Here is a 288,358-nt window from a genome sequence, read left to right as displayed (position 1 = left end):
TCACTCCAGGCTAGAGTGCAATGGCGTGATCTCGGCTCACTGCAACCTCTGCCTCCCGGGTTCAAGTGATTCTCCTGCCTCAGCCTCCTCAGCTGGGACTACAAGTGCGTGCCACCGTGCCCAGCTAATTTTTTGTATTTTTAGCAGAGATGGGGTTTCACCATGTTGACTGGGCTGGTCTTGAACTCCTGATCTCGTGCTCCACTCGCCTCAGCCTCCCAAAGTGCTGAGACTACAGGTGTGAGCCATCCGCCCGGCCAACCTGGGTTGTTCTTAATAAGATTATAATGTGGGAGTTGAGACAATTATATATAAAAGCTTCCAAAAGTTTCCTCCCTCCAAAAACATTGATATTGACTTATTATCAGTTTCAATTTTGTATTTTAGAAAAAGAGAAAGAAGCTGTTATTTATAATCCATTTGAATTATTCTACAATATAAAAGTGACATTTTTCTCAAGAAAAACTAGCCCTCAATTAGAAATTACTTCTTGTATTTTAATCAGGGTATATTATATCTATCAGTCAGAAACCTGAACAATTTATTTAATACTCTATTTTATAAAATACAAACTGGTTAGAAGTTTAATATAATGGCTGCGAAGAGAAATTAACTCTCTAGGTTTGGTTACTGATAATCTGATCTGATGAACCCAGAGACAATGAATTTATTTTGATGCTTTGTCATTTTTCACAATGATACAATTCAATGAATAGTTTTTCCAGTGATACTATTCAATGACCTTTTAAAAACTATATTTCAGAAGTCTCTGTTTCAACTCATTAATCCACTTTGTTCTGACCCTCTTGAAATCTGAGCATAATTTTCTAAGGCACCAAGTAGTGTTCTACAGAGATGGCTGCAGATGCAATATCCAAAAACACAAAGTATTCTATAACCACTCAAAATAACAAGAATCAACACAAGCCAACTACTATGAACTACATTCATTATCTCATTTATTCTCATAAAAACTTTATAAGGTGAGTGATACGTTACCTGTTGCCCAGTACCAAATTCATGTTCTATACATTGTGCTTATATATGTAAGGAAGTATGGGGGGGGAAAGATAGCTGCAAAGCATAATATTTGTTGTGTTTATTAAAATTATTCTCTTTTCTACTAGATAATATGCAAAGACATTTTTGCCCATTATAGCTTCTAACACAGTACCTTGCACATAGAAAAGTCTCAGTTGACATTTGTGGAAACTCGATGTTGATGCTGGACTGATAAAATAAATTTTTCAATATAATTTTGAATAAAATAATACATATTGCTCTCACAGTTCACAACATTAAACAATTATGGACTTGTTCATTTTTATATACGTGAATAAAGTATACAAAATGCTTAACATCTTTTTATAACACACATCTTTCAATATGTTAAAAATATTTGATTGTTTAGAATATAATATACATTAATGTTGGTGTCTGTATACAGAAAACATGGAGAAATATGAAATGTCAGTTCTACAGTGTTTCAGCTCTAATCGTTAAATTATTTAAATTTAGCTTTCACTGAACACCAAATAGAGTGTGCAAGACCAAGACTGTAATACTCTGCACATATTTTAAATAACTGATATTTGAAGTAACATAACTAAATTATCATACTAAGATTCTTGTCTCTTTGAAGATCATTAAATATTAAGGAATAATTGAAATTATATTCACAAATTATAAGAGTGAAAAAATTATGACAGTGAAAGAGGTCTGACATAACCAACTCTATCTTGCCTTTCACCTGCAAACTGCCCTTGGTCATTCCTGGGCATAGGTCAAACCAACTTTGGGAGAAATTTGGTTGATAGTTTAAATGATAATAGCCCTTCCCAAAAATCTAAACCACCTTTGTAAAGCTAATAAAAGGCCACCAGGTTAGGAGAATGAGAAGGGTCTGAATTCATAGTTAACTCTTTACCAGCCATTATTCTGGAGGTCACAAGGTTTCCAACTTCCACAATTACTCCTGTAAATAACATCACCATTGTAGAATCTACGATTGGGCCTTTTGAGATATCTTATCAGGCTTCTTTGTCTCTGATGACTGGATGGCTTCACCTGAACCTGTGACCCTTGACTCAACTAGTCCTATAACCCCCAGCCAGAAGCAGACTTAGTACACAAGAATCATTTTACACACCCCTATGATTGCATCCAAAACCAATTAGCAGCACTCATTCCCTAGCCCCTCACTGTCAAACTGTCAGAGGCATTTAAACCTAAGCAAGCTCATCTTGTATAGTGGCTTGGTAAAATAAGGCTAAGACCTACTGAGCTACATTCTCAGGAGGTTAGTCATTGTAAGTCACAGGATGAGGTAGGAGGTTGGCACAAGATACAGGTCATAAAGACCTTGCTGAAAAAACAGGCTGCAGTAAGAAGCTGGCTAAAACCCACCAAAACTAACATGGTGATAAAACTGATCTCTGGTTGTCCTCATTGCTCATTACACACTAATTATAATGCATTAGCATGTTAAAAGACGTGCCCACCAACACCACAACAGTTTACAGATGCCATAGCAATGTTGGGAAGTTACATTATGTGGTCTAAAAAAGGAATGAACTCTCAGCTGCAGGTATTGCCCACCCCTTTTCCAGAAAACTCATGAACAAACTATCCCTTATTTAGCATATAATCAATAAATAACTATAGGTATTTTAGGCCAGCAGCTCAAGCCACTGTTCTGCCTATGGAGTAACCATCCTTTATTCCTTCAGTTTTTAATAAACTTGCTTTTGATGTGGGATTTTTCTGAGGCTCTTCACCAGACTCATGGCAGGGGTGCCCCATCTACTCAGCCCACCATGCTCAGCCCCTTGTGGGAGGGAACACATAAATGAGCAAGTGCAGGATCTGGCCAGCCGCTCTGGGCACCAACACAGTAGCAAGTTCAGTACAGGCCCTGTGGCCAGACCAGGCATGTCACCTGGAGGGGAATGCAGTGGTGCCCAAGTGAGGGTACCCACAACCTCAGAGCCCCAGATGGAAGGTTACAGTACTCTTTTCGTTCCACCATCTGCATTCTGATGGATAGCAGTGTGTTAGCAACTCAGTTGGCCCCTTGCCTCGTCATGTGGCGTGGCTCCCCTCTGCAAGCAAGGGCAAAGGGCCAATGTGACAGACTTTTCTGGGTACTGCATTCGGTGGGTCCTGAGCTCTTGTCCAGTTTTAGAAGAAGGAGGTCATATGAATGATTGAAGGATGGTGAAGGCAGATAATTTTGTTGAGTGATGAAAATGGCTCTCAGCAGAGAGGGGAGCTGGAAAAGGGAGGAAGAGAGAGAATGGAAGGGCAGGTTGTCTTCTCTGGGTTCAGGTTGTCTCTTCCCCAAAGCCAGGCCATCTCCCCCTCTACCGACTGAGTCTGGGGTCTTTGTAGTCACAGGATGAGGAGTGTGTACTGATTAGTTTGTGAGTATGCAAAAAAGGTTAAAGCAAAGACACCACTCAAAAGTGAGGAGGACAGAGTATAAAACCAATTAGGAATGGGTGGGTATAAGTAAAATAGAGGAAGGATGGGGATCAATCAGAGGAAAGCATGCCAAACCAGGAGGACAAGTTCTCAATCCAGTCTGATAATTTAACTGGTAGTTTGGCTTTCAGGCTTCAGACTGCCTTTGGCTTGGAGGTGGGCTTTCACCGGGGACCAAACTCTGCCTAGGCATTGGCTGCCTTCTGTTGCTATCACTTTCACTTTACTCTATGGACTCACCCCAAATTCTTTCTTGTGTAAGATCCAAGAACCCTCTTTTGGGGTCTGGATCAGGACCCCTTTCTGGTAACAAAACTGTCTTTGAAAGACTCTAGCCTCCAAATTTTCTTCTTTCTTCTTTTTTTATTTGTTTTTAGGCAAGTTCTCACTCTGTCACCCAGGCTGGAATGCGGTGCTGTGATCACAGCTCATTGCAGCCTTGACTTCCTGGGTTCAGGGCATCCTTGTTTCTTAGCTCCCAAGCAGCTGGGACCAATGGCACACACTACCATGCCTGGATAATTTTTGTATTTTTTGTAGAGATGGGACTTTGCTACGTTGCCCAACCTAGTCTTGAACTCCTGGACTCAAGCAATCTGCCCACGTTGGCCTCTTAAGGTGTTGAGATTATAGGCATGAGCCACCTCATTCAGCCACCTTTAAGTTTTCAAGGAGGCTGATCAGAGTAATAACAAAACTCCAGTCTCCCATTTAGCTGGCTCTACATGCATTAAACTCTTTCTCTATTGCAATCCTTCTGTCTTGATAAATCAGCTTTATCTGGGCAATAAGCAAGATGAACCCCTTGGGTAGTTACATAATTTTTTCATAAAATGGCTAAAATGCTTTCAATTTTTAAAAGTAAATCTCTTCTAATTGCTGGACTATATATCCATATTTAAAAATACTATAGCAGTATTTTATTATAGGATGTTATTGGAAATTTCTTTTTATCTGAGTATAGACTTCGTAGCAGGTTTTGCTTCTTTGTTTCTTTAATATCACCCCTTGAACCATTTGCAACAAAATTACCTAATGTTTTTGTGAAAAAAAAATGTAAATTCTTGGACCTCCTACAGAACTAATAATTCAGAATTACTGAGTGCTGGGAGGTTGAACTTTCCAGTTTTTAAGAAACTACTTGGGTGAAGCTTATATCTCTAAAGCGTGGTACACTGAAGTTTGAGAACTATTATTCTAATATTTATAGCTCATATTTTTTTTTTGCAGTATTTCTAGATCACATTGAGTAACTGGTAACTGCCTATCTTTAGTTTATTCTGTTCTGGAAACTATACTCAAGTCTAACTAACTTCCATTTATTAATCTATCTACTCTCTTTCAGTTTCAGAGGATGGTATTATCTTTTAATACCCATTCATTTGTGTCACTGAGCTTTTAGTGCAAATATAGGATCAAAATTCAAGTCATCAGAATGGTTTCTGAAATTTAGCAATTTTGGTTATATTTTCTTTCAATTAATTTTTTTTTATCTAGCAAGAACAAGCTGCTATTTTAACTTACTGCCTCATGTTTTTGTCTACTGATTTAGGAATAGAAGCAGAATTAATCTTCAGGAGAACACTGTTCTTTAATTTTGAAAAATTTGAAAACATTCCAAGAGAGAAATATTTTAATAGACCTTTTACTTATGGAAAAGTAAAAGCAAAAATGTAATTCTAGAAGGGAGAAATTTTAGTCAATAAGAAAATAAAATGGTCAGGCATGTTAGCTCTCATGTGTAATCTCAGTGCTTTGGAAGTTTGAGGCGAGAGGATTGCTTGAGACCAGGAGTTTGAGACCAGCCTAGACAACATAGCAAGACTCTTTCTTTATTAAAGAAAACTTCAAAAAATTAGCTGGGTGTAGAGTTTTCTGCCTATGTTCCCAGCTACTCAAGGATGAGGCAGGAGAATCCCTTAAGCCCAGGAGGTTCAAGTTGCAGTGAACTGTAATTGCACCACCACACTCTAGCCTGGGTAACAGAGCAAGCTCCTGTCTTGAGAAAGAAAGAAAGAAGGAGAGAAAAGAAAGAAAGAAAGAAAGAAAGAAAGAAAGAAAGAAAGAAAGAAAGAAAGAAAGAAAGAAAGAAAGAAAGAAAGAAAGGAAGGAAGGAAGGAAGGAAGGAAGGAAGGAAGGAAGGAAGGAAGGAAGGAAGGAAGGGAAGGAAAAATAAAAAGAAAATAAACTACTTTCCATAATAATGTAGACAGCAATCCTCACTATGAACCAGAAGAAACCTCAGCAAGTATTTAGACATCAATGGGATTTCACTATCAGCTGTATCAGTTGAGAGTGTTCCCTTTTTAGCGTGGCAAGCTGTTTCCTGAAGCAATAGAGAGAAGCAAGATCAAGGAAAAATCTAGAAAGAGCCTCTGTAGAAAAGTAGAGCAATGATCTCTAATCACAATGCTATCAAATACTCCAGGTTAAATTTTCCTTTATAGCATTAAAATTTTCCTCAAATCCACAAGATTCCAATAGTTTTCTTAATGCCATAGCCTGGTGTTTATTCTGCCTTGTGGATTCCCATAATGCAAAATGCCATTAAAAAAGGAACAGACCATGAGAAGTGGGCCTCCGATGCACATGAAGCCTGGCATCATCAGAATGACAAGGGGCAACAGTCAGGAATAATAGTTAGGACATTTAATAAGTCCCTGGAAATTCCTAGAAACATAAATTTTTTTTGAGTCTAAGATGCTATCATTTTAAAGTGCACCATTATTTTATTTGCTACAATATAGAAAAGAATAACACTGCCAATTAAAATGTCATACAACAGTTCTGTATAAATTAAATATTCATGTTATATTGAAGGAACACTTTTAGACTTATTTAAACACAAATCTTTAAAAATTATATATCACTCTTACATGTGCATAAAATAATGAAAGTATAGGCAATTAAATTAAGACAGGTCTACAGTGTCTTTATATCAAGTCTGACTTTTCTGAGTCCCTTTTTGAGGCCAAGTCATTAATATATTGTTTTTTTTCCAGTAATAATGTAGTGATGCAGCCTATCTTCAAAGACTGCTCTACTCTTGACTCAGATTTTCTCCCAAGCCATTGATAACTAGTTTTGAAGCTGCTGCTTTTTAAATCTTGCTGTCAGACTCATGGGAAGGTTTTTATACAACAGGGCTCATATTCTTTCCTCAAATTATCCTTACATTTAAATGTTCAGAATGGCGAGATGATACATAGGCCAGTTATGCCATTGTGAATATCTACCAAGGTCATATGTGTAATGAACAAAGACAGCTATTTCTGCTGCTGGCTGGCAGTGATTTGCAAGATTTTGTTGACAGTAGGACATATCCTACTTCAATGATGTTAAAAGGTGAACAAATATGCACTTCAGATTTAGTAAAATGTAGTACAGCACTTACAGTGAACACTAGGCTTCTGGCACTCACACAAAATGAAGATTTGGAGTTTTAGCTGAGTACTAAAGGAGGACCATCCTCCTACCGAAGAATGAAGAATTTAAGGATATATAAGTTGAGGTGTACTTGTATTCAACTGTGATTTTTGCAAGTAACTTATTGCTACATGTATTTTTTAAATATGCGTTGTCCTTCTTCCTAAAATGGTTTCACCATAATAAGTGAAATGTCAGCTTGTCACATTAAATTATAAATTATAAATTACCATCTCCTCAGTCCTCTACATATCCTTCAACTTCATTATGACACTGTCCTTCAGAGATAAGGAACAGGAGGGCTTTAATGAAAACTTCAGCTAATGTAATAATTAGGGAAGGATGAGCTAATTAAGAAAGATACAAAGAATGATTAAAATTATACTTAAATTGTACAGATTAAATGAAGGCAGAGACTTTCTTTAAGAAATTCAACCTAGCCTACTATTTAATTTTAAAATCATAGTAAATATTAAGATGTTTGTAAAAATTGCATTATAACATATGTATTTTCTTTCATTTAGAAACAGAAATTAGAATACACTTCATAAAAAGAGAGACTTTGATGATGTGTTTTACAGCCTAACTATAGTACTCTGGGTAAATACACTTCTCTAGCAAGTACCTTACACTGTTGTCCAAAATATTGAGATATTACATTTGTCCTTTTTTTTTTTGCCATCTGGAGTTATCTACCAGAATCGTACATGTGATGGCAATGAAAATGACAGGCACTTCAAAACTGTTGTCTGATCGACCTGTTATAAATATTGTAATCTAAGGTACAGAATCTGGAAACACTTTTAAAATGTAATTGAGAGTGATAAAAGACAATTTAACTTTAGGAAATCTGACTCCCAAGACACTGACTTCATTCTTATATTTTTATGTAGACTGATCTACAGTATCTGAAAGAAAATGTCTAGGTGGTAGTGTTTGTCTTCTGTCTTCTATACCAAGATGATTGATTCAGTTTCTTAGCTTTTTGGTTGCATGTTGTCTTCATATTCTGCTACTTCTTTCTCCTTCAATGTTCCCACAAAGCCCAAACTATTATATAATGTGTACAGAAAACAAGTTCAATATAAAGTAGTCATCAGAATTGGTCTGGGTTTGTGTAGCAGAAAAAAAAATATTCTTTTTTTTTTAACTTCAAGTCTTATACTGGATTGACTTTGCAAGGACAAATTAACGAGACCAGAAATAAAGGGTCAACAAATTTTCTGCTCATAATTGTATCATTTAAATTTTAAGGGATATTTATTTTAATGTACATTTTCATAAGCAAGTTGCATGCCAATCTGTCTTTGAAATTATCATTTGTATTATTAATATGAAATTAATAATAAATGATATTCAACACTAGCAATTGAGTGCATCCAGAGAAAACCAATGCGGATGAAGGATTTATGAACACTATTGGATGAATAATTTTTTTTAAACTTATTGGTTGATTGATGTTCTAACGTATATATACATTGTGGAATGGTTAAATCTAGCCAACTAATGTGCATAAATCAGTAGTTCTGCTATACACAAACAGCAACCAAGCTGAAAATCAAATCAAGAACTCAACCCCTTTTACAAGAGCTCCAAAAAAATTAAAATTCTTAGGAATATACCTAACCAAGGAGGTAAAATACCTTTACAAGGAAAACTACAAACACTACTGAAATAAATCATAAATGATACAAACAAATGAAATACATCTCATGCGTATGGATTGGTAGAATCAATATTGTGAAAATGACCATACTGCCAAAGAAATCTAAAAATTCAGTGCAATTCCCATCAAAATACCACAACCATTCTTCACCCAGCTAGAAAAAAAATCCTGAAATTCACATGGAACCAAAAAATGTCCACATAGCGAAAGCAAGACTAAGCAAAAAGAACAAATCTAAAGGGATCACATTACTCAACTTCAAACTATACTGTAAGGTCATAGTCACCAGGACAGCATGGGACTGGTATAAAAATAGGCACATAGACCAATGGAACAGAATAGAGAACCCAGAAATAAAGTCAAATACCTACAGCCGGATGATCTTCAACAAAGCAATTGAAAACATAATGTGGGGAAAGGACACCCTATTCCACAAATGGTGCTGGAAGAATGAAACTGGATCCTCATCTCTCACCTTATACAAAAATCAACTCAAGATGGATCAAAGACTTAAATCTAAAACCTGAAACCATATAAATTCTACAAAGTAACATCAGAAAAATCCTTCTAGACATTGTCTGCGACAAAGATTTCACGACCAAGAAACAAACAGTAAATGAAATTAAAACAAAGATAAGTAGATGGTACTTGATTAAACTGAAAAGTTTCTGCAAAGCAAAAGAAATGATCAGCAGAGTTAACAGACAACCCAGAAAGTGAAAGAAAATTTTCACAATCTATACATCCAACAAAAGACTAATATCCAGAATCTACAAGGAACTTAAACAAATCAACAAGCAAAAACCAAATAATCCTATCAAAAACTGGGCTAAGGACATCAATAAACAATTCTTAAAAGAAGATATGCAAATGGACAACAAGCTTATGGAAAAATGCTCAGCATCACTAATTATCAGAGAAATTCAAATCAAAACCACAATGTGATACCACTTTACTCATGCAAGAATGGTCATAATAAAAAAATCAAAAAGTAACTGATGTTGGCATGGCAGTGGTGAAAAGGGAACACTTCGACATTGTTGGTGAGAATGTAAACTATTACTACCACTATAGAAGGCAGTGTGGAGATTCCTTAAAATCTAAACGTAGATCTGCCATTTGATCCAGCAATCCCACTACTAGGTATCTACCAAGAGGAAAAGAAGCAATTATACGAAAAAAATACTTGCACACACATGTTTATAGCAGCACAATTTGCAATTGCAAAAATATGGAACCAGCCCAGATGACCATCAGTCAATTAGTGGATAAAGAAAATGTGATATTGGTGAGAATATTTTTGCTGGTTGGTTTTCTCATCCAGTTAATCTTGACCATTCTACTTTTTAATTTTCTTTCAGCTCACTAGGTTAAAAGGAGTTTGTGGACCACACTTCCTACATTCATATTTATGCAACTGAAACTATGCACAAAGAGTTCTAATACATTTGTTTCTCATTTTATTCAATGAACACAGGCCATCTCTATGAAAATAAGGATGATCAGGAATAAAGGGAAACAAGGCATAAAGGAAAATAGAGACCAGAGGTGACAGAAATCAAGCAAGGAAGCAAACAAACCCCCTTAAGAGTCTATCTATGTAGGCGGAAAATTCTGAACGAAGGTAAAGGAAGAGTGACTTATTAAATCAAGTTTCCTCAGTAGTCTCCTTTTCTTTCTTGGTAATGAGTAGGAGAGAAGTCTGAGATATGGAGAATTCATCTTCCATAGCTCTGTTTTGCTGCTACTATTTTCCCAATCTATATTTGTCATTTTTGGGGATGGAAATAATTCCTCAAAGAGTACAATTTCCAAAATGATAGACTGTAATTTGGACTATAGGGAGAGCTGCTTTGTCAAGTTAACTGATTCACTAAAGAAGCTTCTGATTCCCTATAATAAATTGTTCTGAGAAAGTTGAATGGAAATCAATATAATGTGTATTTCTTTAAATTGGCAATATACATACAATTTTATGTATCAATTTAAAATAAATAAGTTGAAAAAAGGTTATTCATCCAATAGTGTTCATAAATCCTTCATCCTCATTGTTTTTCCCTGGAAGCACTCAATTGCTAGTGTTGAATCTCACTTATTATTAATTTTATATTAGTAATAAAAATGATAATTTCAAACACAGACTGTGTGCAACTTGCTTATGAAAATATGCATGTGAATAAACATCACTTATAATCTGAATGATATGATTATCAGCAGAAAATTTGATGATCCTTTATTTCTGTCTTGTTAATTTGTTCTTGCAAAATCAATCTAGTACAAAACTTGAAGTTAAAAAAAAGAATAAATACATTTTTTTTCATGCTACACAAACCCAAACCAATTGTGATGACTAATTTATATTGAACTTGCTTTCTGTACACATTATATAATAGTTTGAGCTTCGTGGGAACATTAACGGAGAAAGAGCAGACTATGAAGACAACATGCAACCAAAAAGCTAAGAAACTGAATCAATCATCTTGGTATAGAAGAGAGAAGACACAAACACTACTACCTAGACATTTTGTTTCAGCACCGTAGATCACTCTACATAAAGATATAAGAATCAAGTCAGTGTCTTGGGAGTCAGATTTCCCAAGTCACATTGCCCATGTTGTCAATTAGCTATTTGAAAAAGGTGACTAATGGATTGTCTTTCCCGCATATTAGTAGAAAACAAGGTCCCCATTTGTGTTAACCTTTTAATCTGAATAATTTCAGTAGGGATAAGGAGCACTCAATGTGATTTTAGAAGTTCCCTATGAATCTATGGTTAGCTAAACTATTTTTCCTTGGGCATATTCATTGCATGGGTTACTTAATTTTGTCAGATTATTAAGGCATAATTTGGGGAACCCAGAGTATCTTCAGGAGAATTTGGACAATATAAGACTACTTACTTCTAAAGAGAGAGAAATAAGTAGAGCTTATTTTCTGTTCATTTTGTTTTGTTTCGTGTTACTTTGTTCTTTGTGTGTGGGTTTTTTTTTTTTTTTTTAATGTGTATGGGATTAGAGGCAGCAGTGATAAACAGTATGCAACATGCAAATGTAATTAAGAGCATTCCAGAGAACAATGACAGAACTAAAATACTGAATAGAAAATTGACATTATGCCTGATCTGTTTTACGAGAATAGATATTTTGAACTAACATAAGGATGGTAAGGCCTAGTTGAATTTAATGAGACAGGAAAAGGGAGCAGAATAGAAGTGGCATACATGCTGCTAATATCAAGGATTTGGGGCTTTTTTCAATTTTTTTTCCCTCCTAAATAATAACTGCACTATTTTTGGAATAGGCATGAGTTCCTATTTAAGTTGTAATTATTTTTTCTTGTGAAATCTCTTACAGTGGTAACAATTAGAAACAAAATTGTTGAAAAAAATCAAATCTTTGAAACAAACTAATCAAAAGGAAAAACTGCATGTGGCATTATTAGTGCAGTAGTTACATATATTCAAATTTTTTAATGGATAAAATTTTCAATTCAATTTGATTTAAAAGTGATTTAAGATCTGTTTGGTTTTGTATAGATTGATGAATGGCCAGAATCAGATGAGGAAGGGAATGGGTTGGGCATAAAGCACAAATACTTTTGTTTTTCTTTATGTTTCAAGGCTAAAGTTTTTAAAATGTGGGAATTTCTAAACATTTGTATGGATACAATTGAATTGTAGAATATGATCTCAAAGACATTAGAGGAAAAACTCTTTTTATAGGGCAATGATGATAATCCAAGTTCCCCATAGCCCAATTAAAAGAAGTAGCCCTCCAGTGCAAAGAAGGAGGGAAAAATGTCCTCTTGTCACATTATTTTTTCTTTAGTGTGAATGGAAGAGTATAGGTCCATGCTACTCAAAGTACGGTCTATGGACCAATAGTTTCAGTATCACCCAGGAACTTGTTAGAAACACAGAATCTCAGGCCCCATACCAGACCTTCTGACTCAGAATTAGCATTCAACAAAATAACCAGGTAATTCATATGCATCTTAGCCACTGAAGGGGTCGTTACAAACCCTGGTACTGTCAATTAGTGCTATCCAATAGAACTTTGTTCAGTGATGGAAATGCTCTGTGTAATTTAATACAATAGTCACCAGCCACAAGTAGCTATTAGGCACTTCAAATACGGCAACAGTTAATGAGAAACTGATCTTTGTATTTTATGAAATGTTAACTCATTTAAATTTAAATAGACACTGGTTGTCAGTGGTACCATATTGTATAGTGAAGTTGTAACTTTTTATGAAAATGTATTTATGGGACTAACATAAGCCTCTGAAGCTGTGGGACATTTGTTCCTTTTCTATCATTAGCCCTCACAGGGCTTGCATAGTACACTGATACTTCTAAGTGTTATTTATATATTTATGTATCATTTGCACTATTCCTAGGATGTACTTATATTACACTACAGTTATTTGTGTACCTGGCTGTTGCTCACCATGTTCCCACCATCAACCTAACACACCAAGAAGAGTAACTAGAAGCTTCTCGAGAGAGAGATAAGTCTTAATGATCTCTGTATTCCTGTACACCCACTACCAAGTTTGGCATGTATCAGGTACTCTATGCACATGCATTGAATTAAATAGGCAAAGAAATTAGCCCATAGGTACTTATCTTAATAAGACATAGAAAAGCATAGTAAATTTAATGCAACATTATCTCAAACAATATCCATTAATGCTCATCCCACCAAAAAATAAAACAAAACAAACAAAAAACCAGCCAAACAAACAGAAATAATAACAACAATAAAATGTTGCATAGCTCTAATCCGTTTTAGCCCTTTAAAATCAGGCTGATGTAAGGAAAATGCTGATACAGATTACTAAACCCGTTGAATATCTTGGCTAGGTTATTTATGAATAATATGCAAATGAATATTTTGTACTGTCTTTTCTGAATTGGCAAGAGCACCAGAAGTGGACCTGGGATGCAGAAGAGGGAAGGCCTCCCGGAGGGACTGGCTGGCTGAGACACTGAGGGTAAACAGCCAAATTCTCCAAGTCCCAAGCTGATATGAGCTAAAAAATCAGCTGCAGAAGGCAAATAACCCTGGGGTCCCCGGCAGCAGGTGGGGAGCCTGACCCTTATGCCAGGGTAGGAATATCCAAATGCTTTTCTGACCAGCAGTTCAAACAGCCATGTAAACAGCTTGGGGCCCAAGCAGATGGCTTTTTAAAGCTGCCTTCCCCACTCTCCCAATCCCAGAGATGGGGCAGACTGCCTGTGTCAATAATGGCTTCTGACTTTGGACTCAACAGTCCTTCTCATCACAACTCTCAAATTGTGTGACTTGTGAATAAACTATGACTAAACTATAACCCAATTCATGTGCTTTGGTTATTTCCACTGCTTTGTAAATCAAGATATGTCTAATTTAAGACTGGAACTATCCATCCCTTTATATTATTTGAATTCATCACACCTTAGGAAATATATATTCTGATATATTGAAATATTTTATTTGATGAATTTCATACTCATCATTCATTTTTTTAAAAAATGATTTCCCAATATTTATTAAGAGTTCTGGCAAACAGAGGCCTTTTGTTTGTTTTCATCTTTCATTATAGAAATTGTCAAACATACGCAGAAATGGAGATAATTGACAAAAATCCACATACCTAGCACCCAGCTTCAAAAATGTTAATCTATCTCATCTCATTATTTCTCTTTATATTATCCCATCTTATCTATCTCTCACATTATTTTCTCTCTCACACATTTATTTATTTTTCAAATGGACTATTTTAAGCCAAATCTCATCATACTGGTATTTCACCCATAAGCACGTCACTACAAATCTTTAACAGTGAAGGAATTTAAAAAAAAATAGAACAATACCATCATCACAACTAAATAAAACAATAATTTATTGTCTAATATTCAATTCTTTTTCAATTTTCCCTGGTTATCTCAAAATTATCTTCTTATATTTAGTTGATTTGAATCAGAATCTAAGAAAGGTACAAACTGTATTTGTCTGGGATGTGACTCTTAAAATACTACTTTTAAAAACTGCTGTTAAAAACACTTAATGAGATCTATCCCCTTAACAAATTTGAAGGGTACAACACAGTAATGTTAACTATAGGCACAACATGTACAGTATATCTCTAGAATTTATTAATCTTGCATAGCTGAAACTTTTTACCCTTAGAATAGCAACTCCCATCTTCCCCTCCCCTAAACTCCTGGCAAGCACCATTCTACTCTCTGTTTCTATATGTTTGGCTATTTTAGATTCCTCAGGTAAGTGAAATCATGCAGTATTTTTCCCGTGACTGGCTTATTTCACTTAGCGTAATGTCCTCAAATTTTAATCATGTGGTCACATATGGCAGGATTTACTTCTTTTTATAAAGCTAAATAATATTCCATTGTGTGTCTATATCACATTTTAATCAATAACAATTCCTCCTCCCATGTTTTAATGGCACATTTTGTCAAAGAAACTATATTATTTGTGCTATAAAATTTCCCACATTCTGAATTTGACTAATTGTATTCTTGTGGTATTCTTTAATATGTTCCTTTCTTAGCTCCTATATTTTTTGTAAACCTGTGGTCTGATACAGAGATGTATTCGATTCAAGTTCAAAGTTCTTTAGCAAGAATTCTTCTTTATGGTTCTCTGGCCTGTTATTGCATTACACCTGAAAGTTTCTTCACAAAGTAGGTCTCTGAAAATGGAAGTAACTCATGGTGTTAAGTCCTTTTTCAATGAATATTTGAAGTTTACTCAAGGGTTAAAGTGGACATGGATACTAGTGAGGCAAACATTCCTAGTATAAGAGGAAATATGCCTTAGAATTTTTAATCCTAATTAATGGGATTTTGTTAGTTTCAGAGAGAACTGGATTAACACAATAACAAAAATTAATTTCCACATTTCTCAGGTGAACTGCTTCATAGGTAGCAAATGTATACATGAGTTTGGAGAAATACATCTACAAGATAGACCTCAAGATTCATCTGTGGTTGCTCCGCAGAGGATGGGACCAACATCCATCCAAAATTTGGTTTGGATGTGGAGACTGATGATACCATTCATGATACATACACCAAGACGGTGTGAAGAAATTTATTATGCACATATTGGAGCTTTCTGGGGAGAGCAGGGTAGGCTCAAAAACAGATATGAAAATGACTCAGGAGAACATGGAGGGTGCTATAGCTCTGTTTTTATTGTAATTAGGGGATGAGGATAGGAAGAGGATTCCTCTGTGTGGTGTGAACTTGCCATACCCAAGCTTCCTTACTGGTGTTCCCAGATGTTGGGCAAAAGGGCAAGGGACTGGGGTGGGCTTAAAAACGGTCACATCAAGTATCAAAAACAGTCTGACTAGTTTGTAAATTAGCTATTTGATTTGATATTTGAAAAATACAATGAACAGAAAAAGCTAAGACATTTGGGAAATTTTGCTTACAGATACATATTTTTTTCATGACTGTGTGTGTGTGTTCAAACAATACCATAACTAACATTTATGGAGACCCCCTCTGTCTGCAGGACACTATTTGTTTACTGTATTATCCATGTAATACCATATTTATAACAATCACATGAGTTGACTATTTTTTTAACCTTATTTTTCACATAAAGAAATTGAGGTCCCAAGACATTAAGTTGTGCACATGTACCCTAGAACTTAAAGTAAAGAAAAAAAAAAAAAAAAAAAGACACGTGCTCAATGTCATATAGCTAGAAGTGGTGGAGCCAGGGTTAAAGTTCATTCATGTGGCTCCAGGGAGATATTCCTAACCACTATGTGTATACCTAGAGGCTCTAAGATTTACATGCACAACAATCTATCCTCATTAAAGTTTATGTGACTGGACTAACCAAAATTTGTTAGAGCATAGTCTTAGAAATCACATCTTAATCATAATTAAGAAATCACACCATAATATTACTCACTCCAAAACTAAGAATGATACAATGCAGTCATTAAAAGTTTGGCATTAGAAAGACCCAAGTTTCCAATACAAAAAATTTAGCTGGGCATGATGGTAGGTGCTTGTAATCCCAGCTACTAGGGAAGCTGAGGTAGAAGAATCACTTGAACTTGTGAGGCGGAGGTTGCAGTCAGCCAAGATCACACCACTGCACTCCAGCCTGGGTGACAGAGTGAGACTCCATCTCAAAAAAAAAAAAAAAAAAAAAAGGAAAGAAAAAAGAAAGACCCAGATTTCCACCTGGCAAGTACTTTAGTATTTTAGCCTGGCATTAAAGATTGGTTAATGTCCTTACCTTGACTGCCCAATTTAAAGTTTAATATCTCTTGACGTTAGTTAAATGGTTTCCCAAGAGTAGCTCCAAGGTTTTAGCAATTTTGCGAAAACTATCTTTGAAGGTGTAAAAATTGTATTTGCTTTTATAACTTGCTATAAGTAGATTTTACTTGCAGTTTTGAAACGATTTTTGAAGAGCCATACGCAGGAAAAAATAACTTCATAAAAGCAAGTTGTACCCTTCCATCCTGTAGGAGAACATAGAAGATTACTTCTTTTTTAAGTAGCTCATACAACCTGAAGCAAAGGCTTCCAGAGTCACAGAACCATTTTTGTTGACTCTATTCTTCAATAAAATCTACTGACGCTACGTCCAACAAACAGGATCAATTTAGTCATTTTTTAATCACCAATATGGTCAAAATAATTACATGATTAGCAACATTTTCTGTTTTGCAGACTGGAGTTTTGTCATTATAGCAGATGCTGGGAATTGTGCTATATTGTCTTACCACTGAAATGAAATAAGTTAACGTTGATTTTGTGCTCTATTCCCTCTCAGTTTGTACTGCACTGCCCTCTGGAGGATAGAACTCATCATAGCGCATGCATTGTAATTCTAGGAAACATCTTACACTCCTCCACAAAAACTGTGCTTCAAGAATGTGTGGTTCATGACAGTAACACTAGAAAAAATAGCAAATTTAAAATATATATAATTTATTTTAATATTTTAATTGGCATTATTGAGCAATGTTGTTGGTTTATGTGAAGTATTTTAACTTTAAATAATTATGCATTTTAAGAGTCTAAATTTTTCCCTATCTTACAATAATTTGAACTCTGAATCTATCAGATCTACTTTCCTAATATTGTTTTCCATTTTTATTTTGAATATATGTGGAATTTCCTAAAGAATAGGTTGTTTTTTTTTTTTGAATTCACTTGCCATTAGTTTTCATACACAGTCAAGGTTAGTTCTTTAAAAATGTACATATGTATGGTGTTTTACTCTGTTTTCACACTGCTGTAACGATATACCTGAGACTGAGTAACTTATAAATAAAAATGGTTTAATTGACTCGCAATTCCGCATGGCTGGGGAGGCCTTGAGAATCTTACAGTCATGGCATAAGGTGAAGGGGAAACAAGGCACGTCTTACCAAAGAAAAGCAGGAGAGAGAGAGAAAGAGAGAGAGAGAGAGAGAAAGAAAAATCAAGAGAAATTGCCACTTTTAAGTCATCATATCTCGTGAAAAGTCCCTCACTACCACGAAAACAGTATGGGGTAAACCGCCCCCAGGATCCAATCACCTACAACTAGGCCCCGCCCTCCACACGTAGGGATTAAAATTCGAGACAAGATTTGGGTGGGGACAGAGCCAAACCACATCAAATGGTTAGGTTATAAAAATGAGCTATTGAAATATTTTTAGGGAAAATAAATCTATTGAACTTCACTGTTAATATCAGTGCAACCAAGAAAGAAAGATGGGGAAAAAAATCTCTCAAGCATATCTCAATGACTTTAAAAAACATCTTGTACTTTGAAAGTGATTGTTTTTTAAAAGTCACTGTCACAGAAACAAACTCAGGGTGAACTTCATGAGACAAAATGTGTGAAAAATGACAGTAACAGAATTGACATTGGTCTGTATGAACTTGGTGTAATCAGAGAAGTTACTTAATGGTAGTGTGTGTGTGTGTGTGTGTGTGTGTGTGTGTGTGTGTGTGTGTGTGTGCGCTCGAGCGCTTTAGGCAGGCACTCCAAGATTTCTTTGGCTGTGACCTTTGGGCTGTGAAGTACATTAATTTAACCAAAAGAACATAGGAATCTTTTGGATTTCTTCTGTTTTCCTTTTTATTTTTAATCTAGATTTTTTTTCACTTAACAAAAGCATATACACGCTGACCTCAGACTGCTAACTAAAGTCTCATACAGGCAAATTCTCATGTAAAACTTTCAATTTGCCAGTCCAAATCAGGATTAGTGACCAAAAAAGATGCAGCAAAAAGGGTAAGGGTTGCTTACTCTTATAGCTGTTTCCAACTCTTATAACTTTAAGGCTATTCTACATTGTCCTATGTCAAGATCTAAAAGTGAACAAATCACTTTCTTTTTCTTTTCTTTCTTTCTTTCTTTCTTTCTTTCTTTCTTTTTTTTTCCTGGGCTCAAGCACTCAAGCAATCCTCCCACTTCAGCCTTCCCAGTAGCTGGAACTACAGTTGCGTGCTACCATGCCCAGCTAATTTTTGTAGAAACAGGGATTCACTATGATGCTCAGGCTACTCTTGAACTGCTGGTCTCAAGCGATTTACCAGCCTCAGCTTCCCAAAGTGCTGGGATCACAGGTGTGAGCCACTGAGCCCTGCCCAGATCACTTTCAATTTGCTTTTGAGCTATAATATAGGCACAGTCCAAATAGCCAACTAATACAAACAAATCAAAACATGAGAATCACTTTCCAAATGATGTTGCATGCAGGAGGTATGATTTAAGAGAAACCAGGGAGTGCAGCAGGAAAAAAAAAAAAGAGGGAAGTTCACTTTTTATAATTGTACTTCTATTACTGGGTTAGTTAGATATTAAAAATACATGTTAATTTCTAAATCAACAACCTGAAATCTATAGAATTGTGTTAAAGAAGTATTGCTTTTTAATATTTATTAAATGAATAAATTGATTCATTCATTTAGTAAATATTAGTTTATTGAATGTCAGATTTGTGCAAATTATGGTGCTGTTCACTTTGATTATCTAAAACAGAAAACACTGTGCTTTGATATGTATGACTTAAAATCTCTATTCATTGTCCCTTTCTCCACTTGGATTGTCAATATCCACCTAAAATGTGTGAGAATTTGAAATTCCAATGGGAATTAGCTTATATAAGCCAGAATCAGATGCAAGATTATACCACATATTTAGGGTTTCATTTTTACCTATTATAAAATTATTATTTATTTAGCAAACCATCAGAGTATATTTGCTCTTTTCTTCTGGATATACACCTTTTACAGTAAGTGCTCACTCTGCCTATCAGATTTCATTTAAATTCATTCAGTAAGTCAGGGAGTCCCTGTGTCAGTATGTCATTATGTCATTGCATTACATTGCTTTTCTGGTGCATTTTAGCATTCTTAAAATAAAGTTAATTCTGAACTCATTACCACTAATTGCAAATTTACTTTTATCCCATTCTGACTATGGAAATATTTTAATAAGTTTATGCCAATAATTTTATAACCTAATATTCATGTACTTTATCTGTAAATCACTATAACCCGAATTAATCTAGCTACATATAAGATTTATTTAATATTGTTTAGTGATCCCAGAGGGGTTACAACATATTTCAGAGTCTTATGTGCATGAGTTTTCACTTTTCTTAGAATTTTATAGCAAGATTTTGGCTTTCTGTGTTTAATTTTTAAAATAACATTTAAAAGAAAATTTTGAGGTTGCCAAACCCCTTGCTCATCACATAGAATTGCTTAGAATTGCTGACTTCTACATAGTGCATATATGGCTTCTCATTTGCTGATTTCTTCACTGTAATAGAAATGTTGCAAATATGATCACCATCACCCCCAAAACACATTTCCATCCTCACCCTTGAAGACTTTGAGATGCAAGTTTCAGCTATAATTGCACTGGTATAATTTTAAGTTGTTCTCTGTATTACAAAAATTGTTTTAACTAGAATGAATAAACTTTGCCCCATTTCTGACTGCCGATCTCATTGTTCAGTTGCAGAGTTAGATTCATACATCTATCCCTTTACTTTCTTGGCTAAATATACTTACCCTTTATTAACTGTCATAAAGTATGGTTACTATGAAATATATACACAAGTGGATTTTACTGAAATGAACTTTGAGGAATCCTGTGTAGGAACTTATTGAATGTGTTTTTCTTTTTTTTTTTAATTATACTTTATGTTCTAGGGTACACGTGCACAACGTGCAGGTTTGTTACATATATATACATGTGCCATGTTGGTGTGCTACACCCATTAACTCATCATTTACATTAGGTATATCTCCTAATGCTATCCCTTCCAGCTCCCCTGACCCCACAACAGGCCCCTGTGTGTGATGTTACCCTTCCTGTGTCCAAGTGTTCTCATTGTTCAATTCCCAGTAAGAAAATGTGGCACATATACACCATGGAACATGCAGTCATAAAAAAGGATGAGTTCGTGTCCTTTATAAGGACATGGATGCAGCTGGAAACCAAAATTCTCAGCAAACTATCTCAAGAGCAGAAAACCAAACACCGCATGTTCTCACTGAATGTGTTTTTCAAAATCTAAGCAGCTGAAATGAGGTACACGATTTCAGGTCTCCAGTTTTTTTTTTTTTTTTTTTTTTTTTTTTTTTTTTTGAGACGGAGTCTCGCTCTGCCGCCCAGGCTGGAGTGCAGTGGCGCGATCTCGGCTCACTGCAAGCTCCGCCTCCCGGGTTCACGCCATTCTCCTGCCTCAGCCTCCCGAGTAGCTGGGACTACAGGCGCCCACAACCGCGCCCGGCTAATTTTTTTTTTGTATTTTTAGTAGAGACGGGGTTTCACCGTGGTCTCGATCTCCTGACCTTGTGATCCGCCCGCCTCGGCCTCCCAAAGTGCTGGGATTACAGGCTTGAGCCACCGCGCCCGGCCTCCAGTTTTTTCACTAATTTGAAATACACTGCCATCAATAAGCATAGCAAAAGGCAAAACACATGTGATACAATGTATTTTCTTAACCAAGATGGAACTCCACTGTTAACAATAAGGCAAATTATTTTGTCCTTTGAGACAAAGTCATGAGAGCAAATACTGTCATATGAGCGTCTTTGAGGGGTAAAATCTGGTAATAAGTCTAACTGAAGCTCCATATCCTAAATGGGATTAATATATAAATATCTAAGGAGTGAATTTATTTAATTAATCTTAAGCAATCCACACCTCTCCAGTCTTTACATCTGGGGCAACTTTGACTTTTGATCCATGTCTTTTAAAAGCTTCTGATAGAACTAGATATTATCAGCATAGAGAGCAGTTTTACATCCACTACTCATAGGAATTATCTATACCTTAAGCTAATGATCTTTAGCATCTTTGTTAATAGCCCTGAAGAGGGCGTATAATCCACTAATGCATTTTTGTAGATGATCTGAAGGTAGGAGTTTCAGTGTATACCAGTTAAAACCAGAAAACTGTTGTAATTGACCTTGAAAGGTTAAAAGAGTAAAGAGGAAAAAAAAGTTTAATAAAAAAAGTTTAAAAATATGAACTTGTGAAAATTAATAAAAAATCATTTGGATTATTCACATAAATATGAAATTCACAACAACTTGGAAAAGTATATACAGAATATTACCCATAGTTGTTTTAGAACAAGACAGAAGTTTAAGTATAATGCTCATTTTAAAACTGTACTACTTTAAATTGTATCTATACGATTGTCTTTAACTTAGGAAAGCAATTAACAATAAGTTTTTTTAATATAATTGAGAAGTTAAATATTTTATCGGTTGAAATTGACTTAATCTAATAAACCTCAGGTTATTTTTGTTCCTGATTTTTTTTTACTTCCTAGAAACCAAGCCAGGGAATGGATGGTCTCTTCAACAAACGGCACTGGGAAAACTAACTATCTATATGTAAAATAATAAAATTGGGCCTTTACCTTACCCCACATATAAAAATTACTCAAAATGAATCAAAGACCTAAATCTTAAGAAGGCTACCAAATGCTTAGAAGAAAACATAGGAGGAAGTTTCATGACATTGGATTTAGCAGATTTCTTGAATATGATATCAAAAGCATAGGTAACAAAGGAAACACTGTATTATTTAGACTTGTCAAAATTAAAAACTGTTGTGAATCAAAGGGCATTTTCAGTGAGCAAAAATGCAACCCACAAATAGGAAAATATATTTGCAAATCTTACCTCTGATAAAAAATTAATATCCAGAATATATAAAGAACTACTACAACTCAAAATGAAAATAGCAAATAACCTGATTTTAAAATGGCCAAATAACTTGAATAGACATTTCTCCAAAAAGATAAACAAATGGCCAGTAAGCCCAGGAAAGATGCCAAATATCACTAATCATTAGGAAAATGAAAATCAAAACCACAATGAGATAACACTTCACACCCACTAGAACGGCGATTAAAAACAAACAAACAACAACAACAACAACAAAACACCAAAACCAGAAAATACCAAATGTTGACAAGGATGTGGAGAAATTGAAACTCTTATGCACTGTTGGTTGGGATTTAAAATGGTGTAGTTGCTATGGAAAACAGTATGGAGATTCCTCAAAAAATTAAACATAGAATTAACAGGTGATCCAGTAAATCTACTTTTGGGTTTACATTCAAAATAATTGAAAGCAGAGATTCAAGCAGATATTTGTGCCATGTTCATAGCAGCTTTATTCACAACAGAAAAAAAAAAGGTAGAAACAACCAAAATGTTCATCAACTGATGATTGAATAAACACAATGCCATATATTCCTACTGTCATGGTTAATTCTTGTTTTTTTTTCTTTTTTTTAACCATCGACATAATCACTTTATTAGATTATAATAGTAATTAAGAGCTTTTTCACCGTTACTAAAGAACACTGTCAATTACATATAAAATATTTTTAAGTGTTATGGTATCACATAAAGAGTTTATCAATTTGTTGTTTTTATTTTTATTTATTTATTTTTATTTTTCTATTATACTTTAAGTTCTAGGGTACATGTGCACGATGTGAAGATTTGTTACATATGTATGCATGTGCCGTGTTGCACCCATTAACTCGTCACTTACATTAGGTATTTCTCCTAATGCTATCCCTCCCCCATCCCCCCACCCCACAAAAGGTCCCCGTGCGTGATGTTCCCTGCCCTGTGTCCAAGTGTTGTCATTGTTCATTTTCCACCTGTGAGTGAGAACATGCGGTGTTTGGTTTTCTGTCCTTGTGATAGTTTGCTCAGAATGATGGTTTCCAACTTCATCCATGTCCCTACAAAGGACATGAGCTCATCCTTTTTTACGGCTGCATAGTGTTCCATGGTGTGTATGCGCCACATTGTCTTAATCCAGTCTGTCATTGATGGACATTTGGGTTGGTTCCAAGTCTTTGCAATTGTGAATCATGCCACAATAAACATACGTGTGCATGTGTCTTTATAGTAGCATGATTTATAATCCTTTGGGTATATACCCAGTAGTGGGATTGCTGGGTCAAATGGTATTTCTAGTTCTAGATCCTTGAGGAATCACCACACTGTCTTCCACAATGGTTGAACTAGTTTACACTCCCACAAACAGCATAAAAGCGTTCCTATTTCTCCACATCCTCTCCAGCACCTGTTGTTTCCTGACTTTTTAATGATTGCCATTCTTATGGTATCTCATTGTGGTTTTGATTTGCATTTCTCTGATGACCAGTGATGAAGAGCATTTTGTTACGTGTCTGTTGATTGCATAAATGTCTTCTTTTGAAAAGTGTCTGTTCATATCCTTTGCCCACTTTTTGATGGGGTTGATTTTTTTCTTGTAAATTTGTTTAAGTTCTTTGTAGACCACTTTTTGATGAGTGATGTTAATTCTATGTATCAACTTGGAGAATGTTTGGGGATGAAATTAACATTTAAATTGGCAAACTTTGAGTCAGTAGATTGCCCTCCATAATGGGGGTTTATCTTATCCAGTCAGTTGATGTCCTGAATAAAACAAAAAGAATGACCTTCCAGAGCAAGAGGCAGTTCTCCAGCAGACTATTTTCAGAGTTCATGCATACCATCAGCTCCCCTGTCTCTCCACCTGCTGGTCTTGGGGTGGGAATGATACCATTACCTCTTGGGTTTCAAGCATGCTGGTCCAGACTGCAGATTTTGGACCTTCCAGCCTCCATTATCATGTGAGCCAATTTCTTGTAATACATCTCTTAATATGGAAATTGATTCTATTTCTCTGGAGAACCCTAATACACCTACAATGGAATGTAATTCATCATTAAAAAGTAATAAAGCACTGGTACGTGATAAAACATGAATGAACCTCAAAGACTTTATGCTAACTAAAATAAGCCAGAAACAAAGGACAAATATTTTAAGATTCTATTTATGTGAGGTACTAAGAATAGTCTGATTTACAGAGACATAAAGTAGAATAGTGTTTCTAGTCTACAAAGGTTGGGGAGAAAGGGAAATTGGAAGTTATTATTTAACGTGTACAGTTTCAGTTTGGGAGGATGAAAAAGTTCTGGTGATGAATGGTGGAACTGATTGCACAATAATGTGAATGTACTTAATGCTGTTGTACTGTACACTTCAAAAAAATGATTAAACTGGTATAGCAAGTTTTATGTTATATATATAAAAAAGCAATCAATATTATATTTCATTGACTTGCAAATACATCTAAAGCCATTTGTATGGAATCACAGAACTTAGATTTGGAAGAGATCTTAGCAGCTCTACCATTGAATCCCTTGTTTTATACTTAAATACCTGTTCTTCTTTCCCAAATAGACTTAGTTTCTGCTAGAATAACACTCAGATGGAAGGTCCTCCCTTCCTGTGGGAACATGTTCCTTCATTCAAAGGACTCTTTCAAATGGTCATATGGTTCTTCCTCACATCTAAGCCAAATCTACCTCACCATATCTTCCCCATGTTATATATATTTGCAGCCCCCAAGCCAATCCCTGAACAAGACCAATATAGCATCCAAGTGTACACCTTCTGGAATGAAAATAGCTATTGGATTCACAATGTCTTGTCTTCCCCACTCTATAAATTCCTCATGATTTTTCAATTGTTTATCTTATGCCCAAGTTCTTACACAGGCCTTGAACTGCAGGCTCCTCATTTCCTCTCTGACCTCTTGCTTCCTACCCATCCATTCACCCACTCTGACCGAGCCACACTGGCCCCCTTGTTCGTCATGGAATACACTGGGCATGCTCCTGATTTTACCTTGGCCATGCCCTCTGACTAGAATACTCTTACCCCAGATATTTACACTGTTCCCACCCTTACCTTCTTCACTCTTTGCTCAAATGTCCCTTTTCAATGAAGCCTATTTTGGCCTCCCTGTGGAAAATGATAATCTGCCCCTACCCACTCTGAATGTCCTGGCCTTCCTACTCTACTGTATTTGTTTCCATAGCTCTTATTGCTTACTAGCATACTATATAATTAACTTATTTGAATTAACCTATCACTGTATCTCACCATCAAACATAAGCTCACAAGGGCAGGGAATTTTGTCCATTTATTCACAGATATGTCACAGATGCCTACATAATGCCTGGCCATGATATGTTTATTATCCATCATATTTTTACATGTTTAATAAATATATGTGGAATGAAAGAATGGCTACTTTTAGACTAGTTAAGAGTGTAGGCTTGGGGCATCCAGATACCTACATTTAAATCCTGCCTCCATTACTTATGAGTTAGTGACATCGAGCAAATTATTTGATTTTCAATTTGCACTTCTCTAATGTTTATATATATATTTTTAAGTATTATTATTTTTCTTTTCACAATGCTCTATATTTTTCTTTAGAATTCTTCCTGGTAGACAAGCTGCAGAATATTGATCCACATATGCCAGTAATATGCCACCCCACACCCCACACAGTGATTTTACAGAACGCTTGTTCTGTGGGATACTACTAGATGTGGCACCCAGAGAAAGTCATGTGGTCAAACACATTTGATAAATGCTGGAAGGAACCAAGTCAAATGGCTTTTTGTTTTTAACCCTGTAGGATTTCTCAAAGCTTTTAATATGTTAATGTGCAATATAATCATCCCCAAGTTGGAGAGTATAGTACACAGTGTTTCCTAAAAATAATCTTAGAAATCTATTTTTCTGCTCATGGAGCGTATCAGAGGAGTAGTGTCCTAAGAAACGTACTTTGGAAACTTCCTTCACCACCACCAAGGATAATCATGGGCAGGAGAGACACGGAAAGCTCTGGCTGAACACCATCAACTTTTCTGTTCATCCAGTCTTTGCTTGTTTCCCAGTCCTAATGTGATATGTGTCAAAATCTTTGTTCTTGTTCCACTTATATTTAGCTGTAAAAATTCTCAAGATCTCAGTTGCTATGGTTAGTGTCCTATACTTTACTTTCAGAGTTTCTTGATACTAACCTTCTTTCTGTTTTGTGTGCTCTGATAGCCCAGGATTTCACTCATTTATACTACTGCAATGTTCAGTCTTGCTGGCAGGAATCTTATTTCAAACATAAGTCAGCTGCTGCATTTACCTTTAATGACTCATGACATTCTCCTTCTCATCACCTTCCCTGCCTTCCTGCATTCATTCTAACACTGGCACCCTAATCACAAAGCACCCCATCACCTCTGGACCACTCAGTGGGCACCTGAAGTGTAAACCCCTGAGGTCATTTCAGTCACTACTAGGGAAGGGAAGGAGTGAAGTTCCAGGCTGCATAGTCTGTAAGAAAAGTCAGAACAGGCCAGGCACGGTGCTTCTTGCCTATAATCTCAGAACTTTGGGAGGCTGAGGCAGTGAGATCACTTGAGGTCAGGAGTTCAAGACCAGCCTGGCCAACATGGTGAAACCCTGTCTCTACTAAAACACAAAAATTAGCTGGGCATGGTGGCGGGCACCTGTAGTCTAGCTACTCAGGAGGCTGAGGCAGGAGGAGAATCACTGGAAATCAGGAGACGGAGGTTGCTGCAAGCCAAGATCCCCCGCTGCACTCCAGCCTGGGCGACAGAGGTGAGACTCCGTCTCAAAAAAAAGTCAGACCTGCAACTGAGTAGGAGCCAAAGAGAACAGGCTGTGCCTACACAGTGCTCCCAAAGGCTCTAATCAAGGGAGCTTAAGAAGGCAGGAAGAAGCTGATGTCCACCAACTTCACTCTGCAGATGCAGCTGGAATACACGGCAGGTACAGGAAACAGAAGAGTGTCTGAACATGGTTAGGCTGGTACTAGCAAAGGAAATTGTTCTAATGTTCATAAACTTTAGTATTTAAAAATAAGTTAAATGTCAATGACTTTTAATTTTATATAGCTTCTGACCATTGTCTACAATAAGATCCTTGTATTAATATGAATCAAATGCTGACTAATTTTGCTGTAATATTGCATTCATTAATGTAGATTTTAACTATCTCTTCTCTGAAATCACTGTCATTGTGTTTTATGTTTATTGAGCATCCCCGTCCTTATATCATATCCCCAGGGTTGCCAGAGTTAGCAAATAAAAATACAGGATACCCAGTTAAATTTAAATTTCTGATAACCAATGAATGTATTTTCGTTGCAAGGGACATATTTAATTATATAAATTACCTTGAATTTGAGATAAATAAAACATAATTTTTAGTATAAGTATGTCTCATACAACTAAAGTTTATTATTAAAAATTCAAATTTAACTGAATGTCTTGATTTTATCTGGCAACTTTACACACCTCCCAGTTTTGACTATTGACTTTATCTGGGACTTTCAAAGAGCAAACTGTGGCCCCAAAAGTGGACTTTCTCAAACCCCGGTAAGCCTGTCTCTTTGGAACCCCCCATCTCCCATTAATCCAGAACATCAGCGTCTATGTCTTAAGGTATGCCAGCCAGTACACTTTTGATAGTATTTGCACTTGGAAACAAATACTCTACTCTACTCGAGATGTGACCTGAGCCAAACACAACAGTACTAACACCTTCCTCATTGCAGACTCTATATCTGTTAAAGGGCCTAAAAGTAATGTCGGCCTATTGGTCAGCTTCATCACACAGGTAGCTAACATTGATCTTCACCTAATTAGTATTTCTTGTGTCTTTTTTTCGTACATTCAGCTGAATGATATTTTATCCTGGTTTTCTTCTCAAAACTTACTTAATTCTGGCTTTAAATGTCTTAACTCTATTTCAAAAGCCCATAGCAACAAAAGCCCATAGCAACAGTTTTTACTTATCCTTTTTTGTAAAAAAAAGTAGTTATTTAATCACAGATTTAATAGGTATATACAAGATCAAACCTGGGGGAATGAACATATGATAGGAGAGTTGGATCAAATTCTTGTAATCATGATAATCCACTCGGGAAGTGTATTTGCACTTTGAATTTCTGAACTTCTATGAGAATAGGTGAATAGACCCATTGGCATTGCTAGTTATCCCCTTCCTGATTTCTAATCAGACTTGTTTGAGCTTGCTATGTTATCTCTGAATTTTTTTCTCAGAATTTCAAAAATGTAATTCTTTAACGTATACGTCAATCTGTGCCCATGTATTAGGTACTTTACATGTTATCTCTTTGGATTCTCATATAACCATGGGAGGCAAGTTACACTATTTCTAATTCACAGGTGAGGGAACAGAGATTCAATGAAATCAAGTGACTTGTCCAGGTCAAGACATGCAGTGAAAGTCAAAGTGCTAGAAATGGAAGAGGCAAAGACGGACATTTGCAGACTAGATGATTGGATGAAATGCTAACATCTGAAACAGCAATGGGGGCACCACCTCTGGAGAAAAGGGAAAGCCCTGGGGCCTTCCAAGGGACCATGAGGACAAGATGTTGATCTCACAGCAGCAGCTGCCTGACTGCCCAATGAACTCGTCTTCAGGCAGACTTCGAATAGATCTTTGCCACTAGGAGATAAAATAGAAGATTGTACAGGCCAAGCATGAATGAGGCTAACCTGGAATGTGGTTGCCAAATATCTGGAATATGTAAAACACAAAAGAATTTTTATAAAACAGTAAATAAAACTTAAATTTTAAAAGAAAATATAAATTTCTTCAGGTGTCTGAGGAAGTTTAATTTTTTATATGCTGTCTCAAATGGTATAGAATTGTAGCATTGGAAAAGGATCTTAGAAATCACTATATTGGCATCATTGTTAATACTTTATCCCTAAGTGGATAATAATTAATTTTAATTCATGACAGAGTATACTCCCCATTATCAACAATTACCTTTCTATCTATAGAGTCTCTCTCTCTCTCTCTCTCTCTCTCTTTCTCTCTCTCTGTCTCTCTCTCTATCTGTCTTCCGTTATCTACAATTACCTTTCTATCTATTTGTTCAGTAATTTTCCTTCTTAAGGCTATTTGGTAGGTCTGCGACGTTTGCTCTTTGTAAATAGGCAACATGCCATCTAGTGGTCATACGCTGAATTGCAACCAGGAGTCCCTCAGAAAGCATGCACTTACTTAATGTCAATGGAACTTGTAGGACTTGCATAATAGTTAACTGGGTCAACCAGGCACTAATCCACATGTCTCAGACACGTAGAATATCTCTGTCATTTAGTCAAAATCCTCTATGTGGCCTTTTCCTTTTTATTTTTTAGTCACACCTTTTTAAAATCAGTTTGGTTTTCCAAACCAGACAGTAAGCACTGGGCTGACCCAGGTATCCAAATGCATCATGCTGTCTTAGAATAATTATCTACCCAAGTACTAATATTAAAATATTTAGTAACAGAGTGACATTCCCTAACATACTGTCCAGACAGTTTCCTGAGAGTCTGTCATAGTGTCCAGAAGTTGGTGGCTTGATAAGTTCTGTTACTAGTTAATTCCAGTGAATATAAATTTAGCTACTTAAGACGACTCAAGGGGCTAGTTATAAGGTGATTATCATCTGCCTTAAAGTTGACCTTATTTGAAATTAACATAGCAACACTAGTTTCCTTTTCTTTAGTATTTCTCAGTGTATGTTTTATCATCACTTTACTTTCAGCCTTTCTGTGTTTTGATGCTTAGATGCTCTCAGGAGACAAAGCTAGAACAAAACAAATTTAATCTTAAAATCTGTATTTTATTAATTCAGTTACATTTTTGTGATTATTAGCATGTATTTGGACATCTATCATCTTTTTTCTACTATTTTACATCCTTTCTTGCTTAATTTTCTGCTTGTTTTGTAATTTCCCTTTTATTCTTCTACTACCTTAGAAATTATGTATTTTATTTTCATTTTCTTTAACAGTTGTCCTTTTAATTTTAACATCCATCCTTGAGATAACAAAGTATAACATTCAATAATATCTCTGTCCCTTAAAAATATTAGAACAATTTACTTTTTAACTTACTCCTCTCTTTAAGGGTAGCTGTCTAGTATTTTAGATACTACTTGCTTTGGAAGTCTTCAAAATCAGATACTTTTCGCAATCAAAGGTTATTGAGTTTTATCAAAATGTTTAAAATTTCTTTAGGAAAAATCACTTCATGCATCATCATTCTTTTTTTCATCAGAATTCTCTTTTGTACATACTTAAATGTATCACTTAATTTTTCTTTCAGTAAAATCCACAAACTGAAAAGCTCTCAGACATTGCCTGAAAAATATGCCTTTATTTTGCCTTTCCTCTTTATCAATCATTTAGCTGGGTATAAAAGTCCATTTGTTCAATCATTTCTCCTGAGTCTTTTGAAAGTATCTTTCCATCACCTGTGGTAGCTCTTGATGGTAATAAACAGTTCTCATTCTGCTTACCTTTCCTTAGTAGATGATGTGTCTTTTCTTTTGAAACCTTTAACTGTTTTCTTTTTATTTTTATGTTCTGCAACTTCATAGTAACCAACTCATTGTGGAATTTATTGCATTTTCTTGCTCTGGATTTGTGTGCCACTTAAATCTAAAATCTTATTTTTTCCCTTACATTTGGACAGACTTTCAGGCAGTATTTCTGTAAATATTGCTTCACTGCTAGTCTCTACCTCTCCTTCTAGAACACCTTCCAAACAAACATCAGATTTTCTCACTCTTATCTTCCGCATCTCTTAACATTCACTCATTGTGATGGTTAATTTTATGTGACAACTTGGCTGTGCTAAAGTGCCCAGTTGTATTGATCAACAACCAGTTCAGATGTTGAAGTATTTTTAAAAGATATGATTAATATTTAAATCAGTCGACTTTGAATAAAGCAGATTATCCTTCACAATGTCATGGACCTCACTTAATCATTAAAGGCTTAAGAGAAGAGATTAAGATATTCAGAGGGGGAGGAAATTCTGCCTCCAGACTACCTTCCAACTTAAGAACTTAAGACTGCAACATGACTCCTCCCTGGGTCTCCAGTCTGCTGGCCTGCCCAGCAGATTTGAGACTGCCAGCTTCCACAATAGCATAAGCCAATTCCTTAAAATAAATCTGTTTCCCTCTTCTCTGTGTATGTTTCTGCCTCTGCCTCACATGTTTGGACTTACTTCTATCACTTTGTTTTGTTTACTATTTTCCTTCCTTTCTTTGCTTAATTATCTGCATGTCTATATATCTATCTATCTACATATACACACAGAGAGAGAGGCATATTTATAGATATATCTATATCTATATAGATAGAGAGGCATATATATGCATTTTATATATGTATACATATGCATTTTATATATGTATATATTTATATGTGTGTATATATACATTTTTTATATGCATTTATATACATATATATATATATATAAAGAGAGAGAGAGAGATCATATTGCTTCTGTTTCTCTGGAAGATCCTGGCTAATACAATCATATTTTCAATTCCATCTCTCTGTGCTACCTTTGACATATACTGAGTGATTTCTTCATCTTCAACATCCTGCTTACTAACACCATTTCAGCAGTTCCTAATCTGTTTACCTCTTCCATTAAATTATTTTTTTCTAAATAATATTTAAATTTTGTTGGGTCCTTTTTTTCTAGTTTTCCTGTGTAGGCCATAGCATTCTATCATACATTAACATTTTCATTCCTGCTTTTCTGTCTTTAAAAAATATTTTGAAATGCTTATTCTATAATATTTTAGATGGTTTATCTTATCCATATTTAGAGTAGGGGGCGAAATCTCTGTGTGTTGCCCCTGCTAAATGTCTACCATGGTAGTTTGATTCTTCATGGGATTCAGGTTATTTTTCTGTGGAAAATTTGTGATTCTTAAGTTGTAAAAATGTCTGTTCCAGACTGGCTTCTCCAAAAGCCTTGGAAGTTCCTATGATTCTCGTCCTTAAGCCCTCCTTGAGAACTGGCTCACTGTACTGTCTTCATCTCTCACCCCACCTAATCTGGATCAGACACTATCTAGATCATCTTCCTTCGAGCAAGATTTTGTAGAGTACTTCTTATTTGATACCACTTATCTGAGTTTGTAATTATACATTTATTAGTATGGTTATTAGACAAAAATCTGCCACTTCCTCATCTTCAATAGACCCTTAATTCTGCCAGTAGAGAAAATATTTATATTTTTATTTACCCACTTGACATAGTGCCAGACATATAGTAGTCATTAAGTTAAATATCAATTCATTAACTGAATGAATGAGCAGTAAGCACATTCTTTTCTGCTAACTACCAAAGTGTTCTTCCTGAATACATTTCATTCAGATACTGAATAGATAAAAGTTTTTGAAACTATCATTATTTTTTCCTATCCCTGCTATTGTTGGTGCTTCTATGGCTGAAACATTCAAATGCCTGAAATAGCCATATACTCATATATTACTAATTAAGGAATTTCTATCTGAGTTTTTGAAATTTTGAATTTGGAGTTATGTAAAATCACCAAAAGCTATCTTCCATACGTCCACAAAGCACACAAGTGTCACTGAAAGAACTGCTAGTTCTCCCACACATGAGGAAATGTTTAATCAGGGCAAATATCAAGAAGTCATCACAAACACGAATGAGATACCTAACTCATGGTTTTGGGAAGATCAATCATTTTCTGAGGTTTGAAGACTGCAGCATAGTAGCATCTTAACGCTCAAGTGAGATGTTTGATTCCAGAAAGCTTCTGAGTTTTAGAAAGGAAGTGTGATAAGGGTTTAGCTTAAAGTAGATTGGTACCAGTTTTTATTATCTAACTTTATGGGAATGTTAATTTTAGGGTATAAATGCTAGAGGTTACCTCTCTCTAGCATTCTCCAATGTCCCTGTATCAGGGGAAATTCAGCCCCCGATATTTCATGTGGGTCCTTTTCTATTTTCCCTAAGTGTCTGCTGGTCTGAGAAATAAAGGGAAAGATTACAAAAGAGAGAAATTTTAAAGCTGGGTGTCCAGGGGAGACATCACATTTCTACAGTTTCCATGATGTCCCCCATGCCGCAAAACCAGCAAGGTTTATTAGTGATTTTCAAAAGCAGAGGGAGTGTACAAATAGGGTGTGGGTCACAGAGATCACATGCTTCACAAGGTAATAAAATATCACAAGGCAAATAGGGGCAGGGCGAGATCACAGGACTAGGGTGAAATTAAAATTGCTAATAAAGTTTCCGGCACGGATTGTCATTGATAACATCTTATCAGGAGATAGGGTTTGAGAGCAGACAACCGGTCTGATCAAAATTTATTAGGCAAGAATTTCCTTGTCCTAATAGGCCTGGGAGCACTACAGGAGACCAGGGCTTATTTCATCCCTTATCTGCAACTGTAAAAGGCAAATGTTCCCAAAGCGGCCATTTCAGAAGCCTCTCCTTAGGAACGCATTCTCTTTCTCAGGGATGTTCCTTGCTGAGAAAAAGAACTCAGAGATATTTCTCCCATTTCCTTTTGAAAGAAGAGAAATATGGCTCTGTTCTGCCTGCCCTACAGCAGCCAGAGTTTAAGGTTATCTCCCTTGTTTCCTGAAAATTGCTGTTATCCTATTCTTAAGGTGCTCAGATTTCATGTTCAAATACACATGCTCTACAAACAATTTGTGCAGTTAACGCAATCGTCACAGGGTCCTGAGGTGACATTCATACTCAGCTTACGAAGATGATGGGATTAATAGATTAAAGACAGGCATAGGAAATCACAAGATTATTGATTGGGGAAGTGATAAGTGTCCATGAAGTCTTCACAATTTATGTTCTTCTGACATGGCTTCAGCCTGTCCCTCTGTTTGGGGTCCCTGACTTCCTGCAACATCCCGGTGTACTATAATAGTCATTAAGGGGAGTAAATACAGCTACTGCATTCTGAAGCCAAAGAAAGATCCTTATTGCTGGATTACTAGTTGTTGGCATCTCATAGAAGGTCCAGTTTCATGTTAACAGGTGTGTGTATGTACAGTCATGTGTTGCTGAACAACAGTGATACTCTCTGAGAAATGCATTGGCGATTTTGCCATTCTGTAAACATCATAAAGTGAACTTACACAAACCTAGGTGGCACAGCCTACTACACACCTAGGCTATATGGTATGGCCTGTTGCTCCATGGCTACACATCTGTACAACATGTTCCTGTACTGAAACTGTAGGCAATTGTAACCCAATGGTAAGTATTTGTGAATCTAAACGTATCCAAACAGAAAAGATGCAGTAAAAAATACTGTACAACAGATACAAAAAGGTGCATGTGTATAGGGCACTTACCATGAATGGAGCTTGCAGGACTGGAAGCTGCTCTAGGTGAGTGGTGAGTGAATGTGAAGGCCTAGGACATTACTGCACACTACTGTAGAATTTGCAAACACTGTACACTCATGTTACACTCAATTTATTGAAGAAAATTCTTTTTTCAATAATAAATTACCCTTATTATTGTAATATTTTACTTTATACACTTTTTTTTTTTTTTTTTTTTTTTTTTGAGACCGAGTCTCGCTCTGTCGCCCAGGCTGGAGTGCAGTGGCTGGATCTCAGCTCACTGCAAGCTCCGCCTCCCGGGTTCACGCCATTCTCCTGCCTCAGCCTCCCGAGTAGGTGGGACTACAGGCGCCCGCCACCTCACCCGGCTAGTTTTTTGTATTTTTTAGTAGAGACGGGGTTTCACCATGTTAGCCAGGATGGTCTCGATCTCCTGACCTCGTGATCCGCCCGTCTCGGCCTCCCAAAGTGCTGGGATTACAGGCTTGAGCCACCACCACGCCCGGCCCATATACACTTTAAATTTTAAAAGTTTGACTTGTAATAACACTTACATAAAAACACAAACACATTGTAGAGCTATACAAAACTATTTACTTTATCTTCTTATTCTAACAGCTTTTTACAGTTTTAAAGTTTAAAATTTTTTTTAACTTCTTAAGCTTTTTTGTTAAAAACTGAGGCACAAACACACACACATTATGCTAGGCCTACATAAGGTCAGGGTATCACTGTCTTCCACCTCTACATCTTGTCCCACTGGAAGGTCTTCAGGGTCAATAACATGCAGGGAGCTGTCACTTCCTATGGTAACAATGCTTCTTCTGGAATACCTCCTGAAGAACTGCCTGAGAATGTTCTACACTTAACTTTTTGTGTTTCCAGGAAGGAGTACACTCTAAAATAATGATTAAAAAGTGTAGGCCAGGCGCGGTGACTCACGCCTGTAATCCCAGCACTTTGGGAGGCCAAGGTGGGTGGATCACGAGGTCAGGAGATCGAGACCATCCTGGCTAAGACGGTGAAAACCCATCTCTACTAAAAATACAAAAAATTAGCCGGGCGAGGTGGCGGGTGCCTGTAGTCCCAGCTACTAGGGAGGCTGAGGCAGGAGAATGGCGTGAACCCGGGAGGTGGAGATTGCAGTGAGCCGAGATCACATCACTGCACTCCAGCCTGGGCAACAGAGCAAGACTCCATCTCAAAAAAATAAAAATAAAAATAAAAGTGTAGTATAGTAAATATATAAACCAGTAACATAGTGGTTTCTTATCATTATCAAGTATTATATACTATACACAATTGTATGTGCTAGACTTTATCAGCTGGCAGCACCAGCATCACCACATACCCATGAGTAACACGTCATTGTCCTATGATGTTTGGACAGCTATAAAGTCACTGGGCAACAAGATAATTTCAGCTCCATCACAAACTTATGGAACCTCTGTGGACTATGCAGTTTGTCATTGGCTGAAACATCGTTCTGCAGCACATGACTCTGTGTGTGTGTGTGTGTGTGTGTGTGTGTGTGTGTGTGTGTGTGTGTAATTCTGCTGGCCCACATACTTATAGTCAAACTAGTTTTAAATAGCAGTATCCTTTTCAATTGCTTAGGGATCCCATCTGATTTACTGGTGTCATTGCTGAATCAGTGGTTAAATAACTCAGTTGTTAGCTATTTTAACTTGCATATGTGTATGTACATGAGGTAAGATGAAAAGATAAATGGGTGGGAAAGCCACCTGTTGCATGGATGTATTTGGTTTAGTCAAACTATACATAGCTTCACATAAGTGGTTTCTAAGCAATGAATGAATTTTTAAAAATATTCAGACCTTGACATTAAAAATAACCAAGTCTGTAGACCTCTGTTATATTGTCTCCCTTAAAAGAATGTTGAATTAATTTTAATTTTCTAACTGGCATGACTCATAGCTTAAATGTTTTAATTTATCATAAAGACAAAGCAAAAGTTTTAATCAGAAGTGTACTTTAATTATTGCAAATGTAATGGTTGGTCAATTACTAGTGGCCATTTTTCTTTTTATTTTTTTTTCTTTTAGCCTCATAAATAGTCATCTGGCATTAAATATTTGTGATCTAGGCCAGTAACCTTTTTCAATCTCACAGGACCTTTTTTAATTAAACTATATCTTTGTCCCATGTCTGTAATCCTCTCACTGACATTTTATATACAAGACACCTTGCTGAAAAAAGGTCAAGCAGTACAGTTATAAATGGAAAAGAGATTAAAAGAATTCTCAAGCCATGGTGTGATCTAAGAGCAAGTTAAATATGGAGCAGGTCTTAGTAGACATGCTCAGTAGACAAGGAGGAATCCTCTGGGTAGATTTTAATGATTGGGGTAGGAAAGCAAATGAAAGTTATTTTCATGGCAAAAATAAAAAAAAATGCACGATTTTTCATAGACCACAGTAATTATTGTAAAAGACCACCATAAGGTTTTAGTAGCCATAAAATGTTCAGGAAAACAATTGCAAAATACATTCATGGTGTTTGTATAATTCTTGCCGACAAAGACATTTTTGTTGCTCCACTAAACCTGGCAAATGTCAGTCTAGTGTTAAGGTTAATTAACTCTAGAAGTTAAAAAAACAAAAAGAAAGAAAGAAAAGTTGAAATGTATATGCATCAATGAAGAATAAGAACAAAATTCCAAAACTGAGTAAAGAAGTGGGAGTAAGCAAATGCCACATTACTGAAAATTCTATTTTTACCTATATATTTAATAGTAGTTATTGTGTTGAAAGGTAAATACATTTACAGAAGTGAGCTACATTATTTTCACCAGAACATTAAGCAGAAATTGAAAACGGATTTTCCCCCCTTAATATTCTCCAGCTGGCATGTTATGACTAAAACTTGCTGAATCCATGCCACACTGTGATGCATTTAATGGTGTACATGGGTACAACTAAACAATACATTACTTGTAATGTCTGAAATAACCCAGCAAAGCATAGTACTCAAGTGTTGAAATTCTACTCTCTGCTTCTCAAAGGTTGCTTAGTTATACCCAAGAGGCCAACCTTCTCTGAAAAGCCTTAACTGTTAATTTCTTTCTGTCACTTTTATATGGTCCAGTCATAAAAAGGTACTCTTTTGTTCCTATGTCATCAGAATGGCGTTATTTAGATGTTAATGCAAGAGGCAAAGCAGTTTACACAGGAGCTTTAATCATAGGACTTGATTAGTGCTTTCAGGGTTCTTAGCGTTTTGTTTATAAACAGTATATTTGGTTCAGTCAAACATCTCTTAATTTCTAAAAAAAGAAAAGAGGCTAAAAAATACAATAAACTGAAACTAGAGCTTCAACTCTGACTTAAGCTGAACCTCTGCGGGTGTCTCCCAGGCTTTGGGTTTCTGGGTGGAATCTTTGCCGGTGCTAAATGGAAAGGTTACTGTTTGTATCCTTTAGCTATTATAAGACTGCTGGCAGGGACAGAACTGTCAGGATCCAGCAGGCCATTCCCTGTCCAAAGTAACTGGATGCTGTGTTTCAGAAATGTGATAGTTGACAGACTGACATTATGACGCTTGTAACCCAGCCTGTGTCCCAAGCTTCAAATCAGTTATCAATCCAAACAATGAGAACAGTGTCTAGGCATAAACACCTGGAGGTTGTTTTGCTTGTACATTTGCTTAGTGGAAAAATGTTTTATCTTAGTAATGTGGGTTATGTTTCTAAAAATCAGGCAACTTAAACCAGTTCATTGAATTCACCTGGTTATTTTCAGCATGTTCTACTGGAATTCAGCCTTTTTTCTTTTCAAATGATTTGCTCCTCTAGATATAATTGTAAACCTTAACCAGTTGCAAAGACAGAAAAATTCAATTAATAAAGTAGTTGCTTTACCTGAATGAACACTTTCAACCAATTTTCTGAACTGACAGAAATGAATCTTTTGCCATTGGTCATGTTTGGCTATTGGCGTGCAAACTATGTTAACTTTTGTCTGAAATAAGTCAAAATGAACCTAGGCAGTCAAGACAAATTGAGTATTTGATAAACGATTTTTGTTCAGTTTACTTTCTTAACAGGTTCGCCTGTAAAACAGTCAAAAACAACTTAGTAGGAGATAAATTATGAAAAATAATCTATTGAATTATATTCTATGCAAAGCACTTCTTCTCAATACCTCATTATTACTGTTGTTGTCATTGTTGGCAGGTTGACATTCAGGAAACTAAGATTTGAGAGAGGTTATATAATTTTCCTAAGGTCATAAAAATAGTAAGTTGGTTTATGTCCAAACCCGTGTTTTCCTACTTACAATACTCTCCTCCATTTAATAAACTGTCTGTGCTGTCATCAAGAATAACAATATTAAAATATAAATTTATGATTTATGAACTTCCCATGTATATCATTTTACCTAGCTATAATAGACAAGGCTTTCAGTTTTATTTCATCCATAGACCAATAAAGTAAACAATTGAGAATATCAAATATTGGCATATGTTAAAATTGTATTCGAGGAGTTGTGTTTAAAAAGAAAAGCATGTATATTGTATTCTAATGCATGGGCTTATATATAGGAAACAGATTTTAAAAGTATAAATTCAGAATGCCTATCTAATGAGTTATCATTGAGAGTATTTCCTTCTGCTTCATAAAAGCTGTAATTTTCCACAACTCTGAAGATATTCAGCAAAGTATATTCACTACCAGAAAAAGAACAAAATGTTTGTGATGTGGTAAATACACTAGGAGTTTGCTAGATGGTGCTGCAACATATATTTGTAAAACTCTACTAAATGTGTCTGAATAGGAAATTTTCTTGCAATTAGAAATATTCAGACCTATATAGATATTTAAAGTTGTCTTATTATGATATCAGATTTGCTATTAGATTTCAATCTTCATTTTCATTTAATTTGCCCTATATTTAACAAATTCGTTTTTGTTATTATAGGCTATTTTAACATATCCTAGGCACAATAAGCCACTGCAGAATAGCAAAGTTCAATTTCTTATATTACATTTCTTGTAATAAAGACTTTTTCCAGCTATACTAGTAGTACCTGAGCATAATCCAAAATAAAATGATTTTATTTTAAATGTGCTAATAATTCAGTATAAACCAAAACTACTTTAGAGTCCTTACTAATCTGAAGCATAAAGCTATCTCTTATTTATGGCATTTGAAAATCTTAAATACATGTACGTTAATTAAATAGATTTAAAGCAACATAAAAAAAAAGTGTTTCATTGTTTTTAAAACTTTATTTTTAAAATCTCAACAATATCAGAACTATGACTATTAACCTTAATTGTGCATGTGTGCCGTCCAACCTACATGCTAGACGATCTCCTGCATAATTAAGTCTCAGTACTAGAGAAGCAGTGGCTATGTACAAAAAAAGGATGAATTAATACCCTCATTTCAAAAGGCTTCAGAGAGAGTGTGCCTTTCTTGCTCTTCCATCTTCTATCTTTGAGGATACAGCAACAAGTCGCCATCTTGGAAGTAGGGAAAAGGGGCCCTCCGCAGACATAAAATTTGATCCAGGACTTCTAGCCATCAGAACTGTGAGAAACATATTTCCATTGATTATAAATTACACAGTCTGTGGTATTTTGTTATAACAGCAAAAAGTGGACGAAAACACCCGTGCTATAAGAAAGTTGGTTTAGCTTCATTGGTATGAGAAAAAGTAGATTTTAAAGCAAAAATAGATACTAAAGATAAATAGGGTATTTCCTAATGTTATCTTCTACCATGAAGGGAAAATTATTCTAAATTTGTATGCACTTGATAATAGTTTCAAAACTATAAATAAGAAAGCTACATAAATAAAAAGCACTAAAATCTACAGTCAAGTTACAAGAAAATTCTAACACTTTCCTCAGTAATTGAAATATGTAGATAAATCAAGACTAATTGTAATAAGCAAACTTGGCCATAATGAACATATAGAGAACACTGAATACAATTGCAGAATATTTTTGAGTGCGTAGAAATCATTTAACAAAATTTACCTTATTCTGAAATGTATCAATTCTCTAACAAACTAAGATTGAAATCGCACAGTGAAATAAAGTTAAATATCAATAACAAATACATAAAAGGCAACTAGAGGCCGGGCGCGGTGGCTCATGCCTGTAATTCCAGCACTTTGGGAGGCCGAGGGGGGTGGATCACAAAGTCAGGAGTTCAAGACCTGCCTGGTCAACATGGTAAAACTCTGTCTCTACTGTAAAAAGAATACAAAAATTAGCCTAGGGTGGTGGTGCATGCCTGTAGTCCCAGCTACTCAGGAGGCTGAGTCAGGATACTTGCTTGAACCCGGGAGAGAGAGGTTGCAGTGAGCTGAGATTGCACCACTGCACTCCAGACTGGGTGACAGAGCAAGAAAAAAAAAAAAGGCAACTAGAAGTGCATCCGAATGTTTGGATATTAAGCAATTATTTCTAGATAATCACTGGATAAAAGAAATCACAAGAAAGGTTAGAAAATATTTTGACTGGATAATAAACCAAACATCTATCACATCTTGTGGGGTGTCTCTAAAATGATAATTTGAATGTATTTATGCCAATAAATCTGAGACTTTTATGAACAAAGAACTCCTAAAATAATACAATTTCTGAAAACTGACACAGAACAAAATATAAAATCTAAATTACTCAGTATCCAGTTAAGAAAACACATGTGTAATTAAAAACCCTTCTCAAAAGAGAACCTTAGGCTCTATTGGAATCTGCACTAAATATTTCCAACATAAAAAGTAACACCAAACTTATAGAAACTCTTTCAGAACACAGAACAAGACACATTTCCCAACATATAAGGTGAATAACTTTGAGATGAAAATCTGACAAAAGCATTGTAAGAAAGCATAATTATAGGATAATCTCTCTCATGACTACAGATATAGAAATTTTCAAGAAATTATTAGCCAAAAGAATTTCCAGAACTAAGGTACGAATGTCGCCACTTTCCCAATACCAACAATAAACAAGTAGAACTTAAAATTTAAAACACAGTACCATTTACATTAAGATCCCACAAAATGAAATATTTAGGTATAAATCTAACATAATATGTGCAAGATCTATTTGAAGAATACTATAAAAATCTGATAAAAGTAATGAAAGAACTAAATAAATAGAGAGACAGTCTATGTTCATGGATAGGAAGATTAAATATTGTCAAGATATCAGTTCTTCCAAACTTGATCTATAGATTCAATTTAATCCAAATCAAGACCCCAGCAAGTTATTTTGTGTAGATTGAGAAACTGATTCTAATTTTAATATGGAGATGCAAAAGACTCAGAATAGCCAACTCAATGTTGAAAAAGAAAAAAGTTGGAAAACTGGCACTTCCCAACTTCAAGATTTGCCATAAAGCTACAGTAATCAAGACCATGTGGTATTCATGACAGAATAGACAAATAGATAAATGGAACAGAACAGACAGCCTCAAAGTAGACCTACACAAATATAGTTAACTGATCTATGAAAAAGGAAAATATGTGATACAATGGAGAAAAGATAATCTTTTCAAAAAATGGTGCTGGAATAACTAGACATCTATGTGTTCTCAAAATGAAAATCTAAGACTAATTCTAACAAGACTACACGAAAAAGAGAAAACATTAAGATAAATTAAAGGAGCTACATATTTTCTGTGTTCAACTTCATAGAGACACACCCATAATATGCATATAAATAAAATTCCATAACTTTTTTCTGTCTTCCCTGTTGCCTAAAACGTTTCAAAGTCAGACTTATCTTCAATATATGTAGTCATATTTAGTGATGATCTTTCTGATTCAAATTTCAGTAACTTCCTTGGACAAATAAATTAACCTTTCAAAGTCAGACTTATCTTAAATGTAGTCATATTTAGTGATGATCTTTCTGATTCAGACTTCAATAACTTCCTTGGACAAATAAATTAACCTATACAATTAAAAAATATCTTTATCCCTAATTATTCCTTTTGCTGCTGAGGTAATTTCATCTTTAACATTTCCACACTAAATGCAAAGCCTCTTGTGAGGGTGAAATATCAAGCTATATTTTGCTAATACCTCAGATAACAGGAAAGTACAATGAGAATAGGTTGGGGTGCAGGAAAGGAAGAATACAGGAGAGAGGAGGGGTTTAAAGACAAATGTTTAATAATGCTTTACAAACCCTGCTAGCACCATACAGATCGTTTAATTAAAATTAATTCTCACTTATTACAGTTAAGAATAAAGAAAGGAATACTTATTTACTAAGGTAAGTTTCTTAGAGAAAAAAAAAAGGCTACTATAGAGATCTTGCTTTTTTTTGAATGATCAAATTCTGTTTTCCTCTACAGCCCCATTCTTGACCCACAAATCAGTTCTACTGCCTTCTTCTGAATATCATGAATATTATTAATATAAAACTGTAACTTAGTCAATTTTGTTTTCTGCAACACTTACACATTTCAGTATTTGAGACATGTATTATGTTATAGGCTATACATTCCACAGTCCCAAAGTAGGAACTATCATGTTTTTCAGTGTCATTCTTGTGGGATATAATTGTTATAACGTTAAATTGTAGACACCCAGAAACCATGCCTCTGGTCATATTCTTGAAACTTCTCAGAGATTTCAATATCTGAAGATTAGAAAAGAATCTACATATATATCAAGTCTAACCCCATCATATTACAGATGAGAAAACTGGGGTTTCCTCTTCTAAAAGCACAAAATTATAAATGATGAAGAGCCTAGAATCCTGCCTCACTGGCCCCATCCTTGAAGTGTTCTTTTGTGGTGAATAAAAATCATTCATTGTTTTTTCTCGTCTTTGCCAAGTGAATGTTTCATTGTTCAACTGAGCTGACAGAACAGATGAAGGCAAAAGAGGCAATACTCAGGAGCACAGTTACTGATAAATAATTACAACAAGGACATTATAATTATTTAATTAAAATCTGCGCATGGGGAGAGATTATGAGTCTTTCAGCTTGCTACCTCATTTAGATGATACTAGTCATTAACCAGTTTAGCTGGAGTCAGCGCCTAAATGTCCACATGCTCCACTTTATCTTTGAAACCTGTGCAGTCAGCAGCCACGGCTGCATGCTCTGTATCCTGCTGCTGGTGCACACAGGCACACTCTCTAATAGCTTCAGAGACACTTGAATGTCTTACCTCCCCATAGCCATCTCATAAACCTTCTCTGGAATTCTGAAGATTTTCCTTTGAAACAGTGCCCAGAATTTTTGGAGAAATTTACTCTTATTAAGAACACAGTAAAACTTCTGTGAAAAAAAAAAGAAAAAGAAATTAACAGAATCAGGTCAGTTTGAAGTTGTCTCTAAAAGGGTTTCTTTTCTGATGCATGGAAAGGCACATGTTTAAGAAAAAGGAGTCACCTATATGGTGGTTCTATGCCACCAATCCCAAAGAAAATTCTGTGGTAAAACTCTGGGGTATCAGTATTTGGATGCCCACATGGAAATTAAAGTTCCTATTCTTCAACTGTTTCCATTAAAAGAAAGAAAAGAAAAAAGGGAACTTTATTCTTATCACCGATGAGACTGCTGGGACAAAGGAGATAAGGGGGGAAAGCATTGATATTAATTTGTTATTGGATCTCTCTCTTGCTTTCTCTTTCTTTATTTATTTTGGTTTTACTTTGATAAGTCATTTGTTTTACTCTGCCTCGGCCCAATTCTGGAGATACATTTCTAAAAATGTAACAAATTACTCTGTTTCTAAAATCAGCTTGAAGTAGGACACCTTGCAAATCAATAAGTCCCACAGGCACAGTACCTAAGAAAAATAAGACAACTAGAACTGTAGTCAAGTAGAAGTTTTAATAAAAATTTAAAATGTGATTTTTGGACCCTTCTTGGATCCTTGAAAATGTAATATGATGCGACCACCCAAACTGGTAATTCATCTCTGGGAACTTGAGAATGAATAGCAGTTTTGCAATTGTATGCAATCTAAAGAAGTTATGTAGACAAGGGTCTTAGGTCTTTTAAGGCCTCCCCATAATATAAATTTCATGAATCCTAAATGTTGCAAATATGGTGAAAAATACAAAAAACAAATATGCCAATACTTTTTTGGGATGCTTAATTTATCCGAACCACTTTGTTGGCATAGAAGAGGAATATGTTGTTCATCTAGGAGAAATTAGATCTGGACTAAGTAGAAAGGGGTCAGACTTTTAGGGTCCATTTGATCTATTTTAATAGTCACTTATTGATACATAGGTTCATATGTCTTTCTCTGTACATTTCTTCTTATATAAAAACCGACCTTCCCTCTTCGCTTTTATTAATATATCTTCTGCTATAGCAACTGTCCCTAGTTCCAGGAACCAATCTAGTTTCTGTCTTGGGGATTTAGCTTTTGTACTTCTCTCACCTGGAATATGCTCTTTTTTCAGACTTTCAAATTTCTAGCTCCTTTTTGTCATTTATTAGCTTAAACATTACCTCCTCAGAGAGGCATTTCCTTACCACCCCATTTAAAGTATGTAACCACCTCTTATTCTGCATCAAAACATCTTGTTTGTTATCTTTCTATCACTCATCAGTATTTTTAACTACATAAGCTTTTATTTTATTACTCATATATGCACTGTTTATCTGTGACTTTAAGCTCCACAAATAGAAATGCCATATTGGTCTTACCCATTTCTGTAGTACCATTATCTAACATAGTATATGAATGAATAAATGAATGAAACTCAAACAATTTAGAAGTATTAAACAGAAAGCTTCATTTAAATAACTTTACTCCTTTTTTGTTTTCTCTTTTAATCTGAGAGAATTAAATTATTGACTAGTGGTTGAATATAATGGACAAGTATTGTCTAGATCTCAGTACATTACCATGTAACTTTCATCCTTATTCCTACGATATACTTTGTTTCTTTTGATTGTTTAGTATTTTTCTTCAGCAAATTTTATGTTTGACCACTTCTCTAATTGAATGATATGATTAAAATTTGAACACTGTCTCATAAAAACAATATAATACATTATTTTAATTTACCTTTATTTTTACTATTTCTTTGTTTTATTGGGATCTTGATTTTTATTCTTTATTTTACTTGATCTCTATCATTTCCTTCATAGTCTTCAACTGCTCTTCCAGCTCAAAATTCTCAAGTCAATCATTAGAGAATCTATACTTACTTACAAGATTACTTTTGCAATAAATAAAGACTGAGAAAAATGTTCCAGTAACTAGCCTGTTATACAAAGTTTTTAAAATTAGGAAATATCCTTTTATTTTTTTAAAATTTTTTAATTTTTATTTTTTATTATTATTATACTTTAAGTTCTAGGGTACATGTGCATAACGTGCAGGTTTGTTACATATGTATACTTGTGCCATGTTGGTGTGCTGCACCCATCAACTCGTCAGCACCCATCAACTCGTCATTTACATCAGGTATAACTCCCAATGCAATCCCTCCCCCCTCCCCCCTCCCCATGATAGGCCCCGGTGTGTGATGTTCCCCTTCCCGAGTCCAGGTGATCTCATTGTTCAGTTCCCACCTATGAGTGAGAACATGCGGTATTTGGTTTTCTGTTCTTGTGATAGTTTGCTAAGAATGATGGTTTCCAGCTGCATCCATGTCCCTACAAAGGACACAAACTCATCCTTTTTTATGGCTGCATAGTATTCCATGGTGTGTATGTGCCACATTTTCTTAATCCAGTCTGTCACTGATGGACATTTGGGTTGATTCCAAGTCTTTGCTATTGTGAATAGTGCTGCAATAAACATACGTGTGCATGTGTCTTTATAGAAGCATGATTTATAATCCTTTGGGCATATACCCAGTAATAGGATGGCTGGGTCATATGGTACTTCTAGTTCTAGATCCTTGAGGAATCGCCATACTGTTTTCCATAATGGTTGAACTAGTTTACAATCCCACCAACAGTGTAAAAGTGTTCCTATTTCTCCACATCCTCTCCAGCACCTGTTGTTTCCTGACTTTTTAATGATCGCCATTCTAACTGGTGTGAGATGGTATCTCATTGTGGTTTTGATTTGCATTTCTCTGATGGCCAGTGATGATGAGCATTTTTTCATGTGTCTGTTGGCTGTATGAATGTCTTCTTTTGAGAAATGCCTGTTCATATCCTTTGCCCACTTTTTGATGGGGTTGTTTGTTTTTTTCTTGTAAATTTGTTTGAGTTCTTTGTAGGTTCTGGATATTAGCCCTTTGTCAGATGAGTAGATTGCAAAAATTTTCTCCCATTCTGTAGGTTGCCTGTTCACTCTGATGGTAGTTTCTTTTGCTGTGCAGAAGCTCTTTAGTTTAATGAGATCCCATTTGTCAATTTTGGCTTTTGATACCGTTGCTTTTGGTGTTTTAGACATGAAGTCTTTGCCCATGCCTATGTCCTGAATGGTACTACCTAGGTTTTCCTCTAGGATTTTTATGGTATTAGGTCTAACATTTAAGTCTCTAATCCATCTTGAATTAATTTTCGTATAAGGAGTAAGGAAAGGATCCAGTTTCAGCTTTCTACTTATGGCTAGCCAATTTTCCCAGCACCATTTATTAAATAGGGAATCCTTTCCCCATTTCTTGTTTCTCTCAGGTTTGTCAAAGATCAGATGGCTGTAGATGTGTGGTATTATTTCTGAGGACTCTGTTCTGTTCCATTGGTCTATATCTCTGTTTTGGTACCAGTACCATGCTGTTTTGGTTACTGTAGCCTTGTAGTATAGTTTGAAGTCAGGTAGCGTGATGCCTCCAGCTTTGTTCTTTTGACTTAGGATTGTCTTGGAGATGCGGGCTCTTTTTTGGTTCCATATGAACTTTAAAGCAGTTTTTTCCAATTCTGTGAAGAAACTCATTGGTAGCTTGATGGGGATGGCATTGAATCTATAAATTACCTTGGGCAGTATGGCCATTTTCACGATATTGATCCTTCCTATCCATGAGCATGGTATGTTCTTCCATTTGTTTGTGTCCTCTTTTATTTCACTGAGCAGTGGTTTGTAGTTCTCCTTGAAGAGGTCCTTTACATCCCTTGTAAGTTGGATTCCTAGGTATTTGATTCTCTTTGAAGCAATTGTGAATGGAAGTTCATTCATGATTTGGCTCTCTGTTTGTCTGTTACTGGTGTATAAGAATGCTTGTGATTTTTGCACATTAATTTTGTATCCTGAGACTTTGCTGAAGTTGCTTATCAGCTTAAGGAGATTTTGGGCTGAGACAATGGGGTTTTCTAAATCATGTCATCTGCAAAGAGGGACAATTTGATTTCTTCTTTTCCTAACTGAATACCCTTGATTTCTTTCTCTTGCCTAATTGCCCTAGCCAGAACTTCCAACACTATGTTGAATAGGAATGGTGAGAGAGGGCATCCCTGTCTTGTGCCAGTTTTCAAAGGGAATTTTTCCAGTTTTTGCCCATTCAGTATGATATTGGCTGTGGGTTTGTCATAAATAGCTCTTATTATTTTGAGGTACGTTCCATCAATACCGAATTTATTGAGCGTTTTTAGCATGAAGGGCTGTTGAATTTTGTCAAAAGCCTTTTCTGCATCTATTGAGATAATCATGTGGTTCTTGTCTTTGGTTCTGTTTATATGCTGGATTATGTTTATTGATTTGCAAATGTTGAACCAGCCTTGCATCCCAGGGATGAAGCCCACTTGATCATGGTGGATAAGCTTTTTGATGTGCTGCTGAATCCGGTTTGCCAGTATTTTATTGAGGATTTTTGCATCGATGTTCATCAGGGATATTGGTCTAAAATTCTCTTTTTTTGTTGTGTCTCTGCCAGGCTTTGGTATCAGGATGATGTTGGCCTCATAAAATGAGTTAGAGAGGATTCCCTCTTTTTCTATTGATTGGAAGAGTTTCAGAAGGAATGGTACCAGCTCCTCCTTGTACCTCTGGTAGAATTCAGCTGTGAATCCATCTGGTCCTGGACTTTTTCTGGTTGGTAGGCTATTAATTATTGCCTCAATTTCAGAACCTGCTATTGGTCTATTCAGGGATTCAACTTCTTCCTGGTTTAGTCTTGGAAGAGTGTAAGTGTCCAGGAAATTATCCATTTCTTCTAGATTTTCTAGTTTATTTGCGTAGAGGTGTTTATAGTATTCTCTGATGGTAGTTTGTATTTCTGTGGGGTCGGTGGTGATATCCCCTTTATCATTTTTTATTGCATCTATTTGATTCTTCTCTCTTTTCTTCTTTATTAGTCTTGCTAGCAGTCTGTCAATTTTGTTGATCTTTTCAAAAAACCAACTCCTGGATTCATTGATTTTTTGGAGGGTTTTTTGTGTCTCTATCTCCTTCAGTTCTGCTCTGATCTTCGTTATTTCTTGCCTTCTGCTAGCTTTCGAATGTGTTTGCTCTTGCTTCTCTAGTTCTTTTAATTGTGATGTTAGAGTGTCAATTTTAGATCTTTCCAGCTTTCTCTTGTGGACATTTAGTGCTATAAATTTCCCTCTACACACTGCTTTAAATGTGTCCCAGAGATTCTGGTATGTTGTATCTTTGTTCTCATTGGTTTCAAAGAACATCTTTATTTCTGCCTTCATTTCCTTATGTACCCAGTAGTCATTGAGGAGCAGGTTGTTCAGTTTCCATGTAGTTGAGCGGTTTTGATTGAGTTTCTTAGTCCTGAGTTCTAGTTTGATTGCACTTTGGTCTGAGAGACAGTTTGTTATAATTTCTGTTCTTGTACATTTGCTGAGGAGTGCTTTACTTCCAATTATGTGGTCAATTTTGGAATAAGTGTGATGTGGTGCTGAGAAGAATGTATATTCTGTTGATTTGGGGTGGAGAGTTCTATAGATGTCTATTAGGTCTGCTTGCTGCAGAGATGAGTTCAATTCCTGGATATCCTTGTTAACTTTCTGTCTCGTTGATCTGTCTAATGTTGACAGTGGAGTGTTGAAGTCTCCCATTATTATTGTATGGGAGTCTAAGTCTCTTTGTAAGTCTCTAAGGACTTGCTTTATGAATCTGGGTGCTCCTGTATTGGGTGCATGTATATTTAGGATAGTTAGCTCTTCCTGTTGAATTGATCCCTTTACCATTATGTAATGGCCTTCTTTGTCTCTTTTGATCTTTGATGGTTTAAAGTCTGTTATATCAGAGACTAGTACTGCAACCCTTGCTTTTTTTTGTTCTCCATTTGCTTGGTAAATCTTCCTCCATCCCTTTATTTTGAGCCTATGTATGTCTCTGCGTGTGAAATGGGTCTCCTGAATACAGCAAACTGATGGGTCTTGACTCTTTATCCAGTTTGCCAGTCTGTGTCTTTTAATTGGAGCATTTAGTCCATTTACATTTAAGGTTAATATTGTTATGTGTGAACTTGATCCTGCCATTATGATATTAACTGGTTATTTTGCTTGTTAGTTGATGCAGTTTCTTCCTAGCCTCGATGATCTTTACATTTTGGCATGTTTTTGCAATGGCTGGTACCAGTTGTTCCTTTCCATGTTTAGTGCTTCCTTCAGGGTCTCTTGTAAGGCAGGCCTAGTGGTGACAAAATCTCTAAGCATTTGCTTATCTGTAAAGGATTTTATTTCTCCTTCACTTATGAAACTTAGTTTGGCTGGATATGAAATTCTGGGTTGAAAATTCTTTTCTTTAAGAATGTTGAATATTGGCCCCCACTCTCTTATGGCTTGGGGAGTTTCTGCTGAGAGGTCTGCTGTTAGTCTGATGGGCTTCCCTTTGTGGGTAACCCGACCTTTCTCTCTGGCTGCCCTTAAGATTTTTTCCTTCATTTCAACTTTGGTGAATCTGGCAATTATGTGTCTTGGAGTTGCTCTTCTCGAGGAGTATCTTTGTGGCGTTCTCTGTATTTCCTGGATTTGAATGTAGGCCTGCCCTACTAGCTTGGGGAAGTTCTCCTGGATGATATCCTGAAGAGTGTTTTCCAACTTGGTTCCATTTTCCCCCTCACTTTCAGGCACCCCAATCAGACGTAGATTTGGTCTTTTTACATAATCCCATACTTCTTGCAGGCTTTGTTCATTTCTTTTTCTTCTTTTTTCTTTTGGTTTCTCTTCTCGCTTCATTTCATTCATTTGATCCTCAATAGCTGATACTCTTTCTTCCAGTTGATTGAATCGGTTACTGAAGCTTGTGCATTTGTCACGTATTTCTCGTGTCATGGTTTTCATCTCTTTCATTTCGTTTATGACCTTCTCTGCATTAATTACTCTAGCCATCAATTCTTCCACTTTTTTTCAAGATTTTTAGTTTCTTTGCGCTGGGTACGTAATTCCTCCTTTAGCTCTGAGAAGTTTGATGGACTGAAGCCTTCTTCTCTCATCTCGTCAAAGTCATTCTCCATCAACTTTGATCCATTGCTGGCGATGAGCTGCGCTCCTTTGCCGGGGGAGATGCGCTCTTATTTTTTGAATTTCCAGCTTTTCTGCCCTGCTTTTTCCCCATCTTTGTGGTTTTATCTGCCTCTGGTCTTTGATGATGATGGTGACGAACTGATGGGGTTTTGGTGTAGGTGTCCTTCCTGTTTGATAGTTTTCCTTCTAACAGTCAGGACCCTCAGCTGTAGGTCTGTTGGAGATTGCTTGAGGTCCACTCCAGACCCTGTTTGCCTGGGTGTCAGCATCAGAGGCTGCAGAAGATAGAATATTTCTGAACAGCGAGTGTACCTGTCTGATTCTTGCTTTGGAGGCTTCCTCTCAGGGGTGTACTCCACCCTGTGAGGTGTGGGGTGTCAGACCGCCCCTAGTGGGGGATTTATCCCAGTTAGGCTACTCAGGGGTCAGGGACCCACTTGAGCAGGCAGTCTGTCCCTTCTCAGATCTCAACCTCCATGTTGGGAGATCCACTGCTCTCTTCAAAGCTGTCAGACAGAGTTGTTTGCACCTGCAGAGGTTTCTGCTGCTTTTGTTGTTGTTTATCTATGCCCTGTCCCCAGAGGTGGAGTCTACAGAGACAGGCAGGTTTCCTTGAGCTGCTGTGAGCTCCACCCATTTCGAGCTTCCCAGTGGCTTTGTTTACCTACTTAAGCCTCAGCAATGGCGGGTGCCCCTCCCCCAGCCTCACTGCTGCCTTGCCGCGAGATGGCAGACTGCTGTGCTAGCAATGAGGGAGGCTCCGTGGGCGTGGGACCCTCCCGGCCAGGTGTCGGATATAATCTCCTGGTGTGCCTGTTTGCTTAAAGCGCAGTATTGGGGTGGGAGTTACCCGATTTTCCAGGTGTTGTGTGTCTCAGTTCCCCTGGCTAGGAAAAGGGATTCCCTTTCCCCTTGCGCTTCCCAGGTGAGGCGATGCCTCTCCCTGCTTCAGCTCTTGCTGGTCGGGCTGCAGCAGCTGACCAGCACTGATTGTCCGGCACTCCCTAGTGAGATGAACCCAGTACCTCAGTTGAAAATGCAGAAATCACCGGTCTTCTGTGTTGCTCGCGCTGGGAGTTGGAGACTGGAGCTGTTCCTATTCGGCCATCCTCAGGATCCTTTCTCTTATGTGTTCTGTGATATATCCTTTTCTTAAAGTAGGCATATATCATTTAGACTAATAATAAAAATTAAGATCTTTCTGGTGCCACGAGCACACAATGGGGAAAGGACAATCTCTTCAACAAATGGTGCTGAAAAAACTGAATATCCACATACAGAAGAATGAAAATAGACCCTTATCTCACCCTTATCCAAGAATCAACACAAAAATGGATTATAGACTTAAACACAAGGCCTAAAAACTATAAAACTACTAGAGCAAAACAGAAGGGAAATGCTCCATGACATTGGACTGCAATGATGTTTGGATATGACCCCAAAAAGCACAGGCAATAAAAGTAAAAATAGGTAAATGGTATTTCATTAAACTAAAAGGCTTTTCCACAGCAAAAACAAAAAACAAAAAACAAAAAAACCACACAATTGATAAAGTCAAGAGATGACCCACGGATTGGGAGAAAATATTTACAAATCATACATCAGTAAAGAGACTAATAAGCAAAATGTACAAGGAACTTAAACTACTCTATAACAAGAAAACAAATAACCCTATCTAAAAATGGGCAAAGAACTTTGTTATAGTTTGGCAGTTTCCCCACCCAAATCTCATCATGAGTTGTAGTTCCCATAATTCCCATGTGTTGTTGGAGGGATCCAGTGGGAGATAATTGAATCATGGGGGCAGTTTTCCCCCATACTGTTCTCGTGATAGTGAATAAGTCTCACAAAATCTCATGGTTTTATGAGGGGACACTGTTTTTGCTTGGTTGTTACCTCTTTCTTGCCTGCTGACATGTAAGACGTGCTTTTTCTCTTCCTTCACCTTCTGTCATGATTGTGAGGCCTCCCCAGCCACATGGAACTGTGAGCCCATTAAACTTCTTTTTCTTTATTAATTACCCTGTCTTGGGTATGTCTTTATTAGCAGCATGAGAACAGACTAATACAGACTTGAGTAAACATTTCTCATAAAAAGACATACGAATGGCCAACAGATACATGAGAAAATACTCAACATCTCTAATCATCAGAAAAATGCAAATTAAGTTACAATGAGATATCACTTGACATCTGTTAGTATGGCTATTATTAAAAGATGAAAAATAACAAGTGCTGGAGAGGACGTGAAAGAAAAATAATCCTTATTCCCAGTAGTGGCATTGTAAATTAATACAGCCATTGTGGAAAACAGTATGGAGGTTCCTCAAAAGACTAAAAATAGAATTACCATATGATCCAATAATCTTACTACAGGGTATATAGTCAAAGGAATTGAAATAAGTATGTCAAAGAGATGACTGTACTCTCATGTTCATTGAAGCATTATTCACAGTAGCCAAGATATGGAAACGACCTAAGTGTCCAACACAGAAGAATGGATTTTTAAAATGTGGTATGTGTATACATATATATCCATATGAAATACTAACACAATACACTATACTATTATAGGATAGTATACTATAATACTAATAGTATATAGAATGCTATTCAGTCTTTAAAAAAATAAAATTTTGTTCATTTCTGACAACATGGATAAATCTAGAAGCCATTATAAGTAAAGTAAGCCAGGCACAGAGAGACAAATACAGTATGAACCCATGTGGAATCTAAAAAGTCAAATTCATAGAGGTTAAGTAGAATGGTGGCTACGAAAGGTTGCAGTTGGTATGGCTGGAGAAAGGGGAGATATTAGTTAACAGGTACAAGTTTCAGTTAGGTAAGAGGAGTAAGTTCTGGTGTCCCATTGCACAGCACAGTGACAATAGTTAATATTAAATGATGTATTGTATATTTCAAAATAGCTAAAAGGGAGGATTTTAAATGATCTCACCACAAAGAAATTATATTTGAGGTGATGAATATGCTAATTAGCTTGACTCATTCCACAACATATACATGTACAGAAACATCATATTGTACCCTATAAATATATACAATTATTATTTATCAATTTAAAACAAAATAAAACTTTAAAAATTAAGACCTTTCTAAATTGGTTTGTTTGCTCATTGTATAATAACCTGAAAAATGTTTTAATTAACATATAAATTTTGTTACCATATAAAATAATAAAAAAGCTTTGAACAATATTTACTATTTTGTTTTGCAGTTTCATGTATTCCTGAGACAGGTATGAGAGTACTATTTATAAGTAAGAACAAAGACAATTCTAGAGCCAAATATATATATAGTTCTTCAATTATTCATTATTTTGAATTTTCTATTAATATCCCCTGGTTAGAGACGTGAATACTTATGTTTGCTTAAATGTTTCATTTTTTTTTCAAAGCATTTAATGAAGACCAAAAAGTCATTAGGAAATAATAAAACACGTAAATAGTACCAGAAAGGCAAATATCATAATTTCACCCTGGATCTAAGTATTTCTGTGTTATGTCATCTCCCTGCCTCAAGATTGTGAGCATTATGAAATAAAATTTTTTCTCATTCCTGTTTGTATCCCTGAAGTTCCTACTCAGAGCCTTGGTTCTATAAGTACTCATTCAACATTTGTTGAAAAGAATTGAATTAAAACTCCCTGCGTTGTGAATTACCAGCTTTAAAAATGTATACGATTAAGTAATCTGAAACATTTAAAGTGAAAGCTCACTGAAGCCACGGAGACTCTAAAATCTCACTATATACAGTCCTCGCTGGGTATATGTAAGTGATTTGTTCTAGGACTCCCACATATGCCAAACTCCAGTTATGCACAAGCCTCATAGTCGCCCTCAGAACCCATACATACAAAAAATCAACCCTCCGTAAATATGGATTTCGCATTCCAGAAATACTGTATTTTTAATCTGCATTTGGTTGAAGAAAAATCACTTATACATGGACCTCTGCAGTCCTGACCCATGTTGTGCAAGGGCCAACTTTATATCCATATTGTTATTACAAAATTTATGCATGCTGTGTTTCCAATCTAAACCAATTGCATGATAGAAATAGGCTTTCCCCAAACAACCTATTCAGAACATATGTCAATTTCAAAAATAACAACATTTTGGAAACCTGTGCAGTTAGACTCAACAACATACAAGAGATTAGCCGATCCAGAAGGAACCCACATCCACTTACAAACCTTTAACACAAATCAGCAGCAAAAAGGGCTGAGAAAAAAAAGAAGAAAAAAAAAAACTGTAGCTAATAACACAGTGGATCTAATGCAGATAAACTGGAATTACAGTTTCTGAAATATCACTGCAAAGTTTTGCTTCTCAACTGAGGTTGACTCTCTCTATTAGGGTAACCTCATGGGAGATGTTATTACATCACCTTCTACGCGTGATCTGCACAGGGTTGTTAAAGACCTTTAAATCTAATGTGCACTGACCTCTTGAACATTTGCGCTCACTGACGGTTTCCAATTTCTTCTATGTCAAATGGTGACCTTAATATTCTATTTCATGGATATAACTACTAGAATTGAGCTGACATGATAAATGACTATTCTTGCAACCCCTGGTCATAGTTTTTATTTTTCACAGATTCAGTTGATAGTTTGGTCTTTTCTTCTCCTTTTTAATGATGATTTCATTGTTAATTTGCATGACCCTAAGGAAAAAAAAAAGAAAGAAATACTCAAATAATTTAATTAGCAAAAATAACCTCTGTATTTCATGATTTAATACTATTGATCAATTTCTTTGATTTTTTAAAATTAATTCAGGAATAGTGTGTGCAACTGCATCTGCTCATGATATCTAAAATTCCATCATCTTCCATATTTGAAAATTGTATCATTTACCCTTTCCTACTCAGTCCTACAGTTCTCATACTTGCCTCCAAATATTTTTAAATGCTTTTATGGCTTAGATTACTACCAGAATTTTTTCCTCTAGGCCTCTCACCATAGGTTAGTTTCAACGGTGCATCTTTCTTATTGAAGTTTTTCTTCCCACTACTTGATACTAAGCCTGAACCCAATGTTTTCTCTCCAGGTCCTGCTATCCTCAAAGTGTCTGTCATTGGTTATTATCAGGGGCAAAATAGCTTTTTTCCTAGCTTATTACAGTAAAAAATAGAGACTCAATTAGTTATGTCCGCATAAGTTATCTTTATTTCCTGAAAGATTATTTTTTATTTTCCAAGATTTTAGCAACCCTAATTAACATTTGATGTTTAGTCTAGCTGTCAGCTTACTGAATTTGTAGCTCTATGTTTGCCTAAATAAATTTGATATGCAGCTACAAGATAGATGAGAGTTTTTAATGTTACCATCTTTCTATTATTTAAAAACAAAAAGGCTAAATGTTACAGTCAAAAACTAAGCTATATCCTAAATTATTAATCTGTTTCCATTTAGATATCATCCAGAGAACATTTTATAATATGAAACAAATAGTCTGTTGTGTGATCATTAAATTTTACTGAAAGAGTTAAAGTATTTTCTAAGTGTCTTTTAAGTGTCTATGCCCTGTACACATCAAAAAATAGCTTATTTAGCTTGATAAACATAGTCAAATACATATTTAAGCTATTTTGAAAATAATGGAAAAATCTTATTAATAGCTGTTGTCTCTTGTGGGGTATGGTGAATAATAATTTAGGGCAGGTGAGAGCAAAGCAATTTAACATTTCCCTTGTTGGTTCCTTTGACCTACTAGTTTGGAGGTCTCTGCAACACCCTTGAGCTTTTTCCACAGGATAAAGCGATAGTTGCTAAGAGTTTGCCAAAACGTTCCCTATTTCACTGTTAGGTTCTACTTGTATCTTTTTTAGGTATTTATTTTTAATATATTCCTGTCGCCAAGAAGAAAAAAATTATATGCACACATGCACACACACACATACTAGTTTCTTTAGACATCAACTACCTCTAGATTGAAGTTAGTATTGCTCAGAGGAATGATGCTCTCGAAGACAATCTTGTGTAATAATTCATGTGTTTGATGAAAGAAGTATAGTTGACACTTGAACAACATGGATTTGAACTGCATGGGTCCACTTATATGTGGACTTTTTACAATAAAAGTTATACCAAGTGTGCCTGCCTCTCCTTCCCCCACTTCTGCCTCCTGCACCTCTTCCACCCTGACACAGCAAGATCAAACCCTTCTCTTCCTCTACTTCCTCAGCCAACTCAACATGAAAATGATGTTTGTTTATGGTCCATTTTCACTTAATGAGTAGTAAATATATTTTCTCTTTTTTTGTAATTTTCTTAATAATATTTTCTTTTCTCTGGTTTACTTTATTATAAGAACACAGTATAGGCCAGGCACAATGACTCATGCCTGTATTCCAGCACGTTTGGAGGCCTAGGCAGGTGAATCTCTTAGGCCCAGAAGTTTGAGAGCAGCCTGGGCAACATGGTGAAACCCTGTCTCTACAAAAAATAAAAATTAACTGGGCATTGTGGTGTGCGCTTATAGTCCTAGCTACTTGGGAGCCTGAGGTGGGAGGATCACTTTAGCCCAGCAGGTCCAGGCTGCAGTAAGCCATGATTGTGCCACTGCACTCATGGCACCTTTGTTGAGACTGTCTCAAAAAAATAAAAAAATAAAATAAAAAAGAACACAGTATATAATACATATAACATACAAAATATATGTTAATTGGTTAATGTTATCGGTAAGTCTTCTGGTCAATAGTAATCTATTAGTAGTTAAGTTTTGGGAGAGTCAAAAGCTATATGCTGTTTTTTTGACTGCATAGAGGATCAGAGCCCTTAACCCTCGAGTTGTTCAATGTTATGATGGTTAATACTGAGTGTCAACTTGATTGGATTGAATGATGCAAATTGTTCCTGGGTGTATCATGAGGGTGTTGTCAGAGGAGATTAACATTTGAGTCAGTAGACTGGGAAAGGGAGACCCACCCTCAATCTGGATGGGCACAATCTAATCAGCTGCCTGCACAGACAGAATAAGAAGCAGGCAGAAGAATGTGGAGAGATTAGACTGGCTTAGTCTCTGAGCCTACATCTTTCTCCCAAACCGGATGCTTCCTGCCCTTCAACATCGTTCTTTAAGTTCTTCAGCTTTGGGACTTGGAATGGCTTCCTCGGTTTTCAGCTTGCAGATAGCCTATTGTGGGACCTCATGTTGTGATTGTGTGAGTTAATACTCCTTAATAAACTTCCCTTTATATCTATCCTATTAATTCTGTCCCACTAGAGAGCCCTGACTAATACAAAGGTCAATTGTACATGTTGCCTCTATTTTAAATTGTATAATTACTCATTGGCTTTGACTCACCAATGTGGTCACTTCCACTATCATGGTCATTTCCATCTTCAACCACTCTCAGTATTACTAGGCCAAGAGAATAGACTCATATAAATACATTTTAAAGAAAATTAAATAAATTTCTACAGCAAATAATTAACTGGAGTAGACAACTCGATTTCACTTAGAATGTATCTAAATCTTTTTATGCTCTTGGTTTGTGGTTGACTGTGTATTTTCACGGCTCAGAGCCAAAACCAAACCAAAGCATGATCTGGTAAAGAGGTTCTTAGCGCTGTGAGTCAGCCAGCCTGGGTTACAGTTTTAGCTGTATCATTACCTAACTGTGAATTTAGATAATCCCTGAAATTTCCTGGCTCTCAGTTTCCTTATCTGTAGTGTGAAGTGTTTGGACTGGGTTATCTGAGATTTCCTGAAAGCTCTGTGATTGAAAAAATTCTAAACAGAATTGAGAAAAAGTGGTCTGACTTCAGTAAATTTCCATTCCCAATTTTGCCTTATTCCCTTCTGAGGTGCTAGGTACATTTATACTGCGCAAGACCTATGTGACATGTTACTTACTGCCTGACTCCTGACAAGTTTGCGCTGGTGACCTCTGAGCCTAGGCGATATCTGCTTTTCCTTGAAATAATTCAGACCACCAATAAATGCAGCCCGAGATTAAAGTAATATCCAAATACCTAATCTTTCTTATTATAATCTCCTTCTTGGTCTCCTTCAGTAACTCAAGTGTTCTGCAATAATATTGGCAGAAATTCACCATTTTCAATGATACTTTAAATTAGTATAATTTTTATAAAAAGTAACTTTATAATAAGAAACAGGAGGATTTCCAATTTTTTCATAATCTTTAACCCAGAAATTCAACTTCGTGTTTACAAGTATCAGGAGAGGTGCATAAATACATGAATACAGTGCTATTCCTCAACAAGCAAGGGTAGGAATTGAAAACAACAGAATTATCCAAAATATGATATATGTTAAACAGTTATGACAGACTCTTACTGTCTTAGTGTGTCAGGGCTGCTAAGAAAAAATGTCATAAACTGGGTGGCTTATAAACAACATAAATTTATTTCTCACAGTTCTGGAGGCTAGGAAGGCCAGGATCAAAGCATCAACAGATTTCACATCTGGTGAGGGCCTGTTTCCTGGTTCATAGACGGCACCTTCACCCTGTGTCCTAAAATGGTGAAAGAGGCAAACTCCCTCAGTCCTTTTATATATATATAAAGGCTCTAATCCTACTTATGAGGGCTCCACTCTCATGACCTGATCATTCCCCAAAAGGCCCCACCTCCTAATACCATTGCCTTGAGGGTTAGCATTTCAACATATAAATTTTGCGGGAACACAGACATTCAAACCATAGCTCTGGGCTAAGATAGGATTTATTTTTCTATTCTTGGATGGTTTGTCTAAGGCATTATCTCTTGATATTTGGTACAACACAGCAGTGAAAATGTGAGGAGCTTTTGTGTTTGTATTTGTTTTTGTTTATGTTTTTGTTTGGAAGTTAGTTTTCTTGTTTTTGTGGGTATATTTTTTTTGTGTAGCTAGATTTGTTAATGCAAGCTTTTTATTTTGTGATAAGTGTAGATTCATCTGTACTTAAAAGAAATCATACAAAAAGATACTATGTACTCAGTTTCCCCAGGGGTAACATCTTGCAAACTACAGTACAATATCACAACCAGGATATTGACATGGAGACAATCAAGACAGAAAACATTTCTATCATTGCAAGGTTCCCTCATGTTTCTCTTTTATAGCCATACCGACTTCACTCTGATACCACAAGCTCCTTAATACCTGACAACCACAAACCTTTTTTTTCATTTCCACACTTTTGTCATTTCAAGATTGTTATATAAACGGATTCATGTAGTATATAAATTAAGGGGACTGGCTTTTTCACTCAATGTACTGCTCTGGAAATTTTTCCATGTTGTTGTATGTATGATGTGTTCCTTTCTTTTTCTTCTTTTTTTTTTTTTTAAAGCAGAGTCTCGCTCTGTCACCCAGGCTGGAGTACAGTGGTGCCATCTTGGCTCACTGCAACCTCCGACTCCTAGGGTCAGGCCATTCTCCTGCTTTAGCTTCCCAAGTAGCTGGGACTACAGGTGCCCGCCACCACGCCTGGCTAATTTTGTTTTCATATTTTTAGTAGAGACTGGGTTTCACCGTGTTAGCTGGGATGGTCTCGATCTCCTGACCTTGTGATTCACCCACCTCTGCCTCCCAAAGCGTTGGGATTACAGGTGTGAACCACCGCCTCTGACCCCATCATATGTTCCTTTGTATTGCTGAGTAGTATCCCACGATATGAATGTACCCTGGTTTAACTGTTGAAGGATATCTGGGTGGTTTCCAGTTTGGGGCTATTATGAACAAAACTACTATAAACATTCATTTACAGGTTGTTGTGTGACTACAGACTTTCATTAATCTGGGGTTAATGCTCACGAGTGCAATTATTGGGTCAATATGTTAGTTGTATATTCAGATTTTCTTTAAGGAATTGCCAAACTATTTTCCAGAGTAACTATCATTTTATATTTCAACCAGCAATATAGATGTTACCTGGTTTCTACACATCCCCGCAAGTATTTACTACTGTCACTATTCTTTGTTTTATCTGTTCTGATGTGTAGGTAGTGATATCTCATTCTGGTTTTAATTTGCATTTTTCTTATAGCTGATAATGCTAAATGTATTTTCATATGCTTATTTGCAATCTGAATGTTCTCTTGGATAAATATTTCTTCATGGAATTTGCCCATTTTTCTAATTGGATTTCTTTACCATTGACTTTTTAAAGTTCTCTATTCTAGATATAAATTCTTTGCAGAATATGTATGTGGCTTTAAAATATTCTCGTCCACCTGTAACTTGTCATTCTGTTCTTTTAACAGGTTCTTTTGCAGAGTAAACATTTTTATTTAATGAAACCAAATTTATCAGTTTTTTCTTTAATGATTGGTGCTTTTGGTGTCAGGTCTAAGAACTCACAGCCTAGCCATAGATCTCAAATATTTTTCTCACATTTTTTTTCCTCAAAATTGTATAGTGCTACAATTTACATTTGTCTGTAATCTATTTTGAATTAATTTTTGTATAAGCAAGTGAGATTTATGTTGCAGTTCATTTTTTTTACCTATGTATTTCCAATATATATTGTATTGTATAATAAGGAATTTGGCTAGCTTTTGTCCCTGGTTTCTGAAAGGTACTCTCTAAATATTTGGAATTTTCAGAATGATAAGAGTCTGCTATTCATGGTAGGCCCTAATAGTTTATGCTAGTAAGGTGACTCGTGGGCTCCTGGATAGTTTCAGAATGAAAACTGATCATGCTGGAAATACCTGTCTGAATTAGGGAATTCAGGCTTTGAGTAATGTGACGCTAGTCTGTCCTTTCAAACTCCAAGGATGGAGGGGGACTGGATATTGAATTCAATCATGTGGTCAATGATTCAATCAATCATGAATCAATTGATTCATCAATCAATTCTTGAGGAAAAACTCTAGACACCCAAAGCTCCACGAGCACCATGGTTGGTGGTACACATCCATGTGCCAGGAGGAGTGACGTCCCAAGGGCACTGAAGTTTCACATATGAGACTCTCCTAGACCTTGCCCTATTTGTCTCTTCATTTGACTTGTCCTGAATTATATCCTTTAGAATAAAACTCTAATAAAAAAATGCACTTTTCTGAGTTCTGCGATTTGTTCTAGCAAAGTACCAAACCTGAGGAGTTAATGGGAACCCCGGAATGGATTTGTAGCCAGTTGGTCAGAATTGCAGGTAGCCTAGAAGCCCTGGATTTTGTTGCTGATGTCTGAAGTAAGGGGAGTTTTGTGGAGGACTGTGACATTATCTCTTTGATTTGACCTACATTTGGGTAGTGTCAGGATTGCATTGCAAATTGCTATGGCACCATTTTTTGAAAAAAGTATCTTCATTGAATAGCTTTTGCACTTTTGTCAAAAATAAGTTGAGCATATTTGTATAGGTCTAGTTTTGGATTCTCTGTTCCATTGCATTGATTCATGTGTTTCTTCCTTCACCAATACCACACAATCTTGTTTGCTATAGCGATATAATAAGTCTTGAAATACTCCCACTGTATTCTATTTTTCAAAATTGCTTTAGCTAATTCATTTGCCATTCCATAATAATTTTAGAATAATCTTGTCTATATTTACACACAAAAAAATCTTGCTGGGATTTTTATAAGAATTACATTAAACATAAATATCAATTTGGGGAGAATTGACATCATTACGGTGTGGAGTCTTGCAATCCATAAACATATATAGCTCCCATTTATTTATATCTTTACTTAATTTTTTCATCAGTGTTGTATGGTTTTCAGCATACAGTCCTAAATATGTTTTGTTAGTTTTATACCTATTGCATTTTTTGACTAACTGTAAGTGGCATTATGTTTTAAATTTTGGTGTTCACATGTTCATTGCAAGTAGTAAAAATATAATTGATTTTTGTATGCTATCTTACATCCTTTGCTGAACTTGCTGAACTCAGGATTTTGTTGTTTTGTTTTTGTTTTTATGAATTGTTTACTAGTAATTTTCTAGATTCCTTGGGATTTTCTACATGATTTTAATTATGTCACCTGAAAATAGGAACTATTTTATATCTTCCTTTCTAATCTGTGCACCTTTCATTTCCTTTTCTTGCCATAAGGCACAGAAATTCCACCACTATGTTGAATAATAGTAATGGGAGAGGACATCCTTGCTTCGTTGTCTACCTTTGGGGGAAAGAGTCTTTCACCATTAAATACAATGTTAGCTGCAGGTTTTTCGTAGATGCTCTTTATCAAGTTGAAGAAGTTCTCCTCTAGTTCTAATTTCCTGAGAGTTTTTATCCAGAATGGATGTTGGCTTTGGTCAAATGGTTTTTCTGCATGTGTTGATATGGTTACAGTAGTTTTCTTCTTTTAGTTTCTTAACATGGATTACATTGATTAATGTTTTAATGTTAAACCAGTTTTGCATCCCCCCAATAAACTCCTCTTGGTCATGGTTATCATTTTTAGACATTGCTAAATCCTATTTGCTAGTGTTTCTTGAGCATTTTTACTTGTGTATCTTTTGAGATATATTGGCCTATAATTTCTTTTAATGTACTATGTTTGGTTTGATGTCAGGGTAATTCTAACTTCTCGAAATGAATTGGGAATTGTTTCTTCCTCCTCTGTTTTCTGGAATAAATTGTACATGGTTGTTACTAATACTTTAAAGCTTAGAAAAAGTCTCTAGTCTGGAGAACTCCAATCTGGGCTTGGAGATTTCTTTCAAGAGAGTATTTTAATTACACATTCAATTTCCTTAATATTTACAGTGTTATTCAAATTATCTATTTCAAATTGAATGAACTGTGGTAGCTTATGATTTTTGAAGAATTAGTCATTGTGTCTAAATTGTCAAATCGATGTATGAAGAGTTGTTTTTGGTACTCTCTTATTAGCCTTTCAATGTCTGCAGTATCTGTAGTGATATTCCCTATTTCTTTTCTGATATTGGCATTTTCTGTCTTCTTCCTTTTTCACTCTTACAAGAGTTTTGTCAGTTGTATCAATCTTTTTAAATAGCAAGACTTTTTTATTTCATTGATATTCCCTGTTGTTTCTCTATTTTCAATGTCATTGATTTCTGCTCTTCATTTTATTCTTTACCATCTGTTTGGGGTTCATTTTGCTCTTGTTTTTCTCGAGTCTTCAGGTGAAAACTCAGTTCATTGGTTTGAAACTTTTTCCTTTTCTAATGAATGCATTTTGGGTCGTTTTTGTTTTATGTTGTTGTTGTTTTCTGTTTTCTTTTTCCTGCCTTCCTGTAGATTGTTTATACATTTTATTAGATTCCATTGTGATTCATATATAGTGTTTTTGGGGTGTGTATCTTTGTATAGGTTTTTTTTTTAGTGATTAGTGTAGGTATTGGTAGATATAGAGCTACATATAGATAAGTTATACATAATCACAGACTACTGGTGTCTTCATTTTATCAGACTGAGTGAAGTATAGAAATCTTACTTCCCTCTACATCTCTTTATGCTCTTTGTTTTGTAATATAATTGTATTATATATTTCCTCTCTATATTTAGAAACATACAATATAGTTTATTATAATTTTTGCTTCAACACTCAAACAATTTAGAAAGCCCAAGAGGAAAATGATAGTCTGTTGTGTTGACCAATATTTTTGCTTACAGTGTTTTTTTGCTTTTTCTGATGTTCCAAGTCTGCTTCTTCAGCACCAAATCTTGGATATATGAAGTAAAAATAAAACATGAAGAACTCACCACTTCGTCTTGACATGGGTCCCAAAGTCTCTAGCTGATTTGCCCTCTTTTCTCTACCTGTAAGAGTGTTTTGTTTATTTGATGTGTAATGTCCAGGATCTTTAGTTGTACTTAGCCCGAGAAAAAGGGAAAAGTACGTCTCCTTTTTCCTCCCAGAAGCTGAATTCCTCTATTTAGATTTTAAACAACTATTATAATTGTGTTAATAGTGCTAGTATAACTATTTAGGTGATAGGTGGTAAACAGCATAAAGTCTAGACTCAAATTAGGTCCAGATGTCAAATATGCTACTTGATTGACTATCAGAATTAATCTTGGGTTAGTTTCTTAAGCTTTCTACCTCAATTGTATAATGTAAAGAAAATGATAATTTTAGGATCTACAACATAGGATTAGTGTGAGGATCTTGAATGCAAATTCTTAGAAAATAGGCTGGATATAGGAAGTGCCCAGTAAATTTTACTATTATTTTAGCTATTCTTACAATTATTAATTTAATGAAGTTCATTTATTGCATATTATATGATCAATTTTTATAAGTGTAACATTTTTGCTTAGGAAGAAAATTGTGCTTTCTGATTGTTGGATCCATGGTTCTGTGTATGTCTATTGCATTATACTTGTTAATTTTGTTGCTGAAATCTGTTTCATTATTTTATTCTGTTAATTTAATGGTTATAGACGGAAACATGTTAAATTTTCCCATTATACTAGTGATTTGCTTTTTGTAATTATTTTAATTTTTATTTATACATTTTACAACTATGTTACTCTATGAACAGTACAAAACAGTTTAAAATTATGCATTGGCTATGTTTCCCCTAATATAACTTTTTGCCTTAAAGCAGTTCACTACCACCTCTCCACTGAAAATGACTGGTATAGTTTTGTATCCTCTTTTTCACTTAGATTTTTAGATATATAACATAAACAGTTTCTGGGAAGCATTATTTTAACAACTATGTCAATTTTCATTGTTCAGATTTACCATATTATTTGAAATTTCCCTATTGCTAAACATTAGTGTCATTCATATTTTTTATATATTTTATTATATATCATGCTGCATATTTTATTATTACTTGTAAATGATATGGCTCAGAGGCCAAGAAAACTTTTCTCTAAAAAGACAAATAGGAAATATTGTAGACTTTATGGGCTACATGGTCTCTGTTGAAACTATCCAATTCTACCATTGTAGCATAAAAGCTGCAGGGGAAATTCATAAATGAGTGAGCATGACTATGTTAAAATAAAATGTTATTTATAGATCCAAGCAATGAGTCAGATTTTTCCCATAGGCTAAAGATTATGACTCCAGATACACCTGTCTACTAAGTCATCTAAACATAATTAAAACTAATTGTATAGTGCAATAAAATTTACATTCAAACTATATTAATATCAGTACATTCTTTGACACTATATTTTTCCCACAGTTATTGACTATTTGAATTCTTTATTCAATTTTATGTATAACATACTGATACAGTTTGGCTCTGTGTCCCTGCCCAAGTCTCATCTTGAATTGCAATCCCCACATATTAAGGGGAGGGAGACACCTGGATCATGGGGGCAGTTTACCCACGCTGTTCTCTGATAGTGAGTGAGTTCTCATGAGATGTGATGGTTTTGTAAGTGTTTGACAGTTCCTCTTTCACAAGCTCTCTCTCCTGCTGCCTTGCGAAGAAAGTACCTGCTTCCCCTTCCACCATGATTGTAAGTTTCCTGAGGCCTTCCCAGTCATATGGAACTGTGAGTCAATTAAACCTCTTTCCTTTCTAAATTACTCGGAAGTTATTTATAGCAGTGTGAAAGTGGACTAATACACATACATTTGGGTTATGTTTTTTGGTACACTCTGAAAAATCTGTCTTTTAATTGGCACATTTAGAGCAGTGATGTTCAAAGCAATTCTTGATGTAGTTTGATTAATATGTGTCACATTTTTTACTGTTTCCATTTGCTTCCCTTGTTCTTTGTTTCTGTTTTTGTCCTCTGCTTTTTTTCTGCTTCATGAGGCTTCAATTAAGCATTTTGTGATTCAATTTTTTCTTCTTTTTATCTATCAGTTATACTTTATTGTTTCAGTGGTTGCCCTAGAGTTTGCAATACATTTACAACTAACCCACGTTCACATTAAATATAACACTATACCTCTTAATAGGTAGTGTAAGTAGCTGTTAATAAAAAATAATTCTAATTCCTCCCTCCCATCCCTCATATCTTTGTTGTCCATCTATTTGACTTACATACAGGCATACATAAGCAGCACACACACATACACACACATATAAACACACACAAGACATATATATGGGCATACCTAAACACATACATTGTTGTTATTATTTCAAGAAAATTATCTGCCAGATCAATTAAGAATAAGAAAAATCAAATATTTTGTTTTACCTTCATTTATACCTTTTCTGATGCTCATTCTTTGTGTATATAGATCTGAGTTTTTTATCTATATCACTTTCCTTCTCTCTGAAGAACTTTAACCATTTTATAAGACACGTCTACTGGCAACAAAATCCCTCAATTTTTATTTGTCTGAGAAAGTCTTCATTTCTCTCTCACTTTGAAAAATAAAATTTCAGGGTACAAAATTCTGGGTTAATGAGTTTTTTTGCTCAGTGCTTTAAATATTTCACTCTACTCTCTTCTTCCTTGCATGGTTTCTGAGAAGTTGGATGTAATACCTACCTTTGTTCCTCTATAGGTAAAGTGTTTATTTCCTCTGGCTTTTTTTTTCAGGATTTTTTTTATGTTTGATTTTGTGTGGTTTGAAAATGGTATGTCTAGATGTTGTCTTTTTGGAATTTATCCTGCCTGGTGTTCTCTGAGTCTCCTAAATCTGTGGTTTCATGTCTGACATTAATTTGGAGAATATTTCAGTCAGTATTACTTCAAATATTTCTTCTGTTCCCGTCTCTCTTTCTTATCCTGCTGCTATTCCCATTATGCATATATGATATCTTTTAAAGTTGCCCTACAGCACTTGGCTATTCTGTTCTGGTTTTTTCAGTCTGTGTTCTCTTGCCTTTTCAGTTTTGAAGGTTGTTATAGATACATCCCCAAGTTCAGAGAGTCTCTCCTCAACTCTGTGCAATCATGCTACTAATAAGTCCATCAAAGGCATTCTTCATTTCTGTTACATGATTTTGATCTCTAGAATGTCTTCTTGGTGCTTTCTTAGAATTTCTTCTCCTTAATTACATTGCGCATCTGTTCTTGCATGCTGTCTACTTTATCCATTAGAGCCCTAGCATATTAATCATAGTTATTTTAAATTCCTGGTTGGACAATTTCAACATCCCTGACACAGATGGTTCTCATGCTTGCTCTATCTCACAAAAACCTGAGTTTTTTGTCCTTTAGTATATCTTGTATTTTTTGCATTTAGTTGTACATGATGTACCACATAAAAGGAACTGCTGTAAATAGGTCTTTAGTAATGTGGAGGCACATTGGGGCAGCGGGAATACCTATAGTTCTGTGATTGGGTCTCAGTCTTTAGTGAGCTTGTGCCTCTGGACTGTGAAAATCACAAGTGTTTTTCAATTCTTCTCTAACCTAGATGAAACAGAAAGGATACAATGGGTTGACATTGGGTATTTTTCTTTCCCCAGATCAGTTAGGAGCTGATAATACACCAGCATATTAGGTCCTGGTTAACTAGTTTCTCCTGAGGGTAGGCCTTGAAAAAAAAAAAAAAGAAAGAAAGGGAGGCAAAGAAAAGAAAAGAAAGAAAAAAGAAAAGAAAAGAAAAAAGAATACAGAGTGCTCTGGTGTGTTTCAAAATAGATCCTCATCTTGCTTAAAACATGAGGGGATGTTTCTCCAATATTTTCCTATGAGAACCTGATTGATATTCTGGTTGAGATAAAACTCATAAAATTGTAGGTTCTCCTCTGTGACTGGGTCCAGCGTAGTTTTTAATTCTCAGACTTTTCCACACTGAGCCTCCAGCAATTTGTCAATTCCAATTCAGATATTCCTACCGCAGCACTGGTTCCTGCTGGTCTCCACTCATGAGACTCTGCACCTGGAAGCCATGTCTCCCTATATTGGCCTGTCTGTCTCTCCAGTCTCATGGGCAGTAGTTTGCCCTGTGTACTTACCTCTCTTACAGATCCAAGAAGAGTGTTGATTTCTCAATCTGTTCAGCTTTTTACTGTTGTTAGGACAGTGTGGGAACTTAAGCTGCTTGCATACATTGGTGGAAAGCAGAAGTCCGTTTTATTCAATTTTGATAATTTATATAACATATTTTTCAAAAATCATGTATTATATTGCAATTTGAATTTATTAGCATAAGAGTACAAATATAGTTATTTGTTTTTAATTTTCTTCGTTGCTTTAAATTCTTCACTTTTAGTTAAAAGTGCTCTTGTATTTTCCTTGTGTGTTGAATGCAAGAAAAAGTTTTGAGCCAGGTCACACTGAAGCTCTAGAATATTGTTTTGAATTAATGTATATGATTTCTGTTTCAGAACAGTATTGTAAGGGAAGTTAAGATTACAGACCATCTGTCACAGATTGAAATCTTACTTGTGCCACTTCCAGTCTTTGTGACCGTGGGTGGTCATTAACTCTCCAACAGTCCCCTTTCCTCCTCTCAGATAGATATGATAAAATTTACCAGATAGTGTTGCAGTAAGGGTGAACACTGATATATAAAAGAACAGTTATAAAATTATAAAATAATAAGTGCATGAAGGCAATTAGTACAGTGTTTTCTAGGAGGTACTTCTGAATGTTATTTTTTAGCTACTTTAGAATACAATAAAGGACTATATTATAATGATGTTTATATTTTCAAATTTATTAATAAAATATTTTAGATTCTGTTTTCAGTGAATTTGTCTTGAATATTATATAATATGTAATTATTAATGTTAATTACTAAGGAAGTTCTTTGATAAAGTAATTTCTCAAAAAGAATGTAAGCCAAAGTAAATAAATTCATCATATTCACTTTATTAAGTGGATATTCATTTTCTTATGTGTCCTCTCTGTTCATATTTGACCATTATGCTCTCATTATCTTGACACATCCCATGTTTAATCTCCATTTTTCATGCTTTCTCCTCTCTTGCTATTGCCCATAGATCCACACTTTATCAGTCCACATGCATAAGAATTTTTAATATTTAAACACAAAAACAATTTGGAAATTTTAGGCTTGATGATAAGTGATTAAAATTTTTAAATACTTTCATTAAGCAAGGGGGTTCAGCTATGTTAAAGAGGCCTAAAAACACTTAATTCCAATGTTGTGTTTTTCAATCTAGGTCTTGCCCTGTGATGTAATTGGCTAGAAACTGAAACTGACCAGAAACATATCACGTGCATTTGGGCAACTGTTTGCAGGAGCAGAAGTTAATCTTAAGCAAGTGTGCTACCCACAACTGCCAAAACTTGTCCTTAAAAGGATGTTTTTCCACTTACTAAGTTATATTCAGTATATGGATTTGTCCATCATATAAAATTCTCTTTCTTCTTTTAGGTAAATGAAGGAAAAAAATAATATTTAGACTGGAACATTGTTAAGTAGCTATGCAAATACATCTCTTAATTCTCTGTCAATTAATATTAAACCAATGCTCTTACCCTGAATATCTGCTTTACATCTTTCTCTTTTTCTCTATAACATCACTCAACCTGTAGCCAGTGTTTTTTCTTATTTATTTATTTATTCATTGATTTATTTATACCTATGTTTGAAGTTCCTACTATGTGCCAGAGATTTTTTTTTTTCAGGTGCTAGAACTACAACAGTGAACATGACAAACAGGAAAATCACTATAGACTATGTAGAACGTTTATGCTAGTGGGGAAAATAGATGGTAAATAAAGTGTGACAAGAATGGAAGAGCAAAGCGTGCAAGGAGAATGGATAGTTGGGGAGCGCAAACCTTAAACATTTTACTGAAGTGTAGCATACACACAGAAAAGTGCACTAATTATAAATGTGCAGCTCAATGAATTTTCATAATGTGAGCACACTTAGTTAACCATCATCAGGATTAAGCAGCAGAACATCAGGAGAGTTTCAGTAGCCCTTCATGCCCCATTCCAGGCATTTTGTCCCCACAACACACTTCCCCACCCCTACCTGCTGCTCAGGGGAACACTATCCTGTGTTCACTCTGAAGCCCTGCCACACTGGCAAGAACTGTATGGTATGCCTTCTGGTAGGATGAGAACATTCTATTTCAGAGGCAAGAGGAGATCAGATTTCCTCATTTCATGACTGCTACGGTGCTTTTCTCATTATATAACAACACGAAAATCCCCGTCGCCCAGCGTCTTAAGCTCTTGAGACTTAACCATTTCATAGCCACTATAAAGACACAGTTTTAACTAACTGCCAAAGTATATTATGTAATCACAAAAGGATGCAATGAAGTAGAGACTATTTATAATTATTCCACATCTAGAGTTGATGAAAGTGAGGATAAGTTATTTAGCAAAAGTCCAGGATTAATAAATGACTGAGTCAGGACTATAACCCAAATAAGTCTGATTCTAAAACATAAATTCTTTTCTTTTTATTTTTAATTTAATTTAATTTAATTTAATTTTAAGTTCCGGGATACACGTGCAAGACATGCAGGTTTGTTATATAGGTAGATGTGTGCCATGGTAGTTTGCTGCACCTATCAACCCATCACCTACGTATTAAGCCCCACAGTAAAGCATAAATTCTTAATGAATCTTAGTCTGTTCTCCTACTCTGCACCAGATTTCAATAACTGTGATATTATTGAAACACTCTCTTTTATTTTGTCTCAAATGTTTCACATTCAGCAATTCATTGAGAAAATTGTATTCATCATTTGGTACTTTTGGAAGTCAAATGTAGAAGAAAAGATAAAGAAGAAGGCTGTTAGAAATGATGTATCCAGTAAAAACAAATATTCTAGAAATCTGCATGCAGACCCTTCCACCTTAGATGCTGTACTATATCCTTGGCATTTAACTATTTAAAATCATATGACAATTTCCTCTTAGCTATGTTTGGATTCACAAATAACCATTTCCTGAAAAGTTCATGTATTACACCTTCTGAAATATTTTTAACTTTTAAAATCAATAACGTTTACCTGGAATTGGGTCATTAAGTTGGCATGGGATATTTTATTTATATTTAAAGGCCTAAAATCAAAATCGTTTTAAAATGTGACCATCCCTTAATCAATGAAGGTGGAATTTCCAAAGAATAGATTTTAACTATCATTATGCTTATAGCAGAAACAATGTTCTCTGATAAATAAATTCACATCAAGAAAGATTATTTAAGATTTCACCTTTTTAGTTTTTTACCTGAATATTGTGCTTCTAGGAGACAAAACACAGTTACTTTAATAAAAAACATTTGTCCCCATAGTTCAAGTATAGAGTAACAGGTTGATGATGAAATAGAATTTTTTTCTTCAGAATCAAACTCTCATATTATTCCTGATATATTAATACATAGTACTCTGTGCCTTTGATTTAAACAGTCTTTAAGCAAGAAGAAAAGCTTATTAAAATTAATTTTTCCCTTGGGAATTATTCTGGATTTTCACACACACTACACAAGTGAAATGGTTTTTTAAAACTCATGCTTTTTGTTATCCTAATTGTTTTACACATCTTGGCAACTCTTCACACCCTGCATAAAACAGGGGTTCATTAGGAGTCATTAAAAGAAAATATTTTTCTTGGAAATGCATTAAAGCATTTGCACATTATTTTATGCCATTTTCAGAAAAGAGATGTAAATTGTGACTAAGCACGAAGCAAAAAGGGTCACTTAACAATAATGCAGGAAACAGCCTCTCAGCGACAGCATTTCAGAAATGAGAAGTTGATGGGATTTGGAAATTGAATCATCATTCCCTTATATAAATGTTTAATATTGTATTTTTACTTTTTTAACTATTAAGTGGTTAGGCAATGTTTTTATTTATTTTTGAGTATTAGAACAAGAAAATACATATAAGTAAAACAAATAATAAAATCAAAATCAAAGATGAAGATTGTATGCATAGTTTACTCTTACCCAATGATTTCTTGAAAGAACATAGATATGGATAGGACAGGGATGGGAGTAGAAGGAAGTTAAGGTAATTTAGCACAAGTATGCAGTTCGGTGGTGACTTGTTGAAAAAAGAAAAAGGATAGTTATGTATTTTGGTATTACCCATGCAAACGGATATGGGTCAATTTGTATTAAATCATACAAACTGATATATCTGATTTTACAGCTACTTTATGGAGGATCCAAAGTAGTACTATTAAATCCCTAAGAACAACAACAAAATAATTAAATCATTGTCATTTAAATGAAGCACAAATAGGAACAGCACATAAAATGCATTCCCTAAGTTTATTTCTCGGAGCAACCTGCTTTGCTGAGTCATATACAATTATACGTGTGCTTAGGACTTAAATCAATTGTTAGAACCCTGCAGTAGTGACATTTACACTCTGACCATACCTATATGATTTCCATAATAAGCTAGACAATAAATCAGATCATCAAATGGATTGTCTGAGCCAAACACATAAGCCTGCCAATGCCGACTTTTGATCGTATGACAAGGGAAGGGTCATCTTAACCACTGTAACAGGGATTACTTCAATACCTACCACTATGTGTGAGCCAAGTCATAGAAGTCATTTTGCTCCTTCATGTAAAGATTGCCTTAACCTCTCCCTTTGGTGGGAGAGGGATGATATATATATATATATATATATATATATATATATATATATATACACACACACACACACACACACACACACACACACACCCATTTCAACGTTTGTTTTTAAATAATGAGATTTATAGAAATGTTACAAAGATAGTATTGCAAAACCTTCATCAGCATCCCCTATTGTTGCCACCTCATATAACCATGCACATTTATCAAAACAATTAAATTAATATTACTATAATTACAGACTATACACTATTATAAAACCATTAACTAAGCTACAGACTTTATTCAGATATTGTATATTTTTCCACTGATATCCTTTTTATTTTCCTAGATCTACTTCAGGTTACCTCATTCTATTCAGTCACATTTCCTTAGTCTCCTCTAATCTGTGATAATTTATCTGTCTTTCCTCATCTTTCATGACCTTGATACTTTCAAAGAGTTGGGGTCCAGTATTTTGTAGAATTATCCTCAGTTTGGGCTTGTCTGCTGTTTTCTCATGATTAGCTTGGGGTTATAAGATTGGGGAAAGAATATCACAGAGATGATGTGCCCCTCTGATTGCATTATATGAGGTCAACTCCTTCTGTTAAAATTCAATCTAATTTGGTACCCATTAGAAATCATTTTCGTGGTACAGTCTTCTGGGTCTGCAAGCCACAGTCATATTAGCCTTTCTTAGTCTAATAAAAATCACTGAAAACGTCAAAAAGAATGTCAAGGCAATTTTGTGGACTAAGTAGAATATTAGTCCAGAGTAGCTGGACTAAGGCGCCTGCCATCATGCCCGGCTAATTTTTTGTATTTTTAGTAGAGACAAGGTTTCGCTACGTTAGCCAGGATGGTCTCGATCTCCTGACCTCGTGATCCGCCCGTCTCAGCCTACCAAAGTGCTGGGATTACAGGTGTGAGCCACTGCACCTGACCATTTTATGCTATTTTAATTGAACACCCCCCACCATGCAGAATTGACATCTGTGTTTTTAGTCAACTCAATTCAGAATAAATAACATCAATGACAACTGTATTTTGTTTACTATTTGTAACTTACCCATGTTCAATGAATATTCACACTAAGGCAGCTTCTGCATCAGGAGAAAGGTAATGATTAATTCAGTGTTCGCTGAACTTGGCCTGATAGATGGTGAGGGGATTGTATCCAAAGACGCATTTATACTCATCTTACTTAGCTGAAAATACGCTTTGTTAAACATTTTGTTTACAAATCAGCCATAGGTTTCACACAATTTGGTTACACAGGTAGACTTTGGAGCCTGACAGTTTGGTTCAAATTATTGTCCCTCCCCTTTGAGCTGCCGAGTCACTATTCCTTGCCTCATAATTTCCTCTGTTTCTAGGATTAAGAATATTAAGTTGAGTTAATGTACATAAAACCCTAGAACAACAATGGCTGGCACAGAGCAATTACTCCACAAATGTTAGCTACTATCATCATTATTCAAAATTGTATGTACTTATTAGTAAATATTCTATATATCATATTTTAGTGAGAACAAATAAAGCACAGAACTTTTTAATGGGAAAGGAGCATTATATAAACAAAAAATATTCTCATATAGTTTGCCCAGCCTTTTTTCTATTATTCATCATATGTGTTTTTCTCTATTTCAACGTTAAATGCTTAGTTCCCCATTTAAGATTAAACTCATGTTTACTTTTCAAATTATATCCTTCCTTCAGTTCTAATTTATTTTACTAACATTTATATCATGTTTAGTTTTCAGATATCAGGCCTCTTGGCATCTAAACGTTCCCCCATTAATGCTGACTTTTAGATTCAAAAGTTGGCTTAGGAATTCTGGAGAATATCATATTTATTTCTGGTATACCATGGCAGTCAAAACCATTTATTTATGACCCTTAAATAGTATATTTAGTAGCTTATCTGCTAATAAAAATGGGAAATCAAAAGATTGTAAATAAACTCATTAAGGTTTTGCAGAATAGAATATGAAACACTGTTTGCATAAATAAAAAGTAATTATGTAATTTTTTAATGGTTTGATTTGCCTGGTTTTGTCTGTGCATGTAGGATGGCCTTCTACGTAAGATCAACCTTTGCTTCTCTGAATCAGAGGATCCTAGAGGCTACACAAAATAACACTACAATAAATTTAAACTCCATGAAAATCCAGTTTTTCAATCTTCACTGTGAAGAAATAGTATCTGCTAAATCATACAAACACTCCTGATTAAATGAAGGAGTTCCTTGTCACTCATCTACCTTGCATGTGCCATGACAATGATCAAGGAAGTGCCATGACAATGATCAAGGAAACAAAGAGAAATTTGTCCTTGAAACTCTTACATAAAAGTGATTAAAAACTTTCTCAGAAATCTCTGCCAAGTCCCTCCTCAGGTCTCATTGACTTCCAATGGGCTGCATGTCCATTCCTTGCTCACCTGCCATGGGGACCCACTGTTTGAAGCTGGCCTTGGTCCAGCTTGTCCAGATGTAGATTAGCTGAAGGCAGAAGGTTGAAAAGTGAAATCTCAGTTCTGTTAGGAAGAAGGGAGGCGAGGGATGATGAGTAGGCAATCAAAAATATATATGATGGTAGCATTGGTTACAAATTAATTAAACAAATATTTCTGTGCCTGTTTATTACATGAGAGACACTAGTCTTAATAGCTGAGGCTCTAGTGGAAGCAAGAGAAATGGTCTCTGCCTTCATGAACTTACATTCTGCTTGGTGAATACAGACCTCAAATTAATGATATAATTTCAATAGTTAATATGTGCTATGAAGAAACTAAAATAGGGTAATAGAGTAGAATATGTGTGAGATGCTCATTTTAGGGAGAGTGAAAAGGAAAGGCCTCTCTAAGGTGGTGACTTTCAAGCTGGAAGTGGAATGGTGAGAGGAGGTAGCCAGGTGATGACCTGAAATAATGCTTCAGCCAGAGAGAATAACAAGTGTGAAGTCCCTGAGAAAAGTGTGGCCTTTTCCAGTGTGAGGAGGAAGGCTGGCAGAGATAGAGCATCTTGAAGGAGATAGGCATGAAGTCTGAGAAGTCACTGGAACAGCTCTTGTGAGGCTTTACCAGTCATCAGAAGAAGCTCACATTTTATTCTGTTTAACTGTGGAAGCCACTGGGCACCCTATGGACCTGTCAGATGGACTATTTTAAAATTCACTCTGATATGTAGATGTGGCGTTGGATTTGTGGGGAGAAAATAGAGAAGCATCAAAAGGAGGTAAAGCTTTCTGGTGTCTATCTCACAGTTTCACTGGTATTCATTTGTATTTCCCAAATCAACTGATCTCTTTAATCATGGGATTAAGGAGATCGTGTGGTCAGAGGCCACTCATTTGAATACCCAAATGATTCAAAGTTTTTGTTTGTTTGTTTGTTTTGCATTGAATTATTAGTCAGTTTTTGATATGCAGCTATTCTACAAAATGGGTCATTTTCTAATTATAGAAAACCCACACCATTAACTTGAAAACACAATTTTACAACTGTCTTATATGAAATTTGGGCTTTATTGCAGAAGCACTGAGGTAGTCAACACGGAGCTTGTATAGCAACACATATCAATAATAATAAGCCCAGGCACAAACATATACATTAGTTTGGAAAACTTTCTTATAATAAAGCTTGCATTAGGATGAGACAGGAAAACTTAGAAATAAACTTGGATATTGACATAGTTATTTGGCAGTTCAAAATTTTTAATTAGTTTAAATATTTAAATAAATTCTTTCCTATTTATATTCCCCACACAGGCTACTGTGCAAAATAAATTTACTCACCCATACAACGCTCACATTGGCTGAGAAGCATTCCAAATGAGCAGCTTTGCCATGGCCGGGACCACAAGTGAGAAGTAACTGCTATTCATTCTACAGTCTAAACTGTCAACTCCATCTTCCTTCTGCATAAAAATAAACATTTTTCTCCACAATAAAGACTTTTTTATAAAGGCAATAAAACAACTCAAGGGAGCATTGTTATCATGAGCTAATCACCCCCTTGGGGAATTAGAGACACTTAGCTGCACCCAGTGCCTCAGAGCACCTGAGGGCTGTGATTATTTCATGATAACCTCCCAGTCTGTCAGGCCTTGTTGGTTAATTAGATAATATTCAACTTGGTAATATGGTATTTGAAGATTCTTTTGGAAGTTACATAAGCAAACACAGTTTATAAAACATACAAACACCACCCACACACATGATAGCAGCACAAATTTGATAATTAGCATTGCCTCCAAATGAACTCAGGATTTAAATAACTGGGAAAAAACATAGAGTCCAAGAACTAAACCCTGAGGCACTACTTTAACAATGAGTAACTCTGATGAATTCGACCAGGAAATCTTTGAGAAAAACTGACAAAAATTACATAACGTAAGTCTCTTTCCAATCAATAAATGGCTGTGGCACTTCAATCCTTCTTATAACATTCAGTTGCTCATTGTTTAAAAAAGAATTGGGGCGGAATAATAAACACATATCATTAATAATAAATCCAAGCACAAACATATGCATTAGTTTGGAAAAGTTTATCATAATAAAGCTTGCATTAGGATGACACAGGAAAACTTGGAAATAAACTTGGATATTGACATAGTTATTTGGCAGTTCAAATTTTTAATTAGTTTAAATATTTAAATAAACTACTTCTTTCCTATTTATATTCCCAACACAGGCTACTGTACAGAATAAATTTACTCACCCATACCATGAGTGTAATTCCTATGAATCTCATAAATTATGGCATTATATTAATAAATGAGTAAATACTTTTATAAAAGGTGCCATATAACTGAAAATATTTTATAGCACTATCACGTTTTACAACTACCAGAAAATTAAGGAAAATGATTTGAATGTTTTGCTTTTTCTTTGTTTTCTTATGGTAATTAAACAGGGACAAATGAGATGGACCTGAATAATAATAATTCCAAGTAGAGTTTAAATTTTGAAAATTAAGCTTATGATGTACTATGCTAAGTAATATGCTAAGAAGAGATGATGGGACTTTAAGGGGAATAGTAGGAATTTAGGATAAGTGTCTGAAGATAGATAAAAGGGAGATAAATTGAAATACATTTCTGAGAGAGATTATAAATTTTTCCCTCAAGGCATTGTCAAAATGACAACAAACAAAACAGGATTTGTTGAGTCACCACTATGTGGCAAATGCCCTTACTACCTGATCCTATATAGAAGTCAAAATTCAAACAAGATAGAAGCTCTGCAATTTAGGAGTTTATGTTTTTGGTGGGCACCAAATATTTCACATGTCTGAAATTTATAAATGTTTATATAAGTCAACACAAACAATAAATTAGTCCAGGATCTCATTGCTTGTCCAACAGAATCACCAGGGAACGTTAAAACACACATACACACACAAATTCTTAGACCCTGAGAAATTCTAACTCAGCAGATCTGTGGAGAGAGAATGTGACTCGTATTTAACAGCTATTGTTTGGAAAAAACTTCTATGTTGTTGAGGAAATATAATTAAAAGCAAAACCTTCCCAGCCCAAAAACCTCTCCACAAAGGTAGATGGGAAAGATAACAGTTTTATTATTGGATAAAGCATTAAACCAGAACACAATGCCTATCACAGGAAATCTACTAAGAGATCATAAACAAAGAAAGAAATTTCACCCTTACATAAAAGCAAACAGATACGACCCATTTCACACATGTTTTCAGGGCAAACGATAACTACTGCTTAAGTAAGAACATTTGACAGCATCATTTGTTTTACACAGTTCATTCTAAATTCACCTAGTAATTGGGTTTACACAAAGGAGAAACAAACTCATGTCTTTATGACAGGTGGTAGTTTTGAGCTGGGAGCAAGGTAGCCACCAATTAAGCTTCTATCTTCACAAAGAAACTGGAGAGAGGGGTGCCATCTCCCTTGATATTTACATTTCAAAAGGATGGCTCCCAGACCCTTGAGAAAGACATTCTTGGGTTGTAAAACTGGCAAGCAACTTTTTAAAAGATTTACATATATCTTGAAGGGCAGAGAAAGAATTTACAATTATAAGTTTATGCGCTAAGAAATGAGCATTATATAATAGTATAGTATAGATATATCCTATTACATTTCCAGTATTCAATATAATATTATTAACTGTAGTCTTCATGCGATACATCAGATCTCGAGGCTTCATCCACAAAACTTTCTACACTTTGATCTACTTCTCCTTGTTCTCCACCTACCCAACCCCACCCCTGCCCTCAATAACCACTGTTCTACACTGTTTCTACATATTTGATTTTTTTTAAGATTTTACATATAATTGAGATCATGCAGTATCTATCTTTCTTTGACTTATTTCACTTAACATAATTCCTTAGAGATTCATCCATATTATCGTGAATGGCAATATATATATACACACATATGTTTATTTATATTTATATCTATATATACACCATATATAAATGGTATATGTAGCCATTTATATGTGTAACCACCAATATATGTAACCACCATTTGGGCTATTATGAATAATATTGCAATGAACTTAGGAATACAGATATCTCTACAAGGTGCTGAGTTCATTTCCTTTGGGTTCATACCCAGAAGAAGATTTCAGGGACATATGGCAGTTCTATTTTTTAAATTTTTTTTTTTAGCAAACTTCATATTGTTTTTCATAACAGCTGCATGAATTTATATTCCCACCAATAATATAAAAGGGTTCTTTTTTCACCATACCCTTGTCAACACTTATCTGTTACCTTTTTGATAACAGCCATCCTAACAGTTGAAATAATATCTCATTGTGGTTTTAATTTGCATTTCCCTTATAATTAGTTACGTTGAGAACCTTTTCATATATATATGTGGATCATTTTTATGTCTCTTTGAAGAAATGTTTAGTTAGGTCCTTTCCTCACTTTTAAATAGGGTAATTTCCTGTTTATTTTATTTTTTTATATTTTTTTGCTATTGAGTTGTGTGAAGTTCTTATATAGTTTGGATATTAACCACTTATCAAATTTATAATTCACAAATATTTTCTCCAAAACCATTGGTTGACTTTTATTTATTGTTTCCTTTGCTGTGCAGAAGTTTTTTAGTTTGATGTAGTACTACTTGTTTATTTTTGGTTGTGTTTGCCTGAATTTTTGGTGAAATATCAAAAAAATTATTCCCTGAGTTTTCTCCCATTTGTTTTCTTCTAGAAGTTTTACAGTTCCAGGTCTTACAATTAGATCTTTGATCCATTTTGAGTTGATTTTTGCATCTGATGTAAGATAAGGAGCAAATTTCATTCTTTTGTATATGGAGATCCAGTTTTCTTAACACCATTTATTGAAGAAACTTTCCCCATTGTGTTTTATTGTTGCCTTTGTTGAAAATATTTATGGGCTCTCTACTGTGTTCCACTGGTCTATGTGACTGTTTTTATACCAGGATTATACAATTTTGATGATGATAGCTTTGTAATATAATTTGAAATCAGAAAGTGTGATGCCTCCAACTTTTCTTTCTCAAGATTGCTTTGGCTACTTGGCATCTTTTGTAGTTTCATTTAATTTTTAAGTTTTTTTTTCTATTTCTGTGAAAAACACCATTGGAATTTTGATAGGAATTTCACTGAATCTATAGATCACTTTGGATAGTATGGGCATTTAAACAATACTAGTTTTTCCAGTCCATGAACCCATGACATCTTTTCATTTATTTGTGTCTTCTTCAATTTCTTTCATCAACGTTCTGTAGTTTCCAGTGTAAAGATTTTTCACCTCCTTGGTTAAATTTATTCCCAAGCATTTTATTCTTTTTGATGCCATTATAAATAGGGTTGTGTTCTTCATTTCTTTTTCTGATAGGTCATTATCAGTGTACAGAAATGCAACTAATTTTCGTGTGTTGATTTGTATCCTGCTACTTCAGCAAATTTATTTATTAGTTCTAACAGTTTTATGGAGTATTTAGATTTTTCCACGTGTAGGATCATGTCGTCTGCAAATAGGGATAATTTAACTTCTTTCTTTCCAATCTGAATTCCCTTTTTTTCTTACCTCATTGCTCTTGCTGGTACTATGTACTAGAAGTAATGAGAGCAAGCATCTTTGCCTTATATTGAACCTTAAAAGGAAAGTTTTTAGTGTTTCCCATTGATTATCATACATGCCATTTATTGTTTTAGTACATTTTATTCTACAACTAATTTCTTGAGTTTTTGTTATGGAAGAATGTCGAACTTTGTCAAATATTTTTCTGCATCTATTGAGATGATCATGTGGTTTTAATTTTTCATTTTGTTAGTGTGATGCATCACATTGACCAATTGCTTACGTTAAACCAAGCTTGCATCCCAAGGATAAATCCCACTCAGTCATAATATACAATCTTTTTATTATAATCTTGTTGAATTTTATTTTCTAGTATTTTATTGAGGATTTTTGCTTCTATGTTCTTCAGAGATATTGACATAAAGTTTTCTTGCGGTGTTTTTGTCTACCTTTGGGGTCAGAGTAAATCTGGACTCATAAAAAGAGTTTGGAAATATTTCCTTTTTTTATTTATTGGAAGAGTTTAAGAAGGATTGATAGTCATTCTTTTTTTAATGTTTGGTAGCATTTAGCCATGAAGCCATCTGGTCCTGAGCTTTTCTTTGTTGAGAGGTTTTAAATTACTACTTCGATCTCTTTATTTTTTATTGGTCTGTTCAACCTTTCTATTTCTTCTTGATTCAATTGTGGTATGTTATATGTTTCCAGGAATTTACCAAATCCTTAGTTGGATTAGTTTTTTTTTTTAAGAGGAAAGACTGAAAATCAGAAATGAAAATGGAGAAGTTACAACAGATGCCTCAGAAATAAAGAAAATCATAAGGGGACTATTATGAACAACTACATGCCAACAAATTGGATAACCTAGAGGAAATGGAATGTATATTTTGACCATAAACTAAATGAACTAGACTTTAAAGTGACTGAGAGAAGGGTTATATTTTAAGCCTACCTCTTAGTAGAGGACTTTGTCCAATATGCTCAGTAAATACTTAATGAGATCAAAGGTATGTAAGATCTTCAAGAATGTAGACATTGAGGAAATCTTGGAAGTCTGAAGAGTAACGTATCTTTAAACATTACTTCCTTCCTTTCACACTAGCTTCTTTGTTTTCTTCCTATAATAATTGGCATAGAAAAAAAAATCCCAGAAGGCAATTCAGAAGTCTCCTAAAGTGATTGCATTTGCAGGCAAAGTTATATCTAAAAATAGACCAGCTCTACTTTGTGAAACCACAGGAAGAGAACTACAATAACATGAAAATACTAAACATAGTGCCTCATATCTTCACATTCTGGGTATTTGTTCACTTGCTTTATGTGGTTGTACTCCATAAACTAGAAAGTTTTAACATAGACATATTTAACATAGACATATTCCATTGAATCTGTGGTTAAAATAACTCCCAAATAGAGAAGCTCATCAGTAATTGTAAATGAATGTTTTATTTTAACCAAAATGATGTTTACACTTAGGCTTTGCCAATACATAACCTTTATTAGGTTGCTAAGAAAAAATGTTTTGGGAATATACTTTCTGTCTATGTACACTAGGAAGCATCTTTATTCTAGTCTCACACAATTGATATTTTGGCTGGGTGCTTTAAGCTAAGCTAAAATTTGAAAGTATTGCTTCATTATTTTCTAATTCTCAGTGTTATTTTTAAGATAATTCCAACTGCATTCTGATTTCCAGTTACTGTTTATGATCTGTCATGTGTCTGTCACTTTTTGGATCCTCTATTTTTATAGGAGTAGCTTCATGTTGTTTTGCAATGTCTTGAGAATGTCCCTTGTCAAGGATCTGTTTTCATTCATTGTATCAGGAAGGAGTGTGCCCTTTAAAGATGAGAGGGGTGGTAGTGAGCCCCAAGGACCCAATTGCTCTGAATAAGACCATCAATCTCATCCTCTACCTTCTGTCAATTAGCTGATGCTTCTAGTCACTGTTTTTCAGAGTTTCTGGGAGCAAATTATCAATGCTTTTCTTGCTTTCTCTTTTCTTCTTACATACATATCTTACATTGCCTCAGTTCCACCTTAAGTTAGTTACCAATCTTCCTTTTGATTTCTTTCTTTTAAAGTTTTGTTGAAAGGTTTTATCCATTTTTCATCTCTTCCCCAATATTTTATTCTTTCTTTTAGCCTAAAATTTTACTTTTGTCTTCACTGTCATTTCAATGGGGTTTGAGGGATACGAGATAAACACAAGAAGCAAATCTATTATGTTTAAACAGATGTCCAGTTTAACTCTAAGGCAAGAACCCATGAACTTAAACATTGCTAATGCTGGCCTTAAAATACTTTCCATCTAGTCCTCCAAAAAAAAAGAGGAGGGTAAAGGGTAAAGATACAGAAACTTTTAAAAGAAGAAGTCTTTCTTCAATACCTCCTGCCTTTCTCTACCTCCTACTCCTGTACTTCCTTTTGAAATGGGAAACGTTCCCTTGTCCCCCAGTAGGGCATGCAGTGGGGGTGTGGCTCACTTATTCAGTGCCCAGCTGCTCAAACCTCTAGGGGAGCATACAGAAGGGCAGGCTGTGGGGCTCCAACCTCACGGCTGTGTCTAGGGGTAAATGTTTACAGCTCCTGAAGCCCCAGTGGGCGTGTGTTACAGGGTGCTCTTTTAGTTTTGCTCATTTAGTTTTTCCATCTCTAGGATTGTGTTAACCAGCTCAGTTAGACCCTCTACCTTGTCGTAAGGACAGAAGGCTTTCTGTATACTGGGTTCTTGCCTTGGTGTACCAGAAGAATCAGATCACACCTGGGCTTGAAGAATGAGTGCAAGGTTTTATTAAGCTGAAGTAGCACTCAGCAGATGGGGGAGCCAGAAGGGAGATGGTTTTCCCCTGGAGTCGGGGCACTCAGTGGCCCGGGCGGCCTGGGCTCTCCTCTGACTGCCCTGGCCAAACTGTGCTTAGTTCTGCCACTTGGTGGCCCATCAGCCTGCCAGCGCCTGTTGATGCATTCCTTTCAAAGTCCAGCTGCCTGTGTGTTCCTCCACCTATACACTCCTCTCAACATCCAGGTGCCTCCGTGGGTTCCTCTGCTGATGTCCTCCTCTCCAACTCCAGCTGCCTCTGTCTCTGCCTTGCTAGGGTCTCAGGTGGATGGGGGTGTGGCAGGTCAGGGTGGTCTTGGGAAATGCAACATTTGGGTAGGAAATGCCTGTCCTCACCTAGGTCCATGGGGGTGGAGTCCTAGCCAGGGATCACACCCTCGTCTACCCAGCACTTCCCTTCCCCTCTTCCGTGTAACTTAAAAGGAATGATGCTCTTCCCTTCCCAGCACTTCCATATCACTGTCATATCCCTTTCTCTTCCTAGAAGCTACTTATACTAAACAGGTCTATTGTACTTCTTTTTCACTCCCTGGCATATTTTTCTCCTTCCCATAAATATCTGTAGTAATTTTACTTTATATTACTTTTTCTCAAGCAAATGATATTGTAAATTTTATGAATATTGGAATGCATATAATTCATGTTAGAAAGATTTTTACCACAGAGACTAAATGAGTAATATTTTGTAAATATCATTTATGTGAACTCTTTATTTCTCTATTCCCAAAGGAGACAAGATACCTCAGAAGAAAGGGACCAATGTGCTTCCTCACTTGACCAAGTAGTGTGCGATGAGAATAGAAATTCAAACATTTTACCAGCAAAACCTTCATTAAAAGTCTCATCCACTCCTAATCTCCTTTTCCTTTACTTCCGCCATAAAAGAAACAAACATGAAAATAAATAAGTACAGCCAACATTTCTTACAGCAAAAAAACTGTATTAACATTTGTACTGTCATTAATAAGGTGTGATACAGAGTGCTAAATGCACATTCACACAGATTTCTGTGGGCTCCAATTCAATAGCGCATTATCCCCACAATGGCATTTTATGCTATTACAAAGATAATTGTGCTAAAAAAATAAAAGTGCTATGCAAATATAACTGAGTCATGTAGGCTTCGTATTGTCTAACACCCACTGTATAATAATAATAGAACCTTGTATTTATAGAATTATTTTCTGTAAGGAACTGAAAGAACTTTCTAGGCATAGTTTCAATATGTATGTTTCACAAATAAAATAGACATAAAGGATAAAAGTATAAGTTCAAAAAGTGATTTTATTTACTCATCACTTTTGAAATAAGGAAATGGTATTTAAACAAATATTAGGTATTTTATAAATGACTTTGAACAGTATAGAATGCTACCTAAAGTGACATCCATATAACCAATTGTGTTTAAAATAACCAGTTACTAGTAAGTTAGTGATACACTTTACTGGTTGTTTAACTGAATTCAACCATCTCCCTTTTCTACCCAACCTTTTCCAGTCCTTCACCTCCTTAGATATCTTGTATTTGAACCTGGCAAACAATTAATGGGCCTTCAACTTAAAATGAAAATCACACTATTTACTCCCTGCTGTGTTGCCTGGGCTATGCTGAGTATTAATAATAAGGCCGAAGAAAGCGGGAGAGTCGAAGTCTACTTTGATCATAAATTAAGCAATGGTTTAATGTGTCACACATACTAATCTCCATCACAATACCTCTCTACCATTATTCCCTCTTTCATTTTGGAAATTTTAGTGTTCAAATCAGGCCTCCCTTGTCCTCTCTGAATTTAGCATTTGTTCTGTCCCACAGCCTCCAAACGATCAAAACTGCCACTCCTCTTCTTTGGCATGGCAAGGGATGCACCCATTTCCTACTGATTAAATAGATGCTGCTGCAGATAACTGACCTTGAATCATCTTGTATTAAAATGACTGATTCTGGTGTTAGAATTATAGATTATGATAACTGTAAATGACTGCAAAGCTTTGGAAATCTGCTTAAAAATTCTTAGAAGATCTGTTACCCATCAGGAAAATAAGATTTAACATAGTCTTTATTGGGGCAATGATTGGTAAAAAAATAAAATAATTTCATGTTATGTCCTACTGAGTTAAATATTTCAATAATCTGGTTACACACATCTCTTCAGAGCTTTATATAGTGAGGCACAGAGTTATAGTGATGGGTTACTCTTTCATTAGTACTTAATTTTTAAAACTCAGAGACAGGTGTTAACTCACTATAACAGCATGGGTTATGATAGGAAGGAATATTGTATCAAACTACTGTCTGAATATAAAATATAAAGTGCCTACAGGAGTGCCTATAAAAGCAGTTTCCAATATTTTCAAATCATCAAGTAAATTATTAAGGACCCTTTTAAATATTTTTCTATTTTGCATCTAAACAGTCTCATTCTCCAATCTGCTATAAGTTTATTTTTTACTAACTGAAATGTTATTATTTTTTACTTGTCCATCAAATAGCTCTTCTAAATATTACTCTTAAGATACTATCCTCTTAAAGGCGACAACATTGTCTGTCTTGTTCACAAGTATATTCCTAGCTCCTTGCTAATGGCATATATTCAATAAATATTTGTTGACCAGGCATGGTGGCTCATGCCTGTAACCCTAGCACTTTGGGAGGCCGAGGCAGGTGGATTGCTTGAGGCCAGGAGTTTGAGGCCAGCCTGGCCAATATGGTGAAACTCCGTCTCTACTAAAAATACAAAAATTAGCCAGACATGGTGTTACACGCCTGTAATCCCAGCTACTCCGTAGGCTGAGGCATGAGAATTGCTTGAACCTGGGACGTGGAGGTTGTAGTGAGCTGAGATCGCACCACTGCACCCCAGCCTGGGTGACAGAGGGAGACTCTGTCTCAATAAATACATAAATAAGTAAAATAAATATTTGTTGATTGACTGAACATAGCCCTTGCCCAGGCATCTTGTATATAATCCCTACTAAGCATATGATATTTATGAGTTCTAAGTATTTCATTTCTTATAGGCACAGCAGGATTGTGACACTGAAATGGTGTCTTTTCAGTCCAAATTACAGAACCTTAATAAAACCTTTGCTTTACCACAGAGCTGATGTACAATTTTCCAAATTGAATATGACTTCCCAAAAGAAATAAATGATGCACTGTTGCCAAAATAAAACCAATGTGCTGCATCAAAACTACATAATAAATGTATATAAATGCCAGATGGCAAGATAATAATAGTGTTTAATGTTTCTCAGTTTTTACTTTCATTTGGTAAAATGAGTTATAATCTTATTTACTATTTCTTTGTTGTCAAAATAAGTATCAATATCAAATAGTGTTATCACAACATTATTATGCTTACCAAAGACAATTAAATACACTATAATTTATTAATTTTTTATTTCCAACAAGTTCTTGGAGACAGAAAGCACCAGACCTGGATTTTGTCTACATTTCTCACTGGATCAAAATTTGTCTATTTAAGAAGTCCAAAATGTTAAAGGTTTTCATGAAACTTTGCATCTATCTTTTACACAAACCCAAAGCTATTAATTTTCCACATTCAAAATGATTAACTATGGAAATTAGTAATATCACTCAAATGCTTCTACTTGACCCTTAGTCTACCTTGGAAGGACATCCTCAAATTATAAACAACTCTAATTTAGGGAAGAAAAGTAAAACATAAATTTGAACCTTTTGGAAAACAATACAATCTCTCCAACACTCATTTTAATTAGTATGTATTACATGGGTAATATCCCTTCTACTAAAATCAAGAAAGAAAATCTCTCACCCAAATTTGAAAAGTTAAACCAATCGAGATTCTAACACTAACAGCAATAGCCCTGAAGGATATTTCCTTTGTAGGAATATAAATTTGAGGGATTTGAAACCTGGAAAAGCTGGATTGTATAATTCAGAAAGCAATAAATGTAACTCACCATGATTTAAAAGTGATTTTAAAAATTGGGGAAATAATCGGAACACTTTTGAATTATTGTGAACATTTGTCTTAACCCCCAATGGCCGCTAGATGGCACCTAGTATTTGGCAACCATAACACTTCTGTATTTTTAGCGCTTAAAATAACTATAGTACCAGGTCAGTTCTGACAGAGCAAAAATTAATCCTGCCACAGACATGTAACACTTCCCTGTCAGATATCTAAATTTAAAGTGCATGTGATTTTCTGGTCACTCAAGAAAATATACAATACCATTTTATTTTTCCCAGGTACTTGATTTGCATCATTCAAAAGTAGGGATTGGGAGTATTTTGCCCTAGTATGCTCTATTCTTTAAGCATTGGTTTAATTCTGCTGAGGCCAAGTTAAGGTAACATTTAAAATAGATGTTCTAAAATTAAATAAGTCCATTGTGACCAACACTACCTTAAAGGGATTTAGAGTAATAGATCCCTGTTTTATTCATGTATTAATTATTCGATAAACATTTTTGAAAATACATATGACAAAACCTTGTGCTTTGTACAGTAGCCTCTGTATATACTACTGTTTATCTTTTTAGAACACTTCATTGTGAAATAAGAACAAAAAATAAAAATAAACTCCTTATTTAAATGTATACGTGTTGTCTAACAAGCTAAGAGAATGGAAATATTCAAATGATTATATATTTCATATCATTGATGAATTCAGACTAATAAGACAGATGAAAAATGATTTCCAAGGTAAAACAAAAACATGATTTTTAAGTGTTCAACTGAGATGTTAATCTTTTTACTCCTGGTTATATATTTTCGTACTGAGGAACAATATAGGTGTGGTACAGCCATGAGAAGAGAAATGTCCTCCTGCTTTCAAAAACACCAATTGCTCTGTGTCTCTGTTTTCTTTCTCCTGTGATTCTTGTCCTTCCTTCTCATTCTATTTTGCCACCTTATTTCTTTTGCCATCCTCTTCTCACTCTACCCATTCTCTTCTCTCTCTATGCAGTCCCCAGGGTCCTCTCATCTCTGTTCCTGGATTTGGCAAACACCATACACACTAGTGATATTCCTGTTTTTCCCGTTCAGCTTTCTCTTCTGAGAAATATATATGTGCTTACTTGACATACCACCTATATATTTGATAGACAACTCAAAATCACTTGACTCAAAACCGAAATTTTAGTCTTCCCACTCAACCTCCTCACCCTTTTGAATGACTCACTCATTTACTCACTCAAGCCACAAACTTGGAAGTCCTTAGATTTTTCCCTTTTCCTCACATTTTAGATCTATAAGTTCTGTAGTCCTTATCTTTTAAATATTTCCTACACCTAATCCCTCCTCTTTGTTACGTGCAAACCCTTACTATTGCAAGTAACATTTTCCTTCCTTGATTGACCACCTACCTGCTTCTGAAAATTCATCTTCATTCTCTGTGTAGACTCTAAATTTGCAGTTGACTGAAATACTCAGATTTCTACTCCTTTTTATCTCTCCTGTCTCTTTACACTGGCTGTTCCCTTTGCCTATCCACTGCCTTGATTTTCCTGCTTGGTAAATTTGTATTCTTCAGAGTTCAGCACATCTGTGGAGTTTTCCTTGATATCACCAGATAGAGGTGGCCATGGTACCAAATTAACACCTTGACACAATGACCATCTGAGCTTTAGCTTTGTCATAAAGAAAATGGATAAATCATGCATCTACATAGTGGCATTTTTAAGCGCAATAAATGAATAAAGTCCTCAGAAAAATTCCTGTTATATAATAAACTTTCAATGTCAGACATCATTGTTATTATTACTACCAGTAGGATACTGTTACTATTACTAATAAATTGCCCTCAGTATGCCAGGTTCTGACTAGGTGCTGGAAATATATGACGGATACATATTATTCACATGTCTGTTCTTCTTATAGACATTAAGATATTTGAGATCAGATAATTCACTTTATTTAACTTTAAATATCAAATGCCTGACATAATTCCTGATACAGACTGGGGTCCTAAATAAATTAAGAAAGGATTGGTAGCATGTCAAATTCCTTTAACCTGATTATTTTCATCATCATGTCAGGATGTCAATCTCAGGAAAAGGTAGATTCTCTAATTTGAATATATGGAGGAAATAGGGGAAAAAAACTATATATTTCTATAAGACAGAATGCATAGTTTAGGATTAATATACAACCACTGCTTTATTATATATGTGCACTATTCAGTTGGAGGTTAGAATGTAACAGGGTCTTGCTATCATGCTATAATTTCAGGATCAATATGAAAGAAGAATCGCATCTTTGATATTTTTATTTCTTCTGACCCTGACAGTAATGAATTCACTTGAATGTAGTACAAGTTAAACTAGCCTTATGCCAAATTCTACTTTTCAGGGTATGTAGAAAAGATGATGTTATCTGTCTTCATGCTATTTCCAATATCCATCTTACAAAGGTATAAAAAACGGATGCATATTAAAAAGTCTGAATAGAAGATGTTGGTATTGATTTAAGTCAAATGCATTAAGATTTTCAAAAGGAATTAACATGTAGGTGAGTTTTATGGCCTCTCCCCAGAAATACTAGGTGTAGCTGTGTCACTGCTTATACATAGCTGGGAGTCTTCGTTTTAATAATGTATTTTCCCTGTTATTTTATTTATTATTTTAAAAAGTATAAATATACTTTTTTCAAATATATTGATGACACTAAACAATTAAACAATAAAAATAATGAAGTAGATTTGCAAAAATGACAAGAATTGTATACGAACAAAATATTTTAATTAATTCCATGATGTAAACTTGGCACAACACATTTCACACTGACACAGTCATTTATATTGTGTTTCCTTCTCCTCCTGTCTTCACTGGTAAGCAGAAAAAAATTTAAACCTGAATTACAACATAATTACTGATTACTTAAAAGTTTTCCTACTCGTAATTGCTCTATGGAAAATACTAAATTAAACCATAATTTCCAAAAGATAAAATTAAAATTATGCATTTGGTTGAGCATAGAATTTGGTAAAAAAGACAAGACAGACACAACAGAACAATGAGAAAGAAAAGAAAATTCATCTATTGATGTTGTAATCATGGAACTCCTTATTTTCTTGTCTTGTCTAAGTACCTTGTCAAAGATATCAATGCTCTTCTCACCTTACGTGAATATCATAAGAAAGGCACCTGCATTGGCCTCTTCCCCTCATAAAGATTCACTGAAATGACTCTAAGGCATATGAATGGGAAAAAATTTATAAATGTTCCAAGAATAAGAATAACTTTCATTCAATTTTTTCAGCAATTTTTTTAATTTAGGTATGGTGCCAAATTAACACCTTGGCACAATGGACATCTGGGCTTTAATTTTATCATAAAGAAAGTGGGCAAATCATGCATCTACATCATTGCATTTTTGTAATGTTTTTGTTTTAATTTAGATTAATTGTTTACACAAAATTATATATACCTTTCTCTGGTTAAACATAATGAATGATGCAACAAGAGTTATTTGTTGAATAAACACTTGTTTGTTCAGTTGTTTATTGTAGTGTTTTAACCCCAATCAGAAATTTAAAAAATTTAAAAAATAATAATTTTACTTGTGGAAAAACAAGTATTTACACAAATGATTTTATATTCTCATCTCAAAACAAAAGCTATTCACATCAGTAGTGAAACTAGGGATGAGCAGTTAACAGTTCATTTAAATGGTCTAATGTAAAAAAATCAAAGCTTTACCCAATTCAGAAGTTAGGTAATTGAAAACAAGACAGCCAGGATGTATTGGTCTGTTCTCATGCTGCTATAAAAAATTGCCTGAGACTGGGTAATTTATAAAGAAAAGAGGTTTAATTGACTCACAGTTCTGCAGGGCTGGGGAGGCCTTAGGAAACTTAAAATCATGGCAGAAGGGGAAGCAAACACATCTTTCTTCACCTGCAACAGGAAGGAAAAGATTGAGTTCCCAGTGAAGGGGGAAACCCCTTATAAAACTATCAGATCTCATGAGAACTAACTCAGTAGCATGAGAACAGGATGGGGGAAACTGCCCCATGATTCAATTATCTCCACCTGGTCCCTCCCATGACATGTGGGGATTATGGGAACTACAATTCAAGATAATATTTGTGTGGGTGGGGACACAGACAAACCATATCACAGGTTGACCTCATTACATTAAGAAAGAAAAAAGAAGAATTTGACTTGCTCTAGTTTACTATTTCTCACTGAAACTAAGATTATCACTCTTCAAATAACTAAATTATTCATGAAAGTATGAGCATACTTATGAAAATTTGAAAAATGTAGAAAAACATTTCCAAATTACTCAAAAACTACCATATATTATTGTCTTGGTTAATTTATTTCTAGAGTGTTTTTATATACTCATTGTGCCAGAGATTTTCAGTTATTTCCCACCTTTTCTTTCTTGTTAGACAAAACTCCCTTTCACAACAGAGGCTGAAAATACCAAGTGCTTGTTTTCCCAGACTCCCTTGCAGAAAGGACATGTGGCCAATGGGAGCTGAGAGGTAGTCTGATTAAGGTAGGGCAGTTATTTCTTCTGGGAAATATTTTACTTCCTGTTAAAATAGGAACATGTGAGAAGGATTTGAGGAGAAAAATGTTCAGCCATCTTATGACCATCAGGTGACAGCTAAGAGAAATTCACACAGCACTGACCTTTGAGAGTCAACATTGAAATAGCATACCTTTATTAAGGTGTGTACTTAGTGAAGTGAGAAAAAATAAGCACTTATTGTTTACACCACTTTTAGTCAGATATTCTGTTACCTGTAGTGAAAAATATCTTAAATAGCATATTTATATAGGTAGTTATGATCACAGTGTGCATAAAATTTTATGTCTTGTTTTTGTCATACAATATTTTATTTTCTTACATTTCAATATAGTCCTTAGAATTATTGTTTCATGGCTGCATGATGTGACTTCATATGAACATATTACAATGACAGTTTCTACAAGACTCACAAATATTATTGCAAATGAAATCATATTAAGACCAATACCTCCAGTTCTGGTGTTTTTGAACTCCCATTGCCTACATGACAATGTTACTTTCTAAAGCAGGGGTCTATGAATGGGCAAGCCTGCTGTAATTATCTGCAATATTTAGGTTATATTTTGTGCCAGTGTTCATTTATGGAAATACAAAGCTGAAAAGTTTGAAATAGATGTTTTTCTTGTTATTTAAGTTTCTTTAAAAGATAACTGACTGCTTAAATGAAATAATAATAATAGTGTGAGGTGTATAACATATGTAAAAATAAAATGTAAAGCAACAAAAGCACACAACCAGGAGAGAAATGAATGTATATAATTATAGTTTCTATATTAAACATGAAGTGGTATATTATCACTTGAAGGTAAACTGTGATTATTTTAAACTGTTTACTGTAAATCCTAGTGCAATTATCAAAGTAAAGTAAGGAAATAAAGGCACCCAAATAAATAAAATCAAATCATAAAAAACACTTTCTTAAAGGAAGGCAGAAAAAAAGGAAAGGGGGAAAAAAGATGGGATACTAGAAAGCAAATTGCAAGATAATAGACTTAAACCTGACCATATTGATAACCAGATACAGTGAGAATAACCTACCCACCCCAATTCAAAGGTAGATTGTTAAATTGGCTAAAAAAGCGAAACCCAATGATATGTTGCTGACAAGAAAAAACACTTTAAAGACACAAATAGATTAAAAATAAAAGTATGAAAAATATTATAGCATGCTAATGTTGTTTTAAGGAAAATGGCTATATAAATATCAGACAAAATATATTTCAGAGCAAAGAATGATAATGAGAATTCTTTTAAACATTTCATAATGATAAAGGGACAATTCATTAAGAGTACAAAACATTCCTAAATATTTGTGCATCTAATAACAGAGTTCCAAAAGCTATGAACAAAGAAAAGAAACAACAACTGATAGAACTGCAAGAAGACATAGACAAATCCACGACACAGGACAAAGATTTAAGTACCACATTCTCAATAAATAATTAATGGAACAAGTGGACAGAAAAATCAGTATGGATATAGAAGATTTGAAAAACATCATCAATGAATTTGACCTTTGCCTGACATTTGTAGAACGTTTCTCCCAACAACAGCAGAATTCACATTCTTTTTAAGTGCACATAGAACACTTACACAGATAGACTATAATATGGAACATGAAACAAGTTTCAATAAATTTTAAATGATTCAAATCATACAAAGTATGTTCTCTGATCATAATGATCAGAGAACAATTATTAGTAGAAAGGTTTCTTTAAATTTCCAAAGATATGAAAACACCTTTGTATAAAGAAGAAATAAAAAATAAAATTAGAAAGCATTTTTAATTAAACAGTGAAAAACACAACAGGCCAACATTTATGATTGGCTGCTAAAGCAGTGCTTAATAGCACTAACAAGTTTCTAGGCTAAACACACAGATTAGAAAAGAAGAAAGGTCTCAAATCAATATCCTCAGCTTTAATTTAAAAGCTACATAGAGAAAATAAAACCAAAGCCAAAGTAAGCAAAAGAAAAGAAATAATAAAGATTAGAACAGAAATAAATGAAAATAAAACAGAAAAACCACAGAGGAAATCAATACAAGCAAAAGCTAGCCCTCTGAGCACAGCAATAAAATTGATAAACTTTAATTCAAGTTGACCAGAAATAAAAGAGAAATCACAAATTACAAATATCGGGAATGAGAGAGATGACATTACCACAGAATCTACAGATATTTAAAAGGTAAAAATAAATGATTGTGAATAACTTTATACCAGTGAATTAGACAACTTAGTTGAAATGAACCAATTCCTTAAAAAACACAAACTACTAAAGCTCATTCAAAAGGTAATATATAACCCGAATATTTCTATATCTACCAAAGAAACTTAATTTTTAGTTAAAAATCTTTGCATAGAGAAAACACCAGGTTAAATTTTTTTTTTTTTTTTTTTGCATCTTGCTGTGTCACCCAGGCTGGAGTGCTGTGACACGGTCTCAGCTTACTGCAACCTCTGCCTCCCGGGTTCACACCATTCTCCTGCCTCAGCCTCCCACGTAGCTGGGACTACAGGTGCCCGCCACCACACCCAGCTAATTTTTGTATTTTTTATAGAGGCAGGGTTTCACCATGTTAGCCAGGATGGTCTCAATCCCCTGACCTCATGATCTGCCTGCCTCGGCCTCCCAAAATGCTGGGATTATAGGCATGAGCCACCGCGCCTGGCCCTCAAATGGGTTTTATTGGTGAACTCTAACAAATAGTTAAAGGAAAAAAATGTTATCACTCCTAAATAAACCTTTCTAGACCTAATATTCTAGTCTTGACAATTTATGATGCAACTTACTAAATCGATGATCACCTACCAGGTACTCTACTAACATTATTTTACTTAGTACTCACAAGAAACCTAATTTCACAAGTAACAGAAATCAGGTCTAAGAGATTAATTAATTTACCCACCTTCCTAGGATGTGGGTAAGGAAGTGACAAAGCAAGGATTTTATAATTTATATATCCATAATCTTTTCATTATTCCCTAGTGAATCTCTTGTAATTCCTGAAATATATTTTTTGATACTTCTTTGCATTTTTACATACTGTTCTCTCTGCATGGAATGCATTTCTTCACTACTTCACTTGGTAAACTTTTATTCAACCTTCAAGTCTCAGCATGTCTCTGAAACATGTATTCTCAGACACTACTGGTATCAGTGTAAACTGTAAACTATCTGGATAAAAATTTGAAAAAAATTAATCATAATTCTAAATTATATTTTTTATCAGAAGATTCACATGTATAAATTTATCCTCAGAAAAACAAATTGAACTAGCATATAAAGGACATATAGAAAAATGATTATTAAAGCACTAATATTTTATAATGCTTTCCAGCAACATGGTGAACTGAGTGAACCCAGAAGTCGCTCTTCCCATACATATCTAGATGTACTAGACAAAATAAAACAAAAATACATAAATCACAGCCAAGCATTAAAAAAGAAGAAAAGGAAAGAATAAAAGAATGGAAAAATCCTTACTTCTGAAAAATGAAGAGAACAATTAAAGCTGTAGATACATAACTGATGCCATGACAGGAGACTAAGGTATCAGATATGACACAGTTCTGAAGCTCTGGCAAATGAATTATTACTACTCATATGGGAGTAGGAAAGTACCCTTAAACCAGTTCACGAAGAGTAGTTGAGACTGAGTGTCCTGGAAATGCCTCATAGCCTTGAAGGATGCCACACTGATGTAAAGGGGAGTTGAAAACAGAGTCACAAGAGCCAAAAAACGTTGTGGGCCAGGTGTGTAGTTCATGCCTGTAAACCCAACACTTCGGGATGTCGAGGTGGGAGAATTGCTTGAGGCCAGGAGTGCGAGACCAGCTCAGGCAACACATAGTGAGATCCCATCTGTACAATTTTTTTTTTAATTAGTCAGTCATGGTGACACGCCTCTCCTAGCTACTCAGGAGGCTAAGGTGGCAGGATATCTTGAGCCCAGGAATTAGAGGCTGCAGGGAGCTGTGATCACGCCACTGCACTCCAACTTGGGTGACGGAGTGAGACCTTGCTTCAACAAGGAAAGAAAGTTGCAAAGTATCTAGCTGGGTGCTAAATTTTTATAATGTGTTTTCATTTGACCTAATAATTTACTGGGTTCTAAATAGGTATGATCACTTTTCAGACAAGTTATAAACACTCTTTGTCACTACCATTCCAAATATATTTAGAAATTTGTATTTTATTAACCCTGATCCATTATGCTTACAATCCTTTACATAGAACCCTCAGTTTCCAGCCAGTATGAGCTTGGAAGGAGATGATGGACAATGGGAACAGAAAGTGTGGTAAGGAAAGTCATGATTGTCCTAAACTTCCTTACAAGACCTGCTAGCTCATAGCACACGCTTTTGAGGCAGTAAACCTGGGTTTTCCATTTATATCCGTGTGATCTTGACAAACTCATTTTAATGTTCTAAGCCCAAATTTCATAATCTATAAAGTGGGGATAATGATAATAGTACCTACTTTAGAGTTGGTTTATAAGAACTAAGTAAGACAATGTATGTGTAACATCTAGCAAGGTGCCAGGTTCATAGAAGAAACTTCAATAAAGTTTAGATGCTGCACTGTCACTATCATCCTTACTATAATTGCCTGTTCCCCAAGGTGGTACCTCCCTGCAGCAGGATTGTGGAGCTTGCAGATACGTTCTCTTTGGCAGCCATTACGGGAAGTCTGAGAAATGTGTGGCCCTCTCTGTCCACTACACAGCCTTATTGACTCCACTATTAACTGCATGCCAGTTCCTGATAACACTGGACCTCATGACTCTGCCAATTGTCATAAGTAGAGCCTGCCAATGTCACTCAAGTTACTGTCCAGCAGCTGCCAACACCACTCACATGTATTTGTGCAGGCCTCCTTCTAAATCTCCACCAGTGGTATTCTTCTCACTATGCTGTTTTCAGGAAGTCTTTCTCTTTTGTGTTTTTAATAATCCACAGCTCTTTTATTAGACCCTGTCTCCCTCCAACTACCCATAACAATGGCAAACAGATATACACATTGCTCAGAGTCCAGCAAAGGAGATGGGCATAATAACAATAGGCTCTATATAACATGTAAGTTTCACTGGCTATCATCTTTCTTCCTTCTCTTTACCTTCTTTAACGGTGTTTATGTTTCTCTGTTTCAAGTCTGCCTGTCAGAACCCTAGTTCAGATAATAGGCTTCGTTGTCTCATTGGGCGTCTTGTCTGCAGATTCTCCTTCCTTCTACTCCAACATGTCATTTGTAGATTAATCTTTCTAATGACTTGCTTTAATCACATCAGACACTTACATTAAAAAAAAAAAAAAAACTTTTAGTCTGTTTACTTTGCTTCTTATAAGTCCTCTTTCTTGAGGACCTGGAAGAAGATCTTTGGAGACCAGGTCCCAAGAAAATTTAGGTACACAATCACCCCTGCTGAGACCACTCAGGTGCTGAAAAGTAGCCCAGCTCCTTCACTGTCTATCTCAGGATGATCTCCCTGTCTACCAGGAACACCCCCTGGAATTTGAGAGAGTGCGTTTCTTACCATCCTACCTTCACTTTATTTTTGAAATTTGTAGATGCATTAAGCAGATAGGCCTCTCTGTCTTCTGCCGACTATTGCCCATTAACTTAGTTCCCAGGTCAGCTGACTTAAGAAGGACTGCACAGTGTCAGTCTGAAACTCAGAATGTTGGGCACACTCCTCAAATTACAACTGAAATTGGAAGGTTCCTATCTCTAGCAAGCACATTCCTCCAGACATAGATCCCAAGACCTATGTCCATTTGTTCTGCTTATCAATCTATTGTCTCTTAGCTCCAAACCCACTTATCTATACTTGACTTCGCAACACTAGTGCTGCAACTCTGCAAAGCGCATTTCTGCATTTCACCTCCATAGTAACATTTCTGTCAGACTCTGCCAATAGGGGACACTAGAGGGATTCTGCTAGAAGAAAAGAGGAGGAAGAGCCTTGATATCTCCTGTTTTTCTTCCTGCCTCCTTACTGTTCCTCTGAGCATCGTGATAGCAATGACTCTTCATCCCAGAAGTAGAAATTCCTTTCTGCAAAAGCAGATAAATCAGTTTTGCAGAGTTTTGAACACTTGTAAAACTAGCTCCCTCATGACCTCCCCACTACCACCATGAGACAAACACACTAGTGGTCTGGTACCCACTTCTTGGAAGTCTGAATCCCAGACTCATGGGATCTCAGACTCCTCTGTAGTCTGAGTTTCAGCTCTACAGAACCCGTCTGCTAAGTCTTAACAATTTTAACCATTTCCCTTTTTCTCCTTTAGGAACTCATCCTGTAGTTGCTGGCTCAGTAACACCCTAGAGTTCCCTTTTGCCCTATAGATTACCTAGTTAACAAATTTTTGACTACATTCTTGCAGATACAGCATCATGAGACTATTGGTCTGTCAATTCTTTTTGCTGCCTCCCAACTTCTCCATCAAAATGTAGAGGTGAGCATGCACAGGGTAGGGGTGGGATAGCAGGGGGCATAGCCTTTGTGACCTCAGTGTTTCACTTTATCATTCTCAGCACTCCAGGACTGTTTAACCAACACCGTAAATTAAAATTTATCTGTTAAATTAACTATAATAAAATCTTTCTGTTATCCTATCTGGATTCTGACTGATACAGCCATATTCTTGGTACTAAGTAATGTCACTATAATTGCCACTGTTAATTGGACAGAGGATGAACACCTGTTCCAAAGAGCCCAGACCATAAAGTCAAATTGCCTGGCTCCATATCCCAAGCCTAACTCCTGCTAGCTGTGTAAAATTGTTACATAACCTTTCTGTTTCTTTCTTTCTTTCTTTCTTTCTTTCTTTCTTTCTTTCTTTCTTTCTTTCTTTCTTTCTTTCTTTCTTTCTTTCTTTCTTTCTTTCTTTCTTTCTTTCTTTCTTTCTTTCTTTCTTTCTTTCTTTCTTTCTTTCTTTCTTTCTTTCTTTCTTTCTTTCTTTCTTTCTTTCTTTCTTTCTTTCTTTCTTTCTTTCTTTCTTTCTTTCTTTCTTTCTTTCTTTCTTTCTTTCTTTCTTTCTTTCTTTTCCCGTTCTTCCCTTCCTTCCCTTCCTTCCCTTCCTTCCCTTCCTTCCTTTCCTTCCTTCCTTCCTTCCTTGATGGAGTCTCGCTCTGTCACCCAGGCTGGAGTGCAGTGACACGATCTCGGCTCACTGCAAGCTCCACCTCCCAGGTTCATGCCATTCTCCTGCCTCAGCCTCCCAAGTAGCTGGGACTACAGGCGCCTGCCACCATGCCTGACTAATTTTTTTGTAGTTTTAGTAGAGACGGAGTTTCACCGTGTTAGCCAGGATGGTCTCGATCTCCTGACCTCGTGATCCACCCGCCTTGGCCTCTCTTTCATTTCTTAAATAGACAAATAATACTTCATAAGGTTGCTGTGAAAATTAAATGACTTGATATATGTGAGACACTTAGAATAATAATAAGTATTATCTATTATTTTTATTAAAATATTTCTTTTTCAAGAATTTGAAATATTTTTCAAAATCACTTAATTAGTAGTAGAATATGCAAAAGAAGTCTAGAGTACGAGAGAAAAGCAGAAAGAAGTTGAGTAAATACTGTAGTTAGTACTGGATAACTAGATTTCTCTCAGACCACTAGAACTATAACATCCTGAAAGAAAATGAAATCTGTTACCCATCACATATCTCTGCACTTTCTATCCTATCTTCAATAACTTACAGTCAATTACAACACAGCTTGATAAATACTAAAACAGAAAACTGTAAAATTGTATAGGGTCATGGAAGAAAGGCTAGAGATGATTCCCTGGAGACAGGATATAAAAAGGGAAACAAGAAAGGAGACAGAGCATATGCAAAAAGAATGCTCAAGAGAGAGCTCAATATTTCAGATACATGTAAACAATTATCCTACACCACAAGATACATGTAGAATGTGGGAGAAAATAAAGCTGAAGACATGAACAGAGGCCAGATTATCAAGTCATGGTTACAAAGCCAAGGAGACTGAAAACTAGGAGTAGTTCTCAATTTAGTCTCTTTCCCATTATCTTGGTAAAGCAGAGACAACTCCATGTGTTTATTATGCTGTTTAATTTCTTTCAGTGTACCCGGGAAGACTACATTTCCCAACTCTCCCCATTAGAATTGGATGTGACCTACTGACAAAGTTCAGACCAAAGGAATGTAGGTAGAAATAGTACACACTAATTAAAGAATCAGTGATCAGCTGTGCAAGAGGCAGGAAAATTTCTTGGCTTCCTGTTCCAGGAAAATATCAGCTGCCACCAAGGGGAAAAATGACAGAAAACATGACTCCCCCCCTACCATCCTCCACTAATGCTAGGAGAAACCAACTGCTGCTGGTAGAGAATCAGAAAATAAAAAATTTGTGCTTAGGGCCTTGTACTGGTGTAAAAGAGATGTCCAAAGCTGCTGGGGAGAAGTAGGAAACTTATACATGTCAACTCTCCCACTGACAGAAGACAGAGTTATGCTGAGATCAATGAAAGGAAGGAAAGCTGCTTGCCCTCTAAAGTCCATGCTGTGTTGAAGAGAAAACATGTCTGTCACCGGAGGAGAAACTGAACATTGTAAAAGCTCTCCCTTGAGACACCAGTGCACAGGCCCTGCATAATACTGAAAATGGAGGACAAGTGAGAGCCACTTTTTTCCCCATAGAGCCATATACTTGTTGCTTGAGTAACAATCTGTGTCTTTGAGAGGGTCAGAAGCGAAGAAGTAAATAGATGGCCCAGGTATGGAGGGCCTATGCACATCTATGAAAGCTGAATGGAAAGCAGGAACACTGAGAAAAACTTCCTGGCATCCAAGCCCCTGAACTAAACACAAGAGAAACACAAGAGAGTAGAACTCTACCATTGAAGTAATTTGAAATCTGCAGAACATAAAGGTAAATATAGCAACAAAATCTAGGTAAGGTACTGATTAGTTGAATCAAGCCAAAACTAACAGCCTGATAGAAGAGATGAACTTATTTCCAAACAGAAACATTATTTACCTTGATCTTTACTGTTCTTTTATACGTGATATCTAGAATGTAATAATAAACAATGCAAAATAGCAAAGAAATCTTTACAATTTTTTAAGAAGTAAGCAAGATAACTGAATCAGACCCAAATGTTGGAACTATCAGAGAAATACTAAAATAACAATGATAATATGTTTAAAAATTTGGTATGAAAAATAAACAGAATGCATGAGCAGAGAGATTTCTGCAGAGAGGTGAAAAATATCATAAAAGAGCCAAAGGAATATGCTAGAAGTAAAATACACATCAGAGAGAAAGCATACTTTTGCTGGGCTTCTTAGCAGACTAAATACAGTGGAGGAAATAATCAGTGAATTTCAAAACAGAGCAACATAAATTATTCAAACTAAAGCAAAATAAAAAGAGGAGAGAGAGAATCTGAAACAGAGCATCCAAGAACTATGATATGACATGTCATGGTCTATCACACATGTAATTGGAGATGCAGAAAGTGATTGGAAAGAGATAAAAAAGAAATGTTTACAGAGATAATCTGAAGACTTCTCCAAATCAGCCACAGATTCCAAAAATTCTGAGAACCTCAGAAGGATAAATAGGAAGAAAAACACACCTAAGTGCATCATCATTATCATCAAACTGCTGTAAACCAAAGGTAGAAAAGTTAGATGAATACCAAAGAAAAAAGACATAGTATATACAGAAGAGAAAAGATAAGAATCACCATAAACCTTTCTTCAAAAAAAAAAAAAAGCAAGTCAGAAGAAAATGAACCATGAACCAGGATCATCAGGTAATGAAAGCAAAAACAAAACAAAACTAATAAACAAAAACACTGTCAATCTAGAATTCTATACCCAGTAATATATTCCTCAAAAACAAAAGTGAAATAAAAACTTCCCAAGACATAAAAGAAGAAATGCATTAGAAAATATGTTGTGTTTTTGGCCAAAAGGAATATGATTCTAGGTAGACATTTTAATATACAATACAAGAATGAAGAGTTGTAAGAATGTTAGATAGGTAAGTAAATATTCAAGATTTTTTTTACTCTTTCTATTTTCTTTAATATATGAATGTGTAAATAAAACTGGGAAAAAATGTTCTTTGGGGATTATAACATGTGGAGAAGTAAAATGCATGACACTAGTAACAAAATGGATAGTAAAGAAGAAACGAAAGTATATTCTTGTAAGGCCCTTACACATGACATGAAATGCTATATTATTTAAAGGTAGACTTGTTAAATTAAAGACGTACATTTTAAACTATAGAGAAACTACCAAGACAGTAAGAGAGAGAGGGAGAGAAGACTGGTAGACTAATAGTGGACATGAAATGGAATCATGCAAAATAAGCAATCTAATCAAATAAAAGATAGGAAGAAAAAGAAAACAAAACATAATTGAGAGGAATAGAAAATAAAAACACTAAAATAGATTTAACCCAAACATGTTAATAATTACATTAAATACAAATGATTTGAATGCCAATTAAAACATAGAGTTTGTCAGCTTGGATGGAAAAGCAAGATGCAACTACTTTGTTTACAAGAAACCCAAACAGAAAGACACAATTGGATTAGACAAACTTGTAATCAGGTCAGGAATGTGTAAGCCAAGCACTAAATACTTTTTTATGAAGTTACAGCCATAATTTATTTATCTTTTGCATTATGGTGTAATGTTCTCTTCTGTTGTTAGTCTTTCTGGAGATGGCAGGCCCTTTCTGTGAAATTAGAAAGTCATTCCAGCATCATCACATGGGAGACTATAGACCCTATAAAAAAAGATACACAATATTATCTCAATATGTTTTTAAAAGTAAAATATAGACAAAATGAACAACAAGAGCAGCACTGAATAAGAAAAGATTAGACACATAGCAGAGGTAAGTAAAAATGTGTTGTGATGTGGAAAAGAAGCATCATGTTTTGATGCAAGCTTAGGGTCCATCAACCTAAGCATCATAGACCCTTGAAGCAAACAGCAAAAAAGAAAAGAACTAGTAGGCACCCTTATACAGCTCTTTTCTTCTTGATTCATGTACCAGTGACAGGTATACAATAAAACAAAACAAAAACAAAAACAAATTTAAAATTTTTTTTTTACCCCACTGCCTATTCAAACCCTACAAAGGTATGATTATTTTCTCTGCTACTCAGATGAAATTGAGAGGAAACGCCATGACTTTTTGGTTACTCATAGGTAATAAAAAAATTTCTGATTGCATCTGGTCACAAAGAGAAAGTCTCATTTCAGCAATTAAAATGTCCTATCCATGTAATATCAAACTTCATCTAAAGTTAGAGCTTCTCCGCAGCCCTAGTTGGCCTGCTATAGGTTGTTACCTGCAGCAGGAAAGAGGTATTGTGGGTTCCTTCTCTATTTCCTCTATTACTTTGCAAGTCCTACATAGGTGGTCTAACTTTAGAATGTGGAATAGCTGGCAAATATTGTTTTGGGGCTTTGGCCAAAACACAGAGTCAGAAATAGTTCAGCTTTAACATCCTGTTGCATATCCTTGGTAGAACAACTAAAACGCACAATGTTCATACAGCTTTTCACTCCATATGTTGCAAGTTGAGCTGGAGAATTCAAGGGCAGGCAGTAGAATAACAAAGTGGGCATGCTCAGGCTCTTTACAGGAAATACCTAACCACACATGTCACAGTCAACTGCAGTGTTTCCTCACTTTCCCACCAGCTTACCCTGAATCGCTGAGGAAGAGACAGACCCCTGTAGGATGTGAGATCTTAGTCTAAAGAGGTATTTTTATTTATATTTCTTAACAGGCTTGTGTTTTACTAATTAAAACACACAAACTTGTATTCTATACGAAAATGCCTCTGTTTTAGAATTAAAAATTATGTTTTTTTCTAACATTTTTCTTAAAATTGTTTCTCTAGAGACATGTATCACACTTAATGTCTAATTCCGGTTTAAAACCAGCAAAATGTCATATGACCCAGTTTGGTCAATCACAGTCTGGAAATCATGGTGTTTATGTAATTCTGAAGGATGCTTTTGGACTTAGTTTTTCTTGTATTCCTCTTGTTAATACATGGCCATTTAAGTTGTTTTTAGCAGAAATGTTTAAATACCTGCTTAGAGGAAAGCAAACATTTGTTTTCAGAAAGCATATTAACCAAATAAACACCTGGGCCCTTTTTTAGACATTAGTTTTGTTCCCTTCACCTTTCCTCTGAACATATCCCCTTACAGTCTTGATTAGTCTCCAGTTTCAGGAAGCACTCAGCTTAAAATGGAAATCAGTAATATTATTGGAAAGAGAAAGAAAACTTTAGAAATATAACTTTTTTACTCATTCTAAAGGAAATTGGTCCTGCAAGAGAACCAAGCTAAAAGCAGTGCTGAGTTGAGTACACTTACAAATTCATTACGTGACAACAGGTCTGCTACACCTGTTATGGGCTCATTCACCTATCAGAGTTTATCTGTAGTTTTTCTACCTGTAACTTCACTATAATGAGAACAGGGAGATTACTCACAGAACTCTGTAAGCTCAAAGCTGATACTCTGGTGAGACAGGTACTCAGAGATAAGTGGAAACTATTCAGCTCTATTTCAGTTCAAAAAACTAACTCCTGCCATTCCAAGATAAACATCCCTAGAGTGATTGGTGAAGTTCATATCACACTGGGAAATGAATGGCTGGATGAGCTAGCTGCAAAAATAGGCAGAGTCACTGAGTCAGAACAAGAGAATAAAAAAGCTAGTTAGCTGTTCCTAATTTTCAAAAATTAAAAAAAAATCTTCTAAATTCAAGAGGTTAAACCTAGAACTAGGGATATTAGTGGTTTAGTGAAAAGTGAGCTCAAAGTCTAGAAAAGTATTTTTTTAAGTGTAACTCCTAAGACTTGCGTCAGGATCACAGGTGGGGATGTGGGTTGCCCAGCTTGTTAAAAAATGCAGACTCTTAGACCTAACACTAGACCTGCTGAATAAATATTGGGAGTTGAACATTGCCACCCAGGAGATCCTTATTGATGTTGTTGATTGAAAACCACTGAATTAAGATCTAATAGATCAATAATACAAGGAGGAAGAAATTATGAGTCTCTGAGAGTAAAATAAGCTACTAACAAGAGGGCAAAAGATCAATTCACCATCCCTGATTCACAGTTGTGAAATCTATAAAGTTCTGAAAAACAAAAAGTGTTTTTGGTAACTTACTTAGAGGCCATTCCCAATCTGATCTAAACTTATTTCTTGGCCAAAAAAGTAATTCATACTTGAGTGAGATTACATGTAACCTTTATTGATTCGATTTTGTTTGTATGTTTGGGTTTTTCAGCATAGTCACTATGTGTTGGCCCAAATGGAGTTAGTTTGTAATATAAGATAGATGGTACTTTATTCTGAATTCACAAATGCACTTAGCTCAAAGAGTTTCAGATGAGGGAATGAGTATCTGCAGTTGTTTAAGGACTTTTCAGTTGCAGGAAAATAATACACCTAAATGAGCCTCAACCTAAACAAATATTAGGGGAACATCTGTGAAAGATAAAGGGGAAAGGCAGGAGGAGGAGGTGGGAAGAGCCATTGGACTGCAGTGCAGACCTGACACCTGTGAAAGGAGAACAGGAGGGAAGGAGAAGTGAGCCTGGTGAGCTCCGGACTTCAGGTTAATCTTATTCTACCCAATACAGTTCACATTTTGAATTGTCTTTCTCAATATGTATTTTTCAAACCATTTATCTTCACTTAAGGTTTGTAAAATATGGTTACTATAAGTTAAATACGTAAAAAATGTTGTCCTATCATGGCCATTCAGCCCTGAGAAAAAAGCTCTCAAAGGAATCACTGGTCTCCAGATCAGAGAAACCATTTGGTTATCTGCTGTAATACACATTTTGCCCAGTCCATTGTTGCTGATGGAAGAGACCCGAATCAAAACTGCATTGATTGACAAGGGCTAGAGCCAACTGATCCCAGTCCTTTTCTTCCATTTGCCCTGCACAGTTGCCATGGTTTTTGCTTCTCTGAATATCTTCTGAGGACCTGCGCTTAAGGAATCTGTCTGGCTGTTACAAGCTAAAATTAATAAACAAAATAGACCTTAGAAGGTTCTTACCTGTCCTACTGATTTGGACACTTTGCATATCCTCAAACTCTACCAGACTTTTTTTTCCTTTATAGCCGGATAAAGCGGAATTTTCCAGACAAGTTTTATCAGATACTGATAATAGCCATTACATGACAAGATTAAAGGGATAAATTAGCACTCCATGCTAACCTCTGTTACTAAGACATAAAGGAAATCTGATGTTTTAACTAGGTGGGATTTTCCCATAAAACATACATTTATAGGACCATTTATTTTGTAACTTTTCTTGTTAATGGTGTTTAGGTGTAACTCTTTTTCCTTTGTTTCTTTGCTTTTTCAAAACAGTGGTCACCTTGAAAATCAAATATTTTAAAAATCACCAACTTAAATGTTTCTTCTTGTTCTTGTTTTCATGGGTCCTCTATGGGTGTCAGGTGTAAAAAGAAAGGAAGGGAAAAAATGTTCACTAGTCGGTGCCCTTGCCTCAGAGTTCAATTCTACTTGTTCTCAGAGATTTTAGCATCACACTCATTACTTATTTATATCTTTCCTCTTTTTTCCACTTTGCAGATAATTGCTACTTAATTGATACTGCTTCTATGCAAACCTAGTCACAAGACACACTGCTAAATACAGGAATCATTAATCTGTGTGTATGTTGTAGATTTCCTTTAAAAAGGAGACTGGAATAAGCAAAGTCATTAGCAGTTTATTTGCAACAGTGCACTTATGGAAAGCTCTGTGGAGGACACATCAACAGTCAGTATGTAACTGAGCAATTAACACAGGGCTTCTGCACTTTGGGGTGTTAGCATGGGAGTAAACAGAAGCAGATGTGAAGTGTTTGTGCTGTTAGCATGCACGGTCTGTTCTGACATATGCAAATACCACTCACACTTACAGAACCTGCAACCCCTATTGTACCATGACCTTAGTGATGAAGCCCTATGACAGAAGCGCTTCATTTGCACTGGGTGCTTTTAATTATTAACAGGCCAATACCACCTTTTCTTGTTATTAGAGCTTAGCAGAAAGCCAGGTGAGGAAGCATACACAAACAATTTGATAATATTCTAGTTCTCAGCTTGCCTTGACAACTGCTCTCTTGCCAGCAGACTCCCTGAAAATAGAGAACAATTGAAGCCAAAGAACACATAAAGAGTCTCAAAAGACTGACAGATGGGATCACCTGTGCAAGTCAGGCATAAATTTGGATAGTTTTCTCTGTGGGACTCAGGTAGAGCCTGTGATGAACCAGTGGTTTCATGCAGGCAGGAGAATCTTGGTCTTGGCATAGATTTGTCCACGAGAACTCAATTTATCATTTTTCCCTTTCTTAACTGGGATTTGGAAAATTATTGCTCACTAGAACAATTAAATTAGAAGCAAATGGCATGACTTTCTGTCTGTGTATCTTTAAAGGACATGTCTTAGGCCTCATCTTTTATACCACTTGCCTTCTGGTAAAGAAAGCAAATTTCATTGTGCAACATGTAATTTCTTCCATCTCACTGTCAGTAAATTGTAAGATATCTCACCACTAAAGAAAGGTTCTTTGAGTATTTTAAAAGTCGTATATGCATCTCAGAAATGGCAACACTTCATTAAAAAGAAAACTGCAACAAAGATTATTCTAGAGCCTTTGCAGTCTGTCTGTAAATGAAAAACCTACTTGTGGGTAGATTGATGAAAGCCACGTGGTAGCTATTAGCTAGTAAGGATTTTTTTTTTTAATTCTCTAAATTATAGCACAACATACCTTTAGGGCGATGAGGAGAAACTTGCCCTCAATTCTTTATTTTATAAAGAATATTTTTGAGACCATGTGTTGCTGCATATGTATATATATTCCAGACTTATGTTTTCCTATGACTAAGCTAGACCCACTTTAAGTACATCCCAGTGGAATGAATTAATTTGAACCATTAGTACATTCTACTATAGATATCCTAACATTTACTCTGATCTTTTACCAAAACCCTGGTTTTCCATCATCCGTTTGTAAAAATATCTTACATACAACTTGACTAAAGCTATTAAGGGGAGGGGCTGAAATAACATATCTTAGACTTATTGAATTGAAATCCTATCCTCTCTGCGAAAACGGAATCAACTAAATGAAATATGAGGCAGATTCTTTACTCCTCAAACTCATTCTATAATGCAGGTCTCAGATTTGGGGGGAAATAGCAAATACTAAATCCTGTGCAGAGTGTAAATCTTCATTTGCTCATAATCTTAACAGCATTGTCTCCATCTTTATTTAATTTGGATATGAGCTCTATTTTTCTAGGTTTTTACATTTCTGTACAGATAAAGTAAAATTTTTCCCCAGTCACATTCTACACATATTGAGCCTCATGCTTAGGAAAATAAATTAAGGTCGATTTCATTTATTAAAACAGTACCTAAATTCTTAGGAATATACTCTATCAAGTAAGCAACACTTCCATGAGCAAGGTCAGAAGGGAAGTGAACAGAGGAAGTAGGAAAACTAGGAAAGGCTGTAAGGATTGACGAAGTGCAATATAATTTGCTTTGAAGGCCTTGATTTTTGAACTGGCATATGTCTCAATATAACAAGAATTCTGAAAGAAAATGTTTATGATCTAAGTATTTTGTTTACTATGGTGAGATGAGGCAGATACAAACGTCTGAATTGCGGAATCAGGCGCCTGGGTCATGGGCTGTGGTGGAATATGTAGACAGGAAATTGATAGGAGAAAATATCCACAGGTCTTTTACATTTCTGCATGTCTTGTGGGCAGAGTTGTTTTTTTTTTTTTTTTTTCCTTTCCAGACTCTCTTGTTAAATATGTTTGTACAGAAAATAGCCTTAGAATATAGGGATGGTGCATTCCTCCAGAGGAAGAGGCAGATTTATTTACTGTTCAGTAAAATAAAGACAATGTCTCCCTCCAGGGCATAATCAAGCACACTTACTGTCCATTATAAAATATTTGGCTACCCAAGCTCCAATTTCATTTGCCTGGAGCACAGTCCACTGCATGTGCACCGATTATCTGGCCCTCTTTGGTTGTGAAATCTAGGGCTCAGAGACCCAGGAGAGAATATGCTGATTCTCCTGCCATGAATAATGAAGTTTTTTGACTCTGACAAAGGAATCTCAAATATTCTGCAATCATTCATAAAGCTGTGGCAAGCTAACTTGTTCGCTCCCAAGTGGGGAAAAAATCTCAGAACTTTCATGGTTCTTGACAGTTTGGCAATGCATATGGGATACTGACAAAGACATGATTTCTGGAAAAGAGTAGATTAAAGCCTCATGAGGCAATTAACAACATTTGGAAAAAGTCCCTAGCAATCAATGGTAAACATATAGACCCAATTGGATAGCCTACCTGGCAATAAATGGTCTTCATTTTATTGCCTATTAATGAGTAGGTATAGGGAGGTTATTGTAGGCCATTACTAGGAAGCAGGTTCACAGGCAGATGCAGGAAGGGTGCCCTGTTTGTTGCTAACCCTTTTAAATAGCTACTGCTTCTTGGAGCCATAATGGTCCCAAACAAGGGAATACACCCACTATCGTAGGCAGAGCACAAAATAAAGAAGTCTATGTTTCTGCTGCAGAAGCTACTGCTGAAGCCAGACCCCTGCCAAAAGTTGACTCATTGGTCTCACTGGGAGGGAGAGAGGCCATATTATACAGGGCATGTCACTAATCTCTCCGGCGTTTTGGCTACATCTGGCCTTTCACTTCCTTTCAGGGTTATCTATGATGCCTTACTACCATTGACACATTTTTAGTTTATATTTGTTCCATTTCAATCAGCCAACTCTGGCCACTAAATGGTATGAGGATTTTAGTTTTCCAGTCTATTTTCAGTTGACAATTGTGTGCCTCTTTTATTACAATAGCCACTAAATAATAGATTGATAGTCAAAGATTTTTTTTAAATTTATTTATTATTATTATACTTTAAGTTGTAGGGTACATGTGCATAACGTGCAGGTTTGTTACATATGTATACTTGTGCCATGTTGCTGTACTGCACCCATCAACTCGTCATTTACATCAGGCAAAGATTTTAATAATCTTCCATGCATTATATGATTCACAATCATCTGGTATTCTTGAGTGTTGGAATCATTTATAAATGAAGGATTTTAAAAACTTTCTGACTTTACCTTTCTCCCCTCTTTCTTGTCCACACACTTCAGTAGGACAAATTAGTCACGAAATATGGCTTCTTACAGAAATTGTTCATCTTTCTTTGGCCAATTCTTGGATAATGATCAGTTCTAAAGGAGAGTGGGGGAGGTTTTATAGACTTATTTTGAAAAATTGAGATTCTGTATAACCATTCCTAGACTTGAAGAATCTTTCTTTACTCTAAAAGCAACCCCAGATGGCCTGGTTGGTACACCTTCCTAGTGGCAGCTCAACCAAAAGGGGAACTAGTGAATTCAAACTTAATTTTGGTTAGCCACTTGGTTTATCTTGTTGGATTGACATGGCCATAGAACACGAAGATAATGACCACTAGGTTGAGTATACCACTTTGAGAGCCCCCCTGTAGTGATCAACATGGGTCAAAGTGGGAGACAAAAATGAGTTTTTGTAAATTTTATTAAAATATCTGTGTTCATCTTTCACTTAATCCATTTGTATAAAAATTCTGGATATGAATACAAGATAACTGGAAATAAAGGTAATGTTATAGCTATTCACCAATATCCTAGTGATGGAAGGAAGACAACATCCTTGCCCCCAGGGAAGGAAATACTTCAGACCCCAGAAGGTATGTGGAGAGAAGGTATTAAGGATTTCTGTCTTTCAGAATCATCGTGCAGCTTCCTTCAGGAATAAAAATGCTCTGTTGTGGCTCTCTCAAGCTGTTGCAAAATCTTGAATATAACTGAGTCCTACATCTGCTGTGGCCTGCCAGACAGGCCTGACCACAATTTGTTTGCTCTTACCCAGAACCTCATTCAGAAATCAATCAAAATTGCAGGTGATGGTCCTGGAAAATCTACCTCTCACACAAAATATCCATTGACCATGGAATATCTTGCCCTTCCTTATTCCTGTAGCTGTCACTCAGTAATTTCATGCGACAGATGAGTGTCACCTGGCTGGTGCTGTGGATAAACAGGGCAGGTTGGAGTGACTGCCTAATTCAAACAGAACTAAGAATCCTAAGAACTATCAGCCAATGGGAGGCCATATTTCCTACTTGATTGCTGTAAAACTGTGATTCCAATTAGTGTAAGTGTCAGTGGTAGGGTCCAACAATTGTCAAGAACACATGTTTGCATGGACACTGTGTGTACCCAAATACTTCTCATGTTGAAGCCAAGCATTACCTTGCCTCCTTCCCCAAGACACGGTGACTTGCATAAGAAGACCTTTCAGTGTTTAAAGAAACACAAGCAGTAAATAATTTTGCCTTTTCAAACGAGGCCACCCTTAGTTACCTGGGAGAAGCTTGCCATAAGATAACTGCTTCATCATTTATGTGTACCCTGAAGGCAGACATCCCTATGATGGAAATCACCTAATTAGAAAAGATAGCATGAAATTTATGCTGACATCAGCTGAAGTGATTAATGACTCTACTGGCCAGGATTGTTATGGATGACAAAATTTGCCCTAGATTTTATCCATGTACCCTTATACCTGTATTAATGCCTCAAGCCTAGTGGAAAGGTCAAAACAAAGACTGAAAGACTGTAATAGTCTTGATTAAATTCTATATAAGACAAACTGAAAGTATTTGGTCTCAGCCTTTATTAGTCAGATCAACTGGAATGGCTGATGGAGTCATGTACTCATGGAAAAAATTACCAGAAGCCAAGAGCGTTTACAAACAAGGAGTGGGTACTATTTGGAGATAACTATCTATGGATCTTGCATTTCTGCTTGTCTTGAAAAGTGAGACATTGACTGCTCTGTTTCAGACTACCTTTTCAATTACGCTTGTCTAGAAAACACCCTTGAAAGATAGAGATAATGTTTCCATCTGGAGCAAAAAGCAAGTTTGCTTATAGACTTGGAAGATAATAGGGTCTTCCTCCAGAGCAAAGAGTAGGCATGCTTACTGCCCAGTATAATATAAATAATGTCACTCTCCAAGGCAAAAAGGAAACATGCTTGTCACTCATTTTGAAATATCTGGGTTTAAAAACCTCAGGGTTCCTTTCCTTCAAGGCAACCTTATGGATATGTAGGTATTATCTGACCCATTTTAATCCATCCTGTGGACTTGGGGCTCAAAATTTGTCTTAAAGAAATCATTGCAAAGTGTGCAAATATGTAGGGCTATATACATAAGGAAAGTCTTTGTAGAATTGTTTACAATGGTAAAATACAACTATTTATCAACAGAGGTTGATAGTATTATATTATTATATTATATTAATACTAAATATTAGTATTAATTAGTATTAATACTAATACTAAATATTAGCATTAATATTTAGTATTAATATAATATAATAATATAATACTATCAACCTCTGTTGATAAATATTATATTAATACTAAAATATATTAAGGTTTATATTATACATGTTCTATGGTATTAAAGCTCAAGGGTGAGTTCCGGTCTAGAGGTGTAGATCTGGGAGCTGTTTTACACACACACACACAAACCAACGTTAAGTTATTAAAGAATAGGATACCCCCCAGAGAGCATATAAAATATGCCAAATATTCCAAAGATGAAATGTATAAAACAACATTTTTGTCATAAGCAAAATAAATTTAGACAATGAAAGCAGGGTTATTAAGTCTAGAAAGAGTCTTTAAGAACAAATGTGTTCTATTCTGAAGAGAAAATATATTCCTTAAATACAACTTCTCCTGTTGGCACACATAGGTTTATTGCCATAGACAATTTGGAAAGTTCAGTGAAACCACAAAGAGGGTGAGAAAATAATGTCAATGGAGAGTATAGACACATATTTTTAAATTCTTACAACATACTTTTTGAATAAAAAATACTGAAAACAGAGCTCTATATAATATTTTTGGCTAGAAGCAATATGCAGAAGCCAGTGATTCTCAAGATAAATAACTGAGGGAAGATATGAGACATTTATCTTCCTAAAAGAAATTAAAAAGAGGGCATAGGTTTTTAAATGTCCTGAAACCAGTCTGACCGGAGTCGGGGTCTGCAGACCACGCCCATTAAGCCATGGATGAGTGCCTTTTCCTCAGTCACTGTGGTTTTCCCAGCCAGATGGGAAGAGAGGGTTAAGAATGCAGATGTATACAACTCATCCCTATCTCAGGGGTCTCAGGATCTATTTTAATTCTTCTTTTAAAATAACATGATTTTCTAAAATTAAAATTCTTAAAGGCCAATAATAAGGAATATTCTAGAGAAATGTCAAACATCATGAAGGTTATATTTGCCAATTGTTTGCCCTGCTTAAAAAAAAAGAAGAAGAAGAAAGAAAAACTGGAAGAGAGTATATTACATTTGACAAAGGATTTCAAAGACTGCTTCTTTGATTCAACTGTTTGGAAATGTTATGGAAAGGAATCCTGATAATAAAACAAAACATATCAAAGAATTAATTTTGAAATATCTGCCCTCTCAGTCTCTCCACTTTCCCCTCCCCACCCCCTTTCACCACCACTAGGATCTTACAGAGTTGAAAATCAGAACAAAGCGGTGAGAGCAGACAAACAGAACATAAGACCTGACACGTCTGTGAAGAAGAATGACAGGTAAAGTGGTCGCCTGTGTTATTTGGAGGAAGGTTCATTATAGGATGGTAATTAAAATTATCCCTCACATTGGTAAGTGAGAAGAAGCGGGGCATACTATTTCTCTGAATTATTTCCTAGTCTCCTAAGACTGATCCCTCCCTCCAGTGCCCTCCTGACAATTTGTGCAATGTTCCCAGATTCTCTCCTCATCAATTTTCTTCTTGGTTTTTGAAAGAGAGAAGCCCAAGTCATTTTCCAGACCTAGTTCTTTGTGCTTACTATCGCAGATTGCCTTAAAAGGTATGTGCCATGAGACCGTGCGTATTAAAGATGAGAGAGGCTCACCATGGAGCCTATGCGTCACATGAAGGATTTATAAAATAAAAGGCTATTTATAGATTACAATCTAAACTCTCATCACATTCTTTTCCTTCCCAGAAAATCCCACTTGGATTTCTCTCCATTTCCCTTTCCTTGCTAATTGAATCTTCCTTTTTTAATGTCTCTTTCCATTGTCTTATCTTTGTTTTCTTTGAAGAGAAAGTTAGGCTTTTATTTTCATTTTATCTTTTTTTCGTCCTGTTTTCTCTTGAATAGATGGTTTGTTGTTTTGTATCTCACCACTAAGTTCAGAAATTCTCCACATTATTTATTTAATGAACTAATTACAATTCTCCTGACTTTAATTTGGTCAATTACAATTTGTGTTTGGTTACCTTGAGTTCCTAGACTGACACAAATTGTGTCACTTCTACAGGCTACAAATGCCATTGAAAATAAAAATTTGGTGTCGTTCCAATCAATCAGCTCTCCCTTCTCCTTTTTAATTATTTATTTTATTTTTAAGTCTCAAACTTCTGTCACTATGAAGAGGGTTGTTCATTATTCTAAAAACTGCTAAGAACAGGATTGCTACCCAAGCAGAAGAGAATCTGTTTTAAGTGGTGAGACATTTGGGTTGATTGTGGAAGAAAAAGGTGTCTCATGCCTTTCCTTCACTGGTAGAAATGCTTTATTTTAGAATTCTCAGACCTGGTCCTTTTTCACATTATTCCCAAAATAGAATGTAGTGACATTTATAAAAGGAGGAATGAGTTCTACTTTGTTTCCTTATAACTCAAATGTTTTAAAACTTAAACACTTCATAAAAAAAGATTAAAAGTATATACCTGTTAACACTAATATACTTAATTTAGTGGATTCAAGTTTGTAGAATGTTAAAACTATAAGATTAAGTATTGAAAGAGTCATTCTAAATATTTATTTAGCCCCACTACCTGTATTAATGTAATTGGTGCTTCTCTGAGATACAAAGAAAGCAAAATCAAATTCAATTCAACAAATATTTATTAAATTGCTAATATGTCCAAGACACTGTGCTAAGTATTGCATGGAATACAAATAGACAATATGTAGTCCAGCAAAGACCTGAGTTTGGTTCCACTTATTTCAGATAAGATTTATTGAGCAGCTAGGTGCTGTGCTAAGTTTTGAAAGATTTAACACATTTTCTGTATGCAAAGGAACTTACAGTCTGGTAAGTTGAGGTTAAAGAATCTTTAAAATTACATGCAAAATTGTGTGTGTAGGTGGCGTGTGTGTGTGTGTGTGTATTCATATGTTTTTTTCTGAAAAGAGGTGTATATTCTAGATTCTCAAATAGTTCAATGGCCCCAAAACATTAAAACTCATGTGCAAATGCAGAGTAAACTCAGAGCTGTAAAAGAAATTCAAACAAAGAACCCTTTTTGTCCCAGGTCCTTCAATTGCCTACATGGTGCTTAGGACTGGGCTACGTGCTGGGCTGGCCATTTACGAAGAATTTTACAAGGCAAAGGAACACAAGCCTCAGGATTAGAAAGCAAGTTTAAAAGTTAGTGCTAAGGAGTGGAATATTAAATGTTACAAGAGATAAGAGAATAGTCAGTAAATCCTGAAATAGGAGAAGCAGACTCCCGGAGGAAAGATAATTCTGAGTGGAGCCTTGAAGGATGTGTAAGGTTTGAATGATTAGAACCAGAAATCCATGCCTCTGTCTAGGTATTGAGAGACATGTAAACAAAGCTACAGAGGAAGTGAGCAAGAAATGGACAGGGATGGAAGCTCCTCTGGATGCTTCCCGAACTAAGGGGATTCTAGACCCAAAATCTGTGCAACTCAACTGTTCTTCAACCCAGTTCCTGAAGTTGCCATACCTGTTAAATTATTGCTGGCTAGACTAGAAAGGGAGATTGTGTGTGTGTGTCTAAACATATGTGCATACACACACACACACACACATACATTCATATTAGCTTCTCATACATATGTATGTGCTAATATATGTATGTTAGCATCTCTCACACAGCCCTTTTGATTATCTTTTGATCACTGTTCATTAACTAATGTATTCACTAAGAGCCTACCTTTTGCCAAGCTTTGAGTAAGAACTGAAGATGAAAGGTAGTTTCCATCATTCTTGTTCCTTAGGAGAGCATTACAAAGACAGCAGCATGCAGAAAGGCAAGGAGGTGGGTAACCTGTGGCCCTCCCTGGAAATATAATTGCAAGTATTTAATTTGAATGGCTGTTGAAAGAGAGGCCCAAAGAGGAGTGAATTTGATGAAGTAAGACCTCATGGAAAACAACGTGCATCATTTTCAGACTTTGGTTTCGGATACCAGAGAAGCTATGAAAGGTTTTCAGCAGAGGGGTAATGTCAGTTGATGCAGATTTTAGAAAGTTGGTCTGGCAGCAATGTGAACAGTTGGGTAGAGGAAGTAAAACTAAAGATCAGGATAAATATGCAGAGTGGTACAATAGACTAAGGGATAGAAGATGTCATACAGAGTTAAAACTATTTAGGGTTGGTAATTTATCAGATGTGAGAAATGAAGGAAAGGGAGGTATCTAGGATAATTAATTACCAGGTGTAAGGTGTGGGTGACTGAGTAGATGGCAATTCTGCTAACCACGGTAGAAAATACAAAACGGGGAGAAACTCAAATTATTATAAACTTGCTTGGGAGAGTTTAAATATGAGGAATCTGCAGAAGTAAAGCTCTTGAATAGTCTGCTTTGTAAAAAAATGAAGCTTGGAAAGGATTCCTAGATCAGGGTCAGCAAATGAGGTCCAGCAGGCCCCATCTGGCCCGTTGCCTGTTTGTGTACGACCTGTGAACTTTAGAAGAGTTTTATCATATTTAAAGCATTGAAAAAAAAAAGGAGAAGAATATGTTGCATTCGTTTCCTAGGGATGGTATAGTAAAATACCACCAACTGAGTGTCTTAAATCACAGAAATTTACTTTCTCACAGTTCTAGAGGCTGGAGGTTCAAGGTGTTGGTAGGACTGCTTTCTTCTGAGGCCTCTGTCCTGGGCTTGTTGGTAGCCATTTGTGCCCTCTGTATTCATAAGATTTTCCTTCTGTAGTCATCTGTGTCCTAACCTTCTCTTCTTATAAAGGATGCCAGTTATACTGGATTAGGGTCCACCATAATAATCTCATTTTGATTTAATTATCTCATTAAAGACTGTTTCCAAACACCGTCACATTCTAAGGTTAGGATTACAACATATGAATTTTGAGGGGACGTGATTCAGCCCATAGCATACATCACCACATGTGAAAGTTGCACGAAATTCAAATTTCAGTGTCCATAAAAACACTTTTATTGGAACACATCCATGTTCATTCTTTTCTGTATTGTCTGTGGTTGCTTTCACACCACAATAGCAAGGGTGAGTAGTTGTGACTGAAACAGTATGGCCTGTTAAAGCTAAATAATCTACTCTCTGGCCCTTTACAGAAAAACTTTGCTGTCTTCTCTTCTAGATAGAAGATGAGTTGGTAGTTACCAGTTTAGAGCTGGTAGTAGAAGTGATGAGATTATTATGGAGGAGTGAGTTGTGTGAAAGAAAAAAAGGGCAAGGCTTGCACTGTTAAGACACAAACAGGCCAGAGAAGGAAGGGGAAAGATGCTGCCAAAGTGATAGAGACAGAATGAGCAGGGCTGTCAAAGGAAAACGAGATTGAGCTGTGTATACTGTATTTCACAAAAGAGGGCTCAATGACTGAGAACAGTGACAAGAAAAACAGGGTTCTGATGTGGAAGCTAACATTTCACAATGATTATAGAGGTAATATAATAAGCATTTTAAAAGGCTTTTAGATTTGCTAATGATCTGTTTGTTTTGGAAATCATATATATATGTAATACACACACACACACACACACACACACACACCCCTGTAGTTTTACTATTTACATGACTTGCAGAACGTTCCTCAAGAAAAAAAAAAATCAGTGTCTGTACTATAAGTATTTATATTCTGAAAACCCTTCTTGTGAAATTTTCTCTAGGATAATATTTTAACCAGTGAGTAAAGTGAGATAAAAAGAACAATTTCAAATACATTCTAAAGCCAGTTATTGGGTACACATTTTAAGGAGTGAGATTTGCAAGTATTTCTGCCTATATATATCAAATTTACCAGAAAATACTAAATTTCTATTTCACTTTGTGCTGAGGAAATCACTGTACTTTGTAATTTATTCCTTTAATGTTACTCTCAAATTCTTAACTATTTCTTTTTAAAGTAAACCACTTTCATATAAAGAGTGGATTCTACTAAACCTCCATATTTTGTATTGTTTCATATTTTGTGCCTTGAGTTTTCTTCAAGAGACATGGCACTGAGAACTTTATCACTAATAAAAAGACACTTGAATAGAAAAGCGAGCCATAATCATGAACCAAAAGTTTCAAAATCATGTTTACATCAAAACAGATACACCCTTTCTATGCATTATCAGTGCAGAAGAGCTATATATGGATATAGGCATTGCTTACCATCAATAAAATATTAATTCAAACATTTAAATTCAGAGTATAAGAGCATAAGCACATGGCAGAGCACTGAAGAGGGAACTGTCCTAAAATTTAATACAATAAAGACAAATACAGGATGAAAACACAGGATAATCATTGTTTCAGTGCAATTATATTACTATTAAAATTCTTTGGCCAGGCTTGGTGGCTCACGCCTGTAATCCCAACCCTTTGGGAGGCTGAGGTGGGTGGATCACTTGAGGTCACAAGTTCAAGACCAGCATGGCCACTATGGTGAAACCCTGTCTCTACTAAAAATATACAAATGAGCCTGATGTAGTGGCACATGCCTGTAATCCCAGCTACTTAGGAGGCTGAGGCAGGAGAATTGCTTGAACCCAGGAGGCAGACATTGCAGTTAGCCAAGATTACGCCACTGCACTCCAGTCTGGGTGATAGAGTAAGACCCATCTTAAAAAAAAAACAAACAAACAAACAAACAAAAAAAACTAACTTTATGTGACCTATCTTTACTCTTCTTTTGAAAATTACTTATTCCTCTATCATCATCATCATCATTATCATTATTGGTTATTATCTTTAAATCTGCATTTTTCCAATAGGTTTTCAACCCTGTCTACATTTCTTGCTACATTATATATTTTCTAGCTACAGTTATTTATTTTCTAGCATTTTGCTTCTTAGCTAAGAAAAAAAAATTGTTGAAAAAATAGAAACTATTTTTGAGTACATGTCAATTGGAAGTAAGTGCTTACTTTAATGCACATTCTTATATTTATATTCGTCTGGACTTCTAATTACTTTATCATTTCAGGAGCAATGGAATAGAGTGGTCTGCACACGAGAAAAATATTTCCATTTGAAAGACCCAACACTCTATTTAGAAATGGTGCCTGCATATCAAAGTGCTGAAAATAGATTTCTTAATTGGGTGATTTTAATAAATAAATGCAAATGATAATGTGCTTAGTGCTCGTAACTAACACAAGAGCATAATCGTAATTGCCAAGATAAATAGTTCTTCAGCCACATTCTTGTTGTACTTAAATGACTGTCTCCTTCTTAGGAAAACACTTTATTTCAAAGGAAAAAGTCTGGATTTCTTGAATGCTTTTATATCCAGACAAATTTCCTATTGAATGTTGTGAACTAACTCTACCTTGAAGAGCAGCTTTAGTATAAAGTCCCTTAAAATGTGTTCTCTAAGAAGACTATTTCCTAGAAAATGAGATCATCATCACTTTGGTCCCAGACAGTTTTGTTAAATGGATACTACATTGATACAACTTCTAGTTGCATTTTACGTTCAGGAAAAAATATTCCTGGCTGATAGAGAAATTGAAAAAGAAAAGAATGTGTGGTTAAAATATTCTTAAAGCTGTCCTGACTCATTGTTTTGTTTTAATGGAATTCTATGCTTTGTAATTCTTAAGAGTATGAGTATGGATGTTTAATTCAGCATACACTAAAATTCTCAAAAGACAAGCAAACATTTTATGAGAATGTGGTGATTGTTCATACGACCAAAGTTTATATGCTGGGTACTCAGCTCCAGAAGCACTGATAGAGTGGGCAAGGCTGAACTCTAACGTCACTGTGAGGCCTGCTAGTTGCTATCATTTTATATTCCTAAATCATTAGTAGAGGAGGGAATTTACGCCTAACTTTTCTTTAATTAAAGTGCATTTGGGAAACAGCTGCACAGGCTTCAGCCTATTTTCCAATTAATCAAGGGTTAACTTCAGGAATACTGGAGAATGAGTGAATAGTTTTACTTTTTGGCTGTATCTTTGTCAATTGCCAAAGTTTTACACAAGTCAAATTACCCATTTCCACGTATATCATTTGTTTCTTTATTTTTCTTTATTTTTTTTGGTATAAACCATGAACAATCTAGTATTTGACCCAACTTTGTAAGGTACATAGTTTCGGTTTATTTGTTTGTGTGCCTGTTCTCCAATTGTACTTAATCCCTCAACACTCTTCACGCACATACTACACTTAGACTGCTGGATAGCCAAGCAGAAAAATATCTTTCCAGTCTAAGAAGGTTGTTTCCTAAGTTAGGCAATATTTTAGCTTTCCTAAAGATGTTTTCTTTCATCACTTTTTGATGAAAATACCATATGTCCCCATGGCTCGCATAATAGAAAATGTAATCATATACATCTGGGCAGGGTGAAGAATGCCAAGGCTGACCCAGGAGCCAAATTACCTTACCTTAATCTTCCACACTTAGTTCAGGAAAAAATGTTAAAACTTAAAATAATAGGTCTAGAAGCACTAAAATGGCTTTATTTCATTTGGAACAGTAATGTTAAAACATTTTAGAATGCTCATAACGCCACCAATTAAGCTGCTAAAATTTGGAAGGTTTTTGCTTCAATATAACACTTCCTCCCCCTGATTCAATTTTCATTTGAGCAGTCAAGAATAATATACATAGCACCTGTGTGAATTACAAGCCTCGCCAATTTTGTTTTTCCTTTCTTCATTTACAGCCTCCACTCTTTTTATCTTCTCCAGTCCACACTTTGGCCTATTCCCTAAGTCCTTCTTTGTTGCTGATTATCTTTTCAAATTAAAATAATTACATATTAATTGGAGCTCCTAAAAGCCTGTATGCATTGTCACAAAATAGTAAAATAAAGGACCTGAGAGGCTGTGAAAACAAGCTATTTCTCCTCCTAAGTAAACTTTGGTTATTATATTCATGTATTAAAATCCAGTTTCTGTCAATATTGGTTATTGGATCACAGGAGAATGGCTAGATTCATTTGGAGGATGTGTTTGGGATGATACATACAAAATTTGTTTTGGTGTACCCTGACTGATGGTGGTGATAAAGGTTATCTAGAAGGGTAGGCAGTCATCCACAAGTGGCAGATTTGAGGCTGCTATGGAAAGGGAAAAGAACAATGATTTCAAATATGAGCCCCAAAGGGCAGGGGTTGATTTGCAATTAGGCAGTTTCACTTGTAGACATTCCCATAGGTGAGCAGTAGCAAGGACTTCCGTTTAATGATTTTTTTTATTCTTCTAAGCAATTCTGGAATGTCTAGCTTGTACAGAACAATGCCATATTATTAAAAAAATAGTATATATAAAATATACTATATTATATTTTATATAGTATATATAAAATATATAGTATTTATATAATTTATATATATAAATTTATATATATATATTTATATTTATATATATAAAATATATAGTATATATAAAAATATATAAAGTATATATTTTATATAGTATATATAAAATATATAGATTATATATATATATAATCTGTTTCCAAAATGGTATAAATGGATAGTTTTATAATATTTACATTTTGATCAAAATACCTCTGGGGAAGAACAAAGACAAATTTCAGGAGAAGAAACCAAGTTATGAAGAGGTCAAGGTGATTCAACATACTGCTTTTTGTTTTATTTTCTTTTGTTATCTATCAAGTGTCAAGTACTATACTGTTGTGTTATGTTGTTTCTGCACTGCCATAAATAAATACTTGAGACTGGGTAATTATAAAGAAAAGAGGTTAAACTGGTTCACAGTTCTAGAGGCTATAAAGGAAGCATGGCGCCAGTATCTGGTCAGCTTATGGGGAGGCCTCAGGGAGCTTTTACTAATGATGGAAGGTGAAGTGGGAGTAGGGACATCACATGTCCCTTAAACAATCAGATCTCATGAGAACTCACTCACTATCATGACGACAGCACCAAGCCATAAGGGATCTGCCCCCATGACTCGAACACCTCCTGTGAGGCCCCATCTCCAACATTGGGGATGACATTTCAATATGAGATTCGGATAGAGACAAATATCCAAACTATATCAATAGTGTATAGTGGTAGACAGTGCACCATGCTGACACTGAGCAAAGCTGGCTTGTCTTTCCTGGTTATACAGAAAAGCTTCACTAAGGCATCTGCCTCCATATATGAAATCCTACAATTTTTACTTTGAAGGTGTTTTGCAAAGCAATCATTTATGCCACTAGAGGTCTAGGAAAATTTTTTCAAGACTAACCAAAATAAAAACTTTGAATATAGAACTATGTGAATTAACAAATATTTACCATCTTGTCTTTCTTCTTCCCATTTCTCATCCCCTCTCCCTTTCAATATTCTCCAGCATTGTCCAGAATTCTTTTCCCTCATTTCCCTTGCCCTTGGTCTTGACCTCCCAAACTAATGGAAAAAGCAGGACTATCTAGGGAGGAAATGGGAGTATGGGCGACAATGGCATTTGGGAGTAGCGAGGCTACCTGAAAAGGCAGCTTTAGAATAGAGCATGAAAGGCCCTTGGTGCCATGGGGAGTATGAACTTACTCTGTAGGTGTTTTATTGAAGGACTATAAGCAGGACATTGACAAGATCAGATCTATATTTCTGAAATATGATTACAACAGCATAGAGATGAACTGAAGAATAATTTAAATAATCCAGAAGAGAAGTAATGATAATTTGAAGGGCTGTAACATAAAGATCCCATTATCACTTTTTGGCATAAGAGGCTGTATTAGTTTGCTAGGGTGGCAATAACAAATACCACAAACAGAGTGACTTCAACAATAGAAACATATTGTTTCACAATCCTGGAAATTAGAGATCTGAAATCAAGGTGTTGGTAAGTTTCATTTCTACTGAGGGCTGTCAGGGAAAGATGTGATCCAGGCCTCTCTCTTTGACTTGTAGTTCACCAGCTTTATGTTTACATGGTATTTTCCCTGTATATGTGTCTGTCTCAAAATTTCCCATTTTTAAAGGTACAAGTCTTTTTAGATAAGGACCCAATCTACTGACCTCATTTTAACTTATCTCTGTAAAAATGCTATCTCAGCCTGGCACGGTGGCTCACACCTGTAATCCCAGCACTCTGGGAGGTCAAGTTGGGAGGATCGCCTGAGTCCAGTAGTTCAAGACCAGCCTGGACAACGTGGCAAAACCCTGTCTCTACAAAAAAATATAAAAATTAGCTGGGTGTGGTGGTGTGTGCCTATAATCCCAGCTATTCAGAAGGCTGAGGTAGAAGGACTGTTTGAGCCTGGGAAGTGTAGGTTGCAGTGAGCCGAGATTGCCCCACTGCATTTCAGCCTGGGTGACAGTATGAGACTCTGTCTGAAAAAAAATTAAAAAAAAAAACAACCCTATATCTAAATAAGACAATATTTTGAGGTACTGGGGCTTAAGAGTTTGAGGTACTGGGGCTTAAGAGTTCAACATATGAATTTAGTAGAGAGAGCACAATTCCACCCATAAGAACGACCAATAGCCAAGGATTAAATAACTTGTTTAAAACACACACTTACCTGGATTGTAATCTAGGTCTGTTGACTCACACTCCAGGAATATGTCTACTCTACTAAAGGGAATGCCAGAAAGCACTCTATTGCCATCCAGCATTGTGGCTTTAAAAAGGTAGCTTCTAAAGTGCTGCTACTGCCCATAGGAATCATTTATTAGCAAAGGGGTTGGCTAATGTCTTGAGAAATTTTTAAATTAGAGTACCGTTTTTAGAAACTAAATTGATTTTTAATAGAAATTAGAAAGCAGAGCTATTCCTCTTAGAGCAAACATCATGAGGTAATTCAGAGTACTATGCCCAAGCCCTCCCTCACACAGCATTACTCTGTATTATCCAGGGGATGCTTTCAAGCAAAACCAAGGAACATAGTTTATAAAGTAAAAGTTAGATAGGACAGTTTATTTTTATTGCTTAAAACATCATTTTCTCATGTGAAGACAAGAGGCACATATCTGTCTGCTTTCATAATAATGCTGTAAAACCAATAACATAGTATCCAAAACAAACCAAGACACGGACTAAGTGGAGATAATAAGGAGCCTAAACTTAGGAATATATCTCAAATTTACTTTCCCTCATGTCATATGTCAGCTCACATGATACTTAACATAAGATTTATATGGGCGGTGCTCAGATGCTATTTACCATTAAGTAGATAGATACAATCACAAAAACCTCAACTTATTTATTATATTAAATTATTGCATTATTGTATGGAAATTTATTTCCATATGAGACTACACAACTTGAAGAGGTAGAACAGTTTTACTAGTTTGTCAGAATTGTTATGTCAAGGCAAGGAAATTTATTTTTTTCAGTGAAATAAAGTGAATAATAACATTTCTTAATAAGTATGAAGCTAGCTACATGGAAATGTTCCTCAAAGAACTTGGATGTAAATGAGTTTGTGACGGATAAGTAAATTGTAAAAGCAAAACGTAATGGATCAGAGAAGATATGTTCAGTCAATGGAAAGAGATAGGGTGGCTTATAGACCATACAGTGTATAATCCAACTATACACAAATATGCTTACACACACATCCCTTCAAAAGGACTATGACCATCAGGAAGGCAATTGGTCAGCATGGACATAAAAAGAGAGTCATAGAGGTGCCTATTAGCAGCCCATTCAAACACTTCTTAGTGTGAGGACTCGGCTTTCAGCTGTCAGCTGTTTCTAATCCGTACAGCAAGGCTATCCCTTGAATGGAGGTGGATGGAGATGATGATAGCTGATGGACTTTACTAATTTCCACTCCCACTGGCAAGCCTCTTTATGAGAAGGGTGTGTGAAGCCACCTTTGAATGAGACCATTGCATATTTAACTTATTTAACTCTTTCTGTTCATATTCTGTTCTCAAATAGCATTTTCCTGATTATGATTTAGTTTCCCAAGTAGCTTGACAATGGAGACAGAATATGCTAATCAAGAAAATTAACTATTCAAGTCCATATGATTGCCCCCGTTCTAATCGCAAATTAATACACTGACATTTTGGTATATGTCCCTCAGACTTTTATACATAGCAGTTACATATAAGGAATTTTCTTAAGGCTATTTTAAGGGTAACAAAGGCAATTGGCAACTGAATCTGGACTTTATCTCATTCTGTCCAGCTCCGGGAGGCCTTACCTTAGATGATACCATGATCAACTTCTTCTCTTTTTCCACTTATTTCTACATTGAATAGTAAGAAAATGCTCTTAAAACCAGTATATTTCTGTGAAGTTTTTCTTTTTCTTTTCTTGCTCTGTCACCCAGGGGTCTTGCTTTGTCACCCAGGCTGGAGTGCAGTGGTGCGAGCATGGCTCAGTATAACTTTGACTTCCTGAGCTCAAATGATCCTTCTGCCTCAACCTCTCAAATATCTTGGACTACAGGCACATGACACCATGCCTAGTTGATTTTTAAAAAAATTATTTGTCAAGATGGCAATCTCCCTTTGTTGCCTAGGCTGGTATTGAACTCCTGGGCTCAAGCTATCTTCCCACCTCAGCCTCCTGAGTGACTGGGACTACAGGTGCGCACCACCATGCCCAGCTAATTTTTGTATTTTCAGTAGAGACAGGGTTTCACCATGTTGACCAGGATGGTCTCAATCTTTTGACTCGTGATCCACCTGCCTTGGCCTCCCAAAATGCTGGGATTACAGATGTGAGCCATTGTGCCCAGTCTTTTCCTCTATTCCTAAGCAAGAGAAACATATCTAGTTGGCCTTAAGTCAGCCATATGCATCATATAAGTAAAAAATTATTCTCTTTAAAACATACACACACACGCACACACACACACAAGTTGTTACTTTTACAGACTTAAAGATTTCATCCAATTAGCACTGATTCAGTTTCACTGTAGAACAAATATTATACCGTCTAAGAAATACAATTTGCATTCCATTATAAGTTCATATCCTTAAAATGCTTCAAATGAAAGTGTCTTTAAGTGTTAAGTAATTTAGCTTCCTGAAGGCTTGCTATTTATCATTAATGCTTCATCAAGAAAGGACTTTTTTTTTATAACCTAGTTTTAGAATTCCATCAATAAGTACAAAGCTTCACAATAGGTCCTTGAACCTCCATTCTCAATAATAAGTAACATTTATCTCTTTGTTTTATATATATTATATGGAATTAGAGTCCCCTGTAGAGACATTAGATTAGAAATTATAAAACCAATGTGTCATGCAGTCATTGTCCTGATATTTTCAAACCAACAACAAAGAATGGAAAAAGGGGCAGCTGGGCCCTGACCTACCATGTGGGACTATATTATGCAGCAGGGTATCTCTATAAGAGTCACTAACTAGACTGCCTGTGTAAAGTTAGATAAGGGGTAAGCTTAACGTTGAGAAAATCTATAAATAATTATGCAGTTCACCAAGCAAAGTAACACTGCACCCTGTGGGGTCTGAATCAGATGACTCAGTATGTGAAGGAAAATATTTGTATTTAACTGGAATTTAATTTAGTTTCACATCCTCGCTATAGGTTAATCTTCCCTAAAAGTAGGTCACTAAATTGGCAGTGTTTTGAAGTGTTAATTTCTTTTGCCATGTCTGTCATCCCTGTGGACAAACTTTTGTAGTTTATAATGTAAATCCACACTGATCCAGACTAATTTGAGGGGTTAATTCCATGGTGATCAATGAAATGGATAAAATGAAGACCACTGTTTAACTACTAACAAGAGGATTTTAAGTAAATTTCCTTCAAAACCTAATTTAATGAGAAGGGATTCATTTGTAATTAGCTCCATCATTTAAAAATATGTGCTAATAACTATCGCTAAATAAACATTACGCGAAGTTAAATATACATGCTCACTTCTCAATTTGTTTCATCAGAATTTTGTTTTTTCTTTATATATATTGTCCAGACAATCTCCAGATCAACTCAGATCCAATTTTCATCACTCATAACTCACAAATGGCTTTGTAATACACAGTGGATGATAGGCATTTTATTGTATCTCATTACGAGCAGACATCATAATGCAGAATCAACCAGAGCTTCCTGAAGGCTTGAAAGGAACATCAATTTATGCATTCTTCAGAAGAGAACTCTTCACTGTTACTTTTATTGTCACCTCATTAATTTCCCCTATTTTTCCTAGCAGCATCTAAGTATTTAGCCAGGTAACAATATAAGAAGTTCTGATGTTTAGTGGAGATGTTTCTAATCTCACTGGCAAATGTACTCTGAAACACTTGAGCTCGTAAATTAACTTGATTAACTCATGCTTTATAAGAGCCAATAAATATCTCAGTTCATTTTGGCAATCTAAGGAGTTTTTTTAATAAACTGGAAAAGGTTAAGAGATGCAGTTCAGGTTACTGGAACAATAATTGACATGCCCTAACTTTACCCAAGGAAAACCTTTTCTTCCTTAAAATCTTAAGACAAGTACATGATTCATTCTGTATCATTAGCCTGTGAATCTATGGCACAAAACAAGCTTGGAGGTGGAGAGAAATAGTGTTTATTGAACAACTATTATGTAGTCAGCGACTGATAGGAACTTTACCCTGGTAGTCTCATTTTGTACTAACAAAGATCCTTCAAGATAGTAGTGTTAACTTACCAACTTCATTCAACAAAGACACCAAAAGTCGGAGAGAGAGAAATCTACTTGACTCCAGTGAGAAGAGAAATTGAAGCCATGCCCTTTACACTGTGCAGCCTCCAACTTAATGGGCATTAACCATTCATGGTTGGAATTCTTCAAAATCTGTTTTTAGGAGTTAATGTGCCCTTTGGTTCCTGGACCAAAGAGGGAGAGAGGTTGTGTTGAGATACAGGATGTGTTGAGATAATAACTGACCCTTCATCTACCTTTCAAGGTAAGTTCTAGTAGGTTCTGTTTTGAATGACTGTAATTTGATGTATGATTATCATGGGCATCAAGGAAAAATTAAAATATTTAAATAAAAATTTGAAGCTCAGGTTCTTTTGTATTCTCTTCATCATAAACAGTATGGTTACAGGTGTGCCTGTGCTATATCTAGTGTGTGTGTGCCTGTGCGTGCATCAATCTAGGGAAAACTCTAAAAAAATTGTGCCTGTATAATTAATAAACACACTTAAGACCAGTTAGGCAGAAGAATTTCATAACTGCAGATCTACCACTTAATTAGCTTGGATCCAACAGAAAGCCAAATCAGTAGTCATAGAATTAACACCACAGAGTTAACTTGCTTAATCCTGATCAAAGAATAGTCTAACTTACATATCAAGTAACTGAGTGTATTAATTACATTTTTAAAAGGTGTTTTATGTTACCAAATTCCTCTTTCTTTTTAATACATTGGCATTTAGGTACAATTTAAATGTATGGTCTAACAAAATGCACCTCTGAATTGATAAGATTAGTCCACGGAGAAGTGCTATGAACATCTATGTTGCTCACAATCATATGTAACCCAGTGGTTGACTGCTTGGGTGTACCCAAACCTCAGGCCTCCAGCACTCTGAAACACTCTTTTGCTGAAATCCTCAAATAAAAGTGGTTTTAGTCCGCTTACAAGAGAGGAAACTTTGGTGTCCCTATAAATATGGGAATTCTCTCTGGGCTTAAATGTTTCACCTTAAATTTCAGCTTTCCTGAGTTGTCCATTTCTGCTCCATGTCTCACTTCTTGCCATTCCTATTTTATATTATATTTTATATACATATATATGTAATATATATATATATATCCATGCCATTCCTATTTTATATTATATTTTATATACATATATATGTAATATATATATATCCATGCCATTCCTATTTTATATTGTATTATTCCATCAGTGAAATCACTTAATAAAATTCTACCAGAAAAAGGTGGTAAAATTTATGTATAATTTACATATGATGATGGTATTGTGGTTTTGGTTTTTCCTTAAGCTTGTATTTTAAAGAGAGATACAAATATCTATGGATAAAATGGTATGATGTTGGCATTCACTTCAAAATAGAAGAAGGCAGATAGGCAGCAGGAGATGAGCCGTCACTTATAAAATATGAGGCGTCACTTATAAAATAAAATCGACTATGGGTTAATTGTTTAAGTCTGATGCTAACTTAATTATATGAATCTTGCATTTGTATATTATTGAAATTTTCCAGGATAGAATGTTTTTGAGTGTTGAAACAATATACATTAGAAATATAGTTTCCTGACTGTATAGTGTACATCAAAATATTTTTTAATCGCAATTTTAAAAAGGTGATGTCTGTACCAAACTCTGAAAGTCTGATAACAAAGACCAGGTTTATTTTTTTTTCACAACTGCATAATAAATGATATCTAGCTGAAGATGAGCTACCGTTGTTCCTCCATGTCCCCTACCCTTCTCCCTCACAGAAACACCTCCCTAAGCCTCTCTTCTTCTTCTATTCACTTACACTCTTCACTTATTCTTCCTTACTCTGTGTTTACTCTGGGCTCCACCAACTCCTCTCTCAACAGCCAACCTGCAAAACTATTTTTTAATGTACAATAATTAAACTTCATTTCATTTTCTCTCTTGCTAATTGACAGACAGCCTGAGAACCATCTTTCCCTGTACAAGGTAACCTTGAAATTCCACTTAAGGAGTTCATTTTTAGGAAATCTCTCCTCAAGTGTAAATCAACCTTACTGTGTTATATGCTCATTGCTTTATTTATTAAATAGTTGTATATTATCAAACATCTTAGCCTTTTCATATGTTCCTTAATTTATACTATTCTTATAGCAGAGGATCAATCTGTAAGGAATGAATAGTATTGTTTTTATTTAATTTTTTAAATGTATAGACTCATTTCATTTGCTAAGAAAAAGTATATAAAAAGATGCACATTTAAATATATAAAAGAACATACAAGGTATATATCATCAAAGAAACTACTGTTTTTAATTATTCCTGAATTGAGGAATAATCACATAGCAAGATAATATATTATAAAGTCCTCATCTCTTAATGTTTAAGTCAGAAAAAAATTACATTAAGTTGTTTTTTGACATTTTATTCCCCCAGTCTGCCTCCAAACCCTTGAGATCTCACAACTACACAAGTTTCAATCTACTAGAAAACTTTCATATCACTTTGCAGTTAACTTTCACTCTCTGTGGCAATGTTTTGTGCTGTGCAGAAATTTTCATAGCTGCCATACTAAAAGTCATTTCTTATCAATTCAACAAACAATTGTTGAGTTCTCCTATACATACATAAAATAACATACTGATATATATATAAGTTGTTGACAATACTGAGGTATCGTTTCTTTCCTCTGTATCCCTAAGGATCCCCGGCAGAGTCTCATCTTTTTCTACAGGTGCATGGCTATAAAATACAAATTCAGCTTCCCTGCAGCTTCTATAGATGAGATCAAGAAGATGCAGTTGATTCCTTCCATATTTACTTGGTGCACAAAACCATTGACTTTCTTCGAATCCACATATCTCAGAGAAGTATACCATTTACTTCTGGAGAGCTATTTACTTATTTTAGTCTTGGACAAGAGTTTTTATACTGCTTCTAGAAAAAGAGCGAAATATGTTCATTAAAAGGTCCCTAAACCCAAATGCATACTTATGCAATAAATTATTGCTTGGTTTAAATGCAGGAGCATGATATCCTTGAAAAGGCTAAATGTAGATAGGACTGTCAGTTTTAGAAGCTAGAAACAGCATCATAACTTTTGGAAATGGTCAACAATGAATTTGCCTCAGTGATGTCATGTGTCCAATATATACTGTCACTTGGTGAGTCTTGGAACACTTTTTTGCTGCAGTGTAAGGAACTTCCTTTGTACCATATGCACCTTAGTGGATTAGTTTTTAAATTCTCTACTGTAATTGATTATTAAATGGGAAAATATGCCTAATTCCTTTTTCCTAGAAGCAAGTTCTTTTAAAGAAATAGCACATCATTTAGCTGGTTGGTTTGAAAAAAGACACAGGAACTATTTATTTGAGCCTTCCCAAATACAATAGGAACATTGTTTCCCATGGGTTTGCATTCTTCTCTAGTGCCTCTTACTCTGAAATTTCTAACTTAGTGCAAAAGCTCATGTCACATGTTTCAGTCCTGAGGGAAATTACTGTGACCTGTTTTTTATTTTTTATTTTTATTTGTTGCTTTCTTCAGGGAGTTAATTTTTCTCCACTTTCCCCTTCCCCAAATTGTTGGCTATTTCTTACCAGCCTCACTCCTCTAAATCCTCATTCTGGCAGGAGCATGCCAGCTGTCTACTGAGGACGCATCTAATCTTGGCCCCTGTCATTTGGCCTTTTTAAAATGGCCCCAGTTAAAAGTGTTGTGTAATAAAAATAAATAGGTTTGCCTCCCTAAGTGATATGACTCATCCTCATTAAAGCCACTGCTGCCTTAAAGAACACTGATTTTACCTTTCTCTTCAGAGGAGAAAAGCTTACATGTGTACTTCCCAATGGAGTTAAGGACAGAGGGTTCTTGTATTTTAGTTAATCTAGAATTACGGATCACATAATATATACATGGATTAGGAAAGTGTGACCAAAGTGTATGGGGGTGGGTGGGATATCCACTATTTCATTCTATCATATTTGTTTTTAATATCAACAGTCTAAAACTCACAAATCTTTCAAGATTTTACATCTCAAGAATTTCTTCAGGTGTGCACTCTTGGTATTTACAATTCTGAACAGAGGATGTATTTTAGTTGTTTTTACTTCCCTGCAGACAGGTTCTCCTCCTGCCCTACCTGCAGCCCCCTCACAGCTGCTGCATCTTCATTAACAAAAAGTCCTAGGTGCTGGATACACTTCTGCATAGTTTTCTTTTCTTTCTGTCTTTTTTTTTTTTGTATGTCCAGATTTCTGTAAATAGTGTAGGTTATACTTGAGTTTTTAAAAATCATAAATTATTAAGCATTAACTTACAAATATTACATGTCTACCTCTATTAATTTATTCAGCACCTTATCAGAAAAATTTATTTTGTAAAGGAGTGACATCTGTATGAGTAGGTAAAGGTCCATAAGACATTTCCTCTTGTTCATTTTTTCTAAGTATTCCTATCACATGTTATACAGTTTATCCTAGTAAACTTTCAAATACATTATGCATATATTGTACACAGACAAGCAAAAAACAATGCCGAGTATTGATTAAAGTTGATACTACTAAGACAAAATATGGCACTTTTATTTGAAAAAGCAAGTTTTGTTTGTTATTTGTTTGTTTTTTTAACTTACCATAAGCAAAATCAACTTATTATTAGTTTTTTTTTCTTTTTTTTTTTTTTTTCTGTTACTTCAGTTAATGCTCCCACTTTAAAATCATGAGTTCCTTAGCCAATGTTATATGGGCAAATAATTTGTCTAAGCAGCATACAGTAATCCTAGACTGTCATCTGCCAGTTCTTACGTGGCAGGGCTAAAAAGGGGAGCAAAGGCTGACTGGCAATTTGCACCAGTGGCAAAGTTCACACTCTTAGAAGGCAAAATCATAGGGTTTTTATTACGAACACAAGGGAGTAGATAAAGAAAGTAAATAAAGAAAATTCTAAATTATAGCTTTATACATGAAAGGTCACACTTCTTTACTAGAAAGGTTTCCTTGTGGGTCCATGATTCTTTCTGTCCATTTATTTGGCTCTTAGAAGCACTGTTCTTTTAAAATTGAAAGTCAAAACAAAATTCAAGGTGAGCTGTTACCACATTTTTGCATAATAATGAGTATCTCACCAGGAGAATTGGTTAGGGTTTTTAGCAGAGTTCCTCAAACTGGGTTGGCAAGATGTCTGGAAAATTTGGAAGGACACAGGGCATGCATTTTCAGGGTAAAAATGTCCACAATAGTGTTTCCAATTTGTATTTTTATTTTGATAATCTTTAAAAATATTACAAGTTCTAAAAGTTCTGTTTTGGGCCGGGCGCGGTGGCTCAAGCCTGTAATCCCAGCACTTTGGGAGGCCGAGACGGGCGGATCACGAGGTCAGGAGATCGAGACCATCCTGGCTAACACGGTGAAACCCCGTCTCTATTAAGAAATACAAAAAAAACTAGCCGGGCGAGGTGGCGGGCGCCTGTAGTCCCAGCTACTTGGGAGGCTGAGGCGGGAGAATGGCGTGAACCCGGGAGGCGGAGCTTGCAGTGAGCTGAGATCCGGCCACTGCACTCCAGCCTGGGTGACAGAGCGAGACTCCCTCTCAAAAAAAAAAAAAAAAAAAAAGTTCTGTTTTGCAGTATACAATTTAAATAAAAATGTTTCCATAGATTTGGAGGTCTGTAAGGAGTTTATTCCCTCCTACTCTTTAAAAAAGAGGTCTATACATGACTCAAGTTTGATACATGCTTTAGTCAAAGAAATAAACAAAACGGTCCTACTACTTCACAGAGCAGCAGAACAAAGACACATGGTAGGAACTCTCAAAGAAAAATTGCACCAAATACAATCAAACAGGCAAGAAAGGCTTTATGCAAAAATACTGCAGTACAAGTCAGGGCTGCAAGAAAAGATACAAAGGTGAAACAAAGGCTGGAGACTCTTCTCTAATGTCCTCCAGTACTTTTTCACTAACTCACCCCAGTGTTTAAAAAGTCTCCAGCCTTTGTTTCAGGTGAAACAAAGAAGTGAGCTAGTGAAAAAGTACTGGAGGACATTAGAGAAGAGGCTGGTCAATGCAATCAGGCCATTCCTATTTGCTAATTGGCGATTGTCTAACTTAGGCTCCTATCCTCCCAGAAAGACTGGGAGAAAAGGGTGCTATTTTTCTTGATAATTAATGTTTCAAAGAGATGGTTCCCAGGTCCTTGAGAAATAGATTCTTGGGTTGTAAAACTGGCAAGAGCTGGGAGACTTACATCTCAAAGAGGCAGAGAAAGTGTTTACAATTGCAAGGTCTTAAAAGTAAACACTCTAAGAAAAGAGAGCTCAGGGCTGAATTAGTCCATTTTCACCCTTCTATAAAGAACTACTTGAGACTGGGTAATTTATACAGAAAAAAGGTTTAATTAACCCACAGTTCCACATGTCTGAGGAGGTTTCGGAAAATTTACAATCATGGCAGAAGGCTAAGGGGAAGCAAAGCATGTCTTACATGGCGGCAGAAGAGAGAGATGGGGAAAGTGCCACACATATTTAAACCATTAGCTGTCCTGAGAACTCACTCATTATCACAAGAACAGCATGGGGAAAACCACCCCCAAGGTCCAATCACCTCCCACCACGTCCCTCTTTCCACATGTGGGGATTACAATGGGTTTATAGCGAGAAATAAACCTATCTAAAATCTTACTAATGCTGAGGAGAAGTTGTTTTGGTCATCAACTTGCGGAGGAGTCGAAGAGAGAAAATGGCCACATCTCAGGGGAGAAGAACAAGCTATGAATTAACGAAAGAGAGTAAATACCAAGAGAGTTTGGTTCTATTGCCCAGGCTGGAGTGCAGGGGCACAATCTTGGCTCACTGCAACTGCTGCCTCCGGGATTCAAGAGATTCTTCTGCCTCAGCCCCTCAAGTAGCTGGGGTTACTGGTGTCCGCCACAACGCCTAGCTAATGTTTGTATTTTTAGGAGAGACAGAGTTTCACCATGTTGGCCAGGCTGGTCTCAAACTCCTGACCTCATGATTCACCCGCCTTGGCCTTCCAAAGTGCTGGGATTACAGGCATGAGCCACCGGCCTTGGCCTGATCTATCTTTGCTAATGCGTTTAAAAATGTTTGAATGAGTGAAGGAATGTATTAATTAATTAATTAAAGATTTCCTAGAAGCAGATCACATTGTTTTTGAGGATTTATTCAGAATGGTTCTTTGCTTTTCTCTTTCCTTTCAATGAACTATGAGTTAAATGAGACAATATTTGTGTTTTAGATGTTGTAACATACCTGGCATTATATTTGTTATTCTCTTTAGTTCATTGAATTTCTGTAAATCTTGTTTTGAGATAGTCTCAAGTATGAGTAATGACTGAGTTGGGAAATATATGTTTCCCACCAATATAACCCCATCAATATAACCCATGGATATACAAGGCAACCCTTTGTTTTAAATAATTAACTAGAAAATGTTAACGGATTAGCAACAACATGTTTACAAACTGTTTCTCAAGTTACAAAATGTTTCTCAGATCCCATGAAAAGTTCTGATACTAAGAAATGATTTAAATTCTGAACACCTAGCCCAGTACCTTGCACAGTAAATACTATATAATGCATTTTATCATGGCAAATACTAATTGAGCCTACTCTTGTCCCACTAGATCCTAATATTGAGATGAATAAGACATAGTTTCTATTTATTAGCAGAATAAGACATAGTTTCTATCTATTATCTTTCTATTAACAGGATAGTACAGAGTAAAGGCAAATAAATAGAGATTGTCATTAATGCATCATGAAAAGGGCATAGAGGAACACATATCTCCCTGATTGTAATACCTGCATAGACTGTAGTTTATTGTGGTATTATTCATTCATTCATTAATCAAAAATATATTTATTGAACTTCTGCTATGTGTCAGACATTATTCTCGGTGCTAGGGATTTGGCAATGAACAAAACAGGCAAAACAGGCAAGATTTCCTAGAGTTTACATTTATTGTGAGTGAAACAGAAAATCAACAACTAAATATGTAACATACTGTTAGGAAATGGTAAGTGCAATGAAGAAATTAAAGCCTGGAAAAGGGAAAGAGAGTAGCAGCAAAGTCCTATTTTAGACATGGTGGTTAGGGAAGGATTTTTAATGAGGCAAGTTTTCGGCAGGTATCAGAATGAAGTAAGGAAGGAAGTCATTCCAGTATATAAAAAAACAGCATTCCAAGCTGGGCAGCAGCAAGTGCAAAGGTCCTGGGGCAAAAGCACAAATTTGGCTCCTATCAAAATAGCAAGAATGCCAGCGTGACTACAGCAGAGAGGAGCACAAGAAGATTGGGAGGAAATGAACAAGGAAAGTTAGCCAATGGCCATATTATATAAAAATCTTATTAAAACCATGGTAATGTCTCTTGGTTTTATTGTGGCATGATGGGATGCCAATAGCCAGTTTTGACCAAGGAAGCAATATGATATGTTTTTACTAAATTTAGGTCTAGAATGAAGCTGGTGGGTTAGATAGGGAAAAGTATCTGGACATAGAGGAGCCTGAACTTTATCTGGAAAGACACATAATAATGAGGTGAATAGGTTCATCTGGGCTTCAGGGAGTAGGGAATAGGGTATGAAATTGTGGCAGGCAGACGAAGCCGTGTATGAAAAGTTCAGAGATAGGAATGATTGCAGTGCCATAGCAGGATGGTTTTACCCATAGGACAGTCCTGGAGGCAGAATGCCAAGGGTCCATAAGCTTTCAAAGGCTGGCTGACCTAAAACAAACCAATAAAAAGCCTAGTTTTTTTGTTCTAAAATATAAAAGGGAGAATTTTAAAATCAAATGAATGAGTAACTAATTATATTAAGATCTAGTTAAAAATGGAATGTAGGCTCCACAAAAGTAGAAAAATGGAATGCAGGCTCCACAAAAGTAGAAATATTTTAGGTATTTTAGTACCTAAACTAGGGCCTTGCCTGTAGTAGCCACTTTTAAGTATTTACTGAATGAATGGATTTAATTTAATTCTATTAAAATTGTTATTATGTCAACCAATCCACTACAATCTCATTCAAATCTTATTTCTAAATTATTAATGTGGTATATGAGTTTACTGTAATATATCTGATAAAATGTAGCTCTCCAAAAATAATTGTGAGGGTATTTTAAAAGGGTCTGTGTCCTGGAAACCACCAAGTATTTGGAGGGTATGGTGTGAGTGGGTGAAATAGTAAGAAATGAATTTGAGGTATCAGCAGAAGACAGGCTGTGGGTGGCTTTGCGATGCCCTAAAGAGAAACATCAGCTTTGCCCTGGAGGAAATATGGAGCTATTAACCAATATTAGGAATGGAAGTCAGAGTCACTTGTTAAAAGGGGCACTCTGGCCCCGTGCAGTGGCTCACGCCTGTAAACCCAGCACTTTGGGAGGCCGAGGCTGGCAGATTACATGAGGTCAGGAGTTCAAGACCAGCCTGGCCAACGTGGTGAGACCCCGTCTCTACTAAAATACAAAAATTAGCCAGGCATGGTGGCATGCGCCTGTAATCCCAGCTACTAAGCAGGCTGAGGCAGGAGAATTGCTTGAACCCAGGAGGCGGAGGTTGCAGTGAGCCGAGATTGCGCCATTGCACTCCAACCTGGGCAACAAAAGTAAAACTCTGTCTCAAAGAAAAAAAAAAAAAAAACACAGAATAACAAAGCCAAACAAAAAAACATGGTGGGGGCACTCTGATTTTCACTTTGACAATAAATTTGATTGGGACAAGACTGTAATAATTGACTGTAGACAAGGTGAGAAGGCAGTTGTCACCATATGAGGGTAAAACAAAGACGAATTGATCTATGAGGTAATGCCCATAGGGATAATGAGAAAGGAAGTGATTTAAGTCTCTTGAGGAGATAATATTAATAGAAATTGATAGCTAATTGGTTGAAGTAGAGAGAGTAAAGCATTCCGAATGACTTTCAGGTTTGTAGCCATATCATTAGGTGGATGGTAGTGCCTTTCTCAAAAAGGAGAATAGAGAAAATGTTTATCAAATTAATTGATTGATTAATGAAATGAAGTTTCTAGCCCTTCTCCAAGATTTAGCAGCAATTAGGCCTTGGATAAATGACCTATATCTCACCTCCAGCATCTGTAAAACAAGGGCAATTATATCTATTCAGCCTGACACACAGGGCTGGTTTGAAAAACAGATGTAATAATGTTTCTCCTAATTTTGAAAATATTTAACATTTTATATGTACCAAATATTACTTAAGTTATGAAGCATAATTTTAAAAATAAACCTTCTGGAACCTTCTGTAAATATTTTGAAAGAGTTATTACAAATGTTGTTTAGGCAGTATGCTTCTCTCCTTTCATGTTTCATTCTCATGAATTTTATGTTTGACATTCTCTTACATTAAAAACTAGTTTTATTTAAATATATATATCCCCTAACAAGATATAACAAAGCTTTTCTTGTTTTTGAGCTTTATTAAAGTTACATTATTTAGTCTTATCCATTTTATTTATTCAGTATTATGCTTTCATTAAGTCATAGAAGCATTGTGTACAAAAGCAAAAACAAGTAAATAAACAAAAAATAAAACTAGGAACAATCCAAATGTCTGTTTACAGGAGAATGACACCTAAATTGTGATATAGATATATTCTTCCACAGAAATATTATATAGCAGGAAAAATTACAACTGAATATAGCAATGAAGAATGTCAATTACCCACTTTGAAAAACTGCAAGAAGGTATGGAATGATAGCAAATAATACTCTCTAAATTCTATGTAGGCCAACATGGTGAAACCCCATCTATAATAAAAATACAAAAATTAGCCAGGCGTAGTGGTGCACGCCTGTAGTCCCAGTTACTCAGGAGGCTGAGGCAGGAGAATCACTTGAACCCAGGATGTCGCAGTGAGCCGAGGTCGTGACACTGCACTCCAGTCTAGACAACTGAGACTCTGTCTTAATAAACAACAACAACAAAAAAAAAACCGTAAATAAACGCTTACTGAGGACAGTCTTTCTTACTAAAACAGAATACCACACTTGATGAGAGAGGGTCAAGGCAAACCAGAAAGCAGATTCTTTAGTGAGAAGGATTCTATTTGGTTTCCCTGGGAGTTCTTCCTTTCACTCAATGTTTGTTTACTTAGTAACTCTGTTACCACAGCCACTAGCTGTGAGGGACTCTGTTTTCCTTCTTAGAGAAGGGATGTCTAAAGAAATACTCTATACTTAGCAGGGTTTAGAAACTAGCTGACCTGTTATTTTGTTCCACTCAGGGATAAAGGCCAATTCCATTAAAATATCATGATATAACATTACCCAACTCAAATCATGGGGGGTTTATCATTTCATTTCAATATGGGAGGGGGCTGTATTTTGTTGAATGTTTTTTTTTAAGCATTGTACTTTTATACAGAATGCTTCTATGACTGTAATGAAAGCATAATACTGAATAAATAAAATGCATAAGACTAAATAATGTAACTTTAATAAAGCTCAAAAACAAGAAAAACTTATAACTACAAATTTTCACATTCCCGAAATAAGATCCAGAGCTGTAGAACTTTATTTATTTGTTTCTTTTTTTTATGGTAAGACCTATAATTAGAGCCTACTGTTGTAGTACTAATTAATCCTATGGAAGGAATTAAGTTTTTAAAAAGCATACATGTCTATGGCTAAGAATTATTCAATTTCATTGAAATCTTTTCCTTTCTGTATCCTCAGTGTTGAAGGAGTACAACATTGATTAATGCCAGCCCAAATCAACACAACTTCACATCAACCAATATTCATTATAAAAAGGGAAAGTTTATTTCCTGGAAAGACAAAGGAGGAAGCCTTGTTTATACTTTCATCTCAATATAAACAGTATGTTCCTCATTTAAGACATAACTTTCCAATTATTTTATCATATAATTACAATTATTATGCTTCATTTAAATAAATATTTTATTTTGCTAGTAACCACTAATACTTCTAAAACTTACACTTCAATAGGTACACTTCTAAGAGCTTTGCAGTTAAACTTTGCAATCTGTGAAGTAGATGCTCTCATTATGAGCATTTTGCAGATGAGAAAACTGAGGCCCAGAGAGATTAAGTAATGTGATAAAAGTCACACAGTTCATAAGTACAAGAGCTGACATTCAAACCCACAGAACCTGGCTTGAGTGTCAATGCTCTTAAACCTTAATCTATATGGTCTGTACTAACCTGCTATATAAAATGAAGTCACTTAAAATATCAGCCTAGATAGTTAAGCTAGCAGCTCAGCCCAAAGGAGCTATTAATATTTTAAGTTTGGTTAGTAATTTTGAAAATTACTACTCAGAGTCTTTTGCCTTTATTAGAGAGATACATTTGGTATTTGCTTTTTTTCATTAGCACTGCTTATGAGACTATGACCACTTCCAACATGAGGACTATTCCTAACTATTTCTGTTTTCCAGAACCTGGTGTCTTGCCTATCACATAGTGAAAAAAAAAAATCTCTGAAAAGATAAATAAGTATTGACTGATGGAACAAATTGGCAAATTAAAGGAAGTGTTGAGGTAAATGGATGTTTTAGATGAAAATTTTGTTCTCAAGAAATAATAAAATAGTTTTCTCTGAATTAAAGACATGATCAGCTTCATCTATTTCACTGAATTATAAAATTGATCATTAATTTAATTATCTTAAGTCTATCATTTGTGCCCTTGTGTAATAAACTACCAGAGATTATTCCTGTGATTATTTTAAAAGGGTCCAAAAATTAAACTAGAAAATTTGAGTCCCCAGCATTTTGATAACAACATAATGTTGTCTAACATTGCTTTTCCAAACTTGTATTCAAAAATGAACATTTTCAGCAGGTATATACCATACTAAAATACTACAATATATTTTGAAACTTACTAAGTGGCACCATTGAAAACAAGTTCGAAGGGTACATTTTCAAATAAAGAAGCATTTAAAACATTTGCTTAGAATTAGTGAAATAGAGTCAAATTTTAATCCTTACAATATTATTAGAGAAAAGTATAAGTATTTGTAAGTTTCCTATCTTTATCACTGGTCTTGCCCCATTGGTAGGTCAAGAATCTGACTTACCTCTCTCACATGTATTCCATACCATCACATATATGGAAAACATGAGAGAGGTAAGGCAGATTCTTACCCCACCAATCTCCATATAAAAATCTGGGCCAGGCCAGGCACGGTGGCTCATGCCTGTAATCCCAGCACTTTGGGAGGCCAAGGCAGGTGGAACACCTGAGGTCAGGAGTTCAAAATCAGCCTGACCAACATGGCGAAACCCTGTCTCTACTAAAAATTCAAACATTTGCTGGGTGTGGTGGTGCACACCAGTATTCCCAGCTACTTGGGAAGCTGAGGTGGAAAGATCACTTGAACCTCTGAGGTGGAGGTTGTAGTAAGCTGAGATAGCACCACTGCACTCCAACCTGGGAGACAGAGCAAGACTCCGTCTCAAAAAAAAAAAAAAAAAAAAGGCTGGTCCAGTTATCAACATGGTTCTGGATTTTTAAAAATTAATATTTACTGGACACCCATGATACAAAGGCATGCACTAAGTGCTCTGTAATAGCACACTGCATGTATATGATGTGCTTCCAGTATTCACAAGTATTGTCTTGTTTTGAGTTACAATACAGGCAACTTTGATGTCTTTCTGCCAGTATCAAAGTGAGGCCCTGTGTGGGTTAATTTACTACCCAAACTTACAGATGTGGTGGCAGAACTGGGGCTACAAAAGCACTAATAGTAATAATAAAAAGGAGAGAGGGAACAGGCCAGCATGATCCTCGTGGAAATAGCCCATCAAAAGGTTCTGCTTCATAAAAGTCTTCATTTTAAAGCAATGTTAAATGGCTTGGTCATACATGGAATGCACACAAAACTAGCTTTATCATCAAGGGTTAAGTTTCTTTTGATTAATATAGACCACTTCCTAAAATAATACTATTTTAAAATATGGTTAATGTATTCTTGTATCATGCTTTTCTCTCTTCTTGCTTAAACTTAATTGAAAAAACAAGCTTCACAAAAGGCACCCTAGGAATAAATAGGGTATGTAATGAGCAACCATTATACATGATTTTTTCACTCACGTGGAACCCCTATAACCCACTAATGAGTTCACCACTTGTGAGGTATTAAGGCCCTTTGTTTCAACTAGGTTAATCATATTTTATGGCCAACCATTTTGTCTCTTCTATTCATGTGTATACTCTTTCATCGCTAGGTAAAGTGTTCATACTTTATGGTCCAATTTATTATTTGGCTGCATCTGAAAATCAAACTTATATGAATATTTTGTTTGATATGCAAAATATACTAAAGTTTCTATTACTTTCATAAACATACAATAAATTGTATAAAAAGGCAGAGTTTAGGAAAAGAAAATTGAGGAGTTCCCAAGCTTTCTCATACTAAGTATACAAAAATTCATTTAGCTCAATATTAATGACAATAATGGCTACTATTTATGGAGTACCTTCTCTGTGCCTTACTCTTTATATATTTATTGTTTCACCTAACCAAGTCTTTAAAACGGTCGTATACAATAGTTATCTCCCTTTCACAGCTGAAGAAACTGAGGTTCAGCAAGCATAATTTTTCCATGTCACAGAATGGCAAACTTGAGCTTATATTTCATCCTGATGAACACACTGCCTACTACATCATAGCTGTTGTCTATCCTCACTCCTTCCATTGTATCAGACCAATAGGCTGAAACTCTTAATTCTTATTCCATCATCTCTCCAGTTCATTTATTCAGTTATTTATTCAAAATACATTTATTGAATACCTACCACAGGACAGACGTTGTTTTAGGAACCGAGGACATAAAGTTAACAAGACCAAGTCCTTGCTCTCAAGCATTTATAGTGTCAGGACGAAGTCAGGCAACAAGACATAAACAAACAAGATAATTTCAGAAAGTGATAAGTGCTGGAAAGACTGACAGAGTGAAATGATAGAGAATATGGGAAGGGGGGCTGGTGAAGTGGGGAGTGTCTATTTTAAATGGAGAGACCTTTTTGAGGAGATGACATCTGAGCTGGACTCTGAATGATATAAAGAAGACACCAGGTGATCTGGGGCTGAGTGTTCCCATTAGAGGGAACATCAAGTGCAAAAGCCTAAGGCAGAAACAAATTTAGTATGTTCACAGAATAGCCAGAATGCCATTGTGGATGGAATTTACTGAGCTGACATAAAAGTGGTAGGAGGCGAGATGGGGTTCAGGAAATAAGCAAATATAGAGCCTTATTAGCCCTAGTAAAGTTTGGTTTTATTTTAAGTGCAGGGGAAGCCACTGGAGTGTGTGAGAGTCCCCCATTCTTACCACCATAGGTAATTCTGCCTCTAATTACAGCCAGTTGAACTAGCTCATTTTTAACAGATTTCCTGCTTCTCATACCTCTAGCTACTGTCTGTTATTCTATTGTGATGGAGGAAATTCTCAATCACCCAATTGGAATCTCTTCTCTTTCCCTTGGATTTTCCTGACAAACGTCCCCTCCATGTACTGATACCAGAGTCACATTAGCTTGATAGGCTGCCCTAAGCCTGCCCTACCACTCATGAAAATTATCTTTACCTTCTCAGCTCCGATGCTGATCATCTCAGACAGATGTTAAGGGAAATCTCAAGGGGGTAAACGTGGATGCCACTTGCTTTAAAGTATAGTAAACTGACACCACTTATTAGACCCTATAAGAAATATTCAAATTTTGAAAGAGAATTCATGTTAATCCAAATGATTTTTCAATCTGTAGGTAACATAACTGTAAGAAAGTGACTTGAATTATAATCAGGTGACTTGGGATCATGACAAGACCCCAACCCAGGCGTCTCCAGGGTTAGCCCTTCTAATTCAATCTGCTTTTCAAAGTTTCTTGACTTTCTTACCTTCCAAAGCGTTATTTAAAAATTCCCAAAATCTATTCTAAATACTTGTGTGTATATAGAATTTATCTATCATGTATGTATACACAATTTATTGTGTATAAATATATACATACAAGTTTATACTCTATATGTACAAGGGTGTGTATATGTATATTTGTATGTATATATTTATACTCAATAGCTGTACAAACCATTTCTAGAGAGAATGTGTTCTAATATATTATTTCAAACTTCAATATTAACTACATTTTGAATCCAAAGGTAATTAACAGAAAAGATTCCAAGTGATTTCAATGGTGTTGAAAAGTAGTTGCAATCATGTGTTTAGTATTTTGGCCATAATTCAGTCAGATGAAAAAGCCAGAAAAAGCAAAAATAAATAGATAGATAGATAGATAGATAGATAGATAGATAGATAGATAGATATACAGACAGACAGACAGACAGACAGACAGAAAGATAGATAGATAGAGATATAGTGATAAGTAGTGGTCTCCTAATTTCTTTAGTATTTTATATAAAAATTATCCTTTAAAAATTGTCATACAGGCATGACTTCAGAAATTCTACTTCTCTTACACCTAATATTAGGAAGTAGCTTCAGTGACATTTGAGAATAAATCAAATAAAAGAGAGACATAGGACTCAGGAGAAATGAAATTAGCCCAGGTACCATGATCTGAATGCTTCTGTCCCCCTAAAATTCATATGTTGAAAACCTAATCACCAATGCCGTAGTATTAGAATGTGGGAACTTTGGGAGTATTAGAATGTGGGAAGTTTGGGAGTGGGAACTTTGGGAGAACTGATATAGTTTGGATATTTGTCCACGCCCAAATCTCATATAGAATTGCAATCTCCAGTGCTAGAGGTGGGGCCTTGTGGGAGGTGTTTGGGTCATGAGGGTGGGTCCGTTATGGCTTGGTGCTGTCTTCACAATAATGGGTAAGTTCTCACAAAACTGGTTGTTAATAAGTGTGTGACACCTTCCCCTCCACTCTCTTTCTTGCTCCTGCTTTCGCCATGTGAGATGCCTTCTCCCCTTTTGCCCTCCACCATGACTAGAAGCTCCCTGAGCCTCCCGTGAACCTGAAAAGATGCTAGCACCATGCTTGTACAGCCTGCAGAACTGTAAGCCAACTAAATCTTTTTTCTTTATAAATTACCCAGTCTCAATTATTTCTTTATAGCAATGCAAGAACAGCCTAACACAGAAGGGACTAGATGATGAGAGCAGAGCCCAAATGAATGGGATTAGTACTCTTATAAAAGAGGACCCAAGGAAGCTTCCCCAGCCCCCTGCTTCCACTGTGTGAAGTAACAGTGAGAAGACATTGTCTATGAAGAAAGCAAGCCCTGAACAGATATGTAATCTGCCCACACCTTGATCTCGGACTTCTTGGGCTCTAGAACTGTAGGAAATACATCTGTGTTGTTTCTAAGTCACCCAGTTTGTTGTGTTTTGTTATAGCTGCCCAAGGGGACTAAGACACATCTGGTGTCTTTTATTATAAGGGGCTCCCCTCATGAACTCTTCCAAACATAATTAACGCCCAAAGGCCCCACCTCCAACTACCATCACACTGGTGGTTAGGGGTCCAACTTATGAATTTGGGGCAAGCACAATTCAGTCTATAGCACTTGCAGATTCAAGTTAGGTGACAGGGATAGTATAGACCTGACTTCTGGGTGAGAAGAGGAGCATCACAATTATATTGTAAAAAGATCATAAGGGATGGGCAATCTTGTGACCATCTTGAAAAATACAATGTACTGCTTTATGTGTAGATGTATATATAGACATACATATATACACACACATACAGATATTCTGTAACTACATTCAATAAGAGAGCCTAAGGGTAGCTCTAATAGAAGTGAGCACACTTAGTGCTCATATGTTGGCCTCTGAATACCACTCTTCTTTATAAGGAACCAGGGCTTCTGGGGGAAATTGCGGATCCAAGAGGTAGGGCAGGAAAAGCACAAGATGAAGATGAGTCTAGAACCTTCTGTGACAGAAAACAAAGAATGATGTGGGCTGCCAAAAGAACACAGACTTCAGCTTGAAGGAGTTCCACTGGCCAACTCTGCAACCATTTTAAACATCAAAATAAACAATGATAGTAACTAGTAACTGATTATAACCCGTTGAATTAAGAGAATAAAAACATTTAGTGAGGAATAGGTTACGTACACAGTTTCAAATTATCTCCCCATGCAAATGCTACTTATTTACAAAAAGAGAAAAGGAATTTCACAATGAAGCCTGGCATACATCATCTTAATCAAGTGATCACAGTGAACATAGTCATTAATGGGACAAATTAAAATTCAACAGTACCTGATAGGATGCAATGAGAAAAAAAGCAGGATCTCTTTTGTGATACTCCTGCAAAAGTTAAATAATTTCTATCAAATTGTGAGGAAGCATCAGACACCCAGAATGAGGAATCATTACAAAACAACTGCCCTGTTGTTTTCAATAATTTTGACAAGGTTTGACTGTGTCCCCACCCAAATCTCATCTTGAATTGTAGGTCCCATAATTCCCACGTGTTGCAGGAGGGACGCAGTGAGAGATAATTGAATCATTGGGATGGTTTCGCCCTTACTGTTCTCGTGGTAGTAAGTCTTACAAGATCTGATGGTTTTATAATGAAAAGTCTTTTTCTTGGTTCTCATTCCCTGTTGTCTGCTGCTATGTAAGACATGCCTTTCACCTTCTGCCATGATAGTGAGACCTCCCCAGCCATGTGGAACTGCGAATCAATTAAACCTCTTTTTCTTTATAAATTAACCATTCTCAGGTATGTCTTTATCAGTAGTGTGAAAACAGACTAATACAAGTGTCAAATTCATTAATGTCAAAGAAAGACTGAAGAACTGCTCCAGACTAAAGAGGACTAAAATGAATGACAATTAAATGCAACATGTGATTCTGAACTGGATATGTTAGCTGTAAAGAACATTATTAGGACAACTAGTAAACTTGAACAGAGTCAGAAAATTACATGGTAGAAATGTGTCAGTGCTGAATTTCTGACTTTGATGATTGCATTGTGTTGATACAGGAAAATATCCGTGTTTATAGGAGACACAGTAAAGAATTCTGTGCGATGGGGCATCAAGGCAACAACTTACTCTGAAGTGGCTCAGAAAAGGGTTTTGTTTTTGTTTTCTGTACTTGTACATTTTTAAAGTGAAAGACTGTATCAAATTATATTTTTAAAAACTACACATGGTTTAGTGTCACATCAAAATTTCCAGACATAATAACCACATGCCTTCTATCTTTTGGTTTTTTATCTCACCTTATATCTTGTATGTAACACTTCCCTGGCAATGACCACCACCTGCTTCAGTTGCAGAGCTGGCCAATCCATTACTCATCATTTTCCAGGAATATTTTCATCTCTCCTCTCTCTTAGAAAATTTCTTCATATTCTTTATGACCCCTTGAGATGTCCACTCTCCTGTGGAACCTTTTCAATTCTCCTGAACACATTTACTTAGTCACCTATTCCCACCAGTTTTGTACATTACCCTAATACAGTACATGTAGTGAAGGAAAGGCCTGTGATGTATGATGTATTTGTCTTTCTATTCCCATGATCCCTAGAATATAGGGGAATTCCAACACATTGTGTTGAATGAGTAAACACTAAACTAATAAAGTGTCAAAATTGTTTGTTAATATTTTATTCAATAGCAGTTCTACTATAATTTTTAATCACTGATATCACACAAACTTGTGGACATAAAATATTTTTGAGAGGTTTTAGTGGTTCTATTATATATGCATAACATTATGAGTCCTTTCAGATTATTTTTTGAGTAGAATAAGGAGGGAAGAGGAAAAGAAGGAGGGAGGGAGAGAGGGATGGAAGGAAGGAAGAAGGGAGGGAAGGCAAGAAGGAAGGCAGGCAAGAGGGCAGGAAGGCAGGCAGGAAGGAAGGCAGGAAGGAAGGGAAAAAATGAGAAAGCATACATACTGTTAAATTTAATGTAATCCAGTCGCAAAATAAGTTAATTATGTCCATTTCATTAGAAGGGGGAAGTAATTTTGAATACAAAAACTTCAGTGGATTGGTAGGACTTAGCATCCTCTCTAACATCTGGTCTGCAAAGCTGCCTGGCCAAAGTAGACAAAACATCCACTTTAGAGTAGTCAAAACTAGATGTGACCCCCAACTCTGCCACTTTTCTGATATCTGATCTTGGACAAGTTAGTTAATCTCTATGATTCTCAGATTCCTCATCTATTAAATAGAAAAATACCATTAAATCTATCCGTTTATTGTGGAGATTAGAGGAAATTTTTAAAATAAAGACCATAGCATTATTCTTGGAATATTTGAAGTCCCTAGAAAGTGGAAGCTATTAATTTTATATCTCTAAAATATTGATACTCTATACTGTCCAATTGAAAGGCTGTCACTTTGTTATATTTTACTAATAATTAATACATTAAAATAAATAATTGTAATTATGAGGCAGCAAAATCTTACTTCTGAATAATCCAATGATTTCTTCTTTATCTATAAAAATGTTATGTTTATGATTACAGGTTTTATTTTCAAATTGGTTATTTTCCAAGTCAGATGAATTTTCAAGTTAGTTGTATATGAGGAAAGAAAATTGGACATTTTGCACATATAAAGCTTCTTTGGTTTGACAAGTTGAGAGGTATATTGTGCTTAGTTCTCAGGATCGTTTTCTTACTTTCCAGACAAAAGGTTTTCTGCTGCTAATCTGTCAGTCTTAAATCTCATGGGATATGCTCTCTTCAACCCTCCTCTCTCTTGTTTTTTGAGTAAATAATTATCTGATGTTTTCCTTCTAATGCATACATTGCTCTAAATCAAAGCTCTCTAAAAGAAAAAATTACATGGAAATGAATGACCTAGTAAGTATTAATGGTATTTTGAAATAATAAACAGCAGCTATAATGGCTTTTAGCGAAGTCAAACTAAAAAAATAAAATAAAGTAGAGGTTACCAAGTTCAGACTGATGTTATTTTTCACATCACTTCTCTTAGAGTTAGAAAATCCATGAGGAATAACAATAAAGTCCCCCAAACTTGAGGCAACAAATGAATTAGAAAAGTAAGACCAAAATATCACACTTTTAACTTTAAGGTCAACGAGAATAAGAAATCTAAGCATATAGATCCATTCAAAGTCTCTATTTGTGTGGGTTCCTTTAACTCTTAATACTGTGTGTGAATTTCTATGGTGTTCATATCCACATCCTTCACGTGAATTGCTGAAGGAGTTTTTGTATAGCATCTCCTTCTGTATTCACTCTAAACAAGTCAGCAATCACTATTCACTCTTAAGAGTTTGAAGAACTTTCTTTGTACATGCTTTGAAAAGTGTTGTATAAAATTGGAAATTTCCAGAATGTTATTTATGTTCAAGGACAGATTCAAACAACGAGGAGACACCAGGCTTGGATGAGTCTTCGAAAACAAAGGCAACCTATAATCCTGTATGACAAAAGAACATTATTTGGAAAATGCCGTGCATGGATGAATCACAGAACACAGAATTACCAATGTAATTATCACTGATAAGCCCCCTCCTCATGCTCTGTGCCCATATTGCTAGGGTTTTAACAGTGCTCAAGAGCTATATTTTGCACTCTGGATTTCAGAGAGCCCCTAACAAGTCACCCATATTTTGGAAGCAGTGAGCAGGAGGATTAATGAGTTCCTTAGGCCCCCTCCTCTGAATGAGTATTTATTGATTGTGACAGAGGCATAGGGAAGTGAATGATAGAGGGTAGAGTTACATACCTCATCTGGCTCTCTGCCTTAATTTGTTTGTGAAAATGGATTAAGACTGATGGCAAATAAGCCTGTGCAGGGAAGACAGGACACAGAAAACTATAATGGTCACAGAAGGAGAGAGCATTGACTAAAAAAAAAAAAAAAAGTTTTTAGCTGGGTGCTATTTTTGTAATCTAGGATTTTAGGCACACATAAGCTATTTTAATATCATGCATATGAATATATTCACAAAGTTACATGCAGTTTACAGCCTTTAAAACAAGGTTTTCCTAACTTACAGCACTGTAAGCTCAATTTCATGTACCTAGGTCTGAAAAAAAATCAGATTGTGTTCTTTTGGTCTCATACATCATCACCAATAAAAGAGATTTCTGGTGCTGGACCGCAGATGGCACCTTTGTTAAAGATGCATGAAGTCAATGGAATAGACCTGATTTCTCTACAGCTGTGTAGGCTCTGGAGGTCTGACGGTAATAAGCATTTGTTTATCACTTACATGATGCATAAATCATTCAGAAGAGAAGATACAATTAAGGGTGGGGGTGTCTGTTTCCTTTTTTGTTTTGTTTTGTTTTTGCTCAGGTGTGCTGTTGACCAGACCAAAATTAAGGCTAAGAATGAAGTGTTTTTAGTATAATCTCTTTCCACATGACTTTTAGCCTCTTTTGTTTTGATAGAGTAAACAGCTGCAGTTTGAAGACTACGGTCAACTAGATCTCCATGTGGCTGTATTCTTCTACTAGTTTCCTAGGCCATCATAAGAAAGAACCACAAACCAAGTAGCTGTAAACAACAGAAATGTATTGTCTCACAGTTCTGGAGGCTAGAAATCTTAAAGCAAGCTATTGGCAGGGCCATCCTTTCTCCAAAGTATGGAGGTAAGAACCTTTACTTTCCTCTTCTACCTGTTGGTATTTGTCAGAAATCCCTGGCATTTCTTGTGTTGTAGATGCATCATTTCAATCTCTGCCTCTATTGTCACATGGCTATCTTTTACCTCAGTGTCTCACTTGCTGTGTTGTTTTCTTCTTATAAAATCACCAATTATATTGTATTAAGGCCCATTCTACTCCAGTATGGCCTCATCTTAATTACATCTGCAAAGATCCTACATCCAAATAAATTCACATTCTGGGATGCTAGCGGTTAGGACTTCAACACATCTTTTTCTGAAGGATACAATTCAACTCATGACAGTTCTCGATTGATTTTCCTAAACCTAATGTGTTTTGGAGGATATATTTACATGTAAGACGGTGAGAAGCACATGCCAGCAAGGAGAAAAACTGCAAGAGTACTTAAAGTTATGTTTGAATTTCACTGACTCTCTTACCTTCTTAATCTAATTTTAGCATTCCTTTGTTAGAATTTTAAAACTTTAGAATGTTTGAAGAGCAGAGTGTCCTTGTTTATGATTTGTTTGACATAATTTCTTTAAAAAATTACCTGGAACTAGTTATTCTGGTTTACCAACTAACTGCTAATGAATTAGCATACATTCCTCCAACCCTATCTTTAATACAGATTAGTTTTAGATAGGCTTGCAACTAAGGCTATAAACCAAATCCCTACTACGTGTCAGGCCCTGGGTAATAAACTTTTTATCCAACTCTCTGCAAAATCCTCTTCCATTAGTTATTACTCTATCAATTTTACATATAAGTGGATAAACTAATGATAGTTATGTGAGGCCAACAACTTCTTAGAAAGTATTAAATGCAGCAAACCTACCTTTTGAATTTTCTCTTAAGCCAAAAAACTGGCTCAGCTAATTTTTCCTCTCTGACTTGACTGGTTCTTTTGGTATGACATATGTATTGACTCATTACCATTTTCCACCCAGGCTGTGCTTATTATAGAGGGGAAAAATTTGCCCTTAATTTACCTTCTGGAACATTTGTTTGTCTACTACTCTTTTTGAAGGTGTGTATAAAACATTTTCTTCCTATTTTCAATTAAAAGGGATACAATTTTATTTTGCTTTAATGTAGAGAACAAACTCAGATTGAAGCCATTATAATATGACAATATATATCTTTACCTGATATAAACAATATTTACTTCAATTCAATTGACACAAACCTCTTATTTTAGCATTATTATGGATCACAGTATTTTTAAGACAATAGTCTCATACCTGCTGCATTAACCAAAACCGAGGAAATAATTGACTTTGTTCTAATATCAAAACTTAGCTTTTGGCCGGGCGCGGTGGCTCATGCCTGTAATCCCAGCACTTTGGGAGGCCAAGGTGGGCGGATCATGAGGTCAGGAGATCGAGACCATCTTTGGCTAACACGGTGAAACCCCATCTCTACTAAAAATACAAAAAATTAGCCGGGCGTGGTGGCGGGCGCCTGTAGTCCCAGATACTCAGGAGGCTGAGGCAGGAGAATGGCGTGAACCCGGGAGGCGGAGCTTGCAGTGAGCCGAGATCGCGCCACTGCACTCCAGCCTGGGCAACAGGGCAAGACTCTGTCTCAAAAAAAAAAAAAAAAAAGAAAGAAAGAAAGAAAGAAAAGAAAAAAGAAAAAGAAAAAAAAAACTTAGCTTTTATCTAGTGTAATATTCTCCTTTTAAAAATCTCCTTATTCTAGTCTTCTCTGCTTATGACCTGTCACTACACAGAACCAAGAGAAGGCCCTGTTTGCTTCTACATTAAATGAGATTCAGACACCCTTGTATAGAACATGAGATGCTGCCTGATATGAACTCAGTTCATCTGTGCTGGTGCCAGCGACATTCCACAGCACCACATTAGCTTTCTTGCAGTAGTTACTACAAGAACAGATTCTTTTCCTCCTCAGATCCTCCGTGTATGCTGCTCCCTTAGCTCCTCCATGGCTAGCTCCTTCCAATCATTCAGAAGCATGTTTGGAATAGGTGTTCATGGATGCTGTGATAAACTGGATGTCCATGTCCCCTCAAAACTGTTATGCTGAAGTCCTAATACTCAATGTCATGAACTTTGGAGTCGAGGGTATTAGGAGGTAATTGGGTTTAGATGAGGTCACGAGGGTGGAGTTTCCTCTTATAAGAAGAGATCGGAGAGCTTGCACATGTTTTCTCTCTCTCTCTCTCTCTCTCTCTCTCTCTCTCTCTCTCTCTCTCTCACTCTCACTCTCTCTCTCTCTCTCTCTTTCTCTCTGTCATGTAAAGACACAACAAAAAGATAGCCTCTGCAAACCAGGAAGAGGGCCCACACCCAGAACTTCACCATGTTGGCACCATGATCATGGATTTTCAGCCTCCCTAACTATGAGAAATAAATGGTTGTTTAAGCTGCCCAATCTATGGTATTTGTTATAGCAGCCCAAGTTAATTAAGACAGTTACCTTCTCTGCTTACTCTTTTTAAGTCGATTTCTCCATGTAATTTTCCAACCTCCTGCCTTATTTATTTCCTTAAAAGCGCTTAACATCCTTAATTATTTATTTATTTCCTGGTTATTACCAGTTTTCCCTCTAGACTGTAAGGTCTGTGAATGTGCAGAATTATTTTTTTCTTGACCATAATACGCTATCTATAATATCTATTTCGTTGCCTGGTATATATTAGCTATGCATCAAATAATTGTGGAAAAATATAAATAGGCATTTAATATTTGGATTCACTCTGAAGTCTTGGTACATGTTTTAATTGACACATAATGATTGTGCCTATTTCTGGGTACATGTTATATTTTGATACATGCATACAACATGTAATGATCAAATCATTTTAAATATTATTTTATCATGATACACTTACTACTATATGAAATAAATCAAAGAAATACCCAGCTATTAGATGTTCTGCTTTTGTTTTATTTTTATGTTGCTGTTTTCATGACATTGAGACTTCAGGAGTTTTATAGTTAATTGTCAGCTCTTTCAAAGACAATATTTAACAGCACTTCTCCATCATTATTTTGTAAAAGTAATAGAAACATCCACATAGACATTCTGTTTGTGCCTCATATTTTACATGGATTAATTGGGAACCTAAAAGACAAAGCTAAACTTAATAGTAAATTTCAAAGCATAAACTTTAAAAAGATAACTCTCCTTTCTGGAAAAAAGGTAAGATATCAAGAAGAAATGCGTCACTATAAAAACTGATCATCTCTCTCATAAGTTGCCACAAAATTTTAATGTTGATATAAGTACTACAAATAATGACTCGGTGACATATGAAATGGTTGAATTTGTGGCTACTGTCTTTATTACCATCAGTTAGCGTATCAAACTGCATTTATTTAAATCATTAATGTGATACATTGTGCTTTAAAAAAAAACTTCATGCTAATTGTTTGATATTCTTAAAACCTGTTTATGACCTAGCCCAAAATGATATACTAAGTCCTTCATATATATTAAGTAAATAAGTGGTCATTAAATATATGCCCTTCCATTGGGAATTGGGCTATACATATCCATTCGGTGACCTTTCCTAAATATTACCTTCACCCCATAGAATAATGATCAGGAGAAGGGGCTTTAGGGCGTCTCCAAGCTTTGATACTTACATTGCCACTTACTCATATCTTTCCATAATATGTGAATAATAATGCTTATCTTATTGGGATTTCCTGAGATTGCCCATTAAGCGCTTTGTACATCAGTTAGCTGGTTGTTGAAACTAATCGTCAGGCAGGCAGACAAACCAGATGGCCACTTGTGATCTCTTCTAACTCCTTAATCAAACAACTCCAAACAGCTTTTTAAGAGCCTATCTGGACAGCATTCTCTAGAAACTATAGTTGATATTCAAAATGTAAATGTGTTCAATAATAGCTAGTAAAATCTCAAAACATAGCTTGACTTATTCTGCAAATTACAAAATCTCCAATGGTAATTAGTAAATAATAATAACAAATCTTATTGGGAGTTACTGATAGATGTTAATGCTTTGGTATTACCTAGCTGCATTCTGATATGTAGTAGTATCGTTTGTCTAATTATGGTGTGCTTTTTCTTTAATTTTACCTGCAGGGGTCACTAGTGTCAAGATCTTCCTTTCTGTTTAGATTTTGATGGGTAATTACCTGCTGGCAGGTAATGTATTATAGGAATAAGGTAATATATTCTTACGATTTACTATTCAGTAAGGAATTTATTAACATAAAGATTATGACCTAGAATATACCCTTGGGAAAATTTCATGTTGATGTGCTTTTATTTGGAAGGCGAGTCACTGTGTTTGCTAGTAGAAAATAGTTGACAGAAACTTCAGTTTTAACTTCTTATTGGATGTAACTGTGGAGTTCAGTCAAATGACAATAAGCCAAGAAAAAAGCAACTAATTTATTCAACAATTTTAAACAGATATGTTCTTGTATGCCATAAGAAGTATGATTGTCATAAGAAAAATGGATAATGTAAACCTAGTTAATGAAACTAACTTTACATATTTTAGTAGATACATTAGTATATTCTAAATAGTAGCCTTCATTCCATTCAGGTCATTAATATAAGGCTATAAGAGACCCTTTCTATGAATTATTTAGGTAGGAGGGTGACAATAAACCTCAGTATTTTACAATCTAATGCAAATTAAATGTTTGTAACCATGTAACTCATTTTATAAATGATATTTATCTATGTATCGAATGTTAATTTTAAGTATGTTTTCTAATAGGTGGAAATGATCCAATTAGACTTATTGTTGACTCTGAATCTTCTCTTTGAACAAATGTTATGATACAAAGGTTAAAAACAAATTGAACTAAATCCAATCCACTTACTTTGCTGGGACAAAAAAAAAAAAATAGTATTAGGCAGGAAGACACTTTACATGTAGAAAGTCTCCGTGCAACTCTTGACTCAGGAGAACGTTTCATCCACAGGCAATTACACCTCATCTGTGTTTGGCAGAGAACATTAAGGTAAATTCATTGCTGCTGTATTTGTTTTTCATGGGGGAAAAAATGTGACTAAAAGAAGAAAGGACATTTGGTAATTTTCCACTAAAGCTTAGATTGGCAATACAATCACCTCAGAGAGTTTATTTTGAAGAATTAGTTTGTTTTTTCCTTAAAAGCCTGAACTGACACAGAGACTATCCTAAATCCGTAAGATAATTGTGTAACTCTATGATTGTTAGGACTGGACACATTACGTTTCAGGAAAATTAAAAGAGAATTTTCAGAGTTAATTTTTTAATTCCTTGGAAATTTCTTCACAACCTTTCTCTATTTCACAATGAAAGGCAAACACTACCTTGAAGTTTAAATGCAAGTGAATTAATTCTTAAAAAAATAAATGTATTTGTACTAGAACTGCAAATGTTTGACAGAAATTAGAGAGTGGCTCTTAAAGAAACTCTCAGCAGAAGAATGATAATTAGTTTTAAAATGTACTTCTAGTATCTTCTCAGACCAACAGGACTTTATTTGCTGTATCATCTTAAAGTGTCTAAGGGACATTCAGGCTTGGAATATCAAGGGAGACATGTTTTACTACAGTCCAAAAAGGAGTGTGAAAATATGATGTGAAAGGCACAATGAAATTTCCCAAATAGAAGCTATTTAGCTTGAAATCAGCTTTCCTTATTTGGAAAAAATAATACATTGTGAATTTTCATAATAAAAATATTTGCATAACTGTCTCTTACTCTATGAACTTGAATATTTATTTTGGGGAAAACATATCTTATTCCACTGTTTTTAGTGCTGTGTGTTCTGGTTTGGGAAGATATGAAAATATACAAAACAAAAATTAATATCTTTTTTAAGTTTACTAAGCAGTGATGGTAAAAAAAAAACAAATTATGATCCTAATTTTACACATCAAAATTGTTCTAAAAACTGGGCCTGGCAAATTCTTCAGCCCACTGGAAAAGAACCATAATCAAAGCATAGAACTTTATCTTGTCAATAATCAAATAAGAATTATTGGAGTCTATATTATATACTAATCTCTATATGATATAAAAGCATGAAACACACACAGTTTTCTCTTAATTATAGTTTGAGAAGAAAAACACAATGAAAATAAGAATTTACTAAGAAAGAGAAGATATTCATATCTGTGAATCACCATCATGAACAAAACATACTTGTGAAAATATTTAAGCCTGAAGTCAAGCACAGAGAGTTTATGACCTCTATAAGCTAATGATCGTATGCTTATCAATTCAGCTCTCTTTTTTGAGATAAGGAAACACAGGAACATAATAGTAAGTGATTTGTCCAATGACATAAAACAAATTAATGGTCTAGTATACTGTTAGAATTGTTATGGTGGAACTAAAAACAAATCAAGCCCGATTTGGTCTACATGCTTATAGTATCCCTTGTCTTCTCTTCCTCCGCTGTATTCCCTGTCACCAAAATGATCTTCACAAAATGCCTTTGATCTGTCACTCACTTGTTTAAAGACCTCTTCAAGGCTCCACGAGATCTGAACTTAAGGTTGCTTTTCTGCCTTTTTTTTTTTTTTAACTACCCTGCCTGTGCCCCCTGCAAATAAAAAACAAGCGAAGCTATTCTCCAACATACACTGAATATTTTTAACACAAAATGCCTTAGTGCACACTGTCCTTTCGCCCTGTAATGCCCTCCTCCTTACCTCTTCAAATACAAACTTATGTATTCTATGTTCTGCTCAAAAACAACTGGGGTCTTTCTTGATTTTTTATCTTCCTATTGGAGATAATCTCTCCCATGCTTAGCCCATTACACCTCTGGGGTAAACAGAGTCCTCCCTCAGTATCCAAGGGGGATTGGGTCCAGGAACCACTAGTAACAAGATGTTAGATGCTCAGGACCCTTATATAAAAGGCATATTATTTGCATGTAACCTGTGCACATCCTCCTTTATACTTTAAATCATCTCTAAATTATTTATAACCTAATACAATGTGCATGCTATGTAAATACTTGTTATACTCTATCACTTAGGGAATAATGACAAGAAAACAGTCTGTACATGTTTAGAACAGGTGCAGTCATCTATTTTTTTTTTTCTGAATATTTTCTAACGTGGTTGGTTGAGTCCTCAGATGTGAAACCCAAGGATACAGAGGGTTGACTGTATGTCTTCCTCCCACAAGACTGAAAGTTCACTGAGGACTGGGGCCTTCTCTTATCATATTTGTATCATCTGTAGTACACTGAATGACTTATGCATATTCACAGAGAAGTAACTTATTAATAACAATCAACATAATTAAAATAGTTCACATTTATAGACACTTACCCTGAGTCAGGCACTAATCCAAGTACTGTAGATGAAGTTAGGATTTGAAGCCAGGCTGTTGGCTCCAGGGTTCTTGTATTTAGCAGTGTGGGCTCTGGAGTCCGCTGTCTTGGACCGAATCCTGATTCTACTACTTAATAGCTGAGTGATCTCTCTGTGCCTCAGGGCTTCATCTATAAAGTGAAAATATTAATGGTACCTAACTCAAAGGTATTTTAATAGATGAATTAAAATAATACATTTTAAATACTTTGAGGGGTGCCTAGCACATAGCAGTGCAGAATAGCTCTATTTATTTAGTTTGTTCTAAATATTTTTTTGAGTTAATTAATTCAACCCTCCTGGGAAAAGGAGGGCTTGTCCCACCTCCTGTCAAAATCCTTTTCTAACTTTAAGGACCTGCCTATAGCCAACTTTTCTGTGAAATCATTCCCAGTGCCAACAAGATTATTCCTTCACAATGTTTTACATTTCTAACCTTCTAACTTTACACAGCAGCTAACTATATGTAGCTATAGGAAACAGTTATCTTCAGCTATACTTATCTATAATGTTAGAAATAGTTAATGAATTAGGAACTTTGTATCATAATAATAAAAAATGATCATCTAACTTTCTGTGTTTTGGATCCAGTCTTTCTTCTGACTTGCCTAAATATGTGAAAATGATTCTTGTAGTAGGCAGAATGCTTTGAGTGACCTGAATAGGACTACACAAAATAAAAACTCTATACTTGATCACACCTACAGCAGAATTCTAATTTATAAATTGGAAGGAAAAAAAAATCTCTCAGGGTGCCCAGGTAATGTTAACATATCAAAGATGAAGTGTTTACTCAATATGCTAGTAAAATCCCAATTTAATTCAATGTTTTCCCATACAGGAATTGTTTTCATATCTGAGGAATCATACTCAATTTTCTAGGTTGTATTAAAGCATGATTTTTAAGAGGTAATCCATAAAGATGTATTTTCCTATAATGAAAAGTAAATATATACCAGACATTTTCCCTGAATAAAATGAAAGGGATTTTACAACAATCGTGGTGACTTGATCGCTTGTTAGGTCAGCTATCCTCCATGACGAGACTCAGGAGAAGAGTGACACAAATAACCAGATGAGGGATTCCAATGAGGTATTTTGACATTGCTGTATTTCAGCCATGCTTTTTGAAACTAAAGCATGAGTAGTTAAAATCAATCACTGGCTAATTGGATTTTAACACTAAAATAATTTTTCATCCTCTTTCTGTAATGGGAATAATCAACATAATATTAGGTGTCATTTCATATTTTAGTGATTTTATTATTTAGTAGGAAAGAGCACTAATCTGCTTTGACTCAGGCCCAAGACTTTGTGAGATACTTAAAAAAAAATGCCTAAGACCATTTCAAGGTAACAGTGAAATATTTATGTGGCAAAGTTTAGGAAGAAAAGCAGGGAGGGTGGGATGTTAAATGAAAATAGAAAATGAACAGCCTAGAAATCCAAAAACTGAGTTCTTTCTCAGGTTTCTCAGTGGAACTACATACCCTGTCACAAGTCACCATCAGTTATTCTGCGGCGGTATGAGGTATAGAAAAAAAAAATACCAACTACTTCAAATACATGTACCTGCATTTCATGACAAAGAAGGTTTTATTTCACCAGTCATTCAAATATATAACACTCAAGCCCTGGGGACCCTGGGGATTACAATGAAACAAGTATTTTATCAAATGTTCAGGAACCTTTAATAATGAATCACTTCCTTCTCTTTCAAACATAATAATTTTCTAACATGAGTTCTATGTATTTTGAATTTCATAGAAGGATATGAGGTAGTATAATTTATGGGTACATCATAAATATTTGAAAAATTAATTTCACATAGCATCTCTGATCTAAATTCTAAATTCTTATTAATTTTAAGATACTCTTAGTGTCCATCTAGAGAACAAGAGGTAAGGTAACCTACTATACCAGTATCACTTGTTTTTGTTAAAATTGGCATTGATCAATTAAGCCTTCTAAACAAAGCTTTTCCTTGTAGTCAACTGGACTATGAGACAACCCTAAATATATAAGGTTGAAATGGAGAAAGCTAGTACACCTATAATATCTTCCCTCTCCTTCTAACATCCACTTTAGCTAATGTGGCAGGGCTGAATTGTTCTCCCCCACTCACCCCCAACCACTGCCATTTCCTAGTATGTAATATATACAATATTGGGGTAACTGAAAGCAAATTTAATAAAGTGACTCAAGGTATGTTCACAATTTGAAGCCAAGGATTTGAGTGGGGCTTCCTTCTCAAGAAAAAAAATTGTAATAATAACACTGACTAAACTCTGGAATACAACTTTAACAGACTCTGAGCCTAGGAAGAATGCAGATGTAGCCTTCCTCCTAAGAGCAGCACAAAAACCATAAATTGAATTTGTAATTGACAGAATATGCAATGGTTCTATTATCCCCATGGCACAGAAACCCCCAAGCATCATGATATGCTCTGATGCTGCATGTGAGGATTAAGAAGCCAAGTGAAGACTACCACAAAAGAAGGTGGAAAAAGAGAAATAAAACCAGAGAAAGAGGCAGTGGACTTACAAACAAAATTCTAAAACATATGATAAACTCAAATACCAAAGTACAGATAACCAAATCAAGAAATGGAACATGGATTCACTCCACATCAAATTCTTTTTATGAAACAATCCAATGAATAATTTAAATATCTATATTTGAGATACTCAAATTGATAAATGAAAGAAAAATTTTATTTTTTCAATTGCAAGGAATCCTTCTTAAAGAAGAAAATGATGGCTATGTATGAAAAGAACAAATCAAATAAAAATCATGGTCACTAAAATTTAAAAATATCCACATTAAACAGAATAAAATAGAGGATTGGTGAATTGAAAAGATTATATAAGAAATTTATTAAGAATTCAGTACAAAGAACAAGGAGATAGAAAAACATAAAACATTATTTTAGAGGTCTAGAGGAGAAATTAAAAAAGCACAACATAAACCTGATAGGAATTCCAGAATAGAAAGAATGATGGAAAATTAATATTTAAAAAAGTATAGCTGAGAATTCTCCAGAATTTAGGGGTAAAATGAATTCTTAAATAAAATATATACTTCAGCTTCCAAGAAGATTTCAATAAATAAACACAATGTGTAACTTATTTTTCTCTGAAAACTTTTCTAGATTTTCTCCATGTTTCAGCGTTCTGAAATTGTATGATGACGTGTTTTTTTCTGTGTGCACATTCATTTTCATCTTTAATTGGGACTATCAGTGGACCTTTCAATACTTATGTTCTTCAGTCCCAGAATATCTTCTACTATTTATGTGATATATTATCACATCCATTATATTTGTTTGTATCTTTGTTAAACTACTTGAATGTTAGACCTTCTGATTTGATGCTGATGCTCTAATTTTTCTTGTTTTTTCTTTCTTTTATTTTCCATATCTTTTTCATTTCATTCTCATTTGTGAGAAGTTTCCTCAATTTTCTTTTTTGACACTTTCCAACTTTTTATTCTCACAATTATTTAATTGTTTTGTTCATTGGCTACTCTTTGTAATCGTGTGTGTGTGTCTATGGGTGTTTCTGCAATATTTTCTTCTATCTCTTTTGAGGATACCAGTTATAATTGTTATGATTTTCTTTTCTGCTCCCAAGGTTTTTTTTTTTTTTTTTTTTGAGTTTATTGGTCCACTTCTTTCTTTTGGTTTCTGTTTTTATGTTAAAGATTTTCTTCCAATGGCTGTATTGGCTTTCTAATAATATTTAGGAGTGAACAAGTACTAAAAAGCTAATTGGAGGTTATGTGTGCTTACCTATCTTAGGGAGAGGCAGGGAGATGTGTTGACTGATGGATCTCATAATAGGATGGTGAAACAGCTATTTCAATGATAGATCTTCACATGATGCACCTCCAAATTTTGCCGTCCCTGAAGGCTATTTTACCCTTCTATTTATAGGTTTACCAGTTTACTCAGAAAATAAACTTGTGGTCCTGCTAGGGTGAAGGAAATACAGTTGACTGGCTACGTAAGAAGGGCAAAGAGATCTAGGGGTCTAAATGCATCTTACACAATCTTTCAACTATTCCTTATGTTTTCAAGACTCTAACTGCATTACCAGTTTAGAGGCATTTCCTGACATTTTTTGTGTTGTGTGGTACAATTGGATTGATTCTGAACTTCTGCATATGCTAGAATAAATTTCAGCCTTATTTGGTATTTTAAGTAAATTATCCTCATCAATATGTGTTATAGCTTCCAAAAATTTGTTGTTATAACATCTTTCCTCAGTATTTTTATATTATATTATTTTATAGTTTTTTATATTATTTTGTCCTTTTGATCTCATTTTTGTAAAGTTTTAAGAAGCAGAAAAATTAACAATTATTCTGACTCTACCATGTTCATCTAAAGGGAAAAACCTTAAAAGCTTCCCAAGAGGAAGCATAAATTATCTACTCAGATGCCAGAAGATGATGGAATATCTTCAAAGTGCTAAGAAAAAATAAGTATCCACATCAAATGCCACACTCACAAAAGAATCATCACCCGAGAAGGCATTTTTAGGTTTACAAAGACTAAGAAATATTCGTAAACAGACCCTCAGTAAAAGAATGGTAATTGGATGCACTTCCACAGGAAAAAGAGGAAACCCACACAAATGGCATGAGATACAAGAAACAAGAGTTAACACCAAGCTGGACAGGGTTTCTGTACATTTAATGATTGATTTTAAATATAGAAACTGTATTTGTGTCATAATGGTTTAAAAACCTCCAGAAAACAATAGCAATATGGGGTAATCAAGACACACTGCGGCTTCATTTTTGTTACTTTTTTTTTTTTTTGACAGAACAGAAAATATACATGACTTTGTTAAAGAAAAATCATTAAGCATAAATTTTAAAAATTAAGAGTGACTACTAACAGAATTGAAAGAAAATATGCAGGTTGAGTATATCCTTTGTTGCAAACATTTGGAAACAAAATTATTTCAGATTTTAGATTTTTTTGGATTTTAGGATATTTGCATTATACTTACCAGTTCAGCATCTCTAATCCAAAAATCTGAAATCTGAAATGCCCCAGCGAGCATTTCCTTTGAGCACCATGTCAGCACTTTAAAAGTTTCAGATTTTGGAGTATTTCACATTTTGGAATTTTTGATTAGTGATACTCAACCTGTGTCACTTCTAAAAACCTGCACAAAGCACTTCTAAAGCAGCAGAGAAAATAAAGCAAAAATTTTAAGTTTTTACTCCCTAAAGCACTAATAAATAGAGAAAAATCATGTACAAAGATGACTAACAGAAAATTCAAAATAATATGATAAAAATAAGTTCAAACATAGTAGCTAATCAAAATAGTGTAAATTGCTCAAACTTGTCTACTAAAAGATTACAGATTGGATTTTTATTATTATAGTTATAAATTCTTGGCAAGAACCATGATAAAATGATGATGAAAGCTATGATATATGAATAGTAACCATAAGAAAACTAATGCAGCAATATTAATATCAGATGGCATAGAATTTAAGGCAAAACATTAATAAGCATATTATGTACAATAATAAAAGGGAAAAATTGCTAAGAAATGCTAATAATCATGACTTTGTTTGCAACTATGAACTAAGAGCCTTGAAATATACAAAGTAAAACTGGCACAACTGCAAAGAGAAATGGGTACCTCAATAATATTAGTAAGAGACTTTAAATGACCAACGTGAACTATATATTATTATATATTATATGCTACTTGCAATATTGTTTTGAACAACAAACTTAAAAAGTTTTAGCTAATAAATATGTATAGAATTGTGTGTCCAAATAAAATAGGTACACATGGAATAATAATCAAATTAACAATGCAGTAGGTCACAAAGGCAGTATTATCACATTACAAATAATTGCCTATAAGCAATAGTCTATGATAACATCCTAATCTAAATGGACATCAATAATAAAATAAATTTTAAAAAGGAATATCCTATTAAAAAAACACATATTATATCACAGTAGGAATCAGGAAATACTCTGTGACAAGATGGCCAAATAGGAACAGCTCCAGTCTGTAGCTCCCAGCAAGATCAACACAGAAGGTGGGTGATTTCTGCATTTCCAACTCAAGTACCCAGTTCATCTCATTGGGACTGGATAGACAGTGGATGCAGCCCATGGAGGGCAAGCCGAAGCATGGTGGGGCGTTGACTCACCTGGAAGTGCAAGGGGTTGGGGAACTCCCTCCCCTAGCCAAGGGAAGCCCTGAGGGACTGTGCATGAGGAACAGTGCACTCCAGCCCAGATACTATGCTTTTTCCCATGGTCTTCACAACCCATAGACCAGATTCCCTACGTTGCCTATGACACCAGGGCCCTGGGTTTCAAGCACAAAACTGGGCAGCTGTTTGGGCAGACACCGAGCTAGCTGCAGGAGTGTTTCATATCCCAGTGGCACCTGGAACACCAGCAGGACAGAACCATTCACTCCCCTGTAAAGGGGGCTGAAGCCAGGGAGCCAAGTTGTCTAGCTCAGCGGATCCCACCCCAACAGAGTCCAGCAAGCGAAGATCCACTGGCTTGAAATTCTTGCTGCCAGCACAGCAGTCTGAAGTCAACCTGGGATGCTTGAACTTGGTGGGGGAAGGGGCGTCCACCATTACTGAGGCTTGGATAGGCAGTTTTCCCCTTACAGTCTAAACAAAGCCGCCAGGACGTTCAAACTGGGCAGAGCCCACCTCAGCTCTGCAAAGCTGCTGTAGTCAGACTGCCTCTCTAGAGTCTTCCTCTCTGGGGATGGCATTTCTGATAGAAAGGCAGCAACCCCAGTCAGAGGCTTATTGATAAAACTCCCACCTCCCTGGGACAGAATACCTGGAGGAGGGAGTGACTGTGGGTGCAGCTTCAGCAGTTAAATATTTCTTGCTGCCAGCTCTGAAGAGAACAGTGGATCTCCCAGCACAGTGCTTGAGCTCTGCTAAGGGACAGACTGCCTCCTCAAGTGGGTCCCTGACCCCCATGCCTCCTAACTGAGTGACACCTCCCAGCAGGAGTTGATAAACACCTCATATAGGAGAGCTCCTACTGGCATCTGGCAGGTGCCACTCTGGGATGAAGCTTCCAGAGGAAGGAACAGGGCAATCTTTGCTGTTCTGCAGCCTCCGCTGGTGATACCCAGGCAAACAGGGTCTGGAGTGGACCTCCAGCAAACTCCAGAAGACCTGCAGCAGAGGGGCCTGTTAGAAGGAAAACTAACAAACAAAAGGAATAGTATTAACATCAACCAAAAGGACATCCACACCAAAACCCCATCCGAAGGTCATCAACCTCAAAGACCAAAGATAGATAAATCCATGAAAATGAGGAAAAACCTGCACAAAAGAGGCTGAAAATTCCAAAATCTAGAGTGACTCTTCTCCTTCAAAGGATCACAACTCCTCACCAGCAAGAGAACAAAACTGGACAGAGAATGAGTTTGACGAATTTATAGAAGTAGGCTTCAGAAGGTGGGTATAAGCAAACTCCTCTGAGCTAAAGAAGCATGTTCTAACCCAATGCAAGGAAGCTAAGAACCTTGATAAAAGGTTATAGGAACTGCTAACTAGAATAACCAGTTTAGAGAAGAACATAAATGACCTGATGGAGCTGAAAAACACAGCATGAGAACTTCGTGAAGCATACACAAGTATCAATAGCCTAATTGATCAAGGGGAAGAAAGGATATCAGAGATTGAAGATTAAGTTAATAAAATAAAGCATGAAGACAAGATTAGAGAAAAAAGAATGAAAAGGAACAAACAAAGCCTCCAAGAAATATGGGACTATGTGAAAAGAGCAAACCTACATTTGATTGGTGTACCTGAAAGTGATGGGGAAAATGGAACCAAGTTGGGAAACACACTTCAGGTTATTATCCATAGAAATTCCCCAACCTAGAAAAACAGGCCAACATGCAAATTCAGTAAATGCAGAGAACACCACAAAGATACTCCTTGAGAAGAGCAACCCCAAGACATATAATCATCAGATTCACCAAGGTTGAAATGAAAGAAAAAATGTTAAGGGCAGCCAGAGAGAAAGGTCAGGTTACCCACAAAGGGAATCCCATCAGATTAACAGCAGATCTCTCTGCAGAAACCCTACAAGCCAGAAGATAGTAGGGGCCAATAATCAACATTCTTAAGGAAAAGAATATTCAACCCGGAATTTCATATCCAGCCAAACTAAGCTTCATAAGCAAAGGAGAAACAAAATCCTTTACAGACAAGCAAATGCTGAGAGATTTTGTCACCATGAGGCCTGCCTTACAAGAGCTCCTGAAGAAAGCACTAAACATGGAAAGGAAAAACTGGTAGCAACCACTGCAATAAAATACCAAATTGTAAAGACCATCGACACTATGAAGAAATTGTATTAACTAACTGGAAAAATAACCAGCTAGCATTGTAATGACAGGATAAAATTCACAAATAACAATATTAACCTTAAATGTAAATAGGCTACATACCCCAATTAAGAGACACAGACTGGCAAATTGGATAAAGAATCAAGACCCATCAGTGTGCCGTATTCAGGAGACCCATCTAACATCCAAAGACACACGTAGGCTCAAAATAAAGGGATGGAGGAATGTTTATCAAACAAATGGAAAGCTTAAAAAAAGCAGGGATTGCAATCCTAGTCTCTGATAAAACAGACTTTACACCAACAAAGATCAAAAAAAAGACAAAGAAGGGCATTACATAAAGGTAAAGGGATCAATGCAACAAGAAGATCTAACTATCGTAAATATATATGCACCTAGTACAGGAGCACCCAGATTCATAAAGCAGTTCTTAGAGACTTACAAAGAGACTTAGACTCCCACACAATAATAGTGGAAGACTATAACACCCCACTGTCAATATTAGATCAATGAGACAGAAAATTAACAAGGATATTCAGGACTTGAACTCAAGTCTGGACAGAGCAGACCTAATAGACATCTACAGAACTCTCCACCACAAATCAACAGGATATACATTCTTCTCAGCACCACAACGCACTTATTCTAAAATTGATGACATAATTGGAAGTAAAACACTCATCAGCAAATGCAAAAGAACAGAAATCGTAACAAACCATCTCTCAGACCATAGTGCAATCAAATTAGAACTCAGGATTAAGAAACTTATTCATAACCACACAACTACATGGAAACTGAACAGCCTGCTTCTGAATGACTACTGGGTAAATAACGAAATTAAAGCAGAAAAGTTCTTTGAAACCAGTAAGAACAAAGATACAACATACTAAAATCTTTGGGACACAGCTAAAGTAGTGTTTAGAGGGAAATTTATAGCACTAAAAATACCTATTTAGTGCTATAAATAGGAAAGATCTAATATCGACACCCTAACATCACAATTTAAAAAACTAGGGAAGCAAGAGCAAACAAATTCAAAAACTAGCAGAAGACGAGAAATAACTAAGATCATAAAGACATGAAAAACCCTTCAAAAAAATCAGTGAATGCAGGAGGTAGTTTTTTGAAAAGCAAAAAATAGATAGAGCACTAGCCAGACTAATAAAGAAGAAAAGAGAGAAGAATCAAATAGACACAATATAAAATGATAAAGGGGATATCACCACTGATACCACAGAAATACAAACTACCATCAGAGAATACTATACACCTCTATGCAAATAAACTAGAAATTCTAGAAGAAATGGTTAAGTTCCTGACACATATACCCTCCGAAGACTAAATCAGGAAGAAGTCAAATCCCTGAATAGACCAATAACATGTTCTGAAATTGAGGCAGTAATTAATAGTCTAACAACTAAAAAAAGCCCAGGACCAGACAGTTTCACAGCTGAATCCTACCAGAGGTACAAGGAGGAGATGGTACCATTCCTTCTGAGACTATTCCAAACAATAGAAAAAGAGTGACTCCTCCCTAACTCATTTTATGAGGCCAGCATCATCTTGATACCAAAACCTGGCAGGGACACACAAAAAAAGAAAATTTCAGGCCAATATCCCTGAAGGAATATCAATGCAATAATCTTCAATAAAATACTGGCAAATCAAATCCAGCAGCACATCGAAAAGCTTATTCACCACAATCAAGTTGGCTTCATCCCTGGGATGCAAGGATAGTTCAACACACACAAATCAATAAATGTAATCCATCATATAAACAGAACCAGTGACCAAAAAAACACATGATTATTTCACTAGATGCAGAAAAGACATTCGATAAAATTCAATACCCTATCCATCCATATTAAAAACTCTCAATAAACTAGGTATTCATGGAAAGTATCTCAAAATAATAAAAGCTATTTATGACAAACCCACAGCCAATATCACACTGAATGGGCAAAAGCCGGAAGCTTTACCTTTGAAAAGTGGCACAAGACAAGGATACCCTCTCTCACCACTCCTATTCAACATAGTATTGGAAGTTCTGGCTAGGGCAATCAGGCAAGAGAAAGAAATAAAGGGTATTCGAATAGGAAGAAAGGAAGTCAAATTGCCTCTGTTTGCAGATGACATGATTGTGTATTTAGAAAACCCCATTGTCTCAGCCCAAAATCTCCTGAAGCTGATAAGCAACTTCAGCCAAGTCTCAGGATACAAAATCAATGTGCAAAAATCACAAGCATTCCTAAACACTAAATAACAGACAAACAGAGAGCCAAATCATAAGTGAACTCCCATTCACAATTGCTACAAAGAGAATAAAATACCTAGGCATACAACTTACAAGGGACGTGAAGGACCTCTTCAAGGAGAACTACACACCACTGCTCAAGAAAAGAAGAGAGGCCGGGCGCGGTGGCTCACGCCTGTAATCCCAGCACTTTGGGAGGCCGAGGCAGGCGGATCACGAGGTCAGGAGATTGAGACCATCCTGGCTAACACAGTGAAACCCTGTCTCTACTAAAAATACAAAAAATTAGCCGGGTGCTGTGGCGGGTGCCTGTAGTCCCAGCTACTCGGGAGGCTGAGGCAGGAGAATGGCGTGAACCCGGGAGGCGGAGCTTGCAGTGAGCCGAGATCGCGCTACTGCACTCCAGCCTGGGCGACAGAGCGAGACTCCCTCTCAAAAAAAAAAAAAAAAAAAAAAAAGAGAGGACACAAACAAATGCAAAAACATTCCATGCTAACGGATAGGAAGAATCAGTATGGTGAAAATGGCCATACTGCCCAAAGTAATTTATAGATTCAATGCTATCCCCATCAAACTACCATTGACTTTCTTCACAGAATTAGAAAAAATCTACTTCAAATTGCACATGGAACCAAAAAAGAGCTCACGTAGCCACCACAATCCTAAGCAAAAAGAACAAAACTGGAGGCATCATGCTACCAGACTTCAAACTAAACTACAAGGCTAAAGTAACCAAAACAGCATGGTACTGGTACCAAAACAGATATATAGACCAATGGAACAAAACAGAGTTCTCAGAAGCAACACCACATATCTACAACATCTGATCTTCGACAAACCTGACAAAAACAAGCAATGGGAAAAGGATTCCCTATTTAATGAATGGTGTTGGGAAAACTGGCTAAACATATGCAGGAAACTGAAACTGGATCCCTTTCTTATACCTTACACAAAATTTAACTCAAAATGGATTAAATACTTAAATGTAAGACCTACAACCATAAAAACCCTAGAAGAAAACCTAGGCAATACCCTTCAGGACATAGGTATGGGCAAAGACTTCAAGACTAAAACACCAAAAGTAATGTCAACAAAAGCCAAAGTTGACAAATGGGATCTAATTAAACTAAAGAGCTTCTGCACAGCAAAAGAAAATATCATCAGAGTGAACAGGCAACCTACAGAATAGGAGAAAATTTCTGCAATCTATCCATCTGACAAAGGGCTAATATCCAGAATCTACAAAGAACTTAAAGAAATTTACAAAAAGAAAACAACCCCATCAAAAAGTGGGCAAAGGATATGAACAGACACTTCTCAAAAGAAGACATTTATGTGGCCAACAAATATATGAAAAAAAGCTCGTTATCACTGATCATTAGAGAAATGCAAATCAAAACCACAATGAGCTACCATCTCATGTCAGAGTGGTGATCATTAAAAAGTCAGGAAACAACAGATGCTGGAGAGAATGTGGAGAAATAAGAATGCTTTTACACTGTTGGTGGGAGTGTAAATAAGTTCAACCATTGTGGAAGACAGTGTGGGGATTCCTCAAGGATCTAGAACCAGAAATACCATTTGACCTAGCAATCCCATTACTGGGTATATACCCAAAGGGTTATAAATCATTCTGCTATAAAGACACATGCACATATAGGTATATCGCGACACTATTCACAATAGCAAAGACTTGGAATCAACCCAAATGGCCATCAATGATAGATTGGATAAAGAAAATGTGGCAAATATATACCATGGAATACTATGCAGCCATAAAAAAGGATGAGTTCATGTCCTTTGCAGGGACATGGGTGAAGCTGGAACCATCATTCTCAGCAAACTGTCACAAGGACAGAAAAGTAAACACCACATGTTCTCACTCATAAGTGAGAGCTGAACAATGAGAACACATGGACACAGGAAGGGGAACATCACACACTAGGACCTGTCAGAGAGTGTGGGACTAGGGGAGGGATACCATTAGGAGAAATACCTAATGTAGATGATGGGTTGATAGGTGCAGCAAACCACCATGGCACATGTATACCTATGTAACAAACTGGCATATTCTCCACATGTATCCCAGAACTTGAAGTATTATTTAAAACATTTAAAAAAGGAATTAGGAAATAGAAGTTAAAAATGTAAAGATACATTTTACGTGTGTGTGTGTATGCTTTTGAGACATAATTCTCTCAAAACCAATCCAATGCAACTAAAATGTCAAGTATATTTTGTAGCGTTATGTGGACTTTTTTTAAAAGAGAAAAGATTAAAAATAACTGAGCTATACATTCAGCTCAAGAAAGCAAGGAAAATAAAACAGAAATAAATGGATTAGAAACAAAACAAACTAGCACAATTGCAAGATTTTGGCAGGTTGCATAAAAGAACATATAAAAGTCAATAGCATTCTTACCCTATTGGCATAATTATCAAAATAAAGAACTAATAGCTACTGGATCTAATAAAAGAGTTCAACAAAATAGTTAAGTGACACATAAATCAATGACTTTCTGTCAAAAATTCCTCAAATGAAGATATAATAGGAAAAATTATTTATTTATAATAGCAACAAAATCCATAAGGTACTTTGGAATAAATCTAATAGTAAATGTTTAATGTATTCATTGATAAAGTTGTAAATCATGATTGAATAAAAGACATTAATAAATTAAATATGCTATTCTCATGGATGAAGACAATATTTTAAAAATATTATTTCTCCTCAAATTGATGTTTCTATTCAGCAAAATTTCAACTTGAGTTTTCAATCACATTTTTCATGAAACTTGATAAGCTATTCCTATAATTCATATGGAAGAGCAAATAGCCATAAGTTAGAGAATTTTAAAGAACAAGTTAGAGCAACGACCCCCATCTGATATCAAGATCCAATATCTAAACTTGGAGTTTCTCTGTTCTGGAAGTTTAGAACTCAGACCCGGAAAATTCTAACCAGTAAGCTTTTGGATGTATATAATTAGGATGCAAAGTCACTGTTGGGAAATTCTATTTTAAGGACCATATATCTTGAAGAGTAAGTGGAGGGAGAAAATCCACTAACAAAAACAGAAAAATGAAGGGGACACAGAAAACAGGAAAAAAAAAAGATGAGAGAACATGAAAGTCCAAAAGAGAGTACATTTCTGGTGGCTTTTTATTTCCTTGTTGCTGTTCCTAGTGATCCCTATTTTCACCTCTAACCCAGAAGTTGCCTTATTTGTGATACCTTCCATTTTTTGCTTAAAGCTACCTTGAAGGGTCTTATTTTCAACCAACAAGCAAGTTTGATTGTTATCAAATTACACTTGGCCTTAGAAATTAAAATGATGTCCAGCTTTATAAAATACCATAGGCTCTATGCCTTCATCTACCTGAAAGGAAGAAGCAGAGGCAAAATTAATATAAGTAATTTATTTGGGCCAAGCTTACAGGTTGCAACCTAGGAGTGTAGATTGATTTAACATGCCCTGAATAGACACTCCAATTAGCAACATCAGTAGGTTTTTCAAAGAAAAGGATCAGGCAGTCCCTAAGTTGTTTATAAACAATTTACATTAAATTAGCATAAGTTATACACTGTTCTTTGTATTGAAAATTCCGGGAACATGAAGATAATGGATGAGGCAGCTAGTCAGGAACAAAATTCCTTTATACCAGTGATCCACAACTTTTTGGCACCAAGGACTGGTTTCGTGGAAGACAATTTTACCACAGACCTGGGTAGTGGGGGTCTGTAGGGGTGGCTGATTTGGGGATGAAACTGTTCCACCTCAGATCATCAGGAAGTAGTTAGATTCTCATATGGAGCAGTCAACCTAGATCCCTCACATATGTAGTTCACAGTAGGGTTTGTGCTCCTATGAGAATCTAATGCCACCACTGATCTGACAGGAGATAGATCTTAGGTCATTATGGGAGTCATGGGGAGCAGCTGTAAATCCAGATGAAGCTTCACTTGCTCACCCACCTCTTACCACCTGCTGTGCAGCCCGGTTCCTAACAGACTACAGACCAGACTACAGTACTGATCCACGAAATCCCATCCTCGTGTCTCTTTGGGCTTGCATAACTCACAGAGCTCAAGCTACTTTAAGCTATTTTTCTTTTCTGACCCTCAGTGATAGAACAGCTTTATAGATGCAGCAAATTGACCCATTAATTTTTTTTAATTGAGCAAAGAGACGATATAAAAAGAGCAGTTTTCAAGAACCATTCCTCTGTGTCTTATGTGGGTAAGGTTATGCTGCTAGAAGAAGCATAGCTAAACGCTTTTGAAGCAACTATGCCAGTCTTTTGCTAGCATATCAGTATGAACTTATTCCGTGGTCTTACATAATGATAGTACTTCTTTGGATATGTTTCCAATACACACATTCCTTAAGCAGAGTGAAGGAAAAGAGATCCACTGCTATTCAGTCTCAGCATAGCATCACCTGCATGAACTATGGCCAAAAGTTAAAGTTACTGCAAAGGCCAAAATTAAACAAAGTGACATTGGTTCTGCCTTAAAATATCTTTGACTCTCATTGGATATCTTGGGTCATTTGTTTGCATTTTCATTTATTTTTGCTGTTTTAATAGTGTTGTTTTACCCTATGGTTGTTAAATCCTGGTAACAGGATACAGTACTTCCCCCAAAATTTTTGTTCCTCTTACTGATGAGGAGCAGAATGCATATTCATAATACAGCTTCTAGCACCATAAACCATTATAGTTTTGAGTATCACACAGTGGCCTCCACAACTTTTGCAAAAGTTTCTTCCATCTTGTGCCATGCTGGCTATCTTGGATGATGGAATTATCATGTCCCAAACCATCTGAGTAGGCCTACAGTATCTGGTTTCACAATGGTATAATTACCTTATGTCAGTAATGTAAATGATTTCTTTCTAATGGATTTTGGCTACCACATTCTTTTTAACATGTCCCTACCATTTTTTTTCCTTTTTTTTTTTTTTTTGGACGTTGTCCTCAGCATTACTGAATATGTAAAAATATTATTCTACTTTACCTAAGTTGATGAGAGGCTGTTATACATGAATTGCAATCTATGATCCCAAGGACAAGAATTCTGTCTTTAGGTAATAGAAGGCTGTTGCATTGAAAGCTGCCCCTTTTATTCATGTGACACAGAGTACTTCACACCTATTGGCTAGGTTATTTTCATAGATTTATTAGGCTGATCTTACAATTTATCATCCAAACCATGTTACTTATGAAAGTTAAAGGGGTGCTACTATTAATTACACCAGAACATTAGGCGTAAGTAAGCACTACAACAATTACATCAAGATGTATCCTCATCCCAGTTATTATGTTAAGTAAAAGTTAGATATAATAATGCGTTTGGAGGGTATTTTGTGTGTATGATTTCCTTGATCCCTAAAATTACAGTGTTAAAAAGATGGCACATCTCTGAAATGTGTAAAGCAAAGTGCTTATAGAACCAAACAATCCTTACTTTGTGCCACTTCTGCTCTTAAATCTTATCTGTATTACTGAACTGGTGACAGATATTGCCATTATTGGTTTATGTCTCTACCTCCATTGCTGTGCTCAAGTCAGGTAAGAGGTAGGACTAATATATTTTTTGTGGCCTAGAAGGAGCCCAATGAGTATTTTTTGAATTGAACCCATTTGAATAAAAATGAATGGAAAAGAATAGAATGATTTAGGAAGTTTCCATTTTCAGGAGCATTAATAAAGAAAGAATTATCTGTGCAAAAGATACAGTGTGTTATGTGTAGTGTACTTGTAGTAAATACAGTACCACAGAGCACACTGACATAAAAGTGTGCAATTAAAAGAATAGCTCAGTGTATCTGAATTGAAGGTACAACATGGTGAAATAGTTAAGAGGATCAACTCTGGAGAAAAACTACTGAGGATCTGAACCTAGACTTTACTGCTGACTACTATGTAACTTTGGAAAAATTAATCTATGCATCTGTTTCTACCTATAAAATGAGAAAATTTTCTCATGCAATTGTGAAAAATAAAATGTGTTATCTTCCATAAGGAACTTTAAATACTACCCAATTTATTAAAAATACTCAGTAATTGGCTATAAATTTGTTATTGTTGATATTATTAAAGATGGAAACCTCACATGCACAGATCAGTAGGATATATATGTAGAAGTTATACTCAAAGATTCAGAGTACAACCTGATACGTCGTTTATTCATATAATAAACATCAACTGTTGTATTTAAATTAAATAACAATTTAAAGATGCGAATAGGACTAAATAGGCCAAAGAATTCACATGGGAAGAGCCAATCTGACTTAAATTATAATTTACAGGCTTACCCAACATGCTAAAGGCTATACCCTCTTCTTCAATTTTCTGGAAGAGTTTCAGAAGAATTGGTATTCATTTTTCTTTAAATGTTTAATAGAATTCAGCAGAGAAGCTATCAGGTCCTGGGCTTTTCTTTGAGAGGAGATTTTTTATTACTGATTTAATCTTATTACTTATAATTAGTCTGTTCAAGTTTTCTATTTATTTTTGTCTTAGTAGATTGTATGTGTCTAGGAATTTATTTATTTTTCCTAATTTTCCAATTTGTTGACTTATAGTTGTATATAATAGTCTCTAATGATCCGTTTTATTTCTGTGTTATCAGTGGTAATGTCCCCTTTTCATTTTTATTTTATTTACTCTGTTGTGTTTTTCTTTTTCTCCTTGTTAGTCTAGTTAGTTGTTCATTAGTTCTCAAAATTTTATAGAAAATTGGGCCAGGTACAGTGGCTCATGTCTTTAATCCCAGTCCTTTAACAGGCCGAGTCAGGAGGATTACTTGAGCCCCATAGTTTGAAAGCAACCTGGGCAACATAGCAAGATCTTGTCTCTAATAAAAATAAAAATAAATTAGCCAGGCATGCCTGGCATGTACCTGTAGTCCTAGCTACCCAGGAGACTGAAGCAGAATAGCTTGAGGCCAGGAGTTTGAGATGGCAGTGAGCTATGAACATACCATTGCACTCCAGCCTGGGCAATGGAGTGAGACAGCCATAGAGAAGAGAAGAGAGAAGAGAGGAAAGAGGAGAGAGAAGAGTGAGTGAGAAAGGGAGAAGGGGAGAAGAAAGGGAGAGAGGGAGAGAAAGAGAAAAAGAGAGGGAGAAAAAGAAAGAGAAAGGCAAGAAGGAAGGAAAGAAGGAAGGAAGGAAAGAAGGAAGGAAGGAAAGAAGGAAGGAAGGAAGGAAAGAAAGAAAGGAAAGGAAAGGAAAGGAAAGGAAAGGAAAGGAAAGGAAAGGAAAGGAAAGGAAAGGAAAGGAAAGGAAAGGAAAGGAAAGGAAAGGAAAGGAAAGGAAAGGAAAGGAAAGGAAAGGAAAGGAAAGGAAAGGAAAGGAAAGGAAAGGAAAGGGGAAGGAAAGGGAAGGGAAGGGAAGGGAAGGAAAGGAAAGGGAAGGAAAGGGAAGGGAAGGAAAGGGAAGGGAAGGGAAGGGAAGGGAAGGGAGAAATTTTAAGAAAGTAATTCTTACAAATTCATTCTAATGAGGCTAGTGTTACCCTATACCAAAACCAGACAAGGATACACACACAAAAATAGAAACCTACAGGCAAATATGCTTGATAAATATAGATTTTTAAAAATCCTCAACAAAATTCTAGCAAACTAAATCCAGTACCACACTAAAAAATATCATTAACCATGATGAGGTAGAATTTATCCCAAGGATGTATGGATGTTTCAGCATACAAAAATCAATAAATATTATATTTTATATTAATATAATAAACAACAAAATAATATAATTATCCCAATATATACAGAAAAAGCATCTGATAAAATTTAATGTCCCTTCATAAATAAGACTCTCAATGAACTAGGTATAGAAGGAACATACCTCAACATAATAAAGGCCATATATGACAAACCCACAGCTAACATCATACTTAACAGGAAAAAGTTATAAGCTTTTCCTCTAAGAATTGGAATAAGACAGCAATGTCTACTTTCACCACTCTTATTCAACGTAGTACTGAAAGTCTTGGCTAGAACAATCAAGCAAGAGAAAATAATAAATGGCATCCAAACTGGAAAGGAGGAAGTCAATTTGTTCCTGTTTGAAGATGATATGATCCTATATATACATATATTTTAAACCCTAAAAACTGTACCAAAAAACCCTTAGAACTGATAACCATATTCGGTAAAAATACAGGCTACAAAATCTACATACAAAAATGAATAGCATTTCTCTACACCAACAACTAGCAAAAAAAAGAAATTAAGAAAACAATTATATTCATAATATCCACAAAATATACCTACAAATTGATTTAACCAAAGAGGTGAAAGATCCCTATAAGAAAAACTATAAAACACTGATGAAAAAAATTGAAAAAAAAAAACCACAAATGGAAAGACATCGTATGTTCATGGATTCAAATAATTAATATTGTGAAAATAACCATACTGACAAAAGCATTCTATAGATTCAGTTCAATCTCTGTCACAATTCTAATGAAATTCTTTATAAAAATAGAAAAAGGCAACCCTAAAATTCATAGGAAACCACAAAAGACCCCTAAATAGCCAAAGCAATTCTCAGGAAAAAGAACAAAACTGGAGGCATCACACTACCTGAATTTAAAGTATACTACGTTGTACCAAAATAGCTTGGTAGTGGCATAAAAACTGACACATAGACCAATGGAACAAAATAGAGAAACTAGAAACAGCCACTGATCTTTGACAGAGGCAACAAAAACATTCTTTGGGAAATACAGTCTCTTTAATAAATAGTGGTGGGAAAACTGAATTTCCATATGCAAAAGAATAAAACTAGACCTCTCTCATCATATTAAAAAATCAACTCAAAATGAATTAAAAACATAAATGGTTTAAGACCCCAAATTTTGAAACTACTAGAGGACAACAGAGGGGAAATATTTCAGGACATTCATCTAGGCAAAGATTTTTATGGAGAAGGCCTTAATAGCTTAGGCAACAAAAGCAAAAACAGACAAATGAGATTATATCAAACTAAACAGCTTTTATACAGCAAAGTAAACAATGAACAGAGTAAACAATCAGTAGAAAAATATTTTCAAGTATTAATCCAACAAGGAATTAATAGCCAGAATATACAAGAAACTGAAACAACTCAGTCAATAAACAAGTACCTTGATTAAAAATCAGCAAATGAGCTGAATAAACATTTCTCAAAAGAAGAATATAAATGGCCAATAGGTATATTTAAAAAAAGTGCTCACCATCACTTATCATCAGGGAAATACAAATCAAAACCACAATAAAATATCACCTCATTCCAATTAGCATGGCTATCAACAAAAAGACAAAATACAACAAATGTTGGCAAGAATGTGGAGAAAGAAGGACTCTGATACACTCTGGTGGGAATGTAAATTAGTAAAGCCATTTTGGAAAGCTATATGGAGTTTCATCAAAAACTACAAGCAGAACTACCATATGATCCAGCACTCCCAGTACTGGCTATTTATGAAAAATAAAGGAAATCAGTATGTCAAAAAGGTCTCTGAACTGAACCATGAACTGAAGCATGTTTATTGCAGTACTATTCACAATAGTCCTAGATATGAATCAAGTTAAAATTTCATCAATAAATGAATGGAAAAATGTGGTATATATACACAATGGAATACTAAGCCGTAAAAAAGAATGAAATCCTGTTATTTGTAGTGTTATGGATGAGTTTGGAGAAAATGATGTTAAGTGAAATAATCCAGACACAGAAAGACAAATATCATATAGTCTCACTCATATGTGGAAGTTTAAAAAGTTGAGTTTATAGAAGTAGAAGGTACTAGAATAGTGGTTACTAGGAGTTTGAACAGATGGGATAGATAGAAATTGTCAGAGACTGGCTAATGGGACACAAAATTACATCTAGATAGGAGGAATAAATTCTATCATTCTATAGTACTTAGGGGGAGTAGAACAGAATTTACCACAATTTATTGTTTATTTTCAAATAGAAGAGTGGATTTGGAATATTCTCAACACAAAGAAACAATAAATGTTTAAGGTGATGAATATGCTAATTGCCCTGATTTTATCATTACACACTGTAAAAATGTATAAAAATATCACTGTAATCATAAATATGTACAATTATGTCAATTAAAAATAATAAAAGAAAAAGATTATGAAAATATGAAAAACATAATCTATCTTTACTTTCTATTTTCTTTTCCAACTTTCAAGGAGTAGAAACGTATTTAAAATATTTTCACATATTTATGAAGATAGGAAATAATCTTTTTATTCCCTTCTTTAGGTAGGACTCCACCATTTCACTTAAAAACAAAGAAATTGTATTTGCATCATGAAAAGAGGACAATTGGATTTTCCAAATATTTATTAATTGGGAATCAATTTAATATGTAGAAAAATATAATCTTTTTAGTGTGTATGTATAAAATGATTTAAATGTATATTTCTATAAACACTTTATGCTAAAAATGTTTATAAATTCTAACATAAAAGCTTCCTACATAAAATTACTAAAAGTAGGTTATGGGTTAAGTGTTTACAAAGAGAATTTCTAAACTCAATGATTTTTAAGCACCATCTCTCTGCTGTTTGATATTAATTTTATAGAGTTTGTCTTTAAGGAAATTTTAAGTCTGCTTCCACTCAGAACCAAGTCAATCATATACAGGATTATTGAATTCTACCATATAATAGACATTTTTCTGACTTTTGTTTGAACCTTCAGATACGAGTTTCCAATAGTCTTAAGCTGTTACATGACATGCTACCACATTTCTAGGCTACGTTTCTTTCCTTTGAACTCTGCCTCAAAATTAGGCATGTCTTTGTATTAACATTTTAATTTCATATCTGAGTCTGATACTGTGAATCGCATCAAAAATGAACCACCACACATTACATGCATCACTACACGAAGTATTAGTAGATTGTGTTCACTGCCATTTGTGTGTATGCTGGTGGGTGGGTGCTCATATATTAATCAAGAAAATGCTTTCTTTTTTTAAAAACTCCACTGATTATTTTTTCTGGCTGTTCTGTTTACCCTAAAAGTTGACATGCAGAACAGGTGCAAAACTGTAACATCAGCCATTTTCAAAGGGCATGGCAGCAGTTAAGAAGATTGAGTTTCTTACACTTTATGTCTTGTGATGTTTGTTGGTTTTTAAGCTACTGAGCTACTTTATCTGAAAACATGTCTTGTTCTATTTTCACCTTAGCCAGTGAATTCAAGTTTGCGTTATTGTTCCTTTAACATATAATTGGTATTTTATTCTCCATGAAATAAAGGGAATGATTCGTGTGCTAGAAAAAAATTATAAATATAATAAATCAACTTAATTCTTAACAGAAATGGAGAGAGAACGATGTTTCTTTCCTCCCTACCTCCCAAATCCATTGTACCATTCTGTCCTTTTTTTCTCCATGTCTCTGCCTTTTTCATCCTTGTGTTTGGTAGTTTACTAAAGCATTCTAGTTTTGATTTGGTTAAATTTATTCCTTTGTAATCAGACCTCGGAGTATCCTGTCCGCATTTCAATAAAGACCTCACAGCAATTCAATTCTATACACAAGTATTGACTGAATATTCCTACAAACTAGACCTTGCAGTATGATAGAAAACCTTGTCCCTGTCTTGAATAAGCAGACAGTCCAGTTAGAATAATGAGTCAAATCCCTAGTGCATGCAAGAAAGTTAGTCAGAGATATGAAAATTGAGAGATCCTACTGACTCAAATTGCAGGATACTTCTAAAAGGCAGGGTGTTGAATTTCCATAGCAAAGTGTGCAGAACTGGATAGGAAGAGAGAAGTAGAGATAGCTGAAAGCGTCCTGTAGGCAGGGAGGCATACAAGAGCAGTCATGGAGGAACAGATTCCTGTGGCGTGTTCTGGGGATGATGTCACTGACTAAGGTAGAGACAGGGAGCAGTGGGAAATAAGGTTGAATGGTTTCCGTAGGGGTGTGAGTAGGAAGATGCATCAATTCTAACCAAGACCAGTAGTTTAATTAGGCATTGAAATCTGCTGCAAATCATATGTTGGAGGCATCATAGCTAAATTAAGGTAATTTTTCTATAATCTATTGTTTTACCCATGCCTCTTTTTATTATCATTAATACAAAGAACTGAGTATGTTAGGAAAAAGGGAGTTCATCACATTTTCACATTTGTTTCATATTTGAAAAATGAAAGTAATATGAATGCATTTAACAAATATAGAAGTGACACAAAAAAAAGTTATGCTTTTTAAAGAGTTGTTTGTTTAATAAGGTTTTAACACGCTAAAATAAAGACATTTCTTATAAAACATGATCATTCAAACCTAGTGAAAATTTAATTCGTTGTTTTAAATAGGTTTTGGTAAAGTGATGGAAACATGTTGGATTAATGGCAAAATCTATATTTAAAAGATGAAAAGTGAATTATGTTGCCATGATTTTTATCATAATTTCCAAAAACAGAAAAAAAAATAAGCAAATGAATTTAACCAAATAAATACCAGTAATTTTTTACTGTTCTCTTCATATAAGAGTACAGAGATAGAGGTGCTTGAAGAGTTTGGCTTCTCATTTCAGATCTTGCTGTGGAATCAGAGTCAATCCTATTTCTCAGTTCTACAGGAACTGACTAAGACACATTCAAATAACTGAATAAGATCTTATTGCATAATTCAATTTCTATATTCTCAGTAAAAATTTAAAAGTGAGAGATCACAAGAACAGAAATCAGTAGATAAATCTTCTTGTATCTATACTAGTTCTTCTGCTAGTTTATTGTTTTGCATTGCTTTTTTGGTTCATTTATATACAAAGAATGAGTCTAATGAAGATAAAGAGCTGGTGTTACAAAATAATACTCATGACTAGAGAAAAACATTAAGTATTATAAATGCTATTTGGGAAAAATATTTTCCGAAATTTGGCATGGATATTTTTATTTTCCATTTAACCAGCAGACTGGTTTGAGATAACACGTTAAAGATGGGCCTGCTTAATAAAATGATATATATTATTTGAAATAATTCACTATCAAAATACTGGAGCTCAGCAGGATACCATGGCTGCATTAACCATGTTCTTTTATGTTGAAGGGTGACTGTCATCTCATGGGCTTATTTTCTTTTACCTTGAGAAATCTGTTGTGATATTGATGGCCTATACCGATGTGATTTTTTAAAAAGATAATTGTTTTTGCTACTCATACTTACTTGACTTGCAAATATTCAGAATTTTGTTTCTAAAAGTCAGGAGCCCAGCAAAATGAAAGATGAGGTGATGTTTCTTACCCAACATATGAAGCAGATGTGTGATGCACCTCTCTAAATCTCCTGCCATGCCCTCATTTGGGCCTTAACTGGTACTTGGAGAGACACAGTGCAGGCAGCTATGCTTATAAAGATTACTCTTGCCATCATGTTTCACAGGCAGATCTCCATTAACCAGGGGCTGCTAGTACTCCAAGATCCACTTTTCTTGCTCGGCATAGTGATGTGACCAAAACAGGTTGCAATAATCCATCTCTTCAGATATCAATAGTTTCATAGATTCTTATTTTATTTCAAGGTCATAAGTAATGTTTGGAGATGCAGTTGAATCATGAATTATTTCTTCATTGAATTCAGAGAAATACACAATTAAGTATTTCGAATCTTTTAAAATTTGTTTTGTCATATTAAAAATGTATAGGAGATTTGGTAAGTTAATATTACCAAAAGTTAAATAAAAGACATAAAAGAAGTTATGTTGTCTTTTAAGATAATAATTCTAGTTAAGACACCTGTGTTCATAATATAGTGTTCTCTGCAAAAATGAGATATGGCATGTTGACTAAAACCCTTAAAGGTAGAATTCAAAAACTGAGCCATTAAGAACTAAGGAAATCCTAACCTTAACTTCATTGTAAATTAGACCTGTCAACAAAATTATCAGGATAGCAATTTTAGAGATTATTTCTAGGTACTGATTACAGTACTTCTCTTGTAGTGAATGAAATTCTGCCCTCTCAATCAAATATTTGCCCTAAGTTCTACTTCAGGATGTTTGTATTTGGTCAACTAAAAAGATGAAGTCAAGCATTCATTTTCAATGGGACTTGAGAGTAGTATGCAATTAGAGGATTTGGAAATAGTTATGTACCTAATAAAAATTAAGGAAATCATTTACTACCAGATGAAAGACAGTATAAATGTTTCATTCTTATTTTGTCTTCCCATAAATGCATATGTCTTAGCTCTATGGGATGACATATGCAAGTTTTACTCATTGACTTTCCCCTTTCAGGTAAATAAACAGATTGCTTTTTCTATCTGAAAATCAGTGTTACATGTGTTATGAAAGAAGTTCCTATGAAAAAAGAACCAACCAAAGAGGCCTCTTCTGGGTGATTTTCTTCCATAATTTCAGTAACGACAAAAGTGTCACACTACATACCTATGCCTAGAACTAGCTATGCAGCATATCAAAGAAGTGCTATGCCACAGAACAGAGCACAGAATTTTGCATATAGTAGTCATTCCATAAATAGTTAAAATAAACTATGCAAATCTTTGCATTGCCTCTATTTGACTAAAATGAGTTTCATTATCATACAGACTTAACCATAGGTAATAACAGCAAAGTCACTGCTATACTGGATATTCATTTCTTCTTCAATAGATTTCCACTTTACCTATTTGCCTATTTAAAATTTTGAGTTATCTAACAACCTGATAATCATATAATAAATATCACCAAAGACTGTTTTCTAAATGCACTTTGGGGGATAATTCATTGTCTTTAATGAGAAAATATCAAAACTTTGTTTGAAGACAAAAATACTACCATGTGGAACAAATAGTCCACTTGGAATTTTTATTGTCATTTAATGCCTTATGCTTTATAGGTGCAAATTCATTCTGAAGCAATGCTTGTGGAAGTTTTAATATACAGTTTCAATTCTGAATAGTTGACATTGAAATAGTTCAGCTGTGTTACAGTCTTCCCTCACAGGAGAAAAGCATTGCTTAAAGACAGGCCACCCACAAAATTTTGCAGAATTGAAAGATAATCTCCCAATTGTTTCAGTCTTATCAGATTTTGCTTATGAACGCCCTAACTTTGTAGCTATAAAGAAGGTATAAGATACATATGTGTGTGTGTGTACACGCACATCCAGTGTCACACTCAAGTGAACAGAATATGTTTAAGTTTACATTTCAATGTATATGGGTGTTTTCTTAAAAATATGAAAGGTTGAAATACTGGATCAATGAATCCTGATAAATGATACAGTGTTAAATACAAATTTCATGTTCAAAACTAAAAGATCAAAAAAGTCTTCTGCCATTGTCCATGTTTTATCTGTTTTTTAAAACCGTAGGGGAAACTATATACTCTCAGGGAAAAAAATGAAGCTTTATTGCGAGAGAAATGAATGTAAGAAATAGCACTTTAAGTAGCGAAAAGATGTGAAGCATTGCAACTTCATAGCCTGCTAAGGAGCAACAGCTGTACCTAATTTCAACTTGACGTGCTTCAGATCTCATACTCATATAGGTATTTAATGATCCAAACATAATGGTCCTATATAGAATAATTACTTATATGAAGGAGCAAACGTATTCGCGTTCCTTTTTAAATGATCCTTCAAGAGAAAAACTGCACTGGATCTTTGAACAATGAATAGTCCCATTCACCAGTCCAAATGTTTGGGGTTAAATAGCTTATCTTTTGAGAGAGAATAGTAGTGCTGGGGTTACTTCTTCTTGACAGACTCTTTTTGTCTACCCTCTTCCCAGGACAGCCAGGACAATGACAAAAGGTAGAATGCCAAGCCAATCATTAAGTCATAGTGGTAGATAGTTACAAGAAATATCAGAAACAAAAGGAAATAAGGTATTTTAGAGTTGGTATATTTTGAAAACAAAGATTCGTTGCTTTGAGCTTGACTTTCCTCAGCAGGAAGACTAGTAGAAGCAGAGCTCTCAGATTCTTTTTCACTTGAAGAGCATAGTGATTGCCCGGAGCTTACTAATCCTTTATTTTCATGCCTTGCTTCTTCCATATTCTCAAGAGGTTCGCTGATTAAAATCATTGGCCCTAGAGATTTTTCCACACTACACTCTTCTGATTGGAAAATCTGGCCTATGCATCTTTCTTTTCTACTACCTGACGTCACTATTCCTGAACTTTTGGAAACCTCTTCAGGTTTAGACTCAGGATAAGGGTGCTTCTCAATATCCTGGATTTCTCTTGTTGAATTACAAATACTTTCTGATTTCGTAGAAATAGGTTGGCTAGCCATGGTAGTAATTGCATTCTCTATAGCAATTGCCTGCTCATTAGTTGACACCAAAATTTCAGTATGTTTGGAAAAAGGAGAGCTATTCCAAGGAGCTCTATTGGTGTCTGAGTTAAAAGCAGAATGCACAGTGGCATCCAAGTCTGTTTTCTTTGATAATTCTTGAACTTGCCTATAATCTCTGTTTTCTGAAAATATCATTTTGTCTGTTGGTAACATTCCCAACTGTAAATCCAGTTTTGAAGTTGCTTTTTGATATTCTGTAATGACTCGTGAGGATTCTTCCACGGATGTTATATTTTCAGTGCCACATTTCTCCTTGTCATGTGTCTTTCTAGGATTGTACGTAGACATGGTTTCTTCCTTCTCCATTTCATCTACATGTACATTACAAATACCTAAATGTGATTCCTTTTCAAAATCATTGTCATAGATTACACCTACTGTATCTCGTTGACAAAGGGTATAATGTGAATCATCATTTCTCCCTTCATGTGGATCAAACGCTGTTTCCTTTACCTCGATGGGCCTGTCACTTCGTGCTGTCTCTTGAGGTAGCTTAGCAATTACCGCTTTTTCTCTAGCAGACATGCTTTCTGGAGTACTTTCTGATGTTGTCTTAATTATATAGGCTGTACCTGCTTCTGCTTTCTCAGTAATACCATGATCAGCTAGAGAAGACAGTTCACAGCACATTGTTTCTTGGCAGGTAAACAATTCTTCCGTAGTAGCTTTCAAACTCCTCGTATTATCTCTTTTTTCGCACGTGTCTTCACAATCTCTTTGTTCTTTGATATGCTCTGTTAGATCTTTGATATGCTCTGTTATGTTTGTCTTATTCTCTCTTGCTTTTCCCTGACTTTCCAGAACATTCCAACTTTGTTTATGCTGTGTACTATTATCCTTATCTTCAGAATCAATCCCACCTGATTTTTCTTCAACTTGAAACAGATAATCATTCTTCAAAACATTTCCAGGTCTTGGTGAACAAACTTGACCAGTTATCCCTTCTGAAGCACTGCCTTCATTGGTCAAATGATGATGCTCTGGGGTTAACACAGCTTCTTCCCAACTTACATTTGTCCTTGGTGAATGAGACATGTCTGCTGTGATTGCCCGGGTGGGGATTGTGGTATCTTCGCTCAGCAGAGCAGTCAGGTCTCTGTTACTAGCTCCAATCCCTTCCACACTTATTTTAGGGTTGTCCATCTTCCTTTCTTGGTCATGTAAGATTGTTTGGAAATTTTTTCTTTGTTTTTCATTAACACCTAAATATATGCTTTGTTCTTCATCATCCTTACCATTGCCATAATCTTCCTTAGAAGATCCTTCTTCTGTTGATTTGTCGAGATGTGCAGATATATCTGAATGGAAATCTCTTCTTAAACACCCCCAATCTTTTGTTTCAATTTTTTTAGCTCCTCCTTCATGCTTTTTATTAAGGTTTCCTGTCATTAGTTGATCTGAAGAGGGGCAAGGTATTTGCATTGTGCCATTGCCACGGGCTGGATTAGCATTATCATCCAGGACTTCTTTGCTGCCAGTGTGTAATTGCACTAGTTCATCACTACTAGTATCTCCCAATGATGGCCTGATTTCTCCCATATTTGAAGTAATTTCCTCTAAAGGTTGATGTGTACAGTCATTTCCTGAGGAATATTTTTCATTGCAGTAAAAATCTCCCTTTATGGAGCTTTCTGCCGATGAACTTGGAGACAGAGACCTTTGGAACAAGTCAGTGCACATTTCACCATGGATTTGCTTCTTCTCTAAACCCTCTGCTTTATTTGGAAAATTGACCGGATCTGTTGAAAATGTATTCCTTTCATCTCTGGAGGCAGTACTTCTGTTTCTTATTAAGTGTTGATTTATCTTATGGGATAAAAACAACAAAGAAATAATGACCATAAGATCATTTTGAATATGCAGTGAATTAGATAGGTTTTATTAACTCGGCTTGTAATTATCTGGTAGATTTCTTTGACTGATTTCATTTGTGGATTTCATATAAACTCTGGAAGCCAGATGTTTTGGGGAGATCCTTGTAGGCTATGACTGGGGAATGAGATTAGTAAGAAAGGGGGCCCAAATTAGTCATTCTGCTTCCCAGCTTCCAAATATCACATTGTATTATTCAACTATTCTTGCTTGTCATTGCACTTTCTCCTCACTTAGGCTATACACATTGATAGCTCCATGCTAATCAATTAGAGAGCAGCTTCCTGGGTGCCCCTTGCTGCATTTACACTTGCTGTAGGTGCCCCCATTACAGTTTCTCTTATTAATATGTTTTCTGCAAAGCCTCTGCAAACTATTAATAGCAAAACGTCACTCAAAGAAAAGTGAGGGAGTTAATGTCTCTGCAAATTCTGTTTTAATGACCCTCTGCCAACTGGTACTCAAATGTATTTGAGCTCTTCAGTGATGCCAACTGTCAGGATTTAACAGTGAGATGCCTGTTTTTTTTTTCTCCTCCTCATAACTGACATTTGCATGATCTCAATAATTATATGCAAATCTTACGTTTTCCCCTTCTTCTCACATAAGGCTCATGTTACTTGTCAACTGCACAGCTGTCTTGTAAGCCAATGCCTGTGGGTTCCGCAGATTTGGTTGTATTTCCATCTATTATAGAGCTTCATTGTTTTATGCATTAACGTCAGCATGGAGCAAATTAGCATCTAAATTACAGCTCCCTGTTCATTTATTGGATGTACAATCTCAGTAACTTCTAAACAAACTTTTATATTTGAGCCTGCTCATTGTAATGAGATGTATTGGTGAAGTATGTGATTTTTCAGGACCCTTTCATTATATTCTGTGGTTTGAAAAAAATGGCGATGTTAACTTTCAGCTGGTGAGAATTCTCACAATGGGTGACAACTTTGTAGTTTCTTAAAGTTGGAGCAAAGTAAATTGCATACTTTAGTGATGCAGCTCCCATATCACTATAGAAAAGGTGGAATATGTGGGGAAATAGATGAGCTCTATTTCTTTCCTGTTTCAGCACTGACACTTGAAGAGGCAAATGTCATTTTAATCTTAGGTGATTATGAATCCATGTATTCCAATGATATGAGGTCCATCCAAATACAGTAAAGGGTAAATTGCATTATGTGACTCATTTACTCCTATTTCTTCCTTTGTGATAAAAGTGCTATCTAAACCATCCCCCTAAAAAGTTCCAAATAGATTGAATGCTCACCAAGTATGAAATTTATAACAAATTTAATACTAAATTGTATAGTACTGAATTTGTTTCCTGTTTTAAAATTATGGCACAGGCTATTTTCTTTTTACTTGGTAATTTAATACTCTACAATGATATAGAACTTGGAGATTCTCACAAGGATGGAATTTTTAAAAATGCTGTTACATGTGAGAATCATAGACTTATAGAGTTGGACAGGACACTAACAATCCTCTAGTCCAGCCCTCTCATTTTATAGACGAATTTGTGCTAAGTATACACTTGTCACAAAGATTAGAAATGCACATCAGGATAGTGCTACCTCTCCTGTAATTCCTACAAACTATTACTCAGAGCCGCTGGTAAATAGATAAGAAATGAATGTCATTAATTTACCACTGCAGAGACCAGAAGCAACATACAGAAATCAAAGTGCCTTGTTGATCAAACTAGAGATGCAAGGACAGAATAGGCTGTGCTTTCACGTTTGCAAATTATATTAGTTGAAGCTATTGAAAGACAGGCATTGCAGCATCTTTGAAGCAGAAATGGATTCATCTTCTCTAATACCGTGGCAACCAGAACACTTACCATCAACTCTAATTCTTTTTCATTATGTTCATCATGTTCCCTGTTTACATCTTTTACATTTTGATTACTGGCTTCCAAATCTTCCTTGTCCTCATGAGAACAAACGATTGCCGGGATAGAGGTATCTGAAAAGTTAATATAATTGTGCCTATGTAAGATTGTTTTAATTGTAGACTTTAACAAAAGGGACAAATTTGGTTTTAAAATTAATGAAGAATATTACCTGTATTCTTTGGATTCTCAAAGTTATTTTCTTCTGATGTTACTGATGATTCTTCTTTACTGTTAAATTTAAAAGAAAATGTTATATGTTTTTCTGGGACTGCATCTTCTAAGTATTTTTATTCAGGGGGAAATTCAATCAGTAACAAGCCAAATAAACATTATATAATTTTCTTATTTTCCTATATTACTTGGCATTTTTTTAAAATAAAAATGATCTTTTTGGAATGACGTAATACTAAGTATTGGTTGTAGAAAAATTTAAAAATAATTCAAACATGCCATATTTCTAAACAGAGTATGTTTCTCATATTAAAACTTATATAACCAAAGTAAAAATACATGTAAATGTAGATTATTCTATCTTCAATGGATTTCATCTTTTCAAATGAGAATGTTTTTCTCATGGCTTAATGATAACATTTTATGAACTGAAAGTCCATTTGTGGTCACGGAAATTGCTAACATTTCAATTAATTTTTTGTGTTCCAGTTTACTCAAAATTCTTCCAGTTGGACTAACATTAACTCTCTGTCCAGAAAAGCCAAAAAAAAAAAAAAAAAAAAAAAAAAAAAAAAAAAACCCACCAAAAGTAAAAGTAAGAAAGAAACAAGTGAAAAAAACTGAAAGGCAGCTAAACTTATACTCAGTTAAAAGACTTTATATATGTACTGCCACAGGCCAATTTTATAAGCAAGACTTTGGATCATTTATATGCAAGCATACACTTTCCTTCTTTAAAATGATTTGGGTTACATTTCCTTTTCTAGCACACCCTGCATACTGATTATAAAAGACAAAACCTTTTTCTTTCAAATGTAATCTATTTGTAGTTGTATTTGTGGAGTCATTAGAATTTAGATTTGTCCATGAAACTCAGTAGGAAAAATGTTGGTAAAAAAAGCCCATTTTGTGTATAGTTGTCACAAGTCAATTTATAAGAAATATTTGGCCCAGTATACACATTTTCTTGTACTGTCTCAACTGAATTTCCTTATGGTGACTGTTCTCAACCACTTTTCTGTAACAAAAGAAATCTGGAAAGTTGGCAATGGCTGATGAATTTGTGTAATAAGAGTCTAGCCTTCATTGCATGAGCAGTTCTGATCCAAATCCCAGGAAGGCCAATTTTATATTCACAAATCATGAGAAATTGAAAATTCTTCCATCCTGACCATGCAAGAAGATAATTCAGTTTTATATATTTTTATGATTCATAATTTTAACTTTACTAAAAACATTCAGTATCTTTAGTGGGCCCACTTATAGAACATAATGCTTCCATATAAATATAATTTTATTAGAAAAATATACTGTTTGCATAATTGATACTGACTTAATTTATAAACCCATATTGCTTAATGAGGTCAAAAACTATGCCAAAGTTTATCTTTATGAAATCCAACAGCAGGCTGACACATCTTTCCTTCTCCATGTATATAATGTTTATGTGCTTAAAAATATATAAACCATTAAATAGCATTTATTTATTCCTTCTTCATCTCTCTTCCCATAAAAATACTGAAAGTATTATTTGTAGAAGAAAAATAGTCAAGGATTGTTGGTTTTACCTAATCAAAATGCTATCTATCACTTCTCTAATTCAATTCTCTAAAACAGTTTAATTCTTAAAAAAATGATCGAGTCAAAAGGACAGGAGCCTGCTTTAACTTATTTGGTGATAAAATAAGTATTCAAGTATGTATTCTTATGTTAGTGTCTTAAAATGCAAATATAGAAATACAGGAGAAAAACTTCAAATTCAGGGACAAGTACAAAGAAATAAATGCAATTTAAATATCATATCGAATATTTATAAACAAAAACAGAAAATGTGTAACATTTCTATGGGGAAAGTAATACAATTATATCAAAGAGTGTTAAAGAAGATCCTCAAAAAGTTGATAAACATACCATGTTCATAGAAAATATTATGAAGATGTCAATTCTCTCACAAATTGATCTACAAATTTTATACTAATCAAAACATCAAAACATTTTATAGAATTTGAAAATATTATTCTAAAAAGAAAAATAAAGGGCAAGTGATAGCTAAAATGTTTCTGAGAAATAGCAGGGAGGAGGAATTTTATCAGATTAAGTATTTTTAATGAAGATTTATTTATTAAGGTAGTGTTATATTGGTAGAGTAAGACAAACTAATAAGACAACATTGAGAGCTTAGAACCTTGGTATATGACAAATGGTATATCCAGAACCTTGGTAAATGACAAACATACTATGTCAGACAATAGGAAATATGGTACTTTTCAGTAAGTTGAGACAGAGAAAATGGCTACCAGTTGGATTTAGATCTTAAATGTCAAAAACCTTGAAATTCTTAGTTGAAAATATATGTGAATATCTTCTGGATCTAACAGTAGGAAATATTTTCTTAAGAAAGAAGAAAAAAAAAGATTTAAAAAATTGGTCAGTTTAACTGTAGTAAAATTTAAAATGTTTATTAAGAGACTATGCAGTAAAAATGAAGTTACAAAGTTGGAGAAGATGCTTTCATTACACAAAATCAACACAAATAAGCATCAAGAATACATAATGAACTCCTACAAATCAACAAGAAAGCACAAACAATTCACTGTGTGTAGGGGGGCAAGGGTGCAGACATATCAGAGAAGAGGAAACACATGGTCAATAAGTACATAATGGGACGGTCAGCATTGTTAGAGAATAAATGAAATCAAGACTGCAAAGAGTTATAATTTTATGCTCATTTAATTCATTAAAAATTAAAAGTATATTAATACCAAGAGTTGAAGATGACTGAAGCTGTAGGCTTTTTAAAATTTTTTTTTGAGACAACATTTTCCTCCGTCATCCAGACTAGAGTCCAGTGACGCAATCTTAGCTCACTACAACTTCACCTCCCAGGTTCTTGTGCCTCAGCCTCCCAAGTAGCTGGGATTACAGGCACAGGCACGTGACACCACATCCTAATTTGTATTTTAGTAGAGATGAGATTTCACCATGTTGCCCAGGCTAGCCTTGAACTACTAAGCTCAGGCAATCCACCTGCCTCAGCCTCCCAAAGTGCTAGGATTACAGGCATGAGCCACCACACCTGACCCCCCAGGCTTTCTTATACATTGCTGATGGGAAAATAAATAGGTAAAACCACTTTGAAAAACAATTTGACTGACATTATCTTCAAAATTCAACATTTATATAAATGATGACCACTACTTCCACTCCCAGGTGTATACCCAAGAGAAACTCTTGCATATATCACCTGAGATATCTAAGGGAATGCTCATGGTGTCATTGTTAGCTGTATAAGTCTTGAACCAACCCAAATCAACAGAATAGATACAAAACTATTAATATCACAAAAAGGAGTATGATACAGCACTCAAAATTAGCACACCACAGAGACAAACAATATGGATAAATCTTAGCAATATAATTTTAAATGAACGATTCCATTCCAAAGTACAGCAGAGGACTTTTTTTTTTTTTTTTTTTTTTTTTTTTTTTGTGGAGACGGAGTCTCGCTCTGTCGCGGCCTAGGCTGGAGTGCAGTGGCCGGATCTCAGCTCATTGCAAGCTCCGCCTCCCGGGTTCACGCCATTCTCCGGCCTCAGCCTCCCGAGTAGCTGGGACTACAGGCGCCCGCCACCTTGCCTGGCTAGTTTTTTGCATTTTTTAGTAGAGACGGGGTTTCACCGTGTTATCCAGGATGGTCTTGATCTCCTGACCTCGTGATCCACCCGTCTCGGCCTCCCAAAGTGCTGGGATTACAGACTTGAGCCACCGCGCCCGGCCAGGACATTCTTTTTATTAAGCTAAAAGCTACCTATATATGTAAATAAAATTACTTGTCCCTTGCTGTATACAGTTATAATATAAATTATAGTTATAGCTATATATACCTATATATAATATTTATTTATATAAATTACAGAGTTATATATAGTTAAATATAACTTTATAATATATATGGCAAGGGACAAGTAATTTTATTTACATATGTGTAGTTTTAGCTTAATAAGAATGTCCTCTGTTATAATACTTTGGAACTGTTCATTTAATATTATATTGATAAGATTTATCCATACTGTTGTATGTCTCTATGGTTTGTTATATATTATAAATTATATAGCAAGTGATAAGTAATTTTATAATAAACAATTACACTAAAAATAACTTGATTTTTATGATATTATGGCTATATCAGGTGGTGATATGGTTTGACTGTGTCCCTACCCAAATCTCATCTTGAATTGTAACTCCCACAATTCCCATGTGTCTTGGGAAGAACCCAGAGAGAGGTGACTGAATTAAGGCGGTGGGTCTTCTCTGCACCATTCTCATGATAGTAAATGAGTCTCATGAGATCTGATGTTTTTAAAAACAGGAATTTCCCTGCACAAGCTCTCTCTTTGCCCACTGCCACCTATGTAAGATGTGACTTGCTCCTCCTTGCCTTCTGTCATGATTGTGAGGTCTCACCAGTCATGTGGAACTGTGAATCCATTAAACCTCTTTCTTTTGTAAATTATAGTATGAAAACAGACTAATACAGGTGGGTCAAATTAGGGGGAAGGAATCAGGAAATGAGAATTCAGTCACTGTTTTGGGTGGTTGTTTTGCAGGTGCTTATTAATAATTTGAAATATCTAAATAGTTCAATTCTAGTTTCAAATAATTTATGAGGATAGATGGATTACTCTCTGGCCCACATTAGAGGATGTCTATTAATAAAATGCCACTCTGAAATTCAAAGTGCTAGTCATATGACTAATTACATCTAAAGAGTTGAATTCAAGAGCTTTAGAACATTTGAGAAAAAAGACAACTTGATGGTTGATGATGATAGGGCCCAGAACCATGAAAATTGTGACATGAAGAAAGTATACTTTTGAATATCTCTCATTTCCCCTTTATGTTCCTTGAGTTCTTTTTGGTAAAGGAGAGTTTCGTATTTTTCTGTATTCACAGTGGCTAACAGTGCCTGAAACATAATAGTGGCATAATAAATGCTGTTGAGTCAATAACTGCACAGCATCCTTTCCATCCTCGCTTCTCCTCTTTACCTTTTGCCAACATTACTGTGACAGTGTGCTTCTCTTATTTCCTCGTCTAATTTCAGAAAATAATCTAATATTTTAAAATATGTACATTTTTGTTTATCTTCTAAGACTTAAAGTATTACCCCTCAGAGTTCAGGACAATGTTTTCAATTATGGAGTCAATAATGAGTCAAGATTTAAACATAATTTTAAAATTATTATAATTTTAGAAATTAAAAAGTAAAAAATTAATGGAACAATACTTTGTTTCCACTCTACCTTAAATTATATAATATAGTCATCTATATTATTTAATCATGGTCTCTATTTTTCTAATAGATATTTTAAAATAATCCACGTGTCATGAATTATAACAAACACTGAGAAATTGAAAATAAATATGCCCTAGTTTCTTATCTCAAGGAATCTATAATGTGAAGATGGAAATAGACATATCAACAGGTAATTATAATTACTATAAGTGATAAGTACTATAATAAACAATGGTATATGATATTCTCTTAGAAATAAGGAGAAAGGACAGAAGTTATCAGGAGACTGTTAGAGGAATCAGGAAGTTTATCTCAAAGTTACTAACATTCTGATTTAGGTTTTAGGGATGACTAGAAGTTTCCCAATTAGAGAAGAATACAGTCATTGTAGGCAGAGGGAACAACAGGTGGCCAAAGACAAGACTAAAAAAGCACAAAAGGGCCAGGTGTGGTGGCTCACACCTGTAATCACAGCACTTTGGGAGGACGAGGAGGGCAGATCATGAGGGTCAGGAGTTTGAGACCAGCCTGGTCAACATAATGAAACCTCGTCTCTACTAAAGACACAAAAAATTAGCCAGGCGTGGTGGTGGGTACCTGTAATCCCAACTACTTGGGAGGCTGAGGCAGGAGAATGGCATGAACCCAGGAGGTGGAGCTTGGAGCTTGTTGTGAGCTGAGATCACGCCACTGCACTCCACACTCCAGCCTGGGAGACAGAGCGAGACTCCATCTCAAAAAAAAAAAAAAAAAAAAAAAAAAAAAAGCACAAAAGAAAAAGTCACATCTAGAAACAATGAGATATTCAAAGGGCTGGACTCTGTTTGGGGAAAGAATGCCAAGGGGTAGAATGAGAGTTAGTTCAAGCCAGATTGTAAAGGGCTTAGCATAGCAGGCAAAATGAGGTTGAATTACTTAGGTACTTTTTAACCAGTGGCATGGGGGGTTAGGGCTAAACAGGAGAGAGACGTGGTCACATTTACATTTACCAACCTATTTCTGGAGGTAATGTACAGGAGAAACTGGATGGGATGAGCCACAATGGAGCAGAAAGACTAATCAGAGGCTCCTGAAACATTTTCAGGCACAAAATAAGGGCGAAGGGTACTATTAATGAAGAAAGAGAAAAAGAACCAAATGTGAGTTTTAATTTTTGATGTAGCATTAATATGATTTGATCAATATGCTGTACATAGATGTTTTTTAAAGCCCTTTTCTACCCAACCTCGGTCGCATTCATCAGAATTAGAAATCTACATTGTTGCCCCTTCTAAGACCTAGGCCAAGACGGTTAACTGAGGGATCCTGCACTACAGGTCAGCAAGGTCTTGAATTAGTCTGCAGATTGGTTTTGATGTTTTATGTGCTGGGTGACTTGCTTCCCAGGAGTTCATGTGGACACCTTTTTCAGGGTTCCTCCCTAATCTCTGGTACACATGTCTAGATGGTAAACCAGCAAGTTATTTCTAGGTTTTTGATTTTTATTCCAGTCGTTCACTGAGGAAAATAAAATGTTTTCTCATTCACACTAGTCACCTGGGTGACTAACAATCTAAGGAGTTCTTACCAACCTTTAGAATGCCCCCTTGGGCATTCTACTGGAGGAATTTCTAAGGAACTAGAAATCAAGTTCACAGAGGAACTTTAAATTTTAATCTCAGTTGTTTAGAAGCCCTGTTACCTTGTCTCTCCCCTCTCTCATAAATACGATAGATCTCAAATACATCAACAGTTCCTAGAATTGCCTTTCATGTCAGAAACTTCAGGCCCTACCTCTGTAAAATCTAAATTAATATAGACCTGCATATGGAGGTAAAGTTGGGGCACAGAGAATGATGGTGCTAAAAATTTCCTAAAATGATTTTGATGTGAGGCCAGATTTGCAAACTCCTCATGTAGACAACAATATATCTCCCTGCCCCACTGGATTTAGCTATGCAGACTGTTCCTTCCTAGATGATAGGCAGGTGGGAGAGTCATTCCTGTAGTTGCAATTCCTGGCCCCAAATCCAGTTCCCCTGCTTCTTACTAGTTTCATATGAGTTTAAAGCATGGTTTGCTACTATTTACATAACTCTTAAGATAATCAAGAAATAAAGGATTGTGCAGAAGCTTCTAATTTGGAGATCTAAAAGGATGGAACCACCATCATTTGATGTGGAGATTCAAAAGGAAAAGCATGGGTGAAAGAAAGAGGATAAGTTTTATTGAAGGATATGTGCTAAACTTGTAAAACTCTTCAACCAACTGGGAAGTAAAAACTAGTGTTTGTTGAATGAAAAATGCCCAGATTGACATTTTTCCTTTTTCCCTTACAGTATCATTGCACACAGGCTTGCACTGTCTTTATAAGTTAAGGTAAATTTTCCCTCACTTCAAAGAAGTGAGACATCATATTGAAATTTTATGTGATGACTTCTAATAGACATTAAATATGTGCTGAACATAACAAATTAATGTTTTCCAGGCAATAGTTACACTTGTAACATGTAGTAGCAATTTTAAATGTATAGCAATCTGTATTTATTCATTCAATCCATCATCATTTAACAGATATTTAGTGGGTGCCCACCAATTACGAAATGTTGCACTGGATTGTCACAAAAAGCAAGACGTCCCTGCCCTCAGAAGGCTCACAAGCCAATGGGGAGAGTGGACAAGTACATAAAGCAGCAGCTCCAGGGTACGACAACTGTGAGCTCCGTGACAAACAGAGTGGGGTAGGAATACCTTCTAGAAGGACTTGGCCCATAAGCTGAAACCTAAATAAGAAGCCTTAGCTAGAGAAAAGAAGAGAAGCAATTCCAAGCTTAAGGCATTATATTCAAAAACCTTATAAGTAAAAAAAGAATTATTCTCAACTTGTTAAGTAATCCAAGACACAATTTAGTAAAAATGAAAGACTAAAGGCCCAGGGCACCAACCAATTGGTAGTCAACTAGCTTAAGAGACACAAATTTAAACCCAAACAGTGCCTCTCAAAATGTGGTTCACAGACCTCCTATGTGAAAATGACCTGGTACTTACTACAAATGCTGCTTCGGGGCCAGAAATCGGATCTACTGAATCAGCATCTCTGAGTGGGCAGTGGGCATCTGCATTTTAACTGGAACCTCAGAGTTAGCTGAGGTGCACTAGTGCTTGTCTAACTACACATATTGAAAAAGAGTATCTGCAGGCAAACACTCAGACTCCAGGAATGTGGTATACAAAGTGCCTCTTTATGTCTCAAACTTTTCCAGCAAGTTACCCACAATTATGCTACAGCTATAGCTCTGTGCACAAAAGAATAAATGTTTGTGTATCTCATATGTACCCAGAAAAGAAACACATTGAAGAATAGACCAATCATCTTCTGTGACTTACAGAATAAAATAATGAAACATCATTGGGGTAGAAATTGATGGACATTTTCAACCTATCTAATAAGAAAAAAAAAATTGTGTTTCTAAGTCAGCTATTAATCATTCAAAAATGTGAGTTCTACAGACTTTTTACCTCTGAGCCCCATGCAACTTACAGAAAGTTTATTTTTTACGCCAAATTCCTCTCAGATTTGTAAGAGACCTCACACTTGGATTGTCTCATCCCATCATTTTATAGGGAAAAGAAAACTAAAGGCCAGTTAAACAATATGGCAGAAGTCATACTAACCAACTAGTGGCAAATCCATAACTAGCTCTAAGTTTCTTAGTCATTATGTTAGTGTTCTTTCCATAAAGGGTCAATCTGTGGTGAAAAAAAAAACAAAACAAAACCTGCATGCAAATCTCAGTCTTTCCGGTTACTTAACACTTACTAAGTCAATTACTCACCATGTGACTTCAGTCAAGATACTTAATCAACCTCTCTGCGTCTAATTTTTCTCCAAAATCTTGCCTACTCCTAACACAGAGTAATTATTTAGCATAGTTTCCAACACATGAAAGTGTTTACTAAATTATTATTTTTATTAGGAAATGTAGTAAATGGCACACTGATCATTAATTCTAATTATCACAAAAACAAATTTATATGCTGCTTCTTTTACGCTGAGTTATCTATACTTTTAATGCTTACCATATTCTCTCATATATTTAATATGCAAGGTACTTCTAAGAGTAAAATGTGCAGTCCTTGATAGCATACTTGCTCAGCCATTTAAATATACCCTTATTATTAGAAGAGCACCCTTCAAAAAAAACTCATTAGATCTTCGGTGACCGTAACCTTTTGTTTAAAAGTATCCTCTCCAAATATAATGTACACTGGCATGATAATTTGCACCTTCTTTCATTACCCAATTGATTTATTCAGTACCAGGATTTAGGCACCATGTTAATATTACTGCAGCTTCTGGATATGTTCCACTTTTGCTTTTGGAGTTACAATTAATTTTAACACTGTCAAAATGTAGTCGTTTTTAGTATAATAATATAGTTTTTCCAAAGGTCCTATGATGTCGTTGTGCTAAAACCCCATATGTCTCTTAAAAAATGAGCAAAGCCTCTTAAAGATCTATGCCACAAAGTCTAAGTCTGATGTGATGGAATTACCCAACCAGTTAAGGTGAATGGCAGGATTAGGTTGTAAGCAGCAAAGCCTAATTCTGCTCCAAGAGGAATCAAAATGTTGGCATGAAAAGGGATCATTTCCAAAGTGAATCATGAATATTGTATTTGTGTCTCCCTAATACTCAGCCTGAAAGTGCTCAGAATTTTCTAAACAGGACCAAACTTGGAATTCTTGGGCATCACCTCTCTCTTTATGATAAACAACTAAAAACTAAATGTGAAACTACTCAAGTTCAGACCAGCCCTCTTCATTCAAAGCTTGTGATCTCCTTTTTTTTCTTTCATACTCCTTCACCCCCATGAAAGAGAGGAAGATAAATGACCTTTAAAATCAGAAATAATATGAGCCTCCTTTGAGATTTTTAAAAAGTCATTCAAGAACAGTATATCATCATTGGCACTAAGTGGACACATACAGAAATGTTTGTATGGAATAGGTTTTCCAAGGATAAATAATTATATAGTGTATTGTGGACTGTTTCTTTTCATAACATTATGTTGCAGCTTCTCTAAAAATTGACTTTCTAGAATTCTGCCATTTCATAGCCACTCATATATTGAAGAAAGGAAGAAAGTAAAGGCTTATACTTAACAATACGCAAAATTCATAATACATTACCCAACTACTACAGCTTAATATATTTTCCTTTGGTGTTACAGTACTGGCTAGTCTTCTCTTGATCAGGAATAAAACCAAAAGCAGAAGAGAAACATTTGGTTAAAAGAGAGATCAGTGTCTAACTGTGAAGAGAAGTGCCTGAGGAAAAACAAATTTAAGGAACTATGCAGAAGGAATTAAGGATGAAAAGATGCATTAGGTTCAGTTTCTTCATAATGCCAGAAATGAAAACAAAATGAATACAGTCTGGCATGATTAACAGGCATTGAAAAAACCCAAAAAATAATCTCAAGAAAAAAAGTGAGAATTTTAAAAATGTCTTTATATTCTTCTATGCTGAATCTGGAAACTAATAACTGACACAGTAAGGTACATCGTTTTGTTTTGGTTTTGACCGAAACGTTGTTTTTTGGTGGGCATCACATTTCTTATCTGTAAAGTGAAAGCTCTGGATTAGCTTAGAAGACCACAAATAGAATACACTCATGCTGACCTTTCTAACACTCATGGCAAGCACTGATAACAGATAAAGGAACTTCCTTGCTGTGGCCATACTGAGCCCCACTACTTTTCTTTTACACAGCAAGGCAGCCACTACCCATCAACCACTTCATTGCTCAAAATGGAACCAATTTGCCTTCTCAGCTTTAATATTAAATAACATGCCTTGCAGTTTAAGAGCTCTACATCTGTATAACTAATAGGAGTATTCTGAGTATCATTTAGAGGTGTTTAATTGGAAAAATTCCTAATATTTTTCAAAAACAAAAATGCTGGTAGAATCAATTCTCCAATAAGAAATGGAGAAATGTTGAACAACAAAAGTTGTTCAATCTTTGAACTAACAGTCTATGAAGAAGGGAATCAAACTTACATTCCTGCAACAGAATTACCTACAGAATCCATGGAAAGGCATTCAAGTACTTTTTGAAGCCTATTCATATGCCATGTTATGGAAAATATGTTATGGTATAACTTTTCATCTGAGACTTTATATATTGCTTGTATTCACTTTCTTGACAATCTAAAATTGCAATATAGCCAAGGATAAATTGTCAATTAAATCATATGATCTGTATTATCAGTTTAAATTTAATACCACAGAAATCTCACGTGCAGAGTTTGTGAGCTAATCTTATATTATTTCTACTACATGTAATGGAATGGTGTATTTCCATGATATTTTGTTTATGGAAAAGAAAACCTTTACAAAAGTAAAACATTGCCAATATCTATAATTGATTAAGAAAAACAATACATTGAATATACCTATTACATAAGCTAATTTATTACTTTTAAAATGTGACTATAAACCATGTAAAACCACAAGCCCATTGGGGAAACTGTACTGAACTGCTCAAGCATTCAAGTAACTTAGAACATACCAGTATGTTTGTGACCAGATTGTTTCATTGAATTATCTTCCTCTTTGCATAAAACTGAATTGTTGCATTTCTAAAAATCTTCTCTATTTCAATATCTAAGTTAGAACATTGTCCAGTACCTCGGAGCTTGATCTTGAGAACATACTGAAAACAAAAGGTACTTTGCGTTATTGATCCAGGAAATTTCAACAGCAGACAGAAAAGCGACGGAAAAACAATCTTATTGGAGAATTCTTTGCTAAGTCTCTCTTCAAAAGTTTCTTCATTTTTTAACTCTTCAGTTCCTACCAAGGATAACCGGTCTAAATCTGCTTTGTCGTGACAAAGAGGTAGGTGGCGGTGTTTTTTCTAGCTTACCCCAAAGGAAGTAGGGAAAAAAGACATTTTAGACTTAATTCTCTGATTGGATTGGGCACCATGTGCAATTCTGTAGCTGTGTACTCTCCAAAGGGGCACTCAATTTTCAGGATCTAATGCATAACTAAGTAGAATCTGGGAGGTCCAAGTGCGAACCAAAAAGCATTTAGGTTGCTTTGGAATGAGATCTAATTACAAGCAGAATTCATATGTCATAAGTAAAAGAAGACTTACAGATAAACCTGGCCCAAAGAACTCCATTACAATCTGCCAATCATATTCAATTGAGAGAAAAATCAAATGTTTTTCAGTGATGGATACCAGAACAACTGAATATACTTCAGAGAGATACCATTTAAAAAAATTTCAAACTTATTGGCCTAAAGTCCTTATTTTACCTGCGTTCTTAAATGAAGCAATAGTCACCCTTGGAACAGGTGGGTAGCAAGAAAGTAGCGATTGTCTAGCTGAGAGTCTTGCCACCTCAGAAGTCTTATCTCCACAATTTCCTCACAACATATGCTGACAGCTTTATAACGCCTACAGCCTTCAAAAATAATCAGTGTGTTGTCATGTGTATTTTTTTCCTAGGGATACTAAATTTCAGGCGTTATTTTCTTCATAATGTTGTTAATTTTTTGTGATTGTATAAAAAATCATTATTAGAGTCATGACCACTGAGTCAACTAATCCAGTTCAACAAAACCTGTTTCTTCCATGGAATCTACAGTAAACTTCACCTGAGTCACTTGATTTGTTAAATATTGAGCTCTAACCTTCAGACTCTACTGCATTTGAATTAACATATTATTTTGAAAACAGTTGTTAAGAAAAGGTGATCTTAAATGTAAACCAATATTCTCAGTATATGTTTGGAAGGGTTTGGAGAAGGAACGAATACAGGAGGGGATGAGACTTCTGAACTTTGAAATCAAATCATTCAGAAGTGACAGCGCTCAAGAGAGGAATATCTTACCCAGTAGGGTGGCAGGTGTGAGCTCACAGCATCAAACTGCAGTATGTGTGTGACCTGAGCATGTGTGACCTCTAATGTTCCCCAAGATGAGATGTTTTCATGTGGTTTGTTTGTTATTTTTTAAGGAGAAAAAAGTACCAAACTTCAACTTTTTTCCTAGCTTCTATCTCATTCCTGGCTCTTGACAAAGAATTTCAAATGTGTGTCAATAGCCCTCCCATTATCTGGAGAGTAAATCAGGTGAAATGATGCATAACTCAATAAAAATACTGGAAAAGCAATGCTTCAATATGTTTTATGGTAAATCATAGATTTTTACATTTGTTTAAAAAAATCAGAAATCTTAAATAATTAGGACTAACAAAATTAAAGCATGCCAAAGCAAGTTAGAATGTTAAGATACTGCATTGTTGTGATACTTTTATTTAAATGTTAACTTTAAAAGATATGAAGTCATTTTTTAGACCCTGGGCATGTTTCTGGATTGCTATGCAGTCAAATATATGTCTAGTATTTCCTCTATGTTTTTGTTTATATTATCAGTTACTGCTTTATAGTTTTTATAAGTGGTTAGATGCCTCTATGATATGAAATCTTTTGGAATGTATACCTATTTTCAAGCAGTTCCATTTTACAAACATATTTTCAAATTAGTTATTCTACTTACGTTAATCGTGCCATAAATTTATGTATCAGGAAAAATAGAAATACAGTAAATTGGATGAGTTTGCAATAAATCCAAACAAGAACCCTATTATTACACCGGATTTGTATTTCACAGCATTTGAAAAGTTTTCTAGGCAGATTCAGTAAGTCTTAAAGCATTGTTTCTAAATTTAATGCTTTGGTGAACTTATGTCACACATTAAAGTCATCTTAATGCACCTTTTTGTCAATTCTTCACAATAGTATTACAAAAAAGAGAAGAGAGGATATATTTATAAAGCAAATGAAAAAGAACTCAATGGAAGCCTATTACACTACCTGTTGATGAGCATATAAGAGTCATTAATATGCGGATCATTGACATGATAGGCCATAATGACTCCTCCAGGGACTATCAGTCTATTGTGTCAGAGACTAGTTGGGGATTCATTAACGTGCAGATGCGTGACTTCTTAATATGCAAATTATGAATGCAAAGCATTGAGGCATACCTCACAAATGTCCACATTTTGTGTTACACATTTTCTTTGTCAACCCCTCACCCACACCTTTTGTGAACTATTTTGTTTCTTCCATCCTCTGTCACAGATTTCTTCACAAAAGAGCCTATACTGATATGGAATCTACCACTTCACATTCAGAGAACTCCTCCTCTTCAGCTCATGTTTTATTTTGTTTTTGTTGTTGTTAATGTTTTTTACTTAAGGCTGGTTTATACATACATACCACTTGCTTGCACCATTTTGACTAAACCAGTCGAATTCAGAAAAATATAAAATCTGCTTTTATATTTTTCTCCAATGTGAAATTGGTTTTTGGCTAATGACACATCAAAGTGAAGAAAGCACTTGTTTTTAAAAATGAAACGATGAAACGTGAGTAGCATAATTAGCAGTTGAGTAATTTGGACTGAAGGTGGGTGGAGAAAACATAGTGGAATGGAATACCGAAAAAGAGCAGAGAAAGGCACAAGAGAGGATACCAGAAAAAAGAATGCAATTAAATCAAGTAAGAGTATTTGATACCAATGTAACACAGTAAATGAGGAAATGGATGTAAACCACTCAATGTCTGGCATGCAGCAAGCAAGCAGGAAGCATCTGCTATTATTATTATATTGGCATTTTGTATTTATGCAAAAAAGTGAATAGACACATTCCCTTTTGAAAAAATATGAAGAAAAAAACATATGGAGTAAAAGTTGTTCAGTCTTTGAACTAACAGTCTATGAAAAAGGGAATCAAACTTACATTCCTGCCACAGAATTACCTACAGAATCCATGGAAAGGTATTCAAGTACTTTTTGAAGCCTATTCATATGCCGTGTTACGGAAAATATGTTATGGTATAACTTTTCATCTGAGACTTTTTATATTGCTTGTATTCACTTTCTTGACACTTTATTATTCTAACCTGATCTAAAATACAATACAATCTTTCATTACTATTTTTCTTCTAAATTTCAGGAGATACAGATCCTTAGTTCTTTACTTGTAAACTCCATATATCCTAAACACTACAGTGGGTCTACAGAAGTCTATTTTTATTGATTATAAAATAATTATATCTCCATATAAATTAATTTGTATAATTTTTAAGTTAGCTTTAAGGTCCTCACTGTCTTGAGGAGATCCTACATAGATTTTATTTGATTAAAACCCTTTAAACATGAGGTAATATGTTTTAGAATAAATTATGCTTATTAACATGCTTATTACAAGCAGCTAATTATACTTCTTATCCTGGCTAATGTTAATTTCAATATTAAATGCCAGAAAACATCAAATAGTTACTGGAGTTCCAAGCTGCAGTGAGCTATGATCCCACCACTGCAATCCAGCCTGGGCAGCAGAGTGAGGCCCTGTCTCTTAAAGGAAAAAAAAATTATGAAAATGATATAGGAAACTTAGAAACTTACAATAGAGACATCATCTTATATTCACTGGAGCCACCCACTGGAGGGGATGAAGGAGGTCAGGATGAGCTTATAAGTGCCAAGATACCTTGCCCCATTGAAGGCTTTTGGGTCCCTGATTAAATGAGTAGAACTTATTACCAGAAAATCCTAAGAAGATGAAGTGAGAAGGGTTCACTAGGATGACTACTGTTGAAGATTAGTATAAGAGAAATATGGTGTTCTGGAAAGGTCAAGCTCAGAACCAGATAAAAGGGGAAAGGCAAACAGCAGGTGACTGAGGAAATGGACCACACACTGGGATTGCTAAAGGAGTGAAGCGCAAGAGCCAAACTCTGCGGAGATGCAGTTATGTTGACAAGGATGGAGATCTCTGTCACACTTTTAACTTTTTTTTTTTTTTTTTTTGAGACGGAGTCTTACTCTGTCACCCAGGCTGGAGTGCAGTGGCACAATATCCACTCACTGCAAGCTCCGCTTCCCGGGTTCACACCATTCTCCTGCCTCAGCCTCCCGTGTAGCTGGGACTACAGGCGCCCGCCACCGCGCCTGGCTCATTTTTTTTTTTTTTTAATGTATTTTTAGTAGAGACAGGGTTTCACCGTGTTAGCCAGGATGGTCTCGATCTCCTGACCTCGTGATCTGCCCGTCTCGGCCTCCCAAAGTGTCACGCTTTTAACAAAGCAGCACAGGACATTAGTCAACACTTGGAAAGACACTGCTACCCAGTGGGTTTAAAGGACTCAATCCACCTATTGAATATGATACCAATTCAGAATAATATTGGATAAAGTTCAACATGTGTTCATTCAACAAGTATTTAATTTGCATTGGGCTAGAAGTTAAACTACTAGCTCAGGCTGACATTGAACAAATTCTGCCTTCATAAAGTTTACAGTCTAATGAAGGATAACCCAAAACAGCACTTTAAAATCACAGCTGTAAGCTTCCTGACTGGGGTAGCATGGAGTTCTATAGAAGAAAATAATAAGAGAATGAAGTCAAACTCAGAACAGAGGTGGCCAGGGAAGGCCTCCTGGCAGAGGGAGCATTTTGTTTGAGTCCTGAGGGCTTAGTATGACTATTGAGATGAAGAAGACAGCGCAGAAGAATATTCCAGGCAGATGGAATATAATGGGGCATGGCAGTGACAGAGATATGTGTCCAACAAAAACACGTAAAAGATGAGTGCAATTAGATCTTAGTGACAAAGATAATGATAAAAATTTTCTCTTTAACCAAACTCTAGCCAGGCTCTTCAGGCCCATGTTCTTGACTAGGCCTCAAACCTGGCCTACACAAACTACAGCCTCTCAACACAAATGGTTTTGTCCTCCTCCTTTCCCCACAATAAAAGACTTAAGCAAATACTAACATCTTTTCTAAAGCTCAAGGCCATATTTCTAGGATGACCCTAGTCATATTTAAAGTGCCTGTTTGAGAAAGCTCATGGCTGCCAAAAGAGTTTATTGTTTGTTCCAGCCAACACCTGAAGATAGGGCCCTGACCACCATTTCTTAGAGCTTTTACTAAAAAGGGCTTACAAGTGCAAATCCCTTCTCTCTGTGTTAAGATGTATACGTATGTCCTACAATTCAGTATTGTCTTTTTCCAGGGCCTGAAAGCCATTTCACTAAAATGTAATCATCAAGAAGGATAGGGTCTCTATTTCCCAGTCTGTGGAAGGATAGAATCCTAACTAGAATTTCCAGCTAACAGACTGGCTAGCCTAATCAGCATTTATAAAGACCAGTCCTTTGCAATTTTTCGGTTTTCCGACTCTATTAAGAGTCAGAAACTCACTCAGATCCTATTTGCCCCTTCTCTACTCCTTCATTCTCCCTTAAAAATACCCAGTCACCTCTGTACCAACTCAAGCGGAGTTCAGTTCATGATGGACCCACTTCCTTATTGCAATAGTGTATTACTGATTAAAATCTGTCCTTACCACTTCATTCAATGTCTTTAAAAAGAAAAATGAATTCTTCCTAAAAGTTTACTTCATTCTAAATGAAAATTAACTCTGCCACGCTGTGTGATGTACCTTTTTTCCCCAAAGACATGTTCCCTTTTCTTCCAAGTCATCACTGAAGCAGCAAAGTATATTTAATAAATAATATATAAAGCTTATCCTTTGTATCTGAATGTCCCACATCCTTAATGTTATTATTAATACTTAAAAATACTTCATGCCACATTTTCTAAAGTGTTATTTTATTTGGATTTACTTATTTTTATTTGTTTAAATAGCATTATTATTTTGGGATAGTGTGACTAGTTATAAGATTTTCATTATTTTTTAAATTATAACTCAAAACACCAGTATTTAAGTCCTTGGTTTACATCAGTCATTCTCAACCTTTGTGCACACTGGAATAGTCTGGAGATCTTTTCAAAATACCAAGCCTGCAACCACCCTAGACCAATTAACTTACAGTCTTTGTAGTTGGATCTGGGTGTGGGCGCCTTATTTTTTCCCTTTGCTATGTGCAGCTAGTTTTGAAAAGCAACGGTTTACACTTCTATCTTACACTGGCTTTTACTATATGAAGGTATGGTTAATGTGAAATTAAGTCCTTTAGTAAAAATATTCTGTTAAGGTTTTCTAGAGGAGTGAGGAAGAAAGGGGCATGCATAATCAAACATGCTAACATTAATATAAATTGTATATGGATTGCACTTCTGCTACTAAGTCTGTAAAACAATTAATTTTCATTCATCATGAGGATTACCTCTCCATACTTCAGTGAATTTAAATTTACTTTTTTAACTGAAAGGAAGCCTAGATGTTGTTTTGGGTAGGAAACATTAATCATTTCTATGTTAACAACTTCTGCTTATTACAAAATTGATCATGTTTATGAAGACTTAGACTTGGGCTAGCAAAATGTTTTCCAGTTGTTGTACTATGTAGTGAGTTGCCCAATTACTATAAATGCAAGTACCATAAAGTGTATCTCATAAAATAAACAATCAGAGTCTTGAGGTGAAAATAATAAAGTGACAGTTATTGAAGAAGGTAGAACTGCAATATAATGGTTTAAATGCAAGTTCATGGATAATGCTGATAGTTTAATGTGTTTATAGTTCATTATGTGTAAGAGAATATTTCATATAAAAATACCATAACCACATATATTCTGGTCTTTTCTTTCTTCCTAACATGGTATATAAGTGAAGGTACTTGCAAGATTACACTTGCCATCTTTCAGAATCATCACTTTCCAATGGTTTGCTTGATTTATACATATATCATTATATATGTCAATATACATAAAATATTGATAGATATCCTACATATATAGTATGTATATACTATATTATATATGACATATATCAAAAATGTATATTTGTGTGTATATAGCATTTTATGTTTATATAGTGATTTTTTATATATATACAGTGCTATACATGATATATGCAAGTATGTATAATGATATATATACTTGTATGTACACTTATATAAGTATATTAAGTATATACTTATACAGTATATACATATATAATTATATATGTATATATACTCTTAATTTTATAAAAAAAATTTTCTTCTTATAAGTACTAAATTACATAAACGTATCTAACTTGCATGGTACTAGAAATTAATATTCAAGTTAATCAAGACTTTTTGAAACAAAAATGATAGTTACAATGATTAAGAGATTCCAGTGGAGATGTACAGGGCGCATCTGATTTTTAAAAACTATGAAACCAATAAATACACTCATCATTAAAACCATAATTAACATAATTCATTACTTAACTATTCAGAAGTCTTTTTGGATTTTACTAGGCCTCAGAGTTATCAATGAGAAAACGATTTGCCATTAATAGTTTTTCAAAGGTTTTTGTTAGTCACATGGGGACTAATACTTAGACTAATACACCATTCCTGACCTCAAAGAACTTGGGAAGAAGGTCACACGTACGAGTTCTTAAGTGCAGAAATAGGCAACATTTGACATGTACCAGATGAATGATGTAGGCGTTAAATGCCAGGCCTAGAGAAAGGAAGGATCTGGATAATTAGAGACATTAGGAAAGCCTCAAGTAAGAGGGAAAATCAAACTGGTTCTTGTGGTGGAAATGGAAGAGTAAGAGACAAGGAAAAAAATGTTTTCAAAGCAAGCAACTGGCTTGAATAGAAACTGTGAACACAAGTGGAAGTAGTGTCTACATAATGGAAAGCTCTAAAAACATATCTTTGGTTGCATTCATGTTTACCTGTAAATCAGAATCTTGTATTATTAATAGGATTGTTAAACGCCATAATGTATTGTTTTATAACTACTGCTCATCAATAGTATCAGAAACCAGGAAAGCCCTATTACAGTCACTACACTGTATTCATAAACTTGGAGGAGCTTTCTAAATATTTACATTTCAACATATTGAGGGTCCACTACTTTATTGAGATTTAATATTCTGTACTGTTCACAAATGGTTACCTAATGAGGCAGCATTAGTAGAGAAGGGTAAGGTGGTTTTGATATCAAAAGTGGCTGTAATCCTAGTTTCATCAAGGGTTACCTGAAAAGTCTGACTTTCAGTTTCTTCATCTATAACTACTTCGTGGGATTAAAGGAATACATTTCTGGAATTTAACCAAAAAATCAAAATATTTGTTCCCATCACCCCACCTATGTTATGGCCAGCAGGATGTAGTTTCATAATTGTTTTTAAAAAATGGTGTAAATGTAATAAATGACCTTTGAAAGTAGCCTACGAATTGACTGAAGTGATTTACAATAAAATAATATTTGGATTTCTCACAAGGGAATAAAACTTATTAAAATAAAAAAATTATGAATGATAAAATATAATGTTATGGTTTGAAAAAAATAGACTGTACCTGGAGACTGCCTAGAAATGCCAACATTGTAAACATGCTGACTAAACTGATATAGAGGGCAGTGTGGCAAAGGTTCTATTTTTTCCAGACACAAAAATATCTGGTAAGTCCTTTGCTAGGTGTTAATTTCTTTGCCTATAAATTGCATCAGATGTAATAGTGACAAACAGCAACTTTTTATTTAGGAAAAGTTGTGCTCTAGAAGTAGCTATTTCATGGGAAAATGTTGCTAGAAATACTGGTAAATTAAAGAAAGTAAAAAAAGTAATCAGGGGTGAAAGCAAGTTTCATAATATGGGCACACAGTAGCACTAGGGGTCCTGTTGAACTGAATGGGTTTCATGAGATTTGCAAGCAAATGCCTTGAATGTTCATATAATTGCCAATGTCTAAAAACTTAACTCAGTTTACCAAAGTTAACTTGGAATGAGATGTTACCAATATAGAAAATATAAAATACTAGCTAACATATGAACTCTTTGGAGAATGTCTTTTTTATATGGATTATACACACACATAAGAAAGATCAGGTTAAGTGAAAAGCTCACGTGTGCATGCGCATGTGTTTGTGTGAATATTTTTTCCACAGAAAAAAAGTGGCGCATCAAGGGTGAGTTGACCATAACTGGGCAGTATTACACTGCTCCCCATGTTTAATTTCCTAAATAAATTATCAGGTGGAATGACTGTACCAAAATTCTGTATATATTCACTGACTAGAACAAATAGCTTTTAGTTAAAATTATACATACACACACAGTCAAGAAATTTAGCATATATTCAAATAATTTCTGCTTGTAGACTCAATATTAACCTTTTTAAAACAAAGGGATACAATGTAAACCAATTTAAATTTCAGTGGGTCTAAACTGCATTTTATTTTTATAAATTTATTCAACATTTCTTTTCCAGACACACTGGTAGATGTTATTGTAGCATTATTCACAATAGCAAAGTCATGTAATGAACCTAAGTGTCCACTGATGATGGATTAAAGAAAAAGTACATATACACTATGGAATACTATGCATCCATTAAAAAGAATGAAATTGTGTCCTTTGCAACAACATGGATCCAACTGGAGGCCATTATCCTAAGTGAATTAACATAGAAATAGAAACTCAAATATTGCATGTTCTCATTTATAAGTGAGAGATATATAATGGGTACATATGGCCATACAGATGGAAACAATAGACACAAGGGACTATAGAAGTGTGAAGGGAAAGAGGGAAGCAAGGTTTGAGAAACCACCTCATGGTTACTACATTTACGATGAGTAATGGAAGTCCAAACCCCAGCCTTATGCAATAAACTCATGTAACAAACCTGCACATGGATTCTTTGAGTCTAAAATAAAATAAAAATGTAAAAAAGAAATTAATAAAGGCTAAAAAGTTATGGTCAGCATCTTATTTATACAGTTACATTCTGGAATGAAATGTTATTTTAAAATTAGGTATCTAGAAAATAGTGTAACTTTAATTCTAAATTTCTCATTATTTGTCCACAGTTTTCAAAAATTCTAATATAGCTATCTTTTTAGGTAAGGTAGAATAAACGAAGCGATCTTCTGAAGTCCTTTTAACTTTCTAATTTTGTAAAATAAAGTTTCCTTTCCTTCTCTGATTCCCAGAGGAAATATTGTAATAATAGTCCCTCTAACACCGAGAATTCAAACATAAAGAAGGCAGGGTTTGGAGAACGCCTTAGTTAGACTATTGTTGACCAACTGGGTTATTGCTGATCCATCAGTGTTGGCAGTGTATGGTCCTGGTAATAATGATATCATTCACCCCTTATGAGAATTCAGTTGATGGAGTTTTATTCTTCTCTGGCGTATCCATTAAAACACTACAAACTTGTTTTCTAGTTAACTAATTCAGATCTCAAGGGAAAAAGTTATTGAGGTTATTTGACATGGAAAATAGAAATCTTTGAGAGAAACAATATAATTTTGCTTAATTTTAATGTATAAGGATAGGAATTCCAACATTTAATTCAACTGAAAGAGTAAATAAATGACTAAAGACAGAACAATATAAGTGGCTACACTAAAGACATGGAACTTTCTGATAGAACACATTAGTGAAGAACATAATCTTCCCAAGAGATATGTATTAGTTTGTTCTCACACTGCTAATAAAGAGATACCTGAGACTAGGTAACTTATAAAGGAAAGAGGTTTAATGGACTTACAGTTCCTCATGACTGGGAAGGCCTCACAATCATAGCGGAAGATACAGGAGAAACAAAGGCATGTCTTACATAACGGCAGGCAAGAGAGCTTGTGCAGCTGAATTCTCACTTATAAAACCTTCAGATCTCATGAGATTTATTCACTACCACGAGAACAGTATGGGGAAAGCTGCCCCCATGATTCAATTATCTCCACCTGGTTCCACCCTTGACACGTGGGGATTATTACAATTAAAGGTACGGTTTAGCTGAGGACACAGCCAAACCATATCAAGATGATTAAGAAGAAACTATATAACCATTTAATCTGGGTGTTTTCTGAATACTGTTAAAAGCAAACGATAGAATTAGATGGTCTTTTCTACAAAAGGATTCAACAAAAACTGTTCAGAAATCAAGTACTGTATTAACATTGGAAACTAATTATAACTATATTTACACTAAATACTAAATACAATAAACACAATAATCTTATGCACCTACTTAAGATTATACGTGAACAATATAATCTATTTGCTGCTGCACCTAAACGTGACTTTTCAAAACTTCCATTTTTCAATTGGTAAGTACTTACAAGATTTAAGTTGTTTTAATATATTATAAAATTATTTATAAATATTAATCTTCAAAAGGTGAGGTTGATAGAATATATTTTGTATTTCAAATACAGTTTATGAAACTGAAATTTATCTTAGCAATTCTATGTGATTTGTAATTGTGTTAACACATCCACAGTAATTTTTAAAAATGAAAATCAGCTGGAGGTTATTCATACAGATTTAGAGTCAATAGGTTAGGTTTGTACCAGGGCTTAATTCTCTAAATACCATGGATGGTATTCTGATGGTGTCAATAGGCTAAGAAATGTTCTCACATAATTAGGAAAAGCATTTTCACTATTCAGTATAATTTACAAATATCAGTGGGGAGGGTATTTTAATCCTTTTTACTACTGCAAATTTCAAAAGGTGTAAATAAAAATCAAAACCATGACTACACATAGGACACCAATTACCTTACAATATTAAAATTCAATTTATAGTTGTGACAAATAGCACTGATGTACAACACAGACCATTTTCAGAGTAACTTGGTGTGTGAGGGAATTTTAGAATTTCCTAAGAGACCAATTGTTTAATGTACAATTGGTCTCTGTCCCTGAGCAATGCAGCATAAGAGTTAAATTTAGCAACTTATTTGTTTTCATCTTTTTATCATAAAATCTTTAAACAGCAGGATGGCATGATTAAGGCTTGAAAACCAGTTGTTATTTTTATTTAATAGATAAAGACACTACCATGCTAGTTAACCTAGCAAAGTTACTGAAGCAGCAGAATAGATATCCGAAAAGATTTGAGAGATATACTCTGAAAAGAGATATATTCCTTTTCATATAGTTGTGGGGTACATACAATGCTTTAAAACAGAGGAATGACCGAAATTTGATGATGTATAATGTATTTGCTTAGAAGAAGAGAATTATATAAACTTCAATTTCATCTTCTATTCATAGGCATAAAGTGATAATAAGGTGAATTGTGTGCAATAAACTCAGTTATTTAGTCCAAAAGAACCATCTTCAGAAGAGCTATCTTAAGAAAAAAACATGTCCTCAGTCTCCAATTTATGAACAGGTGATGTTCCAAAGTTTTCTTTGTGACCCAGAAGATGCTATAATTTGGAAATCATTTTCCCATAGAAGCAACGCCATAAATATTAGTCTCCCTGGCTAGTCCCCCAAGACTTATGGAACCATAACATGATTAATTTTGAAACTATTTGTTTTAGCCTGGGTCCTGGTAGCAGGAATGATAATGAGGGAAAACAGCATTTCTCCGTTTATCTTGAGCACAGTACTAGCCAAGTACTACACAGGATTGGAAACTGTGGAATTTATCACAGGAATGTCATTAATACTACCGTTTTGAGTATCTACAAAATGTCAGCAACTGGAATAGATGCTTGTATGTGTTAGCTAATGTATTCCTCATAGCAACTCTGCCAAGTAGAAATTATTATCACTATTTTACACTTGAATAAAATAGATACAAAATATAATTTTCCAAGTACAAGTAGATAGTAATTAGTTAGAATTAAAACCCCAAGGCCTTGCCTTACTTTAAAGCCCTTGCTGTTTCCATTGTGCTTCAATGTTTTTGGAATTCACAACCCTCCATACACACATGTACTTCAGACCCCATGAGTCTCATACTACTACGGAACCCGTATCACAACATACTTAAATCTGCCATGTACTCTGTAGTGCTCTCTGCTCTAAAATCAGGCATTTCCATTTTCTCAATCCAAACTCAAAGTGCCTCTGTGCAACTGACCTCAATGGGTATAAGATTGAGAGAGCTCCTGCCACCCTCAAGGGGTCTGCATTTAAGAAGGAAAATCTCATACACGCATGTGCACGTGTACATACATAAACATACAACACACACATACATACACACAAACACACATATATGTAAATTTTAGGCAAGGTTACAAAGTGAGGTGTCAGACTAGGGAGGATTTTTTAAGTTTGATAGGGCCCAGGGCAATCAGATCCACTTCAGATATCTTCCCTTGAGGTCTTTAACCCTGAGTTATTCCTGTTGAGGGGTTGCGGTAAAAACTTGGAATAGGGATGAGAGTCACGGTTAGCAGAACTGGAGGAAGGTGAAAAACTAAGTTGGCCCACTTCATAACGGTGCCATCTTCTTTTTTCTTCCTTTTTTATTTTCTATTTTTTTTTTTTGCCAGGAGGATTTTTGGCTCAGAAATAGTGGGCCCTGCTTTATTTTTACAGGCTGCAGATGGGCTTCAGGTGGGGAGGATAGGCTCCCAGAAATCCCAGAGGATCCATTTGAGGCATGGCATTCATAGCGACTCCTTTCAGCCAGAGCGTGAGAGACACCCTGAAGGAGGATACCCTTTTGTTCCTCTTCTCTCAGAAAAGTTTCAAAACCACCCTAGGGAAAGTCTAGGATGGGATATGTACTTCCACAAAACCAGGAAGCCATGAAACCTTGGTGGACCTCCAAGGAAATGCGAAGCCAGTTGGCGCCTTGCTGTCAACCAGCTGGTTGCTTCCAAACACCCTCCTGATGGGCCCTGCACAGCTGTGTTTTATGTTTCCACGTGGCCTTGCCAGAGGTCCCTCCCTTAAACAGACCCAGCTTCCACAATTAGTGTGGACTCAAAACGAGTTGGTTATGGCATACATGAGGTCCCAAAGGCCTCGTGGGGCTATTTACACCTCTTTGGACTATTTCCAGGACCCCAGATTATACTGTATGTGTAAATTAAGGAAGTCTCACAATCCGACAGCTCTGACTGAAACACATAATGTAGCCATATCTTATGCCCCATTTCCCAATGCTTTTCTTGGCCTCACTTTCACAATTTTACCACCCTGAAAGATAAACCCTCTGTATTCTTAAAATTATGTTTTAGAAAGGATTTCTCTCTTTCCTATTCCTGAACGTACCTGGTTCTTTTCCTACAGTACAAAAATTAAGGACTAATCAATTTTCTCCTTTGGCCTTAAAGTCATTTAGAACTTTATTTGCATTCACCTGGCCAAGTTATAAATACCATCAAACACCTATATCATGCAGTTTCTTTACTTAAAATAATAAATTGGTTTCACTTAATAAAATACAAAACCAGATGAAGTCAACCGGTGTACCCAGCCATTAGGAACATACATTTAGCAGGCAGTGGGGAAAAAAAGCCAAGATGCTGAGAAGGGAGACCACCCCCAAGGCCAGTAAGTACACAATGTCAGCTCTAGGTCATGTATTCTAGAAAACCTCAAGTGGAAATAATTCTTATTTCATTTTTTATCTATGGCTTCTATTGTATACCCAGATAATCTGAACTTGGTTTTGCTGTTTTCTCTCTCCCCTTCATTTCTCTCTGCTTTTCAAGGCCTTTTCCCTTGGGGCCTCTACTTGTCTTCACAGGCAGCTGTCTCCAGCCACATTTTTCAGTTAGATACTGCTGCCTAACAACTCAGAACCTGACATACAGTTCTTTAGTAAACATTTGCTGAATACGTTTTGGAGCCTGAAACAAGGAAACCTATGATGTATGGAGAAATAATGCAAGTTCAAGAGTCAGGAAATTAGCTGAACAAGATTTAATAATAATAGGGACAATTATGATGTTGGGCTTTTGACAATACCCTTTTGTGTGTCTAACATGCTATATGAAAAGTTTTAAGTATATAAAGTTATTTTAATCAATGTGATGCTAGACATCATGACCCTTATTTGACAGGTGAATAAATAGGCTTTGAGCTGTGAAGTAATATGCCCACAGCCACATAGCTACTAAGTGTAAACTTTACTGAAATTAATATGCATGTCTGTTCAATCCTAAACGAATGCCTTTTTATCCCTTTTGGTCTGGTTCTTCATTTTTCCTTCTCTTAAATGTGGAAATTTTAACATTCACTAAGTTCTCTTTCGGCTTTAAGATAATTCATATATAAGTTGACACATATCTAAAGAAAATTTACAGTTCAGTTAGTTTGCCTTGTTGATTAAAATCTCACAAGAGACAAAGGAATGGCTCTCCAAAGCTGAAAATTTAGAAGCCCTGAAAGGAAAGAGGAAAAAAACTTTGGTGCAGCTTGAACCTTACAGTTTTTCAGACACAACCAAAAATGAAGTTACCATTGTCTTTTTACAGCAGTCAACATTTACTGATAACTTATTATGTGCCAGACGCTGTGCTAAGAGTTTATATGTATTACTTCACCAAAATCTCAACCCCTATGAGATAGAGTTATGGTTATTCTCAATTAACATATCAGAAAAACAAGCTTAACTCGCCCAAGTTCACATTGCTAGCATGCAGGAGAGCTTGGACTCAAACTCAGGTATCTTCAACTCTGAAGCCTAAAATCTTAACTTTGAGGTTATATTGTTTTGTATGCTATTTTAGCTCATTTGTCTATGTACATTTAATGTGATTTATATCAATGTCATCTTTATCATTGATTTTAAAATAAAATCCGTCAGATATATCAGAAATCTGCTTAGCTTGCTAGGATATGTGGTGATGCTTAACAAGTATCTCATGATGCATGCCTGTCAGTGCAATTAAATATCTTTGGGTCACTCTCAATCACATGCCTATGAGTTACAAGCTCTACCTCCCCCTCTCTCTACAAATTTCTTTCTGTCCAAAGTGTATAGACTATCAGGCATCAAAAGAAAATAGACAACCCACACCAATGTGGAGATTTGCAAACTCTAACATGAGAAAAATCTCCACAGAGAAAACATAATGCCTGGGTGGGTGATTGACTTAACAGAAATCCTACCTAAATGTATTCCCACATTCATTCATTCCATACTTATTAGAAGGGATTATTGACACTTTGAGAAGATACAATCTCAGGGACCCTGATAGCAAATTAACTTTTGTATTAAGAAGAATTGAAGTTAGCTGTTATTCTCTACACTAGGGCAGCCTGATTTTCATTTTAACTATAACTGATATTACACACTGTTACTAATCTATTTGCAGGTATAAAGAAAAAAAATCATACATATATGTATATATGTTCTGTTTTTACTTTCTGAAAGAAATAACCTCCAAATTAAGCTACATAGGAAGTGTAGAAATGCTCAAAAATGACCCATTTAGATTCTGTAACTATTTGGAGAGAGGAGGAGATTTTAGTAGCTATAATTTTTTGATCAAATAAGTATTAGTTCATTTTTATTTTAACCAAGTACACATTTTGTAAAATAACACCAATAAGGTGTGTTATTTTTCTCTAACCAAACTCTTCACAATAAAATCCAACTGCAATATTCATTTAGAAATTTGATAATGCTCTCTTGTGTGAGTTTTAGGAATATTTGAAACCCCATTGCATATAAATTATATCATGGAAAAGCTGTATAAATATTCTATTATGGCACATGCTGTTCTAAGGATCTGTCAGGATTTCCTTTATACACTCCATTTTGAGTGGTATATAAATCAGATGTAAAAATTCATGTTGGACTGAAACTCAGCACAAAAAGCCTCCTCCAGAGGCAAATGCTTTTTTCAAAATGTGGTTTGAATTATGTTGGTCATTTTTAAGTTACAGAAGTGCAGAAAATGTATTTGTGGTTTTGAGGGAGAGAGATTTTTTCCATTTTTATAACTCATTAGGAAACTTTACAGGCCTTCAGACCATTTTGTGGTTTAGTTCTTCTCAGGTTTTTCCCCAAAGCAATATTAAAACTTGAATGGTGTCCGCTGTGAATCCAGTGATTACTGCTCTGAATACAAATGTATGTGTGGACACATATATTTCTACGTATCTTCAACTAGGAAAAGTTCCAAAAACATCACGCCCAAGGGAGAAGATGAGGCCTATCAGCTGGCGACTCTTTGTCTTGGTATCAGTCAAGTTCGGCCTGTCAAAGGAATCAAAGGAATCCCCTAGCCAAACCACAGTTCAGTAGGTATTGCTTGTAATCTTAAAACTGCATCTTTAAATTGCAGAAAAATCCACTATGTTCAACACTGCCTCTTTTATGAGCTTTTAGACAATAATGCTGCACCTTTTCTAAATTTTGTTTTCTCTAACATATACAGCAAGTTGCAGTGTGTTTAACAGATATTCACTGATGATTAGCTTATTTTTAAAGTATTTAATAGGTATACATTTATGCATATAAATTAGTTTGCCAAATAATGTTGAACTTATTTTGTTTGTGTAGCTAATGTGTTAGAGTAATTTCATAAACATCTAAATTATTATTTTAGCCTATGTAGAGATTATTATTAAACTGTCTCTCCTAACAGCATCAGTCAAAATCAAAGAAAGTTTAATTTAGACCAAGAAAGTTGGCCTAATTCACAAAGTTGATTAAGTCAATATTTCAAATGACTTTAAAGGAAAATGAAAATAAACATAACGTATATGTTTGAATTGCTTCCACCTATACTGCATTTAGTTTATTAATACATTGGAACAATGCATTTAGTAGTTATTATTTATCCTTTAAAGCATAATTTTTTAAAAAAATTCCCAATATCATATCTTATGCTTTGTATTAAATTCCCCTTAGAGAATTAAATCTGGGTGTCTTGATTCCAAATACAGTTCCCTTTCCTGTTTCCTATATTACACTATTTCCAGTACAGTTACCAAAATCCTTGGGTTTAGGGACGGTTAGGATGGAGCACTCAGAGGATGATCAAACATTTGCCTGTGGCTGGAGCAATGTAGACTTTCCCTCTGGGATACTGAGGAAAGAAGGGGTATCACTTCTCATGAACGTTTTATCTACTTACCTAGTGTCACAGAAATTAGCCAGCTATGTACTATCGAGACAGCTGAATGCCAGTTTTTCTTATTTTCCACATTAACAAGAGAGCAAGGTTACTAATGAGGGGTCACATCCCAAATCTCTAATCTATATAGCTGAATATCCCTATTTATATTTGGGTCATTTCTTTGTTCTGCTCCATTGACTTTTACTAAATTATACTAATTTGTGTTCCATAATGTTATCCTTGGTTATAATTAATGAAATTGTGTGTGTAACTCATATATGACTCATGTACTTATGTCTTTCTGTTAATCATTAAGGTCATTTCTTTTATAATGTAAATTAACATGTATCACTTCAAACATCCCTGTATAACTCAAACCATTATTAAGAAGTTATTTGCAGCTTTTGGGAGAAGTTTACAAATTGAAATATAGTTTTATGTTAATCAAAACTGTTTCAAAGTAAAACATAGACATTTAAAAACCACTGAAAATAAATGCACTTTAAATATCAAAGTAAATAATTTTGTATGTGAATAATCTAGATTTTAAGGTTTGAACAGGAATAATTTATAACTCATTAGGCAAGTAATATACACAGTGCACTTCTCTCCCAACCTATTGTGTTATAGCCATATCTTTTTATTATACTTTAAGTTCTAGGGTACATGTGCACAATGTGCAGGTTTGTTACATATGTATACATGTGCCATGTTGGTGTGCTGCACCCATCAACTCATCAGCACCCTTCAACTCATCATTTACACCAGGTATAACTCCCAATGCCATCCCGCCCCGCTCCCGCCTCCCCACAATAGGCCCTGGTCTGTGATGTTCCCCTTCCCATATTTTTTTCTCACATTTGTAGAAAGGATAACCCACTGCTATCATTTGAATAGCTTTGACCTTGTTAAACCCTGGCACCATTGCTTTTTACATAGCAAGCAGTATATTTTTAAAGAGTGACTTTCTTACAACACATGAAATAAAGAATAACATAAAAACTTTAAGATTATGAATAAAGTATGTAAGATACATCCTCACCTTGATTTTACCTTTAAGCAGCCTTTTATTTGTCTGTTAGGAACTTCTTTCCATGGTTTTACAGGCTCTGGCTCTTGTTCTTTCTTTTGACAAATGAATGTATAATTTGTGCCATTATTATTTGACCAAAATGTACCAACAGAAGTTTCATAACGTATACAAAACTCAACTTTACTGCCATCTTTTTGATAAGGAGGAACCAATGAAATCTTAAAGGAGAACTGGTCAGTTTCACCATCACATGAATTAGGAACATATTCTGCTAAAATGTCATAATGTGTCTGCCAGTCATCTAAAGACATTCGTACATATACTAACTTCTCAAAAGAAACATTCAAAACTCGAATAATACCCTTGATACTTGTAGACCCAGGAAGAGACTCAGTTGACTCCAGTATTGCTTTCTGTTCTTGGAGTTGTTGCATAAGATCTTCTTTTGAAGAAGGCAGGTCAAACAGTGGGGCTAAAACATATTCTTCTGTGTGGAAAATGTCCGTCCCTAAGTCAAAAGTGGTTGAAGCACTCGGTAATTCCCAGCAATCAAATTCTTTAACAGACACGAGATTGAATCCAAAGGAATCAGCAAATGAAACTCTTCTAGTACCTGAAGATGGGGTATCCAGGTATATGTCTTCAGAAGAATCAGAACCTCGTCTACTCGGTTGAGGGGAGAAACCAGGTTTGAAAGTAATTTCTTCATCTTCACAAAGAGAGTCAGATAAATTAGGAACTTCTAAAAAATTATCTTTGCTAATCTGACTAGGTACTTCAGAAGGCTCCATTGGGCTCTCTGATATCAAATAAGAGAGAACTGTTCCACTAGTAGAGGCTGACATTTGAGACACTGAGGCTTAAAATAAGTATAATGTTACAGTTGACATTGCAAAAAGAAGTCAGCTCTATAAATAGGTCCAATGGCGTGTCAACTATGCTAGCCTGCAAACTATGCTAGCCTGCCTCTAAAGGCCTTGAATATGATAGCATCCATGCTACTCCTGCCAGTATGTTTCAGATTTAACTCACAGTTTTTAAAGTTGCATTTGTTTATAAGCTAAGTTCCAAAGAGGTATTTTTAAATCATGTTCTGCTGTATTGGAAATCCTGGAACTTTAAGATAAAAATATTATTTTAATTAGTTGATGTTAAAAATGGAAATACTTGAGATTATATGCAGTATTGTATCATGATTTTTTCCACTTCCTTCATAAGCGTTTCTCCACACCATCAAAACCTTTTATGTCGTTTCTTTATCCTATGTATACAGTAAAACTTACGTATACTTTCCTTTATATTTAAACATTGAGATTGCTTTCACTTCTTGCCATTGTAAAAACTGTTGTGATAAACGTCTTTCTGCATAAAAGAAATGGAAATGTGGATTTTTAAAAATAAAATAAAAGTAATATCACAGTACTGAATATGTAGTTTGAACTACATTAATTCATGGAGCAGGTAAGTGCAAACAGAGGAAGATAAGAACATTTTTAGAACTAGAGAGATCCAGAGCCTACTAATAATGATACCTATCATTTTCAGGGATTTATAAATGTATAGTTTTTATTACAAAAGGGTTAAATAAAGGTGCTGAAAGTTCTGAGGAAGGAAACATGATTCAGATGGGGAAGGTATCATTTTAAATAAAGTATGAAGGGTAGGTGGAATTTAGACATGCAAGGTTAGAGCAAGGTAGATTGTCCAAGTAGAATAAATAGCCCAAGCAAAAACCTAGAACAAAGAAGTAATCAAATTCATTATTTTGAACATTAGTACATTCATTTTAATTAAGCCATGGGAAAATACAGACAAGATATGTGTTATTGATTTGCAAATATAAGTGGGCTAAGGTAAGCCTGACCCAGGACTTATACATTTATGTAGAATAAAACGTTCTTTTGCAAATGGCCATTTTATGCCCTCAAAGCACAAGTTGATACCATCACACCTTGAAATTTCATATGAGTTTTAAAGTATGAAGAGCCTGCTTAAACTGTCACTTTTTTTTATGTCATAAAACCCAAGTTGGGGGATGATAATTTTTGTAAAAACTATAAAAATTTTAACTGCACACGATTTGACCCAGAAATGCCCCCAGCTAAAAATTTGCTCTATCAGCATAGGAAAATACACAAAGATAAATACAGATCTATGTTCATAACAGAATTGTGTGTTTAACAATCCCTACAAATCTGTTAAATGTCCCTCTTAAAAGAGCATTGGATAAATAGCATTACACCCATACAATAGAATGTTTTAGAAGGATAAAGTAGCACTTTATGTGCTAATATGGAAAGATAGGCAAGATAAATGGCTAAGTGAAAAAAAATGTGTACAGATATGTGCATAGAAAATTCCTGGAAAGATACAAAAGACAATGTTAGCAGTATTTACTTCTATCCACAAAACTTACAGATGGCAGCGGAATGGGGGCTCTATTCATTTTACTTTATAGTCTGCTGTACTGTTTGAAATGTTACACGTGAGCATGGTTTTCTTTCCAAATATCTATTAATTAAACTGAAAAAATAAATAAAGTGTGAAAGGTGACTGACTAGGTTTTCTTTTTGAAAAGAGCCCAATAGCATAATTTCTTTCAAATGAAAACCTCATTAATGTGGTATAACTTATTAGGTAATTTCAATTGCATAAGTAGTGGATGGAGAAATTATTTTCTAAAATTATAAGTGACTATAGAGTCTTGAAGGATAAAGAAATGAAATTATTTGAGCTTTATCTCATTCACATAGCTAGAATGGGTAGTGACCACATGGATTGCTTAAGAATGGGTAATGGCTGTGGAAATGTCTGTGCCTTGCAGATTTGATGACCACAGTAGCTGTATTTCAAGGTACCCAAAATATATTGCTATGTAGTCAAGGAAATCAGTAACAAAATGCTTTATGGAAATTAGTAAAATAGTTCATATAGCCATGTAAATAATGGGATAATGAAAATTTAAGATATAATAATGTACTGAAATATTTTAACTATCCAGGATTTAGTTAGCAAAGGAGTGGAAATGAAGACCCCTGGGTCCATTTCTTGGCTCTGCTGCTTACTAGTTGAATGACCTTCTGAATATTACTCAAATGTTCTAACCCACAGTTGCCTTAATTGTCAAAGTGCACTGTTAAAAATTAAACAAGATGCTTGTTAAATGTGTCTACTACAAAACCTATAGTAATAGCACAAGTCACTATTTTAATTCTGATATATGTTTGTAAAATGCTGATTTCTAAGATATATCAATAGATAGATGGATAGGTATGTAATCTAGCTATAGAGAATTCATATATATCATTAATAAGTGATTTGTAATTTGTTTTATTTTTGTCTTTTTCAAAGGCTACAGTGTGTAACACTTAGCTTTATAAGACATAATATAGCTAGACATTAGAAAATGGTCCTGTTATTTGATCTAAACTTTTCCCTTGTTAATGTGTCTCTTTACACAGAGCACTACCTTAATTTGTAGTAATCACTGCCTTTCTTTTGGAATTTATAACCTTCACATAATTGTAGACAGTTGACATGTTCCCCCTTAGTCACCACTTAGCTAAAGCAGAGTGATTGCATCTTTTTAATCTCTTCTCACATGTCAATCCTCCAGTGCTTTTTATCATTTTGTTACTCCTCTATGAACTCCTTCCAGCTTGCCTATATTTTTCTGTTAATGAGCTGCCCCCAGATGAATGCAATATTACAGATCAAGTGTCTCTGGAGCATGAAAAGAAATACTAACAGCCTCAGCCTTGTGACTTGGTGTTTGCATTCAGTTAAAATTCACATTTCCTTGCTTTATTTCCATATCACGGATTAGACCAACATCCCATTTTCTCATATCCACTACTACCTCAATTTCAACACAATTTATCACACTCTTCTTCAGCCACTAAGGTATACTGTTTTTAGAAGAGTTACAGCTTTTTCTTTCTGCTTTGTTGTTGTTGTTGTTGTTACAAACTAAAGCTCAAGTCTCCATGCATTCCACAATTTTTGGTATTAATCAAATATTCTCAAAGGCACCATTAACAAAAAAACAGTATCAGTCAGGAACCCAGCAAATAGGAAATAGATGGCATGCTCAAATAAGATAATTCCAGGAGGGTTTATTTACAAGGGTCTATTTATAAAGTGTAAATGCAGAGAAGCCACAAGAACTAGTGTGACAAACTGGGGTCAGTTGCATCAGAGCTTTTACCATCCCTCAAGGGATAAGGGAAAGGAACACTTACCAGAACTTGAAAGCAAAGAGTGCCATAAAGAGTTTACCAACTGGAGACCTGGTCAAGGGACACAGCCAGTTGAAGACGACTTTGCCAGTGATCCAGGAGCATAAATAAACTGAATTCGTTTTTCTCCTTTTTTATGATGTCCTACCAGAGTTACTTATTGGCCAGAGGGCATGGGAACTATTATAGTTCATTCAGGTCAGTCTCCTGCAGCAGAAAACAGGGAGAAAAATGGTGAAAAGGGTGGCAAGTGGATTTGGAGGAGCAAACAGAAGATATGAGATATGAAATATATGCAAATATAATTATATATAACATATATACATATATAACTTAAAATACATAGTGTGTTCCTCTTTATTTATACATACTCCATCTCAATGCCAACTGAGTTTCTATTACCCGATCTTCTACTGTCACGGGTTCAAGAAAAAAAAGGTAAAATATCTAAGGTCTGTCAGCTCTGATCCGGTGAGAATTACAAATAAGACAGATTGAGTTTATTCACAAATGGGTAGGAAAGAATTTATCTATTTTGAAATTAATTATGACTTTGCATTTGTTTCCCATGTTAGCATAGGTTTTTGCAACCTAAAGAAACGTTTTGTCAAGAGATAGTCTGGAACTGGAGTTTTTTGTTTGTTTGTTTGTTTGTTTTTTCTTTTTTTTTGAGATGGAGTCTCCCTTTGTCGCCCAGGCTGGAGTGCAGTGGCCGCATCTCAGCTCACTGCAAGCTCCGCCTCCCGGGTTTACGCCATTCTCCTGCCTCAGCCTCCGGAGTAGCTGGGACTACAGGCACACGCCACCTCGCCCGGCTAGTTTTTTGTATTTTTAGTAGAGACGGGGTTTCACCGTGTTAGCCAGGATGGTCTCGATCTCCTGACCTCATGATCCACCCGTCTCGGCCTCCCAAACTGGAACTGGAGTTTTTAAAACCAGAGAGAGATGTCAAAAGTCACTAGGAGAGATGTTCAAATAAGATTTTCTAAGAGGATGTTGCTTCACAGGTAATTCTGATATATAGACTTGGTTAAGATGCATGCTCTCCGGCCAGGTGCAATGGCTCATGCCAATAATCCCAGCACTTTGGGAAGCCAAGGCGGGCGGATCACAAGGTCAAGAGATTGAGACCATCCTGGCCAACATGGTGAAACCCTGTCTCTACTAAAAATAGAAAAATTAGCTGGGCATGGTGGCATGCACCTGTAGTCCCAGCTACTCAGGAGGCTGAGGCAGAATAGCTTGAACCCAGGAGGCGAAGGTTGCGGTGAGCTGAGATCGCGCCATTGCCCTCCAGCCTGAAGACAGAGTGGAGACTAGGTCTCAAAAAAAAAAAAAAAAAAGGAAAAGAAAAAAAAAGGCATGATCTCCTAGTCTGTCTGCCATAGTCAGGGGCTTAAGTTCTAGTTATGAAAACGGTTGTAGCTATTATCCCTCTACATATGTACTATGTGCTATTTTTAGTGTGGGAGGGGTGCTATAAAATGCTTTTAGAAAAAAAAGCAAGAATTGGGTAGAGCTTTAATGTCACTTAGCAATCATCTAGGCTAGTCCCTTCATATTCACATAAGAAAATATAAATTCAGAATAATGAAGGACTCCATTATCTAATGACAGAGAGCTGACTTGAACTCAGCTCTCTTGAACTCAGCTCTCTCTTGCCCTCAGTCCAATATTGTTCATATTATTCCATACATATGCCAACTTCTAGTTTTAGAATTCATAATTAACAAATTAATCATTCTTTGAAAATAGTCATTAAAATTAATCTCTTCTAGATTTCATTTATTTTTTTTAAATCAATTAACTTTTGTGAACTTTCCTTTTTCCATTTGATGAAAGATCTCCAGGGGTGTCCAGACAATTTTTCTTTGTGACAAGCTCTCTCAACCTTTTCCAGCTTATGCCCCCTTTAATAAGTTTAATATCTTATACTGTTCTCTCTCTCCCTCAGAGACACTGCTATATTTCTATTTGGGAATTACTGATCTAAGTTATAAAAATGAATTATGTAATCTCTTAGAACTAAAATTAATATTTAGTATTTTAAAAGACTACTAGTGAAAGGATATCACTTCAAACATAGTTTGAGACACAGATTTGTTCTTCAGATGTCAGTCACTGAAAAGTTTTCTTTGAAAATGTTCATATCTACCAATAGGGCATGCACAGTTAAGTCAGAACAGAATGGAAACTTTGCAAGATATAGGTAATTTCTTTTTTGAGACATGGTCTTGTTCTGTTGCCCAGGCTGGAGTGCAGTGGTGTGACCATGGCTCACTGTAGCCTCGACATCCTGGGCTCAAGAAATTCTCCTGTCTTAGCCTCCCTAGAAGCTGGGACTACAAGAACATGCCAGCACACCCGGCTATTTTTTTTTTTTGGAGAGATGGGGATCTCACTATGTTGCCCAGGCTGGTCACTACATTTGTAAAGGGTTGTGTCATTTATTTCTTGAATAGTTGAATGATTCAATATAGATAATTGATCATGTTATAGCAGAAGAGTTTAGCCACCAAAGGCAGCATTCAGGTTGTTTAGCTTAATTTATGAAAGATAAACTAGTATAATACTCAAGCACCAAGGGCTTATTTTATATGGATTGTATAATGTGCTTTAAATTTTGACCAAAATAAAGACATAAATATATAGTCAGAAATCTAGATCTCTAAGATGTTTAGCAAGCACACATCAGAGATAACCTCTTCATTTTGCACTTAAGAAAACTGAAATTTCAGTGGTCAAGTGGATTCTTCCTTGACATGTGTGTGATTCCAGCATTAACCCTAGAAGGAAAATATATTATAAGCTTAAAGGCAGATATCATCTAATAATATCTTAGGAAATTTTTAATTGACCCATAAAATTTATGTTCATAGTATATGCATTTTCATATTTAAAAATATAGCTAAGCGCACTGTATTAGAAGTAAGTAGGCCTAAGTTCTAGAGCCATGCTTATTGTTAAGAAACTGTGACCTTGGAAATCATTTAAGTTCTTTGTGTAAATGTCTGAATATTACTGAAAATCTCTTCAAAACTGTGAAATCTGCAGAGACATGAACCTTTTATCGTGAAAGTTGTCATTTACAGACTGTATTAAGAAAATGTGGCACATATACACCATGGAATACTATGCAGCCATAAAAAAGGTTGAGTTCATGTCCTTTGTAGGGACATGAATGCAGCTGGAAACCATCTTCGCAAACTATCGCAAGAACAGAAAACCAAACACTGCATGTTCTCACTCATAGGTGGGAACTGAACAATGAGAACACTTAGACACAGGAAGGGGAACATTACACACCGGGGCCTGACGTGGGGTGGGGGAAGTAGGGAGGGATAGCATTAGGAGATATACCTAATGTAAATGACGAGTTAATGGGTGCGGCACACCACCATGGCACATGTATACATATGTAACAAACCTACACGTTGTGCACATGTACCTTAGAACTTAAAGTATAATAGATTTTTAAAAAAAAAAAAAAAAGAAAGTTGTCATTTAATTGTGAAGCAAACATACATTGACTTCTACTCTGTGTCAGGCACTGTGTTAGATCCTAAGTTTACAAAGTAAGTTATAAAATATGGAATCTGTTCTCAATACCCTAGCATCTAATGGAGAGAGGGAACAACAGAAATTCTCCATCATTATGGATCTCACTTCCTTGCATTAATAGCTTTAGTTATTGATTGGGAAATCATAAACTTGGCTTTAGGGGTTCTGCCCACAGTCTCCTCTTTATTATGTTAGAATTGGACTCTTGTATCATAGACAGATTTTTACAATTTTTTATTAGCAGCCAGGGACCATCCATCACTATTCCAAAGAAGTCTGGACTTCAAAACCTGCAAATAATGACTTTTGTGACTATTTACTTTGTTGATTTTGTTAACCATTCAGTGGCAGGGACTCAAGTGCTTGCATGCTAATTGAAAACTCTCTGCTAATTTGTTTATCCCACACTTTCACTCTAGTTAGATGCATCAGCCAAGAAATACCAAGGAGTCCATACCAGAGTCAAATATCCCCTGGTATGATACAGATAGCCTAGAATCATTACTTTGTGCAATTAGGGGGAAAAGCAAAATTTAAAGTTCTATTTATGTTAATATGAATTATCAAAAGATTAATTTTAATTTAAACTTAAAATTATTTCTAATAGTTACATTTAGACAATGTATATTTTGACTCATGTTTTGGATGCATATGTCTTTTAATTTATCTTAAGTTCACAGGTACATGTGCAGGTTTGTTATATATACATGTAAACTCATGTCCTAGGGATTTGTTGTACAGATTTTAGTCACCCAGGTATTAAGCCTAGCACTCACTAGTTATTTTTCCTGATCTTCTCCCTCCTCCGAAACCCCGCCCTCTGGTAGGCCCCAGTGTGTGCTGTTCCCCTCTATGTGTCCATGTGTTCTCGTCATTTAGCTCCCACTTATAAGGGAGTACGTACAGTATTTGGTTTTCTGTTCCTGAATTAGTTTGCTAAGGATAATGGCCTCCAGCTCTATCCACGTTCCTGCAAAGGACATGATCTCATTCTCTCCTATGGCTACATAGTATTCCATCATGTATATGTGCCACATTTTCTTTATCCAGTCTACCATTGATGGCCACTTATGCTGATCCTATGTCTTTGCTATTGTGAACAGTGCCGCAATAAACATACGTGTGCATGTATCATTGTAATAGAACAATTTATATTCCTTTGGGTATGTACCCAGTAATGGTATTGCTGGGTTGAATGGTGTTGCTGTTTCTGGGTCTTTGAGGAATTGCCACACTGTTTTCCACAATAGTTGAACTAATTTATACTCCCACCAACAGTGTGTAAGCATTTCCTTTGCTCCATAGCCTTGCCAGCATCTTCTATTTTTTACTTTTTAATAATAGTCATTCTGACTGGTGTGAGATGCTGTCTTATTGTGGGTTTGATATTTATTTCTCTAACAATCAGTGATATTAAGCTTTTGTTCATATTCTTCTTGGCCACATGTTATGTCTTCTTTTGAAAAGTGTCTGTTCAGGTCCTTTGCCCACTTTTTAATGGGGTTGTTTGCTTTTATTCTGTACATTTGTTTAAGTTCTTTATTAGGCCTTTGTCAGATGCATAGTTTGAAAATATTTTCTCCCATTCTGTAGATTGTCTGTTTACTCTGTTATAGTTTCTTTTGCTATACAGAAGCTCTTTAGTTTAATTGGATCCTATTTGTCAACTGTTGCTTTTGTTGCAATTACTTTTGGTGTCTTTGTCATGAAATCTTTGTCCAGAGTGGACACAAAAGTAATTGCAACAAAAGCAACAATTGACAGATCGAACCTAATTAAACAAGAGCTTCTGCACAGCAAAAGAAACTGTCAACAGAGTAACCTACAGAATGGGAGAAAATATTTGCAAACTATGCATCTGAGAAAGATCTAACATTCAGCATCTATAAGGAACTTAAACAAATGTACAGAGTGTTTCTATGTTGAGAATGGTATTTCCCAGGTTGTCTTCCATGGTTTTTATAGTTTAGGGTTTTATATTTAAGTCTTTAATCCATCTTGAGTTAATTGTTTTATATGGTGTAAGGAAGGGGATCCAGTTTCAAACTTCCACATATGGCTAGCCAGCACCATTTATTGAGTAGATAGTCCTTTTCCCATTGCTCGTTTTGTCTGCTTTGTCAAATATCAGATAGTTGTAGGTGTACAGCCTTATTTCTGGCTTCTCTATTCTGTTCCATTGGTGTATGTGTCTGTTTTTGTACCAGTACCATGCTGTTTTGGTCACTGTAACCCTATACTAGAGTTTGACCCTATACTAGAGTTTCAGGTAGCATGGTGCCTTCAGCTTTGTTCTTTTCACTTAGGATTTCCTTGGTTATTTGAGCTTTGTTTTGTTTGCACATGAATTTTAAAATAGTTTTTTTCTCATTCTGTGAATAATGTAATTGGTAGGTTGATAGAAGTATCACTGAATCTGTAAATTGTTTTGGGCAGTACAGACATTTTTACAATATTGATTCTTCCTGTCCTTTAGCATGGAATGTTTTTCTGTTTGTTTGTATCATCTCTGATTTCTTTGAGCAGTGGTTTTTAGTTCTCATTATAGGGACCTTTGACCTCTCTGGTTAGCTGTATTCTTAGGTACTTGATTCTTTTTGTGGCCATTGTTAATGGGATCGCATTTCTGATTTGGCTCTCGGCATGACTGTTGTTGGTGTATAGGAATACTAGTAATCATTGTTTCTTGATTTCATATCCTGAAACTTTGCTAAAGTTGTTTATCAGCTGAAGGAGCTTTTCAGCCAAGACTATGGGGTTTTCTAGATATGGAGTTATGTTTTCTGCAAACAGTGATAGTTTGACTTTTTCTCTTCCTATTTGGATGCCTTTTATTTCTCTCCCTTGCCTGATTGCCCTGGCCAGGACTTCTAATACTACGTTGAATAGGAGTGACAAGAGAGGGCATCCTTGCCTTGTGCCAGTTTTCAAGAAGAATGCTTCCAGCTTATGCCCATTCAGTATGACGTTGGCTATGGGTTTGTCATAGATGGTTCTTATTATTTTGAGGTATATTCCTTCAATACCTATGTTATTGATAGTTTTTAACATGAAAGGATGTTAAATTTTATTGAAAGTCTTTTCTGCATCTATTGAGATAATCATGTGTTTTTGACTTTAGTTCTGTTTAGATCACATTTATTGATTTGTATATGTTGAACCAACTTTGTATCTCAGGAATAAAACCTACTGAATCACGGTGGATAAGATTTTTGGTGTGTTGCTGGATTTGCTTTGCTGGTATTTTTTGAAAAGTTTTGCAACAATGTTTATCAAGGATATTGTCCTGAAGTTTTCTTTTATTGTTGTATCTCTGCCAGATCGTGGTATCAGGATAATGCTGACCTCATAGAATGAGTTAGCAGGGAGTCCTTCCTCTTCAATTGTTTGGGATAGTTTCAGCAGGAATGGTACCATTTCTTCTTTGTACATCTGGTAGAATTCAGCTGTGAAACCATCTTGATATGGTTTGGCTATTTCCCCAACCAAATCTCAACTTGAATTGCATCTCCCAGAATTCCCACTTGTTGTGGGATGGACCCAGAGGGAGGTAAATTGAATCATGGGGGCCAGTCTTTCCAGTGTTATTCTCATGATAGTGAATAAGTCTCACGAGATCTGATGGGTTTATCAGGGGTTTCCGTTTTTGTTTCTTCCTCATTTTTCTCTTGCTACCTCCATGTAAGAAGTGCCTTTCATCTCCTACCATGATTCTGAGACCTCCCCATCCATGTGGAACTGTAAGTCCAATTAAACTTATTTTTCTTCCCAGTCTCAGGTATGTCTTTATCAGCAGTGTGAAAAGGGACTAATCTAGTAAATTGGTACCAGTTGAGTGGGGCATCGCTAAAATATGTGCCAAAATGTGGAAGTGACTTTGGAACTGGTTGGAACAGTTTGGGGGGCTCGGAAGAAAACAGGAAAATGTGGGAAAGTTCAGAACTTCCTTGAGACTTGTTGAATGGCTTTGCCCAAAGTGCTGATAGCGATACAAACAATAAGGTCCAGGCTGAGTTGGTCTCAGATGAAGATGAGAAACTTGTTGTGAACTGGAGCAAAAGTGACTCTTGCTATGTTTTAGTGAAAAGTCTGGCAGCATATTGCCCCTGCCCTAGAGAGGGGTGGAACTTTGAACTTGAGAGAGATGATTTAGGTATCCAGCAGAAGAAATTTCTAAGCAGCAAAGCATTCAAGAGGTGACTTGGGCGCTGTTAAAGGCATTCAGTTTTATAAGGGAAGCGGAGAATAAAAGTTTGGAAAATTTGCAGCCTGACTATACATCAGGAAAGAGAAACCCATTTTCTGGGGAGACATTCAAGGCAGCTGCAGAAATTTGCATAAGTAGCAAGGAGCCTAATGTTAATCCCCAAGACTATGGGGAAAATGTCTCCAGGCCATGTCAGAGACCCTCACAGCACCCCTTCCCATCACAGCCCCGGAGGCCCAGGAGAAAGAAGTGGTTTGTTGGGCTGGGCCCAGGGTCCCCGTGCTGTGTGCAGCCTAGGGACTTGGTGCTCTGTGTCCCAGCCACTCCAGCCATGGATGAAAGGGGCCAACATAAAGCCTGGGCTGCAGCTTCAGAGGGTAGAAGCCCCAAGCCTTGGCAGCTTCTATGTGGTGTTGAACCTGTAGGTACACAGAAGTCAATCATTGAGGTTTGGGAACCTTTGCCTAGATCTCAGAAGATGTATGGAAATACCTGGATGCCCAAGCAAAAGTTTGCTGCAGGGGCAGGGCCCTCATGGAGACCTCCTGCTAGGGCAGTGTGGAAGGGAAATGTAGGTTTGGAGATCCCACACAGTGTCCCCACTGGGACACTGCCTAGTGGCGCTGTGAGAAGAGGGTTACCGTCCTCCAGACCCCAGAATGATAGATCCACTGACAGCTTGTGCTGCGCACCTGGAAAAGCCACAGACACTCAACACCAGCCTGTGAAAGCAGCCTGGAGGGGGACTGTAAAATGCAAAGCAACAGCAGCAGAGCTGCCCAGTACCATGGGAACCCACCTCTTGCATCAGCGTGACCTGGATGTAAGACCTGAAGTCAAAGGAGAGCATTTTGGAGCTTTAAAATTTGATGGCCACACTGGATTTCAGACTTGCATGGGCTCTGTAACTCCTTTGTTTTGATCAATTTCTCTCATTTGGAATCGCAGTATTTACCCAATACCTGTATCCCTATTGTGTCTAGGAACTAACTAGCTTGCTTTTGATTTTATGGGCTCATAGGCAAAAGGGACTTGCTTTGTCTCATATGAGACTTTGGACTGTGGACTTTTGGATTAATGCTGAAATTACTTAAGACTTTGGGGGATGGTTGGGAAGGCATGATTGGTTTGAAATGTGAAGACATGAGATTTGGAGGGCCCAGGGGCAGAATGATATGGTTTGGCTGTCTCCCCACCCAAATCTCAACTTGAATTGTATCTCCCAGAATTCCCACGTGTTGTGGGATGGACCCAGGAGAAGATTATTGAATCATGGGGGCCAGTCTTACTATTATTCTCGTGATAGTAAATAAGTCTCACGATATCTAATGGGTATATCAGGGGTTTCTGCTTTTGGTTCTTCCTCATTTTTCTCATGCTGCTGCCATGTAAGAAGTGCCTTTCACCTCCTTCCATGATTCTGAGACCTCCTCAGCCATGCGAAGCTGTAAGTCCAATTAAACCTCTTTTTCTTCTCAGTGTTGTATATGTCTTTATCATCAGCATGAAAACTGACTAATACACATCTGGACATGGACTTTTTTTGGTTGGCAGGCTATGTATTACTGATTTAATTTTACAGCTCATTATTGGTCCATTCAGGGATTCAATTTCTTCCTGATTCAGTCTTGGGAGGGTGCATGTGTCCAGGAATTTATCAATTTCCTCTGTTTTCTAGTTTGTGGGCATAGAGGTGTTCACAATATTCTCTAATGGTTATTTGTATTTCTGTGCGGTCAGTGGTAATATCCACTTCGTCATTTCTGTTCTGTTTCTTTGTATCCTCTCTCTTTTCTTCTTTATTTTTCCAGATAGTGGTCTATTTTATTATTTTGTTCAAAAATCCAACAGGATTTGTTGATCTTTCTAACGGTTTTTCATGTCTCAATCTCCTTCAGTTCAGCTCTGATTTTGGCCATTTTTTTTCTTCTGCTAGCTTTGGAGTTAGTTTGCTCTTGGTTCCTGTATTAGTCCATTTTCACGTTGCTGATAAAAACATACCAGAGACTGGGTAATTTATTAAGAAAAAGAGGTTTAATGGACTCACAGCTCCACATGGCTAGTTAGGCCTCACGGTCATGGTGGAAGGTGAAAAGCATCTTAAACAGTGGCAGACAAAAGAGAATGAGAGCCAAGTAAAGGGGAAACCCCTTATAAAACCATCAGATCTAATGAGACTAATCCACTACTATGAGGACAGTAGTAGTGAATCACCTTCATTATTCAATTATCTCCCATGGGGTCCCTCCCATGACGTGTGAGAATTATGGGAGCTACAATTCAAGATGAGATTTGGGTAGGGACACAACCAAACCATATCATTCTGCCCCATCCCCTCCCAAATCTCATGTCCTCACATTTCGAAACTAGTCATGCCTTCCCAACACTCCTTTCAAGTCTTAACTCATTTCAATATTAACTCAAAATTCCACAGTCCAAAGTCTCACCTGAGACAAGGAAAGTCCATTCCACCTATGAGCCTGTAAAATCAAAAGTAAGTTAGTTACTCACAAGATACAATGGGGATACAGGCAATGGGTAAATACACCCATTGCAAATGGGAGAAATTGGCCAAAATTTAACAGGCTACAGGCTGAATGCAATTCCAAAATCCAGTGAGGCAGCTAAATCTTAAATCTCTGAAATGATCCTCTTTGACTCCATGTCTCACATCCAGGTCACTTTGATGCAAAAGGTGGATTCCCTTGATCTTGGGCAGCTCTGTCCTTGTGACTTTCCAAGGTATAGCCCTCCCTCCTGGCTGCTTTCACGGGCTAGAGTTGAGTGTTGGTGGCTTTTCCAGGTGCATAGTGCAAGCTGCTTCTGGATCTATCATTCTGGGGTCTGGTGGATAGTAGCCCTTTTCTCACAGCTCCACTAGGCAGTGCCCCAGTGGGGACTCTTTGTGGGGGCTCTGATCCCACATTTCCCTTCTACACTGCTCTAGCAATGATACCCTATGATGGTCCCTCCCCTGCAGCAAACTTCTGCCTGGACATCCAGGCAATTCCATACATCCTCTGAAATCTAGCAAAGGTTCACAAACCTCAATTATTGACTTCTGTGGACCCACAGGCTCAACACCACGTGGAAGATGCCAAAGCTTTAGACTTGCACCCTCTGAAGCCATGGACCAAGCTGTACCTTGGCCCCTTGTAAGCCATGCCTAGAGCAGCTGGGATGCAGGGCACTGAATTCCTAGGCTGCAAACCACAGGGGGGCACTGCCCTGGTCCATGAAATCATTTTTTTCTCCTAGGCCTCCAGGCCTATGATGGAAGGTGCTGCCACAAAGGTCTCTGACATGCCCTGGAGACACTTTCTCCATAGTCTTAGTGATTAACATTTGGCTTCCCATTAGTTATGCAAATTTCTGTAGCCAGCTTGAATTTCTCCTCATGAAATGTGTTTTTCTTTTCTATCACATTATCGGGGTACAAATTTTCTGAACTTTTTTTTTTTCAGATAGAGTCTCACTCTGTCACCAGGCTGGCATGCAGTAGCAATCTTTGCTCACTGCAACCTCTGACTCCTGGTTCAAGTGATTCTCCTGCCTCAGGCTCCTGAGTAGCCGGGATTACAGGTGCATGCCACCACACCCAGCTAATTTTTGTGTTTTTAGTAGAGACAGGGTTTCACCATGTTGGCCAGGATAGTCTCGATCTCTTGAACTCGTAATCCGCTCACTTCAGCCTCCCAAAGTGCTGGGATTACAGGCATGCACCACCGTGCCTGACTCCAAAGTCACCTCTCAAATGCCTTGCTGCTTAAATATTTCTTCCACCAGATAACCTAAATCCTCTCCCTCAAGTTCAAAGTTCCACAAATCCCCAGGGCAAAGGCAAAATGCTGCCAGTCTCTTTGCTAAAACATAGCAAGAGTCACTTTTACTCCAGTTCCCAACAAGTACCTCGTCTTCATCTGAGACCACCTGAACCTGGATTTAATTGTCCATATCATTATCAGCATTTTGATCAAAGCCATTCAATAAGTTTCTAGGAAGTTCCAAACTTTTCCACATTTTCCTGTCTTCTTCTGAGCTCTTCAAAATTTTCCACCCTGTGCCTGTTTCCTAGTTCCAAATCACTTCCACATTTTCAGGTATCTTTACAGCAGCACCCACTCCTGGTACCAATTTACTGTATTAGTCAATTTTCATGTTGTTGATAAAGACATAACTGAGACTGATAGTTTATAAAGAAAAACCATGGCTGGGGAGGCCCCACAATCATGGCAGAAGGCAAAAGTTGTGTCTTGCATGCTAGCGGAGAAGACAGAATGTGAGCCAAGTGGAAGGGGAAACCCCTTATAAAACCATCAAATATTGTGAGATTTATTCACTACCACAAGAACAGTATTGGGGAATTTCCCACAGGGTACCTCCTACGACACATGGAAATTATTGGAGCTACAATTCAAGATGAGATTTGGGAGTGGAGACAGCCAAATCAAATCAGTTCTATAGTTATTTTAGTTGTGATTTTAGGTTGTTAAATTGAGATCTTTCTAACATTTTAATGTGGACATTTAGTGCTACAAGTTTCCCTTTTAACGCTGCCTTAGCTGTGTCCCATAGATTCTGGTATGTTGTATGTCCTGTCTCATTAGTTTCAGAGAACTTCTTGATTTCTCTCTTAATCTCATTATGTACTCAAAAGTCATTCAGGGACAGTTTATTGAATCCCAAGTAATTGTATGGTTTTGAGTGAATTTCTTAGTCTTGATTTCTACTTTTATTGTGCTGTGGTCCAAGAGAGTGGTTGTTATTTCAGTTCTTTTGCATTTGCTGAGGAGCATTTTGTCTGATTATGTGTTCTATTTTAGAGTATGTTCCCTGTGGTGAGGAGAAGAATGTATATTCTGCTTTTTTGTGGTGGAGAGTTCTGTAGATGTCTATCAGGTTCATTTGAACCAGTGCTGAGTTCAGGTCCTAAATATCTTTGTTAATTTTCTGCCTTGATCTGTTTAGTACTGTCACTGGAATGTTGAAATCTCCCACTATTGTGTGGGAGTCTAAGTCTTTGAAGGTCTCTAAGAACTTGCTTTATAAACGTGGGTGCTCCTGGGTTGTGTCCATATATATTTAGGATAGTTAGTTCTTCTTGTTGAGTTGAACCCTTTACCATTATGTAACAGCCTTCTTTTCTTTAAATCCTTGTTAGTTTAATGTCTATTTTGTCTGAAATTAGGATTGCAACCCATGCTTTTTTCTGTTTACCATTTGCTTGGTAGATTTTTTTTTTCATCCCTTTATTTTGACCCTACAGATGTCACTGCATGTGAGATGGGTTTCTTGACCACAGCATACCAATGGATCTTGGTTCTTCATCCAGCCTGTCACTCCATGTCTTTTAATTAGGGGCATTTAGCACATTTAAATTCAAGGTTAGTATTGATACATGTGGATTTGATACTGTCATCATGATGTTATTTGGTTATTATGCAGATTGTGTGTTCCTTTAGTGTCACTGGTCTTGTACTTAAGTGTGTTTTTGTAGTGGCTGCTAATGGTTTTTCCTTTCCATATTGAGTGCTTTCTTCAGAACCACTTATAAGGCAGGTCTGGTGGTAACAAATTCCCTCAGCATTGTCTGAAAACAATCTTATTTATCATTTGCTTATGAAGCTTAGTTTGGCTGGAAATTAAGTTATTCATTGGAATTTCTTTTCTTTAAGAATGTTGAATACTGGCCCCCAGTCTCTTCTGCCTTGTAGGGTTTCTGCTGTCAGGTCTTCTGTTAGACTGATGGGCTTCCCTTTGTCAGTAAACTGACCTTTCCCTCTAGTTGCTTTTACCATTTTTTTATTTCATTTTGACCTTAGAGAATCTGATGATTATGTGTCTTGGGGATGGCCTTCTTAAGAGGGGTCTTATTGGGTTTTTCTACACTTCCTTAATTAGAATGTGGGCCTCTCTAGCTAAGTTGGAGAAGTTCTCTTGAATAATATACTGAAATATGTTTTCCAAATTGGTTTTATTCTCCCCATCTCTTTCAGGGACATCAGTGAGTCATAGATTTGGTCTGTTTATGTAATTCCATATTTCTTGGAGGTTTTGTTTGTTCCTTTTTATTCTTTTTTCTCTATTCTTGTCTGGCTATCTTATTTTAGGAAGCCAGTCTTTAAGTTCTGAGATTCTTTTCTCAGCTTTCTCTGTTCTGTTATTAATACTTGCATTATGAAATTCTTGTAATATGTTCTTCAGCTCTATCGGATCAGTTACATTCTTTTTTTGTCAGCTCCTGTATCATTTTTTCATGATTCTTGGCTTCCCTGGATTGTGTTCTGTATTAGTCTGCTCTCACACTGCTATAAAGATACTACATGAGACTGGGTAATTTATAAGGAAAAGAGGTTAATTGACTTACAGTTTCACATGGCTAGGGAGGCCTCAGGAAACTTACAATCACGGCAGAAGGCAAAGCAGAAGCAAAGAACATCTTACATGGCAGCAGGAGAGAGAGAGCACACAGGGGAAACTGACACTTTTAAAACCATCAGATCTCATGAGAACTCCCTCACTATCACAGGAACAGCATAGGGGAAACTTTCTCCATGTTCCAATCACCTCCCACCATGGGAATTACAATTCAAGATGATATTTGAGTGGAGACACAGAGCCAAACCATATCAGGTTTCAACATACTTCTGGATCTCAATGTCTTCATTCCTATCTATATTCTGAAATCTATCTGTCATTTCACACATCTCAGCCCAGTTCAGAACGCTTGCTAAAGAGGTAGTGTGGTCATTTGGAGGAAAGAATGCAGTCTGCTTTTTGAGTTTTCAGAGTTCTTGTACTGGCTCATTCTTATCTTTGTGGGCTGATGTTCCTTCTATCTTTGAAGTTGCTGTCCTTTGGATTTTTTTTTTTTTTCATTTTATCCTATTTGATGATCTTGAGAGTTTGACTGTGGTATAAGATGGATTCAGTTAACTGGCTTTGTTTCTGGAAGATTTTAGGGACCAAGACCCAGATCCCATCTCCTGGGCTGCATGCTTTAACTCTGGAGGACTTGTGACAGGCCTGACTTTCTTCTCCATCTCCTCTAGGTTAGGAATCCACTGCACCAGTGGAGTCAAGGTTCTCCTGGACCACTGGCCACTACCCTCTGATGGGTGCCATCCAGCCAAAGTGTTTCATAGGGTGGTGGCAGCAGGATCTGTCCTCATTCACATGTGCCAGCAGCAGCAGTGGTAACACAGCAAGGTACATGCTCATCAGCTGTGGCAGGGTGCTAGCAGGTGCTGGGGTGCCTTCCTCCATGCCTGCATTCACAGTAGCAATGGAGACAGCATGGCTCTGGTGGTCTCCACTGCTAACTTTGCACGTAGTCACACTGGTGGTGGTGTTAGCACAGGGGCAGAGCAGTGGCAGATGCAGGCCTGTGTGTGCCCTCTCTGTGTATTAATGCAGGTGGGGGTGGCCACTCAGGGTGAGGGAGTGTCCTCTGTTCTCCAGTGCCTAGTTTCACTCCTTTGGGTGGGGCACTGGTGGGGGTGAGGTGCTGGTGGGGCTGGGTCTATCAGGCTCTGTGCCCACCAAGGCTCCAAGTGCAATGGCAGTACAGCAGGAGAGGAGGGGCAGAGTGCATTTCCACTGGCAGCAGTGGCAGGGCATGATGTATGTACATACATGTGCTGGCAGGACTGGGAAGGCAAATTTTGTGTGTGCACACACACCAGCAAAGTGATGTGGGGGGTGGTCATGGGCCCCCAAGGAAGCTGCAGGTTGGGGAGGGAGCAAGCAGGCTGGTGCATGACACTGTAGCCTGGCTGCCGTGCTGGAGCTGTCTGCTGGATAGGCATGGTCTGCCAGCCTAGGAGCTATGATGTGGGCCCCCAGGGCACCTGAGGATACAATGCAAGCAGGCATGGACAGGCTGGGGCCCTGGGAGAGGCCAGCAGACCAAGGATTGCTCAGGTAGGACTGGCGTCGTCTGATGAGCAAGACTGCCCTGCAGAGCTTAGGTCTGACAGATTCCCTAGGACCGAAGTCTGCTATGGGTGCAAGTGGAGCCTAGGGGGATGGGCATTCTTACCCATGCTTTATTACAGATGCTCTCACACCAAACCCTCGTGGCTCTGCGTTGGCAGATGTGCTACCCCTAAGACTTCTCTAAGCAGCTTTCCCTGACAGCTCAAGTGTCCATTGTGGTCAAGGGGTGTCCTCCTTCCAGGATTCCAGAGTTCTATAATGAGAGCAGGTTGCTCCTTGCCAGTTCAACTCACCCATTCTGCCAGAGTCAGTGGGGGCCAGGTAGGAGTCCTGGTGCAAGGTGGCCCCTCGCAGGGTTCCCAGCTTCCTCCCCTTCAGCCCAGCTTCTGTGTCTTCCCTCCCTGCACTCTCAGTGCCTTCCCTCTGCAGATCTGTTAGGAGTGCACCAGTAGTCCCAGTCCCTTAGCGGCAGCTGTTCCACCTGGCTGCATCTAGTTGACCATTCTGTTCCAATGTATGTCATAATTTTTATGCACAATACTTGTTATTTTTTTTGAGACAGAGTCTTGCATTTTCCGCCCAGGCTGGAGTGCAGTGACGCGATCTTGGCTCACTGCAAGCTCCTCCTCCTGGGTTCACGCCATTCTCCTGCCTCCGTCTCCTGAGTAGCTGGGACTACAGGCGCCCACCACCACACCCAGCTAATTTTTTGTACTTTTAGTAGAGACGGGGTTTCACCGTGTTAGCCAGGATGGTCTTGATCTCCTGACCTCGTGATCAGCCTGCCTCCGTCTCCCAAAGTGCTGGGATTACAGGTGTGAGCCACTGTGCCCAGCCTACATACAATATTTATTTCATTAAACATTTAACTGGAAGTTTAGCAAGTGGTCAGGAAAGTGAGGTTTTTTCTTTCTTTAAACTTTTATTTTAGGTTCAAAGGTCTAGGTTTGTTTTATAAGTAAGTTGCATGTCATGGGGATTTGGTGTACAGATTGTTTCATCACCCAGATAATAAGCATAATACCTAATAGGCAGTTTTTTGTGTTTGTTTGTTTATTTGTTTGTTTGTTTTGAGATGGAGTCTCACTCTGTCACCCAGGCTGGAATGCAGTGGCACAATCTTGGCTCACTACAACCTCCACCTCCCAGGTTCAAGTGATTCTTTACCTCAACTCCAAGTAGCTGGGACTACAGGCATCTGTCACCATACCCAGCTAATTTTTTTTTTTTTTTTTTAAGTAGAGACGGGGTTTCCCTATGTTGTCCAGGTTGTTCTCAAACTCCTGACCTCATGATCTGCTCACCTCGGTCTCCCAAAGTGCTGGATTACAGACGTGAGCCACCGTGCCCTGCCGGTAGTTTTTAGATTCTCTCTCTCCTCCTACCCTCCACCCTCAAGTAGGCACCGGTGTCTGTTGTTCCCTTCTTTGTGTCCATGTGTACTCAATATTTGGCTCCCACTTATAAGTGAGAACATGCGGGCCAGGAGTGGTGACTCACGCCTGTAATCCCAGTACTTTGGGAGGCCGAGGTGGTCAGATCACCTGAGGTCAGGAGTTCAAGACCAGCTTGGCCAACATGGTGAAAACCCGTCTCTACTAAAAATAAAAAAAATCAGTTGGGCATGGTGGTGCATGCCTGTAATCCCAACTACTCAGGAGGCTGAGACAGGAGAATCACTTGAACACAGGAGGCAGAGGTTGCAGTGAGCCAAGATCACGTCATTGCACTCCAGCCTGGGCGACAAGAGGGAAACTCCACCTAAAAAAAAAAAAAACAAAAAAAAACAAAAAAAAAAAAACCATGAGAACATGCGGTATTTGGTTTTCTGTTCCTGCCTTAGTTCACTTAGGATTATGGCCTCCAGCTCCATCCACGTTTCTGCAAATGGCACGATCTTGTTCTTTTTTATGGCTGCTTGGCATAGAACCTGGATTTTAGAAGAAGAGACCTGATTCAAATGCCTGCTCTTTTTCTTATAAGCTGTTTGATCTCGAGCAGGATATTAAACCACTCTGTGCCTTATTTTTCATTCTATGAATGAAGCACAATAATGCCTAACTCATTTGATCACTGGGAGGACTAAACTAGTGCATATCTATAAGCAGTTGTCAATAGTGACAAGTTTATTATAAGCAGTAAAAGTGGCATATATTATTATTGTTATTCTTGCTGATAATATTGCAGTATTGATGATTGTATTAACACACTTCTAATATCAAGGTGTGGGATTCAGAACACAGTGTCATGGTGTCTGAAGAGGCATTGCATAAGCTCAAATCCTGCTTCTTCTATTTATTACCTGAGTGACCATAGGAATTATTCACTCTTTCTCTGCTTTTATTCCCCCAACTGTAAAATAAGAAGACTAATAGTTACTACTTCAAAAGGATGCTACAGGATCAAATGAGTTAATAGAAAGCTTTGGAACAATAGAAATATCTATATCAGTCAAAATTACATAGTTAAAAATTTACAAGGGAAAAGATTACTTATCAATATAGCCATTGTGTATTTTTCTTTCTGAAACTTCCATGAGAAAAAAATATTTGTGCATCACTGTATCCCCATAAATCCCATAGTGTGTAAATGAATGGATAGTATGGACAAATGGATGCATCCATGGATCAATAGATCGATGACTGGATAGATGGATGGGTAAATGGATAGATACAAGGCAGAATGAATGAATTTAACATAAGCCCTCATCTTCCTAGTAGTCTATTAATGATACCTTTTCTTGCATTTCTGTACTTCTACAATATAGTAAAAATCAATGTTCAACAATATAAGATCTTGAAGTACCTTCTAAGTCATTACAAAATGGTTATTCATGTGTGGTATATGTGATAATTCTCCGTCTCCAAAGCATTTTTTTAAACAGAAAACTCTATTCTTTGTTTAGATCAGATATTTTCCATAGTAAAGAGAGTAAATCTCAATATATGATATTGATGATCCTCCATCATGTGTATGCCCAAATAAGAGCAGAAGAAAGAATTGCTTTGTTGTTTTGGATTTGCTTTGTACTACTCTATTTTAGAGGCATATGTCTTCTTTAGACTCTTGCCATTAGGACAGATTACTAAAAGACTTTTGCCTTCTTCACTAGACCAATTATGTAACTTCTTCACTATGTACTTTTCCACTAGTCCATATTAGTCATTCCTGTTGTCATAGAATTCAATAAATGGTTTAAAATAGGATGAAACAACATAAAACATGTAAGACATGGAAGAAAACAAAATTTGATTGAGGAAAATTAAGAGTTACTAGGATTTTATTATGGGGTCCTACATAAATCAGCATACAAAAATTTTCATTTTTTTCCAACCTGTTTATAGGGTAGTATTGTAAGATATGTGACTTACTTTTTTATGGATCTTCTGTCATTTGGGTTACTTAATATAGGTAAAAATTCAGCAATAAGTATGAATTTCTCCAAAAGTTTCAAAGATTATGCATTTGCTTTATGTAGTACTTGGCACAGTTTGGGTGACAATGAATACTTTATGTCTCTGCAACAATTTAAAGAGTTGACTGAATTTACCATGCAGGGTAGGATGCTTAATAATGTTTAATAATGTAAAAAAGCCAGAAACATTACTTAGTTGTCTAAATGTTATATTTCACTAGTTTGCCAGGCCAGGAGTTAGTAATCTAGAATATGCAGACCCTGCAGAGTCTGTAGATGAAAAACAAAGGGTCCTAAATATTATCTAAAATTATATTTTAAGTGAGTGCATGTCTGCATTTCACTATGTAGAGTATATGAAATTCTCAGCCCAGGTACCTGAATCAAAAATTTAGGAATGTCTCTGTATAATTTTTTCAAATTGTTTGTATGCTTGAATTTTTTATAATTTGATAAAATGATGGAAAATAAAAAATTAGAATCTGCAGATGAAGATTATTATTATTGATATATGCAAATTGTTATTTAACAATCAGAAGGAGTTGGTCCTATGAATTAAAAGTAAAGTATATGCCAGTATGTACCTTTTATGCATCTAAAGTTATTGTTCAGCTAAAATTAAATCAGTATCCATTATTAAATTATCTTTGCTATGTAATACGAAGGCATATACATATTATGTATATATAATCTGAATATTCAGGTGAGAAATAAATAGCAACTTGCTTAATTTTTAAGGTACTTCCTAGTACAGTGAATAGATATATTTAACATCCTTCTAAATTTTCCTATGGCAAATCATCTTTTACCACTACAGCAGTCAACTATCTTTAGATTATTTTGGATTTTTCTTAAGAATAGAAAGAAAAAAAAAAACCTAGGCATAATCTCTTTCTTAGCCCAGTAGCTGAGTCATATATATTTTTAAATCATGTAACAAAAGTTGTCAAAAATAGAAGGAAGTGAGGAATATATGTTCCTTCAAGTGGAATCAGTTTGAAAGTTTAAGTGATTTCTTCACTGATGAACAGCGTTTGGCAAATTAAGAAGTATAACCCATTTGGGAACTTGTATTATGTGGAATTATACAACTTAAATTACATAGTCTTAGAGTCAAAAAGCTGCTTGGAAGTCATTTTGTCCAACCTTCACCTTTTAAAGCCTTCCCATATGTTAACAGGAATGCTTCAGCTTGTGTACATCCAGTGACAACAAATTCACTGCTGCGTACAGCAGCACCTTTCATTTTCGAAAAACTTTAATTTTAAAACTTTTTTCTTATTTTGTGCCACAAAATAATGCATATTAGTTTTTGTGTTTTATTTTTATTTTTGTTTTAGAAGCAGCACTTGATATTCTCCTAAGAATGTATTGTGTGAACCAGAGTCTTCATATAAATTTATTGTAACTGCTACAAAATGTTTAAGTATTACTTTCGTACAGAATGATTCACAAGCCATAAATATACAGCTCAGTGAATTTTTCAAAAGTAAACTTAGTTATATAACCCTCAGCTAGTTCAAAAAAGAGATCATCAGCACTTCAGACAGAAATTCATTTTATGTCTATTCCTAATAGGTGCCTCTTAAAGTGTACCACTATCCTAGCTTCTATCATTGGTAGAAAAATACCGATTAGGTTTGCAGGTTTTGAACTTAATATAAATGGAGTCAAACTCTTTGGTGTCTAGCTTTCCTCCGTAATATATTATGTTTGTGAGATTCTCCAATTTTTCTTGATGTATAATATTCTATTTTGTAAATAGATCATAATAAACATGACAGTTTGTTTCTAGGTTTGAACCTCTAAAGATGGTTCTCTGAACATTCTTGCATACGTCATTTAATGCACAAGTATACACATTTCCATTAGGTGTATGCTTTAGTAGATACTGTCAAACAGTTTTCCAAAGTGGTGGGACAAATTTTCACTCCCAAACAGCAATGTATAAGAATTTGAGTTGCATCATATCCTTGCAAACACTTGATAATGTCAATATTTTTGCTTGTCACTCTGGTCGTTTTATGGTGGAATCCTGTGTTTCTCATTTGAGTTTTCCTAATGCCTAATAAATTTAAGCACCTTTTTATTTTTAGGCCATTTGGATCTTTTGCTTTTGTGAAGTGAAGTTCAAGTCAGGTAGATAGATACAAATGTATATAGATATGCATCCTCTTTCATAAAGACATGTGTACATGTCTATATGTGATTGTTTCTCCCATTATGTGACTTATCTTTCTACTCTTAATGGTGTTTTTTGATGAATAAACTTATTTTAAATGGAGTCCATTTGCTAGTTCTTTATGTAAATCCTTTAAAATTTTCCTTTCACATTTAGATCTATAGTTCTTGTGGAATTAATCTGTAGGTATGACATGAAGTAGGAGAATCAATATATATTATTGTTGCATAAAGATACCCAAAGATACCCAATTTATCCAACATCATTTATTGAAAAGATTACTCTTTTTCCATATACTGTGGTGTCACCTTTATAAAAAAATTAATGACCTTATACGTGGGGATCTGTTTTCGCAGTCTATAATCTATAATCTGAACAAGTGGTTTATTTTATTATTTTATGCTAGGATTATAGTTTTCATTATTGAGATCTTATTATAAGCCTTAACATTCCGCAAAGTAAATTCCAGATTCATTATCCTTCACAATTTTCTTGGCCCTTTGCAATTCCATTTAAATTTTAGAATAAGCTTAATTTCTTCCAAAAATACTGCTAGGATATCATTTAGAATACATTGAGCCTATAGAATATTTGAGGAGAATTTGAAAATAATTGACATTTTTACATTATAGACCTTTCCAGTTGGTAAACAATGTGTAGCCCTTCATATTCTAGCTTCTAAAAATTTATCTCAATAATATTTGGTAGATTGCATTGAGTGGCCCTTGCACATCTATCATTAGATTAATTCTCTGGTATTCTATTTGTTATGCTAGCATGGAAAGTGTCCTTTAAAACATATCATTTTCAATTTTTCCTTTTGTTTTTATATAGAAATATAATTGATTTTTGCATACTGATTTTGAATCTAATGATCTTACTAAATTTGTTTGTTAATTATATTTTATTTACAGTTTATTTTGTATTTTATGTGTACAATATCATGTCTTTTGTGAATAATTATAGTTCATTTCTCAATTTCTCCTCTGTATATCTTTTGTGTTATCTTACTGCTTTATTGCACTGGCAAAAAATTATAATGCAATATTCAATAGTTGTGCCTGTAAACAGCACCTTGTTTAAGTTCTCACCTGGTAAAAAGATTTTACTATTTTATCATTAAGTATACCATTTAATTCTGAATAAACTGGATATCCACATGCAAAATAACTAAGTTGGACCCACCTCCCACCACATATAAAAACTAACCCAAAATGGAATAAAAGATGTAAATGTAGGAGCTAAAACTATAAAACTTACAGACAGAAATATAGGCATAAATCTTCATGAACTTGGAGTAGACAATACTTACTTATCTAGGTCTCCAAAATTACAAGTGATTAAAAAAATTAACTTCATCAAAATTTAAAACCTTTGTGCTCCAAAGGACATTATCAAGAAAGTTAAAAGACCACCTATAGAAAATGATAAAATATTTGTTAATAATATATTTGATAAAGGACTCATAAATAGAATCTATAGTGTATAAAACTCATCAGAATAAAAAAACAAATAACCCAGTTCGAAAATGGGCAGAAGCTTTTTTTTTCCCAAGATGTTGGATTGGAGACATTGTTAGCATGCCTCTCCCACTTGGAAAGACAAAATAGTGTATAGAGATTCATGTTGTGAACTTTTTTTCCCAAGTGCAACACAGGAACTTAACAGGAAAAGTGAAAGAACCACAGACCCTTTGAAAAAAAGTGACAGACAGAGGCTATACCATAAATCAGGTGGAAAACTGTGAGTCTCCAGAGTGTGAGATGGGGAGAGACTGTCACTGTAATATACAATCCCACTGGGAAACCTTAGCAATCCAGGGCATGGGGGAATCCCTTAACCCTACCTAGCACCAGAGCTGATGTAGTGAGCAGTGAGGAGTACAGGAGGAGCAGCATCAGGCTGTGCTTTGCATGCACTCCCAGACTCCAGCAGAGAAAAAGGGAAGCCATTCCTGATCCTGTCTCAAAAGGGACCTCATGGAACTCAGCCAGCTAACTCAGGTGGCATTCACAAGTTCAGAGAAGCTCCCAACTGAGATTTATGATATAATCTTGAGTGGGGACAAGCCCCTTTGGCCAGAGCCAAGAGGCAAGTAGGAAGTATGCTGTAGCCACAGCTGCAGAAGCTGGGCATCACTGCTTTGCAGGCAAACCAGGAGTGGCATGGCCTGAAAGCTGTGGCTTCTGTCTTAGTAGGGAAGGCTTATGGCCTAGGGCAGTTTTGAGTTCTGAGTGTAGGCTGCCTGGAACCCAGCTAGCTGCTGGAACACTGTGGGTGTAAAACCTGCCTTGCCAAGTACATCGGAGTTGGGTGGGGCTTACTGCTGCCTGCTACCCCCAGTTCCCTGTGCAGATTCAGATGTAGCTGCACTGGAACATTACCCCAGTGGCCAGAGAACTGCCCTCCCATCCCCACTGGGGCCGCTGCTTATACCCGCACATGAGGAGCCAGACCATAGACTTACCTGACCTAGCCCCAACTTGGCTTTGTCCCTCCACCTGCCCTGGTAGTTTAACACAAAGGATGGGGACTTTGGGTAACCCCAATGCCCCACCCATTGCCTGAAAAATCAGAGTACCTTCTCTGGCAAGGACATAAGGCAAGCACAAATCCTATCACTACCAGTGCAGCTGGTGCTTTTTTGCAAGTACCAGCTCCTGGCTGGAGGCCAGCCAACAATCCAGTATAGCATCTGCAGGCAGAATAACACAGAGCCCAAGAAGGAGAAAACTTTTGCATGACCTCAGCTATCACCATTGCCTGCATCACCCTGGCTAACCAGGAGGTCTTGGGTCTGTCCATGTGACCAACACATTACTGCTACAGCTGGCAGTTGAGAAAGCCAACACTCTTAGGCTATTTATAACCAAGGAAATCTCACAGAGTCTACATCACTCCCCTGCTACCCCCATCAGAATGTGCGGTGGTACCCACTGCTAGAAGACTACAGGACAGGTCAGATCACTAGGTTCATTGCATACATTCCCCAGTACCAGTCTGAAGCATGGCAGTCCCACTGGGTGGTTAGATCCAGAGGAGCAGAAGGACTTGTAGTTGTCTGACCCTGAGGGACTCCTACTCCAAGGGAAAGAGAAAGTGCATCGCATCAAGGGAGTACCTTGTAGGACAAAAGAATCTAGACTGCAGGCCTTGAGTCCCAGAACTTTTAGTTTATGAGAAGGTTCTTTCAGCAGAAGCACAGGTGCAATGCTTGGCTTTGGGGAAGGCCTGAAGCTCTACCCCGACAGTCAGGCAGCCCTGGAGCTCATGAAGGGTCTTGGAGGAGGGGACTTCTTCTCTCTCATCTACCACTACAGACTTAGCTGGGTCTTCTCCCATGGGAGCTCAGCATAGATGTATTTGTGACAGTCTCTCTGGAACACTTCAAGGTGACTACATCTCCACAGGAGCAGTGCCCTCCAGGTTCAGGCTTGCATGAAGGACAGCCACAATCTCGCTCTACATGGAACAATAGCATTCCTGCAGACGAAAAGAGGTAACTGTCTGATCTGAATAGCTGGAACACTGGATCAGGAGTGGGACTGGGAGGTGGATTGCATTCCTGATGACCTGGTAGGAGAGCTGAAGTTGTTCTCTCTTTTCCCCCTAAAAAGATCTCAGTGTGTTTCACTGAGAGCTCCCCCAGCTATCTCTATCAAGACTGGAACCTCTGCCCACCATTGGGCATTGCATTTATCCACCTGATTTAGCTGCAGCTGGTTTTTATCTGTGGACACCTCCTTTGGCCTGAAGCCTGAACTGTTCAACCAAGTGAATAAAATATTGGGGGGGGGAAATAATTGAAAAAGTGAATACCACTGGGGAATGAGATAAGCTTCATGAAACCTTTGCCATTCTGGCCCGACAGCAGACAGTGAACACACTGAGCACATCACTACTGTGATTGGAATCTGAGAAAACCATCACACAAAGACTCTATAACCAAAGAACTCATACAGAGTCTGTACCACTGAAATCACCCAGAGCTGAATTAGGTTTCAATAAACTACAAACATTAAAGTCAAATCCTTAAGGGGAAAAATAAAAAATAAAAAATAAAAAAGAACACAGTAAACTCAAAAATAAATTCAACTCCCCAAAGTCCATAGTATCATTCTTATGCTTTTGCATCCTCATAGCTTAGCTCCAACTTGTGGGTGAGAATATATAATGTTTCCTTTTCCATTTCTGAGTTACTTCACTTAAGAGTAATGATCTCCAGTTCCATCCAGGTTGCGAAGAATGCCATTATTTTGTTCCTTTTTATGACTGAATAGTATTCCATGGTGTATATATATATATACACACACACATACATATACATATATATACACACATATAGAGAGAGAGAGAGAAATTGTGATATATATATACCAGCCAGAAATTAATATATATATCATATATATTCATATATATCATATATATCATATATATTCATACATATATATCATATATATATTCATATATAAATAAAATCACAATTTCTCTCTCCACTCATTGATTGATGGGCATTTGGGCTGGTTCCATATTTTGCAATTGCAATTTGTACTGCTATAAACATGAGAGTGCAAGCATCTTTTTCATATAATGATTTCTTTTCCTCGGGGTAGACACTTAGTAGTGGGATTGTTGCATCAAATGGTAGTTCTATTTTTAGTACTTTAAGGAATCTTCACACTGTGTTCCATAGTGGCTGTACTAGTTAAAGTTTGGAAGAGGGGTGAGAGATAAAATACTACAAATTCAGTACAATGTATACTACTTGGGTGATGGGTACACCAAAATCTCACAAGGCACCATTAAAGAACTTACTCATGTAAACAAACATCACTTGTTCCCTAAAAACCTATAGAAATAAAAAATAAATAATATATAAAAATAAATAAATTCAAAAATAATTAGAAGAAATAGTCTACCTGAATAAGATGGAACCAAAAAATGATTCTGGCAATATGAGAAAACGTGGTTTTGTAATAGACCCCGAAATTACACTAGCTGTCTAGCAATGAATTCAAACCAAGATGAAATCTTCAAAATTCCAGATAAAGAATTCAAAAAGATGATCAACAAGTTACTCAAAGAGATACAAGAGAAAGGTGAAAACTAACATAAAGAAATTTTTAAAATAATTCAGTATGTGATTGAAAAAATTTTAAGTAGATAGAGATTTTTAAATACAAAACAGTCAGAACTTTTAGAAACAAAAGACACACTTAGGGAATTAGAAAATGTGGTGGAAAGTTTTAATAAAAGACTAGACCAAGTAGAAGAGAGAATTTCAGAGCTTGAATATAAAAGCTTTCAAATTAACCCAATTAGACAAAAATAAAGAACAAAAAATTTAAAGAAATGAATACTGTCTCCAAGAAATATCAGATTATGTAAAATGGCAAAACCTAGGAATCATTGATGTTCTGAAAGGAAAAGAAAACAAAAAATTTGGAAAACTTTCCTGGTATTGTTAGTGATTTAAACATCAAAATATGAAAAGCTCAAAGAACTCTTGGGAAATTCACTGCAAAAAGGACATCACCAAGGTATACAGTCATCAGGCTATCTAAAGTTAATGTGAAGGAAAGAATTCTAAGAGTAGTGAGAAAAAAGAATCAGGTAACCTATAAAAGAAAACCTATCAGACTAACAGCAGACTTCTCAGCAGAAACCGTACAAGCCAGAAGGGACTGCGATTCTAAATTTAGTCTCCTTAAACAGAATAACTGTCAGCCCAAAATTTTATAACCAGCAAAACTGAGTTTTCTAAATGAAGGATAAATAAAGTCTTTCTCACACAAGCGTATGCTGGGGGAATTTGTCACTACAAGAACAACCCCACGAAAATATGCCAAAAGGAGTTTTATCCCTTGAAACAAAAGATTGGTATGAACCAGAATAGAAACTCTTAAGAGCATAAAATTCACAGAGCCTATAAAAGAATAACACAATGAAGAAAAGAAAAAGTAGGTAACAATCATCAAAATGACAGGAACATAGAATCTCACATCTCACTATTAATGACCTTATTTGTCCTTTTATAATGTTGTTGCTTTAAGGATAGATGGTGACTCCTAGATTTGGCCATTTTACATAATCCCATATTTCTTGGAGACGTTGTTAATTTCTTTTAATTTTTTTTAATTTATTTTTGTCTGATTTGGTTAATTTGGAAGCCTCTGTCTTTGAGCTCTAAAATGCTCTCTTCTACTCGGTTTAGTCTATTATTAAAACTTTCCACATCTCAGTACTAGCATTGCATGTAAATAGTCTAAATGTTCCACTTAAATGACAGAATGGATAGAAAATTACAAGCCAAATATGCTGTCTTCAAGAGGCACATAAGGATTGTTATAGACTCCATATAAAAGGGTGGAAAATACATTCCATGCAAACAGAAAGCAAAAGTAAGCAGGCATAGCTAACCTTACATCAGATGAAACAGACCTTAAAGAAACAACAGTAGAAAAAGACAAGGTCATTATATAATGATAAAAAAAAATCAATTCAACAAGAAGATACAACAACACTAAATATATATGCACCTAAATCTGGAGCTCTCAGATTCATAAAACAATTATGACTAGACCTAAGAAAAGAGGTAGACAGCAACACAATAATAGTGGGATCTTCAACACTCCATTGACAGCCAGACAGATCTTCAAGGGAGAAAGTCAACTGAGAGACCCTGCACCTAAACTGCACTCTAGAGAAAATGGACCTAACAGATATTTACAGAACATTTTACCCACGAACTGCATTATATGCATTCATCTCATCAGCAAATGAAACATTCTCCAAGCTAGACCATATAATAAGCCACAGAACAAGTCTCATAGAGATTTTAAGGAAAAAATTAACATCACTTAGAGATTTTTTCAGGGGCACATGTGCAAGTTTGTTACATAAGTAAACTTGTGTCATGAGGGCTTGTTGTACAGATTATTTCATCACCTAGGTATTAAGCCTACTACCCATTTGTTATTTTTCCTGATCATCTGCCTTCTTCCACACTCTGCCATCTAAAAGGTCCCAGTGTGTGTTGTTCCCTGTTATGTGTGTCCATGTGTTCTTATCATTTAGCTCTGACTTGTAAGTGAGAACATGCGGTATTTGGTTTTCTGTTACTGTGTTAATTTGCTAAGGATAATGGCCTCAACCTCTATTCATCTTCCTGCAGAGGACATAATCTTGTTCTTTTTTATTGGTGCATAATATTCCATGGTGAATATGTATCACATTTGCTTTATCCAGTCTAACATTCATGGGAATTTAGGTTGACTCCATGTCTTTGCTACTGTGAATAGTGCTGCAGTGAACAAACACATTCTTGTGTCTCTATAACAGACTGATTTATATTCCTTTGGGTATATACTCTGTAATGGGATTGCTGGGTTAAATGGTATTTTCATCTTTAGGTTTTCAAAGAATCACCCCATAATGTTTTCCACAATTACTGAACTAATTTACATTGCTACCAACAGTGTATAAGCATTCATTTTTTCTCCACAACCTTGCCAGCATTCACTATTTTTTGACATTCTAATAATAACCATTCTGACTAGTGTGAAATGGTATCTCATTGTGGTTTTGATTTGCATTTCTTGAATGACAGGTGATGCTGAGTTTTTTTCATATAATTGCTGGCCGTATGTATGCCTTCTTTTGAAAAGTGTCTGTTCATGTCCTTTGCCCACTTTTTGATGAGGTCATTTTTATTTTGTAAGTTTAAGTTCCTTTTAGATGCTAGATATTAGACCTTTGTCCAATGCATATTTTGCAAAAATTTTCCCTCATTCTGTAGGTTGTCTATTTACTCTGTTGAGAGTTTCTTTTGCTGTGCAGAAACTCTTTGGCTTAATTAGATCCCACTTGTCAATTTTTGCATTTTTTGCCATTGCTTTTGGCAACTTTGTCATGAAATCTTTGCTTATACCTATGTCCTGAATGGTATTGTCTAGGTTGTCTTCCAGGATTTTTATAATTTTGGGTTTACATTTAAGTCTTTAATCCACGTTGAATTAATTCTTGAATATGGTACAACGAAGTGGCCCAGTTTTAATCTTCTACATATGGCTAGCCAGTTACCCCAGCACCATTTATTTAATAGGGAATCCTTTTTCCATTTATTTTTGTTAAGTTTTTTGAAAATTAGTTGTAGCCGTACAGTCTTATTTCTGAATTCTCTACTCTGTTCCATTGGTCTATGTGTCTGTTTTTGTACTGCTATCATGCTGTTTTGGTTACTGTATCCCTGAAATATAGTTTTAAGTTGAGTAGTGTGATGCCTCTAGCTTTGTTTTTGGTTTGTTTTGTTTTGCTTTGTTTTGTTTGCTTATGATTGCTTTGGCTATTTGGGCTCTTCTTTGGTTCCATATGAATTTTAAAATTGTTTTCTCTAGTTCTGTAAAGAATTTCAGTGAAAGTCTAATATGAATAGCAGTAAATCTATAAATTGCTTTGGGGGGCATGGCCATTTTAATGATAGTAATACTTCTATCAATGAGCATGGGATGTTTTTCCTTTTGTTCGTGTCATATCTGATTTATTTGAGCAGTAGCTTGTAGTTCTCCTTATAGAGATCTTTTACCTCCCTAGTTAGCTGTTTTCCTAGGTATTTTATTCTTCTCGTGTAATTGTGAATGGTAGTTCATTCCTGATCTGGCTCTTGATTTGACAGTTGTCGATGTATAGGAATGCTAGTGATTTTTGCACATTGATTTGGTATCCTGAGACTTTTCTGAAGTTATTTATTAGCTTAAGAAGCTTTTGTGCTGATACTGTGGGATTTTGCAGATATAAAATGATATTGTCTGCAAACAGGGATAGTGTGACTTCCCCTTTTCCTATTTCGATGCTCTTTATTTCTCCCTCTTGCCTGATTTATCTGGCCGGGACTTCCAATACTAGTTGAATATGGGTGGTGAGAGAGAGCATTCTTGACTTGTGCTGTTATTCAAGGGGAATGCTTCCCAATTTTGCCCATTCAGTATGATGTCAGCTGTAAGTTTTCATATATGGCTCCTATTGTTTTGAGGTGTGTTCCTTTAATACCTAGTTTGTTGAGAGTTTTTAACAGAAATGGATGTTGAATTTTATCAAAAGCTTTTTCTGCATCTATTGAGATCATTATGTGGTTTTTGCCTTTGGTTCTGTGTATGTGATAAATCACATTTTTCGATTAATTGCAGATGTTGAACCAACCTTGCATCCCAGAGATAAAGCCTACTTGATCATAGTAGATAAGCCATTTGACATGCCACTGAATTTGTGTTGCCCAGATTTTGTTGAGCATTTTGCATCAATATTCATCAAGGATATTGGACTGAAGTCTTCTTTTTTGTTGTATCTCTGCCAGGTTTTGGTATCAGGATGATGCTGGCTTCATAGAATGAGTTAAGGAGGAGTCCCTTCTCCTCAATTTTTGGAATAGTTTCAGTAGAAACGGTACCAACTCTACTTTGTACATCTGGTAGATTTCAGCTGTAAATCTGTCTGCTCTTGGGTTTTTTATTTCATGTTTTGGTTGGTTGGCTATTTATTACTGCCTAATTTCAGAGCTCATTATTGGCTCTGGTACTCAATTTCTTCCTGGTTCAGTCTTGGAAGGGTGTATGTGTCCAGGAATTTATCCATTTCTTCTAGATTTTTTAGTTTATATGCATAGAGGTATTCACAATATTCTTCAATGGTTGTTTGTATTTCTGTAGTGTCAGTGGTAATGTCCCCCTTGTAATTTCTGATTTTGTTATTTAGAGCTTCTCTCTTCTTTTTTATTAGTCTAGCTAGTGGTCTGTTTTATTTATTTATTTATTTTTAAAAAAACAGCTCTTGGATTTGCTGATCTTTTAAATGATTTTGTGTCTCAATCTCTTTCAGTTCAGCTCTGATTATGGTTATTTCTTGTCTTTTGCTAGCTTTGGGGTTGGTTTGCTCTTGGTTCTCTTGTTCTATTAGTTGTGATGTTAGCTTGTTAAATTGAAATCATTTTAACTTTTTGATATGGGCATTTAGTGCTGTAAATTTCCCTCTTAATGCTGCCTTAGATTTGTCCTAGAGATGCTGGTATGTTATATCTTCATTCTCATTAGTTTCAAAGAACTTTTTGATTTCCGCCTTACTTTTTGATTTTGGCCTTACTTTTATCATTTAGCCAAGAGTTACTCAGGAGTAGTTTACTTAATTTCCATGTAATTGTATCACTTTGAGTGAATTTCTTAGTCTTGTTTTCTAATTTTATTGCATTGTTGTCCAAGAGACTGTTTGTTGATATTTCAAGTCTTTTGCATTTGCTAAGGAGTGTTTTGCTTCTGATTATGTAATTGATTTTAAATATGTGCTATGTGTTGTTGAGAAGAATGTAAATTCTGTTGATTTTGTGTGGCAACTTCTGTAGCTATTGATCAGGTCTATTTGATCTAGTGCTAAGTTCAATTCCTGAATATCTTTGTTATTTTTCTACCTTGATGATCTGTCCAGTGCTATCAGTGTAGTGTTGAAGTCTCCCACTATTACTGTGTGAGAGAGGAGTCTAAGTCTCTTTGAAGATCTCTATAAACTTGCTTTATGAATCTGGGTGCTCTTGTGTTGGGTGCATATTTATTTAGAATAGTTAGACCTTCTTATTGAATTGAACCCTTTTTCTTTTTTGATCTTTGCTGGTTTAAAGTCTGTTTTGTCAAAATTAGGATTGCAAATGATGCTTTTTTGTTTGTTTTTCATTTATTTGGTTTTTTTTTTTACCATCCCTTTATTCTGAGTCTATGTTTGTCACTGCATGTGAGATGGGTCTCTTGAAAACATCATACTAATGGGTGTTGGTGATTTATACAGCTTCCCACTATGTGTCTTTTAATTGGAGCATTTAGCCAATTTACATTTAAAGTCACTATTGATATGTGTGGATTTGAGTCTGTCATCATGATGTTAGCTGGTTATTTTGCAGCACTATAATAAACCACATTGTTTATGTACGCAATGGTCTGTGTACTTAATTGTGCTTTTGTAGTGACTGGTAATGGCCTTTCCTTTCCATATTTAGTGCTTCCCTCAGGAGCTCTTTTAAGGGAGGTCTTATGGTAACAAATTTCTTCAGCATTTGCTTGTCTGAAAACTATCTTATTTCTCCTTCACTTACAAAGTTTAGTTTCAATGGATAAGAAATTATTTGTTAAAATTTCTTTCTGAATATCGGTCCCTAATTTCTTCCAGCTTGTAGGGTTTTATCCAAGAGGTTCATTGTGAATCTGATGGGCTTCCGTTTGTAGGTAATCTGGCCTTTCTCTCTGTCTGCCTTTAACATTTTTTCTTTCACTTTGACCTTGGATAATCTGAGAATTATATGTCTTGGGGATGATTTTGTGGAGTGTCTTACTGGGGTTCTCTGCATTTTCATAATTTTAATATTGGCTTTGCTAACTAGGTTAGAGAAGTTCTCATGGATGATATTCTGCAATAGGTTTTCCAAGTTGGTTCCATTATCCTTATCTCTTTCAGGCACACCAGTCAGTCGCAGATTAAGTCTCTTTACATAATCCCATATTTCTCAGAGGTTTTGTTCATTCCTTTTGATTCTTTTTTCTCTATTCCTTTCTGTCTATGACATTTCAGAAAGTCAGTATTCAAGCTCTGAGATTCTTTCTCCACTTTGTCTGTTCTGATGTTCATACTTATGATTACATTATAAAATTCTCGTAGTGTGTTTATCAGCTCTATTAGATTGGTGACATTCCTCTCTATACTGGCTATTTTGTCTGCCAGCTTCGGCAATTTTATCATAATTTTTAGCTTCCTTGCACTGGGTTACAATGTACTCCTGTAGTTCAGTGAACTTCATTTCTATCCATGTTCTGAATTATACTTCTGTTATTGCAGCCATCTCAGTGTCAGCCTAGTTCCAAACCCTTGCTGGAGATTTTATGTGGCCATTTATAAGAAAGAAGGCACTCTGGCCTCCTGAGTTTTCAGTGATCTTGTGCTGATTCTTTCTCATCTTTGTGGGCTTATCTACCTTCAATCTTTGAAGCTGCTGACCTTTGGATGGGTTTCTTTTCTTTTTATTTTCTTTTATCCCATTTGATGACATTGAAGGTTTTATTGTGGTATAAGGAAGATTCAGCTGCCTGGCTTTATTTCTGGGAGATTTTAGGGGGCCAGTCATCAGCTCCAGGTTCCTGGACTATGTGCTGTTACTCTGGGAAACTTGTATTGGGCCCCATAATATTTTTTCTGACTTCTTGAGGTTTGGAGTCCACTGCACTAGGGGGACCAAAGTGTGGCAGCTGCAGCAGAGTGCTAGCAGATACAGGGGTGCCTGCCTCCCTGCAGGTGTTCATCACAGTAGTGGAGGCAAGGCATCTGGGGGGGAAGCATGGGTCCCCACCTGATGATTGTGTGCACTGTTGCACTGGAGGCAGTGTTAGCTTGGGGCAGGGTGCTGGCCAGTGCAGGTCTGGGTGCCTTGTCTGTGCCCTGCAAGCAGGAGTGTCACTCAGGGTATGGGAAAATCACTCAGGGTTTGGGAAGATCCCCTGATCTCGGCACAGTGTTAGAACAAGGGTGAGGTGCTGACAGGGGTAGGGCTTCCTGGCTCTGCGCCTCAAGGCTCCATCTGCAATGGTGGTTGGTGGGGGTGGAAGTGCACACTGCACTCACGCATGCTGGTGGGGCAAGAGATGCAAAACCCACCCATGCAGATACATGCCAGCAAAATGATATGGGGAGTTGCCATGGGCTCAAAGAAAGCTAACTAGCTCTCCCTGGATCAGGAACAGTCCACAGACACAGAAGCTATAGTGTGGGCCCCCAGGGCACCTGAGACTGCCCTGTAAGCAGACATGGCCAGGTTGGTGCCCCAAGAGAGGCCAGCAGACCAACCATCAGGTTGGACCAGCCCCATCTGATGTTCAAGACTACCCCACAGAGATCAGATCTGACAGTTCCCCTAGGATGAAAGTCTTATAGGAGTAAGTTGAGCCTAGAAGGATAATTGACCCTGGCCACACTCCAATACAGACTCTCCTGCACCAAAGCCTCTGGTCTCCACATCAGCTGGCTTGCTCCTCCACCACTTTGCTTGACTCCTGGGGCTCCATTCCAGAGAGATATGGGTCAGCAATTGGTCAGTGTAATCAACCCAGGATGGAGGGCCTGGCTGTGGGTCAAAGACAGGAGTTCCCTGTTTGGTAACAAGTAGTGGGGGTGTTTAGGACCTATGGGAGACAGGCTGGCCTCCTCTCCTTGCAGGGACTGTTGGAGGTATGGATAAGAAGCTTAGGGTCTTTGCTCCTTTGTTAGTCTGAGTGTAGCAAGGATAGTTCCACTGCAGAGACAGTGGCAGAGAGGCTTTCAGTTGCCCCTGGAGGTTCTTTCCAGGGAGTTGCTTAATTGCTACTGGCACAACAGCTCTGGCAGGGGGTGGCTAGAGGCCCAGACCTGGAGAACCTGCCCAGTGAGGAAATATGGGAATGAGCACCCATGTAAGAGTCTGGCCATTTTGTCATAGGGCTATTGCAGTATGCTAGGGGTCCACTCCAGTCCATCATCACCTCAGATTTTCTAGTACCTGGAGGTGTCACCAGTGAAGGCTGAAAAACATCAAAGATGGCAGCCTGCCCCTCCCTCTGGGAGCTCTGTCCCAGGGAGGTACAAACCTGTTGCCAGCCTGAACAGATCTGTAGGAGGTGGGTGGAGACCCCAGCTGGTAGGTATCACACAGTGAGGAGGAACAAGATCAGGAACCCAATTTAAAAAGTAGTCTGACCACATTTTTTGGAAAAGCTTTGCTGTGCTGGGGGTTTGCTTCAGTCCGCAGTAACCTTGGACTCTCCAAAGCCTGAAGGGTGAAACAGTTAAGTCACCCAAACAGCACAGATGGTGGCACACCCCAGCCCCTGAGAGCTCCATCTCAGAGAGAGCTGAAACCTCTGTCAGCCATAGAATACCGGCAGGTGCAGCCAGAGATCCTGGTTGGGAGGCCCCACCCAATGATGAGGAATGGGATCAGGGACCCATTTAAAACTCATTCTGGCCACATTTATGTAGGGCAGCTGTGCTGTGATGGGGTACTACTCCCACCGCTGGTCAGCTTGGATTCTCTAAAGCCCAAAGGCTGGAACAGCTAAGTCGCCCAAACATCAAAAATGGCGGCCCACCCCTTCCTCAGGAAGCTCCATCACAAGGAGTTTTCCAGATCTTTGTAGGCCGCAGAATACTGGCAGGAATGGCTGGAGGCCCCAGATGGGAGGTCCTGCCCAATAAGCAGGAACAGGATCAGGGACTCACTTAAAGAAGCATTCTGGCCATGTTTTTATAGGGGAGCTATGCTGTACTGGGGCATCCCTTCTACCCATGGTCGATTTGGACTCTCCAAAGCCTGAAAGGCAGAACAGATAAGTCGCCCAAACTGCAAAGTTGTTATCCCACCCCAGCCCCTGGGAGTGCCATCTCAGGGAGGCCTGAAACCTCTGTCGGCCAGAGAATACCAATAGGGGTAGCTGGAGATTCTGGTTGGGAGGCTCCACCCAGTGATGAGGAATGGGATCAGAAACCCACTTAAAAAATCAGGCTGGCAACATTTATGTAGGGCAGCTGTGCCTACAAAAACATGGACAAAATGCTTCTTTAAGCAGGTCCCCAATCTTATTCTTCCTCACAGGGCAGAACCTCCCAACTGGGGTCTCTGGCAACCCCTGCTGATATTTTCTGGCTGACAGAGATTGTAGAGCAGCTGTGCTGTGCTGGAGAATCCCCACTGCCCATGGTTGGCTTGGACTCTCTAAAGCCTGAAGGCCAGAACAGATAAGTCATCCAAACTGTAGGGGATGGCCTGCCCCTCCCCCGGAAGCTCTATCTTAGGGAGGTGTAACACTGCTACAAGTAGCTGGCTGGAACTCCAAGACAGTGGGTCTTATTCTGTGAGTTGTCATGTAAATGGGGCCCACAGACTGTCACTGCTCAGCACTCTGGATTCAGCCTCCTTCCTAGGGGCATATACAGGGGTCTAAACCTCCTACTTTGGCTGAGTTGCAGCTGCTTTCACTGGAAATCCCAGAAAGCCAGAATATCTAAGGTTCCCAGGTCTCTATGCATGCCTGACTGGCTGCTCTGCAGAGACTCTACATAGCTCTTTGTGTCAGACGGAAAGCCCTGGTGGATTAGGTCCATGAGAGGATCTCCCGGCCCAAGAGTTGCAAAGATCCATGGGAGAAGCATGGGTTCCCAGAGTCGTGCATCCACTCACTACTCTGTGTGGAGGATGTTCCCTTGGCTCTGTGTTGCTCCCAGGTGGGCTGTATTATTCAGTTTCCATGCTGCTACAAAGAACTGCCTGAGACTGGGTAATTTATAAGAAAAAGAGTTTTAAATGACTAACAATTCCAAATGTCTGTGGAGGCCTCAGGCAACTTATAATCATGGCAAAAGGCAAAAGAGTAGCAAAGGCACATCTTACATGGCAGCAAATGAGAGTCAGAGTAAATTAGTGAAGGGGGAATAGCCCCTTATAAAACCATCAGATCTCATGAGAACTCATTCACTATCATGAGAATAGCATGGGGAAAATTGCCCCCATGATTCAATTACCTCCCACCAGGTCCCACCCTCAATCTGTGGGGACTATAGGGATTTCAATTCAAGATGAGCTTTGGGTAGGGACCCAGTGCCAAACCATATCATTCTGCCTCTGGCCCCTCCCAAATCTCATGTCTTTTCACATTTTAAAACCAATCATGCCTTCTCAACAGTCCCCCAAAGTCTTAACCCATTTCAGCACTAACTCAAAAGTCTACATTCCAAAGTTTCATCTGACACAAAGCAAGTCCCTTCTGCTTATGAGCCTGTAAAATCAAAAGCAAGTTAGTTACTTCCTAGATACAATGGGGGTACAGGCATTGGATAAATGCTCCCAATCCAAATGAGATAAATTGGCCAAAACAAATGGGTTACAGGCCCCATGCAAGTCTGAAATCCAACAGGGCAGTTATTAAATCCTAAAGCTCCAAAATGATATCAGGATCAGGAACCCAATTTAAAAAGTAGTCTGACCACATTAACTCCATGTCTCACATGTGGTACATGCTGCTATAAGAGATGGGCTTCCTTGATCTTAACCAGCTCCAACCTTGTAGCTTTGCAGGGTACGTTTCTGCTCCTGGCTGCCTTCATGAGCTGGCACTGAGTGTCTGAAGATTTTCCAGGGGCACAGTGCAAGCTGTTGGTAGACCTACCATTTAGGAGTCTGGAGGATGGTGGCCCTCTTCTCACAGCTCCACTAGACAGTGCCCCAGTGGGGACTCTGGGGCCTACAACCCCACATTTCCCTTCTGCACTACCCTATCAGTTCCACATGAAGGCCCCACCCCTGCACCACACTTATGCCTAGACATCCAGACGTTTCCATACACCCTCTAGAATCTAGGTGGAGGTTCCCAAACCTCAGTTTTTGACTTCTGTGCATTCGCAGGACCAACACCACGTGGACGCTGCAAAGGCTTGAGGCTTGTACCCTCTGAAGCAATGGCCTAATCTGTACCTTGGCCCCTTTTAGCCATGGCGGGGATACAGGTCACCATGTCCTGAGACTGCACAAAGCAACAAGCCTCTGGGTCTCACCCACAAAACCATTTTTTTTTCCTCCTAGAACCCTGGGCCTTTGATGAGAGAAGCTCTCCTGTGAAGGTCTCTGACATACCCTGGAGACATTTACCCCATTGTCTTGGCTCTTAACATTTAGCTCCTTGCTACTTATGCAAATTTCTGTAGCTGGCTTGAATTTCTTTCCAGAAAATGGGTTTTTCTTTTCTATTGTATCATCAGGCTGCACATTTTCCAAACTTTTATGTTCTGTCACCTCTTGAATCCTTTGCTGCTTAGAAATTTCTTCCTCCAGGTATTCTAAATCATGTCTCTTGAGTTCAAACTTTCACAGACCTCTGGGGCTGGGGCAAAATGCTGCCAATCTCTCTGCTAAATCATAGCAAGAGTGACTTTTGCTCCAGTTCCCAATAAGTTCATCTCCATCTGATATTACCTCAGCCTGGATTTCATCTTCCATATCACTATCAGCATTTTGGTCAAAACTATTCAACAAGTCTCTAGGAAGTTCCAAACCTTTCCACATCTTTCTGTCTTCTTCTGAGCCCTCCAAGCTGTTACAACTTCTTCCTGTTATCCAGTTCCAAAGTTGCTTCCATATTTTCAAATACCTTTTTAGCAGCACCCCACTACTGATACCAATTTACTGTATTAGTCCAAAGAACTGCCTGAGTCTGGGTAATTTATTTTAAAATGAGTTTTAATTGACTCACAGTTCAGCATGACTGTGGAGGCCTCAGGAAACTTACAATCATGGTGGAAGGCAAAGGAGTAGCAAAGGGATGTCTTACATGGTGGCAGTTGAGAGACAGAGAAATGAGTGAAGGGGGAAGAGCCCTTTATAAAACCATCAGATCTCATGAGAACTCACTCACTATCATGAGAACAGCATAGGGGAATCCACCAATCACCTTCCACCAGGTCCCACACTCAACATGTGGGGATTGTGGATTGCAATTTGAGATGATATTTGGGTGGGTTCACAGAGCCAAACCATATCATGGGCCATCTTCCTGCCTTGCTTTTTTCCATTATCCCTGGGTCAAGTTGTTTCCTTGATTAGTCCCAATGCGAGACCTAGATGTTTCAGTTGAAGCTGTTGTATTTATTTGCCTCTTCTTTTCCTCTTTGTGAGAGCCATGCACACTAGCTCCTTCTAGTCGGCCATCTTGGCCACTCCCCATCAATTTGTATTAAATAAGTAAAGAAGGAAAAGATTTGTTTTGTTTTTAATTTTTGTAATTAATATATCTTACTTCAGTAAAGACCATTAACTCCTAATTTTTCCATCTTCCATCCCCAAATTCTATCAACTTGTCTGAAAAACAAACTCCCATGTACTCCCAAACCACAACCAAAATAACTCTATAAAACATAAGTACCTAGAAGTTGAAAGGGTAAAGATGTAGGAATAGGGGGGAAAAAAAACAAACTGATACTATTCTTTCTATAATTCTGGAATTTAAACTTATTTTAACTTAATACTTCCCTCAGAAATGTTAAACATAAAACGTTTTCTCATCTCTAGCTCTCACAGAATGAAAACATGATTTCCAGTTATATTATTTCATTATAAAAAATGTTATCATAAAACAATTAGAATATCTTCAAGGCCTTTTTAATTTTGTAATTCTAACTTTATGGCCCACAGAGTTTATTATACTGTAATTGAACCTGTATATTGAATTGTGCCTATTTTTTCAATGTGTGTATACATGTGTATGTTGGGACAGGCACCACTGATGAATTGTAAAAACTTCCATTTTATGAAATTTCATTCAGTAAATACTTATTGATACTCTTATGACAGGCCCTATACCTAGAAAATGATTGAGGAAGTTTCTGTGCCCTCAAAGGAACCAGAATTTATAACAGAAAATTTAGCTTATATAACTTCTCCATTCTGAATTAGACAAATATTTTTAGATACAATAATTACAGTTCTTCCTTTTACTTCCTTTAAACTTTACCAACCTGTGACATTCTAATTTTTAAAATTTTAATAGATAGCTTTCTACATGCCATTTAGGTCATCTGCCTACATCAAAAATACATCACATTGAACTTTGCTGATTAATGGCATTTACACCATGGATTGCCATGGCAAATGGTACTTCGCTCTTGTCCTGCAGTCTGCATGCCCAACAAACAGACAATGAAGATAGAATCATAGGTATCACCAGGTCCAGATTAAATAGATTAGACAGCATTATGGAATCTTTCCATTGCTTGCATAATACTGTAGGGTTGGCTCAAAGTTTAAGCTTAATTTTCTCTATTATTTATAGATATGCTAAAGTGAAAACTGCTTATTAAAAATCTGCAAAAGTGTTTCTATGATACCATGTTTCTCACAGCTCCAGAATACAGTCTTGCCAGTAGAACTGTACACTAGAACATATTTTAACCGAAAGGGATTCTAGAGGGCATTTAGATTATCTGAGTCATTTTATTGTAAAAAGAAGGCCTACAGAGAAGAAGGGAGTTTTTTTCCCTCCTTCTTTTACTGCACTTGCAGCATAGGCAAAGCCAGAATTTGGTCAGCTGGCTCATAATCCAATGGCCTTTTTCCTTGAGCTTGTTAAGTAGATACTTATTAAATAATTAAGAAAACTCCTTAAAATGTGTCCTTGTGCCTCTCCTGAAGGTGCCCTCTTACACATTAGCAGCTAGACCCTTCTTTTCTAGAGTTTTTTTTTTTTTTTTTTTTTTGAAACAAGTCTCACCCTGTCACCCAGGCTGCACTGGAGTGCAGTGATGTGGTCATAGCTCACTGTAGCCTCCGATTCCTGGGTTCAAGTGATACTCCTGCCTCAGCCTGATGAGTAGCTATTCCCATAGGGATGAGCCACCTTACCCGACTAATTTATTTATTTTTTATAGAGCTAGAGTGTTGCCATGTTGACCAGGCTGGTCTTAAACTTCTGGCTTCTATCAGTCTTCCTGCCTCGGACTCCCAAAATGCTGGGATTAGAGGTGTGAGCCATCATGCCTAGCCATGTCCAGATATGTTTATAGTACCCACACTTAAGATTGGATGGACTCACAAAATCCAACTCTGAAAATCAGGCAACTCTCCTGAAGGGAAGTGGAATCTATTCTTAATTCAAGCAAAGCAAACAAGGATCATTACCACATTCCAAGATAGTGAGAACATCCAAAGATGATCCCTCAGTTGGTAAGGAATTCCTACCACACAGTTCTGTCATCATTTCTCTGCTCATGCCCACTTGGAAGTGATTTTTCCACCATCTATGCTAGAGTCTAAAGGAGAGTGCTTTACATCTTTTCAAAGAACACCTTTAAAAGAATAGCTAAATAGCCACCATAAAAAGGTCTCATATATATGAGGCTTATATACTCATTATATGAGAAGCATTAAAGAATAACTTTGCATCATGTTTTATATAGACTTCTCAAAAAGTAAAAAAGAGAAAGATAAATCTTAAAGAACAAACAGGTACAAAGGAAAACAGTTAAAATCCATGAACAAATAGAATAACATTAGATCATTTTTTCAAGTATGGTTTTATATAAAATATGAAGATATGAGGGAAATGATCTGTTAAAACTTGATATCAGATAATTAGAACCATTAGAGGAGATGTCATAAATACACACTGTCACTACTTCCACCTGGTTGTAAAGATTTTAAATTTAGGAATGGCCTATTTCCTTTCCCCAGGAGGCTAATTAGAATTTAAATCAGGGGTAGAGAAGGTTCGCCACAAATTTTCTGATCCAGAACTTCCCCAGACATGGGGTAAAGGGTCTGAAAGGCCTACTTGGAATGTGAAATTTTCTTCTACTCTTTAAACAGTGGAAATGATAATCATTGCAGTCAAGAATGAGGATTAACCATCTCATATTATATAATTATAAGTTAAGTATTCTCAGCATAGGTGAAACAAAAATAAAATATGAATAAAGTTCATTTGCCCAATCTAAGATTCAGAAGTGGCATATCAATCTTTGCTTCCAAAGTTCAAACCACTACAATCATCATAGCATACCTCGTCTGTGGTTCGACACTGCAAGTTTCAAAAATGAAACCAGAATATACAGAATCATTTTGTTCTGCTCTATGTTTCTAGATGTTACTCATTCACCCTTTCTTGAAACTTGAGGCATTTGGAAGCCCGGTAGGCGAATTTACTTTCCACATCATCCCTAAGAGCTTTTGTCTAAATTATCTGGCTATTCAAAAGATCAGCTTGAAACTTATTGCTCACCTGTTATCTATTCAATTGTTTGATGGAACAGCAAGGAATATCGTTAAAGACAATGAGGCATCAACTCCTTTAATTATTCTCTCTTAAGAATCTGCCATTTCAGACCATTTATTTCAGATTTGGAATTGCGACATTTTAACCTCCTCTTGATTAAAGGTTTCTATCTCCATCTCCAAGAATGCTTACTTCTATGTGGTTTCTCACAAACAGCTTAACCTTTCTGCATCTCAGTTTCATCTGTTATAAAATAGAGGTAATTACAGTGGGCTCTATTTGCCCAGGATATAACAGGCAGGCTCCATGCATGGACTCCCTATAAGGTCTTTACATAGAAGTTCTTTATAGAGTTCAAAATATGTCATAAGAACAAAGACAGAACTGAAAATAGAATAGGGACTAAAAGCAAGGTAGGACTCAAGAAAGTACAAAGTTGAATGTTGATGTTCTGGAGTCCTTTGGTATTAATTCTGCGTTTTACACATTTAATTCACCTACCTTAAAAAAAAAACTGCATTCATGCACGATAGGCAAATAGAACTTTACAACTAGTATAAATTAAAACTCACAAAATGTTTCATCAAGCTTACAAGTTTTTAATAGTTATATAAACAGAAAGTTGAGAACTGATACGATTATAGTTTTCAAATGCATTTTTCAAAGTTAAACAAAGGATGTGAGATACTGGTATTAAAATAAAGATGTGAATTATCTAATTTCTCCATTAAGGATAAAAAACAGCCTGTACTTGCAAAAACTTTTGTATTAATTTTTCAGTAATTTTAATTTTGAATGGTGTCTATGCTTCCATTTTGAATTATAGAATTTTTGTTTTGTCATTAAAAGTACTTTTATCCAATTTGCTCTATAAATCATTAGGGATTAAAGATTTGTCTATGTAAAAAGTATTTTGAAAATGTTTCTCAGACAGTATAGACAACAAATAGCCAATACATCAATAATCATGAACATGTCCTTGAAGCAAATTTTTCTTTTCCTGTATTAGAACTATGCAGAACTGTTACTAGTAGCATGCTATTGAAATGTGTCCATATTCAGATATTAGTTCAATATTTTGATAAACACCAAGGAACATTTTTATATCTTCAGGGTTTTTGACACCAGTATTCACTATTTACCCATCTTGGCAACCTTAGATTGTCACATCTATAGCTAACCATTGTTTGAATAGAAAGGCTTATCCATTAATTTAAAAATACATATACTTAAAAATTTCGCACATGATAATATCTCCTTCCTCTAGATAAAAAATAAGGCCAAATTAGAGCAGTATATGTTGATTCTATGTCAATAGATTAGGACTTTATTAATCTTCCAATAAGTGGCCAAATGAGTTTAATTTAAAATTTAATTTAAAAATATGTATATTTAAAAATATTTTCACATGATAATGTGTTCTTGCTCTAGATAAAATAAGAAGGCCAAGGTAAAGCAGTAGATGTTGATTCTATGTCAATAGATTAGGACTTTATTAATCTTCCAATAAGTGGCGAAATGAAAGTTCTCATTCATTTTATGTGAAAAAGGTTGTAGTAAAAAGAAGCTGTTCACTAAATTATTATTGACTTGCCTATTATTTTTAATAGGCTTAGAAAATCAAATCAGATTCTTATAGAATTTTGACAGGGAGAAAGTGTTTGCCAATAAATAAACCCTAGACTATGAACTAATATTATTCTTTAGTTTGGTTGATAAGACAAAATTCTAATATATTTACATTATAGAACCACATAAATCCTAAATGTCCAATATCCCAAAAACTACTATAGTTAGAAGGAAATGTAAGGATATTAGATATTGTACACATAAAAGTAAATCACATGATTAGTATTATCCAACTTTAGAAAGAGTAAAATTACTTACTTTGAAGCAAAGATCTGTAACTTCTCTTAGAAACATTATAATAGTATTAAATACTTTTATAAATGTTTAAACTAAAGGAAGAGTGAAGGAGAAATCCATAATCTTTAATACAGCAGTCAATAAACTAACTTCTCCAGTGAGAAAGGTGGGCCAACATCTTGGATTTCACCCTAAATGAATAAAAAATCATCAAAAACAAGGTTACGTCTATGTCTAATTATCAAAACAATTAACATAATTTAACTCATAAGCAGTATTCATTTCACACTTACAGTTATACTTAGTCACAATAATTGATAAGTGCTGGCTACCTTTCCTATATTAAAATAGTGCCCTGACTTGGTATCAATATAATAGATTATATGTGTTGTTTCATAGGTACCAATGATAGCTTTGGCCCGATTTGAAAACACCTAATTTCATTTATCCTTCAAAACAAGAGTTTAAGTGAATAATTAAAATGTAATATTAAGTCTCTGGAGAGAAACATAAGAGCTGGAATGGCAAAGAGGTTTTATTTCATACAAAGTACAAGCCACAGATAGTTGCTACTTTGAGTGCTGTTGGGAAAAAATGTAAGCACCAGTCCAACTCAGTAGGAAAAATATTTTAATGGAGTCTTACCTAACAGTAGGAAGCAGGGAATGAATGCAGTCTACACAGATGCTGATGACATTGGATTTAATTTATTTTTATTCAGCACCTAGTATGTGGAAGACTCCATGTACACGACTACAAGAGATACAAAGATAAGTTGGTTGCAACTCTTGACTTCAAGGAAGGCAGCAGAGTGAGGAGGATGAAAGAGGCAAAAGAAACCATATTGCACTGAATGATGAAAGTGACATATGAAGGGTACAGATAAAGTGTTAATTGGGAGTTTGGAGAAAAGAGATTATTTTAGTTCAAAGAAGTTTTTCTTAAAGATTCATGGTGGAGACGGTAAAAGATTTTACAAATACTGTTTGGAGGTTAAGAATGAGTCCTGTATCGGCTGGATATTGTGACTCACACCTGTAATCCCAGCACTGTGGGAAGCTGAGGTGGGTGGATCATTTGAGGTCACAAGTTCAAGCCCAGCCTGGCCAACATGGTGAAAACCCATCTCTACTCAAAATACAAGAAATTAACTGGGCATGGTGGCACATGCATGTAATCTCAGGTACTGGGGAGGCTGAGGCAGGAGAATCACTTGAACCTGGGAGGCAGAAGTTACAGTGAGCTGAGATTGTGCTCCTGCACTCCACACTATAGCTTGGGCGACAGAGCAGGACTCCACCACCCCACAGCACACCAAAAAAAAGAAAGAAAGAAAGAAAAAAGAATGAGTCCTGTACCAGCCTGAACTCTGAACTGAAGAGCCTGTAAGTTTACCCAATAAGTTCAAATGTTTCTTAAATCTAAGCTTAGCAAGTACATATAGTTCAGTGTAATTGAAATATGACCTAATTTCTGTTTATTTAATAACTATTCTCTGACATTCTAGATTTGATTTTTCTGTTTCTGTTTGTGATTCTCCAATAAGAATATGAAATGTTCTCTTTCCTTCCCCCTACAAATTGCTAAATTTGCTGCAGAAGACCAAGAGTTAAGGATTTAATTGATATTTTGAATCTGTCATGCAACCGCTCACTTGGACTCTCGGGCCTCTTGGTCCTATTTCAAGAGTGGCCTGGCCCACATAAGCCATAATATAGTTTGTAAATTGTCCAATTTAGCTGTTCAGCTGCTGTAGTCTAAAGTAAAAAATATGTAAGTGGGTCAGCTCTAAAATTAATTCAGCCTAACTTTGCCTGAAAACACTAAGAATATTACCATTATGAGGGCCAAAATATCGCCTCCAAGTGGACTGAAACAATCCCTGGAGAACAATTGCCCAGGACGACAGCTCCATGGCATGTTCACTCTATTCCCATGTCTGCAGCTCTTGATTACAATCTAGGATGCTTGGATCCTGCTTACCAGAAAAGAACGGTGTTAGCTTTAACTGATGTGCAAGTGAGAGTAGGCTGATAAAATGAAGCACAGCTAAATAATAATCAGAAGTAACATTTATTGGGCACCCATAATTTACCAGATGCTCATTTAATCTATTTACAATTCTACAGGAGAGAAACTATTATGCTGCTTTACAGATATAGAAACTGGGCCTGGATCACAGGTAGAGCTGGAACTTGAACTATACTTTCAAAATTCTGTGCTTTGAATTGTCACATCATACTACTTTTCTAAGTATGTTACTTTCCTCTGTGTATATTCCTCATTGATTAAGCACCTACCACGTGTCAGTCACCAGACTAGAGAGTATGAATATAATGATGAGGTCTCTGTTTTCAGATAATTAGTAGAGGAATGAACAGTGTTATTGACTGAATTGTCCCCTACACCCCACCCAAATTTGTATGTTGAAGCCCCATCCCTTAATGAACTGTGTATTTGGAGATAGGGTCTTCAAGGAGATAATTAAGGTTAAATGAGTTCATAAGAGTGGGACCCTAATCCAATAGGGCTGGTGCCCTTATAAAAAGCAGAAAGGATACCAGAAGTGCATGCACACAGAGAAAAGCCCATGTGAGGACACAATGAGAAACAGTCATGTACAAGCCAAGGAGAGAGGCCTCACCAAACACCAACCCTGCTGGAACCTTGATCTTGGACTTTCAGCCTCCATAACTGTACAATAATAAATTTCAGTAGTTTAAGCCACTCAGACTGTGGAATTTCGTTATGGCAGCTCTAGCAGACTAATACAGAGATAAGTGCATAAGAATATGAAAAGAACGAATAGATACATAAATTAAACATTTGAGGAGAATAAATTTCAACTTACTTCAATTAAAGTGTAAAACCGAGTTATAAAATGTAATTCTTAGAGAATATACAGTTTCTTTATTTTTGTCTATAGCTGATCTGCTCTCCTTCAACAGGCCCCATCTGTGGTTTCTTGGGAGAAGCATTAACTGATGGTCCAATCCAATTTAACACTTAGTCCAAAATAACAAGCGAAAAAATATATTTTGGTAATATTCAGTAACTCCAGGAAGCTGTTTTCAATCTCTCAGATTTCTCACCCTTTTGTACCACCTCCCAGGTTCCTCTCCAATACAGCAAGTGGGTGTGGGATAAGGGTGACAGGGATAGGGGAGGCTCCTTTAGTGAAGAAGTCTGGATCCTCCAGTCTCCCGTTAATGTTTCCAATTGCCTGCTTTCTGGGTGCTCTGTGGTCCTTCAACACCAGAATCTGAGCAAGGAAATTGTGAACCATTCTTTCAGCCTCTGCAATGTGCCAGTATTATTGCCCTAGCAGGTTCAGCTTCACATTCACTCATATCATTGCTATAAATGCTAAGCTGAGTACCAGCCTAGGTGGTCCAGCACAGAAACTCTACTACACTACCAAGTTTTGGCAAGCCGCCAGTCAGACTCTTAGCTACCCTGGGGCCTATAATACACAGGAAAGAGTAAGAGTGAGTTGGAAATATAAAATTTCAGGCTGTGCTTTTAAAACTTTAACAGTCAGTTGTTATGGCTGAGTCCAAGCCAGGATGGTACAAGGAAAAGGTATGAGAGGGCCCCCAAACCCAGGGTCTCAAACGGGGATGAGGTTGGGGGACAGGGGCAAAATCTCATTCTGCTCCCACTGATATCTTTACTAACAGAAAGAATGAATCTTTTCATCACGTTCTCCCATCTCTGTTTTTCCTGCAACATTTCTACAGGACCAGAAAGGGACAGGCTTTTTCTCTATCCTCTTTCTATCTAGAACCCTTATGGAAAAGTCAATGGATGAGACTCCCAAGTCTATGCTAACAATAGATATAATGGAATTTGAACATTGAATTCCCAATCACTGAAAAACCAAACAATTAACTTATTGAAAATTCTGTTCTTGAATACTTAATATTATTTCAGTCTGCTTCAGGAAGAAGTCTTAATTTACATCAAAGTAGAAAGATCTCTTCAACGGAATGTAGTCTAGAAAGGCAAAAGAAAAAGTCACATAAATTATGTTCAACATACAGATTCTATTGCACTTTCAGTTTGCTAGAAAGATAGACGTAAATGATTAATTCTGTCTTTAAAAATGCTTTCTGGAAGCATTTGAGGTTAACCTAGAAAGAAGAAATAAATATTTGTTAAAATATTTTAGGAGTGGCTCATTTGCAAAATGCACCACCAGTGGTTCCTTTCTGAACTGGATATGTTTTATATCATCAGATAATAAACAGCCACATCAACAGGTGTGTTGAGACACACCTGTTGTGTCTTGAGACTTATAGATCACACCCAATAAATACAAAATAGTTAAAACTGTTCCATTAGTTCACAAATACCATAAAGAACCTATTGCATCCTAGGAATTATGCCAAGTGTTATCAAAAAGAAAAAGGTACACTCCCTGCTATCAAGCAATACACAAGCCTATTATTGAAGATGTTTAGCTTTCAGTGGGACAGACATATTTCAGAAGAAAGGTGGAGTTGTCATCACCAAGTAGTGTTAAAAATAATTTTCCAAATGATGAAAGTCAAACATTTCTTAGCAAAAGCAGGACTAATCCTTGTATTAGTGTCCCATCTATCCAGCTGTACAGTCACAAAGGCAGCACAGATAGCAACTTGCTTGCATTCCATGAGAAGAAAGATGCCAAAAGGGGTGACCAAATATATCTATAGGAAAGTTAATTGAAATATTATACATAGAATAGGATATATGTTGGTACAAACTTGATTATTGTAAATATATTTAGAAAGATCAATGAGACTTAACTGCCTGTCCAATAGGTATGTTTAAGTTTATAAGAAAGAATTTACCTCTTTGTTATTCTTAAATTGTATAGCACTTTAGGAAAAGTTCACAAAATGTAATTCTGAAAAATATATAAGCATAGAATGATTATCTATAGAGTAAGGAATCTTTTTTATTTCTTTAACCCAGAGGTCCCCAACTTTTTTGGCACCAGAGACCAGTTCCGTGGAAGACAATTTTTCCATAGATGGACGCAGGACAGGGTGGTAATAGTTTCGGGATGAAACTGTTCCACCTCAGATCATCAGGTGAAGGGGAAGCAAGGCATGTCTTACATGTGACAAGAAAGAGAGAGCACAGGGGAAACTGCCACTTTTAAAACCATCAGGTCTCATGAGAACTTCCTCACTATCATGAAAACAGCATGGGGGAAACTACCCTTATATCCAATCACCTCCCACCAGGGTCCTCCCTCAATATTCAATATGTGGAAATTACAATTTGAGATGAGATTTGGGTGGGGACAAGAGCCAAACCATATCACAGAAGAACCACAACTGTATCATTCAGGGTTCTCTAGAGGGACAGGACTAGTAGGATAGATGTATGTATGCAGGGAAGTTTATTAAGGAGTGTTGACTCACATGATCACAAGATGAAGTCCCACAATCGGCCTTCTGCAAACTCAGGAGCAAGGAAGCCAATCCGAGTCTCAAAATCTCAAAAGCAGGTAAGCCAACAATGCAGCCTTCAGTCGGTGGCTAAAGGCCTGGGAGCCCCTGGCAAACAACTGGTGTAAGTCCAAGAGTCCAAAAACTGAAGAACTTGGAGTCTGATGTCCAAGGGCAGGTCTAATGTCCAATATCCTATCTATTTAGCTAGTAAGGAAGTGTTAGTAGCACTGGAGACAGTTCTTCCTCACCCCTGAGCCAAGTTGTTCCTCATGCCTGACCCAGTCAATCACCGAGACCTGTAGATGTTACTACCTGAAAAGTGTCTTGGTTGTATTCTCTCAGGTGGTGAAGGAATAATTTCAAACTGGGCTTTGTGAAAACTTGAATAGTTGGAAAACTCATGAAATAGGAAAATAGAGTGTTGGTAATAGGGATAGTTTGCAGCATGCAAAGGCAGAATGGGGATGCTGCCCAGATAACCAAAATGGAAATATTGAGGAACAAGATCCTGGAAGTGGTTCACCAAGCAAATGCTCAGTCCCTCAGATTAGGTATAAGACCTGAATGAGTCAAGAATAGAACACAACAATGTTAAGACTCCGTGCTATAAACCTAGGATCTTATAACTGTCCTCTCACTATAGAAAAGATTAGTTAATGGATCAGAGGCAGTACTAAACAAACATCTATACATATGCATACATACATTCAAAAATAAGCAAACAAATTAGCCATATATAGCAATATAAAAATAGCAATAGCCATCAGTTTTTTGTCTTCTTTAGTGCACAGTCTCTGAAAATCCAACTTCTTAAGTTCTAATTTAAGCTCCACCATATAATGTATAATCTTGGACAAGTAAGCTACTCTGAGTCTCATCTGTAAAACAAAAATAACAACACCATCTATTCCATAAGATTGTTGAAAGGCTTAAGTGAGATAACTCCAGGAGCTTTTGGAACAAAATTTGAGCACGTAATTATCACTCAATAAAGAAAATATTTTATTATTACCATTATTACTTGTTGAAACACAATGTAGTATAACATTTAACTAGAACTAATTTCTTTTAAAATACCAATCTGTATTTTTTTGCTCTCATCACTATATAGATGACAATCTAATCTGCACTTTAGGTCAAAAGAGCTCAACTATGCCTTACTTACCTTTGTTTCCTATTTGGATATCTCCACTTACATGACCTTTTTTACATTTTACAAATCTATGACTTAATACATCATCTTCTCTTAGTTACTTTATTCTCAATATCCTCAACAAATAGTGGTGAGCCTTGAATGAAGAGACTCCAAAGGGATGTAAGACAGTGGTCCTCCCTTTAAGGTAAGTATAACTCTATTCTTCTCAACTAGGTTATAAACTCCTTAAGAATTTAGAACACTTTTTTTTTTTTTACTATTGTAAGGCTGGATGTCTCATCAGATATGAAATTTATATGTTGAAATTGGGGAAGGAAAGATGGTTCTCTCATTTTCTCAACAAGAGTGTTGCCAGAAAAGTACTTTTATATTCATGACCAAGTCTTCCTACCTAGAACCTCCCTTAAGAGATAAATTATCATGGAGTCCTTAAGGGTAGCCTCCCTCAGAAAAGCAGGCAAGAAGCCCATTATCTAGAGAAAAATTATTTGCGACTTTCTTCCTTTCTTTCTTTTTTTTTTTGTCTTTGTTTTTGTTTTTGTGTTTTTGTTTGAGATGGAGTCAGGCTCTGTCCCCCAGGCTGGAGTGCAGTGACACGATCTCAGCTCACTGCAACCTCTGCCTCCTGGATTCAAGTGATTCTCCTGCCTCAGCCTGCCTAGAAGCTAGGACTACAGGCGCCTGCCACCACGCCCGGCTAATTTTTTGTATTTTTAGTAGAGGCAGGGTTTCACCGTGTTAGCCAGGATAGTCTCGGTCTCCTGACTTTGTGATCTGCCTGGCTTGGCCTCCCAAAGTGCTTGGATTTATTCGAGAATTTTAAAAGGAAAAGTTACCTTCCTCTAAGAAGTCTGTACCCAGATAGGTATCAGTCTAGAACCATCCTTAACTCAACATTCCTCGAATCAAGTAGAATTTTGGAAATACTAACAAAGCTGAGATAAAGGGCTCCAGATCTCCTGGAAAGAAATGGTATTGTCTTGACTTTAAGAAGCTCAGCAGACATCTGGAGCAGCTGGTAGTGGTGCTGCAGTAGAACTGTCCATTGCACAGTTTGAAGATGGCCACGCATCAGAACAGTACCAAGATACAGCAAGAGGCAATGGCCATGTCCTCATCAGGCGCCTCCACCCCACACACATCCCCAGCTGCTGTGTATATGGAGCACAATGGTAGTCAATAGGGAGGAGTGATGGGCTGTGAGAGAAGAAAAAGGTAGTTCCTGAATCCAGATGATAGAAGAAGACCTAATTCAAGGCAAGGGTGACGGGAATTATTACAGATTGGCAGTTATAGACTGCTTTTTCTCAAAAAGTAAAGGACCTGAAAATCAAAGATATTGGTGGTGAAACAGTGGAAGGGTCACAAAAGTTGACAAGGAAATCCATTTCCAGACATGGAGAAACCAAGAGTCAAATGATAAATAGATGGATATAGAGGTATGGGCCGAAGAGAGAGATGAGATTTTTAGGAGAGTGCCTATAGATAATAGTACTTTTAGTAAAGCACCAGAGAGCTGGGTAGCAAAGTAAGTGGTGAAATAATGCAAGCACTGCTGTCTGTATGCTTATTCGAAGACGTGATTCAAGAAAAGACTGGCATTAGCAAAATTATTAAAGAAGTTATTTCAGTGTTTCATCACTCATTTTGAAATTTCTATTTCCTTACACCATCATGATATTATCAAATGCCTTTGACTGTTTCCTCTGCTTGAAAGATCTTCCCTCAGATGGTTCATTTCCTGGTTTTCTTTAGCCTTTGCCATGAGATAACTCTCCTTTCTGGGAAACACACACACACACACACACACACACACACACACTTTTTATCCCCTACTTTGCATTATTTTTCTCCTTAACACATGCCAATATTTAATATACTATATATATTTTGCTCATTTATCTTTGTTTATTGTCTAGCTCTCCCATTAGAATTTAAGCTCTATGAGGACCGGGATTTTTGTCTGTCTTATTAACTACTCTATCCTCAGCACCAAGGATCAGTGCCTAATGCATTATATGGGTTCTATAAATATTTGTTGAATGGCTAATTCAATTACTAGATGTGCCATTTATAATTTCAAATGGCTGGACTCCTTCACCAGAGATATTCATGCTCCCAAGTCACCACTGGGGAATTACATCCAAGTGGCTCTTGTCTTAAATGATTCCTGATTCACTTCCCTGCTACACTGAAAACCACCTGTCCTATATTCCTTTCTCTTGAAATTTTTCTAGATGATTGGGAATTATTCTGAAAAATTATCTGTGTAAATATAGATGTCTAAATTTAATGTATAGCATAAAGCAGACATTATTTTCCGTTGTGGGGGCCCTCAGTGACTAATCCCAAAGAATAAAATATGTGACAATTTCAAGAAATATGACAGTCATGAGAAGGAAAATTTTAGGGCAAGAGAGTGCCAAACATACACCGTAGAAAGCTGACTTTGCCTTCTATGTCTAGGTTAAACCCTAGGTCTTAGAATGTAATCACCTTGGCATAAAGCTGATGTGTTGTAAAAATGAAGATCAGTACGTTCAATAGCCATTTACTAAAATGGGCAATTCATTTAGGAAATACTTTACAGCACAGCTATGGGCTTTTTAGCCAAGACATTTTTACTCAACTACAAACCAATTTCCTTTTGTTTAGTCCACATGGAAGAGAGAGTAGCTAGTTCTTGTTATCCATCTTTCTCACAGTAATATCGTGAAGGTTTAATAAAGGACAACACAAAACTTTTACAAGTATAAACTGCTAAAGAACTAATGATGGCTTTATTCTTAAGTGCTTCCATGTCACTTTGTTATTTCTTGCTTGTCATTCACTAATTAAATGCCAGTTTCAAATAGCTACATGGCTAAAAGTGTTATTTGACATAATCTAAAATAGAATCTAAGTACAACCAATTGTGCTTGGATACTGATCCTGATTGTCCTCCCATTCCTCACCTTCAGCACAGTCTCTCTAGTCTTCCTTTCATCTTCCCCTCCCCTCTATCACACATCTGTCAATTCTCATCTCATTCCTCACCATCCCAAAGAATAAGTGACTGCTCACCACTCTCCATCTGTGCTTATTTAACATTACTGGTTTCATTCCCATTGTCCTACTGTTGTACCTTGTCACCTACAGATTTCACACTGGGTTGGTTTTTTTTGGCTTTCATTTTATTTTAACACTGTGAATTGCATTATGGAAGATAAGTAGACTAGAACCAGGAACCAGTGTTAAATGAACTCACTGTGTATAAAGTGTATGATGAAAAGATAGTAAGAGATGATAACAAGGGTAACTCACGGTCAAAATTTACTAGCGGTAGATTACATTCTCCCATACTAGTAGCTAATGTGTGATTTTGCCAATGGAAAGACATTAATTTGTGGAATAAGCTTTTTAGTAGAATGGGTAATTCATGACATTAACCTACTCTGATTATTCCCTCCTTTTATCTCAAACAGCATTAAAAACATGATCCATGTTTTTTGAGAAAGATTCCAAAAATAAAAATTTATTATAAACAAATAACACTTATCTGTTACTTTCCATAACATTACTTTAAGGCAGATAACTAAGTTACAGAGAAGTCAGATGCCCTGCTTGTGTTTGCAAAGGTAAGTCAATAGCCTTCAGTACTCAAATTGCAGTATTTGGAATTCATACCCAATGATTCTTTTACTCTGTTATATGGATGTCTAAATCTGTACATTTTCTGACTTGTGTTCCAAGAAAAAAAAATTGTATTGTGTATTAGAAAGTTGATATTAATTTCCTTCCTTTTGGATGAACACTTGCCTGATGCATTACTATAGTATAGAGTACAGTGCAGGTCACCTGCATTTCAGGTAAATTCCTTACAATAAATACAGACTAACCAAGCTATTTCCTTTACACATAAAACAGCCACATTGATGGGATTATATTCAATTTTGTACAAAATTTAAATACTTTTTCTGGTGCAACTTTCACAGTTGCCACAGAGAATAAGCATCATTGCATGCTGTTCATATTAGACACAGAAATAGAAGCAGACATAACCTGAAGCTGAATTCTTTATACTCTCTGTGTCCTAAAAATCAAGTGTCAGTTTATCTTTAGTTTTTCTCAATAATCCCCCTTAAGACTTCTCAAACACCTCAAGAAAACCAATCTATATCCCCAAGCTTTAATTAAAACAATTCCTCAAAGAATTTTAAGAAATGTGATTTGTCAAAAATGAACTAATTGCTATGCCCCTTTTCCTATACTGTTTTCACAAGAGGCTGTATGCCATCTCCGTTTATTCTCTGAATTCTGCACAATATATGTTCTAGTAGCTATTCAAAGGGAATCAAATTTAATTTTCACTATTTGAGTATTCCAAAGCACTTGCTTTAGATACAGAACAACCATATGTGTGTGTGTGTGTGTGTGTGTGTGTGTGTGTGTGTGTGTGTGTGTGATCTCAGATCTTGGCTCACTGCAACCTCCACCTCCCAGGTTCAAGCGATTCTCCAGCCTCAACCTCCCAAGTAGCTGGGACTACAGGCACACACAACCGTGTCTGTCTAATTTTTGTATTTTTAGTGGAGACGGGGTTTCACCATATTGGCCAGGCTGGTCTTGAACTCCTGACCTCAAGTGATCCACCTCTCTCGGCCTCCCAAAGTGCCAGGATTACAGGCGGGAGTCACCGTGCCTGGCCCACATATATTTTTAAGAAAAAGCTAGACTCTAAAAATTGTAGTAAATATGTTTGAAGATTCTTTTTCTTAAGACATCTTATCAATTTTGTTCACAAACACCAGATTTTTTTTTTTTTTTTTTTTTTTTTTGCCTCATATAGGGATATTTTAGGGGAGTTTCTGTATGCCTAGTGTTCACTATGCATTACTAATAGAATTGCTATTATTTGGGAAAATTACATCTTTCCCCTTGTCTCTCTAATCTTGGGGGCCCATGAAATCCTGAAGCCTACCTCTCACTAAGAAGCCTAAGGGGGCTTTTCCTAGCCAGGGGAACTGAGACACACAACACCTGGAAAATCAGCCTCTGCTGCTGATACCCAGGCAAACAGGGTCTGGAGTGGACCTCAAGCAATCTCCAACAGACCTACAGCTGAGGGTCCTGACTGTTAGAAGGAAAACTATCAAACAGGAAGGACACCTACACCAAAACCCCATCAGTACATCACCATCAGCAAAGACCAGAGGCAGATAAAACCACAAAGATGGGGAAAAAGCAGGGCAGAAAAGTGGGAAATTCAAAAAATAAGAGTGCATCTCCCCCGGCAAAGGAGCGCAGCTCATCGCCAGCAACAGATCAAAGCTGAACGGAGAACGACTTTGACGAGATGAGAGAAGAAGGCTTCAGTTCATCAAACTTCTCAGAGCTAAAGGAGGAATTACGTACCCAGCACAAAGAAACTAAAAATCTTGAAAAAAAAGTGGAAGAATTGATGGCTAGAGTAATTAATGCAGAGAAGGTCATAAACGAAATGAAAGAGATGAAAACCATGACACGAGAAATACGTGACAAATGCACAAGCTTCAGTAACCGACTCGATCAACTGGAAGAAAGAGTGTCAGCGATTGAGGATCAAATGAATGAAATGAAGCGAGAAGAGAAACCAAAAGAAAAAAGAAGAAAAAGAAATGAACAAAGCCTTCAAGAAGTATGGGATTATGTAAAAAGACCAAATCTACGTCTGATTGGGGTGCCTGAAAGTGAGGGGGAAGATGGAACCAAGTTGGAAAACACTCTTCAGGATATCATCCAGGAGAACTTCCCCAACCTAGTAGGGCAGGCCAACATTCAAATCCAGGAAATACAGAGAACGCCACAAAGATACTCCTCGAGAAGAGCAACTCCAAGACACATAATTGCCAGATTCACCAAAGTTGAAATGAAGGAAAAAATCTTAAGGGCAGCCAGAGAGAAAGGTCGGGTTACCCACAAAGGGAAGCCCATCAGACTAACAGCAGATCTCTCGGCAGAAACTCTCCAAGCCAGAAGAGAGTGGGGGCCAATATTCAACATTCTTAAAGAAAAGAATTTTAAACCCAGAATTTCATATCCAGCCAAACTAAGTTTCATAAGTGAAGGAGAAATAAAATCCTTTACAGATAAGCAAATGCTTAGAGATTTTGTCACCACTAGGCCTGCCTTACAAGAGACCCTGAAGGAAGCACTAAACATGGAAAGGAACAACCGGTACCAGCCATTGCAAAAACATGCCAAAATGTAAAGACCATCGAGGCTAGGAAGAAACTGCATCAACTAACGAGCAAAATAACCAGTTAATATCATAATGGCAGGATCAAGTTCACACATAACAATATTAACCTTAAATGTAAATGGACTAAATGCTCCAATTAAAAGACACAGACTGGCAAACTGGATAAAGAGTCAAGACCCATCAGTCTGCTGTATTCAGGAGACCCATCTCACATGCAGAGACATACATAGGCTCAAAATAAAGGGATGGAGGAAGATTTACCAAGCAAATGGAGAACAAAAAAAAGCGGGGGTTGCAATACTAGTCTCTGATAAAATAGACTTTAAACCATCAAAGATCAAAAGAGACAAAGAAGGCCATTACATAATGGTAAAAGGATCAATTCAACAGGAAGAGCTAACTATCCTAAATATATATGCACCCAATACAGGAGCACCCAGATTCATAAAGCAAGTCCTTAGAGACTTACAAAGAGACTTAGACTCCCATACAATAATAATGGGAGACTTCAACACTCCACTGTCAACATTAGACAGATCAACGAGACAGAAAGTTAACAAGGATATCCAGGAATTGAACTCATCTCTGCAGCAAGCAGACCTAATAGACATCTATAGAACTCTCCATCCCAAATCAACAGAATATACATTCTTCTCAGCACCACATCGTACTTACTCCAAAATTGACCACGTAATTGGAAGTAAAGCACTCCTCAGCAAATGTACAAGAACAGAAATTATAACAAACTGTCTCTCAGACCACAGTGCAATCAAACTAGAACTCAGGACTAAGAAACTCAATCAAAACCGCTCAACTACATGGAAACTGAACAACCTGCTCCTGAATGACTACTGGGTACATAACGAAATGAAGGCAGAAATAAAGATGTTCTTTGAAACCAATGAGAACAAAGATACAACATACCAGAATCTCTGGGACACATTTAAAGCAGTGTGTAGAGGGAAATTTATAGCACTAAATGCCCACAAGAGAAAGCAGGAAAGATCTAAAATTGACACTCTAACATCACAATTGAAAGAACTAGAGAAGCAAGAGCAAACACATTCGAAAGCTAGCAGAAGGCAAGAAATAACGAAGATCAGAGCAGAACTGAAGGAGATAGAGACACAAAAAACCCTCCAAAAAATCAATGAATCCAGGAGTTGGTTTTTTGAAAAGATCAACAAAATTGACAGACCACTAGCCAGACTAATAAAGAAGAAAAGAGAGAAGAATCAAATCAACGCAATTAAAAATGATAAAGGGGATATCACCACCGACCCCACAGAAATACAAACTACCATCAGAGAATACTATAAACACCTCTACGCAAATAAACTGGAAAATCTAGAAGAAATGGATAATTTCCTGGACACTTACACTCTTCCAAGACTAAACCAGGAAGAAGTTGAATCCCTGAATAGACCAATAGCAGGCTCTGAAATTGAGGCAATAATTAATAGCCTACCAACCAAAAAAAGTCCAGGACCAGATGGATTCACAGCTGAATTCTACCAGAGGTACAAGGAGGAGTTGGTACCATTCCTTCTGAAATTATTCCAATCAATAGAAAAAGAGGGAATCCTCCCTAACTCATTTTATGAGGCCAACATCATCCTGATACCAAAGCCTGGCAGAGACACAACAAAAAAAGAGAATTTTAGACCAATATCCCTGATGAACATCGATGCAAAAATCCTCAATAAAATACTGGCAAACCAGATTCAGCAACACATCAAAAAGCTTATCCACCATGATCAAGTGGGCTTCATCCCTGGGATGCAAGGCTGGTTCAACATTCGCAAATCAATAAACATAATCCAGCATATAAACAGAACCAAAGACAAGAACCACATGATTATCTCAATAGATGCAGAAAAGGCTTTTGACAAAATTCAACAGCCCTTCATGCTAAAAACGCTCAATAAATTCGGTATTGATGGAACGTACCTCAAAATAATAAGAGCTATTTATGACAAACCCACAGCCAATATCATACTGAATGGGCAAAAACTGGAAAAATTCCCTTTGAAAACTGGCACAAGACAGGGATGCCCTCTCTCACCACTCCTATTCAACATAGTGTTGGAAGTTCTGGCTAGGGAAATCAGGCAAGAGAAAGAAATCAAGGGTATTCAGTTAGGAAAAGAAGAAGTCAAACTGTCCCTGTTTGCAGATGACATGATTGTATATTTAGAAAACCCCATTGTCTCAGCCCAAAATCTCCTTAAGCTGATAAGCAACTTCAGCAAAGTCTCAGGATACAAAATTAATGTGCAAAAATCACAAGCATTCTTATACACCAGTAACAGACAAACAGAGAGCCAAATCATGAATGAACTTCCATTCACAATTGCTTCAAAGAGAATAAAATACCTAGGAATCCAACTGACAAGGGATGTAAAGAACCTCTTCAAGGAGAACTACAAACCACTGCTCAGTGAAATCAAAGAGGACACAAACAAATGGAAGAACATACCATGCTCATGGATAGGAAGAATCAATATCGTGAAAATGGCCATACTGCCCAAGGTAATTTATAGATTCAATGCCATCCCCATCAAGCTACCAATGAGTTTCTTCACAGAATTGGAAAAAACTGCTTTAAAGTTCATATGGAACCAAAAAAGAGCCCGCATCTCCAAGACAATCCTAAGTCAAAAGAACAAAGCTGGAGGCATCACGCTACCTGACTTCAAACTATACTACAAGGCTACAGTAACCAAAACAGCATGGTACTGGTACCAAAACAGAGATATAGACCAATGGAACAGAACAGAGTCCTCAGAAATAATACCACACATCTACAGCCATCTGATCTTTGACAAACCTGACAAAAACAAGAAATGGGGAAAGGATTCCCTATTTAATAAATGGTGCTGGGAAAATTGGCTAGCCATAAGTAGAAAGCTGAAACTGGATCCTTTCCTTACTCCTTATACAAAAATTAATTCAAGATGGATTAGAGACTTAAATGTTAGACCTAATACCATAAAAATCCTAGAGGAAAACCTAGGTAGTATCATTCAGGACATAGGCATGGGCAAAGACTTCATGTCTAAAACACCAAAAGCAATGGCAGCAAAAGCCAAAATTGACAAATGGGATCTCATTAAACTAAAGAGCTTCTGCACAGCAAAAGAAACTACCATGAGAGTGAACAGGCAACCTACAGAATGGGAGAAAATTTTTGCAATCTACTCATCTGACAAAGGGCTAATATCCAGAACCTACGAAGAACTCAAACAAATTTACAAGAAAAAAACAAACAACCCCATCAAAAAGTGGGCAAAGGATATGAACAGACATTTCTCAAAAGAAGACATTCATACAGCCAACAGACACATGAAAAAATGCTCATCATCACTGGCCATCAGAGAAATGCAAATCAAAACCACAATGAGATACCATCTCACACCAGTTAGAATGGCAATCATTAAAAAGTGAGGAAACAACAGGTGCTGGAGAGGATGTGGAGAAATAGGAACACTTTTACACTGTTGGTGGGATTGTAAACTAGTTCAACCATTATGGAAAACAGTATGGCGATTCCTCAAGGATCTAGAACTAGATGTACCATATGACCCAGCCATCCCATTACTGGGTATATACCCAAAGGATTATAAATTATGCTGCTATAAAGACACATGCACACGTATGTTCATTGCGGCACTATTCACAATAGCAAAGACTTGGAATCAACCCAAATGTCCATCAGTGACAGATTGGATTAAGAAAATGTGGCACATATACACCATGGAATACTATGCAGCCATGAAAAAGGATGAGTTTGTGTCCTTTGTAGGGAAATGGATGCAGCTGGAAACCATCATTCTTAGCAAACTATCACAAGAACAGAAAACCAAACACCGCATGTTCTCACTCATAGGTGGGAACTGAACAATGAGATCACTTGGACTCAGGAAGGGGAACATCACACACTGGGTCCTATCATGGGGAGGGGGGAGGGGGGAGGGATTGCATTGGGAGTTATACCTGATGTAAATGACGAGTTGATGGGTGCTGACGAGTTGATGGGTGCAGCACACCAACATGGCACAAGTATACATATGTAACAAACCTGCACGTTATGCACATGTACCCTAGAACTTAAAGTATAATAATAATAAATAAATTTTAAAAAATAAATAAATAAAATAAAATAAAATAAAATAAAAAAAGAAGCCTAAGGGGGTGGATACTTCCTTTCAATGTCCCCATACAACAAAAAGGAGGACACATGACCTAAATTTGGCCTGAAAACTGAGAAGTTTTAATCTTGGGCAAGTAAAGAGAAAAACAAATAAATTGTTAGAATTTCATTTCTCCCAGAGTCAATCTGTCTTTTTTTTTTTTTAATTGAAGTAAAATGTTTTAATGTCAACATAAAACTAACCGTTAACCATTTCAAAGTGAACAACTCATTGACATTTAGTGCACTCACAGTGTTGTGCCACTATCACCTCTGTCTAGCTCTAAGACATTTAATTATGTCAAAAGGAAACTTGGGCTGGGACTTGTGGCTCACGCCTGTAATCCCAGCACTCTGGGAGAGGAAGGTGGATCACTTGAGGTCAGGAGTTCAAGACCAGCCTGGTCAACATGGTGAAACCCCATTTCTACTGAAAGTACAAAAGTTAGCCAGGTGTGGTGGTACATACATGTAATCCCAGCTATTCAGGAGGCTGAGCCAAGAGAATCGCTTGAACCCGGGAGGCAGAGGTTGCAGTGAGCTGAAATTGTGTCATTACAAACCAGCCTGGGCAACAGAGTGAGATTTGTCTCACACACACGCACATAAAAATAATAAAAAAGGAAACTCGATACCCATTAAACAGTTACTCTCCGTTTTCCCCTCTCTCCAGCCTCTGGTACCACTAGTCTACTTTCTATTACTATGTATTTACATACAATGAATATTTCACATAAATGGAATCATACAATATGTAGGGTTTTGTGTTTGGCTTCTTTCACTTAGCATAATGTTTTCAAGGTTCATTTCTGTTGTAGCATGTGCTTGTGCTGACCAGTCTGCTCTTCTCCCTAGAGTTTTTTCTTAGCTTCCTTCCTTTAATTCCTCTGCCAGTACCTCAGTTTGTGCACCTCACAAGCCCATCTGAAGTCATCTCACCCATTCTGTTATGGTCCTTGAAATACTTCCCCTTTCTTGTAGTTAGCCAGAGTCACTGTTTTCTATTTCTTACAACTGATAAAGATTTGAAACACTTCCTACTGATCACATTAACTATTAATTTCTAACTGGACACAAAAGTCCTTTTTTTTTTTTTTCCATTTTCTACCCTCTTTTCTGCTGTCAAATAAAAATATAAGAATGGTAAGCATCTATTTACTGTCTTTTTCTTTCAGTACCACTGCTAGGTGGCACTTGTTTTGTTCAAAGGAATTTCATGTATAAAGAGAAATAGATTTTAATATCATGGTGACCTATTTTTTTCAACACTTTTGATAACTTGGCAAAAAGTCGCTTCAGCAGATCTTAGCTCGAAGGAAGAATAAATTGATATCAGAGGCTGAGATTCAGAGGCTCCTCCTTTTTTGGAATGTCCGTTTCTCTAGCAGAGAATTTATGCTTCACTAGATGTATCCTGCCACTGGTGCCCCTTCAGCTGGGTCACTTTCTATAGTGCATGTAGCCAAACTTTGAACAGTATACACCCACTTCTATTAGGATTGTAAGAGGTTGGTGAATGATGCATGCTCTGGTATTTGTTTGCCTGCAAGTTTTTCTCTCAATGAAACCTATTTTATATTTATACCGCGTGGGATTTGTGTCATGTGTGTCCATATACTTTTTGCATAACAAAGCCAATCTAATGAACTCTATGAGACACAAATATAATCAAGACAGAAGTCCTTATTTATAAAGAGCTCAAGTCTAGTAGGGAACATACCACAGATACAAACTACTATGAGATGAATAATGAGGTTCAAACCATAATATCTGCAATCAGGAAGCATCTAGATATTGCTTAAACACTTCCTTTGAAGAAAGAATTTACTTTCTTGAAGCAGATACTAAAGTTGCTGAAATCCATTCTTCCATAACATATCCATCCTTGTTCTTTTTCTTCCC

At 36.1% G+C, this 288,358-nt stretch overlaps 1 protein-coding gene and 2 long non-coding RNA genes across 6 annotated transcripts; all 3 read right to left on the bottom strand.

Annotated features, from left to right (window-relative positions):
- Positions 1 to 23,721: 23,721 nt before the first annotated feature.
- LOC105475254 (uncharacterized) lies at positions 23,722 to 77,852 on the bottom strand. 4 transcript variants are annotated; one of them, XR_983227.3, is made up of 7 exons: positions 77,651 to 77,852; positions 76,296 to 76,391; positions 74,923 to 74,956; positions 55,964 to 56,184; positions 44,333 to 44,442; positions 40,569 to 40,719; positions 23,722 to 24,811 (listed from the first exon to the last, which is right to left on the bottom strand). It is a non-coding gene; the product is annotated as an uncharacterized lncRNA (long non-coding RNA). The 4 variants fall into 4 exon arrangements; XR_011621638.1 differs by having other exon boundaries at positions 77,666 to 77,852; XR_011621639.1 differs by lacking the exon at positions 44,333 to 44,442 and having other exon boundaries at positions 77,651 to 77,851.
- Positions 77,853 to 92,551: 14,699 nt separating this feature from the next.
- LOC105475251 (protein phosphatase 1 regulatory subunit 3A) lies at positions 92,552 to 222,088 on the bottom strand. The gene is made up of 6 exons (XM_011730337.3): positions 221,234 to 222,088; positions 190,091 to 190,149; positions 189,868 to 189,992; positions 181,539 to 187,958; positions 159,133 to 159,305; positions 92,552 to 92,627 (listed from the first exon to the last, which is right to left on the bottom strand). The coding sequence occupies exons 1-4, from the start codon at positions 222,067 to 222,069 to the stop codon at positions 185,541 to 185,543; spliced, it is 3,438 nt and encodes a 1,145-aa protein (XP_011728639.2). The 5' UTR covers positions 222,070 to 222,088; the 3' UTR covers positions 92,552 to 92,627; positions 159,133 to 159,305; positions 181,539 to 185,540.
- On the bottom strand, positions 103,939 to 140,333 carry LOC105475253 (uncharacterized). The gene is made up of 3 exons (XR_983226.2): positions 140,239 to 140,333; positions 135,928 to 136,013; positions 103,939 to 104,055 (listed from the first exon to the last, which is right to left on the bottom strand). It is a non-coding gene; the product is annotated as an uncharacterized lncRNA (long non-coding RNA).
- Positions 222,089 to 288,358: the final 66,270 nt, after the last annotated feature.

Source organism: Macaca nemestrina, chromosome 4 (genome assembly GCF_043159975.1).
Source record: "Macaca nemestrina isolate mMacNem1 chromosome 4, mMacNem.hap1, whole genome shotgun sequence".
NCBI lineage: Eukaryota > Metazoa > Chordata > Mammalia > Primates > Cercopithecidae > Macaca > Macaca nemestrina.
The sequence above is the reverse complement of the archived record's forward strand: the minus strand, read 5'-3'. Positions and strand labels throughout refer to the sequence as shown.

Excerpts from the sequence above, each read along its gene's own strand:
- LOC105475251 (XM_011730337.3), bottom strand. The coding sequence starts at position 222,069 with ATGTCAGCCTCTACTAGTGGAACAGTTCTCTCTTATTTGATATCAGAG. Across the intron at positions 190,150-221,233 it reads TGCTTAAAGGTAAAATCAAG|TAAAGAAGAATCATCAGTAA; the intron begins GTGAGGATGTAT and ends TAAATTTAACAG. Across the intron at positions 187,959-189,867 it reads AAAAAGAATTAGAGTTGATG|ATAAATCAACACTTAATAAG; the intron begins GTAAGTGTTCTG and ends TTATCCCATAAG.